Here is a 277556-nt window from a genome sequence, read left to right as displayed (position 1 = left end):
AGTGTATTGAATATGTAGGATCATGTGTCTGCAGTGAGGAAGGAAATTTAAACTATTTCAACAATTGCCTAGCATGTAGTTATGTATAAACTTACCTTTGTCCCGGTTTGTATTTTTTTTCTGTAAAAAATAAATGTCTGAACGAATACTAACATTAAATACATTGCTTTATCGCCTCTCAGATTTGAAATAGGTGTTTTAGTATGTATGTCGATCATGATTTTTCCAAGGAGGATAACGTTCATTCAACACATCCGCTATTTCTTATCGGTGATAGTCATTCGTGCGTACATAAGAGCTTAATTATCTAATTACACGTACAGAAAACAAGATTTTACGTGAAAGGAAACTGATGCATCCTTTGATGTATACAAGTCCATAGAGAGAGAGAGAGAGAGAGAGAGAGAGAGAGAGAGAGAGAGAGAGAGAGAGAGAGAGAGAGAGAGAGTCATGTGCTACAGAGCTGTTTGTGTTACCGTGTCCTGTAGAGTAACATCTCCCCCCCCCCCCATTGGTACATTATACATTTTAAGTGATCCATTCTGTCATGCTACACAGCATAGCATGTTATATTATCCGGACAAGTGGTCTCACGCAAAGGGAGTATACACGTGACGCCCTAGGTTTGTTTTCAGTCAGTTTGCAAATTATATAAAAAAAATATAAATTCATGTTCAGCTTGTGCCCCTTTCACATACGTTTTACCCATCTTTACCCTCTGTATATGGCGAATACTGCATACTGGTAAGTCCCGTAGAAAAACGCTACTTTTAGACATACGTCATAGAGTTATTACAGTTTCGTCAAGCGATGGCGCTGTTCACTTTCCCCTATTACTACTAGTATGTAGAGCTGTGACCTTGCGTGCCCTTTGGAGTGTTTCCTTCCTGTGACTATTACCTGTGTTGCAACTTAAGGTAAGTGAAGATAGATATCAACCTGGACACAGTTCTTTATTAATGTCTCAGTTACACCAACTATAATCACGAGTATATGTGAAATGTCGACGGTACCCTGAATGTCCAAGGTGTGTTGTAAGAGTCCTTACAGATAAGAAAAGCGATATACGATGCATTCTTTGTAATATCGTACGTAGGCCTACTAAACTTTATTTACACGGAAGTTAAAACGTCGTACAAAACTCAGTAAATACCTGTCTTATAAAGGCTATTAGGACCACCGAAATTCACATTGATCGCACTCGCACTTTTCGTGTAGGGCTTGTGAATATTTCTTCTGGATTTGAAAGAAATTAGATGTGCAAAATGTAACGAAGTGTGTTTGTTTACGTCTGTATTGTTCACAAAGGGTCGAAAGTAGATTGCATTCGATCGATGTTATGGCGTCCATTCGAGGCTAGTGGGTCTCGCAATATGTAAATTGAGTTCATAAACGCATGCCACTGAGATCTTCTTTCTTGAATATAATTCTGAGACAGGGAGATTGTCATGCCTTTTTCATTGCCAAAACAAAAGTGAAAGGGAACCATAACATGACGATCGAGGATGGCAACGATACAATTCGGTTATCACTGATCTATACATATACATATACATACAGTTCGAATTCATTGGTCATTCACTTGAACGTATTTACTCACCTGTGATTTTGAAAATGAACACGGTGACTAACAATTGTCTTCGTATTTAGAAAGTCTACTTATAAAATGTCTTTAAACTAACATAGTTTCAAAACTGATATGACAAGGAAACGATGATGCACAGCCAAAAATCAGAAATGTTTACTGTCAATTATATTAGTCATATGTTTATGTTTATGTTTTCATGGGATTTGGCGCGAAAAGGGAAAATCTGCTTTGAGGCAGTTCTTTCTTTTATACATAGTTTGCAGACCTCACCAAAAATTACATAGCTTTGGCAAAAAAAGCTTCTGTTGAGACACCACAATTACCCTACCCCGTTTTAAAAAATCATACCTAGGTTTTAAAAGCTATACATTTGCTATGGGTGTACGTAGGTTTTGTTCTTATTTCAACGGTCATGGAACACAACATGGTTAACTCAATATGTGCTTTATGTTTAGTTGTGCTCATAATTATTCGGTTAACTCAAGGTGGGTTGGTCTTCATCTTAACATCTACATGTACATGATAGTTATAACTATTAAGCTTAAAATCTTGAAGAAAAGAAAACAACATAAATCATTTTCAAATGTTTTTTTATGAGTATTGATATTTCAAGTTTTAATTTTGAAAGTGGCATTTAAAAAATCCATGACTTATGTAATTATGTGTATTCATTAAGCTTACCCTACAAGGAATAACCTTGTTCATTATCTATAGGTCTAAAGGTTGCAATAAGCCAAAGGTTAGAATAGTTTGATATGTATATCAATTTTGCAACTGCTGTATAAAAATGTGAATATAAATGTATACCAATACTGATTTCTTTAATTTCTAGGTGTCTGTAATACTCTGCCTACATTATATGGTACAGTAACAACTACATGTACCACATCACAAGTGGAAAATACCCAGTGTACATATACATGTGATTCAGGTTATCATACTATAGATGGGACAGATTCAGTTACCATCACATGTAACGTTGATGGATCTTGGAGTACTGAGAATGTTGTTGGTAGGTAATATACACAATGATAGAGCATGTAGGTACAGCATAATTGATTTATCATCATTACACCGATACATTTGTATCTTTTACATTACTTCAAGTTCAAACAAGTCAAAAAGGTCGAAAACAATCTAAATGCAAACTGTACTGTGGCCATAAAATGAGAGACGCCCTCAAGCGAAAACGGTGATAGGTGGAAGTACATTTGCTAGTACCCATAAATGCATTAACATGTATACATAGTACATAAAGGAGTAAATTATCATTTATGTATATGCAACATACCATGCAGTGTTTTTCTTGCTTTTGTTTTACAGGACAACTGTCAGTATCATTGGTTCAACAGAGTCCGCTTCTATTAATCAACACAACAGACTTACAACTAGACTGTACTGTTAATCTACCAAGTAATGATGCAACAGTAGAATGGAGTCTAGATGGCCAGGTTTTACCAGATACTGCAACACCAACAGATAGTGGTGTAACATTAACAAGAATTAATCCTGATCCCATCAGTGATAGTGGTGTTTACGTATGCAGTGCAACTACAGGTGATGCAACTGACACTCAAGTTATTATTAGCTCTGCAAGTATCAGTATTGATGTACAAGGTAAACCACTATGTTTGTCTTTACAACCCATTATAAACGTTCAAGACATATAATAAGCGATTTAATTACAATACAAAAACTATGAGACTGTGAATATCAAAGTATCAAAGTAGCAATGTTTTCTCATCAGAAATGTGTATGTACAAGGCGTGCATGACTTGACAATTGTAGTATCAAATTATGCAACATTGATATTTGTACATGCAGAATGTCATTCTCACCGTCTTTACCATCATCCTGTGCCTGTATATATATTTGGATGTTTCTTATCAAAGTATGATGCAACCATAATTGAAAATATTGTACAATTCAATGTTTACTGATGTATTAGAGGTATGTATGTGTCATACATGTACTAAAGTAAATATATTGTACAAAAAAGTGTCAGTTCTGTTCATGTACCTTAGCAATATCATTTCACAAATTAAACATAAATGCCAAGTAGTTAAAAAGGTGTGGAACCTGACTGATAAATATGTCACATTTAATATTTGAGCAGTTAATAGTTAAGGCAGACCTTTGAAATAATATAAACTACTTGAGTAAAGCAATTGATTTGTGTATATTTAAATTAAATGCATCTTCCAAGGTTGCCTTCTTTAGGTGTCAGTATCATAATTTATCAATATGTTTTTTTCCTGTGCTCAAAAATACCATAAATTATGAAGTGTTTCAGCATTATTTACTGAATTGTTATTTCCTGTCTTCCAATGTTTATTTGCATGTAGTACCAGCAACAATATCAGAAGAACCTATGGACCAAAATACACCATTAACCCAGACTGTTGTCTTTGATTGCGTTGGACATGGTAAATCCATTGCTGCACTAACCTGGTACAAGGATGAGACTCGAGTTTCCTTATGAGTGCTGTAATTTTCTGGTGACCTCCAATTTATACACTGTGACCTCCAATGTATTTATGTAATATGACTCTAAGTGTATTCATGTAATGTGACCCCAATGTATTCATGTAATTTGACCCCAATGTATTAATGTGGTATGACCCCCCAGTGTATTAATGTAATGTGACCCCCAGTTTATTCATGTAATGCAACCCCAGTGTATTCATGTGATATGACATTCAGTGAATTCATGTAATATGACCCCAGTGTATTCATGTAATGTGATCCCAAGTGTCTTCATGTGATATGCCCCAAATGTATCCATGTGATATGGCCTTCAGTGTAATATGCCCCAGTGCATTCATGTAATATGACCTCCAATGTATTCATGTGATATGACATTCAGTGTATTCATGTAATGTGATCCCAGTGTATTCATGTGATATGGCCTTCAGTGTAATATGCCCCAGTGTATTCATGTGATATGTCCCGCGCCCGCAGTGTATTCATTTTATATGACCCCAGTGTATTCATGTAATGTGGCCCCCAGTGTATTCATGTAATATGACCCCAAGTGTATTCATGTGATATGACCGAAGTGTATTCATGTAATGTGACCACCAGTGTATTCATGTAATATGACCCCAGTGTATTTATATAATGTGTCCCCCAGTGTATTCATGTGATGTAACTCCAATGTATTCATGTAATATGACCCCAGTGTATACATGTGATGTAACTCCAATGAATTCATGTAATATGACCCCAGTGTATTTATATAATGTGACCCCCCCCAGTGTATTCATGTGATGTAACTCCAATGTATTCATGTAATATGACCCCAGTGTATTTATATAATGCGACCCCCCCCCCAGTGTATTCATGTAATATGACCCCAGTGTATTTATATAATGTGACCCCCCCCCCCGTGTATTCATGTGATGTAACTCCAATGTATTCATGTAATATGACCCCAGTGTATTTATATAATGTGACCCCCCCCCCAGTGTATTCATGTAATATGACCCCAGTGTATTTATATAATGTGACCCCCCCCCCAGTGTATTCATGTAATATGCCCCCAGTGTATCCAGGTGATATGACCTTCAGTGTATTCATGCAATATGACCCCAATGTATACATGCGATATGTCCCTCAGTGTATAATCATTTATGAAATGTTACCCCAAGTGTATTCATGTAGTGTGACCCCAGTGTATTCGTGTAATATGACCCTCTGTGTATCCATGTTATATGACCCCCCAGTGTTCATGCAATGTCACCCCGGTGTTTTCATGCAATGTTCTCAACAAATACTTTATTAGCAAAGGATGGCAAAATGAGAGAGCAGTAAGTACACTGCATATACTACATTAATTTATTGCTACAATCTCTGACAAGAGAGAACCAATTCTATTTTCCATGTTGCAATGTTGATAACAACTTGTTTCAATCGATAAAAACGTCAAGTTCCTGTCTGCCTGTCTTTAATACAATTCTTAATTAAAATTCAGCTAGACGTAGCACTCCGTCCGCTCGGGGTCATGACCATGGTGATCGAGAGTATCTTAATTTTCGGACCTTCCCTTAATCTGTAGGAACTGGTCCTCCAAGAATGGTTGTCATAGAAGCAGTATCTGCCACTAAACTGAATGTCACATGGATGGAACCAACACGTGTCGTGGGTGTGCTAGAATCCTACAATGTCTATTACAAATCAAAAGATGAATCGGACTATTCTACGTCGATACGCAGTAAGTCCTATGCTCATTATTTTCTTTAGTTAATAGGAATATGGATCAGCATTCATTACCTAATGAAAGACAATTAGTTCACCATAGTATTGCAATAAATTGTCAAGGAACCTTTCTGTATTTTATTTTATTATCAACAAGTCTCCCGGACTATTGACGATACTTTGTTAAAACTCTGAAGTTTCTCAAGAAATAATGTATGCGGGAACTGATATCAACTTATAAAGACAATATAAAACTGTAAACCTACTGTCATTACAGATTGGAGTTTTGATAGAATAGGTATAAAGTTATTCTTTGCGATATTGTTTTTCTTTCCTCCAGCTTCTGGTCCAGTTACACATCTTGTGGTTGATGGTTTAGAAGCTGACACAGTATATGACATACAGGTGACTGCAAACACTAAGGATACAGATGGTACTACTGCAGAAAGTGAATTCTCAGATGTTGTTAGTCACCGTACATTGGAAGGGGGTAGGTCCATGTCCTTTGTTGAATATATTACGAATTGTTTGGGGTTTTTTTTGGCCAATTCTGAACATCGCAAAAGGAAGGTCAGTAGATTTGAACAATCAATATGATACATAAATAACTTGAATGAAATAACTTAGGCCCAACAAACAAAAACTGTGTTGTTCCGATTATACTCAATTGTAAAATAGGTGGGATAGGTAGAGTTTTTATTTTATTGTTTCATATATTTTTTTTTCATATGCGAGTGTCTGGTTCAGGTATTTACATTTTTCGTTGTTTTCCGTATGGATTCTGTTTTATTAGTTTCTTCTCATCAGATGTACAGCCATTACAGATTGGAAGAACAGTTTTATATTGTCTTTATAAGTTGATATCAGTTTCCGCATCCAATATTTCTTGAGAAACTTCAGAGTTTTCACAATTTTTTTTTCTTGAATATGTGACAATATTTTAGGGTAGGTGAGAAAAACTAGGTGGGGTCGGGTACCCGGAACCAGGCATTTTATTTCCTTTAGGCTTTACAAGATTGTTAATGTATATACACACTGCCTTCTCTAGCCATCGAAACCATATGTCGTGAATGTAAAGACGTCTTCCTTGTTAGCAACAAAAAATGTTGGAACGGAATAATCTTTCAGTAATTTATGAAATGAAAGATCAGCTTTGACTTAATGTTAATTTTGTTGTGTCGGTTTTGAGAGCACTGACATCATCAGTGATCGCAAAGTTACGTACGTCACAATGCTGCCCCTGTTTTCGCCAAAGTAAAGTACGTGGAAATGTCACAATATCACTTCGCTACCATATAAATCTATAAATATCAGTTGCCTTACCAAAGTCATTTTGACTCAGAATACATTGCTTAATTCTGTTTAATTGAAATCAAAAGGTTCATCGCCTGGAAATACTGTCGTCATAGTAACAGTGGTTGTTTTGGTTCTTCTCCTTATTTTGGTGATAGTGATTATCGTCGTGATTGTGATCGTCGTGAGGTGAGTGTTCTTCACATTTTAAAAAAATGAGGGTTTTGCAATTAAGTAAACTGTATTCAGTATTTATTGTAGTTATAGTTATTGTTTTCCCTCGGCATGTTATCTGACAACCGTAGACATCTTAATTTTCAAAACATTTGTTGCAGTTTAGTAATTTATAACAGACGTGATCCACAAATGTTATATAACTAATACTCTCTCTCTCTCTCTCTCTCTCTCTCTCTCTCTCTCTCTCTCTCTCTCTCTCTCTCTCTCTCTCTCTCTCTCTCTCTCTCTCTCTCTCTCTCTCTCTCTCTCTCTCTCTCTCTCTCTCTCTCTCTCTCTCTCTCTCTCTCTGAAATATAGGAGGAAAATGAAAACCACGGCGGAGAATGGTAATGTAACGATGCCCATACGCTTATTAAATAAGAAAACTCTATATCAAGCATATTTATGTGTTTTTCAAATATCAACTTCATGACCCTTGTAGCTTGATGTCATCCTCTCTTCATCATGTTTGTGTAATGCAACACGTAATTCATTAAATCAGTTCGAAAATTGACAATGTTTTATTCCAAACAAAGCATTTGCTTAACATATATGACCTCGCAAAATACTAAGTCTGACATTTGTTTCGTTAACAGTGCCTGGAGAAACAGATGATAATTATACAGAATTGACTGGTGTTAGAAACCAACACATCTACACTGGCCTTCAAAGGAATACTACCACTGGTGACGATTCCCAGGTTAATGAAAGCTATGCAAATGGGGATCAGTCTGGTTCCATGGATGAAGACAAACACGACTATGACGAAATTGAAAAATAAATAAATCTAACCCAGCTGACCCTTCGTCATATATAAATAATTAACATACAGTTTTCCATTGCAAATCAAGTGACGGTTTTCTACTTGATACTAATTTCTTGAAGTTTAGGTCTAAATGATATCGGCCCGATTGCTGAATAACATTAGCCTGATTGCTGTTAACATTTGATAGCATTGGCTGAAGTGCTGTTAACATTAAATAACATTAGCCTGATTGCTGTTAACATTTAATAACATTGGCCCAATCGCTGTTAACATTAAATAACATTAGCCTGATTGCTGTTAACATTTAATAACATTGGCCCAATTGCTGTTAACATTTAATAACATTAGCCCAATTGCTGTTAACATTTAATAATATTAGCCCAATTGCTGTTAACATTTAATAACATTAGCCTGATTGCTGTTAACATTTAAAAGCATTGGTCTAGTTGTTGTTAACATTAAATAACACGGGCCTGATTGCTAACAGTAAATAATATTGGCCTGATTGATGCTAACTTAAAAAAACATTGGTCTGATTGCTGTTAACATTTAATAACATAACCCCCAATTGCTGTTAACATTAAATGACACGGACCTGATTGCTAACATTTAATAACATAGACCCCAATTGCTGTTAACATTAAATACCATTAACCTGATTGCTGTTAACATTAAATAGCATTGTCCCAATTGCTGTGAACATTAAATGACACTGCAATGTATCAAATATTATGAACTAAAATACTTGATTTTTTTTTGTATATTTTAGAAAAAAATGTTATGAATATCAAACTCTATCATAGTCGTATATTTAGTGATCATTTATACCATGCTTTTATATGTCCACATACGTAAAGGGAATTTAAACTTTGTGACATCACCAAAATGCTGTTAATCATTAGTTTATGTTTAACGTTGTAATGACATACGTTAAATTTGGAAATCAATACTTAAGATCCAACCATATATACTACCATGTAGTACCAAATATAATCGCAGATAAAAGGAGGTAAGGGAGAACCATTTGATTTCTGAGGGGGTGTGGAGGAAGTGGGTGTGACAGTTATTTCTTTTCCCATCACCGTGACAGAAAATTTTATTTCCTATTGTCAGTCCTGCATCAAATTATTTTTTCCATATGCAGAAGCAATGGAAATTTATTTTCTCGTTTATCAATTTCGTAACATGACGTTCATAATTAAACCTACACTGGTTCACTACTAACTTGTTCTGTGTAAGTAACAATAAGTAGCAGTTTACAATCCATGCTCCTGCTATTTAAATTTTATATCCAACAGATAACGTTTGGTACAAAAATCCATGAGGAGCTGACTGATCTGGGGAGTAACATATATAGGGCTTGCTCAAAAATATTGAAAATATTAGCGCCAACTTAAGTGGCGCGCCTCCAGAGAAAATTAGAGAATCGGATTCTCAAATTTTGCTGTTTTCACTACATTGCAATATTTTTTTACTACTGTCTGTTGGAACAATTTTTTTCTCGAGCCATTACAGGATAAAAAAAAATATTTTCCACCTTCACCTGCAGACAAATTTTCTTTCCCCCCCCCCCAATCAAATAGTTCTCACCTTGAAGCTGCACGTGCTGTAACAAGAACTTTATTGGAAGTGTTTTGTTAGTTAGTGCTCCAGTTACAACTATTACAGATTTAAATCCCATTAGTAATAATGCACAATAGTTTATGCTTTCAAATCACCATTCTTGTAATTTTGTCAATATTTTTTATAAATTCTTTTTATAACAATTTCAGTTATTGAATTGTTTATCAAATCCCCCAGCAGAGTCTGGGTAAAAAAACAATGTCGCCGATTGTTACAATATGGCTGCACGGAGAGCTAACCCATAACATGACCTCTGTAGTAGAACCACATGGTGATTTAGCAACTCCAGCTCAGTTTATTTTGATTTATCTCCTGATGACAAAATTGGTTTTCAAAACGTTTATACATTGATTTCTGTTAAATATACATAGAGTTCATGAAAATAAAAATTCAGAATCATTTTTATCCAATCAGTGCCTGTCCCAGATTTTGTCAGCGACCATGTTGCTTGTACTTTCCCAGACTCTGCTGCGTGGGGGGGGGGGGGGGGGGGGTTATGCCCTCAACGGCAAGAGGCAGGGTAACAAAAACTAGGGTAGTGCTGCCTTCAATTGGGCCATATTGGATTTTGTTGTAAATTGTGCTATTCAAATACTGAAGATAAATGTCTTATTTATAAACAATGCAAATATGAATTACTATTTCTGTTCGGGAAAATATCTGTATAAAAAGAACAATTCTTTGGAAGATAAAGGAACACACTGGTCGCTGGTTGACATACCAACTACAACTACCAACTGTACTGACTTTGTATATATACGCTACACTAGCGTTTGGTGGAATTGTACATAATCGTAATTTACCGGAATATGTTTCAGAATTAAGTCAAGTCTATTTTATCAATAAACTAATTATTATTTACACCATGTATGTTATTGTTAAATATGCATTTTAAAAAAGTAGTGAATGTGTGATGTAAACTCTGTGATAGGGCAAAAGTAGCCGCCATTGATGCGTAGGAGTTCGGATATTTATATAACCTAGCTGTTAATTTTCTTTTCCGTTTTCTTTTTTTTACATTTCTTTGTGTTTGCCTATCATCATACATGTACCGGGCCTTTCTTCTGTTTTATTCATTATCCATTGTACATGTACATGACTGAAATACAGCAGTTCATCAAAGCCCACACAGTTTGATTTATATCGGTGTCAATTGGTATTTTGTTCGAGCCACCTACAATGTATACAGGCTTTTGATAGTTATGATTCTCAACTTCAGGTGACATAGCAGCATCCTATCAAACTGTGTCTTTTGTACACTATTGCAAACTAGGCACACGTGGTATTTGAAGCACGTCATAACACAACATAATCAATTCAGGAGTGCTAACCTACCCCTCTGATCCCCTCCCCCTCCCTTTCATTTCCCGACCCTAAAGAATGACAACTTTCAAAGATTAGTTGATAGAGTTTTGGGACCATTTGATTGTTTGCATAGTTTTATTCCACTCGGTCATAGGGTTGTGGGTCATCTATAAATTAAACACAAAGCTCCTCCACACCCCCCCCCCCCCTGTTTGCATCGCATATCCATATATATATATATATATATATATATATATATATATATATATATATATATATATATATATATATATATATATATATATATATATATATATTCGCTTTTGTCATATACTTTTTTTAAACCATAACCAGAACAATGAACCTCTAGAGGGCACCCTCGTTCAAAAGCTTGATTCCCATCAATTTTATTCCCAAATCTCCCATCATGATCTATGACTGGTACACATTTGATGACTTCTAAATCCGAGATGCATTTCACCGTAATGAAGGTGTTGCAATCTGGTTGTGACATGGGTGAACATATCTGTGCTCAGTGCCCGTCAAACGAGATGTTATTTTCTCTTGGTGTATTTTTTAAAATTCAAACGTCAATATATTCCACCATATTTTCATAACCACCGACATACGAAAATATTGCAAAAAAAAAACCAGTAACTTCTGATCAGGGACGTACAGATTTGTAAATTTTATTTTCTTGTCAATCTGCATAATATTTTTTGACCAATGGCCTTTGACTTCAAAACCTATCATATATAAGCTTTGACAATAGCTGTAATATATATATACGTCTTCCAGAAAACATGCACGAAAAACAGAAAACTGATGAAATTGTAATTATCAGTAACGATACATTTGTGTAGCTGAATACAGTTTCATAATAACTAGAATATGATAATGAGCTTCCTACGCGTCAAAATTGAAAGTTTTGTGTATCCGCTATGTGATAATAGCTGATATATAATTACTGGGTGAAATAAGGCAGCACAAAGCATCGAACTGTGTTCGTATGTGTCATAATGTAGTCCATTCAGCTAACTGCTTTTCAACTCTCTTCTTTTGAGTTTACGTATGCGCTTCTTTTCAAGTCTCTTCTTTTTAATGTGTGTGAAATGAAAGAGGGACATCATTGACAATGCGAGTCGTATTATGTTAATCTGTTTGCGCAGACACTCACACAACGGCGGGATATAGTAGTCCTGCTTTACGTGTATTCACTACTCAAGGACACCAGCAACAAGGTGCGGTCTTTATGCTTTCAATTTCTCTATATGTTAGGGAGCATTCGTTTTTTACGGGGAGGGGGGGGGGCGGTGGAATTCGGGGGGGGGGGGGTTGACTTTTACAAAGCAGTTTTTAGGGGGGGTCAAATTTTATATCCAATGGTTGGGGGGGTCAATTTTTACAACAGATTTGTATGGAATCATAGCAAAAAACAACAGAATTGACAAAAAAATGTACAAAACAGAATACAAACATGTCTTTATTCTGTCTGATCAGGTGATAACAAGTAAAAAAAAGAAAACACAGAATCACAAAAATAAAACTTTCAGGCTGTGGCAATATAATGACATACCTCACTTTTAAAACTCTTTAAAAACTCTTTAAAAACAACAGAACTCATTCAAATTAATTTTTGAGTCTGAGAGTGAACCATGAGAGGGATAAAGAGGAGGAGGAGAGCGATGAAGAGGATGAGATGGACGAAGACAGTGAATCAGAAGATGGACATGTAGTGATACATGAATTGGGTGAATCAGAGGAAAGTGACTCGGAAAGTGACTCTGAAAGTGATAGCAGTGACATTGAAAATGAACTCTTTCACACAACAAGATCAGGCAGACAGTGTACTGCTTGGAAGTCACGGAACTACATGGACTAGGTTTCATGGTCCATTATGTGATATATCGAACAAACACTCATATAAGTCAAGTGTTTCATAAATCTATTATAAATCAAGTGAAAAAATTTTATAGGGGGGGGTCACATTTTACAATTGATGGATTTAGGGGGGGGTCAAATTTTAGAAAAGTAATTTTTAGGGGGGGTTGCTTTTTACATTTAATTCATACCTCAAATTCCACCGACCGACCCCCCCCCCTCCCCGTAAAAAACGAATGCTCCCTTACAGCGCATAGCCATATTTAAAAGCTTAGTCGTTACGGATATGCAAATACTTTTGATTTCTTACATAGTTGACTGACCACGATTCAGGAAGTCGACATCTTGTTTATTTTTAACAGTTGTTCGAAATGAGATAATACGTCTCTCGTATCTTATTGTCTTACTGGGCTGCTCTCCTTATCTACTATCGAAATCAGTATGGTACTGGTAATAAGGGCTTCAATCACACTGTGTGTACTGTTGGCTAAACTAAGGTTAAGCGAAGGTGAGTATATATGTTTTGGTTTAGCAGTTAGCTCGTACGCCTCTTACCTCTGCCGCCTGGGTTCGAACCCACCACGTGTCGGCTGGGTTTGATTTAAAGTGTACATGCAACTAAGGTTGATAATTTTTTTTCGTAATTAAGTTTATTTTGCCATAAAAATAAAGGAAATCGGGTTTGTAATAGGACAATATAATTCTAAAACGAGAAATTGTGCGAAAAATGAGGCACTCTCGGCTCAGCTACAGTGCAACTTCAGGCATGGATGTATCACTAATACATCCATGCTTCAGGTAAGTACCTCTCATTTGCATATGGATAGGACAGCGTGGGGTAGGTCAACTTCACAACCGGTTTTCACCAGAACACGACGTTGAATATTCGTCAGATGCCTCAAGCGTAGAGCAATACACTCCAGCATTAACATCTGATGGTGTGATTTAGCCATATTCATTGGAACCGACCGCTAGCAGTAACGATAGTTCCTCTGGCAGTGAATGAGTGAGGAAGTTGGTGGTCCGCAACCACATAGACTGAATGACACTGCTTTATAAGGTTTTTTTTCGATGTGAATTTCACAGAAAAATATAGTCATGGCTAGTACCATTATGTGTAATAGTATACCTGTGTTTAAATATCCATCATGCAAGTTTAGTGTTTGTTTTCTGACTATGCCTTGCTGTCTTGTACCGCAACATGGACCATCCAGCGTATTGTTTACGTCCTAGTGAAGCCGTATTGTTTACATAAAGTGAAGGCTGTTGTCAGAGTCCTTTGTTGACATAAATGTTCAATGGGTGGAAAACAGCTCCTGCAGACAATCTAATCGAAACGAAAACTATCTAATATTTCTGTACCCATCGATCATACAGAGATCGGATGAGAATAGTTTCACGAGAAGACAACACAACACAATGAGTTCCCCATAATATTCTCTCAAGTTGTTTAGATGTAGCATGTCTCGTAATAGTACATTCTATGACTATTCAAAATCTTCGCGAAAGTAGACCCACAAATTCGTTAGAGCAGAACGTTTTGTTGGATAGCTATCCCTATGAGTACACGCACTTTATTTCATTTTTTACTGCGTTCATTACCATCCACACAGTGACATGAAGTGGTTTCATCTTCTTTCAAAGCACGGCCCGTGTTCACTGAAGCCGGTGTCGTACTGTGGTGTATGTACTGTGGCGTATTGTCTCCGACCATTTTGTTTTGTTTGAGTTTTTGATCGGTAGACATGTCTTACGTTGCAGGTAGACAAAACAATGGAAACAAAAATAGCAACATTATAATTAGCATTGCGTCTTTTTTACTTTGATAAGATTGCGACAATGCAGTATGTACGTGCGATGTATCGCAATGAAAACGACCGACTCTCAGCAACATGGAAATCAAAACATACAATCGGACTATGCATTGTTTTCAAAAAAATTGCTATCGTACTGAAAATATTTTATGAAGCTAACTTGCTTTCTTGATTCGTGAAACATCATTTCAAATTATTTTATGTTTTCCTTTTTTCGCTTGGATCATGGCTACACTGGTGGCGTGGAGAACCCCTGCCCCGGTAACATTTACCGGCTTTCACTATACATGTATGGCGTCACTGTCCAGTTTTTACGCGTGGTTTCAACTGCCTTCACCCGTTACCTACTCAGTTATATCACTCGGAAATGTGTGTAGGGTGATCGTTTCACTGCGGGTGCTGCCGACAAAACACTGGTACACAACAATATGTACAGTTACAGATAATACTCTATGGCAAGCGTAATTAGTAATTCATAAGTAAACATTACACAAAGGCTTCTAAAGAAGGCTTTTGTAACACGTGGGACCTCGACACCTTTCGTGAGCTGGCTGAGGCGCCGAAGTTAGTCGAAGCACAGGGGATTAAGGGGGCAAGTATTTTTGCGACTTTCTTTCCATTGCGCATAATATTTAGAGGTATATGAATGCAATTTCATTTATTTTTATAGCAAAATAAACATAATAATGAAAAAAATTATCAACCTTTGCATGTACACTTAAAAATTTAACCAGGTCTGTATGTAAGAAGGGTGTTTGACTCTGCCGAACAACGCACGTTTTCCCCGGGTACTCTGGTTTCCTCCTGCTTCTTCAACACTAGGACATTAGGGCGCTGCGATCTTGTGGCGACCATTCAACAAGCACTTTGAATTACAAACGTCTCATCCTTATTTCATACGCAAACTATAAGTGGGAACACTGTCTGAATATTTAATAGTTGTAGTGGATATGATGTCACCCTACTCCTGCTTGCAAACGGCTTAAATCGGCTCCATTGAGAAGTTCCTTTCCTGCTGTGGGTACTTTTTTTAAATATGAAAAGTTCTGATTTCAAGATTATTGGTCATCCGAGTAGGAACTTTTGGCGTCAAACAGGTGAGATATAAGTAGATAGTCTGATGGTTCTTTTTTGTTATTGGCTCCCCAACACAGCAGTGGCTTGCCAGGATCAGATCTTGTCGCATGACTTTGTATAAGGGACATTGTCAGAATCGAGTACTAGTCAGACTAACACCGTCTACATGCAGGACTCTATAATATCCCTGCGTACAAATTGCATATACATAGTTGTACACAATATCAAGCATGTAAACACTTGATGTTGTCAGTGAATGTCTTTATTACACTACAAAACTGATACGAATATCAAATGTAGTTATTTTACTTTAATTCGAATAAGAAATGATTGTCAAGTTTATTGGAAAGTGTTAGTGTTTTTGCTAGTGATTTTATTAAATACGTGTATGTCAAATATTAAAAGTACTATTTTTAACGGAATAATTAATAAGGCAAAAGAAAAAAATGTGTTTCCGATCGACCTTAGTTTTAAGCTACCGTATATATTTCATCAAACTATCACTGAAGGGGTACCGGTATTCTGATAGACATTTAGTTTGTCGAAGTAATATTTTTTCAAAAATAAAAACAATTTTTAAAAAAGGTAAAATAAAAAAGAGTCCCGGCCTATACCTACCCTATTCTCTGATGCCATATTATCGGAAACACACAATTAGTTTTATATCGTCTAAGTCTTTACAATGTTAAGGGTAAGGTGGACAGTTTTCAAAAGAGTTTTGGTTTTTTGAAAAAAATGTCTCCGTTTTTCATTTTCACTCATTTCCACCGGTGGTTTAACCACTCGGCCACCGATAACCCTGATACGTGACATGTATAGGAAGTAGACTGGTAGACTTTTGGTTTCGATGAGTCGATTGATTTACAGTAATAGATTTGCGAATAATAAGACTAAATAGAAATCTCGCGTGATTGCAAAATCTTGCACAATTGCGTAATATCTTTTAAATCATAATCACGATTTGGTCCTGTATGCAAATATCACGATAAAAATAATAAGTGAATGACTACCTATGTCTTTATTTCATACACTGAGGTTCATCCATTATACATAACACGGAACAATAGTTCAAAGTACTTTATTTGGAAGTCATATTAGGTGTATGCATGTAGGTATTGAATATAAACATGACCAAACGGCATACTTGTTGTAATGAGCATTGCCATTGGGGATTGTGATACTTTTGCACCAAAGTACACGGTTTACGCAAAACACGGAGAGGTTTCGTCTTAGAACTAAACACTTCAACTTTATTACAGTCCGCCATAGTTCGGACAAGCACATGTAACTTCTAATACTAGTATATCAATACGCCAGTGATAACGCTACTAATAACTCAGTACTGGTATACATATCATTGGGTTAACAATAAAGTTGTACAAAAAGCATCACAGGGATATAACCGACACGCAATATGCTCATCACGTTTTAAATCCCAAAACATTTATGACAACATCAATATTCAGGCTTTAATTTGTTTTTATAACCAATGCTATCGTACGTACTTATTAATTGAGGACGTGCAAATTTAATAAATGAGAAGTGATAATCGTAATGAGCATAATCATCTGTACTGTGGCTACGGACTAAGAAATATATATATATATATATATATATATATATATATATATATATATATATATATATATATATATATATATATATATATATATATTATTACAACTCAATTGTGTTTCAATGAAATTTGTTACTCGGTATATCACGATATCAGAGGTTACTCTTTTAATTTGAACATGATTTTGTTATTTACGAATTACACATTGATGCATTACTCATAGTACACGTATATCAATTCTACCTGGAACATAGAAACTTGCTTGGATCCTGGAAATCCAATAAATGGATATAGAGCAACCGAGGTGGGAATTATAAACCAAAATCAGTACATAGATGGCGCTATTATAACGTATGATTGTGACAACTCGTATAGTATGAATGGATCAGCAATGACACAATGTAACGGGAGTATTTGGAACAAGCCAGTGCCAACGTGTATACAAGGTATGTATGTATGTATGTATGTATGTATGTATGTATGTATTATAAAGAATGGATATAATGGGTGGATGGATGGATGGATGGATGGATGGATGTAGACAGAGACACCAATTTAAAATGGACACAAAATACCAAAATGCCTTCTTCCAATTGTATACATTAAATCATCCTAAAATTGTTCTGTGTGTGAGCATACTTACCTGGTAGGAGGTATGAGTAGTTGAGAATGGAGGATGCCTATGTTATGACATAAAAAGTGGTAAAAAGATAATCATTACTTGTTTTAGCCTATAAATCCATCAATTAATTAATAAGCATTGCTGTTATCTTAATAGTCGTGTTATGTTCTTTACAATAAAAGGTTGTGTGCACTCCGACTGGAACTGGAATCATGGTGGATGTTTCCGAAGCTTTAGTAGAACTAACAGTGGCAATACTTGGCTTGAAGCATTGGATATATGTCTGGACAATAATGCCTTTATCACAATTTATGATAGCAGAGAACAAGTTGCGGGGTCAAGTGGTGAGAATGAAGAACAAATTTATCAAATGAGATATCCATATAGTGTCCAAACGAAAACACACACACAGACTTTATTTGCGGACTTAATTTGATACAAAGATACGATGCAACACTCAAAAAATTTGAAAGGAAATAGGAAGAATTTAAAAATCCCAGATCCCACTTATTAAATCTGATGTAGTCGTTACTATGGCTACCAAAAGAGTCAGATTGCCTATTGGCATTATTGATGTTTTGCTTACAAATTGATGTATACATTTATTCATATACATATCATGCTGCAAAACCAGGAATACGTTTCGCAAATTGCAACTCACTCCTTCCAGGTATTCTTCTTCCTTCCTCCAGGTGATAGGGGTGATATTGGTTTAGTCTACATGAATAATGAATGGACATGGTTTGATGGAACGCCATTGGACGAAAATTTGCTTGGACGCTATGGTCTTCCGTCATCGTCGTCACAACGTTGTGCATGGGAGAGGTCTAGAGAAACCTGGGATGACTGGTGGTGTGACAGATCTTTGACATGGGATGCGAGTTGTCGCGAAAGACAGGGAACCGGACATGAACTGAACCGAGAAGTACTGAATAAAGTTTCAAGTTACATTTACGGTTCCAAGTTAGGAGGTTGGTTTTGACATTTATCCTTTAGTTTAAAAATTGTTTGATCAATCGAAAATTGTCTTTCTTTACTTTATGTCATTGCAAGTCCTGTAGTCTTGATAAAATCGAATTTGTATATGTGTTGAACTTGGTGTATGCAATACGTAGAGTTTCACTGCCATACATAAGATACAAAAAATGGGCTAGGTCTTTCTACTCTCTGTCTGTCTGTCTGTCCATCTGTCTGTCTGTCTGTCTGTCTGTCTGTTTGTATCTCTATCTCTCTCTCTATCTCTCTCTCTCTCTCTCTCTCTCTCTCTGTTTAGGGGGCGCAACTCGTAGTGCAGACCCCTGGTCACTCGCTCTGGTCATTTTTATCGTAAAACGTAAACAGTTACTGTTGATGTGAAGTATTTTGTATCAAATATTGTATATAACAATGTCGTCGAAGTGGTATGTCATTTTAGTGACTCTGTGTCTGATAACGGACTCTTTATTCACGTCTTCTGGTGCTGCGACTACACTAACTGAGAATCATCATGGCGGGCCGGTTGTCACTCTCAGCCGTGAGTACCTTTTGAGTTTTAGAAACTGCGATGTACCTGCACCCTCTATTGATATTGACTGGACCCAATACACCAAAGCCAATTCGAAGAAGGAAAGAAAAAAACGGGGATCAAGAGGAGGTATCAGGAAAAGAATTAAGAAACGTGGAAGTAGACTCCCTCTCCCAGCTATTACACTGTCAAACCTTCGCTCTCTAACCAACAAAATGGACGAACTTACAACACTATCCAGGTATGACGGAGACTATAGAAGAACAAGTCTTTTCTGTTTTACAGAAACCTGGTTGACAGAGGAAATAGTAGACGTTAATCTACAGGGCTATAATACAATACGTTTTGACAGAGATAAACTAAAAACAACAAAAAATATTGGTGGAGGTTTGTGTATGTTTGTGAATGAAGAATGGGCGACCAACTTTTGTGTACGAGAAATGGTCAGTACGAAACATTACGAGATCTTAACTGTTTCTTTTAGACCGCATTATTTACCACGTGAATTTGGGCAGGTAACTGTGATATTGGTATATGTACCCGGACCGGACAACACGCAAGCGGCGAAAAAGATCGCAGAAATCTATAACAAAGCATTATGCAGGTCAGTGGACCAACCGGTATTTATATGTGGCGACTTCAACAGGTGCGACATTACCAATCTTCTTCCTAATTTGCATCAGTACGTCACCTGTCCAACACGTCTTAACAGAACATTGGACATGTGCTATGGTAACATTCCTCGGGTATTTGTTGCCAAAAGTCGTCCTCCACTTGGCAGATCAGACCATAACGTGATTCATCTGCTTCCACAGTACAGACAGAAACTAAAATCAGCTAAACCTGTAATAAAACAAGTTAGACAGTGGACCAATGATAACATTGAGGCGTTGAGGGGATGCTTTGAAATCACCGATTGGCAAGTTTTCTTTGACAGTTGTACGGATGGGGAAGAGCTGACCGATACTCTGACTTCGTACATTCAGTTTTGTGAGAACAATATTATAACATCGAAAGAAGTGCGTGTCTATCCTAACAACAAACCTTGGGTAACAAAGGATCTCAAAATGTGCTTAAATGAGAAGAAATCTGCATTTTTACAACATGACACAAATAAAGTAAAACAGATGAACAGAGAGTTTCACAGTAACGCTAAACTGGCCAAAATCGGATTCAAAAACAAAGTCGAGGAGAAAATAAGTAATGGAAACGCCAGGGACGCTTGGCAAGGTTTGAACACTATGATGGGAAGAAAGGAAAAACAACAACGTACATTATCGGATGACCCAGTCAAGTTTGCCAACGATCTCAACCAGTTCTACGCACGTTTTGATGTTACAGACTTTAACAGAGAATGTGAACAGCTATGTGAGCGTCTTACGCCATCGTCAATTGAAGTTAATCAACATGATGTAACCAAGTGTTTTCTTCGACTTAACCCACACAAAGCTCCAGGACCTGATGGAGTCGGGGGTAGGGTACTGAAACTGTGTGCTACACAGCTTGCTCCAACATTCACGCAACTATTTAAATTTCTGTTTAGCCTTAACTACATACCTCGCTCATGGAGAACCTCTATCATTATTCCAGTCCCCAAAAAACCTAGAGCTAATGCTCTGAATGATTTTCGCCCCGTGGCACTGACATCAATCATTGCAAAGAGTTTGGAACGACTGGTATGTAACCAATTGATTGGATCTGTTGCCAGTCACTTAGATCCACTACAGTTTGCCTACAGGTCTGGTAGGGGGGGGGGGTGAGGATGCAACTTTGACACTGTTTAATTTGATAACAAGCCATTTAGACAATGCTGGTTCGTATGTACGAGTTCTTTTTATGGATTTTTCATCAGCTTTTAATACTATCCAACCACATTTGTTGTTACAGCGACTACTAGATATGAATACTAGTCATAACATTGTACTCTGGGTGAAGGAGTTTTTACATGACCGGCCACAGCGTGTCAATGTAGAGGGAGGTATTTTATCAGAGGAGATCATCCTAAATACAGGGGTACCCCAGGGTTGTGTTCTTTCGCCAGTTTTGTTTTCCATCTATACAAACGAAATGTCATGCAAAAATTCAATATTAAGTTTGGTTAAATATGCAGACGACATGGCTCTTGTGGGTTGTCTTAAAGATGAGTTCACCCTATCACAGTATTATGTTCAGATTGAGCGGCTTAGTGCTTGGTTCAAACAAAGTTTTCTCAAGCTCAATGTCGGAAAAACGAAAGAATTAGTGTGCGATAAAAGACAGGGGAGAGAAATGCCAGATGCAATCACCTTTGACAACGAAGTGGTTGAGATAGTGAGTTTCTTTAAATATCTTGGTACTGACATTGACAACAAGCTGTGTTTCAAGGAAAATACAGACTTGATTTACAAAAAATCACAACAGCGATTGTTTCTGCTCAGGAAGCTGAAAAGTTTCAATGTTAGTCAATGTATACTTGAAAGGGTTTATAGAAGCTTAATAGAAAGTGTGCTGAGCTTTAATATTGCCACATGGTATGGAAATCTGACCATGACAAGTAGAAATAAACTCAGCCGTGTTATTAATACAGCATCCAAACTCATAGGAACTCAGCAAATTCAATTGTCAGAATTATACCATAATTCCACCAAGAGGATAACACGTGGGATACTTAAAGACAAGACACATCCCCTTAATCAATACTTTGAAAAACTCCCCTCTGGTCGCAGATTTCGCGTACCAAAAGCACGCAGGAATTTTTATAAACGTTCTTTTATTCCATCAGCAATTTCAATTTTAAATTCCAGGGAACTTTAACTTAACGTTTATGTCGTCTTTATAGCTGTTATATCATCCAATTCCCATTTTAACTAGCTGTTGATCAGCATTGTCTCCGTAATTTTAGCCTGTCTTGTTGTTATTTATGTTCTTTGATTATTGTATGTCAATCTTTGACCTGAGTGACTGAAAGCGATTTTCCATATATACACTGTGGACAATAAAGATTATTATTATTATTATTATTATTATTATTATTATTATTATTATTATTATTATTATTATTATTATCTCTCTCTCTCTCGCTCAAGTGACCTTTATGATCTTCAAGGTCAAAGACCTATCTGCTATATAACTTTACAAATGTTGTACCCGGTACATAGAGAACACGAGTCACATATATACACGATATACAGAAGTGAGTTTTCAAGCCAGGTAAAGCGACATATGATCTTGACTTTCATCTCCAATGTCAAATAGCAATTCCGTCTGTAAGTTCAAATGTTTTGTATTGAGCCAATGTTAACATCTGCACCTAATTTATATAAGTAAGCTTTCATGTCAGACACTGACCTTTAGCCTTGACCTTCACACTGAATGTAAAATCGACATTTACTCAATAACTACAGAACTGTTGTAAAAAGATAAACCAGTCAAGTGTCTATAACCACATTTTGTCAGGGGCAAGCTTTCTATTGTGACACTGACTTTTGACCACCTTTACCTACAAGGTCAAGGTTTGAGCAAATAGACACAATTCAAGTGTATGCATTCAAACTTTGAGAACCTCGATTTTGATTTGGATTAGCTATCTTAAGAATCAAATAGCAATTTAGTAAATAAACAAGACAGTTTAAAATTTAGAATCGCTGTATTATATATGCTCACTTGATGTGTCTACACCCATATTTTAAAATAAAAGCTGTCTATTCAGACTGATCTTGTCTCATACGTCAATATATTGTACTAAGTATACTTTATGTATCTTTTCTCTTATAATGAAGATGGCTATCTTCAGCTCATGGTATGAGTTTACATTGCTATATATGATGTTGTGAACTAACTAATGATCGTTAGTAGATCGCTAACTAATGACCTCATTTAAGACACAAACTGCACAGATTAACGTTGAATCTTAGACTATGCCTTTACACATATATGAGTAAATTGTGTATATTTCCGTTATCTTTGCTTTGTTTTGCAGGTTGTCCTTGGTACTCTAATGACGAAACTAAGCTGAGAAATGATAAAGCTATGTGCTACTCGTTTATGTTCCAAGAATTCAGGCCATGGCATGATGCAAAAGAACTTTGTTCCAGCATCAACGGCACCTTGCCAACAATACGCGATCGAAAAGATAATATGGCTTTGGTTGGACTTGCAGCATTATATATGCCAAGGTAGGACTATGGGAAAGGCACACATACATCAATCCGTCCGTCTGTCTGTGTCTTTTTGCTTTAGTCCGTCCATCTGTGCACAACCCTATCCCTGCCACGCATGGTTCAATTTCAATTTAACCTGGTTCAAATGTCAGACCCTATAGGAGACATATGCATATTACTGTACTAAACAACCTTGATCAGTATGGCCGAACAGATGGCATATTTGTAAGAATCTTAACACTTTTGACCAGGAATCAATAACATAAATACCCGGATACCCCATTAAAGTGTCCACGCCCATATCGACTGTTCTAATTCTTCTTTGAGACATCCATCTTTGCCGTGATATCGACCTTCAAGGTCCAGCCAGAATTGGCATAGCGACTGGAAATTTTACACTCAGAGACACATCAAAGTAATTATATGTTATGTTTAAAAATTAAAAGTAAGTTTTCAAGCCGAACACAGACCTTTGTCCTTCACTTTCTTTTAAAGGTCAATTGGCAATTTTAAGATTTTGCATCTGGAGACACTATTCTATCATCTGCACCTATGTCAACACTGAAGTTTGGCAATGCCCCTTGATCTTGACCTTAACATTTAAGGTCATGCTGTACATATTAATACGATTCAAGTTTCTACACTAATCTGATCAAATGTCTTTTAGTACAAGACTAACCTTTAATCAATGACAACATTCATATTTAAGATCCATAAGCAATTCATTCCAGTACTTTTGAAGTTGAAGTTTTGCACACATGTATAGTATGTAAGCGTGTACACTCCGCTATGAGCGAAGTATTTTCTGTTGTCAATAAGTGGATACTGCTCAGATAGCAATTTGCTAAATATATTGGAAGTTTTATCTTGGTGACACATTAAAAGTGTCTGCTATACACTGTAAACCCATGTTATCTGAGGAAAGCTGTCTAGTCAGACTATGTGAGCTTGTCTCATAATGTGCATTAAGGTGACCTTATTTTTTTCCCTTTTTCTTATTAGTAGACCGACCCACATTTTCATTTCCGACATCAAAACTAGTTAATTTTTTTTTTCACCCGCCTTAATATTTTGCAACAATAGGCAAGTTTCTGGTGATGTCATCTACAGTATAAATGGCAATGGCGACGCTTGTTCACGAAGGAGTGAACACACAGCGCATTTCTTTCATGACGGAAGTTATTCAAGTAGGGGATGGGTTTTAGATGAGAAGCAATGCCAATTGTTTAGGGAAGCTGGGAAAGGACCTGTTACCAGGAATCCAATGAAAAGAAGATACACGGACAGACTACGTTCTCTCTCAACCCCAGTGGCTTTTGTGTAACAATATAATGTACATAAATCTGATATATTAATGTTGAAAAGGAAAACATAAATAAGACAACAGAATGCAAGTTCAAGCAACACCATATGAATCAGATGAACAATACAATGAAATACAAAATAAGACCATTAGACGGTTAGCAAACAATAAAACAGAGTTCTTAAATGTATATTCTAAGCAAAGATACAATGCTGCAGCAGATGATATATAACACAGTCGATGCAATACAATATTTTATGATAAGTTGGTATGTCATACGGTATCCATATAACAGTCTATTTATCTTAATAATTGTATCATTTCAGTGGTTTTGATGGTTTTTGGATCGATCTCAACGACATTGATGATGAAGGTATATACACCGATGGTGAATCTCAACAGACTGATTACTTCAAATGGAAATACAACCAACCTAGCGGAGGCCGAGATGAGAACTGTGTAGCTATGTATCTGTCAGATGCTGGCCGTTGGCATGATAGATCTTGTGGTGAAGGTCTGGGGGTTGTTTGTGTCTTATTACCAGGTTGGTAAAATGCACATTTATCACATTTGTTAAAGTGACAATATCGATGGGAAATGTATATATATATTTATTTGGATTTTTTATTTATAAAAATCTAATTTACTATGTTTTTGTATCAGAATAAAAATAACATGAAACAACATAGACCAATAATTTTTGTAGCTCTTGAATTTCTGACAGGTAAATCAATGTGTACAAATTTTAAAACATCTTAATCTGTCAATTGCAGTAAATGTAACGGTAGATGTTTTCCCAGAAACTACCTACGTTTCCTTTGGTGAAACTGCTACCTTTGAGTGTGGTGCAACGGGGAATCCAATACCGACGATACAGTGGTTTACCCCGAATGACACTGTGATAACGACCGATGATGCAACGTTTCGAATAACTGAATCAAGCTTGGAAGGAAATCATATACACACTCTTAATTCGGAATTAGTTATACTGAATAGTGATCGCTATGTTAATGGTACTTATTACTGCAGTATAACAAATGGATACACCAGCGACTACTTGATATATATCGACCTAGTTGTATACGGTAAGACAATATTACTTTCGAATTCAGTAATTGTGTGTGGGGGTGTGTTACTGTCAAATTCAATAATTCCTCGATCTATCCATCCATCCATTCTTCCATCCATCCATCCATTCTTCCATCCATCTATTCTTCCATCCATCCATCCATCCATCCATCCATTCATCCATTCATGTATCCATCCATTTATCCACCCACCCACCCATCCATCCATTCTTCCATCCATCCGTGTTTATTGTACATAGTTTGCAGGTAAAACATAACATTTCTTTGTAATGATGAATATCTTGTTTTTTCTTCTGAATCAATGCAGAGAGACCGGACCCTGTCATTATTCTTGCAACCAGCCCTACTGAAACGCAGCAAATATCATTAAGTTGGAGACTCACCTTTACTGGTAACCTTGAGGTCACACACTGCAACATCGAGTACCGGAATTCAGACTTTGCTACCTGGATGTTCTATGACCGTGTGAATGGACCAGGTTCCCACTACGTCCATACAATAAACCAACTAAACCCGGATACAATGTATCAGATGCGAATACGCTGTGCCAACGAGGAAGGATATAGCGATTATACGGAAAGTGATTGGGTCAAGACGAACACAGAGGGTGAGTCATTTCAATCTTCAAATATTTGAAACATGTTAACTATATGTGGCATCATCCCTAAACTCAAACTATTCAAGTTATCATTTTAGCATATATTCTTGTGTTTATCTGTTCGTGAGTTCATGCATGCGTTCGATAATTCGTTCATTGAATACAATGAAGTACGGATAATTGTAGAAATGGCCATACAATATCATAATATGAATATTGGAAATACTTTTTAAATATATACATGCAAAACTATAATTTTGAAAGCTCATAACAAGCGTCTTTCTTGAAGACTTATATTTGATAAATATTCATAGAAATGCATGCATAATTAAGTATAAATAAGTGTCCAAATATATTCGCCATATAATTGTTTAGTACATTGACTGGTTTAAACTATTTAACAATCAATTGTATATTTATTTCTTTTCTCTTCTCTTCATATGTCATGTTCTATAACTGTTTTATGTTATCAAGGGTTTACTTTTTTGTTCTGTTGGCGATCTATTTTTTTATCGAGTCTTACTGAGGATCGTACTGTTCAATCACATGTTTACTATAAATGACACAAACGTAACTCTGTTCTAGGTGAAGCCTTACCAGAGCCAAGTCCACCATATGGTGTCACTGCCGTGTCATGGTCATCTACACAGATTAAAGTGATGTGGACTCCAGCTGCCCAAAATGCCTTAATTCATTACTATATTGTGTACTATTCCATTTATGAAGGGGATGTATTACAATCTGAACAAAGTAAGTAACATGTAACAAACATTTCAAATGTGGTTGGTTGGTTGGTTGGTTGGTTGGTTGGTTGGCTGGCTGGCTTGCTGGCTGACAGGCTGACAGGCTTGCTGGCTGGTGGTTTGGTTTGTTTAACTTGGTTGGTAGTATTGCGTTCGCCCTCGAAGGCCGAGGTCACTAGCAGCTAGACTACTTGGTTGGTTGACTGGCCGTTTAGTTGGTTGGTTGGTTGGTTGGTTGGTTGGTTGGTTGGTTGGTTGGCTGGCTTGTTAGTTGGCTGGTTGGTTGGTTGGTTGGTTGTGTGGTAAGCTGGTTGAGTTTAATTTTTCAAGACATTCAGTAAATTACATGTAAAAAATGTATATACAAATCAATAAACGACATTTACCCGGTAAGACTAAACAGCTGGAAAATTGGAATACCAGGTTGATGGATGGATCACTTTTACCCTGCCTATTTTAATTTACTTGTCTATCTCTCCCAGCGTCAGGTCTTGAGGGAGACATCATATTAAATGGTTTACAGCCCAATACAAAGTATGAAATATTCGTGACAGCTGTTCATTCAGAGGAAAATATCCAAGAAAGTCAACCCTCTCATCTTGTTTACCAGACTACGGATAAAAACGATGGAAATGGAGGTGTGTTTATTTCACTTTTTTTTTCTCATTCTCGAAAATCTTCATCTTTTTATTTTGTTTGGAATGTAATGAGAAATTCCCTATGATTAAGTATCGGAAATAAACACATACTATATGTTTCAATAAAGCCTCAATGGAAAGAATAATTCTATAAGCTTATGTCGGATATTTTACATTTTCCATTTCAAGTAAAAACATTTGACTGTGTTCATTTCGTTCATATTTTATTGTTCTTTGCATTTAGGCGACGTAGATATTCCCTCTGCCCCGTCGGAATTAACGGCGATGATTACATCATACTCTGATACGTCAGTTTGTCAACTCTGTTGGCGTGCACCTGAAAACGGCAATGGGATTATACGTTATTACATAGTGAGTATCATTTTCCAAATCTTGAAGTGGATGTTTCATTGGTTATGTTTTATAAGTTTATACTACTCTTGGTTATACAACACTCTAGGTTAAAGGGTGCATTTAGGTCTCTCTATGAACGCTTTCACCCGATTAATCAGATATTCGATTTGACCAGTAATTCTGTACACAATCACATATAAACCAATATAGGAAATTCATTACCGAACATTCAATAATCATTGCAGGGGTCTCACACGAAACGGGGGGGGGGGTCGTATTTTACAAATCTGTTGAAGGAGACGGACATATTTTATGAATGAAATTACTGGAGGGTAACATTTTAATTTCATATATTGTATTAAACTTTGCATTATTTTGTGATTTAGCCCCCCCCCCCCCCCCCCGGTACTACACCCGAGTTTCTTTACATCCCACCATTACTATCATTGTACCGTAATATCAGAATATATCTGTAACATTGCTGTTGACAACCATCTTACATCTAACAACATACATACACAGGCACAGTCACACACACACACACACACACACACACACACACACACACTCCCTAATGTACCAGAACCTTCTATAGTTTGTTGTGATAAATCTGGCTAACCTTCATGCTATATTATTTTCATGACAGATCGAGTATTCAATATCCATACGTGACACTAACGTGATTGATGGTAATGGTACATGGCTCCATGTAGCTCAGACGGACGTCGATGTCAAGGAATGTTACAAGCAAGAAGAAAGTCTTTTGAAGCGTTACTCTGATTATCATTTCACAGTGACGGCTGTCAGTCATGCTGGAAGGAGTGTACCCTCTAGAAAGGTTATAGGATGTTCTACAAACCCATCAGGTACGTAGCATCTGCTGTCTTGTTATTTTCACCTCACATTAGTCTCGCTTACCCAGACTCTAATTGCTGGGGGCTCTACTACCAGACCGCCCTGACGAGTCTGTGTGGTCTCGCAGTACAGCCCTCAGTGGTAGTATCAGTAACTTTAATTGGTATAGTGGCATTACTATGCCAGATATAGTAAAGTCACTTTGATATGTTAGAGAATTTCGAATGCTCATGATCATTCTCTGTATAATAGAAACTGAAATCTGACTTTAAGTGAAGTATATTAAAGAATGTAGATAAGAAATGGGGATAAGACCATTCTTCTACCATTTTACCATTCTTCCGACGGAACATGCTTTTGTGGAAATGGTATTTTCTTCCATCCAATACACAATGACCCCCCCCCCCATTCAAAATTGTGAAAACAGACTAACCCCTCCCCCGTCAATTTTGAAAACAGGATACCCCACCCCACCCCCACCCCACCCCCATCCAGACGAAATCCTCAAATGTCCCCTTGGCTTGAGTTAGGCCGAATAGACAATGGGTAGTTTTTTTCTTGTTGTGTACCTCTATAATTTACGTTAGATGACTAGCATTGATTGAAAAGTATTGTCGTTTTGTTAATCTGTTGTCAGCACCACCACGCCCTTTACCGCCAGTGTCATTAATTCATGAAGATGTCGATTCGCCAAACACCATATGGATAAGAGTGTCTGAAGCTTCGTCTAGACACGGGCCTGTAAGGTAAGCATTCGTGTCGTACCTGAGAAGCCATTAATGCTTACAACGCTGCAACGGTCAGAATTTATGACAGGGGGTCCTGCAGACAAAACGGGAGGTGGGGAAGGGCCACGAAAAAAATATTGGGGAGCATGAAAATTCTGATGGCCTGAAAGGGTTTCCACGAAAAAAATTAATTTGCTCACGAGTTGAACCAAATTAAACCACATATGCATACCAGAAGCTGTCGCGTACCAAATACATATTTTAAGCAAAAGATTCTCCAGTATGTTAGTTTGAATTGCCGAGATACCGATATATGGCAGTCCTCATTGAATATTCAATATCAGAACACAAGGTACTAGGTCATGACATACACTTTCAGTCACAGTAATTGTCACGTGTTATTTCACATCGTGTCATGTGATAACTACAGTTTTCCTGATATACTGAAAAATTCAAACTTAATAGGTTTCTTGCAATGTTATATGTGTACGGCCATACACACAAGTTTACCTATAGATGGTTCAATACACCTAATTGTGTACTGTAATGAAAAGAAATCATTTTATCCATGAGGCAGTTCCAAACAAAATGGTCTAGTTGCAGCTAGTACACCTTTAAATATTTTTAAAAGACAATTTCATTACCAACGTCTATACACTTTTCTGTTTCCAAACTCACAAATACCGTAGGTTTATACTTGTCGACTTCAAAAGCTAATACTTGACATTCTTACGATATATGTGTACCTTCAAAACTACTCTACCAAACCCTTCCCCTCCCCCTGCAAGTATCATTTGTCTATACATGATAACTATACAATCATTGTACAATATGTTACAGGGGGTCTTATAAAGGCTTTTCTCTTTGAGAATAGGTGTTATGACGTCATAGTGGCCCAGGTCGAGGTGGACGTGAACACAAGAGTCGCTGACTTTCCATTAGATTCCAATCCTGATATTTTGTTTCCAGTGGAGGCAGTAACTAGCTATGATGAAGCATTCGGCAACGCTGGTACACCATACTCTGCCGTCAAGTTATTGGGGTGAGTTCAATATTATACCCATTCTCCATGTTAAACCAACAATGAGTTTAGGCACTTAAAGAACCAAACTTCAACATTTTTTTCTTTCTCTCAAAGAACCGACTACAGGGCTAAAGTGCTGCTGGGAGATGGTGAACGATCATCATGCAAGGCAGGAACCGATTCGAGAAGGTCAACAACGAAAAAGGTATACGAAACAGAGGCACACAATGGAGAACTTGACCCCAATGCTAATTACGTGGTTTTTGTCAGAGTGTATGTGGACAATCCTGAAAACGACAATGAGGTAAGCCATATTAAAAAAGATAATTCGATAATTTGTTTACGGTGAGTGATTTCTTCATGTGTTCAAATTGTGTACATCCCGCCGTTGTTTCAATCAATGAGGTAACAAATAAATACTAAATTGTATCTGTGATAATACAGGAAATCGCTGGCTTTTGACAATTGACTCTGGAGGTGAAAGTAAAGGTCAAAGGTCAAGATCTCAACATAGATTGTACATCTAATGATATAGTGATAGACACTTAAATTGAATCTCCATTTTAATGCTACAGACTGTGCAATAAGCAAAAAGTAGCATTGTTTTGATAAATGACCAGAAGGACAAGGTCAATGTCAAATGTCACTGTCTTTCAAGAAAACGTGCATGAGATTATATAGGGTTAGACACTTGAACGGACTTTATGTATTGGGTTATGAAGTTATATATTAGTTTATTACTCCAAATATGGCCACCATTCAAACATGAAATGAGCACTAATTACTAAACATAAACCACATGTATATTTGTCTCCTCCTATATTGCCTGTGGACATAGCTTAAGACATATTGACAACAAATAAATACTACAAACAGTCTGTGGCACGAAATTGCTGGACTTTGTTAATGGATCACGATGGTCAATGTCAAAGTCAGAGGTCAATATCTTAAATAAAGTGGGTACCTTGTAATGGGGTAGACACTTGAACAGAATCTATGTGTATTGCAATTTTTGAGTTATGCCATATTATTTTTTAAGTACAAACATCGAGGCCATTCGGTCAAATCTGCAAATGTAGCGAAAATGTAGCATCTGTTCCATGCGACATGTCACCTTTCTACTACGTTTGAAAGAAATCAGATATTGCATGTCTGAGTAATGACGTGTTTCGGATGGACGGACGGACGGATGGAGCCCATTGTAATAGTCCCCCTGGGGGTCCGGGGGACTAAAATACGTTTGAGTTAAAGGATGGTTGGTCTTCAACTACATTTATGGAAGATTGTTTTAGGTAACGAGTAAAGATAATGCATGCAGAGTCTTAAGGTTGTTATATATGTTTGCCAAATTACAACTGTTGATTTGGGTATACTGGTTTATATAGACAGCTGATGGATACACTTAGTCTACTTATAAGCGTCAATAAAACAAAGCTATATTAGTTAGTTCGGGTAACTGATTGTTAGCTATGTGTAAACTGTTACTCTTTCCGTAGGTTTTCTTTACATCCAGTCCTCTAATGGGACCAATTATCACAGGTAAGGAGATGAGACTTAAACCTACGTTTGAAATTAATATTTCCTGCAGATTTCCATCGCCTTTAATACATCTTTGGACTGTTATTTCTAAAACAATGTTATCGTGATTTGATTCACAGTGCTGTGTTTGCATGTCTCATCTTACCAGCTACTTGATGCGTATACATATACTATTAGATATAACCATAATAATGCTCCAGAGAACTTTTAGAAACCCATTGTGTGGCCTTTGAGTTGTTGACACGATCCAGTTTTCATTTGTATGTATGTATGTATGTATGTATGTATGTATGTATGTATGTATGTATGTATGTCTTCCCCACCAACGAATAACGCAACAACGCTTGTTTTGTGCTTTTCCATGCTATTATGTTTTTCAAACCCCTTTTTCTTCCAGGACTGCTCATGAGTTCTGTTGATTCGAAGTCTTCCAATATAGTTGTGATTATTGTTCCGGTTACGATTGTGGTAATTGTAATCATAGCGGCTGTTACAACAGTTACGATATTATTAATTTTCAAAAAGTACGTAGTTTTGAATTAATCTCCCTACCAAGAGCTAATTTACTAAAAGGATAGTACATATTTTTCATAAGTTCCCTTTTAAACTTACCCAAGTGATATTTACGAAATTTAAACATTGAGGTGTATATGTTTTCCAAGTAGGCTTTATCAATTCCTTCATCTGCACATCAATTGAAAGATATGTTGTTTTTAATGTGGAAAGGTACGTCAAGACAAACACGCAACCATGCCACGACCCAGTAAGGATACTGTGCAGGCAGTCAAATGGTCTCAAAACGCTATCAAGACAACTCTGGAAAGGGTCTTTTCTTTTTCGCGTAGAGTTGGTTTGAGTTCTAGAATTACTTTCTATTTTGTTATATAAACTCGTTATGTGTTATGCTACCTTGATGTGTTTTGATGTACAATGGGCATAATTGCTGTTTGATGAGAAATATGATATCAATGGACAAAATACCTAACGAGTTGCGTTATCGTCTACCAATTTTCAAACATTTTTAAACAACACAACAATATCCGTTATATTTCTATTTTAGGCGAAAAGAAAATCAAGACCAAAATAGAAAAACTAAGGGTAAGCAACACTAATTATGATGATTCCGAGTTTTGATTACAAAAGTAACCCTCTTTCTTATTCAATATTTCGCCATCTTTCTACTTAGGAATGTTTATAATTGCAGATTCACATATTATTCTAAAATCATTGGAAGAATCTCGAATGACAGTGTTTCCCATTTTCTGAGGTCTAATACCTTAAAGTATGGAACAAAAACGTTCATCAACTTGGTAGGTCAAATGGTTTACATAGGTTATTCACAAGCAGTTCAAAGTGTTTTAGCATTGAACTTCCGAATTAATTAAGATCGTCGACCACGACAGCTCCAAAGCTCAATGCTGAGAAAACGTTGTACTGCTAGCATGCTCGAACGTCATAACCTATGCAAATTATTTAAAGTATTGTTATTACAGTAGCCAGATACCTAGCTTACTGGTAACAATATGAATAATTGATATGACATATGAATTTATGATAAATGGCAGTGTGTTAACATCGACTTTTCAATGGTTTGAGTATTGAACTAAAAGATTAAAATGATGAACTAATGGATTGTCTCTCAAAATGAGTGATGGTCACAAAGTTTTACAAAGGTTGGGACACTTGTTATTTGGTTGTTTCACCACCATGCGTTATAAGGATGAAATCACTTTACAAGGAAAGGAAATCAATCTACAAGGCAATTAATCTAAGAAGTGAAAAAGTAAGAAAACTCTATACCAAGCATATTTCTAATTATCGTCTTGGGGTTCTTTGTGCCTTGATGTTATCGTCTCTTCACCTCGCTTTGTGTGATGCAACACAGAATGCATGGAAGTAGTTGTAGTAGTGGTAGTAGTAGTAGTAGTAGTAGTAGTAGTAGTAGTAGTAGTAGTAGTAGTAGTAGTAGTAGTAGTAGCTGTTGTTGTTTTGGCAATTTTTTATACAAAACAAAGCATTTTTGTAACATCTTAGGCCTCTCAAAATACTAATTCGTTGACATTTTTTTCATGAACAGATGCTGATGAAACAGATGATAACTATACAGAATTGGCTGATGTTACAAACCAACATATCTACACAGGCCTGCAAAATAAAGAAAGGGATAACACTGGCAACCCTTCTCAGGTTGATAAATGCTACGCAAACGTGGAACAGTCTGGTTGCATGGATGAGGACAAAACCTACTATGACTTCGTTGAAAAGTAGAATAAATTTAACCTTGCTGGCCCTACGTACATTGTGTACAATAATTCAATTTCGAATTTTCATTCCATAACAAATGCTGATTGTCTTCATTGGAGTTTAGATCGAAATAACATTGACCTGATTGCTGTTAACATTAAATAACATTAGCCCGATTGCTGTTAACATTAAATAACATTGACCTGATTGCTGGTAACATTAAATAACATTGTCCCAATTGCCATTAACATTAAATAACACTGGTCCAATTGCTGTGAACATTAAATAACATTAGCCTGATTGCTGTTAACATTAAATAACACTGGTCCAAATGCTGTTAAAATTACATGACAATAGCCTGATTGCTGTTAACATTAAATAACATTAGCCTGATTGCTGTTAATATTAAATGACATCGGCCTGATTGTTGTTAATATCAAATGATATTGATTCAATTGTTGTTAACAGTAAATAGCATTTATAGCCTCATTGCTGGTAACATTAATTAACATTAGCCTGATTGCTGGTAACATTGAATGGCATTGGCCCAATTGCTGTTAACATTATATAACAAATAGCCTGATTGTTGTTAACATTAGATAACATTAGTCTGATTACATTAAATAACATTTTGACCTGATTGCTATGAACATTAAATAACATTTCTGTTAACATTATATAACATTATCCTGATTGCTGTTAACAGTTAACAACATTGGTCTTATTCATCCTGTTTATCGGTGTTTCATTGTAATATGTTTTCACAATTTTTTATCTTGATTTAAATTAACCAGAACGAGATTATTAAACCAGACAACAAATCAATTGATCAAATATTGTGAAATAGAAAAATCTGACATTTTGTATACTTTGTACAAAGTTATTATCATCAATCACAAACTCTATTATATTCGCATATTAAGAAATCATGTATACCATGATTTTATATTTCGCTTAATTTAAAAAGAATTTAAAGTTTGCATCACCAGAAATTGTTTTTAATCACGTCTAAAAGAATAATTGTTTGGTTCCCGTTACATGAACCCATCCAGTTTTTCACTGCCAACCCTAATTTTTTTTATTATTATTACTTTTTCAGAGAAAAAATAAATCTCAAAATTGGGAAGTCTCACGAAAATAGTAGATGCAGAAACTGACTTAAAAAGACAACATAAAACTGTTCTTCCAATCTGTAATGGCTGTACATCTGATAGGAAGAAATAGATAACACAGAGACCATTTGAAAAACAATTGAAAACCTGAACTAGACACTCACACATGAAAAAAATATATTAAAAAAATAAAAAATCTACCTACCCACCCATTCTAAAATTGAACGTAATCGGAACCACACAATTTTTCTCATTAGGCGTCACTTATTTTATATTATGCTAAACGATGTATTGACAGACATTAAATTGAAAATATATCCTATTGTATATACTAAAATGTGTTTGTTTGTTTGTTTGTTTGTTTGTTTGTTTGTTTGTTTGTTTGTGATAGTTTTTTGGTTTGTTTTAATGAAATGAATAATGAAAACAATAAGCTTAACACATGAATACTGCAAATTATTCGGGTGCGCGGCCCATGAACATATTACCCAAAAGTAATACCTACATTCCAGCGCCCGCCGATGTTGAATTTTAGAACGTGTCGCATTGTGTCCATAGGTTATTGTAGCCCATTTCCTTTCAACTCTAATACTTATAAAACTGCGAGTCGCAAAGGTTAATAGTGTTTACGTGGATATTTACATAACAGTAGGATAGTATTGTCCTGCTTTACGTTTATTCACTACTCAAGGACATCAGCAACAAGGTACTGTCTACGTATTTCCAATTGCTATTTTACAGTCAGGGGTGATGAGTCATTACGGATAGGCAAATAACTTTGACTTCTGTTTAAATGTAATTGGCGGACCACGACTGTGGTTTGAACTTGACTCGAAATCTTGTTTATTTTAACAGATGTTCAAAAGGCTATTCTAATATTTGCATTGATTATTAAAAAGTCTTATTGTTGTCTTTATACTAGGCTACTCTCCACATCTACTTATGAAATCAGTATGTTACTTGTAATAAAGATTTCCTTCATACTGTTTGTACTGTTGGTTAAACTAAGGTTAAGCAAAGGTGAGTATATTATGGTATATTGATTACTTTTAATTGCAGCAGTCTAAATCCTTATTCTATACACAAACACTGTGGAAACTCTGTCTGAATACTTAATACGTGTAGCTTATATGTGGAGTCGTGATGGGCGAATGGTTAGCGTGACCGGCTTGGAATCTATAGATTGCAGGTTCGAACGCTGCCTGTTGTTTGTTTCTTAGTGGCTAAAGTCCTTTGGCAAGACTTGAATCACGACTGTGCCTCAGTCAACCAGCTGTATAATTGGTAGGATGTAGGTTGCAATGTGAAGGCTTTAAAACTATGCGCTGAAATGGCTGCAATGGATTGTATGCTCCATTGAAGACTAAAGGGCCGTTGTGCCGTTCTGATCCGAGCCAGGGGTAATAATTGTAAAACGCTTTGAGCACGGTGTGGGAAAGCACTATATAAGATATCACCCTAGTCAAGCTTGCGCACGGTTTAAATCAGGACTACATTCTGAAGACCCGTTGTTGTTGATGTTTTGTTTTGTCTGCTTGTTTCGTTTTGCTTTGGGGTGTTGTGTTTATTTATGAAAATTTCAGATTTCACGATTATTGGTCATCCGAGTGAAATTTTTGTCATCAAACAGATACAAGTAGATAGTCTGATGGTTCTTGTGATTGGCTCTCCAACACAGTAGTGGCTTGCTAGGATCAGGCGTGTTGCACATCTTTTCGTAGGACGGTGTAGAAGGGACTATATCAGAATCGAGCGCTACATACATGTAGTTGCACAGAATATCACGTCCACCCATGACTTTTTAGCAAAAGTCTTTATTACACAAAACATATTTTATAAGGAAACATTGCCAACTGTATCGGGCATCAAATGAGGTGTCAATGACTTTATTACAGATAATACCGTAAACACCTGAATGCCTCTGGTAAGGGCAATACCATAGATTGTTGGACCTACACACATTTTTGGAATGCAAATTTCTAAACTATAGCTATTATACATGATGCATCACTTAATCGAAAAATTAATTATATAAAACTAAATGAAATTTGAAGCTTGCACAGCTAACATATTGCCTAATTATTTATTTCAAAAAACCATTAGATTAACCACATAGATTATAAGTTACATCAAGTTTTAAATGACACATGCACTTCTTTACCATCAACTAACAATACATATACAAAATTATCTAAAGTTTAAGTTTCCATTCTTAAGAAATAGCATAATTACTGAAAAACAAAAATTATGCAAATTCGTCAGAAAATTAAAAACTATATGAAAAGGTTTTAGAGGAAATGTGCTCATGGTTGATACATGTGCCAAATAATATGGAATTTGAAACGTACATTGCAAAGATAAAGCTTTAATGAAATTTGAAGCTTGCATTCTTAAGATAAAGCCGAATTATCGAAAGCCATTATTTATGCAAATTGTTTATTAATACTGTAATCTACATCAACAAACTTTATAAGCACTTAGTTATGATTAACTTATGTACTAAATTATATTGAAATTGAAGCCAAATTTACCGAAATTCATTAAGTATGCAAATTGTTAATGAAAGCTTAAAGCTAAACAAACAAACCTTATAGGATATAAGCACTTTGTTAATGTCAACATATGAACCAAATTATATTGAATTAGAAGATATAGCCTAATTACTCAAAACCATTAATTATGCAAATAACTAATTCATGTTCATTGGTTGTTTACCAAATCTAATCAGCTCTTGCCATTAGCATATGGAAGATGTGTAGCAAATTTCATTATAATTGCACCAGCCGTTTTCAAGAAAATTATGACACAGACAGACAGACAGACAGACAGACAGACTGACTGACTGACTGACTGACTGACAGACACACACATACACATCGCCATTTCAATACCCCCCCCCCTTACGGGAGGTAAAAATGGTGGACTCTAATGAAAGTTACGGCAAGTTGAAAATATGCCGAACTCAACTTTTGAAGAAGCGGATACGTGCGATGTGTCGGCCGAAGTTCCAAAGCTACGTTTTAATAATGTACTAACTAATGGATATACAATATCATGTCTGCTAGCACAGAATTGTCCTTTTCAACAAGGAACAACAATCTTAATGGTTTGCCCTTACGGAGAGCATTCAGTTTACATCAGCATCAGGCATAGCTAGGCCTTAATGGAACTAAATCCATCATGCGATTTTCTACTTGAAAAATAATGTGAAATAATGAACTACTAATAAGTTTTGTCTTTTTTGTCAACACTTTATCACTTATAAATAAGCCCCAAAAGACTGCATATTTGGAAGACGAACAATATTATAGCATGTCTTGTTTCCAAACGCTTGTCTCTCTTGGAATACAAATGCCGACCAATTTGATGCTCCATTCCCAACAAAAATATCTGATGCTGAAATAAAGAAATATGGAAATATGGAAAACAGGAATCATATAATATATATATATATATACATGTATATATATATATATATATATATATATATATATATATATATATATATATATATAAAGACAAACAGACGGACAGACAGACAGACAGACAGACAGACAGACAGACAGACAGACAGACAGACAGACAGACAGACAGACAGACAAGTTGATGTTCCTGTCACATCGAAACGTTGCTAAAACACTTTTCTTGGTATTGAAAGTAAAGCTTAGTGAGTATGATTTCATGCATGACCTTTCATGACTTCGGCCATGAATGCTCCTTTACTGATACTGTTATCTATGGCACCCATCGACCTCCCTGTCAATTTATGTTAAAATTGATGACGTCAACTTCAAGCAAAGAACAGATCTTAATACAAAGCAAAATAAGAAGTACATATCACACGTTTGGCATAAGTCATTTAAGTTAAACGAGTAAAGGATGTGTGTAAGAGCAAAACAAATCCAACTACAGCCCTGTAGGTCAAAATAAATTACATAAAAAACAACTTTTCAAATGATTTAATTTTTAAAAAACATTTATCACAACCTGTTGGTAAAAAGAAATTACAAAAAACAAATTCATCGCCCATTTTCAAACCCCTATGGTTGGAAAGACAATTTTCGATTTGACCTTTGACCAAGATCAAACGTCAAGATCTCATTAGAAAGCTCACCATTGACAATGTTGGGGTACACTTTAATGGTGTCAGAAAGTATTAAACTTTTGGAGAGGGACAAAATGGGCATTTTTACATCAATTATGGCCGCCATTTTGCAATAAATGTCAAGATCACAAAATTAAGTGATGTGTATATTTAACTTATAGTACTTGACAATTGTGCCAGGTTTGGTTGAAATCAGTCTGTACATGTCAGAGATATACATGTACAGTTTAACATTATTATGCCTATTTGACCTTGATGATGAAAGTCAAGGTCAATGGTCAGGTCTTATTTGAATTCTAACTATTGATAATGTGATGTAGACACTTGAATGGAGTCTGAATCTATAAAACGTTTGTAAGTAATGGACAAAATATGCATTTTTGCAACAAATATGGCCACCATTTTGAACCACAGGTCATCATCGCAAAATTAAGTGTCGTGAATATGTACTCAATAGGACCTGACAGTTGTGCCAGGTTTGGTTGAAATCGACATTGTGTATCTGAGTTATGACTATAAGGAATAACAGACGTACATACATACAGATGGACAGACGGACATTGGACATTTCTATAGCCTCTCCCTGTTGGGGGCTGATAACTTTAAGTTGATATGAAATAACATTAATTTGACATGGAAAGCTGATGTCATATTCAATAAGGATCTTGCAATCCATACTGAGCATGCTCAGACGCAAAGGACTATGGGGTTATCTGTGGGTTATCTTAATACCTAATCTGGAGCTACCGATAAAAAAAATCCCACAATGGTGAGGGTAACTATGAGTTGATTATTTGTGGTTGCAAACAATGTATCAGTATTGTTTACAATACCAATTCATTAGAATTTATTATCACATTTCCCATGATACAACATTCAACATGGCAGGTTTACAAGTTCTCTATTGCAATGTCTTCATCTGTAATGAGAAGAAGCCACAAGAATTTACGGAACAGTACAAGAAGGAATGAAAAGCCAGGAAACCAAATTGGCTGCAGGCGCTAAACAATGCAAATCAACAAAAGTACGTAAATTTACCAACAGGTCACAGGAAGCTACAAAGTTAAAAAAAAAAAAATAACGCCCATAACGTTGTAGCACAACTGTAGTTTTTTGTTTATGTTTATCTGGTTGCCTATCCAGCCCTGCTATTACCTTTGCCATATGTCATCATTTGGCTGTTGCTATCGACATAGTTTTATTGCTAGGCATATTTGCATTCACTTTTTGGATGTTTACCCACTTGCCTATAAACCATCCATACGTTGTTATCGTCACAATATACACCATCATTTGGCTATTGCTATAGGTGTGGTCTTGTGTCTAGGGATATTTGCATACATTTCAAAATCTTTATTTACTTACCTACCCATCCCTGTTGTTATCTTTGTAATAGATGTTTGACAAAAAGACACATTTTAGACCTAATTTACATATAACTGATGTCATTACCAATTTTTAGTCTAAAGACCCCTAAGAACATTTCCACAAAACGTCAGCCCAATCTGTCTAGTAGTTTCGGAATTATAGATTTTTGACCAAAAAGAAACATTTTAGACCTAATTTCATTAACGTTCCCCCAAATTTCAATCTGCCCGGTAGTTTTTGAGTTTAAGATTTTTTGTGACCAAAAAATATCATTTTTGACCAAAATTGAGAGCATTTTGATTAGAACAATTTCCCAACTAGACATCCAAGGTAATATACCCACCAAACACCTTGGCAAGAAGTCCAGCGGTTTGACTATAAGTTGTTTGCACACATCCACACACACAGACAAACAGACAGACAGACAGGCAGGCAGACAGACAGACAGACAGACAGACAGGCAGACAGACAGACAGACAGACAGACAGACAGACAGACAGACAGACAGACAGCAGCTTTACGAGGCCATAGGCATTGCTGAACCTTAGTTCAGTTGTGCTGAAAACGTCCAAAGAGCACATAGCCGCCCAGGAAAACTCAGTGTATATACAGCTGTTTTCCGTAGACCGAGTCAAAACCATTGAATAAACTATCAAGATCAGTCAGCCCGATCCCTAGGTTTCATGTTGAGATAAACACCATAAAAATAGCACACCAACATCACTTACAATGTGTGGGCTCTGTATTTAGTTAATGATATAAATAGTAACAGCATGCATACTACTACACAAGGTATAATCATTTGAAGTTCAAACAAAATCCATGGTCACTAGCCAATGAAAGTTTGTAGAATCTGTTAAAATTTAGACACATACTCTTCCGATATTACCTAAAATGTAATCAATATACTGAAGCAGTTATCCTGCATATGTTTTTTTCAATGATTTTCGTTCTTTATTTTGTCAAATCAGCTGTAAACTGTCAGATTCTACAAATATTCACTGGCTGGTGACCATGGATGTTGTTTAAACTTCAAATGATTATACGTTGTGTAGTAGTGTACATGCTGTTATTGTGTATATCATAACTAAAGAGCCCGCACGGTGTAAGTGATGTTTGTGTGTTATCATTTTGGTGTCTATCTCAACCTGAAACCTTATTGTCAGGCTCACTGATCTTGATAGTTTATTTAATAGTTTTGACTCTGTCTACGGTCTACAGCTGTAAAACACGTAATTCTTAGGAAAGAAGTTCGGCAAACCTGCACCAGAGTGCAATGCCTCGTGTGCAGAAAAAAATGGTGCATCTTTTTAAAAAGAATAATGACTTTGTGGAAAGAAACTAAACAGCTGACCTTGAACTTGGATTTCAGAAACATAAACTAAATAATAACGAAACTTTGAAAGTACACGACAAACGTACTGGTGGCAATACTGGTCTGAACGAAGACATGCACCTGTTTAAGCTTTGCCTCCTATTGGCCAGTAGTTACGTCATACTTAGGACAATAATTTCCCGCCGGAAATTTAATTTATGTTGCATGCTTATTAGTAACATTCTGAGACTTACTTGTACATATTTCCTGTTCAATCAATGACTGGAAGTAATCATCACCACCATACTCATCTACATACGGGTCATGTAGGTTAATGACGTCAGCTATTGTGATGATGTTGGGTATATCGTCAGACATTAGGCGAACAATGTTCTAAAATAATAATATTGGAGGTTGCAAACATTTTCTCAAGCACACGTATTTATCACCATAGAAATGATATCATCACAAATGGCAACTGGTTGGTTTCAACAAAACTCAGCGAAGATGGTTTTCAAAAGTTCTGACTCGCTTTTGCCATGTGAACAGAGCATTATCATGTCAGCAAAGTTTGTACAACTGATGAGTCAGCACACACACACACACACACACACACACACACACACACACATATATATATATATATATAATATGTGAGCGTCTAGTTCAGGTAGTTATGTTTTCTGTTGTTTTCCATATGGTCTCTGTGTTATTGGTTTCTTCTCATCACATATACAGCCATTATCACAGATTGGAGGAACAGATTTGTATTGCCTTTTTAAATTGATGCCAATTTCCACATCCACTATTTCTCACAAGACTTCACAATTCTTGCGATATTATTATTTTTCTCGTAAAAAAAGGTTTAGGATCGGCACTGAATGGGTAGGGTAACCGAAACGAAACAATTTGTTTTCGGCCTAAACAAGTAAATGAAAACCATTTTGTGGTAATTTTTGGGAAGAAAGCGATACTTCTTTACAATTAATTTGTTAATTCTTACAAATGTACTTAAATAAATATTTACCTGGGGTTCCTCTGGTGCATGTGCAACAAATACACAGCCTATATCGTTTTGTTTTATAATTGTCTGTATCCTATCAGAAAGTTCCTTAATCAGTTGGATTTGAATTCCAAATAGGTTCTCACACCTTGGACTATTACTTACTCCAAGGGAACCTATGCGACACCTGAAATATAATATCAATAGTGTCAAAATGTGTTTGTTTGTAAAATTGGTAGCGATACAAATCAATACTATGGTAATTTCCAGTGTAGAGAATTGTGTGAATAACACATTGTCATGATCATGAAATAGCTAATTAATTTCACTATTCTACAGTAACTAATCTTGATACTTAAAACAATACACAACAGATGACACAGACAGACAGAAAACACACACACACACACACACACACACACACACACACAATTCTTTATTATTTTTATTTATTAAATTTGGTTGTTGTTTTTTCGACCTCTGGCAAATAAATAATGATAATATGGGGATACATCGTCCCGGCTCTTTGTATCCATATACCTTCCAGTTGTTTAATTATTCTACAGATGTGACTGACGAGGATCACATATTGTAACACATGGCACTCCATTCGTTGGTGCTTTCTGTTTATATTGTAGTAAATCCGAACGGTTGAGGAGAGAGGCACAATATGTCTATGATAAATATGAATTCATACATTTTCGCCAAATACCCGCATTGTATTAGCGACATCTGTGCAAGTCTTTTATCACACCATTGTGGTTTACTGCAAAGGCGTCTGATCAGAAGTACACCTGAATAAACTACTGATTTGAAAATATGGGAAGGATGAAAACTCGATGATGGCAACGTACAGGTTTTCTATATAAATCGGCTTCCAACTCATGACTGAAGAGGTGAACTATGACATCTAGAAAAAGAACTGAAGTTGAATGAACTTCTGCGGTAAATTTGATTTTCGGGTGGCGATTGTTGAGCTGGTCAAAGAAAATACGCAGATCTTTTTTGTTTGATGTGGACAAGATATATATACATGTGCCTGTGTGTGTGTGTGTGTGTGTGTGTGTGTGTGTGTGTGTGTGTGTGTGTTTATGTGTGTGTGCACATGTATCTGTAATGATAGTCGTTGAAGATTGTCTCTTTCCATCATCTAAAAAGTAAGGTGTGAAGGGATATTGGCAGAGAATGATCATATAGACATGTATAAAGTAAAGTAACGCCTAACATTTTGTTTTCATGTTTTGGAGAGATCGAATCCTACTTCCCCAAACACCCACCACACCCTTTCGCCCACCACCAATACCATCAACTAAGATAATAATTATTATAGAGGAAAGTATAATAATTATAGAAGGGTGGATGTGATAATTAGGATAAATAACTGACAATGGCCTGATATAGGAGATGGTGCAGTTATATATCAAGTACTATACATTTTTTAATAGAATACAGGAGTTCTTATGATGGTATGTATGCTCTTTTTTGCCGAGTATATGCTGCTTTGGAACTTGAATGTGTCAAGCAAAACGTTTTCGAGTATAACTAAAGGCCATACGAAATATTGACCATATACTTACTGTTCTCCCGTCCTGTTCCTCCAATGAAGTCCAAGAATAGATTTTCCATTACACAACTTAGGGATTATACTGGCGACTGCCTTTCGTAGAAAATGTGTTCTTACTAAATGTTTATTTAAAGCTTCGTGAACCTCTGCTTTTTCTTCGACCTGGACTCCTTGAAAGTCTACGGGACTAGTCATTACAATACATGGAGATGTATCTGCCTCCTTCATTCGCTGCTGACATTTAGACTCAGACCGAGGTAAGTGTTTTCCAGACGGGATACTTATTCCTGCCCTCGTCCATAACCATTCCTTCTGAATCAGATATGTGCCCATGTTATCATCAATAGTAATATTTCGAAGGTATGGGTTGGTGATGACGTCCTTGATAACTTTACCACAGTTCTCTACATATTCATCAATTGTTATGGTCGGCATAAATTCTTTAAAAATGTCTTCATCGAAGGTTTCATGAAAATGGACCCTTCTATAACTTTCTTTCATACGATGATGTTGGAAATCTGACAGAACTATCGTCCTTCTCATATGTATCGCCATTTGTACAGCGACTTTGAACTGTCGATACTGAAAGTTTGGGCCACCGTTAAAGTTGACAACCGCGAAAATGTAACGCCCTTTCATCGCTTGACGCACCTCCATTGCAAGGACACAGCCATTTAGCAGCCGTGTGTTAAACGGCTGTAATGAAGATGTTTCAATGTCTGTGTTAATTTCATATTTTTCACTTCCATGGGATGCAGACGTCGTGGTTTTCTCTCCTTTTTCTTGTTCCAGTATATTGGTGCTGATTTCAAATGTATTTATACCCTTCCCAGAATCATTGCAGGTGTTCTAAGAAAACATTAAAGACACTCTTCAGTATATTGTATTCGGTCTCCCTTAAAGGGGCAAAAAGATGCGGATGGTGTTAGCCCATTTGCTTTAGTTGGTGTCCAGTGAGTCATGAAAAGTGACGACAATGACTCTACATCGTGCGACTTCTCTCAAATTAAGAGTATTAAAACTGACATGATTTGGTTACCAATTATCTATGCTGATGTCACCACTATCCATATCTATCAATCTCCCTAATGTTTCTATATACCTAGTTAGTCAATTGTTTCTACCTAATTGACCTGTGAGGCATAAACAATAGATACAGACACTAACCCTCTTGGTGATGCCAGCATAGGTAATTGGGCAATATGCCCAGCATTCCCTACCCCCATGCACAGAATGACGTCAGCATAGGTAATTGGGCACTATACTCAGAATTCCCTACCCCTGTGTACAGAGTGCCATCAAATTAGGTAATTGGGCACTGTACCCTGATTTCCTTACCCCTGAGTACAGAGTGCTATCAACATAGGTAATTGGGCACTGTACCCTGATATCCTTACCCCTGTGTACAGAGTGACATCAACATAGGTAGTTGGGCACTATGCCCAGAATTCCCCACCCCTGTGTACAGAGTGACGTCAATATGGGTAATTGGGCACCATACCCTGAATTCCCTACCCCAGTATTGTAGAACAGTTGTTTCGACATAGCTATTTTGAATAATCTTATTTAGATTAGGTGAAAGTGACTTTTCGTGAGTGACATCAACTAAAATAGTTAGAACGAAATAAAGTCCGATTTTGTTCCCTTTAACTTACAGAAGCGTAAGCTTGTGAAGCAGTATGGAAGAGACAGATAAAGAGACAGAAAGACGGACAAAAACACACCACTACGATACGTAATTATTACCTACGTATGAACATAATGGACAGTGATCATCTACCTTTACTTAAGAAAATAGTCGATAATTGCATCATTAAGGCGATCATTTGAGGCAAAAGTCGTTTGAATCAGGTGCTATTTGAATTATATCAAATTTAAAATATGTATATTGTATGTTTCATACATTTTTTAATACTCTTGTTTTATTAATATTTTGGTATCTGAAGCTGAGTAGAACACAACTAGAAAGATCAAAAGTTTATTATCAGAGTCAGTAGTCTACTATTTAATTCTAAATTGGCGTAGTACACAAGCTGTTAGAAATGAAAACCTACATCCCTGTGAAAATTTAAATAGAAATACTGCACTTGAATGTATGTAAATACATCTTTAGATTTAACCTATTATTATAAAACATGCCATGTAAAACATGTACGTTGAGTACACCTCGAGTGTTAAGGGTTTATAGTATTTGTACTTTCCTACCTCCAGGAACTTATCAGATTGTCGTTGAGCCAACAAATGAATTCGTTGGATCCATCTAAGTGCATTCATCACGTGGAAGAAAGAAAGTGAAAATGCCCCGAAAATGATAACCACGACGAAACACTTGTGAATGAGTCTCATTGTTGATGAATACAAGTCAGTTAATGAATGTAAAATGCAACTGTCATCTGTTCATACATGTATCATATAGCTATAATTAGTTATTTTATTCACTGTGTTAGTTAAATATAGATACACAAAACATAAAGACAATGGTTCCGCTGACATAAGTTTGACATATTACAATAAAAGTCAATAAGTGCAGCGGGTCAACCAAAGGCAGATGGCACATAAAAACATTAATATTTCAGAACTGGAGTCAAAAACACTGAAAAGTTAAACAATTCGGATTTACAACAAGCTTAAGGTTTCTGGACATTTTCATAGTCCATGGATGGGCCGGGGGACAAGCCATAATAAGCATTTTCAGATTATCTTTGGTCGTAGATTTTAAGAATATCTGATGAGATTTTCAACATGTTAACAATATCCGATTTATAGAAAAAGTCCTTTACTGAAACAAAGCTGACATCCGGATTGGCTTGTCTTATATATACACATTATGAATCAGCAAGTCCGGATTAATCTCTGTTCTGTAGGATGCAAACTTTGTGTCAGTTTCTAACTGTACACGCGATGTAATGTCTACCATAATTTATGGTTACTAGACTATATCGCTTTCTTTACGGACTTTATCTAGTTACGGGAAAGCTTTAATTTTGCTGATTTACATAGCACCCACATGTGATAAAAAGGGTCACCGGGAATGGTCGCACGCTCCTGTACAAGTTTACTGGTGAATGTTTTTCTGCGTTGACCTAATACGCTGTTTCAATGTAGGTAGTCCAGTCTTTAGTAAGTATATATATACGGTGATGACGTAAAGGTGATCAGTGTATGTTATTGTACTTAAAATAAACACTGTACACTTAGGGCAATATGTTGTGCTGCAAGCTGTCGGTCAGTCGGTCGGTCGGGATGGAAAATGGTTATTTTTTAGTTATTTTCTTAGGCCTTATATACTCACCCGCCATTGTTTTGTTGGTAAAACAATTGGAGTGTGGCCATAACAGTGATAAGTTTCATACATTTTATATAGAGTTCTGCACTTCAAAAGTGTGAAGGCAATTTCACTAGAGGATGGTTCACTCGACTTTGTATCTCATTGTCAATCTAAGCATCTATTTACACAGTGAGTCATGTTGTATAGTGAAAACGAGGCATTCAGAAAATACAGCAAATGGGGACATAGGGGTATTGGGGGTTCAAGCAATAAAAGGAAGGGCCGGTGTCATTACCTGAGCAAATACTTCGGGGGGGGGGGGGAGACTAGATGTTTCCGTTAAGGATAATCCAAGATAAAAGCGCCATTGGTGTTGTAGCACAACTGTTGACAGTACACTTTAATTTTCTGTAATGATTATGTGGTCTGCATACATTTTATGAAGATTTCTTCCCATGCCTACCCATCCGTGGTGTTATATCTGCAATATACACATCATTTAATGTTGTTATGGACGTGGTCTTGTTGCTAGGCATATCTACATACAATTTTGCAATGTTTATTGATTCACCTTCCCGTCACCGGTGTTATTTGGCATTATTCGTCAATATTTACCTGTTGCTATGGGTGTGGTCTTGTTGGATAGGGCATTTACATATCTTTGAAATGTTTATTCAATTGCCTACCGATCCATGTTGTTATAATTGTAAGAAACGACAACTATCATTTGACTGTTGCTAAGGGCATTATCATGGTTGCTAGGACAATTACATGAAAGTATGACACACTCACAACTGTTAGAATCATAACCAAATTTCATCTCCAGTAGTTTTAGAGGCAAAGCTCAATACCTAAATCACTTGCATCATCTATAAGACAGAGACAGATGGACGGACAGGCATTTTACCTTGAACCAACCTATGGTTTAGTGTTAAAGTTAGGTAGAGAATGTTTCCAAGTAACCTCAAGGAGGTTCCAGGGCCATTCACATACACTTGTTACATTATGTTAAGTACCCCATAAAAATGTTTAATGGTTTAATGAGATCAATAAAACAATTACTTCTGTACACAGACATTTCACCAAAAATTATGGTTTTTCTGCATATCGCTAATGGGATTGTGTAATCAATATCAGTGATCTATACATCCCTAAAAACATCCTTGTGAAAATTCAGCCAAATCAGCTAAGTGCCTTTGGAATTACAGATTTTTGACCAAAATGGCAATTCTTTATCCCTGATTTGCATACCACTGATGGGATCACCATGTCATGAACAATCCCAATCTACACCCCTATAAGAACATTTCCAGCAAATTTCAGACCAATCTGCCCAATAGTATTTGAGCTTCAATTTTTTGACCAAATATCATTTTGATATGAACAATTTCCCAATTAGACACCATGGTAATTTTCTTATCAAATATCATGGCGGTTTTTGACTTTAAGTTTTTGACACACAGACAAGCATACACACAGTCAGTCAGACACTTTTCGATGCCTACAGCACTACTGAACCTCATCAGTTCAGTTGCGCTAATAAAATGGTGTTAAAATAAATTCATGAATATTTTTTTAAGGGGTCATTAGGGCTTATCTGGCTTGGATAAGCCCTAGTGACCACAGTCTCAATGTTCTAGTGTGTATATGCATGGGTATGATAGCTAGATAGCGCAGCATATTGTGTTCCTACAATTAATATGTGGAGGAACAAACATCTGAAGGCTTTGCCCTTACAGAAGGCATTCAGTTTATATATATCTGGTGGACTCTGACCCTGATTGGTAAAGGGTATTCCTGCCTGTCCAAATCTAGTTTACTCGTTAAACCTTAGTAGCTAATTGTAATTAATGATGAACGGAGCAACAAAGTCAAATTTATCAGTAATAAAATTTGACAGGGGTGGCACAACTAAAAGTACCGAACAGTCATTACACATGTCAATCAAATCAACAAGTGCTTTCAAAATTCTCTCTATGTGTTGATCTGCCAAAATACATTGATACTTAAACCTGCACTTAATGTAACTGGGGTATCATATTTTTGCTTAGACAAACAACAATATATTTACTGAAAATTGTTAAAATACCAATATCAATAATTGAGACACTGTATATGTCAATCTAAGGTTGTTTATTTATATGTAGTATAGCTACAGGCTGAAATCATGATTCTGTGGGGGCACTGATTTTTGGATGTGGGCGCAAACATCAATTTGATTGTATTGTATATATTGCGCAATACTGTGTGTACTGCGCTACACAAATATGTTAACCAAGACAGGTTTCAATACATCTCATGGTGGACAATATTATGGGGTAAGTCATTAAATCAAACAAAACACTTTCAGAAAATATTCCCAGTTGTTGAGATAAAATTTTAAAATACAAAATCATTGGAGCAAAAATGCATGTTCACATCGATCAGTATTTTCAGAGTTGTGATAACTTTGCTATGCAGTTCACTCTCTGAAATGTGACACTACTTTATTTCACGAAAAATCAACAATATCCAATCATGTCAAAGTATTGCAGTATACATACTGTCTACATTGTACATGCACATAGAGTAGTAACATACCCCAAAATATATGTTTCAAACATTGGTTTGACTAAAGAGGGATCAATAGATTGTCATACAGTGTTTTGAAACAAAGACAAAGAAATAATGAGAAAAATACATACAAGATGAAAAATTCTAGGACAAATTTAGAGCTTACAAATTTTATGAACTACAATATAAGAATTTCTTGGCATTTTGTGTACAAAGTACTTGGCACATGTATTCATTCATGACTTCAGGTTTATAAAAGCCTGAAAGTTTAGTATTTCTGTGAACATGAGTCACTGAGAAATGTTCATTCTGCTTCCTGCAATCTCATCACAATGCTATCAAGCTGATGGGTGAATGCCTGAAAGGAGAATTTTGCCTTCACTCTCTCACTTCCAGCTTTACCAAGTTTATCTCTCAACCCTGGCTCACTCACAAATTTCTGCATCTTACTAGCAAAAGCCTCAGGCTCTGGGTCACAAAGATACCCTGTTTGTTCATTGGCAACAGTTTCCAATGGCCCACCACTGTTGACAGCTATGACTGGTCTCTGCATGTACATCGCCTCTATTGGTACAATCCCAAAGTGTTCATTACTTGGAGTGTACAACAGACAGGTACAACTGTCAAGAAGGATTCTCTTTTCAGAATCACTAAAAGATCTGAGGAAAGTAATATTGTCAGTAAGTTTCAACTTCATGGCTAACTCTCTCAGTTCTAAGTAGTGTTCTTTGTTCTCTGTAACTCTGTCGTCGTAGCCCCCAGCCATTATAAGGTGTACTTTCTTGAAATCACTCTCAGATACATTCTCTTTCAGCTCTCCTGGAATAAGATGACACAGAATCAAAATTAACTGATGGTATGTGTACTTGTTCATAGCCATAACAGTCTTGGAATAAATATGTCATAGATGAAAGTGCAGGTATTTATCATTGCTCCCCCCCCCCCCAAAAAAAAAAAAAAAAAAAATCTATATGAATGTGGAATAAAGAAATAGAAAATCAGTATTGAGGTGCGTTTGTGTTCGAAATGATTTGATGTGTTTGAAATGATTTTATCTGAAATAATTTGATCCATTTATCCCAATACGGATAATCCAATGGTACCTGTCAACAATATAATTCGAAAATTAAAAACATGCAAATTGTAAAATTGTACTTTCCTTAGTTATCCCAATCAGGATAAACAAGGAAAGTACATTGTGTGCTATTATCCTGATTGGGAGACATTCCTGACTATTACGTCATGTGGTGTAAAGCATTGGTAAAGTAAATACATAGTTAAAATAACACAATATGACAACACACATTATGTAGCTACTTTAAAAGGTCAGTGACACTAAAAGGCTAGAGATTCAATCCTGAGACTAGGTTCTTCATTTAGAATTATCAATGGGGCCATAATAATGATGAAGGTTTATTGATTTGTTCTGGACCAGCTTTATCAATAACTCTGCTAGACAACTGCTTTTCTTCCTTAAATTTTAATCACATTGTGGACTGCGCCTTTCAAATAGATTTTTAGGATGGCAGCCAACATATGTCAGTCACAGCGTATTTCTTATTACTTGATTTTATTCAGCTGAATTTTTAAAAATATGTATAATTAACAAACAGTAACACAATTCTTGCAATTACTGTCAGGTTATTAGACTTAGGATTCACTCATACATGATTACTGTAATGGGTGCCCATAATAATAATAATAATAATAATCTTTTATTTATACCGGGTAGTTCTTTAAGTATATAAACACTTGTCTCCCAAGAAGTCCAGTGAGGGCCATCCATCATGGGTTAATGCAGGAGGAAACTGGAGTACCTGGGGAAAACCTGCATTGTTCGGTAGAGTCAAACTGAATGACACTCTTCTTACTTACAGTATGGTAAATTTAATCGAACCCTGAATGGGGTTTGAACCCTGACTGCAGTAATAAGAAGCAAGTGGTTTAACCACTCGGCCACCGACAACCCTACTGATAGCCGATACTTAAATCTTATGTTTCATCATCATAACAACATTTACAATGATGGTGTGGTCATTTGTTTGAAATTTAAAAAAAAACATAGTATACCCCGATAATGAAAAAAGTTAGTGTACATGTATTTGTACATGTTAGTGATAACTTCAATTCATAATTGTGCTTTACCTGTAACACTCTAAATGAATTAGGTATGGTCGCACAATGTCACACAAGCTCAGTAAGCGAACTTTGTTTGTTTAAGGGAGGGGTCTGGCACAAATGAGATTACTGAACTTCATTTTCGCACTAACCAAATTTTGACGGAATATTTTAACTCCTTCAATGATAACAGCTTTTGTAATTACTACTGAGATGTTGATAAGTTGATTAAAATTTTCTTCTAATGTGAGATATGGTGCTGTATTTCTGGTAGTATGTTTACAATCAGATTTTTACATTGCATCGATCATAGTGGTGTGGCCGCTATAGTTTTCATCATGGTTTACATCATATAAAATGTGTGATATCGCACTTGTGAACATTCTTTTAGGGGGAGGGGGTTTTTCACCTAAATGAACGATGTTCGTTTGTTGACTTGTGCAACACTGTGCAAAATTACATGTAGTCACCTTAATGTGGTATGCTTATGATTTAGCCATCAGCTTACAACTAGCTCACACTTACCTAGAGCCTCTATGGCCAATCCTAAGTTTTTCTTTCTTTCATATCGATTGATTGACAGAAACAGAACAGCAACATTCTTTGGTATAAGATCTCCTGCCTCATCTACAGGTCCATCAAATGCAGTGAAGTTCAATGAGGGATATAGAACATCTGGGACAATGTCCGACAAAGACTGAAATGTTGTCTTAAAAGTTTCAGCTGCAAATCAAAAAAGGCAAACGTTCAGTCACATGAATCAATATAACAATGAATACATGTACAACATCTGCATACAGATGCATGCAGTGAACAGTGAACCCAGTAGTGTTGTGGTGGTAAGGCCTAATAAAAAAAATTGTGTGCTCAATTTCAGAATAGGTATGGGTAGGTAGATTTTTTAATGTTATTTTTTTTTCATGTGTGAGTCTCTAGTTCAGGTTTTCCATTGTTTTCCATAGGGTCTCTGTGTTATTTATTTCTTCCTATCAGATGTACAGCCATTACTTTCCAGTGTTTCCCATACATATACAATCTATCTTCATATTGTTTGAGAACCCTGGTAAAATGCCAAGGGAACCTCGACAGATTTTACTTACTTACTTCCCTTAGCAAAACACACTGTCAACTTACCAGTAAAGTTACTGTTCACCAGGATACAATCAGCCATTCCTGTAGTCTTCTCTTCAAACCAATCAATTGGTGCTCTGTACATTTTCTTCAAGAAGGTCACTCTCTTTGTAAGAAGTTGGTCTGGAAAGTGACAATAAAAAAGGATCTAAAGGAAAAGAAAAGATAGCGTCAGACATCTAATATTTTTGTTTATTAAAGTTCATATTGATAACACTAGCCCCGTCTACACGGCACTAAAAATCCTACCTGAGGTAGGATTCAGGATAGTTTGAAGCGCGTGTAGACGCAAATGCGTCCTGAACCTGTCCTGAAACCGTCCTGACTTAGGACACCTTTAAGAGGTTTCCTGAAACCCTCCTGACTTCGTCCTATAGTACTGTCAGGACGGAATGCGCGACATCTACGCTGTAACCTTCCTACGTGTAGACACAAATCTATCCTACCTCAGGTAGGACTTGGGACTGCCTCAGGTAGGACGACCTATGTGTAGATGGGGCTACTGACTTTGCTCTGGATATGATAAAAAATAAAATGCATGCAGTATCAGTATTTAAAGCCAGGACAACTGAACTAAATAAAGATGGATGGTGAAAATGATGACTGAAAGAGAACAGGGATACAATAAAAAACAACAACATCTAAGTCGTTGTCACCATCCTCATCATCCTCACCACCACCACAATCACTGACACCCTCATCATCACCATCACTATCATCATAATGATGATTATCACCACCACCACCACCACCACCACCACCACCACCATCATCATCATCATCATCATCATCATCATCATCATCATCATCATCATCATCATCATCATAACTTTTCTTCATCTTTAGTGCAATATACCACCAACCTTGCTTTATCTCAAAGGAATGTTTGAAGTCAATCATCACTACACATTATTTTAAAACTAAAACGTAAAGTCTACACAGGCTAGTTTTGCCGTGGTAGAAATTTTCAAAACTGATAAAAGCTAACCCAACAAAGAAAACTGGTCTGCACGTTTAAGTTTAACGTTAGTCGATGATAAACTTTGATCACCGGCTCATTATTTTCTCAAACTGAATAATTGCAGGTCAACAACAACAACAACAACAACAACAACAACAACAACAACAACATGAATACAATGATAGACCAGCAACAACTCTACACTGACATTGTGAAGGCGGCCAACAATATGTTCTGAGATTATTCATATCGTCAGACATCTAACATAAAGTCTGTACAAATATACCATGTCCTGAATAAACAAGAATGATGCAAGCAGAAAATTAGGAAACCCGAGGCCAGTCGGGTCGTGTGACGTCACCTTTGCCGTCTTCCATTTCAATATCGGTACACACGCCGATATCTGGTCGCATATCACAACATCGTAGTCGAGTCCACTGAATAAAACCAGGTACATGGCAACATACATCATACGAATATAAGCACAGAGTGCGTAGCAGAAGCCAAAGAAACTCCTGGGCAGCCAGTCGCCGACTGCAGTAACAGATAGTGTCCCGTCCCTGGTTTCTTCGAAACAGTGGCTGGGATCATGATGAGCTGTTAACATTTCAACAGAATGGCTACGGGATTTTAGGGCCAAAGCAGCGTCAACGATCAATCGTTCGGCTCCTCCGATACCCAAGTCAGGGTGAACGAATACTACTTTCACCATCTTGTGTGTTAATGTGAGAGAACTACCCGGCAGTAGCCGGAATGCCACGTAGACTTCGTACGAATGTTCTGATCTTGTGTGATCGTGCACTTCCGGGTATTGTCATAGGGGGTAAAGGTCAATTATTTGCATACTTGTAATTTCTCCTGAACGCTGATAACACTACGAAAAATACTCGATTCGATGACAATGGACCCTATAAGTTGTAATTTTCAAGCTGAAGTTTGGGGGTCATAACAATAGAAAGGTTTGCAATTAAATAGTGCTCCAAGTCCGAGTGAGAGTCGCGGTGATAGCCGCCCTCAACGACAAAATGCAAAACATATCTTCTTTTGTTTTTAAAGTATGTGGCTACATTTTTTTAACGAATTCCAGATCGTCCAACAATTCAGGTGTGCCCTGAAAATTGTCTCCTTGGTATAATAAATTGAAAAAATAAGTTTTTATGTCTTTCTGCTTGCTAAGTATTTTATTTTTATACGTGAGGTTAAAAAAAGGGGCCCATTTCATTTCAAAACACAATGGAAATCGAAAAAAACCGTGACTTGTTCTACTCTACAACCGGCTTGTTATTTTAAAAATATTATATTACATATAAAAATACATATTTATTGTTATTTATTGATATTTATTGTTATATTTATATCTCAATGTATTTATTGTTATTGTTTAATCTTTTGTGTGTGTTTTCCATCTGTGTTTATGTGTGTGTGTGTGTGTGTGTGTGTGTGTGTAAATGCGTTTGAGTTGAGGTGGGAGTTAATACCATTTCGATTAGAGTTACTTGTTCTTTCTTTGATTGTTTGTTCTTTGTGCATGTGTTTGTTTACTTGTTTGTTTATCAAATATAGTCCTATGTGGGCTTATCAAATAAAATTTCTACAGTTCTTTAGCTGGTTCAGTATACAGAACTCTGGAATAGAGTCTAGCATATAGTAAATGGACCTGTCAGCAGATATTTATATTTTATTATGATGTGTATATGGAATTATGACACGATTTATAAGGTACACAAAATATCAATATACATTTAAGTGGGTTTTTTAAAATGGATATTTCTTTTACCGACTTGTAACAAAATTAAACTTTTAGATTGTTTATGTAACGATGTACTGAATAAAATCAGATGTTGAATAGTGCTACGTACGTTAAAACCTTAACATTCTTCGCATCATCGTATATAAAGTAAAAAGAACGGGGGGATTATGTCACTATGTCTACGTCTTCTCAACTGATGAAATTATTGGGTTTTACATCGCAATCAGACTGGTTCACCTTCACCACTATTGTCGTTGATGTGTATTCTATTAGTTACGTCACAGATGGTGGAAGTTGATTGTTATTGATTTGTTTCTGTATGTGTATGCTTTGACAGTGACAACACTCAATTACTCACGTGATTCACCTTATATGGTCACTTTAGCCGCCTCTTCTCGCCTCACACGCTCACGGAATCGTAATAGAGCAAACAGAGTCATCTCCTCTTCGACGTCGATCACCTTAGATGTAATTGGTTGAAGGCTGGTGACAGGAGATGACTCTGTTGCAGTTGGTGGCAATAACGGTTCCTTCATTGCCCCGCCTCTATGATGTTTCTTCTTTCCTTGGCGAGCGGATTGTACATCAGCCTCATAATGGATGGGTTTCACCCCAACCATGGCATTTGATAGACTGAATGTACAACCCTTACCTTCACCGGGTATGTCTTCTGCCAAGGAACGGACAATGTCTTCGAGTTTGCGACTATAGCAAGGAAGTAAAGAGAAAAGAGAAAGACACGTGATACTTTCATTCATTGCTTTATTAATAAATGATGTCATTAATTATCGATAAACATTCATTACATTTATTAATAACACAGGTACACTTGTATTATTAAGTAACATGGACAATATAATCGAAGTATTCCAAGTTGAAGTTCAACGGCGTCCAAGAAGTTAAGACTTTTGACATTATGGCATTGTGAAACTGGACACCTGGGGTATCTTATAGCAACAGTGAAGTCTAGGAAAACCAAAGTTACAGTCGCATGCGACGAATTGCATGGTGCGTTGCTAGTCGAGTTGCATCGTGTAACCGGGTTACGTAGGCATTAAACAACAGTGTTGAAAACCAACAGGTTTCTTCGTAGGCTTGGTCTATTTTCATTACTATGACTACTATGATATGTATTTCAAAATATTGTTAATAAATGATAGATTATAACACGTCGATAAATATGTTCAATGAGACTGTATTTCTTTCCTGAGATACCGAACTAAATAACTGATTACAACCCTTGCAACAAAACAGTGGTAACTTGAGTTGTTTCACGGTTATCTTGAAAAAAAATCGGGGGAAAAACAAGGTGAAAAGGGAACGGTTCAAAGTCAATGCAATACTTTGTAATTATCTTCTAAATCGAAAATCTAAAACCATAAGATTTTTTTTATTCATGTACAGGCATTGCTGTGTAAAGTTTCACAATAATATGTCCATATGTGACGAAATTGAAACGATGACAATTAATATTTCATTTGTTTGTAAAAACCCTGCGCCAATTGGAAACCTAGTGAAAAAACGCCATGGTTTTACCGGCGTATATGTACTAAATATTCATTGGTTCAAAATTTTCATTTTCTCCTCCTAACATGATATAATTTCAGACGATAAATGATACACTACTCTTCTAAATTCAATCGGGTATTTTTTTATTTTTTTATTTTTATTTTTTTTTTAATTTCATTTTTCTGAGCAAAGTTCTCTTGCATATGTTTGTTGTCCATACATAAGTCAGGTCAGATCAGGCCAGATGATGAAAAAATAAAGCGAGACCAGTTGCTATCTTATATTTAATGAAGGGATGGGTACTACCAATCCAGTTGCTCTTAAATTGATTTTATCATCTGAAAAGTTGACACCCTCAAAACAATGTCACCATTGTCATTGAACAAAATATGGGGAAACTTACAAAAGTCAGAGATTCTCTTGATGAGGACAATTTAAACCGGGATAGAAGAGGAAGGGGTGAGAAATAAAGATGAAGGTGTGGAGAATAAGGAAATACAGATAGGAAGATGGGAGACTTGTTGAAATAAAAGAAAAAGGGAAACAAGACTTAAGAAATACATGAGATATTTTTTTTAATTTCAGGTTTGGAATGGTCTTACTACAATGTAATACATTGATTGATTGATCGATGAATCACGGTGGTTGAGTGTTGTCACTTGTCAAAGCTATTTACACACAGGTTGATGTCTGCAGACTATGGTTGGTGGCGGTATATACTTTATCAATTGGTCTATAATATCTTGACTGGTCGCACCTTTCAGAACTTCACTGCTAACTTCTCTGGTCTCTGAATGGTGAAGACTCAGATGCACTGAATACTAGAAACGATCGATATGTGCCGAAGGTGTAATGTGACTGCGATAGGTCGAGAGCAGTTCCTATAATTGTGTCTACATCAGATGATCAAAAGTTGCTATAATCATCATGGTTTCTTGGTCTCTGCGATTGTCGTATGTGAGGATGGGGGGGGGGGGGTTCTTCACAATACGTATTTGGAGACTATTGCTGTTGGTTGATGTACAATTTATGTTTTGACAGTAACAACACTCAATTCGTATAGTGTTACTCACGCGATTCACTTAAGTATACGGCCACTTTAGCCGCCTCTTCACGTCGCATATGGTAGCAGAATCTTGATTTAGCAAACAGAGTCATCTCCTCTTCGACGTCAATCACCTTAGATGTTGGTTGAAGGCTGGTGGCAGGAGATGACTCTGTTTTACTTGGTGACAGTAACAGTTCCTTCATAGCCCCGCCTTTGTGGTGTTTTTTCTTCCCTTGGCGAGAGGATTTTACATCCGCCTCAGAATGGAAGGGTTTCACCCCAACCATAGCATTTGAGAGATTGAATGTACAACCTCTACCTTCACCAGGTATGTCTACTGCCAAGGAACGGGCAATGTCTTCGAGTTTGCGACTATGGGAAGGAAGCAAAGAGAAAAGAGAAAGACACATAATACTTTCATTCATTGCTTTATTAATAAATGATGTCATTAATTCTTTACTTTTATTAATATATATCACAGGTACACTCTTATTAAGTTACGGGGACAATAAGATCGAAGTATTTCAAGTTGAAGTTCAAAGGCGTCCAAGACATTATGGCATCTTGAAAATTCCGAGACACCTAGAAATCCATGAAATGATATGTTCATCCCAAGCAGTCGTCAGCATGCTGACTTTCGAAAATATTATTAAATATATATCAGTGATTTTTAAATATTGTGATTATGGGATATATCATGGATGACTGTCTGTGATACTAGAATTTAGTAACTTTGGTGTTAATTTAGACATATGTCTGTTAGAAATTGATAAACATTATCTAAATTTACTAATTTATCGTCACTTTCCACCATTACATTCACTCTTCCGTAGCAATTACTGAATAGACGCATTCATCATAAAAGTACGTTATCTAAACTCGCAAAGTTTGTAAGATGATCTCATTGCGATACCTATCTCCCCTTTAGAAGCACATAAAATAAACTACGGATACATGAATTGTCACAACATTTCTTCCGACGGAAAACCAAGAAAACTCAAAGATAGAGGTTATCCTACCTTTCTCTTTCTATGGCAAGTTTCCATCTTTTTTCTTCCTTCTCTCTTTCTTTCTCCTCTTTCTTCTGCTGTTTTTCTTTCTTTTTATCGAGTTCTTTTTTCTTTTTTTCAAAAAATTTATTTTCTTTCTTTACTCTCTTTCTCTGAAAATGAATGAATTTAGACATCACAATACAAATTCGAGTAAAAAAAAAATTTCAAGAGCGTCAGAAAGGAGATAATTAAATTGAAGCAAGGTTACCCAACACTCAATATAAAGAGCAAGACAGTTGAAAGTAGAATTACACTTACCCTAGCCTTATCACTTTCGATTTTCACACCGGAAAGTTTTCCTTGATTCGCACCCATGGCTGAACTTCTTCTACAACAAACTCACAGTTCCAGGGTTTGGCTACTACTGATTGACCATATGGGTTCGTTCCAGTTCAATCACACGTAATCTATTATTGTTGCTATGGTAACGAACAATCCATTTGGAATTGCGTACGTAATCGTACCCGGGGAACGTTTGTTAAAGAACTATTGCAGTGTTCTTAACATTGTATCCACGAGTGTTCTTATTGGTGTACATATTCTATACGTCATGGATTCAGTTCTGTGACGTCATATAAACGGATTCCCTAAATTCACGTTAGTTAAAACGAGAACTTCTAAATACGAGATCCGATATTAGGTGCTTGTTGTTTTAAATAATTTCGCTACCATTTGACCACGGTTTATTTATCTATAATACTGAAAACTTTCAAAATGAGACTTCCGTCGAGAGGTTTGGTTTTACTCAATTCGAATCATAAGTTTACTGTCGCATTTTTCTGTGTGAAAATATTTTTAAAAAATTCCTTTGCGTTCTTATCTTCGGGAGCTTGACAGAAATGACAGGTGGTGTGGTTGTTGGGGGTGTTTTTTGGGGGGAGGGTCATTATTTTCATGAACGGTCGATTTTGGTGTATTACAGATCTTCCAATACAGTACAGTACGAGAAACCCAACATTTATAATGAAAATAACTTTCACATACATTAAACTCTTCTATATATATATATAAATCTAATTTTGATAAAATATTTTTTTTTCTGTTGACATACATACTTTCATAAAGTTAAATATCCTTGAAATTTAGTCATAAAGAACAAAACCGCACCATGTCAAGCACCTGATAGCACAGTATTTGTTCCATCGGAAGATCTGAAGATTGGGGAAAATTGGTACGTAGGATTTTGTTCAGTGGCGCGCCCTCAATGTACACTAATAAATAGGAGTCCAGAGTTCACCAGTCTCAATACATTGTTGCAAGCTCACACAATAGACTGCATGCTGAATAGAAATAGCGATTTTTATGTAGGCATTGAACAACGGAGTTGAAGAGTAGGATTAGACTATCGACAGTCGCTCGCGCCTTTTTTTTCCTACGTTTTATCTAAACTTAAGTCGTTGCGGCGCTCCGATCCGGCGCAACACTACTATAATCGCATACTGATATCGAGGGCCAAAGGCTCGGGCATTCGGCCCTCGATATCAGTATGCGATTATAGTAGTGTTGCGCCGGATCGGAGCGCGGCGACGACTTAAGTTTAGATAAAACGTAGGAAAAAAAGGCGCGAGCGACTGTCGACAGTCTAGAGTAGGATATGTATTTCAGAATATTGTTAATAAATGATAGACTATAACATAACACGTTGATAAATATGTTCAATGAGACTGTATTTATTTCCTGAGATACCGAACTAAATAATTGATTACAAGCCTTGCAACAAAACAGTGGTAACTTGTTTCACGGTTATTTTGAAAAATCGGGGGGGGGGGGGGGGGCAAGGTAAAAAGGGAACGGTTCGAAGTCAATTCAATACTTTGTAATTAATCTTCTAAATGGAAAATCTAAAACCATAAGATTTTTCTTTGTTCATGTACGCATTACTCTCTAAAGTTTCACAATGATATGTCCATATTTGACGAAATTGAAACGATGACAGTTAATATTTCATTCGTTTGTAAACCCTGCGACAATTGGAAACCTGGTGAAAAAAACGCCATGGTTTTATCGGCGTCTATGTACTAAATATTCACCAGTCTGGTTCAAAATTTTCATTTTCTCCTCCTAACATGATATAATTTCAGACGATAAATGATGGACTACTCTTCTAAATTCAATCGTTTTATTTTTTGTAATTTCCTTTTTCTGAGCAAAGTTCTCTTGCATATGTTTGTTGCCCATACATAAGTCAGGTCAGGTCAGGTCAGGTCAGGTCAGATGATGAGAAAATAAAGCTAGACCAGTTTCTATCTTATATTGATGAAGTGGTGGGTACTACCAATCCAGTTGCTGTTAAACTGATTTTATCATCTGAAAATTTGACACCCCAAAACAATGTCACCATTGAACAAAATATGGGGAAACTTACAAAAGTCAGAGATTCTCTTGATGAGGACAATTTAAACCGGGATAGAAGAGGAAGGGGTGGAGAATAAGGAAATACAGATAGGAAGATGGGAGATTTGTTGGAATAAAAGAAAAAAGGAAACAAGACTTAAGAAATACAGGAGATATTTTTTTTTTAATTTCAGGTTTGGAATGGTCTTACTACAATTAATGTAATACATTGATTGATTGATCGATGAATCACGGTGGTTGAGTGTTGTCATTTGTCAAAGCTATTTACACACAGGTTGATGTCGGCAGACTACGGTTGGTGGCGGTATATACTTTATCAATTGGTCTATAATATCTTGACTGGTCGCACCTTTCAGAACTTCACTGTTAACTTCTCTGGTCTCTGAATGGTGAAGACTCAGATGCACTGAATACTAGAAACGATCGATATGTGCCGAAGGTGTAATGTGACTGCGATAGGTCTAGAGAAGTTCCTATAATTGTGTCTACATCAGATGATCAAAAGTTGCTATAATCATCATGGTTTCTTGGTGTCTGCAATTGTCGTATGTGAGGATGGGGGGGGGGTTCTTCACAATACGTATTTGGAGACTATTGATGTTGGTTGATGTACAATTTATGTTTTGACAGTAACAACACTCAATTCGTATAGTGTTACTCACGCGATTCACTTAAGTATACGGCCACTTTAGCCGCCTCTTCACGTCGCATATGCTCGTCGAATCTTGATTTAGCGAACAGAGTCATCTCCTCTTCGACGTCAATCACTTTAGATGTTGGTTGAAGGCTGGTGGCAGGAGATGACTCTGTTTTACTTGGTGACAATAACAGTTCCTTCATAGCCCCGCCTCTGTGGTGTTTTTTCTTCCCTTGGCGAGAGGATTTTACATCCGCCTCGGAATTAAAGGGTTTCACCCCAACCATAGCATTTGAGAGATTGAATGTACAACCTCTACCTTCACCAGGTATGTCTACTGCCAAGGAACGGGCAATGTCTTCGAGTTTGCGACTATGGGAAGGAAGTAAAGAGAAAAGAGAAAGACACATGATACTTTCATTCATTGCTTTATTAATAAATTATGTCATTAATTCTTTACTTTTATTAATATATATCACAGGTACACTCTTATTAAGTTACGGGGACAATAAGATCGAAGTATTCCAAGTTGAAGTTCAAAGGCGTCCAAGACATTATGGCATCTTGAATTATTCACACCTAGAAATCTATGAAATGATATGTTCATCCCAAGCAGTCGTCAGCATGCTGACTTTCGAAAATATTATTAAATATATATCAGTGATTTTTAAATATTGTGATTATGGGATATATCATGGATGACTGTCTGTGATACTAGAATTTAGTAACTTTGGTGTTAATTTAGACATATGTCTGTTAGAAATTGATAAACATTATCTAAATTTACTGATTTATCGTCACTTTCCACCATTACATTCACTCTTCCGTAGCAATTACTGAATAGACGCATTCATCATAAAAGTACGTTATCTAAACTCGCAAAGTTTGAAGATGATCTCATTGCGATACCTATCCTCCCTTTAGAAGCACATAAAATAAACTACGGATACATGAATTGTCACAACATTTCTTCCGACGGAAAACCAAGACAACGAAAAGATAGAGGTTATCCTACCTTTCTTTTTCTATGGCAAGTTTCCATCTTCGTTCCTCCTTCTCTCTTTCTTTCTCCTCTTTCTTCTGCTGTTTTTCTTTCTTTTTATCGAGTTCTTTTTTCTTTTTTTCAAAAAATTTATTTTCTTTCTTTACTCTCTTTCTCTGAAAATTATGAATTAATTCAGAAATCATGTTCGAGTAAAAAATGAAATCTCAAAAGTGCCATTTGAAGATAGTCATAAAGAAATTATTAAAGTGACTCAAAGTTATGCAACACTCAATATAAAGATCCCGATTTTGTTGAAAAGTAGAATTACACTTACCCTTGCCTTATCACTTTCAATTTTCACACCGGAAAGTTTTCCTTGATTCGCACCCATGACTGAACTTCTTCTGCAACAAACTAACAGTTCCAAGGTTTGGCTACTACTGACTGACCATATAGGTGCGTTCAAGTTCATTATGACATAATCTATTATTGTTGCTATGGTAACGAACAATCCATTTGGAATTATGCGTATAATCGTAGCCAAAGGACGTTTTTTAAAGAACTATATTGCAATGTTCTTAACAGTGTTCCTATAAGTGTTCTTATTGGTTCATATTCTATTCGCCGTGCATTCAGTTCTATGACGTCATACAGACTATCTCCTGAAATTCACACATTAGGTTACACGAGAGCTTCGAGATACTCAACCAAATTGTACCTAGCATACTTGTTTTCCAGGAATTTTATATATACAATGCATATGAATGTACTTTTATCGACTTCACCAAACATTAGAATCTATCAAGGGTTTTTCCACAACAGACAACGAATAAAAAACAGACGTATACCATACATGTATGTAGGCGAAGTCAGTCAAATCAACTCAAACAAAATGTGAGTTTCGAAGACTTTACCCCTAAAACGTGCATATTCAATATTACCATATCATCTCGACCATTGTAATCTTTCTGTTTTCTTTTATTTTTGTTAGTCTAAGCCTGGCTCGTACTTGCTCTGCCGTCAGGATGAATGTCGACATTTGTTGTTTTCTTCTAATGGTACATGGTACATGATGATGATGATGATGATGATGATGATGATGATGATGATGATGATGATGATGATGATGATGATGATTCTTGCGTTCCAACACTTGAGGAGGACTCTTGTGTCACAATACTTAGTCTATCTTCTGATCTTAATAAATAAATTATTTTTCCATTTCATTACCGAGAGAATACCATCATATCTGCTTCAACAACTTCAGCTCAATCTTCGGAAGTTCGCAAACAATATAATACAGACCTGTTAATTGTGTTATCAAAATTGGACTTCTGTAGACCTGTAGAGTAAGAGATAAGCTAAAATAATTCATGAATATTTGGGATAGATTAAACATCAAATATCAACACATTCTTAGCAACGAGTCAAATTATTGTACATATAGAAAAAATAGCATCAAAAATGGATAGGCTATTGAAAACATTTCTATTTTTAACAAGAACGAAAATTTTGTTTTGCCTAGACAACTTCAAGTGAGAGAACTTGTTGTGGAGGATCTAGCTCGCTAGAGAACCACTGTAGGACTAACAAGAAATATTTTGTCGTAGAGGGCGCGCATGTTAAAATTGGCGGTAATGTATTTATATTCACAGAAACGTATTTTAATCATTCCTACTCGTTCCTTGCTATACCTGAGTCGTTATTGCTCGTAATATCTCTTTACTGTTCGCTATTATTCATTACTTCTCGTTACCAGATTTACAAACACCCGGATATGAATGCGGCAGCTGTTCAGACGACGCATGACTGAGACAGTTTCTTTAGCCAAGATTCATTTATTGTACTTTGTACTTTATCTCAATTTCACACATATTCACAACAAATCATCATCCGTCAACTGTCACCTATGAGATCAAAATGACCAATAAAGTTTGAATTGAGGGTACGTATACTTAGTTAACACTGAATTATTTTGTAAATCCGAGGAGTTGGCAAAATTTGAGGGTGACAAGTCGGAATGTCAGTCATCGGAATCACAACACGATCGTGCAAACATCACTGTGATTGTCTTTAGGAAACGAACCTTTTCTTCTGTACTATTATATTTTGCAATTATGTCTATACTTTGAACCAATGGGGTTTTGACATCGAGTGCTCTGCACGCGCGAACTACGTTAATATTTGTTTTTCATCTTTGAGAACTTCGATACAAATCGCACATGACTTCTGAGATACTGACATGTAACAGTATAAGTTTAACTAAGTAAACTAAGATAGAAATATCTCACACATCTCGACCTAAACACATCTAAACTACCTTACATGTAAAACAAAAAGTAACAATTATGGTCGCAGTTTTATAAGTCGCAGGTCGCAGCTGCAAGTTGCAGTTCTACAAGTCGCAGGTTGCAGGTAGCTGTCCTCACCAGTCTTCCATAACTTACATTGAACTGTTATATTGATGTTGCCCCTAGCCTTACCAAGCTATATTGCACGTACACTGAATACTTCTATCTGGTAAACTTCAGAGTTGTCATGATGAGAAATGTGGGCCATAGCCGCGGGCGGCGCTGTTCAACATCCGGGCATTTCATCTTTTGAACCGGTCGTCTGTTTGTCGTCGAAGCAGACGCTTCGCTTGTCAGGCGACGACATCGCTAAATCGACATAATGTTGATCATAAACACTAGAAAACTAGTAATTAATTTGAAAATTGTGAATGAGAATTCTATACTTCTACATACATTCAGAGGTAGGACACGAACTTGAACAGTTTCAAACTTAGTGTACACGTGGAAGGATAAATTCGAAACGAATTAAAGGCTGAGCTGAGGTAAGTTGACAGTGACAATTTCTTTTATTATATTCTGTTCTGTCGTCTGCAAGTACACGTGCAACTAAGAAGTTCAGAAACAATATGAGTGCTAAACAGAAACATAAACTAAAATTCTTTTCAGAAAATAAAAAATTACAAGGATGCGAAGGTAAACAAATATGTTTGGTTTGTTGTAGTCCTGCTTTCAGACAGTGTAATTTGGGACTCGATTCTGACAATGGACGCTTTTACGGTTATTGCCGCCATCTTGGAGAGGGGGCAAATGGCGTCAGTGGCGCGCTAAAAATGACACATTGCAAACCCTTCGTCACTGCTGGCTACATGTTACTGTCATATACTGACGATCTGAATTTTTCGCCAACTTTGACAAGAAATTGAACTTGAAAAGTCAACCATCAAAAATTCAAAATTGAAAATTAATGTGGAGAAACCTCAAAAGATAGTAGCCAGAGTGTACAGCTGTAACACACTGCACGGATTAACATCACCATTGAAGCATGTAATATTGCTACTGTGAACAACATCAAATATTGTTTAATTTCTTATAAATGCAGCTGTAGTAATTAGTACCTAAACCAGTTCATTGGAAATGCCTGGTGGTGATAGATGTTCTGTCGAGGGCTGCGGTAATGACAGAAGATACCCAGAAAACCAAGTCAAGAGAAGCCATATTGGTGTACTACGGTTTCACAAGTTACTGTCCACTGATGATGTCAAGGTGCAATGGATTGACAGAATACGTCATGGTAGACATGATTTTATTCCTGGTCCAGGAATTAGAGTCTGTTCAAATCATTTTGTTGATGGTGTACCAACTAAACAGAATCCTGTACCAACCCTATTTAATGTCCTCAAAATCAGCTAAATTTCAATCATCCCCAAGAAAGCGTAGACCATTGAAGAAACGATTGTTCCAGGTGTCAAGTTCAGAAGATGAAGGAGTACTACAATCTGACCCGGGAACTCATACTTGTATGCCACAGACTATAGACATATGTACTGCTTCTGAACAACTCTCCAAAGATAGTGATGTTCATTTTATACAGGTCTTAAGAATACTTTAGCTTTTGAAAAACTTTTTACTTTTTTAGTTGTGAAAGCAAAACATATGCAGTACTGGAAAGGGGAGAAACAAACCTTAAATGAAACACCATCCAAGTACACTATGAATCAAGATGAACAATACCATAGGCCAGGACCATCCAGAAAATTAAGTCTACCCCAAGAGCTTCTCCTTGTTATGATGCGTTTACGTTTGGCATTGTTGGTTCCAGATCTTTCTTTTCGTTTCAAGATTTCAGAAGGTTTAGTTAGTTCTATTTTCATTACTTGGATTAAATTTATGAGTAGAGAGCTGAGTTGGTTAATTATCTGGCCAACAAAGAGAGTAGTAAGAGATCACCTACCTGATTGCTTCAGACGTTTCTATCCCAAAGTCCGTTCCATTATTGATTGCACAGAAATTTTTGTTGAAACTCCTTCTTGTCTAGATTTACAAGCTTTATTTTGGTCTGAATATAAACATCACTGCACTGTAAAATTCTTAGTAAGTATTACCCCAAATGGTTTAATTTCATATGTTTCAGAGTGTTACGGAGGAAGGGCTTCTGATAAATTCATAGTTAGAACTAGTAAATTTTATGATTTAATACAACCTTTCGATCAAATACTTGCTGATAGAGGATTTCAGATACAAGGCGATCTCATGATACACCAAGTGCGTCTGGCTGTACCACCAAGTACTACAGGACGTCTATCAATGACTGCCAGTGATGTGTCTGAAACATCAAGAATTGCAAATGTGCGAATCTATGTTGAACAGGCAATTGGAAGAATGAAAACATTCCATATATTGACATCTGAACTGCCTGTTAGTCTCCTTCCAATGATCAATGACATTGTAAAAACATGTTGTTCCCTTTGCAATCTATTGGAACCATTGTGCGAGTGAATTCTTTGAAGGAGTGTTCTGCAGTCTCTTCTCAGGTTCGGGTGAACCTAGCACCAAGAAGTGTGTGCTTCTGATATCAAACACACAAACCATACGGCCCTTTTCAGGGCCACCACATCCTCCAAAAAGAGATACCGTAAACCATACCACATACCATAACCTTACCAGCTGCATTCATTGCAGTGTTTTTGTCTCTTTTTTCACTACACACAGGTACTCTCTATTCAATTTACATCATCCCATTATAGTGGTAATAGTCTTGACTTTAAAGGGCCATACATGTATGGATGACAAATAGGTATTCATTTTGGACTAATAAAACAATGTTTTCATACTTGAAAAAACAGCATGAACCAACACATACAAAAATGTACTAAATCCTTGTTTATAACTCAATCAATAAAACATTAAAAAAATGTTGAAAATATTTGTTACTCTTATGTACAATAACAAACTTTTTTGCACACTTTTTTAGGTTTTTTAATTTATTTAGTTACACACACCGACTTGGTCAATGTTATTTCACATTGTGTTTTCAAGTAGGGAAAAACTGTGGAGTTGTTTCAAGAATTCAAAATTCAAAATAAATACCCATTTGTCATTCATATGACCACTTTAATACTAAATACCTTCACTGTCATTGATTGTATGTACTTATTATGATCCAGTCAATCATGGAGAGCAACTTTTGATTTTTTGTTTTGTTTGTTTGTTTGTTTGTTTGTTTGTAAAATATAGGTCTCACACTCAAAGCTGTGACACTGTGTATAAGGTTTGTTATTGGTTTCCCCACAATTGGTGTCGTCAGATTATTCCATGTATTGTCTAGGCTGTTCTCAAGAGTCTGGAATTTAATAGTTCAACTGCTTTGTTTTAGCCTTGCACTGCAGACTCGGTGAAAGACATCCTATCCACCCACTGTCTGCAAGCCTCTATGATATGTCCTCAACGGTTGACATGATAGGCAAGATAGCTTAACAGCGCATGAACAGGAGTGCACACTTGTGCTACTGCTCTTACATTGCAAGCTATCTCCCATGTCGTGACAACTGTTGAAGGCATATCATATAGGTTTTCAAACAGTGGGTAAAAGGAGGCAAGGACATATATTACACTAAAACTGCAGCAGGGGACAAAACATTAGTCGAGCAAAGCTTCAAGACTGTCAAGAAGGATAGTGTTGTCTTTGGACTAAACATGATCATCCTATAAAAAAAAATGAAAGCACACACATTATCACTGAAGTCCATATTCACATGATTTTACATGTCCATTTTATACAAAACACAGTTATTCTAAACATCAATTATTTCATTTTTACCTCCCGTAAGGGTACGGGAGGTATTAAAAGGGGAAGGTGTGTCTGTCTGTCTGTCTGTCTGTCCGTCTGTCTGTCTGTGTGTCTGTGTCATCATTTTCTAAAATTCGGCTGGCTCAATTGTAATGAAATTTGGAATATATAATCTTTAGGGTAATAGCTAGACCTGATTAGGTTTTGAGCCAGATCGGTTAATGTTTAATTAGAGAAATTTGCATATTAATGAAATCAAATAATTAAGCAATATCTTAAGACTCCATACTTCGATTTCAATAAAAATTAGTATATTCATCATACATAACAAAATACATTTGTTCATGTACTTTAAACTGTTAAGACAATATGAATTAATATAATATAATTACGCTATATTAATTTGAGTAAACTCGGAAGGCTGCCCTCAGCGGCCGGTCACTGTCAATGGTTTTATGATGTTGCGTCCAGTCTGACGAGTATAAAGTTGGCTTCATATTCAGATTCAACTAGCGTCATATCCAGCATCAGGTGCTTAATAAGACGCTCAATATGACGCTATCTGAATCTGAATCTGAATCTGACGCCAACTTTATACTCGCCGTTCTAGTCTGCCCAAATTAGCGGATTGAGCAGACCGAAACGTTTGGGGAGTATACAAATACTACATATTTTTTAGATCTTCCCTTTGGCTCTAGTGTCTACATTTCAATTGAGTTATACCTTTACGAAGTTCAATTCCGTGAGAGAATGCAATGAAGACTCGGCTGAATGTAGCAAACCATGAGTGTAATATGGCAAGATGGCGTCCATGACACGATCATGTTGACAGTATATACACGTATTGTAATTTGTAGTAGTTTGCTGTGATTTTGGGGCTGCTTCTTCTATTTTTGTGACATTGAATTCGGCGTGAACCAAATCCTACAATGTAAACGCAAATAGAAGCGATTCACATCTAAATTGCAAAGTTGAGTGGGTTTTCAGCTAAATTACGCCTCGCTTGGCATAAAATCGAACATACTCACTCTAACTTAAGTCTAAGTCTATAACCCTAGTCCTGCTTGCATACGAAGTGAGTCGTCCCTTCCTTCCCTTCGTTGAGGGTTGTGTCAGTAATAGAGACTTGCCAGCATAACTATAGCTATTTTTCAGCGTAATTTCATCTATGTTACTGGAATTGTATTGTTTGGTTCACTTTTTTTTAGTTTTATTTTAATAATTGGTGCTTCCCTTACGGGAGGCGCTCAGTTTACATCTGGTAAGGGTTATATACAGCTGGGACATCTCCAGTCCTCATTTTCTTCAATATTATTTACAGGTACATGTACACAACCCACAGTAAACAGTGTATACTGTTTTGGTTTGAATCCTCAAATTCCCCCTCTTCTAGTATCAGTTTACTACATGATGGACAAAAAAATATTTCCCGTACACCCAATAATGTACTTGCAAGGTATGTTCTATAAAAGTTACACAGATTTAGTTCAACCCTTTTCCAAAATACAACACCAACACCAATGAGAGGCTTTCCAACTGGAGTCCATACAGTAAAATAACATTTATTACAGCCTGTCATGGCAAGCTGTCCCTGAATTTGGGTATAGTATTTGTGTGTTCGTTTGAGTTGAATTTTGTCTCCTACTTTTTCTAAGAAATCTGTTTCACTCCAACCCTCATCAATACTTTTATTTCTCAAAGAATATGGACATTTACACTCTATCACAGCCTTTCCACAACACTGACAGACAGCAACACCATCTGGTGAGGCTGCCAGGTAGGTAATGTCCCTGTGGACAACCAACCCAACTTTTTTTATTTTAAAATGTGTATGGAAGCCTGAAAGTTCCTTTTCTAATGCTAAAGTAGCTAAATGTTCATGGTCTTTCCCCCATTTGATTGCTGGAACACAGTCTAGGTTTGGACATTCAACAATTCTGTTGATCAATCTTGTTACTACAGCTGGTTTTCCTGGATTTTTTGTCATATTTTCAACTTTGGTATGGACATCATGGAATACAGAAGCAGTCAGCCTACCAGCCCTTTGTTCAAACCATTGAGGATTGTCTGCTTGGTTAACTGTAGCCTTAGCAATAGTTTCAACAGCATTATAGTCGATTCTTGAGTTCAGTTGTTTAAGGAAGCCACTCACCAAAGTTGGTTCATCATTATTACTGTGACTCAGCGCATATTCCTCAGCCTGATATTTGACAGAAGGAGGTATACTACGAAGACTTGACAACTTTGGAAGGGCCTTGTACACCACTGCATTGGATTCTACTGTTCTCCACTCAGCCAGAAAGTCTGAAACTTGTTTGTCAGTAACATTCCTTTCATTTTGTCTTTTTGGGTCAAAATTTAATTTTGTCTCTGAGTTTATATTGATATTGTCGCCAGCTGATATTCTAGAGTGTTGTCTAATTGTCATGTTCCTAACTTTTTCTGGTTTTATTTCTTTAAATGTTCTATGGTTCCACTGACATGGTATATCTGTACAGGATGGGTCACTATATTTCATGGTAGTTGCATACTCCATTTTGTAGAGTACGGCCATGATATGATTACAACCCTGAGAGAGACCAGCTATGCAACTACACCAGGCTCCAAGTACTACACCATCATTTTTTATTACAATCCACACAGATCTGAGTTCATCCCTAACCTTCTGTGATGGTGTAACTTTTGATTTGATTATTATTTTATCACTAGCTAGGACTACATGATGAAATATTGTGTTCACAAATCCACTTGAAAAGTATGAATATGCTTTATATGTTTTATACTTTCCAATGAATGCTTCCTCATATTCTTTCTTTTCTAGTATGAAGGAAAATATTTTCCCTAGGTCTATCTTTGGCCATTCTCTGACATCATTTTTCCATTCTTCAGATGGTATTGTCAATGGGTCATTTACCTCAAGTTCCTTGATTCTATCTTCATATTCAGTTTTCAACTTCTGTTTGATTTGATGTTCTGACAATTTGATTGGAATTTTCTGTTCAGAAGCAACAAAGGCCCTGGCCACTAATTCTGACTTGGCACCTGATGTTTTGATGCCTCTGATTGTCAGAAAGTACTTTAATTCTCCACAAGACTTCTGAAGAAAACTCTCATATATGCCTGTTTGCTCAGTAGCCATTGTCAAAGCTACAAGCATGTATACTGGCCTACTCTACCTTGTACTCTAGTGAGTCCTATGGTCTACACTAACCTGTTGAAATAGATAGACACATAATTATTTATACTATGTATGAATTAGGAACATTATGCTCATATACAATGTCTGCATGCTGATGACATTATATGTAATCATTACTCGACTCTATGAAACTGATGTAGACCAGCACCCATATAGGAATGAAAAGTCAAATACCAAGATATAGATAATGTATGTATACAACATGCAATTTTTGATTCCAATAGTTTTGTTATCATCTGTCAGTTCGATCTCATTATTCAAAAAATCAACTAAAATGTGTTTCATCATAATATAGCACTACAGTTACAGTAAACAATACCCGCCCATGAAATTTGTGATTAACCGAAGTTTTACAGCTAACGTTACATTTATTGTGTAAACTATGTAAAAAACAATCTTAATCAAGTTAATGACACACACGAAGAATACTTTTATTTCAGATGATTTCGTTCAATTTAATCCTTGTAATATTTAATCACATACATCATGGAAACTTGTATATTCCTGAAAACTAGGTGCAATCCTGATTTCAAAGATGCGTATCCGCTAAAAATGATCGCAAGCATGCACAGCGATAGATATACGTACATAGTTTACCAACACACAACAAGCATCCACGTACCACAATCAGTCACTTTTTCACGAATGACAAAAACAATCAAAACATTTGTACATAAATTTTAGAAACTGTCATTTTAAAATACATGAAGAACAAGTAATCTGTCTTTCCAGCATGAAATACGGTGAAAAACTTACGAAATTGGGAGAGAAATGAGCGAGCTGTGACTCCGTGTACTTCCTGGTTTGTCCGAGTGTCGTCTGGATAATAACAAAAAAGCGCGCCACTGACGGCGAAACCGGTGCCATTTGCCCCCTCTCCAAGATGGCGGCAATAACCGTGAAAGCGTCCATTGTCCCTCCCTTCTCTATGTTGTCATCTCAGTAATCTACTGGTCTCGTACACCGACTGTCTGCAAGCAGGACTAGATTGTTAATATAGTTTTTAACTATCATTTGCTGTTAGCTGACCTTCATATTTTTTTGTATCCACAAACTTTATACTTGCCTCCTGAAAGCAAAGAAGACAACATCAGAGAAAGACATTTGAAATTATAGAAATATTGATGTTAACTCTTTCGGTGCCCAGTAAAAACCATAGAAATGCCAGGGGTTCTTGGGAAATATAATGTGTCTAGAACATGCCACAAAGCATAGTGTGATAACTTGGCAGATTGCATTTAGATTTCAGGAAACCTATATATCAAATGAAACTTCAAGGTTTGGACGCGGACTTCCAGAATATCCCAAAATTATGCTAATTACCTCATGAATATGCAAATAAGCTGTTATGACATCAGAGTGTTGTATTTATTCAAATATTGTTACAAATAATCCAGCATTGAAAGTATCATTTTTATTATTAGTGACCAAGTGTAATCTTAAATGATATAATCAAGTATATAACACTATTTTGTTGTATGAGAAAGGATGGTCAGTTTATTTGAGATCTGATTGTGATAATGAAAAAAACAATCACGTCAACAAATTAGGGTACTACTGGAACCAAGTTCACTGATGGTGTCCAACAGTTCATGATGGTAAGTATGTAAAAATTTACATGATGGCAATGAATACATATATTTTTGAAAGAATTGCTGACATTGGAACTATCGGTAATGCATCTCTCGCCAGAGCTCGCCGAGGTCCCGTCACTTCCTGAAATTGAAATGGAGCTTGACGATCTTCCTCGGGTGGGAAAACCCGAAACCATGGTGCACGAATTGGTTCATTTTCATCTTCAGATGTACTTTCACTGCTTGGGTCAGTTTCTGGTTCCAAGTCTGGCAATGAATACTCTAAATCACCATCCAAACTTAGCGACAGGTAACTCTCATCACTAGTTTATGTTCCATTCTGGTAGTTGATACTAATTGTATATAGTATACACTAATTGTATACTGGGAAACAAGTTTAACCCAGATAGAACAAAAACAAGATTGGGTCATCAGTTTACCTGTACAGTGCTTCACCTCTTGAATACTCTGACAGTCCTTCACATAGAACATTCAGCATCTTCAACTTTTTCCTGTTCCACTGTTCACAAGGACATCTTTCTTTACCAAAAGACCTCTTGCTCTTGGTGTGCTGTAGGCTAGCCTCTCAATCACTCTAGTACATGTTTGTGGTGTGGTTGGCATCTTTTCCTTCACTCTGTGTAAACAATGGCACTCAGCGTGACTGGATATGAATGTAGACCCAGTTTCCTTGTCATTCATCTTGTTTAACTGCCACAACTTCATGTACATGACTTTCTTCTCTCTTCTATTTTTTTTTCTCGTGCACAGTTCTTTTCTTGAGATGTCTTTTCGTTTTTAATCCTTCTTCATTCTTCTCTTTTTCTGTGATGTAACATGTTGCCTGTATTTTGGACTCTTGAAAGGCTTGGGCTTGGCGTTGTAATGGTGACTGCAGTTTCACCGTTATCCACAGCAACTGTTTGTTGATCGCGTTCACTCTCTTGAATCTGTGCTTTCTTTTATTGGCGATATTTCTGTTGTTTATTGTTGCATTAATTTTGACAAGATTTTTGCTACATTGGACGTGACAAAAATTCACCCAGAAAAGGGCTTCTACAAAACTGTTAAGGTAACTGCTGAATATATGATAAGTTTCTTCTATTAGCCTTTAAGCAAATATATTGAAAAACAGAAAACACGAAACCAGGTTTTGAAAATGGTCTAAATTGGGTACAAATACAAGTCACAATCCAAAAAAAGTTTGAATTAATGTTAAACATAAAAAAAACTATTAAATTTAGTGTACAAGAATTCAAATTTACAGTTGTTTTAAGATAGTGGAACTAACATTTTCAAATAGTTTCAATCATTTATACACCAGTTCTTCATATATTGTTAAAATTTTTGTGTTGCTATTCAACTTTGAAGATATCACAGATTTACAAAATGTATTCTGAAATTTAGAACATCACATTGAATTACATAATTACCTTAGAAATTTGTCATTAAATTTATCATTTAATTCCCGGATTTGAGAACTGCTCAGAATGATGGTCCCAGATACATGAAGCTCAAGATCATTTAGACCGGTCTTTACGAATTCATCATTGGTACTTGTACTGGCAACACTGTCTGGCTCAGATACAGCAGCAGCTTCTAATTCAGCTGGTAGTTTGACTGACATTTGTAGCCTCTGTTTCAGATTCTGGGACATTGTCATTAACAGCAACCTTAGATTCAATCCCAGTCGTACTTCTGAATTCCGAGTCAATGTGACTTGACGTCTGCCTAACAAAAGTAACATGACATACGATACGGATATCAGAAAAATGCACGCTTTGTAAATCTTTTCCCGGAATACCTTGTAATTGTCAACCTGCGATCACAAATACACTACTACTTTTAATTTTTGGTTTGAGATTAAAAGGGGGAACATGAACTAATACTAACAGTACCAGCACAGCTTACACAGGAAATGTTATCAAAGTAACATAAACATGGTGGCGATTGACGAAGTAAAAATACAGAGATGGAGTTTGACATGGAAAGAAACTTTCAAAACAAGTTACACAGCTACTAATCTTCTTGAAAAACTTCAGAATACTTTGATTATCAGTTATGGGCCCCACTTTCTCGGCATTGCTCATTCATGGCCTCTCCACAAAGGATGGGTGACGCCACTCACATTCCACACTTACCTAAGCTTAGCACACATATAAACATGATTGATGGCGCATTTGAAATTTGATTGACACATCATCTCGAATGACATCAGAATGCGATATTTACCGAGATATTTGACATTCCAAAATGGTGACCATGAGATCTCGGTAAAACCGCGAGAGAATTAAATCATTTTGCCCTGTTTGTTGAAAAAATATTCAATTCATTTTTTTCATCAAAACTTGCAAGGGGGAGCTAAGAATTTACAAGAGGGCGCTACGCCCCTGTAACCTTGTTCAGGGAGAACACTGCTAGTATACTACATGGAGTATGAAGAGTAGTTACATGTATTTTAAACAGGGCTTCTCTCAGGTTGTGGTATTTGGTATGTCAAGAAGTGTACTTGTACATGTGTTTTATGGCTCAATGTGTTTATTTGAAATACTTATGGGGCTGTCACCATTTGCATTCTTTTGGCTTGTTTTGAACAGCAGGGGTGAACAAATCATTTTGTGAACTGGTGGTCCCTGTACCAGTGCCTTAAAAAATCCAGTGAAACATTAAATCTTACCTATGATTATGTATATTCAGACGACTTTTAACATAGTTATTAATAGTTATGTACTGGTCCATTAGACCAGACAAGGTAAAATTTGTGTGGTCCGCCCCCCAAAAAAAACGATAGTCCCAGACCCAGGACCAGTGGATTTGTTCACCCCTGAACAGGTACTGTCATGTCGGTAAAACTTGACTCTTCGTATCCAAATGTGAATACTCTACTAACACTAAACACTTACATGTAGTAATAGGGAAAGCGGTGCTTCACTGCTGACCGTGTCGGCACACTCATTTAATACAAAAGTTGAAAACAAGATTATAGATACTGTACATGACATACAACGTTTGTAGATGTTATTGATCAGAATACGAAAGTGCTTTCTTTATATAAAATACCAGAACATCGTTCAAATAATGCATATAGTTGTCAAGGAAAAACTAGAGATACAAAAAACCTATATTTAGGAAAAGTTGTTCTGGAAACCTGTACCCGATACCATGTTAATATGCGTGAAGGTGATGGGCATCACCTTAACTATTAAATTGAAAACTGAATGAAGAGAGACTGAGAGAAACTGCTAGAATGCTGACAAAAGGCATGCTGCTACTACTTTTATTCAGCAACCACACACCTGTCACACCTGGCATTTCTACACCTAATTGGCTCATAAGCCATTCACACATGCTTGCAGATAAAACAACAATTTCCAGTTTTACCCGAAATCGCTGGAAATTAAATTTACATTTATATTGTTTTGTTCATCAGCGGTCATATGTTTATTTCTTGCATAATATATTTAAGCGTGTTGCAATTTCATCCAGGGTGAAATAATGGCCCTTACAGGACTTTTGGAACCATTTCCTTTGGCCTTTACTGATCAAGACATTCAGAAATTGTATCTGAGTCCACACTGCATCAATGATAGTATTTTGTGATTTACTTTCTTATAGTTCATGAATTTTACTTTCAACTTGGTCAAGGGTCCATGGTCCCCCAAAGCTGTGAGTTTGTGTATGACATTAAAGTTGAAAGCTTGATTTTCTTCAAGTGTATGTATTTGTATTTTGTGTTTTGTTTTTAGTTGCCTATTCTTGAATAGTTCTTTTATCTTGTTTGATTGTGTCATGGCATCATTCAATATTTGTTGCCATTCTTCCTCATTTTTACCTTCTAACCACTCAGCTGTCTTATTATTGCTCCTCATTACTATGGCTTTATAGCAAACAGTTGTTGCTGCAGGTTTCATTCTTACCAACAAGTCTAAACTTCAGTGTCCCTTTCAGATACAGTATTTGTCTTAATAACTCTTAATAACAGAGCAAGGAAATCCCAGCCCAAAAATCAGAAGAAATGAGGTTGCATTTAGGGATTAGTGACAAATTTGAAGAAGGCTGAAGGTTGAAGCTCTTAACCCTTTACTTCCGGTCTGTGGGAAAAGTCGTAGCAAACTGAGGGCGCCCTCATGGGCGATCTACGTGAAAAGTTGCAGTTGAACTTTAAACCCTATTTTAATATTCATTTCTTCCTATAGGGGTATGCCCAATTGACAATTGAATAGAGTATTTCTCGACCTTTCTAATGATATACGATTAGCGGGTCACTGAATATTATTAGTCGTCTGCAGTTTGTTTTGCTTCCGTATTCAGCGTATTTTCTAACTGAACTGTCAAAGATTTTAAAGATGGCGGCTTTGCGCGATATTCAGATTGGAAATCACATTGCAAATATTTTTTGTGAAAGCAGTACTAATGAGTCATTTGAAGGTTTTACCGTGTCCAACATCGAAGATGACATACCCCTAGCTTGACTAATAGATCGTCATGAGTCATTCGGCAGTGAAGTTGGTTCAGACTTTGAAATTTCTGACACCGACAGCGAGGACGATACCGGATTGGAACCTCCATTACCCGAGGCAACAAATGACATCGGCCGTGGTGCTGACAGGGACAACTATGTGTGGACTCATGAAATCAGGACCCGTGATGACATTGATTTTGACCAGGAGAACGTACATATTTCTCAAGAGTGTCGTAACATGAGCATTTTACAACTTTTTCAACTTTTCTTTACTGGCGCTGTAATGAACTTGATCGTGACTGAAACTAACCGTTATGCGACTCAACAGCGTTCAGCCGAAGCTAATGGCCCTAAATCGGACTGTCCAGAAACTGGAATAACTGTTGAGCACTTAGAAGTTTTTCTCAGACTGACTATTGCTATGGGTCTAGTTGATAAAAAGGGCTCATTTAACTCTATCCGTGCCCCAGGCCCGATCAATCGGCCGGACCATTCATATGCAAATTGCCATGGGCCGATCAATCGGCCCATTGTACATATCAAATTTTACGAGGAATATTTTCATTGGCTCATTTCGCTAAACATCACATTATCATATAAAAAATATCCAATCAGTGATCTAGTTACAAAATGTACTTAGTTTGTCATACTTCCCGTTAGATGAGACTTGCGCAGTAGAAGTTCACGCTAAGTTCAAATAGTCAAAGGTCAGAAATGTTTACAATTGTCAACCATGGCGTCAAGTAGCGATGACAGCAACCTGTCGCTAAGTTCTGATGGTGATTTAGACTATTCATCGCCGGACTTGGAGCCAGAAAGTGACCCAAGTAGTGAAAGTGCATCCGAAGACGACGATGAACCAATTCCTGCACCATGGATTTGGGTTTTCCCGCCGGAGGAATATCGTCAAGCCCCATTTCACTTCCAGGAAGTGGTGGGACCTAGGCGAGCTCCGGCGAGAGATGTTTTACCTATAGTTTACTTAATGTTATTTCTCGCCGTTGATCTTCTGAACAGTTTCGTTAGAGAAACAAACAGGTACGCTGATTAATTTTTTAATGCAAATCTTGCAAGGCTTGGGCCATCATCTCGAGTTTGGAGGTGGGTGCAACATGGGGGCACTACACTTATCGAGATGAAAGCCTTTATAGCTGTCATATTGAACATGGGGCTAATCAAGAAGAACAGGATAGCTGACTACTGGGAAATCAAGTATCTCTCCCAGTCAACACCATGGTTTCGCACAGTGTTTTCTAGAAACCGTTTTCAGATGTTGTTGAAGTTTTTTCACATTGTGGATAACAACTCTGTACCTCGACATGGTGATCCAGCATATGATCCACGAAATAAATTCCAAACTCTAATTGACCACTGTAACAGACTTTTTCGTCAACACTATATTCCTCGTCAGGAAGTTACGGTAGACGAATCCCTTGTTGGAAGTCGTAACAGAACTGACATAATACAGTATATGCCAGGTAAACGTCATTATCGGTTTGGCATAAAGCTATGGGTTGCTTGTGAGAGTTTGTCTGGATACATTTGTTCCATGTGTGCCTATGGTGGGGCTGCCAGAGACAGGGGTGGCGAGAATGGGCTTTCTTATGATGTCGTGATGCGTGTTCTGCGGATTGCCCAACTCCTTCAGAAGGCTTTCCATATTGTTGTTGACAACTTTTACACAAGTCTACACCTTGCCAGAGATCTTCTCACAAATCACACATATTTGACAGGAACACTCCGAATTAATCGCAGAGGTATTCCAGCAATGATAAAAAATGCTCGCCCTGATGCCAGAGTTACTGAGAAGGTATATAAATCCTGAGAGATGCTTATCTATTGATGAATCGATGATCAAGTTCAAAGGACATATATATCATTCAGACAATACATAAAGAACAAACCAACAAAATGGGGTATCGAGGTTTTCAGTTTAGCCGAGGCAAAGTCTGGATATGTACTAAATATGAAAGTCTACATTGGCAGAGAACCACATCAGCTTAGTGAGTTCCCAACAAATGACACTGTTTTATTACTATATAGGCCATACTTCAACAAAGGATACCATCTTTACAGTGACAATTACTATACAAGTCCAACTCTGTATCAGGAATTAGAAAGTCGTGGCATTTTAGCCTGTGGTACTGTCAGGATGAACAGGAAAGGGTTACCACAAGATATAAAAAAATCAGAGCCAACAGTAAAAAATCTGAGACGTGATGAGTCTGTTTATTGGCAGAGTTAGATGACTGCTATAGTGTGGAAAGACTCCAAACATGTGTCTTTGTTGGCAACAATACCTGTCAACAGTGAAAATGAGCAAACAGTGCAGAGATCTGTGAAGGAAAATGGCAGATGGACTCGTCGAGAGTTCAATCAACCTGAAGACATTGCCAACCATAATAAGTACTTGGGAGGTGTCGATCTCGCTGACCAACGCTTGCAGTCCTACAAGTGTCCTATGAAAGGCCATACATGGTATTTTCAAATCTTCTGGTACCTTTTAGAAGTAGCCATCCTGAATGCCTTCCTGTTGTACAAGAAAGCTCTTCCTGCAAGCAACAAAGCTATGTTGTCATTCAGAGAAGAGCTGTGTGACCAACTGATTGGTGGTCGGTCATTCAGTCGTCAGCCAGGTCGCTGTCCATCAGCACCTCCATCTGAAGACATCAGATTTGACAGAACAAAAGAACATGCTCCTGAAAGAAAAGAAAACACTTGCAAAACACCTGCAAAGGAAAGAAACCAAATTTGCCTGCAGAGCCTGTGGAGTAAGAATGTGCCCTGATCCTTGCTTCCATCGCTACCATTACATGAAGGACTTTCTGTGTGAAGACCCAGAACTACAAGGAAGAGATATTGCAAGGAAGAAAAGAAATATTAGGAACTGAAATTGAAATAACATTGAGAAATAACACTAAAAGACTGAGAAAACACTGCCAGAGATTGATGTACAGTGAGTTTTATTGAAATTGATACATTTATGCAAATGAGTGTTGCAGTTTGCAACATTGTGTTAAATTGTTGTTACAACAAAAGAGAATTTAATTGTGACAAAGTTGATGTATAAGTTTGTGTTGGAGTTACTCCAAATTTCAGTATTTTCTACATAATTGTCAAAGGTGTCATACTCAAGTTTTTAATTCAGGCCATAAGGGTATACAGGTATGCTCTATTATACAGGAAGTAAAGGGTTCCACAAGGATAGTATCCTTCTGCATAACAGACGAACAGACAAAGTCAGACACATTAGAAAAAATGATTTCTAGAAATATAGAAAGATGAGGACTCAGGAAGTGTTCTTAGGTGTCCATAATGACTTCATTAGAAAATGTGAGCAGTCTCTCATTGATCCTGAGAAGTTGAACGATAAAATTCAGATTTTTTTCAAGCAGGGTGATGTGTTGAGAGAACTTCCCATGATGCAAAGAGTATGCAAAAAGAAAACAGATAATGAACCTGTAAGAGTGATGGAAATGACATCAGAAAGAGTACAGGAAATGGGTGAAAGATAATCTTGATCTTCAAGTAAGTGCAGCTACCTTTATTAAATTAAGACCAAGTAATGTAAAACCAATACAAAAACATACACTTAAGCAGTGTTTGTGTGAACAATGCACCAACATAATGCTGAAAGTATGGACACTGAATGCAGCTCTTGCTCAACATAAATATTCAGATTTGAAAATTAAAGCCAAGTATGACCTGCTAAATATAACTCCTTGTGAAAGAGAAAATGGGCAGCACTCGTACAGATGCATAAGTAGGCAGCGTGAAAAATGTGGTGTACAGAAGTTGAGGGAGGGATTGGAAATGGTGTCACCACAGGATCGCATAATACAGACTTCTTGGTTGAAATGGGAGGGGGAAAGTCCTCTATCACAGTCAGTGGTGCACTGAAACAACAAACCAAAAATGTGATGGTCAAAGATTGTAGGGGAGTGTACAGTTTTAACTTCCAGGGGGGGGGGGGGGGGGGGGGGGGGGCTAAACAAAATTTCACTATTTGTTAGGGGGGGGGGCCACAAAAAAAACCTAAACCTGAATGTCAGGATGGACAAGTGCCAGATGTGTATATAAAATAAAATATAGGCAAAACCCAACACTGTCCTACAGAAGTAGCATTTAACATGGATTGATGATAAAACAGTGCACAAACCTATTAAATCACAATATTTGTATTCAGTGAAACAAAAATTGATCGGCGACTCTGCCACTTCTCAAGGTAACTTTCCCATGAAATTGTGTAGGACTTGTTTCATCACAATCAATGTCTGAGATATCAGCCGTGCTTGAAGTTTCAGAGTTATCAGAAAAACAATCATCACTGTCTATAACACCTATTATAGCATTTTCACTTTCAGAGTCACTACTATTTGTATCACTGATGTCTGTAGTTGTAGTTTGAAGTTCATTTGCAGTCACTTTTCTTGACCTAAAATCAGGTGTTCCAAGTATGTGCGTTGATATTATGTCTACTTTTTCTCCTTTTAATTTTCTATATTTTGGCAATTTATGCTTGTCTAGATATTTATCTAGCTCTTTTACGTTCAGTTTTTCTAGAGTTCCACTTATGAATAACTGCAACCAGTCATAGTCATTATAATTCTTGTTTTCTCTTTTCTTCTGTACCTCTAACCGATGTCTGGATCTAATGTTTTTCATCCTCTCCAAATTTCTCAAATGTTCAATGTAGTTTTTAACACTGTTCACACTGACAATATATTTCTCAGCAAAACGAGAAATAGCAGCTTCATCATTTAATTGTTTTGAAACATAGAGCTTTTTAAAGTTAGCACGTGGTTGGTAGTCATCAACAGTTCGATTTGTGTTTGGTGTTTCAAACACATCCATATAATGACCTGGGTTGTGCATATCTGGCATAGGATGTGGTATTCTGTTCATAGATGGCGATATCCAATCTGTAATGGAACAGTAACTGCACTTTGAGCCATTTTGTATACATGAATCCCTAATAAATTCCATATAGAGCTCACCAATATTGTAATGGGTTTCAATAAATTTGCTAATTTTCTCCATGTATGAACTGCCAGGAATTTGTTTCTTTTTAACTTCTGATTGCGACGAAAGATAACTGTTAACATTGACACGATTAAAAAAAACCATATCCTCTTCTTTATCTGTTACATATGCTTTGATGTATTGTGATAACACGGGTGCATCGTCACAGCGCTCTTGAACTTCTCGTGCTACTTCCAAGGCATTTTTTTCCATTCTTTCCTCTTCATGGGTTTCATATTCTTTAAGTGACAGGCTACTTATTTAAAATGTTTCTAAAATGTGTAATTTATGAAGTGTTTAAATTAATAATAAATGATTGTGTGACCAACCACTGCAAATTAATCCTAAAATTTCAATATGTTCACATGGAAAAAAGTTTCCTCATGGTGCAATTTTGCACTATTTTTTCCAAACCTGTGATAAATAAGTAATATATATATATATATATATTTACTTGTTCATTTATTTGCTAATTTATTTATGTCAGTGATGGGCTAAAAAGCCAAGAAAAAGTGTAGCCAGACCAGTAGTCTATTCTGTCACCCCTCAGTTGTAAGTAGACATCCTGTCAGCCAATTTAACTTATAATAGTCTTTATTTGTGATTTTATGAGTGTCCATGATTCAACAACTTTGTGCACTGGTTCAATTCTGAAGTAAGTATAAATATGGAATAAGTTAATACATGTAGCAACTGCTGGCAAAACTATGTGTTGCTGTATCTGTGTTTCATCTGTGCGTATTTTTGTTAGTGGTTTCAGGGGGGGGGGGGGGGCATGAAGTAAAAACAAGAAGTCTTAGATAATTTATACCAGTTTTTGTAGGGAGGCCACCAATAAAAATCCCTTGCTTCATTAGAAATCCTCCGGCCTCCCCCTGGAAATTAAAAATGTACACTCCCTAGGTACACTTGCAAATAACTTAGTTGATGAGCTTGTCGCTAAAGCCAACTTGAATGTACTGGCTAAACACTTGTTTGTCGCTACCTGGCAACAGAAGAAATTTGCTGAGCTCACAAAGTCCCCACTTCCTGAACAGACTCATAATGGTTCTAGATTTTGCACAGAACTATGCATGTATAAATCAGGATGAGATACAATCTGCACATTGCACAAATACACAGGTAACATACATCCTATAATGGCATTCTACAACTGCACAACTAACATACCAATACCATTCAGTAATCAATGCTGTTCATCAGCGATGACCTTACACATCACAGCCATTACAGTTCATCATAATTTTCACTATAACAGTGATTACTGATCATCTATCTTGATACACATAAAACTTGTTCTTTGGGGTAGTGTGTACAAATTACTTACAATGTAATAATATTCTGTATGGTTGCTATGGTAATTCATTGATTAGTTAGCTGTATCGTCAGATTTCCAGAGAAAATATTTCTGGATTTGCTATCCTTAACGATTTTGAGAAATATGATTAATTTCTTATCAATAGTACTATTCACAGTCTCATCCCCAATGACCTAGTACCATGCTTTGTTAAATTTCTGTAGCTAAATCGGATTTGATTACCCTGGCTATACATGTAGCAAGAGCTTCTTCTTCTATGCCACTTTGATGTTTGTTTTCCACCTGGAAGATAATATATGGCCATGGAGTTCATTCTTAGATATGTCATAAACGGTTCGAATCATAGCTGCATGTGAGTCCACTTGTTTAGCCGAGTTTTGACGTGCAGCATTTTCCATTAATAACTTTATGGGCTTGTACTTGACGTCAGCAGTTATCTTCAGTCCCATGCTGACGTTTCGGTGCCAAAGCTTGAAAATCACTACAACCACTAGTTAATCTATAATTTATCTTACCAGCAGGGGAGGACTCGATTAGTTGTGTAACAACTACTTCCACACCCTTTTCCCGAATAACACGTTTATGTATATACATAAGGATTTTTAGTTCTGTTCTGTATCACATTTTTTTTATACGTGGGAATAAAAATTATTATTATGGCAACATTCTTTACAAAGCATCTGGTCCATTTCTTTGCCGTCAACCATATCTTGTGTGTGTTTCAACCAGGGATACTCCATTTCCCACTTGTGACGATATTTTTAGTACTCATGAATCGTTTCTGGTTTTAATACTTTTATTTGATACCAAACTATAAATTATAATATGATACTATGTTTCTGCCGTTTTGTGACTTACATGAAAATAATCGCTTTCATCTAAAGATTTTGAAAATGTGTACGACACGTATATATTTACACTATAAAGCCTCATGTCGAGAATTCTCATTCAATACCTACGCATGTTGTCTCATGAATAATGGAATCAGAAGTGGTCAAAGGTATGTATGACTTCATGTGACACCCGCTTACATTCAAGGGTTGCCCAATTTGCTTGTTGATGTATTTTTATCATTTTTAAATAGAATACAAAATTCTGGTTTGGTTTCCATTCCATCCCTCTCAGTATACATGTAGTCCTATTAGTAGCAGACGATATGATGGTATACTATTGGGAGAATGGCGGGAATTTCTGTGTTTTGTTTTGATGTTTGGTTTTTTGACACCCTGTGTTTACCTTTTGATGTGGCAGTAAGGTTTTGAATTAAAAACATCGATGACTCATTTAAAATACGAACAGCTGATGGATAAAAAGTGCTTTTGAAATGAATGGTTTTGGTTTTGAAAGACCTGTAATTTCCTGTTCCATTTCAGCCTCTTTTTTCTCTAAATCATTTTGGTAAGATTCGGACAATACGGACATCTTTTGGAGGTACTCCAGCTGTACGTCTAGTTTGTCCACCTCTTCAAACAATTCATCTATCATTGTTCCAATTATTTGCAGCTTTGTATGTAAATTGTCGATCGTAAATTCTGTGGCTGGATTGTATGGGATAATTGGTTTACCTGACTGGCTATTCAACTGTGTGTCTGCCCATGACAACATATCTTCCAATGTTATGGACAGACCCCATGTGTGGTGTGGGTTATAACATCGCTCTATTGATGTACAGCATAAGTTGCAGAAAATGTTTGTACTTTTTCTGTTTGAAACGATACTTTTATATTTTTCACCCCCCCCCCCTCTAATTTTCTAACAAACGTAGCTCTGTTTAAGCCATTTTTTTCAAATCTTCTGTAGTTTTCAGGATAGGAAGGACATCAGACTCAGTAGTTCTTCACTCTCCGGAGCATTAATGACAGCATATGGAATTCTGCTGGTCAGACTGGGGATTTGGATCCTGTCAGACCAGAATTCCATCACACTTTATTTGTCTAATTGCCCCTGAGATAGCAAATATTTTATAGTTGTGAATGATGCCCTTCATATCCTGAAAAGTATCTCCACCCTCCCCAACAACTAACTCTATCTTATTAGAACATACAGATTGATTAGTGAGGGGAAGTTTTACGTTATTTTCAACATTAATTTGCTGTAGGTCATCCCAGATGACATTTGGTATATCATTGACATACCACCCCTTTTTGTTTTTACTTTCAGTTTCTTCCACTCTATAGTCAAATCGTTTCAAACTATCTCTTAATGCAGTGAGTTTGGGAATTCTGCTGACATTTTCTGATGTCCTGGTAGCTTTCTCCAAACCATCCATATCCTGATGGGACAGTCCACCCCCCAAATGGACGAACATGTGTTCTGCCTCATCAAGGTTCCAAATGTCACATGATTGGGTACCAGTGTCAGAATTGTTAGAACTTTGCCCTTGCTCACTGCTCGTAGAAGACAGTTTGAAAGATGTCGGAAGCAAGTGTTCTTGTTCTTTTAAAAACTCTGGGTTACAATGAGTTAACCATAGATTTGTCATTGCGAAGGCGTAGTTGCCACAAGCTCTTCTCATCATTACCAGACAGTTGTTGACCAAGGAGCTTGTGATTGGCAATAGTTTTTGACAAATACTGTCTGTTTTTGTTTCCAGATATGGGAGACCTCCTACCTGAGAACATGACTGATGTTGCTGCATCTACTGTATCCTGGTTTGCATCAGTGACATGACAATGATTTCAAAAAAGTTACTAATGACTTAATTGCAGCTTTTACCTGATTAGTACCCCTGTTGCAGATCTTGTGCACAGACTTGACTAATTCCCTAGCAACATCATGCCTTGCTGCCATCAACTTAAACTTATGAAAATATTTAGTAATGCCAGATAAGCTTAATTTTTGTGTGGAAGGGGTGACCTTTAAAATAAAAGATAAACTTTGGCCAGTTCTTCTTGTTTCAGCTGCTTTGTCTCTCTCTCTGCTATTATTTGCAGATAGTCTATTTTTTTCGCGCTTTGCTATTTTCCCCTGTGAAAAAATTAGATATTTGGAAGAATCAAAATTAAAAGTATCAAAAAGTATGAATTGATAGTTTACTTTTCAGTGAAGTTGTGTTTGTTTACATATAGTTAAATATTTTTGTATACATTGTGATTAGTCTTGTCAAAAAGACATGACATGTGTCAATAACAAGTAGCATGAATCCCACCTCTCTCCTCCTTCCCCTTGAGGGCTGCCTGCCTGATGGCAAGAGCTTCTTCTTTTTCCTTTCTTTCCCTTTCAACTTTTTGTTTTCTCTCCCTTCATCTTCATTTTTTCTTTCATTAGAGAGGCAAGGTCTGTTGTTCTCATACAATGGTGGTGATGGGTATAATTATAATAATATAGAAATAATAATTTTGATAAGACATTTTATTTATATCATCATCATCATCACCACCACCACCACCACCACCACCACCAACATCACATTATTAATAAAAATGACAAAAACAACTTCAAGTGAGGTACAATGACCATTAATTTCAATAAAACCTTTTCTCACACTGTTGCACTCTCCATCTCATCTTTCTGAAATTTTTGCAGGAGATTTTGCGTCCTCTCTCTAACAGTCCTTGGCATTGGCAACACCAAGGACTGTTCCTCCCCAAACCTCTCTTTTAACATGCGGTTAAATGCGCTTACCACCTCCACCCATCCACCAGCATTTTCAATGGGGCTCACCACCAGCACTTCCTGGAGGAGAATATGTAGTGCTGGGGTGAACCTCACAGGTCTTTTTTCGTCTTCAGACATACTGTAATCAATAATAGATTACATGGTTAGCCTAAAGGCTACATTAATGTGTTGGTTATATGACATAAATTTCACGTTGTTTACTCACGTATAAACAGCTGCTGTCGCCAAGTTCGAAACGCCCGCGAAACAAGTCTTGTCAGAACGCAGAGAAGTAGCACAAATTCTTCTACGTCACACGTGCGAGTATGCGTTGAACGTGCAGCCGAAACTCTCTAATAGTAATACTGACCCAATGTCACTTTTTGAGTAGTTCACCAATTAAGTTTGATGAATATATCATGCGTTAGTTGATCTTGGGTTAGTTGCAAGATTTTCCTCAATGGCCGGGTTTGTGTAAATGTTTTTTCTGGTTCTAAGGTTGACTGCCAAATCAAGTTATTAGACAACCTAAGTAGGTACTCATTTCTGAGAAGAAAAGTAAATATCACGTTTATAGATAAATTTAGCAGCCCAAAATTTACATCAGCACTATCACTGCTATCAAATGCACTGGTTTTGATACAGTTGAACTTATATGTTTGCCAAGCAGTTGTTTTGTTCAATTGCTACAAATAAACTTATCTGGTCCAGATAAGTTTATCTGTAGCAATTGAACATAACACCTGCTCTGCAAACAGTGTATCAAAAGCCAGTGCATTTGGTAGCACTGAATTTACACTGAACACTGTCAGCTAAGATTTCCCATAGGAATAAAAACAACTTCTTGGCAAAGTCTGTGTTCATGAATTCGACAGCCACATTAAACCCATCTGTATCAAACTGTTGGCTAGATATATTTTCCATGAGCTACTCTCTTCATAAATTTAACTTTGAAGAGATTTCCATCCACTTGAACTATCTACAGCAAAAGTAAAGTTAAGAAGGGTGAATGTACAAAAGGGGTCGTTTTGGTTGTTAATGCTCAAAACATGTGCATCATTGGAAATTAGTTTTAAAAATTAACAGGCAAATCAAATTAAGCTTAAATAAGTTATTTATCGTATACATCAATAAGTACTGTCCGCCAATGTTTATAGTAAATACAAACAAATTTGCATATTTCATGTATACAAATACTACATACATACAAATCTACAGATACCAGGACAATGTAGAACATAACATTATCAAAACATGTTATGAGATGTGATTTTCTTAAGTTTTTAAGAAATGCATCACAGCAGTTTTCCAAAATATCAAAAATTTAAAAATAAAATATGAAACCCTTCAGAGAATGACTACTTTGTTATTTATGTAATCTAAACTCATCAATGTGGTCATCGGCATTCAACAGTAGGGTCAATCAAAATGGGAACCTACAGGCCTAGGCATTCTGCTCAAAGTTCTTACATATATGATATATTCCAAAGTATTTGTCCATGCACAAGGGTATACAGCACATCTTCTGCATTCAACTATGGACGTTTTTGGATAGTGAACTCTTGTAGAATTGTGCTCATAGAGATATCGCTGTAGGTATTGGTCGTCACTTTTCAGCCTTCCTTTACAAACTAAACATTCTGTCATTGGAAAGTAGTTCTGTGCATCTGTTGGCTCTATCATGAATGCAAATTGTGTCTCAGTAAGGCCGCGGATGGCAAAGCCAACATATTCATGCCCCTGCAATGAACACCCAACCGCATTTGCCACTATAGTTAGCAACTCTACAAATTGCATCCTGATGACTTGTCTTCCTGTAGCAGATAGTAGATGGATGTTTCTTCCACAATATATATGTATTCTTTACCAAGCAACCAAGGACGCTGAAGAACCATTTGTTTTGACATCATAAATGAGGCTAGTATCGAGTCATCTTGTCTGCAAGATCTGTACTGCCCATATATTTATCATACTTAAGGGCTTCACAATTGGCAGACCATCTCGTGTGGTTTTACTGTCCAAGCCCCATTTAGCATTATGGCTATTAGATAATACTTTGAACTGTATCTCTGCACTAATTTTCTCCATGGAAGTACACTGCATGAGTAAACAGGCCTTGCGTTGCGTACAGTTCTGTGTAAGTTGCGTTGTGTATACATGCATCCTGAAACTTGTGAAAGCCAGAGGTAAGAGGTCGAGCTCGAGATACTACTAGTAAAAGCCAGCTAGCTCCATTCTACAGTTTTGTCCCCGGGTGTCTCTCTACTATTTTATATTTCTCTTTTCGTGTAAACGTAAGTCTGTACGTTATGTTCTACTTAATTACGCTTGGTGCTTGACACGTCTTCAACACCGGTCTAAGCTATGTCTGTGTCGAGACTTGACCTGTCAGTTTTACAACTTACGTATAATAAGATGGTATGCTATTTTCGTATTCTTATAAAGAGGGGATGTATTATTGCCATTGGTTGCAAGTAAATGCGTTAGTGACATCACTGCTGATGTGTATGACGCACAGCATCACATGTTGAGTGGTCTATGAAAGTTCTGTTTCTTTGTTTCGCATTTGTTGTCAGTTATATAAATCACATTTTCCTCGTGAAGAATAAAAAAAAATCAAAATCATGAATTAAAGTGTAACACAATTCCAGGAAATACAGTCATCGCCTTGTACAGTGAGTTTTATCTACAGACAGAGTCACTTCTTCACATTACTTCACTAGAATTACCCAGAAAACTTGTGGTAAAAACTTCTTCGTAACTGTTTAGAGTGTCTAGTTTTATCATTGTCACCTATGAGTTGTGAAACATTAATAATTAAGGGGAAGTATGACATACCTTGTACCTTTCTTTATATAGTATGCGTTTCCTTCTCCTAGAAGAACTCTTGCAATGTTTAGTGCTGTGGATTTACCAACACCACAGGATGGGAAACCGCAATTGGTATGAGACAACAGTTGAAAGTTGATAGTATTTGGTCTCGATGCAACATCATTACAGATGCTCCAAGGATAAAGATGGCTGGTTTATAGTTGTGCATGAACAAGTCCTTCATTTCCGTGATTAACCTATGAAGGGCTGCCTTTCCACTGTTTGGACTTATTTTAATGGCATACTCGACTACTGGTTCCAAAACAATATATATTCCTCCTTTGTTTCACCAACTGTGACCTTTGTGAAAATGTGAAGATGAACATTGTTGTTTTTTTCATAAGTTCACATGAATAAGTGCAAATGTTGCACCATAGCCTACATCATTCCAGGTACTAGTAAAAGGGCTTTTCTCGTCTGTGATACATAAATTTAAAAAAAAATTGAGGTCACGAAGAATGTTTGAAGTTTAACTGTTGTGTATAGTACATGATTGGTCATATTCAACTCATTGCTCATTGTAGGACCAGACAGAACACATGTCAATAATTTGTTAATTAAGCCTAGAAGGAAGTGAGCCGAGTAGTAGAAGATGTTGAGGCTTTGCACATGTATACTCTGTGTGCCCTCTAGCTGAACAGTTCTCCATTAATTTGAGAAAATAAACATTCAGTATACAGAAAACAATTGCAACAGGCAAAATAAACGTTATTGTGTTGGGGTAACAGAAAAGTTAAAAACTTGTTTCAACTGTGGTCCCACATAGAACAGACAAACTCAACTTTACCAAAGATACAGATTAAACTCACATGAGACAAAACAACAATCAGTAAAAAAGAAAGTCATCCTTTACACATCGATCCATTAAATCATAAAAGTATCCTTTCAACCTTTTCTTTAAAAGAGTACTAGACGTACATTACTTGGCACTTTGTTCCATTCCACACTAGCTGTATAAACAAATTAAAGTATTCTGATAAAACCGAGCCCCATCTGGAATAAAAATAGAATAGGGACCGGATCTAGTTATATATACATGGCTTTTAAAAACAAATGGATCGGATATATACTTCGGTGTCAATCCTGTTTTAACTCTATGTACATGGTTGAGCTTAATATATGAAACCCTGCGGCCGATGAGGAACCATCCCAATTCTTTTAAATGAGTTGGTTCAATATGAGCCCGCGGTGGCATATCCCCAGATTTCCATTCATCTAACTTGATATGGAATGCCTTCATCACACTGTCTCTGTAGGAGACAGCATCAGACATAGACTGCAGCATTGTCTTCAATGACTTGGCTGAAATGCCACCGACATAAGCAAGGTCATTAAATAATCTTTTGAATTTGTCAACACCAAATGTTATTCAAATCAAACCTGGTTGTAAAATAACAAAGGTCAAACTTAAGAAATTGTGTTATGATGTCCCAGCTATGTTCCAAAAAAGGAGTAGTAGGCATACGAGAGTCTACCGACGTGCTAAAACTTGAAATAGTTGATGGAGTTTAAAACTATGAAGGAAACTTATGACAAAAAATGATAAATTGGAGAAGCGATGGTCAGTATTGTAATCGGAGATGAAAAATATAAACAGAAATGGGAATTCTGTCACTATACATTTTATAGCTATCTGTCTGTCTCTAAACATGATATTATTGGGTTTTACATCGCAATCAGACTTGTTCACCTTCGCTACGCTTGTCGTTGATGTTGTATTCTATTAGTTATGTCACCAGATGATGGAAGTTGATTGTGATTGATTTATTTCTGAATGTTTATGCTTTGACAGTGACAACACTCAATTACTCACGTGATTCACCTTATATGGTCACTTTAGTCGCCTCTTCTCGTCGCATATGATCACAGAATCTTAATTGAGCGAACAGAATCATCTCCTCTTCGACGTCGCTCTCCGTAGAAGTTGGTGGATGGCTGGTGGCCGGAGATGACTCTGTTTCAGTTGGTGGCAATAAAGGTTCTTTCATTGCCCCTCCTCTATGATGTTTTTTCTTCCCTTGGTGAGCGGATTGTACTTCAACCTCAGATTGGAAGGGTTTCACCTCAACCATGGCATCTGGTTGATGTTATAAGTTATTCCATGATAGATTGTTAATGTAGCAATCTCCTGATGATGAATACTCCTACGTTGGAAGCGTGACATTCTTCGTGTTGATGGTATTAGAAGGTAAACAGAGCGGGGGATTATGTCACTATATGTACGTCTTCTCAACTGATGAAATTATTGGGTTTTACATCGCAATCAGACTTGTTCACCTTCGCTACGCTTGTCGTTGATGTTGTATTCTATTAGTTACGTCACAGATGATGGAAGTTGATTGCCATTGATTTGTTTCTGAATGTTTATGCTTTGACAGTGACAACACTCTCTTACTCACGTGATTCACCTTATATGGTCACTTTAGCCGCCTCTTCTCGTCTCATATGCTCACGGAATCTTAATTGAGCGAACAGAGTCATCTCCTCTTCGACGTCGATCACCTTAGATGTAATTGGTTGAAGGCTGGTGGCAATAACGGTTCCTTCATTGCCCCGCCTCTATGGTGTTTCTTCTTCCTTTGGCGAGCGGATTGTACTTCAACCTCATGCTTTGACCGTGACAAGTGAAAATTAAGGAAGTTAAATTTTGGAGATGTTTGCAATGTCTTAAAAACATCGGTTCTGCAGATATGGGTCGGCAAAAATGAGAATTTTAGCATACTCGGCGGCCATTTTGTTTAGAAATGAGCATTGACTTCTTCTTCTTTTTTTTTTGTAATTTTAAGCCTTAATGTAGAATATATTGAATTTTTTTTCTAGAAAATATTGTATTGGATTTTGGCGCTATACAAATTCTTTTGATTGATTACAGCATTGTTAATTATTTATACTTTATGTAAAATATTTTGTAGTATTGTTTGTATTGATCTTTCTGAAATTGTTCATGTTCGTCCACTTCCACTAGGTTCAATATAGAACTCAGTGAAGAAAATAAAGGGTTTATTTACAGGGGCAATGTCTGGGGGAGTGAGCCATTTGAATTGTTTTCGTGCAAATTGCAAAAACTTCATTACTGTTATGTCTTTCTCTTTATCCGAGTAAATTATCACCTCATGGTACCCCAACCCTCATCATAAGCTACACAGCAACCCAGTCACCAATACCAGTACATGTCACAAGTTGAATTGCCCTTCATCACTAGAACTATTTGTTTGTTCTTTTTCTTTGCCCATCTCTATGTTGCTCTACACTGTCATGTATTGTTTTTGTTGACTGTATCGCAGGTGTTGTGCTGTTGATGATGTCACATGTCCTTGTCTCAAGTTTTTCTGATTTATTTTGTGAAGTTCTTCTGAAAGGGTGTCTTTTATATTCTGTAATTTTTCCACTCTCAGGACCATCTAAAGAAACTCTTCCTTTCTCCTGTTCTACATGTAGTATATGTGTTGACTTTATGTTCAATATATCAAGTAGATTCTTCTTTTAGTTAATTCATCATTTGTTAGATTTCGTCCATTCTGTGTAAACTGAAATATCTCTTTTGATCCCTTAATAGAGCAAACAGCGTCACTTCTTCCACGTCGCTTTCTGTAGATGTTGTTGGATGGCTGGTGACAAAAAATGACTGTGTTGTAGTTGGCGGCAATAGAGGTTCTCGCATTGTTCCGCCTCTGTGATATCTCTTGTTGCCTTGACGAGGGAACTGCACTAAAACAGAATGGAAGGGTTTTTACCCAACCATTGCATTTAAAAGGTCAAAGGTACAGCCCTCACCCTCTCTGGACACGTCTATGTTCTTCCTTACTGCCAAGGAAAGGGCAACGTTATCAAGTTTGCGACTGCATGAAGGCATTAAATATAGAGAAAAGAGAATGTTGCATGAACAGGCAGACGCCCATGACGCCAATATTTTTTTTATACCCCCATGGATTTACCATATGAGTGAATAAATATCATTGATTAATAAAAATAAATATGATTACTTTTATCAATAAAACAGGTAGACTGCCATCATGGTCCGAGATAGTATGATAAGTATATTATTAAGTTGAAGTTGAAAAGCATCAAAGAAGCTTTATTTTATAACACCTAACATTGGGATATCATGAAATGGACAACTTAAGTATCTGAAACAACTGTGAAGTCTAGAAGAACTGAACGGTATCTTTAAAAGTTTGACAATGTTCGCATTGATAGTATAACTATAGTAAACAGAACGGGAGAATTCTGTGACTATATATATACGTATGCCGTCTAAACTGATGGTGTTCTTGGATTTACATCGCAATCAGACTGGTTCACGTCACAGATGGTGCAAGTTGATTGTCATTGATTTGTTTCTGTATGTTTATGCTTTGACAGTGGCAACACTCTCTTACTCTGTACCCGATTCACCTTCAAAGCTCTTCTCTCCACATATGCTCCTGGAATCGTAATAAAGCAAACACATTCATCTCCTCTTCGACGTCGCTCTCCGTAGATGTCAGTGGTTGGTTCGTGGCCGGAGATGACTGTTGTTCCGCAACTGCACCGAAACACAATGGAGGTTTCACCCCAACCATCGCGTTGGAAAGATCAAAGATGCAGTCCCTACTCTCACTGGGCACGTCTATGTTCAACTTGTTTCTCAGTGCCAAGGAACGCGCAACATCTTCATGTCTGAGGAAGACCCGATTCACCTTCAAAGCTCTTCTCTCCGCATGTGCTCGTGGAATCTTACAGATTCATCTCCTCTTTAATTCACATCACTCTCCGTAGATGTTGGTGGATGGCTGGTGATAGGAGATGACTCTGTTATAGTAAGCGGCAATAGAGGCTCTTGCATTGCCTCGCCTCTTGGAGGTTTCTTGTTAGCTTTGCGGAGAGAGGATTGAACTTCAGAAAACTAATGGAAGGGTTTTACCCCAACCATCGCTTTGGAAAGATTGAAGTTACAATCCTTACCCTCACTTGGTACGTTTACTGCCAAGGAACGTGCGATGTCTTCGAGTTTGCGACTACAGGAAGAAATAAAGAGAAAATGAGACGATACTTTGATGCATCGCTTTACTAATGAATTGATGTCATTATTAATAAACATTCATTATTTTCATCAATAAAACAGGTACACGTACACGCTGATAGAAGACGTGACAGTATGCTTAGTCTTTGTATTTCTACCCTTATCCAATCAGAATGACTGTGACGACTTGAAATTTTCTAAGCTGACTGACTGATTCACTCCGAGTCCCAACACACACGATTAAAAGTGCGCCCACAACGACGAATCGTTCTGTTTAACCCCCCCCCCCCCCGAAAACTGTTGTAAACAATCTGAATCTAAATAGTAACAATACCGTTACTTTATGTCTTTGAAAAATAATTCTCCTTAGCCCCCATATACATGTAGTAGTGATGGTTTGACATTGAACGAATATCAAAACTATATTCCGACAATTTGACCCCGTTACTCCGGCCCTCTATTGACATACTTCGACCAGTTAAGCACTCATACGCGGTTACTTTCAAAACACTGCCTTTGCCACAATTCTCAGTTACTAACGCTTTGTAGCAGTGGGTATTCTCTCCTTTACTTTTATATTATCTTTGATTTGATGTCTATATCAGATTTGTGTTTGATTATGTACATACGTTGATTAACATATCTTGGGTAAGTTCATGTGTTCATCATCAACCATTGTCATTGGATGTTCATTCTTCTGCCTCTCTTAACTCGACTTCTAGTTCAAAACCATCCATAGGTTGTGGTTGAGATGATTTAGAGATGTCGATTGTAGGCGATTGTAATGTAGGCCATGTTTCTTCAGTCATCTTCAGTGGCGATTATCTTGGTCGATTCAATATCGTTATCTGGCCAGGGACAGAAAAATAAAGAAATACTTTTTTCTTTAAATAACCATATTATAGTAATTTTAAGAAATTAAGTCATGACGCTATAGACAGGTTCCTATCACACCTGATAATGTTAGTCCATAGACATGGTTTAGTCATACAATTCACAGACACATAACGAAGGGAAATTGTTCACTTTGTACTTTTTTAATCTAAATGCAATCTTGCGTATAATGCTGCAAAATGAGTATTATAATTTCGATTCAAAGAAATAGTTATTCATGTCTGCCTACCTTCCTTCTTCGTGCATTATCACCGACTCCGTCATCCCGCGTTGTCCTTGTAAAAAATTTTCCAAATGGTGGAGACTATAGGTTGTGAGGTCCTACTAGAGGTACCATAGAACGTAACGGGTCAGTACATATGATGATCAGAAGTCGTTACACCAATCGGTACAACGTGACCATGTTTAAACTGAATCCATTCTCACAGTCCGGAAAACAGTTGCTCGGATGTTTGGTTCACCTGCTCATGTTTCGATAGCTATCAGTGTTTCACGTCGTGAATGTAAAAAGTTCCTTGTCACGTATCGCCCATATAATAGCTTTTTAAAATATGAACAAGATCCGAGAGTAAACTATGCACACAAATTATATCACAAACAAATAAAGTTGCAAGTTCTAGACAAAACAGTAGTATTGATGGGATGAATGGACCTGCGTTATCCCCACGATGACTTCACTGCCATTATCTAAGTCACTATTTTTTTCCGAAGATGATCACCATGGTAACCATGATAGTGTAAACTAAAGCAAGGAATAAACGCATTAATGAAAAACGTAGCACATAATATGAGACAGGACAGGTATACAATGTGCTGATGTCCGTGGATCCGGAATGCGTTGTTCATAGAACAAGGGGAAGTCATGCCACTTCATCATCTGCATTTGTGCATATTCAATAGAAATGTGGGGAAAACGACGCGTTGGAATAGAGTTTTGAGATCAAATTGTTGCGATAGCATGGTTATGTGACTAACAAAAAATAGCCAGTGTCGCCTAATAAATGTTCCAGTTCTGTTGACGATTAAAAGCTCGCAATCGTATCATTGTGCCTGGATTTAATAAGGAAATGATTCAGTCCCTATATTCTATTTTTTGCCGTTTGATTGACCGGAGGATGAGGAGTAATTGTAGAATTTCGAACCCGGAGAAAAAATGGTGGACAAACTTGAGTAAAATTGTCTACGTAAGTGATAACAGCCAGTGAGACAGATTGAAAATACAGTGATACGTGGAATGAAAGTAGTTCGGATAGGCGATCTGAGAAACTAGGAGAAATCACCTCCATCATCCAATGTATTAAAAATTAAATGACTTCTTACATATGTTGCATAAATAGTTGCGTATAAACAGAACTTTTGTTGTTGTTTTCCTGTAGATTTGGTATCAACATTCATGAAAAAGGGATACTGTCAGTGTATATTATACCATACACGAGCAAAAATGGAATATATACGCTAAGACTTGTCATTCTACGTCACGACGACGCTTGTCTACGTTACTGCCACTGGTTCTGTTTTCTTCGAAACGTTCGAAAAAGCCATTAAAAAGTCATTACTTTCCCTTTACTGGCGATGATATAGTTATGTTATTCTCCAATATTTTTCTTCATTCAACCGGAAAAGACTCTTTTAGTGATTCGTAGTGAAAAGGGCCCCCTAGGTCATTCGTATTTTCCTTGGCTGAACGAAGAAAAATATTGGGGAATAACAACTAAATTGCCAAACATGTATATAAATATTTTCTGTACCTTCTCCACGGATATGTCTCTCTTCTTTAAAATAAACACGATTTGTGTGTGTGTGTGTGTGTGTGTGTGTGCGTGCGTGTGTGTGTGTCTGTCTGTCTGTCTGTCTGTCTGCTTCTGTGTCTGCCAGTGTCTTTGTATACATTTAACATCATTATATACTACACAACCCTGAGTCAAGTCCTAAAATCAAATCAATAATGCCCTTATATCCCATAAATATATAATCGGAGTTGGACGCTTGCTGTTAACCTTACCTTGAATTCGAACATTTATTCAATCATAGAAGTTGGAGGGTCTATGATTCAATACACACACAGTGAGTATTACTGTTTCTACAATAAGCTATGTTTTCTTTACTTCGTTTCAGAAAATAGTGAAAATTAAATTTATATAACAATTTCCAATGTGAAATTGAACAAATAAAAGTCATTGTTATTTATAAAAAAAAAATTCTGCATCATATCGGAGTATAAATCAGTCAACATTGTCCATTGAGAAAAAACTACTAGTATAAACTTACACGTGGACGAGGACACATTCAGTATTGTAACTACTTTTCAGCTGAATTGTATGGTTCAAGTGCTGTCAACGACTCCTAAGCTCTTTGCAACAAAATGTCCTGAAGCAATTTTTCTCAAGTACGTATTATTTTTACTACCAGAAGACATTTCGAGTGGGATTTTGCGCCGGCAGCTCGGGATTGAAGAGTAGAGGTTGGCAGTCTAATACAAAGTGGCCATGGGGGGAGGGGGGGGGTTACGTTAGTAGGCAACTTGACAACTTTGACCTCCAAGGTTAATGGGTGGAGGGAAGGGAAATTATGTTCATGGTATGTACTATAGGAGATATGCGAACTCTATTGATGGATGGGACGGCATCTTCGGACTTGAGTTAGAATATCCGTATATTAAATTAATGTTCCTTGCCTTGGACGAAAGTACACGTTCAGGAAAAGCTGACACCTCCCCCCCCCCCCCCCTCACTTACATATTACACATTCGGCAAGAGAAAAGATGTAATCCGATCTAAAATATATGCAATTATTCGAAAAGTATACTGATAGTGATAATTTTGCGTGCATGCTGTACCAAATAACTAAATTGTATTTGTGAGTAATCCAGCAGCTGTACTGCCAAACTCAGTTGGTGTTAGTTTTAATGAAGATTGAATACGTAAGCTAGTGTGAACAACTAGAATGACCCTGACCATCGGACAATCAGTGTTTTTCGCAGTCGTATCTCAACAACTCTTGAGTATCGAAGTAAAGTACAATCAGTAGGTGACTGTGATTCTCTCTCTCTCTCTCTCTCTCTCTCTCTCTCTCTCTCTCTCTCTCTCTCTCTCTCTCTCTCTCTCTCTCTCTCTCCCATTCAATAGGAAATTTTATTTACGCATGTTTTACAATATATGTTTTTAGAGATCTAGACTTGTACCAATACGTCATTATATATTAAATAATGTAATAAATACAACAGATTGTTATAGGGTGGACAAGTTCACTAGGGTAAAGTGGGACAGACTCGGGTAATCTCCCGACCTCGATTCAGGCTCAACACACGAGTGGTCACGTAATGCTGACATGCACTTGTTTTTTTAAACGTCATAAATTTGCAACTTGAGTGAATGTCATAGCACATGGCCTTGCAAATTCTCCTCCTAAAAAATCTGGTCGTGAAATAACGGTCGTCTCCGTGCTTGTGTACGTACGTCACTCTGGGCCACTGGTATGACCTAATGCTAATATAATTTAATTTCTTTGGTATGCAAAAAAAACATAAACGTCAGCTGTCCCTGTCCACGAGTTCAAACGGTGAAATAGACATCGGGAATGTTCATTTCAGGGACGGTGTAAATCTTGTCTCTTAACACAAGCCTCGTTGTCAATGTCTTACACAGTGCTATATTGGTAACAAGCCATAATACATTGTTTACTTCGACCGCTGAATGTCTCTAACTCCATCATAGGGAGATTTACTGTCCATTCATACAGAACAAACATATTCATATGCAGATTGGGTTGAGTCATTTGGTGGCCCTGCAAACGCAGCGTCACCCGGTCAGTAAATAACATGGAATATGCAACGAATGTCTGACGGCGTTACCGAGGTCTCTAAATTCACCGCTTTCTTGTTAAATTACACGGATATTCATGGGAAATAGAACTAACTCTACAAGAAATTTCGCAACAGCGGATCAGTAGTACTACACTCGAGCTCTGGAAGTATAAACGCGGAGACGAATAAATCGGTCGCAGAGAGTTCTTTTACGAGGGGAGAGATTATTTCGAAATCCGGAGGGGCGTTCTAAGCGATCGTCTACCCGCTGTCGTCTAGCCTACCTCTAGTAGTGATATCGGATTGATATCACGATGCCGAAGGATAAAGTTAAAGCTGCCGCCCAATGTAAGTACTAACCTATGTTAGATTCTATTCTAAAACTCCAGACATTTTTAATAGAAAAATATAATCTTTCTTTGGGCGGAACGTGTTAAGTTAATCGATTGTCGGCTTTCCAATCATTTAGTCCGATATATATTTTATGGGCATACGTGTCAAAGTTGTTAACCTTCTAACATTCGGGTGCTTGTTAGGATACTTTTAGAGAATATTATGGCGGTGTAGAAGTTAATAAAACGTACCCCGTTTCAATATTTATACACCTCCAAACTTAACATCCGGCCGTCTGTTTGGGGAATTTACTTCAAATTGATTCGCATCATCGGTGAAGCGTACAAAATTAACTTTGAACATATACTCAGAGTAAATTGGACTCTATTATTCACCACTTGTAACTCTGAAAAGGGATACAGCTTCGGAATAATTGCAACACCATTTGTTATACAAATTACCCACAAGTATTGAAATGAATGTTTTGAATGGGATATTGCAGCATTGTTTGATAACTTTTATGACCATTCATTGCTATTAGACAATTGCAATACACCCGGTTGTTCAAGTCGGTGCGATCTTGACAACGCTTCGTTGGTATTTTTATAACTTAAGCTATTTCTTTTCTCAGTCATGTATGACTATACTGTCTTTGTGTATACAAAGCGCTGTTGTCGATCGATTGTCATGGTGGCTGGTCGCGAGATACAGAGTGCGATTGTCCGTGTCATATATACCCATGATCATATGTGGAATGAACCACTACTGAACACGTACTCACTGCATATTACTAGTATTTTACGGACAGAAATGTCTATTTCTCACAAACTGTGGTTTAAGTTCTGGACACATTTTACATAATAATAAGCTATGTAATAGTTACTCCAAGACAACCGACTTAGTATTACAATGCGTGTAACCTTATCGTGTTGTCATTTTGTCGCCATTATTGGCCATTCTTCGATAACGTCTGTTCGACAACGGACGAATGAAAACGGACAATGGCAATAAACTCGTCGTGATTTGTTAAGTTCTCTCACCATAATGGCGCGTGCTGCTTGGACGATTTATAAAAAAAATCAGTGTGAGGGAACCTTTCTAATGAAGTGCTTGCTCATAAAGATTTATAAGTGCATTATAGCAATGCCATGTAACTATTTCAACGGAATGTCACCACCGTGCTTAGAGCCCGGATACCCAAAATATGTGAGATACCCCGTACATTGCGTTTGAAGAGAGAAAACCAATATTAGATTTAGAGAAAACCGCGCCAGCTCTTTTGTGTGTTAAGTCGAGGTGAATTGCCCTAACGACTGATAAAACACTTGAGTTTTAGCGTTATTAGTTTGTTTAGCTCTCCAGTTGTCAGGTTTGGTGACATGTCTCATTCAACACTAATTCATCGAGACCTTTACTCTCTGTTATTTTATTATGTTGGTTTGAGCAAATATCTTGTAGGTGAAGTCACCAGTTTTGCGATAAGTTGAACAATTTCAGAATACTGTATGCCTATGTATGTCTTTCTGTGTGTGTGATTGATTTCGCTCACCTGGTCGTAAAACTACTTTTTAAAGTATATCTCGGAGGTCAATGACCTTTAACCATGAATAACAAATCAAATAACGTGTCCTCGAGTTTTGCATCTTATTCATTTACAACGACAAAAACAAAATCCACAATAATTATTAATGTTTTACATGTTTAAATTGACACACTTCATTTACATAAGTAGAGAGCTCATTAATTAATTATGTGTCAATTGTCATTTCATTAAATCAAGGTGAAACGTTTTGTGGTGCAATATCTGTTCATTGTGAAAGTAATATGAAGGCTAAAGGCACGATTTTGTCAAGGAAATGTGGTCAACTTTGTTTTCCCCGGTTACCAGTAGTCTTCAAAGGTATGGGCTTTGTGTTCACCCGATCCGACAGTTCGCAATTACTACTCACTCAGGACGCTATCAAGTTCACACAAAAGAACACAACTGTGCCGTGGTTTTTTTTTAAAAATGTTATTCATATAAAGGGTGAAAAAAAACTCTCATCATCATCATCACCATCATCATCATCATCATCATCATCGTCATCATCATCATCATCATCATCACCACCACCACCACCACCACCACCACAACAACAACAACAACAACAACAACAACAACAACAACATCAACGACCTCAAGCCAATAATAATGTAACATATACATACGTTATATCGATATAACTTGTCTAACTATGACAAACTAAAGAAACCAGTCCTATATGTCCTATATAACCCACAGTTCTATATTTTCAATCTAAAGTACCTAATACAAAGCTAGCACACTGATTTAACAAACAGGTCTCAGACACTTTATATAAATGTTGGCGCTGGCCTCTACGAAATATATGGTATATATATGGCATCTCGTGACTCGCTCAGACGTTGCAATATCCTATGTGTGTATGTATGTATGTATGTATGTATGTATGTATGTGTGTGTGTGTGTGTGTGTGTGTGTGTATGTATGTATGTATGTATGTATGTATGTATGTATGTATGTATGTATGTATGCATGCATGCATGCCTGTGTATAGAACTGTGTGCGCGCGTGTGTGCATGTGAGTCTACGCCTGTCTGTCTGTCTGACCGTCAGTCTCATGACGAAAGTATTTGTTCTTGAGATCGCTAACCAAGTAACCAGCATCCTTTGTCGGATTTGTCTTTCGATGTAATCTCACGTTGATTGAAAGAGCTAGATCTCATGCTAGTTTCAGATTGCTGGATGCAAACACATTTGAAATTATGGTTTTGCTCAGACCTCTTAGACCACTACAATCAACCAGTCAACCCTAATAGTTAACAACTTAAACTATTGTGTGTGTGTGGGGGGGGGGGGGTACGTAAATATAGAAAAGAACAGATGGGCGGATGGATGATTGGTTGGATGGATGGAGGATTCAGAATATGTGAACGGACGAACGGATGTGTGTGTGTGTGTGTGTGTGTGTGTTTCTCTCTCTGTGTGTGTTTAGCATGCCATATATATATATATATATATTAAGTCAGGGAAACTTGTTAAGCTATATATAGAGTATGGCATACTAGTTTGTAAAAATGTCACACACACTTGCCAAAGCATTTTATTACAATTATTATATACAATACAAATTATGCAAACAAATTCCATGATTCAGCGTTTACTAATGATAGGGTTGGTAGTCAAGATACCAACATGGAGGTGTAAATAGTAACGATACTGTATAGGAACTAGACTATAGGGCTGGTGGTCAGCTTGTCATTGTTGTCAGTCAAACATACATGACGTAAAACGGATAGTGGGGCCTTATGTTATCGTTTTACATTTTAAAAACTCGTTTTTTTTGTGTAAACTTACACTTGCAAGCTTAAGGCACAATACTATTAAGAGTCGAACTATTTAAAGTCAGACACTGTCTACCGTTTATAAGGATTAGACACTGTAATAAAGATATCATGGACAGATGTTTACCCTCTATGCTTGATGCAACTTACACTATCGCGCATCAGTCGTGAATTTCCATGTAACTACCGTGGCCACGCGTGGAGTAACGCGATACCGAACCATGCCTGCGCACAGTCACGAGTCACACGTCACGGTTTCTCTTGCGGTCGTAGGCAGGGGTACCGTGGTATCCATGCGGATAGAGATTTAACTTCTCCCTTACCTCACCTCACCTCATTCGCACGTAGATATTCCATGTTATCGCGGTCGGAGGTCCCGTCATTAAAATTGAGAGACGGTTTACCACAGTTTTATGAGAAGTTATCGGGTGGATAACTTTTCAGTATGAAATGTAATTGACAACATAAAGGAAATTGTATATTTTTATTGTTGGCAGTTTTTCTCGAAGCCTACGTACACAGAAAGTATGCAACCGTGACGTTACTTTATAGGAAGTTTGTAGTTCTCCGAAGTCACTGAGCAATATGAAAAGGTAGTGGGAGGGGCAGTCCTATAACTCTGGTTTGAAAAAGAGACATGGAACAATATCTGCATAACTTTATAACAATATGTCAATATGCGTGTTATGCAATTACATGTATGTGTGGATCTGAATAAAATACCTTACCGGTTTTATAATTGAAACGACCTATATAGAAACCAAGGCTACAAAATGCTTATTACCAATACGTTATTTTGTCACTGTTAACAACATATTAGATTACCAAACCTGACGTGGGTTCAAATGAAATTGCGTGTATTGGTGACACATGACGAAGTAGTAAAAGAAGTCAGATCAGAGATGGCTTTGATGATCATACTTTGTCAAACCAGCACACATGACCAGCACATCAATAGAGCGCCCTCATTGGCTGTAATGAGCACGCATACAGTCTTCGATCGCGATATCGAAACAATATATTTTGATACCATGCCTGCAGCCTCGGGCTTGTTATCCAACTTCCATTCCACAGGTCTCCTATTTGATATACAGTACGATGTATTCATTGTATATTTAGTTTAACGTATGTTGTTCGGTTACAAGAGGTATTGGGACAAGTGTCACTACGGTCAACTCACAGAGTTCAAGGGGCTTTCAAACCTCGACTCCGGTCCGTCCAACTTTATAAGTTCGTACGTTTCGATCCGGGGTTTCGATCTCGTGTTACATCTTCGTCATTTTTAATCTTCTTTCTTCGAAAATATCCAAAGACAGTTATATATGTAACATGGAGTTTAAAATTAAGGAATGTTTAGACGCTATCATTGATAGCTCGAAAAAAGTTACCTCAGAAATGCGACAAGTTCCTTTTATTTATGATAGGACTTGGAAGGGTGGGAGACAAAATGGTACCCCGGTGTACCCCAAGAATGGTACGCACGTATAGAAAGACAATACATGTATATGGTCGGGGTGATGAACAATGTCATTGTCAAGTAAACACAACAAGGTACTTTCTAAGATGGTTAGATGAATTAATCTAAGCGAAATCCATTTGGGTATGTGACTAACACCAGATATGTGAAAGATTTCGAAACTGAACGAGCGGTGTAGCTTTTTCACCATCATATTTAACCATGAAATAGCTGAGTCCAAACATAGACAGTGGAGGGGGGAAGTCCAAACAATTCCCTTTAACAAACAGTAATTAAAAATTGTGCCAACAACACAAGATCACTGGGTATGAGTATGACCTTTGCAATTGTATATGTGTTGACTTGGATTTGATAGCCAAACGGTCAAGGCCATACTGTATGTATATTTTGTACATAAATAATATTATACTAGGGTGAAGTTACCACACAGTATTATCATCTCCCTGGGCACGTGTCTAGCTAGTTTGAGGCGTCTTTTTTTCTTATTTTCATATTTTCTAATTGTTATTATTTTTTGCAAACCGCGGAATTACCAATAATCCAAAACTATACCAAACTTCGAATATCCATGGTTAGGGCTTACAAAAATAATTGTTTGGTTCCAGTTTTTCACTGCCGACCCTAAAGCTTTTTTACGTACTCGAGAAAAAATAATAAAATCGCAAAAAAAATGTGGAAGTCTCACGAGAAATAGTGGATGCGGAAACTGACATCAACTTAAAAAGACAATATAAAACCACATAATTATGTTCTCCCAATCTGTAATGGCTGTACATCTGATAGGAAGAAATAAATAACACAGAGACCATTTGGAAAACGATGGAAAACCTGAACTAGACACTCACACATGAAAAAAATATATTATGATGAAATAAAATAAAAAATCTACCTACCCCACCTATTCTCAAATTGAGCGTAATCGGAACCACACAATTGTTTTTTATTAGGTCTAATAGGTATAACTTAACATCACTGGCAATATCAAAAATCCATGGCAACAACGCTGACCGTTACGGCGTTATACACTATGACCTGGTTATGATCGCATACAGACCCCAAAACCTAGACTTGCACAAGTTTCCTGCCTTTTTTTCACAAGTCTCTGGGTTTTTTCATTCATTATTGGATAAAATAATTTTGTTTGAAAAACACTAAGGTCTTGTGAGTGAAATGTTAACCTTAGTAAGTGATTGCGAAATAGGCTCCGAGTCGGTGAACGTGGAGCCGCTGAGAGACTTGCCAGGCTAATAGTAACTAGAGGGGTGGGGTGGGGAGGGGGCGTTTCCAAAACTAAAAATGAATAACAAACTCACACTATTTGAAGATTATGAGGCTAACATAATCTGCCAAGGGAATAGTACGTGTACGTGTCCAACTTTAACCATAGGCGTGTAGCACTGTAGGGTCAATGCTTTAAACCCAGACACAAATCAATCAATGTTCATTATTTTTTTAAGTCATCCATCAATATATTCTTCTTGCCAAACCTTATCATTTGTTCTACCAGCAGTCTCGGGTTTTATAAACTTGCCAAAGTCTTTTCCAGAAATCGATTGATATTTTGCTCGAATTGTACTGGTAAATAGAGCGCACATTCAACTAACTTCGAAGGTCGCGTCGTTATTAGTATTACACTGTCGACAGTCGACCTTTTGCTAGACTGTCGACAGTCGTTCGTGCCTTTTTTGCTACGTTTCATAAAAACAAAGTCGTCTCCTCGTAGCACTGAATAATAATGCGTACTGATAGGAAACTGTGAGTGCTGTAGGCACGAACTGCCTCCGGCACTCGCTGTGATGTTGCTAAATAATCAGTACGCGGTTATAGTATTGCTCCGCCGATCGCAGCGAGGCGACGACTTTAGTTTTAGATAAAACGTAGCAAAAAAAGGCACGAACGACTGTCGATAGTCTACGTCGTTTTGTCCGATAGCGAGTAAGCTTTACATGTTCCGGCGAAACTAAGTATTCTTAAGTTACACATTTCAGAGAGAAGTGTTGACGATGAATCTTTGTAAAAAGGGAGGAAATGGTTAGTAAGTTCAGAACATGAACGTAAGACCTAAAAAAAACTGTTCCGGTTACCCGACCCCCACCTTGTTTTTCACTGCCAACCCTAAACTTTTTTTTATGTTTTCGAGAAAAAAATAACAAAATCGCAAAAATTGTGAAGTTTCACGAGATATAGTGGATGCGGAAAACTGACATCAACTTGAAAATCATACACGCTAAATGTGTTCTTCCAATCTGCAATGGCTGTACATCTGATAGGAAAAAATAAACAACACATACCATGGCAATTAACAATGGAAAACCTGACCTAGACACTCACACAGAAAGACAAATACAATACCATAAAAAAAAATATTTAAAAAATCTACCTACCCCACCTATTCTAAGTTGAGTGTAACCGGAACCACACAATTTTTTTTATTAGGCCTAACCTAAAAGTTTTTATAAAGTATGTTAAAGTACTGACACCGGATCGTCTGTACCTGTAACTTGTAGGCTTATTTGGAAAAAATATTTAACCAAAATTACCACATCGTGTGTAGTCGATCGCACTGACCGCACCCCCCCCCCCTCCCTTCCCATTTCTTATACGCCAATGGTGTGGGTTATACTTCCATGGGTCATGATAATGAACCCATGTGCATTTTTTTTGCTATATCACCAGCTGGTGGGAGGGAATATTTTGAACTCAAGTTTATCTGATATGTCAAATCTGAGATATCTGGCCAATATTGGTTATTACATGGAAGTCACTCACAATGCATCCATGGTTATACTTCCATGGTTTGATTGGGAAGGAAGATTGTAAATACCATGGAAGTACCATGTAAATACATACACACGATCGAATGGATTTCACGTGTAGAATGGAGCTGGTTTGAGATCAAGTTCAACATACGGACACGCAGTTGATGTTTCCACGGACTTTGTTTACTTTGTCGCCGCGCTGTTGTTGGCGGTTTTCTGATCAGTGAGATTTCCGTATTAATGTGAGAAAGGGCCTTCACACGGTAACGATGACCCCCCGATGATTTAAATATCCCGTTTGAGTGTTTCTATTGCATGGATGAAAAGTTACCATGTTTACTCAATCATTAGAAACAAACATTGGTAATTGGATAAGAACGATCAATAAAACAAGCAAAGAACAAAAGCTGAATGGTGTCAATTGAGTACACTATCGCAAAAACAGTTGACACTCAACACGCACTGAAGTAACCTTGTGATTTATTGCTCGTCACGTCCTTACTTAAAAGTTATCGAAAGTTTTTAGTTAGACAGCTGGTCGCTATGGTTGAGGCCCATTTAGCCATGCTATTTTTAGTTAAGTTAAAGGCGAGAAAAGATGTTGCTATTTTTAGCTACAAGCCGCCAACTTCCTTATATGGCACATAATGAATAGCAATGGAGTGCCACGGCATCCCATAATACTATTGTGATCGATATGGTTTCTGGCAACCATTTCCGACTCCTCCGCCAAGAAAATATAGTACTACCAAAACGACGCAAACTTACCCCTTTGGTAGATTTTTAGCATTTTAAAAGAAACATTGTATATAAAATTTTGTCCAGGAACTAATTTTACTGTCTTTGATATCTAAACTGATATCTCAGCGCGCAGTTTTGTCAAGCGGAAGAATACAACAATAGTGTTGGTGAAGTAAAAGCCCGTTGTTTGCAGTGGAAGACCTTGGCAAAAATATTGGACGTAACGATAAAAATTTTGTGTGATATTCCTCTAATTTTAACATCATCATCATTAGAGGGTGGTGTGGTTGTCTTCCAGAAATATAGACCATGGGAAATGCTGCCACAGCAAAGAAAGGGGATCCACAAGAAAATGGTGCGTATGTCTGATGAGTTCGAATATCATGTTCGATTTTTACATGCAGTCTGCATCTCTCTGATCGGTCTGTGTACATTTATGTAGCGTTACCAGAGATCCCCCATGCGTTATATACAGTATTGAATAACCCCCGTTTCATACATAAGGGATATTTTCCTTCGTTTCAGTCATGACACATATTAACTGATCTTGTTTGGAACGCGCGAGGAGGTCAGTCAACACTGCATGTACGTGTCGCGTGAGTGGATTTGTATCAGGGTCTGTGTGTGAGACAAACACCGGTGACTATCACTACACGCAGTGTCGATAATAATGGGTCATTCACGGCCTCTTCATCCGTGTCTGTTGTCGTATACGACAGTATTTCTTAGGCAGCCTTGAGTCTCCATATTCCCATCGAAATCAGCCTGGCTGTGTGTTTCATTTAGGGTGCTTCAAGTGAATAGATTTTCAGCGGCGTAAGAGTTGAATTTGACTACATAATCCAGTTGTAAGAGATACTTCACGTAGCTAACAGTATAACACCGGTGACTGGTCGTAATAAAACAAAACGATACGCCCAATGTTGTTGTTTTACGGCAGATCAGTCACAGAAGCAATTTTTGAAAGAGTTTTACATCTAAAGGCGAGATCACAATATCAGCTGGATTTTGCAAATTTTATGATTTAGTATCTTTTATCAGATCAGAGTTTTTTGGTTTACAAAAATATAACATAATTTGGGGTCATTTGTGTTTATGACATTTCTGATCGTATGATATCAAAATAAATAATTTGTATCACATATGTGTTGATAAACTATTTGATAGAGTGTTAATTGATGTAAACTGAAAACAAGATAAATTGACGTTGTATTGTTTCTGTTATCAAAGGTGTATATAAATCTCCATCACATCTTGCAGAGGAATATGGGAAACAAGATGGCTGCCATAATAAATGTGACAAAAACGCCTACATGGAAATTTATAATTCCCTCATACAATGACCTTAGATATTTTCGTTTGGCTTCACAGCTCTGCTGTCATTATACTATCCAGAAAGTTTGTTACGATAATTAGCAGAGATGTGAAAGTAACTAAAGGCAGAGCCTGTACAAGGCTAGTAAAGAAACCTTTTCATTCTGCAAGTGTACAAAGCTTGCATTATGCATATATGGGTGATCACAAGGGCTGGAACTAGATTATTAGCTGGTGATTTACTAACTAGTTACATCTCTAAATTGCATGTATACATTTACTAAATCACTATTTCATAGTGTAATGGCAAATAGCACAGGAGCAGGATTGCATGTTGTGTAATAAATATTTGACCAGATTCAGTGTAAAAAGAGTGTAGATAATGTGTACAATATCCAGTTGTAATCTGCATCACTACAGGATTTTTAGAACTGAAAGAAAATTTCTGCAATATTTTCAAATGCAGGGAGACATCAAAGGCTCCAGGTTTTCACACAGTTAATTGAACAACAAAATTTACCAATCAGTGGTCCATTATTGTCATGAATTTTTCTTCAAAATTTAAAGTGCAGTGCACTTTGAGACTCTGAATATGCATGTGTAGATGTACCAAATGGGGAAGATGAGTTGGAATTTGGAAAAACTGTGCTTCATAATGTTGGGTCAAAGGTTATTTCAGAGATTAGACCATACACACCTGTTAGTTATAGCAGGTGCATCTGAACATTATATATTAATGGAATGTGCAAATTGCTAGGCTATATTTGGAAATTCGGATGCCTATAATATAATTCCAACCTATAAATATTTATAATTGTTTTTCTGTAGTGTAGATATATGTATTTGAATTTATGTAGTGCAATGCTGTGACAGATACAGTGTGTGTAATGTAGTGTATACTGATTAGATTAGTCCCAGCACCCAATGTTAGATTGCAGGTGGCTTCTATCAATCACCTAGTCTGTGCTTTATGAAAGTAATGTCTCATTTTTAGAAATGAATAAGTCCAGTACTCTAGTATGTTAACAAGGAAATATTCTGAATGCTGCAGCTATTTTTGGCACCTGGAACTATTTAAATGCTTTTACAAGCTGTTCAGACTACTCAGTAGGAAGGATATTAATGGAAAAATACATAATCAGTAATAAATTGTTATGCAAATAACTACACATTGATAATATAATAGTAACATAGTGAGCAAAAATGTCAATTACATGTAACTTACCAACAGCTGCGAAAAAACATTATGCTTTTTTTTTTTCAAACGTGTGTAATGACAATAAATGACATCATGTATTGAATCGTGGAAAAACTGTTCACATTTTCATTCAGGGTAGCTGAAAATACTAGGTTTTAGCCTGCATGTGTTTCAATGATATGTAATCCCATGGACATAGTAACATCTAAATAAAGAAATTAATTAAATCTACTTGCCATTTTTGAAGTTGTACATGGATGTATATGTCTCAATTTCAGTTGTAATATCTGTGATATTAGGATTGCATTCAAAACATACAAAAAACAAACAAACAAACAAACAAAAACACAATTGTGTAGGAATTCCATTTTGTGTGCCAAATTTTGCATGTCATAAGAGGAAGTCTCGTATGTTCATATCTCTGAACAGCAGGATTTGAAACTTAAGGCTTGTAAATGAAATACATGCGTCACATTTTTTGCGAAAAAAAAATTGGAGATATGATATATGATCAAGAAAATCGTTGCATTTTCTGTAATTCAAGGCAAAGCTGAATGAGTAGTAACAAGGTACTCTGCAGTGTTCCCTCTAAGCCAGTGTGACATGCCACTGACGCATATGATTTCTAATGATGCACCAAAATTTGGTGTTTCCCTATCTCTTATTACATGTATGTGGCAGACTCACAAGAAATGCCAGTTTTTCTCATGTTGACTCACAACAACAAAATTTGGCTATCATTAGAGGGCACACAGGTACTCTGCAACTGTACACATTCATATTGTCATATCTCTTGTTCACACTAAAATTTGAATATGCAAGCTTTTGAAAAAACTTTAATTTATTTTCTTTAAATCCCTTTTCATTGCCTTTCTCCTTGCATACATTTGGACATGGGTACAATCAAAATACTGTACTACTGTTTGTAGGTAACATGCTCAACTTTGGATGGTTGATATCGGGTAAACTCTTCCTCGTTTCTATGCATGCTATTACAGTTTTTTCTGTCATTTTTTTTTTTACATACTGTCAACTCCTCACATAAAATTGTATGCGTTGAATGTCATTACCTGAAATCACTTAAAGGAAATACAACTGGAAAACCTGGGCTTTCCCTTCTAATGTCAGCAGCAGATGTCTGAGTGTTAATGTTCAAGAATCTATTTTCTTATTTCATCTTTTTTTCACCTACCACACTCATTCACTCTTTTTACTCATTTTTCAATTATTTGATGCAGTCGGTTATGATAGTATACAACAAGTTGCCTTGAAACAGAAAGAAAAGAAAATTTTCTGAGAGGTTCTTACGTACGTCTGTATTTGAGTCCAGAAAATTCATCGAATGTTGATGGAATAATAAATAATGTAAATCATGTTTACAGGTTGATATGAAAAAATAATTTGGCAAAAATTGACTGTGTAAATGTAATGTAATATTCTCTCAGATATTTGCTGCTCTGGGTAGAACCTGTGTTATTTTTCTATACATGTACATATATATTTATATATATATACCTGTAAAATTTGTACACATAATATCTTTCCTCTAACATCTTCATTCTTGCTGTGTGTCTACTCTGACTTGCAACCCGTTACATTAATACCGGCTATATTTAGACTGAATTCTTTCATTCTATTCCCAAGCTGAATCAATTTAGAGAAATTACTCAAAATCAGTCTACAGTTAACATTTTATTAGATCTAGAAAGCGTGTGCGTAATTTAATTTCCTATTTAAAAATTACACAGACCTATAGCTACTGAAAATGTCAAACATTATGATATATTTGTGAATTTTTGTGGCATTATATAGTATTTCCAAAATCTAATGCATAATTCTTGCCATTGTAGTCAGTCGGAAAGAGGAACCGTTTTCCTGTAAGTAAATAAAGATCTAACATATTTATAGGTTGTATTAGTTTCTATTTTTGAATCGGGCAATGAATGTAATTATGATATTTTACCCATTGTGTTATTATGTACTACATGAAGGGGTATTACAAACACTCAAATTGCAGTATAAGTTACACACATCATGCCTTTTCCCGATTTCAAGGGAATTTGTCTGAGAGACAGAACTTTCAATTGCATGACTTTTCGAGTCAGAATTTCTGTCGTGGGCATAGTGCATGGGTTTGTATGCATTTCTCTTCAGATTTTCAGCACTACAAACACCAGTTACCATGGCAACCACATATTTTATTTTTGTGTGTGAAAATTTCTCATGCCACTGGCTAATACTGTCAATGTGATACAATAGATATGGGTGTCGTTTTGTGTGTCATCTCTGGGTGTTTCACCTGTTGGAATATGCAAAGTAGACAGCATGATCCGAATAATTTTAAATTGTCTACAAAACTGCAGACATACATGTAGGTTGTGAAGAGGATAAAAGCAGTGTGGTCACTTCAATTAAGATGCGCACGCAAGAACGTCATCCCATGGATAGGCTTCACGTTAATATGAAGATGAAATGTGATGTGGCTAATTGGCTACAGGGAACTGTTGCCATGGTAACAGGCTCTAACTGTTGCACCATTCTTTGTATTAATGTACATGTAATATGAAAGCAGTGTTGGCCTTACGTTCGGTAATTCGGTATTAAAGGGCAGTCAACGACGACAACAGTAGCGGCTAAACCACCTGTCTTCAGTGACGTTTACTGGCAAATCAGAGAACAAGATTATAATATTAACAGAAATACATCATATGTGTACTTCTCTGTTTATTTATGTATAAGAAATGTTGAGGCCGCGATATTGAATTACTAATTACATCGCTAGTTTGAATTATGTATGTATGTTTGAATTGAGTTGTCTTTGAATAATGCAGACTGATGAATAATGTTGATGACTATCTCAACATGGTAGAGGTTGGTTTTTTGTGCCAAATGTATTTATAGAATAAAAAATCCCTGGGAAGTATTGCTATATAGAAATATGATCCAGACTGCTTGTAATTACTTTTCCACCTGTTATTAATATCCATTTTCATTTTACAGCTGAAATCCACCGACAATCTGCCAAAAATTTTTGAAGAATCTTGTGTATGGAGAAGTGTCATATACTTGATGTTGGCATTTTTTAACAGCCTGGATACATGTACATCATTGTTGATTCATTATCAATTCTTCTGTTGAATATAACATTAATATAATGCATTCTTCTCTTCTTCTTTTTTCTTCTTCTCAACAGTCAAAGCTTTTCTTGATAAGGCAAGAGAAGACTTCCTAAGAAAATGGGAAAGTCCATCACAGGTATTACAGACTTTTACTTATATTTTTAGTATCATTATCTTCACTTCGGCTGAGTTTATCATAATCAGAAAGCTAGTGATATGAGAATGAAACAAAATTTGATAGGATGAGAATTTAGGTGCGAACAACAATCGTTCCACAGAGCTTTTGAAAATGTTGGTTAAGAACAAAAGATGTAATGGCTTCACTGATATAACTAATGCAAGAACCCCATGGCCTTTTTTTTTAATTTCAAAAAATCTTTGTGATGTACATGTATGCTAAATAATACCAAATGAGACTGCATGAATGAAAATGAGAATTTTTATCCTTTGTAATTTATTGATTACATGTTTATTTAAGTAAGACACACTGGGTTCAGAAAACATGGGTAGAGCGGCAGCCAGGAACGTGTACTTTTAGTAGTTGGCTGTCAGTGTATGATTAATATGATCAAAGTGACACAGCCATCCATTTAGCCTCAGTGTATAGATACTGCCTCTGAAATAGATTGATAGATTTCAAATGGTGTCGTGACATTTGATATCCTAAGATGTCAACTACCCATTGATCTATGCTGATATCAAAAGAAAATACACTGATGGTAATGGGCAATCCAGACATAGTAGAATAGTACGCCCAGGCTTACTAGCAACGTTATGGTATGCTTTTCTTAGCAGCGTTACCATGGAGTTGAATTTTCTTAGTCCACTGCTAAGATACCACCTATTATCAGATATTTATGTTAATTATGTCAATGAGACTTTGAAGTTTGAGAAATACATGTACCTAATCTTGACATTTAGCACAATGAAGGTGATATTTTGTGTTGAATGTATTTATTTTCTAGTAGTATACATTTTTGTGAAAGTGGGAAAGAAGTTGCCATATATACAATATGTAAATATATATATTAAATTATATTAACATGTTCAGAATTTGAAGGAAAGGAACCAACCATCATAGTATTGAGTGGGATATCATCACCCAAGCGGCTGCTTACAGGAATGAGACGAAACGTTGCAATCTCTGTTTAACTGAAACTATGTACATGTACATGTATATAATCAATGCTGACAAAAGCATACTACTAAACAAAAAATCCGAATTAGTCTCCAAATGTCGCCACAAAAATAAATTTTTCCTCGCAACTATAGCAGTAAATCTCTGTAAGAAATAGTTTAGTCCGACCATCTTGTTACGCAATGTACACACAAACATTACATGTATGTGTACAATACAGTACATATCAACCTTAACAATCTCAATTTTATCAGTCGCCTGATGATCGCTGAGGAAGCGTGACACTCCGAGTAACGACTTATGACATCCTTATTCTTTGGATTTAGTATTATATTGTATTATATTATATTATATTATATTATATTATCATAGTTATACTAGTATATATTTTCTATGCATACATGTATGGTAATCAGGAGAAGTGTTACATACATGTATATAATTATATAAAGGCATATTTTAATTTAGTCTGTCCTCGTTAGCCATTCATGTGACAACTCCCCATAGACAAGTGACATTCAACAGCATACTAATATGATTATACACAAAAGAGTGACTGTTCAAAGTCCTGCTTGTTGCCTTTCTAATTTACTAATTTGCGTATATATTCAGCACAGCGTAATTCCTGTTTTTGTCTCTTTGCCAAGATCCTTGATTAATGTTGTGAAGTGTGAAGGGCTTGAAACTAGACATTTATCCGTAGACTAGACTAGGGGTTGTTGTTCCTGTTCGTTTTTTAGAACGATAGTTATCGTGGCCTTTTTCGACTTTAAAAGTGTGATGTAAGTGCTCCTAATTCTCGGCACCTTCAATAGCTTTTTACCTCATGCTAGAAGGTCTAAATATTACAAGAAGATTGACTTATTCTCACGTGTGTCTATAATTTTGCATGTGAAGTGCGTGAAGCGGAAGTTACATGTATGGTGTCAAAAATATCTAATTTCGACACTGTTTGTGATCTTAGTAGTGAATCATCAAAGAGGTGTAAAATGAGTACTTAATATTTGATCGATTGCTAATATTTGAGCACTAGGTATGTAATTCTTTTGTAAATTGGTGCGCAATCATTTTGCTCGCGCACTCGAAATTGGCTGGTGACATTGCTTTTTGCAGGATGGTGTTGAGGGCCATAGTCAGTATCGCATTCCATACACAATGTGCAAGCAGGACTAATATGGAAGTGGATGGTCTCAACAAAACTCAACTCAAAAAGTTTTAAAACCCCTACCTAGATATTTTATATGAAGAAAGATGCACTTCCGCAAGGCAGTAATCCTTCCCCACTCAAACAGGACATAAAAAGGGTCTCTCAACAACAGAAAGACATAGTGATGTGTACTGTCTAATGTTTTTTATAGGTATCTAGTTACTGAAAAAAATTGAAGCAATGGGGGACCACTGAACTTACAAGTGTGTTGGAACCCAACAACCCACAACACTATTGACAATCAGGTCCAAACCTCAGTGGTTGCGTGGTAACACTTATTAGCAACAAAAGAATGCACAAAGTAGACACATCATGTGTGATTGTGTTGGAAGACATGCTATTACTACTAGTCAGATTACCCTCAACCTATTGTACCCACTGCTGGTGCACTGCTCTACTATATATATTTTTTCTTATGTCAAGTAAGAAAAGAAAATATATGTAAATATCATATTAAGCAGAAGCTTTTTTTCGGCTAAGTTTGCAATACTTCACTGACCCAGGTTGTTGTCTTAATGTGTGTATACTTCTGTAAGGTCTCATTTTATGGTAGTTAAAAAATTTATGATGTTTTAAAGGGCTAGCTGTCCTGATGTCAGGGTCATCTGTGCAATTAGCTGCATTCCCTTTCCTGTAATGTTAGATGGAAAAGACCACAGCTTACATTGTACATGTATGTTTTGTGCAATTAAAAATCCTCTCATACTCGCCTTAAAAAAAAGTCAGCAGTATGTAAATTTATGAGAAAACTGGTTATTCAAAAAAAATGAATTGGAGATCGTTTGTCGTCACTTTTGATGCTTACTAGCCAGACAAAGTTTACAGTTACAGTGCACTTGAAGAAAATAACCTGTAATGGTAAAACCCAGAGGTTAAGTTGCTCTCTCAGCTGTGTTTATAGTGTTACATACAATGTACATATCTTAGTGTCCGCCATAACCCTGGTTTTTTTATCATTACTAGGTTTATCTGTATAGCATCTCACACTATGCATATACACTAACTTGTCCCAACTCCTTTACCTTCATTTACCTTCATTTAAATATGCATTCTGGTCTGTACACGTATCCTAATTTCTATGCACTTGTCTTCCTGTTGGACAAAATGAAGGTTTCTTCATAAAAGAACAGATTTTTTTTTTCAAATCCCAAATTCACTTGCCGACCTAATCGTATGCATTTCACATTTGGAAGTGTGTTTCATGGGTAGATTCTGTAGCTAAGTCGATAGATATGGCATATATGATTTAATAAAAATATTACTAGTAAAGTGATTATGAGTCATCCATACTAACTAATGATTGTATGCATTTTGTAACACCTATGAATTGGAGTCAAGAACTTGAAACGCCTAGAGGTTGAATGCATGGGATGTATAAAATGTATATACACTTGTACAACCTTGGGAAGTAATAGAGAACCGTGTCATACGGTTAGCCTAGATGCTCTGCAAACCGCTGGGTTTTTATGAGTGTCTTTCTGGGGAGCTGTAAAATTAATTTTTTTTTTGTCTTCTGTTCACAGAACACAGCATGCCTGGAGGACTTTGAAAGGAAGAAGACATTAGGTACAGGTTCATTTGGTAGGGTTATGTTAGTTCAACATAAAGCAACACAGCAATACTATGCTATGAAGATACTCGATAAACAAAAGGTCAGTGCGTTTTATTCACCTGGGTTTCAATTATCACACAGTTTGATCAACAACAAAGAATGTTTCAAGGCTACTATTTGTTTTGCATGCAAGTGAAGGTAGGCTAATGAACTGACCTGTACCTGTACCTTTGTTCAGATAAAGAGTCCACACATATTGTAATCACCCGACTAACCTAATTTTGATAAATTTTTCGCTATGATTGATGTGGATGTTATATGCGTAATGCAAAGAATGTTTGAACGGTTGGATGGATTGTCATAGAAAGAGAAGAAAAAAAATGATTGCGTGCCAAGTAAAACTGAAAAAAAAAATGCACCAAGTTATTGACTCTGTGGAATGTTCTGTGTAAACATACTTCACAACAAAGCTTACAATGTGTGATTAACTTCTTAATATGACTATTGTCAAAGTAGGGTGCAGAAAACAAAAATAAAAAAAACACCAGTGTTTTGGCAGGTAAAACACACAGTCTAGGTCAGCAACCTCATATGTAAATTTTAATTAAACATTTATATGTGTAGTAAGAGATGACATAATATACATAGGTGTGACAAATTGTATTTTAAACGCAGGTGATACATGTGTCAAGGACAACTTGCACACCCACAGCAAATCAGCTAAAATCATTTTGACATTCGCTTAAATAAATATCTTTTATGTGAATGGGGTTCTACAATATGACATTGACATTTCAGGCAAATTTATATGAGTATTTGTATCTCATTTGAAATGCATACATACATGATGGGTACAGTGAAAAATTAAATATTATTCCCCAATATTTTACTTCGTTCAGCCAAGGAAAATGAACTGATCTAAAGGGCCTTGTCACTACAGATTGGTAGACGAGTAGTGACAAAACTCTCAGGTCATGAGTATTTTCCAGATAATTATACCTGTGCAGGCATAAAAAGTTGAGAAAAATAATGGTGTTTATTTAATCTTATTTACTCGTATTTCGAATACTGCAAAAACCATCGATGTAGATACGCTTAGTCATGGCATAGTCATGTTGAAAAAAAAACAGGGTATAAATTCCATATTTTTTGTTCCACTTGGCTTGTGCATGCTCTACAAACATTTGTATTATATTGTATTAGTAAGTACTAGTTTTTGTTCTGGCTCATTCACACCAAAAATAATTCAGTAATAATTCAAGACATGTAAGTAAAGCTAGTGAGTCAGAATTTAAAGTTTATAGAATAAAACAAACACACACAGATTTGCTAATTCCTTTGTTGTCTTTTTCTTTTTTTTTTAAATTGTAGGTGGTAAAGTTAAAACAGGTTGAACACACGTTGAATGAGAAACGAATTCTTCAGGCCATAGATTTTCCCTTCCTTGTCAAATTAGAATATCATTTTAAGGTAAGTCATAAACTGTGTTTTATTTGGGGTTGTGTGTATGTTTGTTCTAACCAATAAATTATCAGAATACTAGGAATTCAGAAACTGTTTCCGGTTTTGGTCGTTGTTCATACTGTTAGCTTTCCTTCAGTAGTTGATATAGTGACCTCCTCGTTTGTACATATTGTGATGTTTGAACGTTATTTTGTATGAAAAAGTTTTCACAGGCCAGCCATTAAATTAAACAGTGACGAGGCAATAGGAATAGCGGCTGTACTATTGTGAGATATGCTTTCATGGATGAGTCATTGGGATGTCTCACTTGTGCTTGTCTATGTAAACCTTTTGTAGAAGATGTCCCAAATATGTGGGCACTGTCTCGCCCAGTATCATAAACAGGGCAGTAAATGTATAAAAGAATTGAGGCAATTGAAAGTTAGTGTGGTCTAGGGGTCAAGGAATGGTAACCATAATAAACACAAGGCTATACATACCAATGCTTGGCTATTCAGCGCGGTGTGTCAGATTTCGTGTGAGTGCCGTTGCCGTGTCAAGAAGCATGGGACATTCTGATCATTTGTCAAACTTTGTTTTGTTGGTCCGACTGACTGTTTAGCAAACAGCAAGCTATCTCTGCTCAACAAACTGAGGAAAGTAATTGAACCAGAACTAACAGCCGCAGGGTGTTGATATGCTGCACTAGTTAGCTCTAAGATTAAAAATAGACTTGGGACAAAAATGCGAAAATGATTCACTAACAATAGAGCTACAGATCGTAAGTGTTCCTATTTTCAACTCCCATATAATATGCATGAGTTCTTTCCTAAAAGTCTAACTTTAGAGAGATACAAAAATCAATTGCTTTGTGCTGTCTGTCCAACCATGAAATTCACCATTACAAAAGAGAGAGAGAAAGCAAATGAAAAGATAGGCATGGCATTATCATTGCAGTTAGTAGTATTGACTGTTTCCAAGAGATTTTCACACACGTCTAATAATGCATGATGTTGGACTAAAATATTTCCCAGGGACTGATTTTCAATATTGTTTATTGAAATAGATCAAAGCCTATGGAGTTTTGGTATGTGAAACATATGAAACAGGTGCTTTGTACTTTTGTGGCACCCTCCCTACCCAAAAAAAACCAAAACATCTGAAACAAATGCCTTGTACTTTAGTGCCATCCCATGTGAAGACTCGGCCTTTCAAGATAAGCACTCTTATATTCCCAGAGTGCAATTACAGTTCACTGTACTTTGAAATGTAAGATCGATAAATGTTTCAAAATAGGCTTGTTTTTGTATTTGGAAATGTCCAGGGAAACACAGTGTGACATTTTTCTTGATTCCCAAATACGATGTAAGCGTATTACCGTTTTTTTTTGTTTTTTTTTGCTGACAAAGTACGTACAGATTCCAAAGCCTTATGTTATCAAAGGATCTTTACGTATGAAACTGTAGCACTCACACTTCTAGCCTGTAATCCAGGGTGTCCTAATGTACAATGTAGTTTGAGAAATGAAATGCCCTCCAGGTACACAAACCGGATTATAACGTGGGCTGTTATATTTCAAAGTTAGGCTTGATTTCATGTCAGTTTTGAAATGATATGCAATGGTTTGAAGGTACTCAGGAAAAGTACATGTACTCAGGAAAAGAAACAACTCTGCATAAGCAACCTTATCATAGTATTAATGCAACATCCGATAGTCATAATCCATATTTGTTGATTTGATCACACAAGACGTTATGCTATTTAAGTTGACGAAGGATTCCTATATATCAAAGGTGTAAGTAGTCGGATTTACAAAAGTAGATGAAATTTGAACGATATTCTGTTATACATGTACAATGTATCTTCACTCATTTCACTTGCCTAGCTATGCAGCATAAGGGTGAACAACACTGTCAAGTCAAATAGACAAATCTCTCTGGACTATTCCCAAGGTTGATTTGCTAGGATCTTACTAAACACACACCCAAAACAAGGCAGAGTTCAATTTAAAAGGAAATGGCAACAGGTCCAGACTTGTTTCACCACCATTGTGGTACAGGGGTACTAGGACTAGTACTTGCTTCAAGTTAAACTGTCTTAGTACGTTTTGTAGATGCAGTTCACACCTACATTTTGACCTAAATTTGTTGTGAACCTGGATGGTTTTTTTTTTTTTTGCTTTGTATTTATATCATTTGTTGACTCTAGCTGTGAGTTAAAGTAAAACTAGGTGATGTACTTTGTACTTTTTATGCCAGTATTCAGTAACAAAAAAAGAGTGCCAGAAACATGAGGACTTAGCAAAACAAACAGTGGGTGACCATCAGAAGTGTGTTGTTGAAGTTATTTCCCTTCATTCAAAGAGATGTCACTGCCAGCCAGGAAACAATGCTTGCATGTAGAGAGAGCACTAGGAAAACAATTTGGAAAAGAGATTGCCAAAGGGAACAGAAAACATTCAAGGCAAACTATAGCCAGGTAGAGTCATGACCATGAACAAAAAAAGAAAAAAGTTCACTATTTTGTGTCAGATCATTGAAGTTAAAAAGGTGAAGTAATGAGGTTATTCTTGTGACCTACCCAGAGGAAAGGATAGGCCTAAGTACCATTCATAACCTATATACTATTTAACGGAAGGCCTGTTGAGTCCCACACAGGGGTACTTACAATCAAAGCCTGAACTTTTGTAGTAGGTGTATCTATACTTCTTAATACCAGCATTCAGTCTTTGTCTATTGAAGAAAAAAAATACTTCAAAATATAGCTGTGATCTGTGTTTAGGTTCAGAATAGAATGCCAACAGAATGTATGAAGTGAGAGATTTTGATTTCTTTGAGGGCATTTCTGTTTACAAAACTTGAATGACTATATTTGTCATCACGATGAACATGTAGCTTTAGAGGAAAAACTGAAATTACAATCAAAATAGCGCTGGATTGGTGTTCTAGTTAGATAAATTTTGAAGGAAAAAACAACGAAAGTAGACACGACAAATCGGAATTGACTTGTTACAGAGCTTTATATTTCAAATTAACATAATTGTGGCTGGTTGAGCACACACAAATGTAACTCGCTATGTAGCTAATGATTTTGTACGACTCCTCATTCTACTGATCACCTAAGCAAAGTTATCTACTGATCCTAATTTCATTTTTCTTCTCGTAACATGTATAGCTAAAAACCTGTAAGTTTACTATGGAAAACAGCCTACCATCATCAAAATAGTGACAACAAATTGTTGTCATGACAACACAAGTCGACAATCTTGCAATGAAATTTGAGGTGAATGACACATTAATATTGAACAGTTGTTACCTGCACAACAGATTTGTCAAATAATTTGAAAAAGAAATAGCCTTTCAGCATGTTGTATATCGAGCCTGGACAAATATAGAATTCTATTGTCGCGTTAACCATCACATATTGTATTATCGCTGTAAGAGCTTGAACTGAATAATCGCATTGCCATTGATTGACAGGTATTGTTATGTAAATCATCAGTTTATTATTAGCTTGAGTGAAAGTGAATTGGTAGATAGACTTCACTACTGCATATTTTGTCAGCTATGTAAAGTCTGAACTAGAGACGTTGCAATATATTTTGCTGTACAGTGATGCACTTGTCTGGATGCCAGTGTGGTATCACATCTTGTCTGACACGGTTCAATGAAAGATAGCACCAGACTAGTGATGTACCGTGGCTTTACAAGTATTTTCTAGACCATGTCATCGCCTACAAGATTTTCAGGACAGATTTGCCTGCAGTTAATTGTTAAAAATGACATTAGTATTTGAACGAGAAAAGATTTGCAATATGTCTGAAGTTGACAAAAAACAGGGACAATTATGTCATTACAAATAGTTGCTTGGGTGGGGTGGGGTGGGGTGGGAGGGGAGGGGGTGAAATACTGTAAATGTATTTTGGGAGGAAACTGTTTGAAACGTAGACAGTAAGATACGTCATGACGTTCCACCCTCACCGGAAACGAGATTCAGTGGGAAAATGTCTTTGTTTCAGGTCAATGTAATTTTGGCATGTAGGTATGATAATGTGGTGTTGAATTTTATTTCGCATTTAGAGGCCATCAACATGTAATACATGTACAAAAAATAAAGCAAGACTACAAAAGTATAATGATTGCATGCATTAACGAATAATATGCTTCTTTAAACAAATTGATGGAAAAATAATGAAGGTGTGCTTTCCAGGGAAAAAAATGGATTTAAGGCCAGTAAGGAATTGTGTTGACAATCATGAGAGTAGATTACCTGTGTGTATAGAGAGTTCAAAATCTGTCTTTTCATGGCCGTGTCAAATAAATCTGTTGTGTCAGGTTAGAAAAAAAAGATGAATCACTTTGACACTGGTGACAAGTTTTGGTTGTAATCACTAAGGGGTTTTGATAAAACACAAGTGGATCCACTCAAGACTCTCACTAGGCTTAACTGTACATGTGTCAACACCAAACATAGTAGCCATTCCATTGGGTGGAATCTCAAGTCAGACTCAGAGAGAAGCCCTATGACCCGAGGTCAAAGGTCAACCATAGCTATACTGTTTCTGGCTGGCATGACTTTTATCATTACTAATGGTTATGATATTGTCCATTAGGCAGTTAGGTAGACAAAAGTGACCAGCTGTGTAAGCTCATTACCCTGGCTGTTAAAATTGTTTGAAAGCTTTCCATATTGTTGTCTGAATACTTTGTCTGGGAGTGACATTATGTCGTACTGAGGGAAAAGGTTTGATATGCACAAGTTTAAAGTTAAGTTCAAATGATAGGTTGTCATTTTCTTCGTCTTGTGCTATCCTTCATTCATCAAATCTTTCAGATCTCTCCGTCACGTCAGCATCCAGATTATCATTTTTCTATATTAATAAGGAACATTTAACGTAAATCTCAAATTAATTGGTCGATGCATATAAGAACCTTTTTATAAATGTGCAGATTGATTGATGGTAATCAAAATATACCACTGTGCCTGATGTGCAACAACAGCCTAGATAATTGAGTGCCACAAAATGGACTTCTTGTCACCTTGACATAGTTGAACCACAGAAACACTAATTTCATTTTATTGGACACTTATAAAATGGTTATTATGGGTTCGGAAAATGCAATTTCATATTCCCTCAATGTTGCCGATTGTCTGTATATGTTAGTGTGATGTAATACATTAATAGAGAATGTTATACAGAAGGGTTATATATTTGTGTAAGAACATGTTCATGTACGTACATAGCTGCGTAGATGTAAAAATACACTCTTCTAGTTCAGAGACTTGGTTATCTTTCTTGACTTTCTGCCTTAGCAAACAACATTGGTGCCAGATAGCTAAGTCTCTAGGCTACACACCTACATGTACGTGTAAAATGTTTTGGGGTTTTCTTTGGTATGACAAACTGGTTCTTTCTGAACAAGGTGATAGGAGTGTCAAGCCCTCTTGTGATTGAGCACCTTCTTGATACAGTGAAAATGACCACTTCAGTGTAGTGTTGAAACGGTGGCCATCAGAACCAAGATATGCCCTTTCAGGTACTGAGGACCATGGTTACTGCTCTCTCAGCCATCCCCTCATGTGACAATAATTTGGGGCAGAACAATATAGTCATGTAACTTTATGTGGCCTGTATACTTTTTGCTTTGACAGGACAACTCCAACTTATACATGGTGCTGGAGTTTATCACAGGAGGTGAAATGTTTTCTCATCTAAGAAGAATTGGTCGATTTAGGTAAGTTGCAGTTACAGTCCGGTCACTTGTTTGTCACTTGTTTGTCACAAGACATTGTTTTTATTGTATAAACATAAATCACAGGTCTTGGTGACTGGGTGGTTTATAGTGTATTTCACTGTTGTGTCTTGGTTGCCAAGCAGTCAGGTCGGATACATCGGTTGCTAAGTAACCAGGTCAACTACATTGAACTGCAGTCATAGTAATCTACAACTATTGTCTTTTTTAATAAGTTGATATATTGAATGGAAAACTGAAAATCATCCCAGTTATGTCAGGAATCCGTGCTAATACTGGTAATAATAATATTTACTATTAGGCAGTATCTACTTAATATTAAATGACCAGTTCAAGTAGATTGCATGGATTCCAGGATATAACAGAGAAGTTGATGTTAAAATAGATTGATTTGAATTGTACCTGCATATATAAGTATACATAATAAGTGTTGCAATGTGACTTGTATGTATAGCCCAAATATCTGACAACATCGAGTTGATACAAGAATGAATGTGTCATAGATTCTTGAGTTTGTACTTTTTCAAATAAAAATTTCTACTCAGAGACAACAAAAGGAAACAAATCCCATTTTTTTGCTGACATCTCGTCAGCTGTCTTCAATGACAGCTGATCGATAATAATCCATCAGTAACTGCCAATGTAGCATAATGCTGGAGTGACAGATGTCAGTGAATTTTTTTTGGGGGGGGGGGGGGGGATTAACTTCCAGATTTTTTTTTTACTCTGAGTTGAAATTTTCATTTGATGAAAAGCAGTTCATGAATATATAAACCATTGTGATGTTTTGAAACAAGCTGAAATAAAACTTAAACAAGAGTCACTGTTTTCATTTTGTCATAATTATGAAATATTATTATCAAGGGAACAACAGTGATTGCATTTAGTAATGCTATATACAAGACATTCAGCCTATAGGCATTGGTTTTGGATTTGACACAAGCTTCTACAATTTACATGTACATCTGTTTTGATAGTAATAGTATATTTTGTCCCCATGCTCATTAAGCATTCATACAAAAAAGCTATGAAGAAGCTGATTGGGCAGCCCATGCATTACACTATTTTGATTGGATCAAGGAAGAGAGCGATTGCCAAATCCAAGCCGATGTCTGTAGACAAATGTACTAATTCACATTTTTAATTTGCGCTCACTGAGGACACTATGTATATTGTATACAATATAAATAACTAAGCAATGGTTATGAGGTACCACAAGTTAGACATCACAGTAATTAACACCAAACTTTACACAGTTGAAGCTTTTGCCAAAATATATGTACTCGTAATATATTCATGATATGATACCAGAGATTGAAGTAAGAATTATGCAATGGAAACTATTAATGTTATGCCAATGACATATTGCTATCTTAACCCAGCATCAAAGCTGCAAGCATGGATGTACAATATTGCAATATAGTGAAATATATGTACAAAGTACAGCATTTTCTAACTTTTTGACATTTTTGAAGAAATAGATGATGCAAAATCATGCTTGTGAGTTTATGAGTCTGTTTTACAGTTTTTAGTCCGTCTTGCGAAGTACATGTACTTCCAACCAGGAGAATGGTTTATTGTACAAAATCTATACATAACAAAGTCACTCCAACTAAGTAAGCACAGTGTATGTCACCACCAACAACACGACAATAAATGCAAGCCTTAGTAACCGGCAGTAAATAACACGCTTTTCCCTCCCTCACCCATACCCTTTGCATTGAGTCATGCACATGTTAATTTGCTTTGTAATGTCGCTATGCACTTCAATGTTTGGCAACGCTTACAGAATTTAAGTTGCATGATCAGCTTGCCACAATTGTTAAATGTAGTATAATATTGTGATCCAATATCTTCAGCATTGTGTGTCAATACTTCTTTAATATATGAGTGAATCAAACTTTGTATTAATTTTTCATTCTATCCAAAGATATGTTTAATATGTTAATATAAGCCCATGGTAATGAAATATTCTGTAATGTTAAACTGGCTAGTATTTTTTTGTGTGAATTGCATGTTTCTCTATTTTCCATTACTTTTTTTTCATTCTTGCCTTCTCTCTTTCTTAGCTCCCTTTTCACATCTTTCTGTCTATATTTTCATTTTTTTTTTTTGCTGTAGTCCTGGTGACTACCTAGTTGTTGTGAGTTGACAGTCAGTGTTGCTTGCTTACCTTGCAGTGAACCCCATGCTCGATTCTATGCAGCCCAGATTGTGCTGGCACATGAATATTTGCATTACCTGGATCTCATATACAGGGACTTAAAACCTGAGAATATTCTCATAGACAGTCATGGTTATGTCACTGTAAGTATCATGTCGTAGCATTTAAGACAATACTCTCGACAACGATCATCATGATATAACTTCTTTCCTCACTTCCAGCGAGCCCCACGCTCGATTTTATGCGGCTCAAATAGTATTGGCATTTGAGTATCTCCATGCGTTGGATGTTATATACAGAGACTTAAAACCTGAGAATTTACTGATTGACATTCAGGGTTATATTTCTGTAAGTACAAATGGATTATGAAAAAAAATAAAAAAATAATCATGTCATGCATGTAGGTTGTCACAGCTAGCAAGCTGTCAGTTGATGCTTTGTCTGGTACATGTACATGTACCTGTACCTGTACACGCAATGTTGCATGGCTGAAGAACCTGTTGTAACTAGTGAAACTGTATGTTTTGTGTCGTACAACAGTAGCGTGGGTAGTGTTGATAAGCTAATACAGACAGGAGATACAACTAATATTGTAACATGTTGACATGCATGTTGATAATTATGCTCACGGTCAGTAGATTAGTGTCGCTCATAAGGCATCACATGTATTTTGGCCTTCAAAATGTCCAGCCTTACTGGCCATGAAGTCTATGGTAAGAACCATGCAGTGTTGTTATATTCTTGTAAGTTGTAGACTCCCAGTTCACATTTTTATTGATTTCCAATGTTTACACTCTCAATTACAGTGTGGTCATCATGTCATTACCACCAAAGTGTTGTAATTTACTACATGCAACATTAGATTGTGTCTGTCTTAGCTTGTCAAAACTATTCTTGCCACTCTAAGTACATGTGTGCTAGCTGTAACTGTGTATGTGACTTCCAGGGTAACTGCTGTTCTGTTCTGATATTGTATATCCTCTCACAGAAGTTAAATGATATCATCAAAACATTGTATGGTATTTTCAGACATACCAGTAAGTTGTCCCACCCCCTCCCTCAAGCATCGTTTTGTGTAGCAATGACGGTGCAATATAAATGACTTTCATCAAGTGAGCAGCAGTGTTCAAAGTCTTAATTACCCATAATGCATGTGTGTTATGACATGTGAAATTCATGATGGCAGTCCAAACATATATTGAAATACAACAACACTGAAATTGCAATGTTTGGGGCTCAGAATTAAAAATATCATGTTTACCACAGGCTTCTTCTTCAAAGCATATTTGGTTTATCTGCAGTATGTTTTTTGAGAATTCAAAGTGACCCCCCCTGATAGAAATGAGTATGAATACATTACACAATTTACTGCATGTACATGTAAACTGCCATGGACATTTATCAGCTGTCATGCTTAAATAAATTATTACACAACAGAATTCCGGGGAAATATGTGGTCAAAGTGGAGCACTGACAATGCTTTTACAGATCATTTTGAATATCCTACATAGTCTGTTCAGAAATAGCTCGCTTATTATCACATGTGGCAGGTGCTCCTTATATTGAATGTTGTGTGTTAGACTGATATTATTCTCTTGGAAAAGTCAGCATCTGCTAGGTAAAAGATTCAAAGTAAATGATGGATATGAACGCTAGTCAGATTTCTAGCTCGAGGTTTTAAGGAATTTACATGTGATCTGCCTATCCCCATCTGTGAATACACAAATTGACAGGTTCAGCATCACTTGGTGACTGCGTTTGATGCCACTTTGGTGGTGATTTCCAGGGGGAGGACAGGTAATGCCGCTACTGTCTGTCAAGTCCCCAGGCAACATAGAATTATGATCTGTTATCAATCATATTGAAATGAGTTTGGTTTCCTGGAAGTCCCAACATAAAGCCATGATTTGTTTGATGTCATCAACCTGTGGATGTGAACATATCTGATATCAGGCCCCCTAGCATGAGTGCACTTTATCTCTGTCATCTTATATGTGTGACGCATGTTGTACAGACTGTATTTGTGTGATGTCATTGTGTAATTAATAGGAAAGTGCTATTCTGGGTGTATGCTACTTTCGTATATGCGTGATGTCTATATATAAATATGTGTGTGTATATATATGTGTGCGTCTCTTCAATTATATAGATGTGCCCGATACATATATATATATAATGCTCCATCATAATAATTTATTCATTAATGTCATCATGTTTAGATTTGATTGGTTCATTTTTTTATTTTTTTTTGGGGGGGGGGGGATAGAATAGAATTACATGTACAGGCGTTGGAGTCAGAAGGTTTTCTCCTATGGAAACATGTATCAGCATGTCTTGTCCCAATACGTGATATTTTTGCTAATCTAAAGAAACTTTGTCTAAAGTCTTATTCTTTTGCTCAGATCTGTTTATTTTGATCAAAAAATAAATGTCTCAGAAAGTTGCCATTTGTGATCCCCTGTTAAAAGGAAAGTGAAATACAGTATATTTGTTTCGACAATAAAAAGAATACTTCTTAGGCCACTGGGCAATTTGGTGAGCAATTTGTTGAATGTGAGGATGCTAGTAACTGTGACCCAAGTGTGTACATGGGGTAATTCATTTTGGCAAGGCAAGAACCAGCTTGTGACGCATTGCAGAAAAATATGACGTGTGAGATGCCTTGCGATGCACCTGGCAACATCGCAAGGCCCTGCAATTATGTGCGTAGACAGAGCAATTAGTTGTATGCAACATATTGCTTCGTGCATTGTTCACCAAATTGCCTAATTTAATTTGACCATTATGAAGTCATTGTCGATATATATAAAATTTGTAATTTTACCACATTTTCCCCCTCACTCTATTAGATGTAGTAAATCTAACTAGAAATGCTGATAATATTTGTATTCAGTTATCATTAACTTCAGTTCCTTCCCTCATCATTAGTACATGTATATCCTGTTTTCACACAAAATGCATGACACTAACATCTCTCTGTTTTTGCGTTGCCATGTTTCTCCTCCAGGTAACAGACTTTGGGTTTGCAAAACGTGTTAAAGGAAGAACATGGACGCTATGCGGCACACCTGAGTATTTAGCACCTGAAATTATTCTTAGTAAGGTAAGTGTTCAAAGCAGGAGAAACTAAACTATGTGATATTGTGTTTAATAATCTGTCATTTTTGGATTAACGTAAGGATATTAAATCCTTGTGAAGGTACCTTCTTGATGTAATGGAAACCACACAACCATACTCCAAACCAACTTCAATTACTGGGGTGGGGGTCTTATGCTACAATAAATATCAAAACAACTGTCAGACTCAAAACACTCTCTCTCTTCTGGGTGTTGCTAACTATAAGAAGCTTTCAGTTGCCCCATAGTCTAAACCCTCTTGCACTATATTGTAAAATTCAAGCGAGAACACTAGTTGTGATGAAAGTTCATTTAAGAACTCATAGATTTGAATTTTTTACAGTGTGAGAATCAGATGTACATGAAACATTAGATGTTGTGTCACATATATGTATGGTGATTGCTGATGTAGTTGATAGGATTGTTATTACTGATTGTTTGACTCAATAGACTTGGTTATGTTATTATAAAGTATAATTGATTCTTATGTCTGTAACAGATGGTCTAAGGACAAGTTCTTCCTGTGGGCTATGTCTGAGTCTGTAAGTCTTATGTGAGAACAGCAAATAAATACATGACTGTACACCCTAGAAATTTTCTGCAAAAGTATATTGACCCCAATTTTTTTGTTCTGCCCACTGCTGCGTATGGTAATCAATTAATGGGGGGGGGGGGGGGGGGGGGGGGGGGCAATTTATATTACCAGTGCTCAGAATCAGTTGTTATCCAATGTTATTATGTTATAACAGTAAAGTCAGTCTGCCTCCCTCTATGCTTCCACAGATGTCATAGGTTTTAGGGTCAAAATTAGAAATGTGACGACAAATTGTAGTGACAGGTGTGTTCAATAAAAGTTCAAAGTTGAGGAAATCAATATAGTTTAAGTGGAGTTGGAGTGAAAATATAACCAAGGGAGTGATAACGACAGCTTGCATAAAATAAGGAAGAGGTGGGTCTGTGTAATAAAATACTGGCTATGTTTATATGCGTGAGTCTCAGAATAAAAAAAATAGTAGTAATAATGATATGCGTACTAAAATAGCCATGGAGTATCCAGCAGCTCTGTTTCCATAATCAACATAACTCAAATAGTTCAGAGGTCATTGTTGATATTGAGTGTATGTATACTTAATTGAAACAAGTTACAAAGTAGGTCGGGTCGTATCCACAAATAGATATCAAGTTAATGGCTATTCATAGCATGAAGGGAAACCAAATCTAAAAAAAAAAAAGGTAGGAAAAATAGAAAAGCAGAACCATATTTTGCTAATACTTTTCTAGGCCTTAAAATAGAACGAATTGCTACTATTTAATTATTCAAACATGAGACTTGTTTATTTGCATATACTCAGGGGAGCACACAAGTGTGCAGTTATTTTTTCCTATGCGTGACACATAGTTATGATAGAGTGTGCCGCAAGGTGATAGCCAATAAAGACAAGAATTTGTAGAGTGTCGGGGAGCAATATATCACAGTGGATGGAATAACACAAACTCTGAACAGATGGCACGGGCTAGATAATAGAAAGCAGCTAAAAATAGAAGCAATTTTGTTTGGCATAATAATAATAATACTAGTAGTAGCCTGGAACTATTTTTAGGGAGATGCAATGAGCATATTAATACCTGTATTGATTGCACAGTGGCTTCCCGTGATTGAAGGCAGTGTGATAAGTTGATAGCCTACTAAGGCATCCACTGATAACAATGCCAGACTCATTCAGCTCAAGCGATCCAATCAAAAATCAGATAAATTTTACATGAACCCCATTACAAAAGAGATAACTCGAGGTTTATTACATCTGAGGAAAGAACCCACCCCCTCCATGAAAATAATTATTGTTTGCGTTTCCCAGTTTGTAAAATATTCAGACATAATCCTATGTATTGAATCAGGAGTTATTTTTAGCCTGCCTGAGACTTCTGAAATAAATTGGCTTTTCTAGATGACATATTGTGGTTTATTCTGAAATAGAACAAAGAGGGTCTATTAATATCCCTACCAACAGTACCACTGTGTTGGTTGTTGCTAATTACATTAGTCTGGCTACCACTCAGTAATCATACCTGTGTATATTTGATAGGCAAATATTAAATTGTCAGAATAAATTGATTGATATATCAACATGCTACATAGTTGTGCCATGTCTAATATGCAATGGATTTTCCATGTTAGTAATCATGTCTATGTCTCTGGAGATTTATTAGCTTGGGAGATTTTTATAGTTTTTCCCAGGGAGATAATGTGTCGTATATTATAAAAATTAAAGTGACTTGTATCGTTACACTCTGTATGTTATGTTGTAAAGTTCTGTCAAGCGAAAATTTGAATTTGGTTATATTTTGCGTTCTCTCACAATTTTTGTCATCAGAAATTGATTTTGAACTGACTTAATTCTAAATTTCTTCTAGAAAAAAATGTTTATGACAGAATTTCTTTTTTATTTTGGTGAATTTTGAAACGTCGGTGGAAAGAAAAATTAACCCTGTTGTATTTGCATATCGATGCATTATTTTGAGTAATTTACAAATGTCAGTAAATAGAAACAAACAAATGACCAAACTTGGCTATCAGTGTGGTTATTTGATGAATGTACAAAATTTAACAGAAATGAAACAAAACATGACTGAACGGACCATTATGACAGTTTAGATAAACATGTGTTAATTTAATTATGTTTGAATCTATTTGTATTCTGTTCTGTATTTGTATAATAATTCACCATTCTGTTATGTAAATCCTGTGCAACTCTTTGAAGTTTGTACAATTGTTTGATGAATGATATGGTGACCGATTGTTTGATGAATGGTATGGTGACCGTGATATGCTAGCAAAACTGCCAGTGTGGTGTTCTGTATGAAGTAACCCTAGAAATAAATGACATCACTGTGTATTTGCTGATACAGTACGGAGATGCTGCAAATAACATGTTGTTTACACTCATGTTTATTGACTCTCAACTTGCACAGTAATTTGATGTTATTCCCCAATATTTCTCTTCGTTCAGCCAAGGAAAATACAAGTGACCTTTGTCACTATGAGTCACTTGACGAGTCGTGACAACCCTTAGGTCACGAGTATTTTCCAGCTGAAGGAAGAAAATATTGGAGAATAACATAATTATACCAGCACCAGTAATATCAAAGAAAAAGAATCTGGGAAAGTACACATGTAATGGCAATTTTGAACATTTTGACTCATATTTCGAACACAGCAGAACCAGTGACGTAGACACGTGTTGACATGACATAGACAAACATTGTTGTAGAACGATATATTCCATATTTTTTTGTTCAACTTGGCATGTGCATGGTATATTACCAATTATGCAGTTGTTGTTTAGATGTGTTCAAATGATGATTTGAAAATGTTTTTAAGGACAACATTTTGAAAATAATAAATTTTGTATTTACGTATCTTTAACGTTTGTCGAATTCCTTTGCAGGGTTACAACAAAGCAGTGGACTGGTGGGCACTTGGAGTTCTAGTCTATGAAATGGCAGCAGGCTATCCACCGTTTTTCGCAGACCAACCAATCCAAATCTATGAAAAGATAGTCTCAGGAAAGGTAAGTCATGTTGGAAATAGTATACCAGTTGTTAGAGAGGGTGTTTCCTTTATTTATATGCACTGTCAGGTCTATAGTGTTGTGAGGACTTCAGGTCTGTAGTGTTGTGAGGACTTCAGGTCTGTAGTGTTGTGAGTACTTCAGGTCTATAGTGTTGTGAGGACTTCAGGTCTGTAGTGTTGTGAGGACTTCAGGTCTATAGTGTTGTGAGGACTTCAGGTCTGTAGTGTTGTGAGGACTTCAGGTCTATAGTGTTGTGAGTACTTCAGGTCTATAGTGTTGTGAGTACTTCAGGTCTATAGTGTTGTGGGGACTTCAGGTCTGTAGTGTTGTGAGGACTTCAGGTCTATAGTGTTGTGGGGACTTCAGGTCTATAGTGTTGTGAGTACTTCAGGTCTATAGTGTTGTGGGGACTTCAGGTCTGTAGTGTTGTGAGGACTTCAGGTCTATAGTGTTGTGAGTACTTCAGGTCTATAGTGTTGTGGGGACTTCAGGTCTATAGTGTTGTGAGGACTTCAGGTCTATAGTGTTGTGAGTACTTCAGGTCTATAGTGTTGTGAGTACTTCAGGTCTATAGTGTTGTGGGGACTTCAGGTCTGTAGTGTTGTGAGGACTTCAGGTCTATAGTGTTGTGAGTACTTCAGGTCTATAGTGTTGTGAGTACTTCAGGTCTATAGTGTTGTGGGGACTTCAGGTCTGTAGTGTTGTGAGGACTTCAGGTGTATAGTGTTGTGGGGACTTCAGGTCTGTAGTGTTGTGAGGACTTCAGGTCTATAGTGTTGTGGGGACTTCAGGTCTATAGTGTTGTGGGGACTTCAGGTCTATAGTGTTGTGAGGACTTCAGGTCTATAGTGTTGTGAGTACTTCAGGTCTATAGTGTTGTGAGGACTTCAGGTCTATAGTGTTGTGGGGACTTCAGGTCTATACTGTTGGTGAGGACTTCAGGTCTATACTGTTGGTGAGGACTTCATATTACAAAGTCGGTAACTTCAGCTACACTGCATGCAAGTATTATGGAAAGCTATCATGCAACACTTTGCATAGTTGTAACATAACTATGGTGAGATAATAAGTCTGAAAAAGCAGAACTGAGAAGCCTTGTATTATGATAAATCATCAAAGTCAATATTTGGGGGAAAATCCTGGTGTTTGCATGGTATACATGTATGGTGAGATACCGTCAATATATTACCAATTCATATAGTTTACACAATTATATATGTTGATATATTTAACTTCACTTTGCACCATCAAATACCAGTAGTTAACCATGAAGATAGACTGAATGTTTGCATAGATGAAACTTCATCATTCTCCTCAACTATATACATTAAACCAGATTAAAATTTTGACTCATGCTTTTCACAGAAACTGGTCAAAGCTACAAAAAAAAATTAAGTTACAGAGTATGCAATAAATATTTATCTGTTGTACAGTAAATTATACATTGTCATGTCATCTTTTCTATAAGAGTAAAATATTTAACAATGTAAAAAAAAAACTAAATTAAATTAAAGTTTAAAAAATTAAATTAAACTATAAAATAAATTTAAGAAAAAAAATACAAAGCCCAACATGAAAATATGGAATTTAAGAGAAATTACCAAAAATATGGAATTTTAGTGGGTAGATTTGCTAACCAGATTTTGTGATTGCAATGTAAATGAATAATGTGTGAGCATACATATAAACTAGACTGCAGACAGATATGTGTACAGTGTCAGAATAACCTCCCCTGTTGATGGATTACCATGCATATGTAGCCTATAACCCTACCATGTCATAAATGTATTATAATAATACCCTCCAGAAGATTCAAAACTATATAAATACAATACCTGTTAATTATATCTACCTTGGTATGTCTGTTTATGTGTGACGGTGAAATTTATCACTGATGAATTTGGTTGGAGAAGAGTCTTTATCTTGGCAAGAAAGTGTTGACGAAAAAAGTAATTTGCCATTAGTTACATACTTTTTAAAAATGAAAGTGGTGCAGCCCATTTGAAAATGATGAAGGGCTACAATTCACAAGAGTTAAAAAAAAAGTCGGAAACTGTAAACTAACATGTAGTCTGTTTTTTGTGTGTTTGTACAGGTTCGCTTTCCATCCCACTTCAGTTCAGATTTGAAAGACTTGCTTCGAAATCTTTTACAAGTAGACTTGACAAAGCGGTATGGTAATTTGAAGAATGGCGTTAACGACATTAAAAATCACAAATGGTTCGCAACGACAGACTGGATTGCCATATATGAGAAGAAGGTGAGTTTTATCCCATGTGTACTATTTTGATAGCAAAGATGGCCGAGTTGTAGAATGGGGATATCTAACAGTGATAAACTGTTATGTCTGTGTATTACATCGTAACTGTGTACTATAATATTAACTAATATGAGAATTTGCAATGAATGAGATACAATGAATGTCATGCCATGTACGCCAAGAAACTGATCAATGTTTAAAGAAATGAATGGTTGTGGTGTCATGTTTATTTATTTTATGTGTGTGTGTCTGTATGTTGGAATGTTGGACCCTAGAATGTAATGGATAGATGATGTGTGGGGGTGGGGGGGGGGTTTGGTTGGGTGCACTATGCATACGTGTGTGTGTTTTGAGATAAGGGATGGTGGATGTATGGGTAGAATTACTCCAAGGTAGTGGTCAATATATAGAGAAATGAACATACGGTTCAAAAATTAGACCATAAAACTGTATATAGGGTGGCTCAGTGGGTGTGTTTGTGTTTGTGGAAATGGTGGACAGGTGGGATATTATGTGTGTGTGTGTGTGTGTGTGTGTGTGTGTGTGTGTGTGTGTGTGTGTGTGTGTGTGGAAATGGTGGACGGAGTGGGATATCATGTGTGTGTGTGTGTGTGTGTGTGTTTGTAAATGGTGGACGGGGTGGGATATTGTGTGTGTATGTATGTGTGTGTGTATAGGTGGACGGGGTGGGATATCGTTTGTGTGTGTGTGTGTGTGTGTGTGTGTGTGTGTGTGTGTGTGTGTGTAACCTCAACATGCCTTTCCTTTCATGTTAGCATACCCACATATTGGTGTCATTGAATCTGTAATCTGCAAATTGTATTGATAATTAGCTTGTAGTGTCATTGAACTTTTTGATAACAAATGAATATTGCAGTATATTACCATCAGAACTACTATAAACGTCTCTCATATTTGTATATTTGTAGTAAACACTCATATATTGTTCTCTGTCTCTCTCCCTACAGGTGGAAGCACCATTCATACCAAAGTGCAAAGGACCAGGAGACACAAGTAATTTCGACGACTACGAAGAAGAAACGCTGAGGATTTCAAGCACGGAGAAATGTGCAAAAGAGTTTGCGGATTTTTAATGTCCACAGTTGCTAGAACAAGTGTAATACATAACAACATTACAATGTACATTACCTCTGAGAACGTTGGGTACAGGAATATGCCACTATTTCTGATGAAGTGCTATGTGTCATTGTTTTATTCTACGTCATGTTAGATACCAGTATAGCATGTTTATTTCATAGAAATAATTTAAAAAAAGAGACGAATCCATTTGTAGTTGTGTAAGAAACGTCGTTCGTTGATAACCTAACGACACACCCTGCCATCAACTAAACTACCTAGGACAAAATAACACCTTTTAGTGTGTAAGATAATGTGCAATATTACAATTGCAAATGAAGCTGAACAGACCTGCTGTCTGTTGCGGCTTTTTTGTAGGAAATATTATACAGTGTAGTAGTTATTGAATACATAAATAATTGTTGTTGTTGTTGTTGTTGTTGTTGTTGTTGTTGTCAGAGGTTTGGATTGCTAGTATGAAACACTGACACATAGTACTCCAGTCCTGAGGTAATTTACTTAAAAGAGAACAAAACAAGATAAGATGTGATTTGGAATCCGTTAAAGATTACTTAATCATCTTGTCTGTTGGTGTAGCTGTTTAGCAAATCAGATGGCAACACTGTTGCAAGAGAGCATCTTTCTCTGCATACTGACAAACGAGCTTCCAGGTGTTCGGTTGCGAAATGGATGCAGGAAATGTCCGCATTGTCACTGTTTAGCTTCTTTTTTTATTGTTTGAAGTCAAACAGATGAAATGGACAGACTTGCGCCGAAGTGTTTTGATTGGCTGGTTGATTTATTGATTGATTGATTGATTGATTGGTTTAAGACCAGGTGTTCTGATTACTACATTGAAATTTTGACGGAAGCCATGCAGCTCTCCAAGTGTTGATGACTATAGCTACATCAAGTCGTGTACATTTCGCCCACCTTGTTCATTTTGGTCAACCTACTTCTGTAAATAACACCAGAGTAAAAAAAAAAAAAAACCAACTTGATGTTCATTGCCAATTTAGAAAGAGAAAAACGAGAAGAAGAAAAAAAAACAAATTTTCAATTGTACATTTCGGATAGTTTCATGTTGTTAGCTTGAATGTAGACTTTGTATGATGTTTTGATGGTTAATATTTATAAAAAAGAAAAGATTGTGGTAGTATTTTCCAATCCGACCAAGTTCAATCATTTGAAAGCTGCCATCCAGCCGACAAGCAGCAGATGGTTTGTTATTTCATATGCAAATTCACATTGGCTCAGAAGTCACTTCTGCAATCTTTTGACTGGTTAACTCGTTTTCTTGTCATTTCAACATTTCAGAGTGGTGTCACTGCGCGCACCAAATCTCCTGATGTAATCTACTATGAAGCTTGATACGAAACCAGATATTGATACCTCAGTAAGTGTCCGAGAGGTAGTTTTCAAAATGCTGATGTTGCAGGAGTAACTAGGTGTGCGTAGTGGCAGCATTCATGGAATACTAGGGTTAAAGGTCAATTAAACACAACTTGTAGTTTGGACATAGTAGACATTGGCTCCAATGTGATCAACTGAGCCATCAATCTCTTTACAGCCACAGGTTTTACTTGGACAATCAACTTTTTTTTCTTCAGGTGACCAGCACACATCCACACTCACACTCACACACATACTTGTTATATATGTCTGCATCTGCCATGTCAGGTCATAGGTCAAGGGTCACGCTGTACAGTTACTCATTCTATTTACAAGCAAAACAAATGTTGTTCATTGATATTCAAATAAAATAAAACAAACTCACCATCCACTTAGACTTAATAACTTGTAAGAAAAAAAACAACAACAACTTTTATAGTTAAAAATAATATCCCTGTCTGCTAGGTTATAATGGTATCTTCCTGTCCAGTGACTTGACTGTACATGCTTGTCAGGGCTGTACTACTGCACATAGAGGGGGGTGTTTGAACCCACTCATATAATATAGTACAGCGTAGCATCCTTTCAAGAGAACTTGTTAAACTTTGAGGCTCTATCACTGAAATGGAGCAGAATTGATCCTGTGCACTCATGATGTCATTCAACTTTTTTTGTATGCCTCCTTGAGAAGTGTTTTACCAGTTTTTTCCTAATTGTTCACAACCTGTTTAACTGTAGTTGACATACTCTTCAAAATAAAAAGGAAAAAAAAAAAGACTTGTATTTGCAAATTACCTCAACTGTCTGGGGTTTTATTCTCTCTGTTCCTATTAATGACATGTTATTTTGTTTTTTTCTCTCTCTCTCGGAAATTTTCCGTGGCAGACATTTTAGTCTGTTCTTGCTTGTGCTGTCCTTGTAAATAAGTAGACACAATGTTGGGTTCAAGTCCATCATTTTTATGTTGTTTCATTATATTTTTTTTTTTCAAAGTCCAATTTGTTGTCGTATGTCATGTGAAAAAAAAATGATTGTTACTGAATTTTTAATTCAGCACTTCTTGCAGAATATTTGTATCTGAAATCAAATGACATCTTATGTAGGAAAAAATAAGGAATTAAAAAAGTTTTGTTCAAAATTACTGTTACTGTGTTGTTTTTACGTGGAGTTCTTTTAAAAGTAGGTGACTGAGTACTATGCACTGAATAACTCCCCAGACTTAATGATTTGTTTTCCTCTTGCATCCAAGGGCCCAAGAAATAATCCACTCAAATTTGAAGAGCAAAAATTAGATATTTATTTCCATTGTTTACTTTGTGGATTCATGTACATTAATTTCAATTACATACCAATTTTATGTGTAACTTCCTGAAGTACTGATGAAAATATTGAAGAAATGGGTTTTAAAAGATTGATTGAATGTGTTGGGATAGTGAAAAAACTTGCAGGGTCCTCACAGGCTTGTTTACCCAGACTCGGGCTTGTATCAACCAATTCCTCATTAGGAGCTGTAGAAGTCGGCAAGCCTGCAGTGGATTCTGGGTAACAGACTAGAACTCTCACTGTTGCCTCGCATGATGTATAGAGATGTTAATTGTAGCGTCTTTGTTTCCCAGCATGCCTCGCCCTAATGTACAGCCAGGGACGTATAAACTGTTTATACGTCCCTGGTACAGCATACCTCTTCTAAGCTAGCTAGATTGGCAGGTTTTACAACTCTAGAGAAGTCACACTATGTATGATTGTTGAAAATGACTTGGATTCTCTATGCATGACGAAATAGAACTAAGATAAAGTCAACTTTGCCTTTATTCCCCTTCAATGTTGCCTGTATTATGAAGATGCAGAAATGGAATGAGTGTTGAAGACTGTGAGCTTTGAATTCGTTGGATCCCTCAATCGGCAGATTCAAGTGCGGCCCTAACTAGTACACAATATTGGCGTCATTACACATTTACAATTATATTATACCAAATGCATTCACAAATTTATGCATCATCATCAGTCACTGTCATTATGACACATTTCGTGACTGTGACTGGCTGGCTGTGACTGTGACTGACGGGCTGGCTGTGACTGATTGTGACTGACTGACTATGACTGTGACTCACTGACTCACTGACTCACTGACTGACTCACTGACTGTGACACTGACTGACTGACTGTGACTGACTGACTGACTCACTGACTAACTAACTAACTATGACTCTGACTCTGACTGACTGACTGACTGACTGACTGTGACTGTGACTGATGACGCTCTGTTTCATGGATATTTGTAAGTGTGAATAGTTTGTACTAAACTAGGACCATAACTTAAATCTTGGCCTTAAACACTTTGAACAGTGAAAGTATGATCTTATAAAGTCTACGATGAAATTCAGTATATATGTTGGAGAAACTGTACTAGTTCGTCTTGTGTTCAAATCAGAGCTACACGAACTTTGTTGTGAAGCAATTAATGGAAAACTTGTTACAAATTGCAGAATACTTGAGGATGTAAATCGTAAATTGACAAAATTCCACTTCCAGTCGTCTACATCCACACCAATAAAAACTTGGTAAAATAATGACCAGTGCCACTTTGGCATCTATATAAACAGCAATAATTTCCTCAAGTCACAAATGATGTGTATCATATCACTGGCACACTCCAAATATCTCACAAAACAAAACTATCATATTACTATTACTACATGTACATAGTCGCAAACATAAGCCGTGCGCTATTAATACTATTTTAGTTTGTCTCAGCTGTCCGGGTCCTAGAATTATGGTGTTCACTCGAAAGTTTTGTCATTTTTACTCTATATAAACATAGTTATGTAAAGTCAATGGCCTTAAAGAGTTGGCACGAAGTGAGTGTTTTACTTTTAGTTTTTTTTTTGTAGTAGCCTGTGGCCATCACAGTTACTTGTGGGCTAAGATTATCCTCAAGTACTGTCTTACTCCATAGACCCTCCACCAAGGTGGAAGGTCTATGCTTACTCTTATTAATTTAATCGCGCGCGTTTACTTATTATGTATTTACGAATTAGAGTGCATCCGCGGAGTGCATTGACCAGACTAGTGACGGTACTTGCTGAATATTTGTAAATACCGAAAGGACGATCGCACAATGTCCGACACATGAGCTCAACAAACAAACGGACAAGGTTCGTTTAGCTCAAAACACCCCCCCCCCCCCCAACGAACGTTCACAAGTACTACATCAAACGTTCATATATGATGTAAACTATGATGAAAAGTGTAGCAGTCACACCACTATGATCGGTGTAATGTAAAATCATGATTGTAAGCACATTAAAAGACTACCAGAAACCCACCACCAAGTTCAGCAATCGCACATAGACGCCAGACCTCCCTCCCCCCTAAACGAACTAAGTTCGCTTTATATGATAATTGAGCTTGTGTGTGACATTATGCGATCGTCCGTAACAAGGTGAATATTTTGCACTAGTCTCGCGACCACCCTGAAAAGAATATCAGCTCACAAGTCACTGTGGGGCTAGCGCTCAAGCTGACATGTGTCTGTATTCTCACAGTAGAGTTATGATGTATAGATTTCATTATACCAATAAACGGAAGAAGTGTGATGACCTTTCAGTCGGCTGGCAAATAATATTATTCATGTAAGTAGTTCGTCTGCCGTTGTTAACAGGTTTTGTATTTTTAGGTGGTTATCTTATTGAATAAACATCAAATCTTCATATTACTTCACTATCTACGAAGACAGGCTAAATATAAAGTTCTGTTCACTTTGTATATCGTCCACTATTTAACTTACTGTCATAGAAATGGAATCTCCCATTTTCAGATTGTCAGAATAAAGAATATGCGTTTCTCAATTTGTTATTATTTTTATATTGTTCACATGATTTAGAAGTAAATATAGAATATTTGCAACAATTCTGTCAGAACAGAAATCTCTAATTTCAGGATCTATGAACGATGTCATTTAATTACACTTAGCAGAATAGCGCCCCCAACCAAGCAATGTCGGAAGTATCAAGTTTTACTACCCCGATTCCGTATAAACTTGCAATTTTTTTTCCATAACTGTGACAGTCTTTTTTTTTTCTATTGTCAGTCCTGCATCAAATTATTTTTTCCATATCAGAAGAAATGCATTTTTTTCACATCGCAGCATTTTTTTTTTCTCAAGCCACTATGGGATCAAATTATTTTTTTTCCTCCTTCACCTGCCGACAATTTTTCCCCAAAAATCCTCCATCCCACCCCCATAAATCAAATGTTCCCCCTAATAAAATCACAGACGAAATGAGATATAGTCCATTCCGGGTTGGGGTACCGGTATCGTAATCAATATAGTTCATAAAAGTCCAAGTACATGACACTCGGGTTCTGAAACTAGTTTTTATGAGAATGGCTGCCAATATGGGCATGGGCCAGGTCATGTTACGTTTTGCCAATTTAATATCCATGGCCTGAAATATAAGAACGGAAACACTTTAAAAAAAACTTTTGTAAATAAAATAAACAGGTCAAGGTTGAGATAATATCAAGTCAGAGTCACTGTTTATATCTTGACATATTGTCTGTTGTTTGGTTGAGGGCGCTGTTTTGCCTGGCTTGGTCTCGCTGCATGAGCTCTAATTCTTAATTAAAACATAATGTATTTTTAATTTTATACACACATTACACATTATATCTTAGTCTGGGAAAGTAGTGCACAATTTTTTTATGTGACTTCCACTTTCAGTTTACGGATGCATAAAATCATGCCAATAATTAGACCATAGATTGAATGTAAAATTATATTATTTGAAATGAACAGGCGTCTGTTGCTCTAGACTTTCAAACATATGCTACTCAGGAGATTGAATTGCCTGGGATTACTTACACTAAGTGTCCCATTCTTGGCAGTGCATTTTTATATACCATGATGGATTCCTCCTAACCAAACACAGAAATCACATGAAATGGGCAGAGATAGCCATAAAGTGAGAGCCCCAGTGACAAGAGTGTAGGTAACCTAGACTGATTATAACCCAAGTGTCATTTTTATAAGTCTCAGCTATCTATCAATATGAACTACTCTACATGACAGGTGACAAACAAACAATAGTTACAATCAGATACTTGGCAGCCGGGTAATACTTTTGTCTGTAAGATATGTCATGTTGTTCAGCCCTATCAGACTTATAAACCAAGTGAGTGGTAGTTAATAGCATGGCATGAATGTCGCATTGTATCTTTATCTGTAGCCAAAAAAGAGAAAGAATTGCTTCTACTCATCATTTAAATACCCTCATGTCGATTTTTGTGTGTGTTTGTCCAGTCCATGCAGTCTTCAGATCCGTGGGGAACCACAAAAGTAACCCTCCCTACTTCAGTGAAGACAACTGCAGAGCCATTCATGAACAAGCACATGACATCTGCCCCCCCCCCCTCCCCCAACATACACACTTGCTCTAAAGTATTAAATAAAAAGAACAGTAACTGCCATAAATAGTAGACTGAGTGACAGGTTTGTTGAGAAAAAAATAAAAATAAAAATAAATAAAAATCGCATCGTCACACCATTTTAGACAAACTGTCATGACCAGAAACAATTCTCTTCTTTTTTTTTTTTTACAAACTAGTAGTATTTTTAATGGTTCAATGTCAAACAAGTAATAGCCACACACACACACACACACACACACATACACACACACACACACACACATACACACACATACGCATACACACACACACATACACACACACACACACACACATACACACACACACATACACACAAACACATACAGACACACATACACACACACACACACACAAATCAAAGTTTCTGTATAATATTAATATTTATTATATTTCAATAATACACAATGACATTGAAACGAGATGTCAAAATATAATAATTTTTGTATATACAGATTTATTCTGAAAAAAAACTAATACATTGTCCACTAACATATAAGGTGGTACTTAAAAAATTCATTTTTTTTTGCATTTTTCATCAAGAATTTGTTTTGTTGTTTCTTTTTGTCTTTTTTTTGTGTGAACATTTTTTTTTGTTATTAGTTTTTACATATTCCAATCCCAATGGACTTGCTAGGCAGAAACCAGCATAACAAAACAAAACACATACAAACTGAGTTTCAGTTCAAATCAAAAATTATTTCATCAGTGCAAACTTTACAACTTTCTGAAGTAAATATACAAAAAAAGTCGTCTCAGGAAATAGTTAAGTAAAAGTGACAAATGTCACATTTTGGATGGACTGTATATGAAAATTGTTCAGACACCACTACTTAGACTTTGTGATGTTAATTAGTGGTTGTAATTATCTATAAGCAGTACAAAGTTAGGATGAAATTGTACTTAATTAATTACACTAAATTTTACAGGAAATGAACACCAGTTGTATATTTCATCAACTGATTGGTTTTCATATGAAATGTACATACGTCAGACTCAATCTGACATTAATTAAGTATTTACATACAACCTTCTCAGTGAATAAAATCTTGCACTTTGAATATCTCGTACCTTTGATGTTAATTTGGGGTAACTTTCAAGACAGTTCTGTAGATATTTTGTTATTCACATGTGTTGAGTTAGTTCAGATATCTGTTACACTTCAGGCAATGGTTCATCAGGTACTTCTAATACTCCTAGTTCTTCTAAGTATTTCTTGGCCATCTCTTCATAATCATCATAGGCCATTTTCAGTTTCATGTTGACCTCTGCTTCATCTGGCTCTGGTGGTTTACCCTGTATTGGGGGAGTCAGAAATATCACAGTCAATATATTAGAAATTCATTTGCTATTAACATTTTCGCTAAAGACTTATTTTCACTTATTTCGTTGGACAGCAAATATAAGCAGTAGCTAAAATAATATGCCTCCTTGCAGCCGGCTTAGAAAATTGTCTGGGAACTGGTTGGACATTGTGAACAAAATTTTCTAGTAGAAATATCCAGGTTTACATTAATTGAATGAGAGAATGCAAGTAATACCTTGGGCGGTCGCCCTTGATTGCAACTGTCAGGTGCAAAGTGACCTTTGGTCACTTGTCATAACGGAAGAAAGCCTGAGGTCTAGCAACTAGATTACATATTACCAATCCATGTGCAGTAATGCAAATAATGTAGTATAACATTGTAATGTAGTATAAAAGAATTTTCATGCATGCTATTCTTTAAACAAAAGAACATGATAGTGAATGCATAGATGGCGCTATATACTAGAAAAACAAGGACAATGTTATTCCTTATTGGAGTTCGGCTCAGTGCGTCACCGGACTTTGCATAAGTGTACTATTTTTTAAACAAAAGAATAGTCAATGCATGTGATAGAGGGCGCTATATACTGGAAAACACTGGACTTCGTATAATGATTTCAACTTACAGCTTGTTTGATTGCTTCATCTGCATCCCTCTTTCTCTTCTCTGTCGTTCTAATTTCTTTCCTTTCTTGCACAAAGTCGATACGTTTGACTTCTCGGTCAAAGTAATTAGACACACTGGTGACCTGAGATAAAGAAACAAGTACAGTACTATATGAACAGAGGAATCCATACACTGGTCAGAATAGTGAAAACATCAAACGTATCATGATCATAGTGGAAGCTGATCATAGTGAAAACCAAGTGTTTTCCACTGGAACACACTGGAATCAAGACATCCACAATACAACTGTAAGTGAACACATACTTGATAAACCAAATACAGCATTACAGGTTGATATTGAATCTTTACAAAAAAAGCTGGCTGGAAAAACCACATTAGGTCAATAAGATAATGGTCAAAACACACCCTGTAAATAATGATATTACCTCATTTGATGATGCATGTCTCAGATTCCATGGTACTTCTAGTATATGAAGTGTACCGATACTGTCAGCTATGGCCAGTAAATGTTGTTTACCTGAAATACACAGATATTATAACATTACTTGAGAAAGTTTTCTTTTACATGATCCAAAGTTAACTTACGACAGAAACATACCGCGTCATCAACAGTAGCTATTTTAATAATGACAAACTAGTTCTTTCTGGTTTGATAAAGTCCAACTTACTCGATACAGCCCATGATTTGATAAAGTCCAACTTACTTGATACAGCCCATGGGAATATAGATGTAATAGAGGCAGCAGTCACATTCTGTGTAAGTGATGGTTCATGTGTTCTATCCAGTATATCCCACACATCAACATTACCATCTGTCTTAGCAATGTAAAACACTCCTGGACGGGATGGACTCCAGTGACCAGCTGTTAATTTCTTCTGAGAAGCTGCTGATATTAGTAATGGTCCACTCTGTCAAATAGACACAATATCAATTTATTGTTGTTACTTTTAAGATCAAATTTTCATGTATCATGATAAAGTAAAATATAACTACATTTCTAAAATATTATGCAAAGTAAGTGACCTGATATGACAAATATACCATATTTGATCATTAGGTAACTGCCCACAAATAAACACTAACATGTCATTGGACAGAATTGTGTGATTGATTAACAGACATAATGTTAATGGCGATGTGGGTGGTTTCGGTTGAATTTGAAATTTCATCTCATGACCCCATTCCCCTAAGCATAGAAGATGGAAAGTACTGAAGTCCATACACTTAGATTCCAATGCTAAAAGCTTAGATGTTATTCCCCAATATTTTTCTTCATTCAGCCAAGGAAAATATGAGTGACCTATAAAGAATCCTTTGTCACTACAAGTTGCTAGATGAGTAGTGACAACCCTTAGGTCACGAGTATTTTCCAGCTGAATGAAGAAAAATATTGGGGAATAACATAATTATACCAGCGCCAGTGACATCAAAGGAAAATTTGGGGAAAGTAATAGCAATTTTAAATGTTTTGATTAATATTTCCAACACAGCAGAACCAGTGACGTAGACACGTGTTGTCATGACATAGATACATGTTGTCATGACGTAGAACAACCAGAGTATATATTCCATATTTTTTGTTCAATTTGGCTCATACAAGGTACAATATCTAAATATCCACTGACTGTAATACAAACTGATAGACTATCTGATATTTCTGGATACATACCTCAATGCCTTCCTTCCAAATACTGAAATTCCATCCTCCAACACACAGAATAATGTCTTTAAAGAACGGAGATCTTTGCAGTGTGTTGATTGCACTGTCATGTAACAGTTTACTCCATTCTGGTCTTTGAGCTATCAAGGCAAAAAATCAACAAATTTGTAAGTTACAAGTCACAATAAAAAAGGACAATAACACATTGACGCCAAAACATACTAGTTGACATCATGAAAAAATCTGTTCTCTTTGAGACACATGTTAACAGCCCATTTAGTATACCCTGATGAAATTGACGAGACATCAGTGAAACTTTGGGATTTGCTTCCAAGGAATGTTTTGCCTGTGAGCTGAAATGTTCAATTCATACTGTGAACCTAGAGTCCATGAAACATTCATTTTCATGTGAAAATCTAAAGTGAAACCTTTAAGTTAAACTGTTTGCTGTGTTTTGTCCTTGTGATATTAGTTTTTAAGTTGTTCAACAAAATAAAGCACTATTTGCATGCATGCACATAGTCAACTTTGACTGCAATTTTAGTGTAAAGCAGTAATCATTATAGTTAGAATAGATTGGCCATGGTAAGAATACAAGAAGAGTATACAGTATCCAGTAATTAAGTGTGAACATGTAAAAAAAAAAAAAAAACCATGACAGTGTGTGTAGTTTATCACACATACATTACACCAATGTCATACTTACGTGCTAGTCTGCCAGAGTCGGGATCTTTGTCATACTTCCAATCACAGTACACCATCTCACCATCCTGTATAACATGTACACAACAAATCTTGTATAAGTGGATTGCATAGTAGACATTTTCTGAACATTGGTTTTATATGTACAGTAAATGACATCATTGGATCGTTTATACACATATCAATACCAGGTTTGAGATTTGTTGATTACAAAATGATGGTTAAATAAGCTTCAGTACGTACAATACTTTGAGTACCTTTTAAAATGCAGATAAAAATTATACCCCAATATATAAATTCAGCTTGTGCCCCTTAATACTAGTATAAGTCAAATTTAGATGATAACCTTACCTCAGTTCCTACATAGAACATTGTAGATACATTGTCTAGTTGTCTCTTATCTTTAGCTGAACCTGTTCTAAGAGATGTTGTCAATTGGGAACTGCTTAGTGCATCGGTTTTGTCATTCTTACCCTTCTCCACTGTAAAACAAAGGAAAAACATTATATTATATTATATCATACATGTAATAAATGACAGGCTTACAGGTTGGGGTTTGAATCTTTAGGTTTGCATATTAGTGTTATCATATCAGTGAAGCCATACAGGTTACATAGGACTATTTGTTGTTGTTAAGAACTAACTTTTTCTGCAGTCTGCCACACAACTGTTTTTCAGTCCAGAGCCTAATTTACTGCTAATCCAAACTGGGTTCATAAGAATGTTATATTAAAGCATTGATATTCTATAATTATCAGACAACACAGATATTGTTTGATGACAAAATACTAAGAGGTGAAATTCTAAAACTAATCAGTATATTACATAGTTGTCAAGTTCATTTCAAATATTTCCTAACCTTGTTGTGGCATTTCACAGTTAGAAGCTGTTTACAATTTAGTGACTGTACAAGTGTATAAATGTTGAAATATTTTTTCAGTGTGACTAAAAGTAACAAAAATGGTATTTGACTGGTTTTGCACCATGACTGGGTTTCAACAATAAACATTATTTTTTCTGCCTTGGAACTTATTTTTAGGCCAAAAAAAAGAAAAAAAGAATTGTTTCTGGTCAGCGTGCATCACTTAAATACCCTCACATTGGTCTTTTTTTCATGTTTGTCCAGCCCATATAGTCTACATATCTGGTGGAAAACACAAAAATAACCCTCCCTACTTCCGTGAAGACAACTGCACAGCCAATCTTTGTGTCATCGCCTCACTTTAGACAAACTATCCTGACAAGAAACAATTCACAGTTATAAACACTGCACATATACACACATGCACACACACACACAACACAACACAACACAACACACACACACACACACACACACAAATAGAAATTCTGACTTACCAATACTTCTATCTCCTTGTCTTTCTTTGATAGAAATCCTTGTAGGTCCATATTCACCACTTCCACCATCAAGACGAGCTAAGGGAAGCTGTAAAAAAAATAACATAATATTCTTCAAATATATACTACATTGCCAAGAAACAACCATGACGTGAGGGAAAATTAGTTCATTTTAAGAAACTGTCAGTTTTACCCTCTCTAGGTCATGACAAAAACAGGTGAGCTTTTCAAATAGAAAGTTCTTTTTCACGTTCTGAACCCACAGTGGTCATACAAACTGCAATCAGTTACAGAAAGACTACGATAAACTAGATTAAAGATTTGATATGAGGGCAGACTTCACATATCAAATGCAATACGCAATAAGTTTATTTAAACATTTATAGTAAATTTCTGATTTCAACTTACCCTTAGTAGCGGTTTCCATGACAAATCTAAATGTTTAAATGTTGTAGGTATTTGGAATGGATTATTAGGTACTCCACTAATGATAGGAGTATGTCCTTTAGGTGGTTTGGTATCCCATAGCAACACAGACCTAAAACACATAACATGACCATCAAGTATTATTTACAATTCTACGCAAATATGAAATATAGACTTCTAATTCTGTGTTGGTAAAAAAAAAATGCAAGCATACTCATTTATTAGAAAAGAACTAACTGTCATAGATTTTTCATGTACTAGGCAAATTACCTTCAAATAATCAGTAGTAGAGAACAGTATTTTTTTTTCACAATTTCTGGTCAAATATTAAAAGTTCAGTATTTCTTATCATGTTACAACACTGATTATCACATAAATATGTGCAAATCTTCACCTGTGTGACGTCAAACAGGGCATTATATATAACTATCACATAAAAATAATATGATGAAACATTTGTAAATATTTTAGAAAACTCTCAGACAAATTTTGAAAGTTTCACTTTTTGTTATTGTTACATCATTTATGTTAGTCTGGATGCCAGCATGGTTTCTAACTAAACCACATCTGGTCAAAGTCCCTCAATCAGCACAAAACGTTGTTCATCCAATCAGTGAACCCCAACTGATACAGTGATGTAAACAGTGTATAGGTAACATCTTAAAGCTGACAATTATACCATATTTGGACATTACATAAATCCCCCAATAAACACTAACTTTATGATGGACTGTGTTAATGGTTAGAATTTTGTGATTGATTAACAAAGACATGATGTTAATGACTGTGTAGGTGGTTGTGGATGAATTTTAAATTGCATCTCAGGACTTCTAGAGTAATGACTTTGACTATACTGTGAGTGGAGGGAGGTATAAATGGTAACAATACTGTATAGGATTTAGACTACATTTACGTTTGAATTCTAGAATGGATATCTTTGACAATTACTTCTTCCTACACGGGGTTGTCAAATTGGCAGGTGTGCTGAGTAACTGATAAAAGTTCAATAATTACAAACTTACCCATCGGTAGCGGAGGTCAGAATTTGTGTACAAGTCTTAGTTTTGTTCTCGTATACAACACCCACACGGTTTATCTGCAAGAATTGAAATAACGACAGGAAAAATTTATAGATTTGAGTACACAATAATGAAATCATGAATTGTTTTATAAATCTGTACTGAAACTGGGAATTTGCATAAAATCCATTGACTTGTGGAATGTGTATATTGATCAGTGATAACAATAGTTTCTTTCACACACACAAATACGAAACAGTGAATAGGTTTTTAAAGACAGCTCTGAAACGAATTTGTTTTAAAAATTCATTTATCTTCTTTTTTTATTTAAACAGTATTCATAAATACCGGTATGTATACATCATCAGCAACAGAACTGTAGCTTTTGTGACTTTGAAAACATAAGACTGATAAAAGCTGGGCTGTAGCTAATTACAAAATATGAAAAGCAGGCAGTAATATCTAGAAATGAGACTCATAAATCTGCCCAATGGTGGAAATATACTGGCTGAAAGAAAGAAATTAAAAAAAAAATTCCTGGAAAGGTAGCCAGCAAAACATTGCAGAGTAGCCGGTTGATTTTTCCGCCTGCCGGCTGCTATCTACTGTACTTCCATGTATAAATGATTGACTTTACCTCAATATGGTCTGGTAACCACTGTAAATCTGTTATAGCTGTTTTATGACAGTGTTCAATACCAGCTACTGCACAGTAACGGATTATAGGAGTTTCTTGGGAATTCTCATCCTCAAATCCAGGCTGAAAATATAAACAATGTGATTAGTATGCGAGAACGAATGTTCATGGATTCTGGAGTCATAGTTACTAAAGAAAATATCTACTCACAGAATCAAAATATTTCTTAGAAGCAAGTCAAACATTTTCACCGACATCTCATCATCGTCATAAGGGATGTACTATGGGCTATAATTGTATTCACTACAGTAAGCCCAGTTTCAACCGCGATGCCTACATCAAGATCACAGCTGTTTCTCTCATGCTCATTTCATGGAAGAGACATGTGACAACATCCAATTGTAAATACATCCCTGGTGATGCTGACGAGATGTTGGTGAAAATTTGGGATTTGAGAAATTTTTTGACATTGTGAATACAAATTTTCGATTAATATATAAATTATTAGTATGATGTTACAAAAATTTGAATAAGATCTTGTCACCTAGCATTTGGTTAGATGTAACACAACTAATGACGCAATAAAAATTATAGATCCTGTCTCCGGATCCTGATGGTTAGATGTATTCACAACTGAAGAACAATTGTTAGTGTTTGGTAAACATCACTATTATACAAATACTGTATTAGTATTCAATGATTTGAAACAAACACATGAACTAGATGCTCTCAACAAAACTCAACTCAAAACACTGTGTGACTAGCTATTAGTACCCTGAGCATTACCAAGATGACAAAATGATTTACATAAAATAAGAAAGGTATCTACTTTGAATTTGGATTGTGCAAAAAAAAACATTGATTGTCATACCAGATCTGACTTACTAGAATTCTGAAATGAGACTATCTTTGCAAAATAATGCAAGTGTTGTTTAATATATTTTGACATGTTTGAACTTTATCAATCAAATTCTACCTACAAACCAGCCAATCAAAACAATGAAGTATAATACACAGCATCAGAATACAATGCTGAATATGTTCTATTAACGTTGCTAACACTACAATAAGAAAACAACTAACCACTCTTCTAATTTCAATTCATAAATCAATGTTAGATGTTGAAAAAAAACAAAACAACAACTCTGGTTAAATTCTAAATGACGACAAATCAACAAACTGTCTCCTGTCTAACATAAACATATCTAATTCAACAAATACCTATTTATATAGGTTGATATACTAAGTAGTAACAAATGTCACAGCTGAATATAAATGAATAGTAAGTACACAATTCTCATGGGTAAGGGGGAGGGGGAGGGGGGGGGGAGTGTTTCTTTAAAACTTCAACTTGGTTCAACTATAGAAAAGATATCCAAAGTCACTGTTCTTTTTTTTAACATATTGTAAATATTTTGCTTTCCTTGTACTATTGCAGACAACACTCAATTCTACCAAATACATAACCATTATAAATATATATATATATATATATATATATATATATAACTATATACTTTATATACATATATAGTTATAGCTATATATATGAATATATATGTATACAGTTATATAATTACATAGTAACGGCTTTTCCTGGCATTCAGCTGTGACACTCTGAAACTTGAATTTTTCTATAAAACCTAGTAAACAGTATTCTAGAACACTTCAAAACCAAACCAAACGCAAACATGATGATGTGAGTTGGGACACAGTATATGTTACCTGTACATTTTTGTCTTGGGTGGGCTTCCATGAAAAGAGCAAGCAATGGCAAGTGATTATTAATGAATGGCAAAGCATGAAATCATTGCATGATATGTAGAAATAAGCGATTCGTTCTTAGTGATTACTTGATTGAAGGTGAAAGACAGCCATGATGCGTGAAGAGCCATAGAAATGAAGTGAAGATGTAATAGGGTAAAGATGTTCATGTGCAAGAAGGACACCAAAATGTACATTTTACATCATGAGATGCACATATATATAATAACACGTTATGTCATGATGGTAATAATCAAACAAAAAACAAATAAAACTAGCCAAAAAAAAAAAAAAAAAAATCTTTGGGCAGTTTAAACTTTCTGCAAAAATATATGTTTGAAGTTCATACAATGCATACAGTTACATAAGCTGATCTTTCTTTGTTGTACTGAAGTGAAGTGTTTTTCTAGCATGACACCTAATCTTGAATGTACAAAATTAAAGTATAGATGATGGGATACTTAAAATCATACTCATTATCAAATTAACAGACATCTTATTTTTTTTATAATACCCTCAATAATAGTATCAATTTGTCATCACCTATTCTTTGTATGCAATGCATGAGATATTATTACTTCAAATCTTTCAATCCTTTCCCCTTTAAAAAAAAATCATCCCTGATGCTACATGTCTTTCATACTGTGTGGACACAGACTTGTTGAGACTGCCACTTATAAAATATGGATTGTTCAAATATAAATTCAAACTCTGTCTTCACTTTTTAGTAATCTAAAACATAGTGTAAACTTTAAAACAAAAGCATCACGCCCTTGCTTGAGTGAGGGCGCTATATACAAACAACTACATACCAGACTCATCATTGTGTTCTTCTTGGTCTGTTTACCTCTGGGAGTATTTTTCAACCTGTCAGCCCACCTGGTAATATCCCAGAGTACAACCTGTCCATTTATACAGCCTCCGGCTACTATGTTTGGATCCACTGGGTTAAATTTAAAACACATTATGTCATCTGGTGCTTCCAATAGTAACTGTATTGTGAAAAGAAGAAACACAGATTTATCACCAGGAGGTGAAGTGAGAGAGGTGTTTCTAGTCTAGTCCTATACCTGTCGACATTTTCTATGAACACTTTCCTCGCCACGTATAGTCAAAAAGACAGATATTAGTAATGTAGCTAAACCTCCTGCTGGGGAAAAGCTGAGCACTGCATGTCGGTTGTAATCTATCACACACACACAGACAGTACCTGTGACAGGGAATTGTAATTGGTTACTTCAGTACGACAGTTGCTCATTAATCTTCAATTAAACACACACATCAAAAATGCAAATTAGATGCTAATGTCCTACCTGTGGATGTATTGGGTCTGTAAAACTCCAGACTAAAATAAGCGATGGCGTCATCAGTACTTTGGAGGCGTTGTCTACTCTTTCATCAAATGCCAATCTCTCAGCGCAAGCTACAGCAATAACACCCTTGATAGCAGGATGCCAATCTACTGTGGTGATAGTTTTATCTTTACTAAATTGTAAGTCAGTAAATGACTGGTACTCCTGCCAAAGTGAGATGACAAAACAAGGTTAGATCTATCTGAAATTTTCTTAATGATAATAAAGCAAAAATCACATTGAAATCTTATTTTCATACAGTGAAATTTAGTTTTTACGTGGAGATAGTCGCAAGACAACTTCGACTTCTCTGAAGTATAATGTTCACTATCCTAGTATTAAACTATGATCCTTGATAGCTTTTCCTCAAAATTCTACAAATTCTTTCATCAAATTGGTATTGCGATATAACAACATGAAAAGACATAGTTACACAGCAACATTTCTACTCACAAGAATCATCCCTAGCGATGCTAACGAGACACCAGCAAAAAAATGGGGCCTTGCTTGCAAAGAAATTTTATGACTAGATGCGAGTCGTTTGTAAAGTTCTATGAATCCGAAGTCCATGACCATTCATTCTTGCAGCATGAAAATAATTTAGAAGAGTATTGACGAATCACATACCTTGAGATGGTTATCAGATTTACAACCAAATGTACTGTCTTCTTCAGCCAAGGCTTTCCAGTCATCAAAGAATACATCCATTATTTCATTCTGTTGAAGGGCTAGTTCAAATCTACATGAGAAATGACAAATTTAATGTGCATGGCTTGTTTGGTGAGAAAGTGGTTTTATTCTGTTGAAGGGCTAGTTAAAATCTATATCAAATTTAAGAGAAACAACAAATTTAACGTGCATGGCTTGTTTAGGGAGAAAGTTGTTATATTCCATAGAAGAGAAGTTTGAATTTGTGTTGGATTCAATAGATACAACAAATTTAATCTGCATGGCTTGTTTGGGGAGAAAGTGGTTTTATTCTGTTGAAGAGCTAGCTCAAATCTACACAGAATTCAAGAGAAATGACAAATTTAATGTGCATGGCTTGTTTGGTGAGAAAGTTGTTTTATTCTGTTGAAGAGCTAGTTAAAATCTATATCAAATTTAAGAGAAACAACAAATTTAACGTGCATGGCTTGTTTAGGGAGAAAGTTGTTATATTCCATAGAAGAGAAGTTTGAATTTGTGTTGGATTCAATAGATACAACAAATTTAATCTGCATGGCTTGTTCACATAGTTGTTTGGAAATAAGCGACTTTATAAACTGTTCACATTTCTTAGAGAACAATTCTGTGTGTCATTAACAGATATTTGTGGAAGACATGCATTTTATAATATAAAGGAAATTTTTAATTCTTCAATTAAATATAGAAAGCCTCTACAAAAAATGCTGTGAAAAACGTTAAAAGTGAATGTTTAATTTTCAGTTTAAAATACATGTACATTTTTTGAAGATGGTAAATTAAATGATTCATTCCAAGATGCAAAACTGTAATTATATGAGGTTGATATATGATTGCAAATAAATAGTATACCTTGGTGCAACAGCAGTTATAAATACTTCCAGTGATTTGGAAGTAGACAACTCTTCCTTCTCTTGTTCAGTAAACTCACGTGGTACATACTGTGTGCTGGCATTTCTGGGATGTTTCCTGTTTAAAATGGAGAAAAAAATATGAAATCAAATAACATTTTGAAATCATGGCCTTCTAGTACTGTTATGTATTGCTTTTGATGTAATTTTAGCTTGAAACCTGGTTCCATGGTGTCTGGTCCGACAGCCTACTTATCTACATTTGGTACTACCATTTCAGAAAACTTCCAATTTTCAATGAATTTAAATGAAAATTACAATCTATCGTACAGGCAACATTTTACATAGGTTGCCTCAGTTGTTGTTCTAGGGGATAGCTAGAAGCAGTTTTACTGTCTGTATACACTGTGTGGGAGTATAATTGATAACAGTGTCTTGTTTATGTTGGACAGAAAGCTATTTTCAACAGGCTGTACTGACAACAAGTATTAATTGTATCTACCCAAACTAGTGAAGTGGGTGTCTTAACAATATTCAATGAATAAAGCAGATATACTGTTCTTGTGTGTTGAATTTCACTCTCGCCCTGAATGTCGTCAAAAATCTATTGCAGTATCAGAGTTATGAACAGATAGATGTCACATTCTTACCATTCAGTCTGGGATCCACTTTCAACCAATTCTGGTATGGCTTGAGTTCCACAATCTTTCTCTAATTTCTTGATGCTGAAACTCTTGTCTTCGTAATGTACACATTCAATGTAACCATCCTTAGCATCACCAGAATTACGGTCACCAAAATTGATAGGTGCACCAAACTCACGACGAACACGACTGATGCTAAATGTTGCCTGTATTAAAAGGCAAATGAAAATACATATCAATCAATGATGGATTGTTCTGATACAGAGCAAACTATGATGATACAGGATATAACTAAATGTACCATGCATTACATATGGCATAGTATGTGTATCGGAGGGACTGTGCTTCTTGCTTTAACAGAAGTCTGATCCAAGAGCTCTGGTCTGGCACCAATCTATGTTACCACACCATGTCACTAGAGGGCGCTGTTTATTAAAATGGCCTGAGCAAATCAGGAACTTTTGAATGACACTGATCACGCAGAGTACCATTAAATCTACCAAGGTAAGATTGATCAATCTGTATTCACCAGAGGAATGAATGAAGATTGCTTCAAAATTTATGTATCAATTTGCTATAGTTAAATTTGATTTCGAGATATTATCTGAAAACTAGCACATAGCCGTATTTCACTGATACTCAACATACTTACTCACTGGACGGCTGTATTTTAAGTATGACAAATGTCATGGTACATTCCTTTGTGCTATGTGTAGTATGTGGAAAATATATAATGTATGCAGATTTGTCATGATGATGAAACTGCTGTCCAAATAAGTGTGTACCTACATTCTTGAAAAGTAATACTAGTTGTTGATGTGTGAAACTAGTCAATGATTTCGAGTCGTTTTTGTACTCATTTACTGCGACACAATCAGAGGCATAAACATTACAACACTATGTATGATTTTCAGTTCTTTATCCTTACCCGTTCCCTGTTTTCAACAACTTTTTCCTCCTCCACTTCAAATTCACTGCCTAGAGAGATCCATTCCTTAGGTTCAGGTGGAATATATCTATAGATGACCTCTTCTTCAGGTTCCGCTTCCCCCTCACCTTCTTCTTCTGGAGGCTGTAACAAATAACAGACATTTGGTGTCATGTATATCTATGTCATGTATAACTATTTCTGGATAATTAAATATTTGCATATATACAAATGTATTGAAGTAAACCATGGCAGCATGAACGTATCAAAATACAACCCTATAACCCCACAATGGATGATGGGGCACAAAAAAGTTACTTTCCCTTGCCTAATAACGAGAATTGAAATCACACTTGTATTTTTCACTGTAAATCAATGTACACAGTTGTACATATGTAATCACTACATATAATAATCCCAGTATGTGGAATGAGTGCAATGTCATTTAGGACAAATAAGGGGAAACGTGAGTCTGAGATGACGTTGCATGAATAGTGGATATTATTACAGGAATATTTCCAGGATCTCTGGTGTACAATTGTCCAGTGTTACCTTCCCAGGACCCTGCCAAATTTTATTACTAAGACTGTTTTTGCACATTTTTTGCACAATAACTTCACTGATAGTATAGAAATACATTATAAATGTAAGTACCAAATTCTCATTTGCAACTGGCTGGCATGATGTTTGCTACATCTCACACTATGTTTTTGTTACAAACCATGCAAACAAACTACAGGCACTGATAGTGCACTACTGTGACACATACATGAAATGTTACATTTTATCTCACTAAAAACACAAATAAACTGTTTCGTGTTTGGGTCTTCCTTGTTTCTTCTTCCAGTGATGTTGATTTGTGTTCACAGTGAGATAAATTGTATGCTTACATGTTATCTTTGTCTGTCTTTTGTTTATGTAATTTACAAAAAAAAAAACTTGTGACAGATGTAAAAAACATTGTAAGAGACATAAAAAAATCCATTGTGCCTCCTGAATGAAACTCTATAGTAACTCTAGCTTGGTAAGACTACATGTAAATTTAAGTACAATAAAAATCTACTTACATGTAAAATTCTCTCTTTAGCTTCTTCAGTATTAGCCATATAGAAATTCTGACCATACCTGAAATCAGCGTCATAAATCAGAAGAAGTTCCTCTCCTGGGTAGTCCTGAAATATTCATACCAAAACAAAGACATACAGAGAGTACAAGATATTTAATAAAGAGATAAATCAAAAATTGAATAGGAATACTGATAACAACCTAAATTATAACATTTTAATCTGGCTTGTTCCTGGAGTGTAAAAAATACAGTGGTTGACAATGCTCCACAGGTTCTGCTAACCAGGAAATCTGTAAGGTACCCTCACACATCGATGGGGCACCCTCACACATCAGTCAACCCCTCCTGAAGAGGTCGGGTGAGGGCGGAACAGCATGACGCATCTGACAGTCTACTAACAAGGGTGCCAAAATTTCAATTGTGGATTTAAAATGATGAAAACCTTGTTTTCTTGTAAGTCACCATACTGTAAGAGATACATGTAGGGGAACACCTACTCCTGACAGTACACTAGATCAACATTTAACTACCAGTGTACTGTACCAGTACTTCAGTCTTCTTATTTCTTATATACACATTCATCAGGTCAGTAAAACATAGTAATAATACGTTCTTGTACCATGACCAGTATGCCCTCTAAGCCAATTTGACACACCACTGACACACAATTTCTAGTGATGCACCAAAATCTGATGTTCCCCTATCTCTTACTATATACAAGTGGTGACTTACAAGAAATGCCAGTTTTTATCACTTTGACCCTGAACAACGCAATTTGGCTATCATTAGAGGGCAGACTGACCATGACCAAGGGTTCTCATTAGTATGAGTAACATTTCATCTGTTCTGGTTGACAGACTTTGTCAAACTGTCTGTTTGCTGGTTTTACCACTAGGTGACGTATAGCGTTCTTATTTCTCGACTAGATCTCCTACATTTTGTTTTCATAGTATCTGAGCCTTATCTATGAATATGAAAACAAATTATATATGCTTCAGTATAATCTGCATTCCTTTATAACATTAAAAAAAAATGATTGACTTCAATAAATTTCTTACCAAGATCATTTGTTTGAGAGGATGGAAATCTGAAATTGCTGCCCTCATCTTCATATCTTGTATGACATCTTCTTTAGGGACCAGTTTGTTGGGTTCCTCTGTAGTCACATCTTCATCAACTCTGATGTTGAAAATTTCTTGAGTTTTACTTGACAAGAATATTGCTGTTATATCCTCTGGAGGTGGTCCTGTAATTTATATTAATAATAAACAACTGAATGAGTATTTGAATTCTAGCTATCTTTTATTCACCTTCTAATTTATCATATATCATGGGTGATGTGGTTGAATAATATTGTCAAGAGAATGTAATGTTTCATAAGTTGGTAAAATCTACCCGAGTTCTCGAAGCTTAAGGTGTGTCATTGGGGTTCTTACATCCAAAACCTTAACAAAGACGCTGACATGCATTCAACATACAACTTCAACTTTCCCTAATCACTGTAAACCCTTGAACATGGTATCTGCATGTTAAATGCATTTGGCAATACATATACACAGTGAACAATCCTGTCTGCATGCTAACACATGCTACAAACTTCAATCACTCACAAATATTTTGAGCTTGTGCAAATATTTACAGTCTACAGTCTAGTAAATATTTATGAATACCATATATAACAAAACAAAAATTTCATTGTTGTCTCGGTAATTTATTTTTCAATGTCAATGTCAAAGTATTGCAATTTTGTATAAACTTACCTTCATTCTCACCATCATGAGCAGATGTCTCCCTTTGTTCACTATCTTTCTTTTGTTTACCTGTAATCAATCACAGCAGAATTTCAGTACTCTGTAAATATCTTATTGGTTTTCGAAATAAATCATGCAAATAAAAAATAAATAAATAAAAATAAAATACATAAATAAATAACTGTACGATAATGGAAAAACTACAGACATGAACATATTTATCACTGTATCAATGCAAATTCATGTTTATTTCCAAATTGTATGATATCACTTTATATTAAAACTACTCTCACCTTTAGGACTACCTTTCCTAGCCTTGGGACTACCAGGTTTAGAACTCCTTCTCTGTCCTGGTGGACTTTTAGGGGTTTTCCTTCCACTTCCAGCCCTGCTTCCTTTTCCCGGTGAAGGACTTCTTGCCTTGCTGGAAGCTCCACTCTTGGGTCGACTTGGCGGACTTTTGGGACTGCTCCTCCCTTTATCTGGTGTTCCACTACCTTCCTTATCAGGTTCTTGGGGTTGTTCTGGTTGTTTTTCCTCGTCAGCCATCTTTATACTCGTTGTATTACTGGTCTGTAAATACACAACAATTTAAGGTACATCGCAATAATTCTGCCGGAATAACATACGTTAGCATTTTTGAGGGTACACTTTACTATTTCAGATTGCATTACATCTTATAACTGCAACGAGAACCGTTTTCCGAGCTGTAATAACATGTCATGCAATGCGATCAAGGGATCGATTTTCCTAGGGTTGTCACATCGATTAAATATATTTCACAGATTGAAACTACCAAATAGCAAATGTGTGAATGAAACAGAGGTCCAGTCAACCCTGAAACGACACGTCAAATATAACAAGGGAACATAAATAATGGTGAAACGATCGGATCACTGACGTACGAATGTCTATCTTGCATGTCCATAATGTTGTGATGAAGGTATGTATCGCCTATCGGTCTCTACGTACTCCTTGGCGAGATTCGATAATTCAAATATTTTCATGCAGTAAAACAATATCAGGGTGAAAACAGAAGGTCGTTAAACACAAAATAATTCTTACCTACTCAAATTATTTCGCCAGATCCTATAATATTTCGTCAAAATTTAAAAACAGTTTACAAAGTATCCGCCATATTGGATCCCGTTGCCATAGAGAGGCGCGCAGAAGTATCCCTAGCTTTGTGTAAAAGTGCAAACGTTGAGGGATACCGCTAGAGGGCGTACATCGACAAGCTGAAGAATAGGTGATATTCATTATGATATTTGCGTATTTGTTTTTTTATTTATCAAGACTTGGCTGTAGGTATCGAGTGAATTGTAACAATAAAACATTTGTGAAGTAAAAGGAGTATTGAAATGGTACGACTCTCATACTAAAACAAACTATACTGCATTCAGCTTGTCCAGTATAGTGCATAGAGAGTAAGAGTACAAGTGGATGACCAACTGCAACGTCATGAATCAAATTAGTCTCTTGCGAAATATAGGCTTCTGGTACAATTGAGTGTGCAGGTGTGTAAATGAGGAGAAAGCAAAAAAGAAAACACACACACACACCATTTTACCTAATTTGAAAAATTCTCCATAATTTTGTATAACATATTTGTATATTGCCAACTCTTTCTACCTGGGTTTATAATCCAAAAATTATCAACACCCTGATGTCGCTGTTGTGCTAAACAAACCAAACATTATAATACTGAAATAAAATGAAATAAAAAAAAAACAAAGAAAAAAATAGCACAAATTGTGTTGTAGCACAACTGTAATCATTTTGATTTGAACAATATTTGTGATATTCAAAAACAAAGTTTACCACATAACATGGACAATTCAATTTCATATTTGTTACCCATGCAATATGTACCATTATTTGACTGTTGCTATGGGCATGGTTTTGTTGTTGTTTAATGTTCATTCACTTGCCTGTCCTACAAAGTCGTTATCTTTGCAAATTGTAAACACATAATTTATACACATCGCACCTGTTTTATTCGATCTTCATGGGCTACCCTTTGAGCAGAGAATCAAGTTCAAAATTGTCCTTTGCACATTCAAATTGTTGAATGCCCAGACTCCATGCAGACGCTGATTGAAATTGACACTCTGAAGCACACACTTCGTTCTTCTGATAAACTGATTTTAAAGAGGCAAGATACAACTGGCACTACAAAAAAATTATGGTTTCTGTGCATTTTCAAATACGGCTCAATTCCAATATTGAATCAGCTTCCTTTAACATTTGCTTAGATAGTACAATTGAATCTCTTACCATAACCTTAAAACTCATCTTTTTCAGCAATGTTACCGAGTGTGATTTTCGTGCAACAAAACAGTGTAATTTTATCATTTTATGGACATAATTTCACATTACTGTTGTCATTTTAGCATTGTTTACTTTGTTTTAAAAAAAAAAGGAATTCAGTGTTATTTGTTGTCATTTTATCTATTTTTTTTTCCTTTTGAGTATTGTAAAGAGAAATGAGATACAGTGTAATGTGCTTCTTTAAAGAAATGAAATTATTATTACTGTACAGGCATTTGAATGTTGCTGTGGGTGTGGTCTTGTTGCTAGGAATATTTGCATACCCCATGAAACATTTATTTCATGACATCAATAAAACTAGAACTTGCACTCTGCCTAGAGACTGCATGCTGTGTCTCTAAACAAAATTGCATTTTTTTTACCCAAAACACAGACCTCTGCTGCAATCATTTTACAACTAGACACCAAAGGGAAAATCCCACCCAAATACCAAAACAATTGACCTGGTGGTTTTTGAGTTTGTCGTGTACACACACCCACACAGATGGACAAACATCACACCACGACAATAACACTACTGAACCCCCTATTGAATCAGTTGTGCTAATCAAGTGACACCAATCAAAATCAGAGTATATGAAAATGTGCTTGTTTATTTTCAGTCATCATGGTATGCTACTTACAAGTATACTGAAGCCTAACAAAACGAAAACTATCATGATTCAACTAAATCAAACAAGGGAGAATATACCCATGACCCATAGCCCTGTTATGCTGTGGGTGATGCATAAAAGTTGAAAATTGGGCAATGAAAACAATCTTGTTGATTCGTAATAATATATACTATTTACTAAATTGTTGATCAGGACTGTCTTGCATTATTTTACATATCTCAAATCTTGACTCAAATTATCTGAGGTCAACAAGGAGCTCACACCATGCACACTACCTTAATGGCATTGTCTTCATAAAAAGAGAGGTTTTAATATCAAGCTGGGATTGGATGTACGGTTCATATCAAAACTGTCAGTGTTATGGTTGCAATATTTTTCATTTCAGCATAGAAAAAAATGTGAATGTTAACTCTTCTGGCGACTTTATACAACAATATAATATTTACAAGAGATGCATCAAAACATGTTTTGATAGTTTACCATACAGTACAATGTACATGCCTTGTTAGAGAAGCAATGAAATATGTTTGTTTTTTACTGTCACTACCAGGTAAGTCTTTCCTTTGGTGTCAAAGATATTGTAATGCTGTGTGGTTAACATGTCAAAGATATCTAATACACTTGATAGGTGCTGGTTGCTGCAATCATTTGAATCAACAACGATCATTAACACAAACTGTTCTGAGCCATTTTCTTCTACAGCTGTTAGACAACTGTATCTCTCACCCAAATTTTACTCCTAACAGAAAATGTAGTGAGTGTTTTTTGCTAAGGGCTAAGAACCCTGGTAAGAGGAAGGGGCAATCTGGTAAAATTGAGTTTCCCCATACATTAGCACCCCCCCCCCCCCCCCCCCCAAGAATTGTTTCTGTGCATCACTTAAATACCCTCACGTCTGTCTCTTTTTTTTCCGGTCCATGCAGTCTGCAGATCAGTGGGGAAACACAATAATAACCCTCCCTACTTCAGTGAAGACAACTGCAGAGCCAATCATGAACAAGCAAATGACATTTACCCCACCTACACACTTGCTCTAAAGTACTAAATAAAAACAACAGTAACTGCCATAAATAGTCGACTGAGTGACAGGTTTGTTGAGAATAAAAACCCCACAAACATTCACACTGCCGCACCATTTTAGACAAACTGTCCTGACCAGAAACAATTCTTTTTCATGGGGTAGGGCTTATACAATAATTTTGGTGGCAAACTGTGGTAAAATGACAGGGAACTCAGGTAGATTTTACCTAAATACCATCCTTCACAAAAACACTTGTTGAAAGTTCCATCCCATAAGTTTACTGACTTAGATATGGACACATAGATGTACAATGTTTTAATTTATATAATGTACAATCAACTTGTTAACCAGATAATAACTTAAGGAGATAATGGTAATACATACACATGTAACTGAGTGCATGTACGAAGAAAGAGTGAAAGCAACTGATCAAAATCAAAAAGTATCTAAATTGATAGATTCTATAATCTTCACGATAACTTATCTTTTAATCTTATAATGATGAAAGTAATTTAACCAGTCATATAAGTTATTTAAGTTGTTATCAAAACACATCAAGTGTTGTACATAAAATTCTCCATACAAAAAGTTTACAAGTGCATCAAAACAATGGCCATCAGTTCACCATTGTTCTGTATGCTGCATGGTAATATGATACATGTACATACAAAGTCATCTACACAGTCTAGTCTAGGACATCATTTTGAGTTCACTGTCCATGGTACTACTACTACTGTCCATGTTGATGTCTGTGATTATCTTTTCTGCACACGGTGTACCTTGTGACATTGTTGATGGTATTTGTGATGGGTCAAGGGGTGGCATAGAGGCCATGTATGGTGGTGGAGACGGAGGTTTGTTTTCATCCGTGGTATTTTCATTTGGATTGTCGTCCCAGTCAATTTTAAATCTTGTGACTCGTGGACTCGTTGCAAGAATATTCCTGGTCATCTGAAAAGAACAGAGGAAAATAATTAGCAACCTTGTTTTGTTTTTAAAGAATGTTCGCATAATCAGGGAATGACAGCGTTCTCCCCAGAATTGATTGCAAAGGTTGGTGAATAATTTGCATAATTATTTACATATCAATAAAATGGTAATTTACATAATGATATGTATGTTGATCAGCCTATAATATGCATTTCTTCAACACACTGAAACAATTTACATACTCGGATATGTTTATATTTAACACATAGTTTACAAACATGGACACTGAGATCAGCCATTTCTCTTTATGTGAAAGTATTATTGTAAAATTGTCATTTAAATATCACAAAAGCTCAAGGATGATGCAACACTTTTGAAGCATAGAAAGTACTTGACAAAAATATGTATGGCAGCCTGTGTAGCAAGGACAATGTTGGCATCATGCTTTCTAATCTCAATGGTAACGAGAACACTGGAATGGGTTTCACTTTCTGTTGACTAAAGTCTGCTATGTCAATTTGCCATTGCTGATACTATTACTATTAGTATTAAATTCCTGGGCAGTGAACTGGGCAGTGTGCCTCTAAGTCAATTTGATGTGATACTGACACACTTTGCAATTTGTTGGAAGTAGTATACTAAAATTCAGTTTCTCTATCCCTTCATTGTTTGGTGAATCATGCAAAAAATAGATTGACAACAAAATATTTTGTCTTTCACTAGCATGACACTGACATTGAGAAATAGTCACTAAGAAAAGTCTGTGTACAAATTGTACAAGTGGAAATAGTAAGTTGTATGTGCTATGACAGAAGTGAAGTGAAAATAGATTTTTGATGCAGCATGAGAAAGTGCTGCATCATGGCAGCTTGGGGTTAACAATGATGAGACAGAATATACTTCAACTAAATTGAGATTTACAAATGACCCATACAATGTAGCATGAGAAGATATATTTGAGAATGGGATCTTTCATCATTCCATTACTTGAATAATACTGTTTTATTAAAAGCAAATTTTGAAGGCCGGAGTCACACAAATTTTGGTTTGTGATAACGACAATGAAGATAAACAGTAGGGAAAACACAGTGCATATTTTTCACTCAGTTAGGTAGCTCTATCACCTTGTTACACAGTAAATGAAAGATTACTCATAATGCCAATGACAATATATGTAGTACATATATTATAACTTACCTTATCAAACTGTGTTACCTGAGATGGATTCTCTCGGAGTTCTGCATCTATGTATTCATTGTTCACATAATAACCAATCCTGACAAATTCATTGTTTCTATAGGAACAAGTCAACAATACAACTGTAACACCCAATGAGTCCTGTATAGGTATTTTATTTGTGTTGGGAGGATCAGCCTACATAGGAAACAAAAGTTGAACAACAGAGAAGTTAGTATATACATGTACATGTACACAAAGAATTTATACAATCTGCTTCTTTCATTACACGTGTACATGTAGGTTACTATAATATGACTAAAATAACTATGAGAAGCTAAATTTTGTTTTCTGCAAAGTTACTTATAATAATACCATGCATGAGCCAAGTTGAACAAAAAATATTGAATATATACTCTGGTCGTTCTACATCATGACAACATACATCTTTGTCACAACAATGCGTCTCTAAATCACTGGTTCTGCTGTGTTCAAAATATGAGCCAACATGTTCAAAACTACCATTACTTTCCCCAATTTTTCTTTGATATTACTGGCAATGGTATAATTCGGACTACTTGATACAAGTTAATAATATATGAATGGAGACAAACATTTTGACCATTTACACATCAGCTGAAATAAAAAGAAATTATATTGCCATCGAAATATTTTCAAATGGAAATTCATCTGTGTTCATCTTCCAGACACCTATGACCCCTTTATTAGACTCACCTGTCCATAAGGACATGTGTACTGAATAATGGGTCAATCTGTTGACAAAGACTGAATTGTGCAGTCAAAAATTTCAGGTCAAATTTTCAAATTTGTCTTTTTAACAAATAAAAAGTTAAAAATTCAATACTATCAATGAAATACGGCTGAATTCATCAACAGAATCGATGAAATCTATTGAATACTTTAATAGCATTGTAACTCACTAAAACTTTTTAATAATATTAACGTTATTTCAAATAATAATAGTGAAGTTACACCTTTATACTGGAATCTAGTTTTTGAAGTGACTACATGTACGTAGCTTTCATCCAAATCTCTCAAAAGTCATCAGCGTAATGATGTTATGCAGTTTGGTCATGTGACCTCCTAATGGAATCAGCTGACAGTAGACTATTGTAAATGGGTGGGAGATGGTATCCAATGTCACGTCACGTTTGTGAGACGACTGGTGTTCTCTTACTTCGAAAAACTAGATTTCAATAAAGGTACATCAATTTCTATTGTACTACGTTATTTCAAATTTTAAATTTTTTTGTCTACTAATTGCCCAACAAAAAACATGTTAAGACTCTTAGTCAATCAATTGGTTACATACATACCTGGAATACAAACATATGTCTACCAACTGCTACAGGTCCAACTAAGACTGTATCTAAAACTTGATCATGATCTTCACTCTCTGCAGAACCAACATAAATAATCTTCCACTCCAAATCTAGGAATGGACAAAACACATCAGTTATAATCAATGTATCTTGAAAAAGTAAAATTATGTTACAAAAATGTTGCTGTGAAGACTTCAAAATCTTTTTCTTAATTTATACTCGGACTCTCTTATTTTATTTTTATTGTCATCTACAATTGTAATTGTTTTAGTGGAAAATCGTTATTGTCAAATAGTTGTAAATCGATATTCACTGAATTATAAAAGTACATATATAAAATTACATATAATTGAAAATTAATTTTTAAAAATCATTTCATATAAAGGCCAAATGTAATATAATACAAAATGTATATCATACTCTAGCTAGCTGATATCATATTTGGTTAAACAGTATACCTAAGGTGTGTGATAATATGAAGATCTGATCAGATTTTTTGGATTTAGCTACAGCATCCATATGTTTGATCGGTGACTCGCGCACACTTGAAAAATGAACAGATCTGCCATAGATAACAATAATTAGCCCAAAAGAAAAGCGAAGAACTTTTAGATAGACAACACATCTCATCACAATGTAAAAGTGTATTGTTTATAGGAAACTTAAGTGCTTTTCTACACAGAGTTGGTTAAATTGCTGTTTGAGAATGGAGAAAAGAAAGAAAGAGGTAATATTATTTACCTTCTTGGAGTTCCTCGATACATTCAAACGTGATTTCGAACTGGAATGGATTGAAGAAAGGAGATGGGTTGTCCAAAACTACTACGTTGTTTATCTGCACTTTTGCCATTTTCGTGGCAAATTTCAACGTAAGTCTCGAGATTTCACTACTTCAGCGATCAATCCTTTAGTACGATGTAAATACTTGCTGACTAGTGAAAGTTTTGTTCTAAATAATCACAAACTTTAGCTAATGAGAATTTCGATGACGCCAGCAATATCTTGCAAATATCAAAATGGGGGAAATGGCGGGGAAATACCACATCCAATGAAAGCTTCGATATCATTGGTGGTGATATATTGACTTTAGTACGTCTAACGCAATTGGCCACTTTATTTTTACCTCGTACCAAACTATCTTTATATAACTAAAAAAATTATCATTAGGACCTGTATTATTAGGAAAATATTGATCGTTGTATTGTAATATTATGTTTTTATTGATATTACAATTGTTTTGACAATGAAAATAGAATGAATTTAGAGCCGTTCCAAAGTATTTTCCATCTAGTATTTATGTAGAGGGCGAGGTGCATTTCCGCTTCCGCATCATCGAAACCCCGTCTGCAGAAATAGACAGAGAGAAAGAAATGGCAAGTTATAAGTTGAGCAGTACTCTGATAGGCCACGAACTAGATGTAAGAGCCGTTGAAGCAACATACTTTCCAGAAGGAGGGATCGTTTCTGGTTCACGAGATAAAACGGCCAGAATATGGACACTTAACAGGTAAAGTTAATGCTAGATACATTGAAGTTGTCCAGTCACGGTGATGTAGCTGATGACACACGGCCATCATCAAATGTTGATTCAATGTGTAAACGTTTCGATTTGAATCTCAGTAAACCTATACAATCATTTAACATAGATATAAAACTTGTGATGTTAGTAGTATTTTCTTGTGTGTGTTTTTTTCTCTGAAATGACAATAAACGCTCAGACTACGTTGAATTTAATTTGATCTATTTTGAACCTCAGTCAATTGGAAATGTGCTTTTGATTTGATTTTTGAATACTTTAGGAATCCAAAATCTGAAGAAACACACAAAACAAACTGAATATTTATTAATTATTAAGTAAATTTGATACTTTGGGTAAACACGTTGCTTTTATTTTAATGTAGACAATAACTTTATGAATATAGATGATGATAATAAGACTCCAGTTCTGTTGTTTCAAATGTGTAACAAACCACTACGTGTAACTCGGTAATTGGTGATTTAGGTTGAGAATCAGCTGGTATATCAAAGAGAAAAAATTGGTAGTTTTGAGTAAAAATGTAAAGCATTTATGACATTTTGTACACTGGAGAGCAAATGTACAGATTTTGTCACGAATTACTGCAATATTAAAATGGTATTCCAGTTGGGTGTTTTATCTCTTTCATGAATAATAAGAATCCTGTCAATGATGATAACAATGGCTGGTAATACTGATAATGACATTGGCTGTTATTGATGATGATGATGGTAGTGATGGGGATGATGATAACAACGACAATGACGACAGTGATGATGAGGATGATGACATTGGTAGTAATGATGGCAGAGATATTGTGACGACAATTTCACTAATTACCAAGATGATGATGATGGATTAGAATAATCATTCAATGATGATGTTTAATTTGCGATGAAAAAAAATGTGTACCAGTATGAAGGAGAAAATTGAGTATTCAAGATTATGAATTATCAATTTCATGAAAAGAGTTGGACGATGACAGACAATTGCATCATCGCAAACCAAGGCCTGTTTTACGGCAACGTTCTTAACGAGCCTTCAATTTTAGAAATAACACTCTGGCTTGCGAGAATGAGACAATTGTAACAGTGAATGAATGAGTGATATACTGAATTTTCCATGGTTTACAGTAAAGTGGGAAATTATTGTCTTAGTTTGACCGTTTGACATAATGATTGACCAATAGGACATAAGCCTCACACAGGTGTTCTGCACAACCTAGTGGTTGATAAGCAAAAGTATGTGAGTACTTTGAACAATCTAGCATTCCTGTCAATAAATGTAGCACCTTACACACTCACAGACAACCTGACAGGATTACACGTCTGTCAGTCAGTGTGATGTAAAGTTGTGCCTTAACAAAAAAAAAAAGATGCATTTCCTCATTTATGCACACGTAGTACATACATTTACTAAGCATTCAATCAGCATCTTCTTTTAGTCCAACATACATTTTCATTTGTTTTCAGTGATGGCAAGAGTTACGTGCAAGCTGCTGTTCTGAGTGGTCACAGTAATTTCATATCATGCACGTGTGTGATGCCACCCACTGATGATTATCCACAGGGACTTATAATAACTGGTAGTAATGATAAAACTATCAATGCTTACACACCAAACTCACCAACACCAGTGTATACACTCAAGGGGCACGCCAATACAGGTAAGTGGAACTGATCTACAGTTACTAGCTAGTCAAATGATAAAATTACTAGTCAAATGATAAAATTATCAATGCTTACGTACCAAACTCACCAACACCTGTGTATTCACTCAAAGGACATGCCAATATAGGTAAGTGGAACTGATCTTTGCCTTGTCTAAGTTTGATACTACCTGTTTTTAAAGACCTCAAGGTTATGGCCAAGATGTAGTATGCTGTGTATCTTAGTCATAATTGTAAGATGTTGAGAGTTGTATGCTACACTTGATCCTAGTTAACAACAAAGGGTACATTTATAATATAGACAATCATGTTTTATAAGCATTCAGATACTCCTCGCCACATCATTCACTATTACTGTTCACGTTAGTATAGCTTTGATATTGACCAATAGTTTTACATGTGTATCTTCTACCTGCTCACAACATATATTTATTAGTTCTGGTAGTTTTGGGTCAGAAAACATCTTTTTGTATCATATCCATTTCTAATTTCACATGTTCCATTCTGAGACAATAACAAGAATAAAGAGTTCTTACAACTGCCGACATCAGACCATGCACGAATGGAACCTGTTACAAACAGGGAAAGTAAACAATTGAATTGGATTAATAACACTTGGTACAACATGTATTGGAAGTACAGAGACTTCTATTACATTTCATCATTTGATAAGAATAGTTGTATGGCATTAAGTTTGTGTTTACAAACAAATTGGAAGTTCCGATTCATTTGTTTACTTTCCTTGTTTGTAACAGGTTCAGTTTGTCCACGATCTGATGTTGGCAGTTGTACTTCCCTGCTATTGTTTATGGTTCCATTGCTTCTCTTATTGATGAGTGACAGTGTCTCTGCCTAGTACAGAAAGAACAGTAGCTCAATCACATTACAATTATCAAAGAAGTTACAAAATTAAAACCCATCATATATTTCTGACTGCATCACTTATGTACATTTTAAATATATTTATAATTATATATACAAAATTTGTAATACTATGATAATGAGGCTATATGATATGAAATGTTGTGAGTAATTTTTTTCAGTTACAAAGCTCTAGCCGCACCTTATCTTTAATTAGCATTTGCCGAAATTTTGATGCATAAACTTTTAAAAAGTGGAAAGTTTTAATAAATATTTCGCTTTCTTTTTTTTTCCTTTCAGTGTGTACATTAGCAGCTGGTAAATTTGGTACTCTGTTAAGTGGGTCTTGGGATTGCACAGCTAAAGTGTGGTTGAAAGAGAAAAATGTGATGACACTAACGGGACATTCATTAGCTGTATGGGCCGTAGCTATACTACCTGCTCAGGGTCTAATGCTTACTGGCTCTGCTGATAAAACCATCAAGATGTGGAGAACTGGAAAGTGTGAACGAACTTTTACTGGTAAGTCATTGTCTGGTCTGTCACTAATTTGTAAGGTATGCCGTGATGGGACACCCTGACGCATCATATATACAAATGCTAGAATAGCTTAAAAATTGCCAATACTAAGGGGGGGGGGGGGGGGGGGGGGGTCAATCAAATAGTTCAATGCACCTTTGAGAATCAAATGAACAGAAAAATGGGTAAATGGACAAAATATGCAAAGAGTACAAGTAAAGATGAAATAAAATAAAGACTTGAAGAGATTAAGATAACCCATACCCATACTTGTAAGCTCTTAACAGTTAGTAAAACTGTACCTTGATCTGGATGTACAGTTCATTGCCATCCCACACTAACATTTCTTTGATCTCATTGTATTGCAGGTCACACTGATTGTGTTAGGAGTCTAGCCATTCTATCTGATGTAGAGTTCCTGTCAGCCAGTAACGATGCTAGTATACGAAAGTGGCTTACCACAGGAGAGTGTATACAAGAATACTATGCACATACTAATTATATCTATGACCTTGCTGTCTTGCCCAATGGTAGCGACTTTGCTTCAACTGGTGAAGATAGAACATTAAGGGTATGGAGAGGTGGTGAATGTCAACAAACTATACGATTACCAGCTCAGTCTGTGTGGACAGTGGTAGCTCTGCCTAATGGAGATATTGTTGTAGGAGCTAGGTAAGTTGATAAAAGTCATCAGGTAGGATCTAGTTCAAGTTTAGATGAATATGTGTTTTGTTTTTGTTGCCACATCTAAAGCATTTGACTGTGAAATATATCATGCCATTTAATGACCGTAATGGCCAATACACGATGACGCCCCTACCTAGCTTATTATTGTACTACTATCGATACTACAACACATGTCAAGATGGGATAGGGGATGTCAGTTTTTGCTGCATCACAAGACATTGTTGTAATTTGCTGTAGTGCAATTATAGCCACCATCTTTTTGTACTTTGTAACACTTTTTTAAAATCTTTTTCTTGACTGTGTAACCAGTGACAACATGATACGAATATTTACAACTGCACCAGAGAGAACAGCAAGCCCTGAGGAGATAGAGATGTTTGATAAACAAGTTGCATCATCAGCTTTGAATCCACAGTCTGATGACTTAGGTCAAATCAAGATTGATGAACTGCCTGGACCAGATAGTTTAAATAAACCTGGTAAGTTTGTTCTCTTCCAAAGGTACTAAGATTTTAACCAGTACACACAACATACTTTTGATAAGCTCAGTGCTTTTAACTGCAAACTAACAGTGTTGTGCATTCTATAATATGATAGATTCATAGATTCATAGATTCATTCTGACTGTCAGCTCTGTGCTAACTTAGTCATGAGGTTCCTGTGTACTACAGTCTCTATATAGTGAAGTGTCCTATCTGGCCTCTACTGTCAGCTCTGTGCTAACTTAGTCATGAAGTTCCTGTGTACTACAGTCTCTATATAGTGAAGTGTCCTGTCTGGCCTCTACTGTCAGTTCTATGCTAACTTAGTCATGAAGTTCCTGTGTACTACAGTCTTTATATAGTGAAGTTTCAATAGCATTTTTCCTAAATAATCATAATACAATGATAGATGGCGCTGTTTATGATCACTTCACAAGTTCTCCTCTCCATTTATTGTATTTCTTAGCTAACTACATTTTGTCCACCTTAGTTTTAGAAGAGGAAGCATAGTCTTTCTCTTTATTGCTGATTTCTTTTTTACTGACTGATTCAGCTGCCTACCCACACTGTGCAGTGTTGTTGTTATTTATTTAGTAGTGGAGTGGGCAAGGAGGGTCCTGTGTTGAGAAGATTTGTTGACTTTATGTCGTGTAATCGTGTGAACCTCACTCATCAGCAGTTGAGATCAGCAATAAAGGGACTACTCTAATTTAGCACTGCAATGGGTGGGTGGGGGGCACTCTCTGTTCCTCTCTGCTGTGATTAAGGACGTACTTGACACAACTTGGTACAACTTATTATTTGCTGCTGCGCACATAATACATTCATGTTTCAGGTAGCCAATCACTACTCAGTGTAGAGACATAATTTACATAATACCTAAATATGGTCACTGTATATATATTTGGATCCGTTCTGTGGTCTAATGTGGCCTTGACTTCTATCGTAATTTGTAAAATGATGATTCATTAACAATACCATGCACAACATTGTCACCAAAAAAATGTGCAAGTTATTTGTTTCTCAAGTGGTATATGAGAAAACCTTGTGGTTTAGTTTGTGGACCTCAATAGTACAACTTACAGGCTTTCCAAAAGTCTATGCCTTCAGTTCTGCCATTCAACCTCAGTCAGCAAAACCCAAAAAGTGCAAGTTATTTAGTGATCAATTTTATCTAGCTTGTAGTACTGTGTCGGACGTATAGGTGTTTACTGTTTTGCATTCTACTTTATAGGTAAACGTGATGGTGAGACAACAATGGTAAGATTTGGTGAAAACCAAGTAGAAGCCTACTCCTGGAGTGCTGCTGATAATAAATGGAACAAAATAGGAGATGTAGTCGGGTCAGCTGGTGCCTCAAAAAGTGCCAAGGGAAAAGAGTTTTTTGAAGGGCAGGTAAGGATCAGGATTTTGAATCTTTATTCTCTGTTTATAGTCTCTAAGCAGTTGTATAGGTGCATGTGTATCTGTAAATTCGTGGTGGTTATTACATTTCTCTACTGTATGTTTGTTGAAGAGATGTGGTTATTACATTACTCCACTATGTTTGTTGAAGAGATGTGGTTATTACATTTCTCCACTGTATGTTTGTTGAAGAGATGTGGTTATTACATTTCTCCACTGTATGTTTGTTGAAGACATGTGATTATTACATTTCTCCACTGTATGTTTGTTGAAGAGATGTGATTATTACATTTCTCCACTGTATGTTTGTTGCACAGATGTGATTATTACATTTCGCCACTGTATGTTTGTTGAAGAGATGCGATTATTACATTTCTCCACTGTATGGTTGTTGAAGAGATGTGATTATTACATTTCTCCACTGTATGTTTGTTGAAGAGATGTGATTATTACATTTCTCCACTATATGTTTGTTGAAGAGATGTAATTATTACATTTCTCCACTGTATGTTTGTTGAAGAGATGTGATTATTACATTTCTCCACTGTATGTTTGTTGAAGAGATGTGATTATTACATTTCTCCACTGTATGTTTGTTGAAGAGATGTGATTATTACATTTCTCCACTGTATGTTTGTTGAAGAGATGTGATTATTACATTTCTCCACTGTATGTTTGTTGAAGAGATGTGATAATTGAAAGAAGGGAAAACTAACAAAAATGAAAAGATTTGTTGACGGACAACCCAAGATATAAGATTCAAGCATAGTACTTACATGTGTATGTAATGATCAAATATATCATTTTTGATTGACAGGAATATGATTATGTATTCAGTGTTGACATCGAAGATGGTAAACCGGCATTGAAGTTACCGTACAATATAAATGAAGATCCGTGGTTTGCTGCTCAGAGATTCCTACAAAAGAATGAACTGAGTCCTCTGTTCCTGGATCAAGTGGCAAACTTTATCATTGAGAATGCCAAAGGGACTACATTTGGTAATGAACCGACAACAGGTGTTAGTGATCCATTTACAGGTAAGTTAATCTAACACCCCCCCCCCCCCCTCCCACACACTCCTCCAAAATATGGTCGAGTGGGTGACCTGTGTGTGTGTGTGTGTGTGTGTGTGTGTGTGTGTGTGTGTGTGTGTGTGTGTGTGATAACACCTTTTTTACTGGTGGAGTTTTCCTCTAAAATAAAGTCCCTTGCAAATACTTTTTATTCATTGATAATATGCAAACCTTCCTATCCTAACTCAGTGAAATGAGGTCCAGGAAAGACAATCAATTCATTTTTTCAGTGAAAATTAAATCATTTGAAAATATAATATTTGACAGTATATATATTACTATAATTGTTTTTTCCTGCAGTATACCACGCTGTAGATACACTGGTAAACATTAATGCCAGAGTAATTTTATATCCTGTTTTATGATAACCAGTTTATTAGAATATTAAAAAATGTTATTTTCATTTTCCTAGGTGGATCTCGTTACATTCCTGGTAGTGGTTCGGGTACATCTGCACCCCAGGGTGCTTCAGATCCATTTACAGGTAAACTTGATATGACTTGATGTACAAAGCATAGGACCATACTGAAGTGTGCAATAATTTTGTTGACGTTCTAATTTCTAGTTGATATTGTTTTAATATTCAAATTTATATGTTTTAATATTCAAATTCATTTTGCTAACTTTTGATACTCAAATTCTTGTTTTAATATTCAGATTCATATTGTTTTTAAGATTCAAATTCATATTATTAGACACTCAAGTTTGTGTTATGTCGATAAACTCACGTATTTCCAATACTGCCTTATTCAATCTTTATCTATCCAGGCGGTGCTAGGTATAGGCCAAGTGGTGGAGATGGTAGCGGAACAACTACAGCGCCCTCTATGTCAGTTAGTCATAGTGATCCTCTTACAGGTGAGAACATTATGGTATTACCCCATACAAACTAATGAACACACCACAGATTAGTCTGCAAGATACAGTCATTCGTGTCACGATATCACAGCCAGCACCAGCCTGATAGAGCTGAACAACATAACGTATCTCACAGTCTCGCCGCAGATTGACAATTGGAAAATTTTTTATTCAGAATACGAAGCACAAGTATCAACCTGTTCTCATTAGACAAGCGTCCATATTAGTCTATTAGTAATAGGTAGACTAGATTAAATAGTTGTCTGTGTCTCAGGTTTTCAACTGACTTCATCTCAGTAAACAGGTTCATAAGGTTGGAACTTATTATATAAGTCTAAATAGAGAAGTGTTACACAACCAAGTTACTTTCGTTCTGGTCTGTAAGTCTTTTTTTGCTAAGGTCGGGGAATCCCAGTAACAGAAAGGGAGAAAGGAGTAAAAATGAGTGTTGCCCCATAGAGTCTATGGTAATTTTGTTTAGGAACCCAGGTAAAATGACATGAGAATCCCGGTAGATTTGACCTACTTACCACCTTTAGCTAAAACACTGTATGTTTTGACCTGAAAGCGATGGAAATTTATCTTTTCATTGTATGAGAACAGTCAGTTTGAAGGCTTTGTTTTGTTCTATAGGTGGCAGTCGATATGTACCAGGGTACAGTCAGCAACCAAGCCAACCCCAAGTAGCACAACCACCACCACCATCGTCATCGTCTACAAGTAACCCATTCTTCCCTAAAACATCGTTTCTAACTTTTGATACGTCTAATGTTCAACAAATTTTAGGTGAGTACAAACTGTTTGTGGATTTCTGTATATATTGAGTTGTTAGCATGTCGTAGAGATCAAGGAATTTCACTTCACTTTACTATCTTCAGGAGTGCAGTTAATTTATTGCTTGGTAATAAACTCTACCTGAACAAGCTATATATATATATATATATATATATATATATGTGTGTGTGTGTATGTGTGTGCGTGCGCGCGTGTGTGTGTGTGTGTGTGTGTGTGTGTATGTATGTATGTATATATTATAATATTGAAGTCAACATGTCAATCAGTGTAGAGAATATCGGGGGGGGGGGGGGACCACCTGTCAAGTAATTGGCAACAGATATCTGACAATGAGAAAATGTGAAAAGTAGGCTGTAATATCTAGGAATGAGACTCATAAATGTACCCAATGACAGAAACCAGAAACATACTGGTTAAAAAAAAGGATTTTTGTACAAATTCCAGAAATAGTAGCCGGCAAAACATTGCAGAATAGTATTTGTCAGCTAACGGCTACATCCCTGCAAATCTGTGTGTATGGCTATCACTCACAGAGTACAGTCTTACAAATTGAAATTTGATATAATTCAGAAAGAGGCGTCTAACCTATTCCAAGTCCGATTTACAACTCCAACCCCATAGTTTTTGTGACAGATGTATGTATGGTTGTCATTTTGAAATAGTCTTACCCAAACATGGTGGAAAACAGAGAATGTGAAAGTGTTTATTTCATTTGAGTGGAAACTTATGATTCAAGAATCATTATAAACTCTTTTTCTTTGTTTTTTGTGTGTTTTCAGGCAAACTGAAAGAATTAAACAGCGGACTAAGTGAACCTTATCAAACTGATGAAAGAGAACTAGAGGAAGTAGTAAAGTTAACAGACACAAATCAAACAGTTACAGCACAGCAAATAGAAATACTATGGAAACTATTACAATGGCCTGCAGGTAAGACAAAAATTGAACATTCTATGGAAGAAAACTTGCTGCTATCTTTGCTACTGTAGAGTGCCATAATTCAGCTATCGCACGGAATTAATACATGGCTATACTTTGCTTCAATTGTCGCTACTACCCTAATTGACAAGTCTTGCCTCTTGAGGGCGCCATACCATTGTAGTTACTGTGTTTGGGAGGAATTTTCATGTTTCAAACTTCATGTTTAGTCACTGTTAGCCTGACAGCTGACAACTTCTGACACTAAATGCATCATGCCTTGATTTTGCATTCTAAAAGGTCTGTTTCATTGTATTTTGAAAGGTACTTGAATAAATATCACTCCGGTTATGGTGTCAGAATGTAGGTATAAATGTGAATACTTCCTCCCCTCAAGAAAACAAGTGTAAGTTCAGATTACAATCTGTCTTGAACTGAGGGGGAAAATTTTGACTTTGCTAAAAATAACACGTTATGTATTATTATTCATACATCTGATCCTCAGTTCCATATTCATCTTTTCCTTTAGATGTGGTGTTCCCAGTTTTAGATGTTCTCAGGCTCGCTATCCGTCACAAAGACGTCAATCAACATTTTTGTAATGACAGAGACAACCAACAATTCCTAGAGCACGTAATAACACTAATGTCCCGTGAAGCCACACCAGTCAATCAAATGCTTGTCTTGAGGACTTTGTGTAATGCTTTCAGTCAGCCAACTGGTTGTCAGTGTTTACTGAAAAATACCGACAAAATCTTGGGTTCAGCCATGCCGTGTCTGTCCAGCAGTAACCGTAACATAAAGATTGCCTTATCAACGTTAGCTTTGAATTACGCCGTGGCTTTACACAAGAGTGATGATGTAGAAGTCAAATCGGAGTGTTTATCAGTTATAGCCATTGCCATGGATACGGATGACACTGAAGCCAAGTTTAGATACCTGGTCGGTCTAGGCACTTTAGTTAGTAATGATGAGAATGCCAGGGCGTTAGTGTTATCTCTAGACCTATTACCAGTGATTTGTAAATCAAAGTCTATCAAAGATCCTGCTAAGGTAGGCGACTGTGCAAAGTATTTGGAGGCCCTCCTTTTGTGATAATGATATGCATGATTTATTTTACAACTGTACACCTGTCCACATTGCACAACACATTGAAATTTGTATTCAGTTCACTACATCTTATGACTGTGGCACTTTTATGCACAACAAGTAAGAAAGACAGACAGACAGACAGACAGACAGAGAGAGAGAGACAAAAAGTTAAACTACCATTGTGTCATGAAGTATGTTTTATAAGTGGGTGATAGCAGTGCATTGTGATATAGATATAATCACCCAGTAATCCAGGTAGTGTTAGTAGAGAGGTTTAGATGCACGCATTTACGTGTGATCTGTATGCATAGCGTCATTCGATGCACATAATTCGAAGCAACCCAGGCGTTCTGTATCAGACGATGCCACATCAAAATGGTGGTCTACACGCGACTATAAATACTTGTTAAGTTTTTCTCATTTTTCTTCAATTAAATGTATTTTTTATATCAAAGTTTGGAAACATAACTGTAAACTAATAGTTTGGTTTTTCGTTTGGGGTATTTGTAAGACCGACATGTTTAGAAAACAAAGTCATGAATGTGGCCTTCTGGACAGATGTCAACATGTGTGTGCACATTCCACTGTCTTTATTAACGTTTGTGTTCTGAATGCATAAGTAAACACAATATTATATGTGTCATTATGTGAACGCCTGTATGGTAACTTCCCATTTGCGTACACATTCTAACATGTATCCAAACCTCTCTAATAACACGAGACCTCCTCAAAAGTATATACTTCAAGTGTCCACAAATAAAAACACATTGCATAGGTCTCCAATATGAGAGTGTTAACATCAACTTCCAATAATAGTTTGTTGTCATGGTAATACAACCAAAACTACCGTTTTCTTGCTCTGAAATAATATTTTATATTGGTTCCAAACTCAAAGCATAAATAATTTACCTAATATATTTCGGCTAAATCACTCTGCATTCTTTAGGTGTCATTGTAAGATAGACAAGGGGAGGGAAATACTGATAGCATACAGCACCCTCCTGCAGTTATGTGGCAAATCGATGTCTTTGACCTGTATACCATAACAGTTGATGGGGCTCGAAGTTAACAGTAGTCTTACATCCAGAGACTACCAATTCTTGTCATGGAGCTACCATAATTTGCAGCTGGTAGCCTGCTCAGGCTACCACTGATTATGCGAGGATGGAAGATTTATGGACACAAAAGCATTTTAATAACACATTTCCAATAGAAGAACTCTGTTTTCAGTTCAGGAATATAGGACTATTGGTCACCAACCTTGGCCTACCACTTTCTGAAATTGGTATCCCACTAGGACTACCAAAGAAACAAGTTAATTTTGAGCCCTGGCTGAAGAAGGCTAGGGTGATTTAACTGAAATATACTAGGTGAATTATTTACTCCCAAGTTTGGAGTTATAGGTTTTTTAGATTGTTTCTGTCTTAACTCATAAAAAGTGATCTCACCAGAGAAATATACATGATCTATTGTCTGAGAGTTAAATTTTCCCGTGTACTCACTGACAGTGTACACTGTACTATCAGTAGTGAAAACCAGACACAGATAATCACCTGTGTTTGCTAAACTTAAACAATGTATATAATAACTTGATATGGATATCCACAACTTGATATATACTTTATTCTCTATTTAGTGTTTGTTTTTTTTACAAGAAAACCCCTGGCACCAGTCATTCTACTACAGCACTCTGGTTCATTGTTATCAGAACATCTGTTAGTTTGAAATAACCATTTACTAATAATTCAATGTTATCTTCACACCTGAAAAAAAAATAGACTGAAGTGTGTTTATCATAACCATGACCAGTTCATATTGAGCTCTTTGTACATGTTGTTATAAATATGTCAGCAGTTGCTATTTTTTGTCACAAATTTAACTTCCTTGGAAGCACAATAAAACAGTCACGTTTCTCTTCTCAATATGTCTATTTGTCACTTTCACTGCACCATTATTGAACTATTTATAGAATTGTTATTTCTAGAGATTAAAAAGCCTTTTCCTTTTTTTTTTGTAAATCAAATAGTGTGAACTTCATCCTCATAAAATTGTCTGAAAAAAATTAGACCATTTAAAAACAAAAGGATATCTTTTATCTGATTATCAACAATAGAGGGCAGCCTTGATAGTTGCAGTTCCATGCAAATATGAATTCATATGTACATATAGCCTATAGGCAGTGTCATGCAATTTATTTGAACATTTTCAGATCAAAGTTCAAAACTGGTAATGATTTTCAGAATGAAATTGTCATACTGAAATTTACAGAGTAACCTCAAATGTAATGTTAAACTGAGAAAATATTATATGTGCATATATTGTGAATTAATTTACCAAAATGTTACATTATCTGCACTTCTTGGTCATCAGAGTGATTCTAAAAGTGTTGTCTGTGTGACAGAAACCAATCAGCACTTGTATAACACCAAATTGTAAAATTAAATGTACAACATTGTTGATCAATGAACATCTCAAATCCTGTCTTGTGTGGTTCTTTAAACCTGTAACTTTTCTGATGCCGTACTGTTTGCAATCCTGACTGCTGCACTCGTCTGAAAGTCCACATGAAAGTGTAAAAGGACTTGTTGATTTCTTTCCTTCTATGACTTGATGATGAATACATTCACATGATGGTCCAAACAAGCCATGGCTTTTCCACAAGGATACTCCCAGAAGTATGTCAGTAACTCGGGGTTGGTACCAGCAGTCAGTTCTGGGAGGGGGTGTGTGACCAGTGCTGGAAACCCCAGGCCCCATTAGTAGACCCACTTTGACCAGAAATCAATACCCCATTTTTAGACCATTACAGGTTTGTTAAAAGATGAAAGTTTAAACTTACAAAAACCAACAGCAAGACTGGATTCCTTGGATGTATAACTGGTAGGTTTGTCTGTAAATCTGGAACATTCCTAACAAATGTGGATAATGTTGTTACAAGGAAATGTCTGATGGAAAATTCCAATCAGGCCTATTTGAGTTGGGTTTTACAATTAACGAGTTTCTGCAAGTTGTCCCCAATAATAGTTGACCACTTCACATTTTATGATCTCCGACAGGGGTACATGATTTTGGAGTGCAAAAATAACAGTGTCTTTGTTAATAAAGGGCAGTAGGCAGGTAAAATGTATTTGAGTTCCACTGTCATTTCACCAGGGTTCCCTACCAGTGTCTTTGTTAAGGGCAGTAGGCAGGTAAAATCTACCTGAGCTCCACTGTCATTTCAAAAGGGTTCCCTACCAGTGTCTTTGTTAAGGGCAGTAGGCAGGTAAAATCTACCTGAGTTCCACTGTCATTTCACCAGGGTTCCCTACCAGTGTCTTTGTTAAGGGCAGTAGGCAGGTAAAATCTACCTGAGTTCCACTGTCATTTCAAAAGGGTTCCCTACCAGTGTCTTTGTTAAGGGCAGTAGGCAGGCAAAATCTACCTGAGTTCCACTGTCATTTCAAAAGGGTTCCCTACCAGTGCACTGTACAACATTTTACCCACAACTCTCTCTGATTTGTAGTGTTGGACATCATCTCCTTGAAGTCAGACAAATCTCACCAGTGTATAGGGTTTTGTAAAAACATTTTTTCCATTTGGCAAGCGTAGAATTGCCACTGATGAGTTTCTGAATACCCATTTTCATCGGTTCTGGTATCAGTGATTTGTTGTAGAAGGAGTAGCAATTTTAGGAATTTGTCAGCAGATTTTCTTGAAAGACATGAAGAATATTTGCGACGAAGCTAAGGAAAATATATGCACCTGTTATGACTTTGCCAAAGATATAGATTTATTTGAATAGGTATGACAAAAGAAATTTACATACTAAAACTCATCATACACACTGACTACCCAAGTTATTGACACTTTGACAGTGAAAAGTGTTTTATTCACAGCACATGCTTAATTTAGTTGTTAGTTCATTTTTATACAAAATTTTAGAACTTTATTTTTGATTCCTAAGCGTTCTTTTGCTACATATTAATTAAATTTAATTACTATGTTTAAAATGTTGAAAAGTATGGATTATTGAAAAAGTTATAAAATAAGGAACCTCCAAGCATACCAATCAGAGAGAGTTGTGGGTAAGATATTGTACAGTGCAGTGTCTTTGTTAAGGGCAGTAGGCAGGTAAAATCTACATGAGTTCCACTGTTATTTCACCAGGGTTCCCTACCAGTTTCTTTGTTAAGGGCAGTAGGCAGGTAAAATCTACCTGAGTTCAAAATGACAAAGTTTTATTCTTTTCCCCTTTCTGTTACCAGCACAGCGTTCCCCAATCTTTCACAAAAACACTGGACAAACATACACCAGACACACAACATTTTTGTGGAAAACTAACATGTTTTATTTTTCAACTGGAAGGCACCATCTGGATTACACAATTAAAATGCCACATCTCAAGTGGCAAAAATATCGGCAGTATTAATTTTTTTTTTTTCAGTCAGGAATATTTTGTGTACAGACTACGTTTATTAAAATAGATAACAATAACATTGTTCTCTGCAATAAAATCCAACAAAGACAAAAAAAAAATCCACAAAATATCATATTTAGTAAAAAATATACACCTTAAAAATATGAATAATAAAATGCCACAATAATACAGTGGAAGACGCCACCTTACTTGACACCTGTAGGACTATCGTTACTACTTTGGAACAGTGTGGGTTTATCTGTGTAACCTTGTACAACCTGTTTCACTCCCAATTGAATAATTCCTTAAATAGCCCTGTTAAAGGGACACAGTCTGAAACTATCATTTTCGGTGGTTACTTTTATTTTATATTGAAACATTGTATCATTCCAATTACACAAGCATACACTCATGTCTAGCAACAGATAGGACTCCCACATGGAATTCATACTAAATGTTGACATAATATTTGGGATGACCAAAATATTTTTAAAAAAACATCATTCTTGGTTATCAACCCAAATTTTCAGTACTTTGCCACCACTATCATTCTGTGTTGATGCTGATTTACTCTCTAAGTATGTTTTAGTGTACATTATGACTAATGTATGTGTAATTTTGTACACAGACTTGCCAAAAATTGGATCTCTGTTACAGATTGTTCCCCTTTAATGTAACTACATCTCTTACTGTCCATGGCATGCAGAACTTGCATCTTGAAATCAACGTAGCTGAAAATATTTCAATCAACAAATCTGACCTTTGAACCTACAGTGCATTACTCTGCCTGGAGAACTCAAAAAAATATTTTTTTTTTATCACCAATGTCACACATTCAATAAACCCAGGATTACGAAATACTAGCCATACCAGTACATTTTTAAATGTAAATGGGGCCTTTATCACTTCCTATACCAGGTCACAACCTTGTACCTCATTGACAACCTATTAGTACCAGTAGCTTATCTTCAGCCCTTGAAACAAATTCCAATATGATACTAAATAGCATCCAATTTTCAAACTAAGACATCTGTATCAGTGTCAAACACATGTTATATAAAATGTTACAAGTATATATTGATGCACATTATTACATTATGGACTTCTCGTCAATATTTTGCAAAACTTTCAGACATAAACTGCAGGTGGTACTAACATGTCTACTTGATGTTTTTAACCTAAAAGTGGCACCTGGATGTCACCAAGGCCAGATATTTAAGCAATGTGAAACTACAGCTTGAGAGTGTATCTTGCACTGGGAAGGTCATGGTCACACTAGAAGTACAGTAACAAACAAAAACCGCCTAGACTTTTGCCATGGATTGTGGCATAGTGTCCCATTTCATATCATACACACACTATGATTTACACCATATTCACCATCTACAGTTACATTTAACCTGCTCTTAATCTCACCACATACATAAATGTATCATGCTCATGCAAAAATCACAGGCTGAAAGGTTATAGGGTTAAAGGTTAACACTCAGGTCAATGGGGGTTAATGTAACAATGTACGGAGGTTGCGTGACCTAGCTTGGTTGTTTTGAAAACCACATATGGTGATATAGGAATATAGTGGCTGGAGGTTGGAAAAGCTGAACACAAGAAATGTGATACGATGTGACACAGTTTACAGCACCAATTGATACACTGTGGCACAATTTCTTACACTATATGTACTCGGTGAGAGGTTTACATCATGTTATGATACAAATACAGCAGTAGTGCATTTTACATGTACATTATCAAATACATTTACAATGAAATAGACCACTCTATTTTCAAGTCAAATAACTAGTGTTTTCTTGTTAAAAATATGTGCACATGTACAAGTTTAAAGAAGACAGTGGAATTGAAATGTAACAAGTGATGGAGAGATAACACTTAGTGAGGTGAAGTGGTCAATAGATGGATGAAATAGTGAATGTATCATATGGGGGGGGGGGGGGGGGGGCATTTACATGATTGGGTACTGTGAACCCTCCTAATGTGTACCTAAAGTAGATGTCAGACCAATTTAATGTACTTGTACAGGGAAATGTGTTCTGAATTCATCCTGTTTTTGGACACGTATTGGTAGTCCTCTAAACCTGAATTTGTCTAGTTATTTAAACATATATAACTTTAGAATGTATGTCCACATACTACTAGTATAAATACAAACTGGTCCTAGTTTATCTTTCACTGGGGCAAATCATGGAATGAGGAATGAAAATGGCAGTCATAATAAATCATATTGTAAGTTAACTACTAACTACTACTTTCAAAATGGAATGGCATAGTGATTGGAACAAATAGAGGAATAGTGACTGTCATTGGACAGTGGAATATATAGTGGTGGTGATTGGACAATGGAATAGTGGTTGTGATTGGACAATGGAAGAGTGATGGTGATTGGACAATGGAACAGTGGTGGTGATTGGACGATGGACTAGACTGTGGACAATAAACAAGAGGTAGTGATTGGACAATGGAACTGTGGTGGTGATTGGACAATGGAACAGTGGTTGTGATTGGATAATGGAACTGTGGTGGTGATTGGACAATGGAACAGTGGTTGTGATTGGACAATGGACAAGACTGTTTGGACAATAAACGAGTGGTCGTGATTGGACAATGGAATGACAAAGGGTTGGTAGAGGTAGAAGGAGTACAATATTTAAATGGTTTGTTAACAAATACACAACTTCTATAAAATACTGGCATCTCAAATACTGTTGATTGTGGCAGTGAAAAAGTTAAACCTATTGAGAATACTTTGTTAGTGGAATGAGGTGTACATATATCAACATGTGATCTCTACACATTCCAAGTTCTCTATCTCTCTCTCTTGCTAACCTTCATGCAACTAAATTCAAGAATCAGAAACACCTCATGTGATTGGTTATATCTCCAAATAATTTGCATGCACATGTTATAAAGAAATACCTTTTGTGATTGGCTATACTCATGTGATAATTTGCATGAAAATAATTAGCATAATGAATACACAGAAAGTCCCTTCTGATTGGCTAGGTGTCAAAAGTCATGATTTGTATCAACAAATAAGTATATTTGATATACAGTCAAAAAATGTGCACAAATGGATTGTACAAATCTTAACTACAAGAATTACAATCACTAATATCTCTCCAACTATTTCTAAAAGTGAACAAGATTTCAATACAATCAATACAACGACAACTTCTGTCAGTGAATTTCTTCTGACATTGTTTAAAACAACATTATGTACACAACAACTTGTCAACATCTGTGAGCTTCCACAACATTGTCTACAAAAATATCATCATGATGAAAATATTATTTCAGCTAATCTATCTCTAAAAACAATCAAAGAGAGAATAAAAATTATCCATTCTTGTGTTGGTTAATAATTATATACAATGACAAACAAGGTGAAGGCAGTGCTTGCTGCTTCAAGGTGATAGTCACGGTCAGAAGTTCTATTTTAATCCAACTAGGGAGCTTCACATTAGACCACTTAGTTCAGTGTTCTTTCATTGTTAGAACTAAACAAAGACAAATTGAAAATACATGAGAAAATAGTCAGTGAGGGTCCTATTTTAATCAAACTAGGGAGCTTCACATTTGACCACTTAGTTCAGTGGTCTTTCATTGTTACAACTAAACGAAGACAAATTGAAAATACATGAGAAAATAGTCAGTGAGGGTTCTATTCAATCAAACTAGGGAGCTTCACATTTGACCACTTGGTTTAGTGGTCTTTCATGATAAGAACAAAATGAAGACAAAATTGAAAATAGATGAAAAAACAATCACAGTGAGAAGTCCTACTTCAATCAAACTAGGGAGCTTCACATTAGGCCACTTAGTTTAGTGGGCTTTCATGATAGGAAAAAAGTGAAGAAGAAAAAATTGACAAAACAGTAACAGAGAAGTTGCGACAGCTTTGTACACTACAAGTAAACTCTCTCCTAAAGATAAGAACTATTCACACCAATGTCATGGCAGTTTGTTCAGAATTGGTTATAAGTTTTCACAAAAATCTATTCACATGTTTCAGTACAGCAAGCCATCTCTTATGGATGGGATTGCTAAAAAGTTACTAAGACAATTAGAAGATAAACCCTCAAGGGAAAAGTACAGAATACAATTATAAACATTTATCATAAAAAAAAAAATTATCTCTCGTCAATAACGACTTGATCCTTCTCCGTATAATTGACAATACTTTGTGGTAAAGAAATAAAGGAATGCACAACTCAAAACAGGAAATGTACGTTGTGATAGATTTTTCATTTGAAATTGTGTACCTTCTATTTTGATGCTGTTATATAGTAAATCTGAAACCATTTATTCGTTCATTTCATAATAACAAAAATCATTGCCCTGTTCTGTGATTGGTCATTGTACTTGTGTGCTACAGCATATGATTGGTTACCACATTGTAATGCTATGTCATGTGATCTGGTCATTACACAGATGTCTTACATCATATCATTGGTTATCACACTACAATGCTGTCATATGATTGGTTATCACATTGTAATGCTATATGTCATGTGATTGGTTATCACACTGCAATGCTGTCATATGATTGGTTATCACATTAAAATGCTGTCATACGTTTGGTTATTACATTGCAATGCTGTCATATGACTGGTTATCACATTACAATGATACGTCAAGTGATTTTGTCATTGCACTAAATATGCTGTGTCATAACCTATTTATCACACTGCAATGCTGTCATATATGAGAATTTATCACATAGATAAACTGTTATAGATTTGAAACAATATGCATATCATTCTATATATATCATACGGAAGTGATTACATGATATATGGTTACCAGACTGGCTACCATACACTGCAATGCTGTGCTACATTCAATGTTAGCACTATGCTGAGAAAAACAAGTTTGATATTTCCATGCACATGGCAGTGCTGTCGTGTCATGTGACAAGACTCCAGCTGTGTCATAGATCATGTGATCTGCCGTACACTACAATACAACTCTGTATTTAGATAAAAATGTCTTTTTGGACATTGTTCAGTAACCCTTAAATGCAGCATAAATTTTCAACTTGAGAATTTCAAGCTGGCAGATATATACCTATACAAGTGTATCAAAATGCCCAGATTATGTGGAAATTTACTTTGACTGCCGTCCCAACTTCCATCTTCAAAATAAAAATGCATCTAACTAAAAAACAAAAGAATAAAAACTCAAAAAATCCAGAGCATATTTCAAAATCAATGGTTAGCGATAAAAATCACATGATTGGCTTACTTCAACAAACTAAAAATCATAGTTTTTAACTTCACAGTTTTACTTGGACAAGAAACTAACAACACCATTGTGAACTAAAAGCAAAGTAAATGCAATTTGCAAGTTTTTACACAACATATTTTCATCGCAAAATAACTGCGCCATCGGGCCAATCTGTAGGTCCTCACACCAACTTTCGTCTTTTGTATGAGTCGGCATAGTGACCACCGATTCCCTGCGAATGTTGTCCTACGTAACCGTTTTCAGGACTTGGTTCTGGTGAAGGCAAGAGATGCACTGCACTACGTTTCTGGCCACTTACAGGTGTGGTTGCAACCTATAAAATATAACAATGCATACATTCAATATATAACTCTTCTATGCCATTACAAATTCATTTTTATTACATTGTTACTGAAATGATACAATACCGAATATCAGTGGGTGGTGGGGGGTTCATTCGAGATGATCAAGTTTCACTGAAAATTTCCAATTTTAGGAGAATTTGTGTTTATATCAGAATTTTTAAGTCACATTTTAAGATTCTCATGTTTAGCAAGAGCACTGTCTTTAGTGTGCATTGTAGGTTTTTTATACTGTATAACATTTCCCTCAATTCTTAATAAGACAGAACACCATGATGTGTGAGTGCAAGTGTTGTGTAAATCAGGGTATTTGAATAAGTGCTCATGGTGTTCTTTTCACTTATAGCAAACTCTGTAAACACAAAACAAGGGCAAATACCCTCATTACCCACACTGATAGCCACTAGTCATTTGGGTTTCTATTATCATTGTATCTAAGTATATTTACCTAAAACAGCAAACACACATAAAAATCATACTGTGCATGCAATCATATGCTAATCTTGTATATAGGAATGACTATGCTCTTTTGCATATCATTTAACTACAGGTGTACTAAAATGGTTTTGCACTGCAACGCAAATACCACTAGTGTGTCTGTACAGCGGTGCACATAATCACTGGTACACGATCTTGTAGGTTCTTTTAACACGGCAATATGAAGCTATTACAAGGTTACCACTGATTTGAAAACATGCATATACTTTATCACTCAATAACAATACAGTCAACGGATATGATAATTATTTCCTTTGCTTTTCTAACCAATTAGAATGAACCTTATAAAAGTGTTTGACATTATCTGTTCCTTACCGGTGGTGTATATGGTACACTATAGCCACCTAATAAATTATCAGCACCATAGCCAGCAGCAACCCATGGATCTTGGAAGTAATTACCAGCAGTGAAGCTTGACGGCATTGCAGTAGCAGCAGCGGCAGCAACAGTACTGCCTTGATAAGGATCAGTAGTAAACATACCACTACTTGGTATCCCGGGTGCCACATGAGTCTGTTTCTGTAAAATAATCCCAAAAAGTTTAGTTTTTTCTCAAACACCGAGTCATATACATATTGCTTATTTCTAACTATATTCTCCACTTTTTTTTTTATTATTGAGAATATATACTCTACATAAAACAGGTATTCAAGGAATACGATCATGAAAAATATACAAGAATCCATACATATTTGTTGCAAAAAATTAAAATTCTCAAAATATCCTTTTCTTTTCATTTTGATGTTTTACAATTCAATGTTTTATCTAGTATTCTTTTTCTTTCTTTTTTCCTTGAGATTTGACATCAGTCATGAAGTCCATACAGGTAACTAACACCTATAAACATGGACCCCATGGTGGCCTTGTGTTAAAGGAGTAGGTAAATGGAGTAGCACGGAAAAACCTGTGTTGTTGTTAGTAGTATCAAACTAAGCATCAACCTTCTTTCATACAGACCTAGTTAATTTTTGATCAAACCCAGCTGGCACTAGACACGTTTGAACCCAGAGTTGAGTGGTAAGCGGCGTATAAAGTAACCACTTGGAGCTTGCAACAATCAATCAGCCGAAAGAAGTACAACCCATAAACAACAAAGTAAAGCATTTTCTGTATGTATCACAAGTGTAAAAGCATACATGTACTGTTTCAGTTGCTAATTGACCATATTAGAAAGGACACATGCTAGCCTTGTAAATAAATGAATTGAAACAGTATATGTTTACACTTCACATGAATGCTATAAACGAGTATAGCATATAGAGAAAGTGCTTTACTTCAGTGTTACCCGTTGTAAATTAGTAATGCTCAATAACAATAAATTTAAAGACACCAACCTGCATGAATTTATTGATGTAGTCATAGGCCTGTTGTGCAGCCTGTGATGCAGCAAGCTGTGAGTTTACTGGTTGTGTAGCATCAATTGTTTGCGCTGCAGCAGCTGCATTACCATAGCCATTCTGTGTCTGTTGTACTAGGTATTGATTCAACTGGTCTCTATATGCCTGCTGATACGGATCAATCTGACAAAGAAAAAAGCGGGAAAAAATTAGACAAAATATAAACCATGTTTTGATTCATTCAACTGTAAGAACCATTCATGTAAATCACTACCACTCATATTTAAAGGTGTATATAATTTTAAATTTTTTTTTTTTTAAATTTAATTTTTTTTTAAATTTTTAAATTTTAAATTATTTTTTTTCATATAAGACAGAAAGCAGCATTTATGGCTGAAGGCAAATGCTGTCTGAAGGAAAGTTAAAAAATTTCATGATACGTAAATTTGCAGTACGTGTTAATGAACTAGATACACCATCATCTTTGCCATATTACAAATAAAACTAACAAAATTATGAGACACAAATTAATTTTGATGAGCATACTGTAAACCTAGATATTTTCGCTACTTGAAAATTTTTGTGATTTTAGTTTTCAGCTAGTTCTCAAGTCTACTTTTGACTAATTACCAGACTGGTACATTGTGTTCATGTACAAGAAGACAGGTTTAGTCACTACTTATTTGTGTGTGTCTGTTTTTTTGGCAAGATAAGCGAAAATAAGTCTTTAGTGAAAATATCCACGTTTTTTACAGTATTTTTACCCACTGATATATATCATACTACATATCAACCATCAAAATATTGAAAATTGGCATTTATATAACTGATATTTTTTTTTACCTTCTAATATTGTTATACAACATATTAAGGAAACAGATTTGATGTGGGTGTAGACATATGATATTTCAAACCACTGGAACAGAGAAAGTTGTGAAATCTAACACCTTCTGAGAGTAATTTAACACTATAAAAGTGTGATACTTGACACACTAGCTGTTAATTTTGACACTGTTGCATTATTTCTATTCTGTTAGATTCACGACTATACTTATTTTATAAGCATAACAAAGTGGGCGGTATTGATGTATAAGGCATGAAGTTGAACCTAACACATATATCAATCATTTTAAAAGAAAAACAGCTTCTGGTTCTTACAGTTATACAATATTTAGGCCTAACAAAAAAAAATTGTGCGGTTCCAGTGTTAGAATAGATAGGTAGATTTTTTTTTTTTAATTTTTTTTTTTTTTACATATTTTTTTTTTTTACATATGTGAGTCAGAGTGTCTAGTTTAGGTAATTATGTTTTCCATATGGTCTCTGTGTTATTTATTTCTTCCCATCAGATGTACAGCCATTACAGATTGGAAGAACAGTTTTATATTGTCTTTTTTTTAGTTGATATCAGTTTTCGCATCCACTATTTCTTGCGAGACTTCACACAATTTTATTATTTTTTTCTTGAATATGTAAAAAAAAAAAAGTTTAAGGTTGGCAGTGAAAAATTAGGTGGGGTTGAGTAACCGGAACCAAACAATTTTTGTAGGCCTTAACTGTTGAAAATTTTAAAACATGCACATTGTTGAATGTAAAATTGATAAAATTGCTGAAATATAAAATGATACATTTTATCTCACTGTGAAAACATATCAACATTGCTGTATCAGATGAAAAAGGAAGATTCAAACATGGAACTTTATTTGTGTTCACAGTGAGATAAAATGTAACATTTCAAGTGCATGTATGCTATCAATGTCTGTATATGTTGTGTGTGTAATTGTTCACAACACATAATGTTGTGTGTGAGACATAAAAAAACCATCATGCTGTCTTTCTGAGTTGGTAGTAATCATCACCTAAAATATAATCAATACAAATTATAGAGGGTGTTGAAGGCAAAGAAAATGTGTCGATGTGGTTTCTTTTTGTCATACCATGTTCAGAAATAATGAACGAATAGAGTTACTGTGGTTGTGTTTTTTTGTGTTCTGAGAATTTCATGATTTAGAAACCCCTGTATCACCTCAGTACATACACAGTTAAGTATCCAATAGTCTAGTAACTATACACGTGAGCTCATTTTCTATGATCTCTCTCCATGTATAGTCAAATGGACAAATTCTACTGAAAATCTAGCTAAATCTCCTGCTGAGGAAGGGACTGGTTGTAACTGGTTTCTTCATTCAGTTTACTACAAACTCAACTTCCAGTCTTACAGTAAGTCACATGAGAATGCAATGACAACATCATGTTTGTATCAACGTTCCAATAGCATCAAACTGCTGTTGGTGACAAGAATGGAATGCTACCATGTGCTACAGAAATCCATTTGACTATACAGTGGAGAGAGAGAGAGACTAGAAAACAAACAAACATGTATATTTTCTAGACTAAGTATCCAATAGCAATATACCGGTAGCTACAATTATACAGACCACCAAGTGTTTGAGGAAATAATTAAAAAACTAACTTGACTTGTTTGTTCCGGTAGTGTTTGTTGTTGTTGTTGTTGATATTGTTCATACCATTGTTGTAGCTGGCTTTGATACTAAAATACAATATGGACATTTCAAAACTTACTCTTGACTAATTTTCTGACATACATAATGTACAATGTACGGTTTCTGTAGAGGTATACACTGATACGTACTCTGTGCTGGAAACCCCCTTTCTTTACAGTCCACTTGGATACAATCAAATAACAGACTGAAATTTTGTGAGGATTGCTTCACAGGTCGCTACATATATCATACTTAAAAGTTAAATATGCGTGAAATTTTATCAAAATTTTTTATAATTTGCTACTAAACACTTACAAGTTACATCCATCAGGTATACAAAAAGTTGTGTGGAAAGTATAGCCTACACAACAGTATAAATAATAGTTGAACATGTCTCCCCCCCCCCCCCCCCTCATTTGTGGAAATGTGTGTAACATGTATAATATGATACATGTAGTTATATTCTGTACAAACAGGATGTTACAATGTAAAACTCATCTTTAGTGGAGACAATTGTTTTGAATAACAACTCTGACATTGTGTTTGTAGTCTGGGATAAACATCAACTGTTTCTATTCTGTTATTGAAAATGTTGCGTCTGGTAACCTTGATTTATTATCACGTTTGTGAAACACTTACTGTTATACTCATGATGCAAATTACTACAGACTCATACAGAGGCACACAGACTCTTACCGAGTGACATTTTCAAGCTGAGAGAGAGAGAGTAATAGACTGTTGGTTCAACTATGATAATGTTGCACACACTATTTTCCACACAACTTTGTTATTGATTATGTATATCATTTGCTCTGTTGACCATTTCAATTACAAATTTATGTATTTTTTTCAGTTCTTCAAAAAAATATCGGTACTACATGAAATTTAGCTTGTTACATGTCATTTTGATTTCTGCTCTTTACTACTACTACAAACAGAAACAAAACCATATGAGGTATTGTCATAAACTGTATCATCCTAAACTTAATAAAAAGTTTCATAAAAGACAAGAGTATCAAGTCATGTGGGGACTTCAACTATCGGCTCCTACCATGACTAACATTTCGCTTAATATGGGTTGTGTACATTCACACCTACAATTAGACTATGATTTCATGCAGTGACCTTAAACCCAAATCTACAGATCTACATCTATTCTATGTTCATCATGACGTTAAACCAAACACCACAGATACACCTATGTCTGTCCATCATAAAATCTAACTCATTGTGAGTGCCTATTCCTATCTACTAGGCAGATCACTTTTTAATATTCACAATGTCCATTTAATTATGCGGTTCCATCGCCGAGTTAGTTCTAATCATGCGGTGATGCTACTGACACCGTCTCTTTCCACAAACATAAAAAAAATTTCCTAATAAGAATTTGTGGTCTTTTTGGCCGTAAATAGCTTCATTAAAGTGAAGAAAAAAACATAAAGGAAATGTTAGACATGATGGGAGATGCTAGTTCAAATCCCAACACAACCAGAAGTCATTTTACAATGTAGTTGTTCAAATATGCTATTACCTGATCAGCAGCTACTGTCTGTTGGTGTTGGGCTTTAGATACAGGTGTTCCTATAGGTGGTGGAGGTGAATGCTGTCTTAGTTGTGACTGTGACTGCTGTGGTTGTTGGGTTGTACTTTGACCAGTAAGACCCTAAAAAAAAAAAATGACATACAGATATCAACAAACAGTGTTAGAATTTCTCTTTTCATTCAGAAGAGGTAAATACGAGTCACGCAAAACCATGAGTGACATAAGGGGCCTAGTTAATACAAGTCGAACGCGAGTAGTGACAAATCCCTGTGTCACAGGGAGGAATTTGACTTACTCTTTGAGCACTGTGACTAAACCATGTGTTGCCAAGAGGTATAATGAATAGGGTATAAATATAATATTTTTTGTTTTAACATGTACAACTTAGCTTGCACATGCATGGTACAAATAATTTTATTGTCAGCTCTCAATTACATGTAAACATGTAACAACAAAAACTCATTTTCAAATCGAGATAAATCAAAAGTCAATATTTAACACTGATGTTACCCCCCCCCCCCTCCCCCAGCTTTCTTTCATACATCTTTTGACCAACACTCTTGTGCAATATCTATGAAGGGTACACTATAATGAACACTTACTTTATACTACATATAAGTATTGATTGATTGATTGATTGATTGATTGACTGACTGACTGATTAATTGATTTGTTACATTGTACCAATATCTTTGGACTGACCTGTAAGTTTGATGTCAGTGAGGCTGGCATATGTCCTAACAATCCACTTTTAGGTTTGCTGACAGAGAGACTACTGTCTGAGCCGGTGGGTGATGTAGCTGCACTGTTTGTCTGTGACTGCATGTTACCAGTCAGTGCTGCAATGTATGCTGCCTGTGTTTGTACTAATGCTGCAGTTGGATCGCCAAGGAGCGACGGTTTAGTTGAATTCGGGTTCTGTTTCTGTTGCAGCTGTGAAATCAGGTTCTGCTGTGCCTGTGCTATAGCTTGCAGGTGTGTCAAATTTGTACCTGCCCCTGGCAAGGATGGAATGTTGTTGTTGTTCAATGTGGGATTGTTCATTTGAGTTGCCCCAAGTCCATTACCTAGCAGTAATTTCTCTGCTATGTTTACTGGATTTGCTCCACCATTGTTTGGTGCTACACCCAATAAGGGAAGCTTGGGTTGTGGTGCTGCACTTTGGACTTGCTGTATGTGTTGCTGCAGTTGCTGCTGCTGTTGTTGTTGTTGTTGTTGCTGCTGCTGCATCTGTTGCTGTTGTATTGCCATTAATACAGCCATAGCGTTGTTTGGGTTGCCGTTGACTGACTGTGTGTGTGGAAGGTGTAGAGACTGCTTGGAGGATGTCTACAAACACAAAAAATATACAACATACTGTTTTAAAACATAATCATTATATCAAGATGTAAATGAGGGCTTGTAATGGGAGACTCTGACTGTTTCTCCACCAATAATATAAGAAATCATATCCAACAAAATGGAATTTGTTTCCACTTCAATTATCAGTAGCTGTAATTACAGTATTTTACCTCCTGCTAGAAGGACAAACTAGAATAACTTATTCCAAAGCGTGCCAATAGTAATGTTTGTGTAGAAAGCAGTAGAGCAGAAGTCATGATTTCAATCATGAAATACCGGTATTTATAGGATGACTAGGTGGTACTATTCCATCAAGAAATACTGGTATTTATAGGATGACTAGGTTGTACTATGCCATCAAGAAATACTGGTATTTATAGGATGACTAGGTGGTACTATTCCATCAAGAAATACTGGTATTTATAGGATGACTAGGTTGTACTATGCCATCAAGAAATACTGGTATTTATAGGATGACTAGGTGGTACTATGCCATCATGAAATACTGGTATTTATAGGATGACTAGGTGGTACTATTCCATCAAGAAATACTGGTATTTATAGGATGACTAGGTGGTACTATTCCATCAAGAAATACTGGTATTTATAGGATGACTAGGTGGTACTATTCCATTTCAGGGTATGAGAAGTGACCCATCACACACAAGAGACAGTAAACCCTATCCTTCCGTCCTAACTCCCCATAACACAGACTGGCACTGGTAAGTTGATGGACAACAGAAAATAGAACTTATAAATGAAATTTGGGTTTTCAGAAAGAAGACACTGCAAAATATCAAATAAAATACAGTTATAACCTAATCTAACCCTTATAGCAATAACAAGCTATCTTAAGTAAACAACTACTAAATCACTATGGTTACGTGCTTCTACCTGTTGCCTAGCTGAGTTCTGACACGGTGATAAGTCTCCCTGTCTTGACATATGCATTCCCATATTGGGAGATGGTAACAATGGTCTCCGTCTCCTGAGCTGGCTAGTCTTGGATTTCACAGCTGCTGGAGCTTTCATTGTCTCCTTTCTAACTGAATTCTGTGCTGTCTCTGTACTGTATAAAGTCTCCTGTCTAACCGTGTCTTTCAACTGGCTGGGTTTCCTGTCAATACCTATAACACCCTGCGAGTGACTGATTGGAAACTGCTGAGTGAAATCTGGCGTAAAAGACGGACTGCTGACTGACTTGGTTGGAAGGCAGGACCTCATCTGAGATGGATTACTTGGGGGAAAATCCCTGGCTTCTATGGTTTCGCTACTGTAAAACCTTTTCACCGGCATTTCAACTGGTAATGCTTTGTGTGGTGAGAACTGTCTCTTTCTAGGATACCCTATCTGTTGTTTCTGATTTTGACTCTTGCGTTGGCATGGAAACCATCTACTAGCTAAATAAGATGTAGGGCAGTCTTTACTCTGGCTAAAACTTTCTGTGGATGATATTCTCATGTTCACTTTCTGATCTACATGCAACTCTGACCTGTCTGGTGGTGGTGGTGGTTGTGGTGGTGTAAACCATCTATCATCTGTTGACCTTGTGACCTCTGACCTACTTGATGTGTCCTGACCTTGTTGCTATTAAATAGTAAATGCAGATATACAGATAATGGCTAAGATCTATTATAAACTCGATTGCTATGGTAACAACATAAATCATCTTAAGGTAGAATGGGTCCCCAGGAACAAATTTCACAGAAATTCAAAGTTCTTAAAATCTCACCAAGCTTTGCCATTCATTATATGGAAGCTTCTTTCTTCCATTCAACGAATTTCAAGTATACACTTGTACGTGTTGACCAGGGTAACCTCTGGGTCATTTTCTATTTTTGATGTCCCACTAGTCTAGAGGCTATCTGTGGCTTTGAATCTCTTACTCATGTCTAGCTCTATGAGGTGCTGAGATGAAATTTCAAATTCAAAAGAAGCCATCCATAGTCATTAGCATAATGTCAGTCACAGAATTCTGCCCAATTACAACTTAGTGTTTATTGGTTGCAGTTACATAATGTCCAAATATGGTACATTTGTCAGATCAGGAATCTTACTTATTATACACTGTTTATGTTATTCTAACAGTTGCGAGGGTTCACTCATTTCATTAACAACTTTTGGTTCATGATTTCTCATTGAGCTAGACTGGGTGAAGAGAGACCTTGAGATTCAGAGCCACGGATAGGATCTAGACTACTGTGCAACAACAGAAGCCTGTGACTCACCAAACTATACAGTGCTTTTTCCTAAAGTGAGTCAAAGCTATTAAATGTACTATCAAGATCAGTGAGCCTGATCACAAGGTTTCATGTTGAGATAGACACCATAAAGATAACACACAAACATCACTTACACTGTGTGGGCACTTATTTAGTTAATGATATAAACAGTAACAGCATGCCATGCATATTACTTTAACAGATTCTACAACAACTTTCATTGGCTGCTGACCATGGATTTTGTTTGAACTTCAACAGATTATACTTTGTGCAGTAGTTACTGTTTACATCATTAACTAAATACAGAGCCCACACAGTGTAAGTGATGTTTGTGTGTTACCTTTACGGTGTCTATATCTCAACATGAAACCTTGTGACCACACTCACTGATCTAGATAGTCACAATTTTGACCCACAACAAAAACAATGTTGGCTTTTTTACCAGAAGGCACATTGCTGATGACCTACCTTCTCCTTTGGTTGTTGTTGTTGTTGGAACTGGTTCTGCATGTGGGATGCAACCAGTGCGGTTACCATGGAAGCAGCTGCTGGGTTACCTCCTTGGTGACCCATGGGAAGGAATGGCAGTGATGGAGGAGCACCTAGCAAACCTGTAACCATGACAACAGTATCACAGAGGTTGGATGCAATCAAGTGAAGTCATAGTAAGACATTGATCTTGTAAATCAAAGGTGGATATATATATTAAATAATTACATATTTAGTTATGTATGCCACGTATATTTTACCCTGTTTGTAGCAAATGTGGTCTCTGATTAGAAATTAGAATAACTCATACTGGCTAATCATACATGTAGGTATTGATTTACAAACATGTGCATGTGCGTGTGTGTGTGTGTGTGTGTGTGAGCATACACCCTCCGTGGAGGGTCTATGGTGTGAGTGAGTGCGCAGTGTGTATGCATATAGTAAGCATGAGTGTATAGTTGTAGATGCTAATGACACAGCATGATTTGTACACGTTATTAAGTCACATACTTCCGAATAACTGTCTGATTACATTACAGCGAAATATACACACAAAAAACGTGATACAGGAAAGTAAACGTAAATGAACAAACGGTTCTACTTTACACAGGAAAACAATTTAACTGAACAAATGGTTCCAACTTATTCAGGAAAGTAATGTAAATGAACGAATGGTACTGACTGATACGGGAAAGTAAGTAACGTACATGTAAATGAACGTAAAGTTCTGAATCATACCATGTAGGAAAAAGTTAAGGAATGAACGCCAAGTTCCAACTTATACAGGAATGTAAAATTCGGTTCTGTCTTATACAAGAAAGTGACATAAATGAATGAACCGTTCTGAGTTTAATTTACACAAAAACCTAATAGTAGTAGCAGACTGAGTGTAGGTTCACTATTGACATTGACAAGACTATAGATATTGGCAAGACTATAGATATTGACAAGACTATAGATACATGTATTGGCTAGACTATAGATATTGGCAAGACTATAGATACATGTATTGGTTAGACTATAGATATTGGCAAGACTATAGATACATGTATTGGCTAGACTATAGATATTGGGAAGACTATAGATACATGTATTGGCTAGACTATAGATATTGGCAAGACTATAGATACATGTATTGGCTAGACTATAGACATTGGGAAGACTATAGATACATGTATTGGCTAGACTATAGATATTGGCAAGACTATAGATACATGTATTGGCTAGACTATAGATATTGGCAAGACTATAGATACATGTATTGGCTAGACTATAGATATTGGCAAGACTATAGATACATGTATTGGCTAGACTATAGATATTGGCAAGACTATAGATACATGTATTGGCTAGACTATAGATATTGGCAAGACTATAGTTACATGTATTGGCTAGACTATAGATATATTGGCAAGACTATAGATATTGGCTAGACTATAGATATTGGCAAGCATACATCATAACATGTAGTAGTTGTTTAGCAATACTGGATACACAAAAACACCACATTTTTTTTTAGCAATTTGCAGGTGACAAAAGCTGGTCTCAGTAGCAAGATGCGATTTTATGTATGTTTTATATGAGAGAGAGAGATATATATCACAAGAGAATAATCTTCGGATTGAAAATAAATTAAAACTCGTTAATCAAAGTAAAACGCTTGAAAGAAAACAAGAATAAATTAGAGTGAATGAGAGAGTAGTGTTTGTGACTGCAGACATGTACACACTTACTTTGTTTTGCATTGTTTGTACTTGTAGCATTACCCTGAGCTAGTGCACTAGGTGTGGGATCAGGAAGCAGGTACTTCCTATGTGAACCGTTGATCTGAAATGGTAGAGAAGCAAGACAACACTGAAAATATAAAACTATAACTCACAGCATTTACAAAGAGCAACCATGAAAGTGGGATCACAGTACATTAGAATGGATATGCAGGTATTCATGAATTGTGTGTGTGCGCGTCTATGTGTGTGTGTGTGTGTGTGTGTGTGTGTGTGTGTGTGTGTGTGTGCATCTGTCTGTCTCTGTCTGTGTCTGTCTGTATGTATGTATATATGTGTGTGTGTGTATGTATGTATGTATGTATGTATGTATGTATGTATGTATGTATGTATGTATGTATGTATGTATGTATGGATGTATGTATGTATGTATGGATGGATGGATGGATGGATGGATGGATGGATGTATGTATGTATGTATGTATGTATGTATGTATGTATGTATGTATGTATGTATGTATGTATGTATGTATGTATGGATGGATGGATGGATGGATGGATGTATGTATGTATGTATGTATGTATGTATGTATGTATGTATGTATGTATGTATGTATGTATGTATGTATGAGTGTGTACAAGTCATGTGTCTCAATGTGTATGCCTACATGTATGTGTCAATGTGTGTGCATATGTTTGCATGTGTGTATGTGCTACAAAATGTATGTGAAAGGATGATGATTTTAAATAACAAATCAGCGAGTCTTGTTAGGAACACATTATTGCAAAAGTGTGAAGTATATGTTTGAATATTATATGTACATGTACTCCAGTCAACGTAACATTACATAGTGTATATTTTAGTAGAATACTGTGACAGTGTCTATATTTTTGTTTTTCGGATAGTCTCTTTATACACATATTTTCTTCCTTTTACTCTGAAATAAAATTTATAAAATACTCAAAGCTGATTTTCACCACCACCGCCACCACCACCACCATTACCACCACCCACCACCACCACCACTAACAGCAGCACATCATCAATTCAACTGTACATTTTTTATAACTATTTCTACAACATTCTAAAAGTATATTTTGATGTTTTAGCAACTTGCTTTGTCTGGATTTGATTATTATATTTTTTAAAAAGTCATCTACAGCGTTTGATAACATTGTATGTTTACAGAGTTTGAAATCAGTGCTCTGAACTGTTGGTTGAGAATGTTTAAAACACACGAAATAATGCCTGGTTGAATGCTTCCTGCAATTAAAATCACAGACTCAATTCATATATTCATTCTTTTGTAGTTGCAAAGACCAGCCTATTCATACAAACTCCTTTTCAGAAAGAAAATGTCCAAACATGTTTTACGCTTGTGAGAATTTTCTTGCTACATATTCTTTTGTATTTAAGAAAATTATCATTCCATATCTTTTGATAATAAAAAACAAAAAAACAAAATACCAAATAGTTGTTAAACTAACAACATTCCACACATAAAATAGAAACAAAGGCAGAAGGCATGTGGCGAGAGCATAGATTTCTAAAATACACAGCACACTTTGTCTCTATTAACTTGATGACTCTTTAGAAAGGAACTCAACAATGCCTTTGTTGTTGTCTATTTTTTGTATCTATGCTAATCTGGGCAAGAGTCAACTTGTGCTGTACAACAGCTCTTTGTTTTATAGGGCTGCAGACAAAACAATAGAAACTGTTGGGGATTTTTTTTATGATAACAATGGGAGTAAATGAGGCCTTGCAAGTATTGGTATGTTAAAAGCAGGAAGAGGAAATCAAAACATGTAATGAAATGTATGTAGCTACATATAACAGGCTATCAATCAATCAATGCGGTGTGATTGAACTAGTATAAGGTGTTTAGGACTACCAAAAAAAATTGTTTTTCCATTTTTCTTTTAGCAGTATGTTACAACAGACCAGTGTTTTGCAAAGAGTAGTAAGTAGGTAAAATCTACTAGGGTTTCCATGTCATTTTATCTGACTCCCCCCTCCCCCCCCCCCCCCCCCCCCCCAAAAAAAAAAAAAAAAAAATTAAAAAATTAAAAAATTATCGTGGACTCTTTGGGAAAAGACTGCCATGTTTACCTCTTTCTCCCTTTCTGTGACTGGGGTTTCCCAACCTTAGCACAAACACTGCAGACATAAACAATGAGTTCTAAACTGCACAATATTTTTAAAAAATTTTCTTAGAGGCAAAAAAGGTGGGTGAAATTTACCAACGAATTGTACAGATTTTTCCTTTTTTCCGTCAATATTGAGTTTGAATTCATGATACATTATAGTTGGGAAATGCTGGGAAATTTACAGGCTTTCCTCACCTACAGTTAACTGTGGGTGGCTTGAATCCATTGTGAGACATTCAGTTAGAATTAGAAAGGATAACATATCTACATTCTACTCCTGTACCAATATCACTATTGATATCACAGGAAATGCAGTTTCTCTCCTAGAATTTAAAACAGGATGTCTGGGTAGGTGTGTGTGTGTGTGGTGGTGGGTGGGGTGGGGTGGGGTGGGGTGGGGGTAATAGACCAGAACCACCCACTACTGTTGAGTGGGGAGGGGGAAGATGGCAAGAAAGGAAAACCTGGGATCTGGTGACTGTTCTGATACAAATTGGACACAAAATGAAGTGATTTGTACCATGTATTGAATTTCAACTAGAATGTGCGCAGAAATTACCAGAAGGCTTGATTATTCAAACCAACCCCTTAGATCATGCACCTTGGTAAGACTCGTCATTTTTGGATGATGTGGTCTCCTTTAATCTATGGTTCAACCATTCTTAGGATAGGGGTGTTTGGTGTTGGCATACATGATAGACTGGGGACAGTAATCTGACTTACTCTTGCCATCATTGCACTGAATATTTGATGTCCAGTTTGACCTGGTGTACAGAAGGAAATCATCACTTTTCCATCACATAGTTCTTTGCCATGTAAACAGCTATGAGTTTCCTCCGCGTCTTCTGCTTTGTCAAACTCCATCACACCAAATGTCTTCTCATCTTTGTTGATGCCAATGGCAACCTGTTGAGGGTAGACAATGTATTTGAGGTTTATACTTACACAGAATCATACAATTTGTTTTAAGACCAGAATCAGTTTTAGACAATGTACATTTTGTACATCATCACGTAAATTAATAACAATAAATTCTTATCAGTGCATTATACAAATGCCTCAATTCGCTTTACAAAAATAAAAAAGAATAAACATCCATGAAAGGGTTAAACAATATAAATGTCTACAATAAAAACAAAGCAAGACCTTAAAAACTATTCAAGTCTATCACAATAACTAGTAAAATGTACGGCATAAAAAACTTTACCATTACTTCCTAAATGTATTATTCATCCCCACGAACAGTAATTATATCATTTTATTTTAAAACTGTCTGAAATTCACACTGATCCCCCCCCCCCCTCCCCATGAAATAGAAAGATAAGCAAAGTTTGTAATTTGTCCAAATCATACTAAGTCTATAGAAAAGATAACTGAAAGTTGGCAAATTGATAGAACAAATTGGGGGAAAAATAATAGTTCTGAACTTACTTTAAATTAAGTGTTTTGGCTAAGTCTTCTTCAGCTGTTATTATACGATCAATGATGTAGAATTGTCATATGACAGTATTAACAGCTGAGGAAGACTCAGTGAGTTAGCTGAAATCTACTAGTACAGGTAAATTATGTACACTAGATGTATTTGGAACTAATACAGAAAAGAAATACCACCTTTGGTCTCCTTCATGTTTTATCAGTTTGAAGGACACAAAATAAATCATTAAAATTCAAATCATGATTAATGCACAAATAGTGCAATGAACCCAAATATGATGTTGTTTGTACTTTTACTTTGTTGAATAGTTTAATAATCAACTGCTACAATGTACCAGTACGCCTTGCTTCATTGATGCAGCATATACTGTGGTTGCTGAGCAACAGATCCAGGCTACAAAATCGCCCAGCCTATAACACAGTTTTAAAAGCATAGATTGAAAGGGGGGGGGGGGGGGGGGGGGGAGTAGATTTGACAACTTCTGTATATTTTTAATAAAGATACACCAATACTTGGGGATTTTAAGGAACTCAGTGATGACAATCAAACTTAGGAATCAACTCCAGTAAGTTATAGATCATATAACTCTCAGAGATACTTAGGTGTTTCCATGGTTACAGGAGAGGTTGCTAACCTAGCTAGACTAACTAACACAGCTAAAATTTCAAATACTGCCTGTGTATGAAAACAAACTTGCCTTCCAAGCTTCAAGGAACATAGACAATCCTACCATAAGCTAACTACCTGTTCAATGTGAAGGTCTAACTTTACGAGTCATACTAACACAACTGAGAAGACTACCATAAATGTTAATCTACAACACAGATCTAATCTCTTTTCAATCAAAAGGTCTACTGAACATGCTTTTTTTTTCTTGGCATGAAAGTTAAAAGACAAAAGTAGATTAACCTACCTTACAAAATCTGGGTATAGCACTACCACTAACAGACTCCCTGAAATCTTTATCAGTGGTATCCTTTGGTAGAAATTCTACCAATAAACATTTGGAATGTAGACTAGCGAATGTCGTCAGACTCGGTACAGCCCAGTCTGTGTGTACAAGTCTGTTACCGATCTTCTTACAAGCCATTTCACACCTGGCTTTCAAAGCCGATTCTGTAACAAAAGGAGAAATACGATTTGATTTTCATTTGCTTTTTGCTATATCTCTATTTTTAACTTCATACAAACCCATAAAGACACTGGCAGGATTTTCATACATGTACACTTGAAAGCATGATCACAGAATTATTTAATCGTGCAGGCTGCAACTTATTGACAATCAGAAAAGGTACATCGTCTTAAACAAATAATAATAATAATTATTATTTAAAGACCCCTACACAAACACGTCTCAGCGGTCTGAACATTACAAAATGAGAAATCAAAAATCTAGCATAAGAACACAATGAATAATTTAAAAGCGTCTCTAAAAACAAAAATTGGATTTAAAAATTAGCAATCAATTTAAAAAACAAGCCACTTTACATGTAGAGCTATAACATACACGAACATGACATGTGGATGATGCTATCTTTAAACTGGAAGCCAACATAACAAACCGGACAGTACTGGTAAAAATGTAAGGACTATTACTGTCTTTCCTCTAACTGCAAATGTACGTCACTTTTCTCACCGTAGGCATATCTGAAAGCATATACACAATATTCTTACCTGTATTTTCATACTCTACAAATCCATAGCCTTTACTGTGTCCTGTCTTTTCACTGTAGATGAGAAAACATCTATGCACTTGTCCAAAACACTTGACTGTTTCGTCAAATTCACTATGTGTGTAATTCAATGGCAGGTTCATAATACAAATAACTTCTAATGGTGGTATTCTGACAAGGATCTTGTTCTCCCTGTATGATGTGTTATTAAGTTTGTCAATCACTTTACTGACTTCTTGTCCGCTCTCTAGAGTGACTTGAGCTGTCATAAGAGAAAAAGATCCATTTTAGTATACAAGTAGAGAGCTACTGTTGTTTTTATACATACAACATATACATGTATACATGTAAACATCATTTATATACTGGCAAATATAAAATAAAATTAATTTTCACTGTCTGATTGAAGCCAGGTACAAGTGTACTGACTACTGTAGTTTGTATGGAGTCAGTGGTGATGACTGAAGCTTTACAAGTGTACTGTATGGAGTGGTGATGACTGAAGCTCTACAAGTGTACTGTATGGAGTGGTGTTGACTGAAGCCCTATAAGTGTACTGTATGGTGTGGTGATGACTGAAGCCCTACAAGTGTACTGTATGGAGTGGTGATGACTGAAGCCGGGCTATAAGTGTACTGTATGGAGTGGTGATGACTGAAGCCCTACAAGTGTACTGTATGGAGTGGTGATGACTGAAGCCGGGCTATAAGTGTACTGTATGGTGTGGTGATGACTGAAGCCCTACAAGTACAAGTGTACTGTATGGAGTGGTGATGACTGAAGTCCTACAAGTGTACTGTATGGAATGGTGATGACTGAAGCCCTACAAGTACAAGTGTACTGTATGCCGTGAGTGGTGATGATTAAAGCCCTACAAGTGTACTGTATCATCTGTGAGTGGGGGTGACTGAAGGCCTACGGGTATACTCTATGGAGTGGTAATGACTGAAAGTCTACAAGTGTACTGTATGAAGTGGTGATGACTGAAGTCCTACAAGTGCATAATAGTTGGACATCATATATTCGACCAGGGTGACTATACATGTATATGTACAAAATTCCAATATGGCTGCTAATGAAGTCCTCAATATTAAAGTATAGTAGGTGTCACGTATCATGAGATTTCGAGATGTATCATGTACATATAGGTGTATGCAAATTTTTTAATGTTTTTTTAACTATACTCGTCTCTGGACATTTACTTTCGTTTGAAATAACTTTACTCAGCTTCTCTGAGAAAACTAATCATTATTAATATTATTATGCACATCACATCACATGAATAAATTATGCAAATGAGCCACCTGCAATCAAAACAATCTGGGGAGAACACTGCATATATTGCACGGACTTTGCGGTTGTACCTTTTTGCAATTTTGTTATTACTTTTTTTGTCCATTGAAAAACAATACATGTATACTGGAAATAGTGACATTACATGTACTTTAACTAGCTGAAGTGCAATGTATTACTTTACTAAATCATTGATGGGATAATGTACAGGTACTGTGGACCCTGGATTGATGCCCATATGTAAACAGCAATAACTAGTCTCACCGGTGGTTTTGCTTTTAGGTTGGGGCACCTCAAGGGCAACTGGCACACTTTCCTATACATGTATAATGTGTGTGCCATACATTTGGTATGGAACCCTAGTAAAATGATAGGGACCCAGTTAAACGTAGAGTGCTTATCACACTGTCCTCCTTAGGGATGAACACAACTAATTTCATACATGTGTGGTATGTGTGTGTGTGTGTGTATGTGTGTGTGTGTGTGTGTGTGTGTGTGTGTGTGTGTGTGTGTGTTTGTGTGTGTGTGTGTGTGTGTGTGTGTGTGTGTGTGTGTGTGTGTGTGTGTGTGTGTATGTGATGTTACAAAGGATTAATCAAACAGTCTAATACAAAACGAATTACTCAACGATAAGACGACATCGTTATGCAAAATACCGTTCCAGTTATGATCAATATCGCACAACTTACAAGTTAATCCTCTTTCTACCAGGGGGCATAATATATGTTTCTACGTATAAAATAATTTACAAGTTGTGAAAAACAGGATTAAACTGTTTAATCTGTGGTTAAAATTAATGTGTATTTCCCAATGGGTAGATCGGAATAATACCGATATACACAAAGCAGTGATTTTACTTATCTTGAGGAAATATCTAGGAAGATACAGCATTTAATATCTCAACTGGCAGCAAAGCGTAATACTTTCATTGTACATGCACATGTTATTTCAATCTGCAGAGAGACTCAAAGGCTTGCTAGGACACACCTGAGTCTATTGAAAACTGCTGGCAGCCATGTCACATACATCATGTGACAAAATATTCAACTGTATGCTAAAAACTGTGTGCTGAGCAAAGTGCATGTAGACAGTAGTATACATACATACATGTACATGTACAATCTATATTATATCATGCACGAGCCAGGTTCAACAAAACACATATGGAATATATACTCCAGTCGTTCTACATTAGTAAATGTACATCACGGCAATGCGTATTGTTGTCACGATAACGACTGTCTACATTTTTGTACGTCATTGGTTCTGCTGTGTTCGAATTATGAGTCAAAACACTCAACAGCCATTACTTTCCTTGATTTTTTAAAAATACATTTTGTATTTGGCTGACAATGGTTACCATTGGTATAATTATATTATTCCCCAATATTTGTCTTCATTCAGCTGGAAAATACTTGTGAACTATGGGTTGTCCCTACTCGTCTAGTGACTCGTAATGGCAAGGGCCCCTTTAGAACCGCCACTCGTAATTTCCTTGGCTGAACGAAGAAATATTAGAGAATAATATCTACATGTACATTTTTTGTGAATACCTAAGTACAGAGATTTCACTGTGTGCCACAACTGCTTATTATATTTAGTATTCATATGAAATTTTATTTTACATCTTTTATATTTTTTATATCTGATTTATAACAAATGTCGAATAAAATTGTCAACAAATGGATTCACTTCAAATTATGTTTTACTATTCCATAAACATGGGCAAAATACATATAGAAAGATTTATTTTTTTTTCGCTATTACACTACGCAAGTTCAACACATCCACATTACATGTGTATGATGTACACTACATGTACCAGACCAGAAAGAGTACAATGTACATGCAGAGAGTTTCAAATGGGCGACAGGGTGCTTTTTACATCTGATTCTCACACTGTGTCAGTTTTTATATTGATGAATTATACAAACAAAATACAGGCATTGATGGCATGCATGCCCATGAAATATTATATGTTATCTCACTGTTTAGCAGTTTATGTTTCAATCTTCCTTGTTTCATCTGACAGATATTGATTTGTGTTCACAGTGAGATAAAATCATTTCAAATGTATCATCTCACTAGGTTCCCTCTAAGCCAATTTGACGCACCCATTGATGCAGACAGTTTCTAGTGATGCACCAAAATTTGGTGTTTTCCTATCTCTAACTATGTGGTGACTCACATGAAATGCCACTTTTTCTCATTTTGACTCGCATCAACAAAATTTGACTATCATGAGAGGGCATACTGTATCTTCTACATGTACAATGTACAAAATGTATGCTTGCCTGCTATCCGTATCTCAGTCTGTATTTTGTTTTTTTGTCATTCGTAAACAAGAAACCTGTGTGAGCTGAGACGTAAAAAATATTGAAACTCTATATAGTCATTCTGGTGTGGAAGTGTATGTAGTATTGATGATGGTTGCCGTACAAAGTTTTTATTTAATCAATCTGTAACTATGTCACCTGCACAGATGAGTCTTCATCATAGATCAATAGATGACATTGAGCTTGGAATTGATATGTTTCTCAATTGAAAAGGAATGCGAGGCACCAATTTTATCTGATTGCGATTTTTTTTTTTCAAATGTGAATTACATGATAAGGCTTATTGCCAAGGCTTCGTTATCACTAAGCCAACCCTACCTTGTATGCACATGTACAGGTACATCATTCATGATCTAAAAATACTTACAAATGTAAGTGGAATATCGCCAAATGTACCACTCAAGCAAAAAAAAAAATGCTCAACGGAATAAAATCCCTACATGTAGTACTGTATCACATCTAGTAAGCTAATACCAGGAGCTTTGAGATATCGGTGTCAGTTTGAATTACTGTAAGCCTTTAGTACGAGCAAAGGTACAAATGTACAGCTGCGACTTGTACAGCGAGATCATAATCGGCACCACTGCCAATCAGTATTTTAGATAAGTACAGGCAACTTGCAAAATGACAAAATGGACTGCATGCAGTATTTGTTGTAATCATAGAGTCATTACGTATTCCATACACATGTACACTGTACAAGGGTTTTGATTTCATTAATTCTATAGAATGAAATATCTTGAGAACTTCATTTTCTCTGAATAAGTGTATCGGTAAATACTTGACCCTTCATAAAACCACTCGTGTTTTGATCAAATTTACTATTTTAATATTTTTAGTAGTAGTAGGCGTCTTTACAATTCCAACACTATAAATCTATCCATAAATTCAAGTTTTCATGAAATCTTCAAGAATTATATTAAGTAGTGACAGAGTGATATTACAATGTATGTATTACTGAGGTATTCATTTTATACTGAATTAGCAAGTTTTTTAAAATGAATAATAGTTTGTAAAATTGATGAAATTTCTGTTCATGTTTGACATCATGTATGTAATAATTTTAATATATCAATATGATATCCTGGGGAGAACACTGGACGTAATGTTGTATATATGTACATGTACATGTAAGTTACAATGACTCACTGTTTGAAGGGAACTTTTCATTTGCTGCCTGGCCGATTTCACCCACTTACTGTAAAACTAGGTATTTTCGCCACTACAAAATTCTGCAAGTTTACATTCATCAGCGCATCTCAAAATTTGACTTAATTTTGACTAATTACCAGACTGATACATGCATGTACATTGTGTTCATGTGCACGAAAGCATTTCAGTCACTGCTTATTTTTGTGATTTTGTCGTTCAATGTCTCTGTTATGTGGTACATGTGCTTGTCAGTGTGCCCTCTAATGATATTGATAGCCAAATTTTGTTGTCATCAGTCAAAATGATAAAAACTGGCATTTCTTGTGAGTCACAACATAGTACGAGATAGGGGAACACCAAATGTTGGTGCGTCACTAGAAATTGTGTGCATCTGTGGTGCGTCAAATTGGCTTAGAGGGCACACTGGTGCTTGTTCCACCCCCCAACCCCCCTCCCCTCACTTCCCTTCACTTCTAGTACAATGATTGATCTATAAATTAATCACAAATCATAACACACCACGATATTACTGATCTACCAGACATACTTCAGAATTGAAATATGACACCAATACTTGAATTTGAAAACAGACTGTGCCACTACTGGACCTCATCCTACCACTAGTCACCACATACAATACTTATCTACTGCTGTATCACTACTACTTCATAACATGTCATATGTGATACATAGTATTGAATTGTGAGTTTAGTTTAATCCCCTTATCTTATTACCATATCATTTCAATTTGTTTGCTCATTGTGTTACAGATCCAGGATGTTGACTGTTTGCTGTACAAGATATATTTTGTATATATGGATACTGGGGTATACTCATTACACCAACCTACATGTACATAGTAAGAAACGTTACTGTAGTTGGACTCTCTTCACCTGTCTAATATCATATTAATGCAATGTATACAGTATGATTGAAATTGAACTTCTAGGTTTGGTATTTGGTATTTACTTTTGGTACAAAGAGTATAAATAGAATAAAAAAAATAATTTGAGAGACTGCGAGTACATGTACATGTAATGGACAGTATACACTTCTAGAAAGTGAAAAGTTGAAATCCATTTATGACAAGATGTGACATGTCCAATTTTTGAGAAAGAACTCATTTCACACTCTACATGTAGATGTAGATGTTGCAAAGTTCATGAAGTCACCAAAATGTTAAAATTTTGAATGCGAATGTGAATGTGAATACAATACCTTACTAGTACAAAATGTATATTGTTGTCAAATAACGAGAGTAGCAACACCCCTTCCCCCTCCTCCCCCAGGTGTACTACATCCCTACTTTTTATAATTCACTTTAAAACTCTCTTCAGGTCAGGTTCTTGTAAAAGATAATGGCTGTGATACGATTAGGGTTTTAACCACATCCTTCTTTTTATTTTTACTGGATTGAGAAATACTAGTAATCATAATTAATTATATTAAAACGAATTGCAGTGAAAATATTCTGACAAAATGTTGTCTTTTCTTATTATTGTTATCACCTCTTTCAATATTGTAACACAATTGACGGCATCATTTGAGTTAACTTTTGAGGAATATCAAATATACATTTGTATTTTAATTGGGAAAGCTGAAATATCACAAAATTTACCTCTGATATTATGAAATATACATCATTACATGTACATTTCGTTTACAAACTCTGGGCAGCATCAAAATAGATAACTTTTCTTTTCAGAGAAAATCAAATTACATGACAAAATATAATATACAAAATGTATTTCGATGGTAATATTTTCATAACTTACAAATTCAATTTCAAATAGTGCCAACTCAGACGTCGCGTTATCGCATTATCAGTTCCCCAAATTTCAAACACAGACCAAGAACGGTACAATCTGGGGGTGTCACTGAACTTCTCAGGGTATTATAATTATTCACCATAAAAATTGGCTATGCACATGTACACATTTTTTTGGTACAAGTAGATCGCTGAATCAGTTCAACAACAGATTACACATCTATAATATTTGTATTTTTCAGCTGTTGGAAATTCCTTGGCAAACAAGTAAATGGAAAAGCACACACTTATGCAGCAGTCTGCAATGCATATTATATTTATAATGATTGATAGTGATAAAGATGAACATTCAAACAAATACAAAATTTCGTGATCAGATTTTTGGATAATTCCCCTTCAGGTGTGCTGATGTACTTACTATACTACATGTGGCATAGCGTGACTTTTTTTTTTTCAATGCTAAAAATCCATGTTTTGAAATTAATACGTATCCACTCATCTTTTATTGCATTCTAGGTACAAGTGCACTGGAGCTAAACACATGTACGTCATAGACACAAGCTATGTTACAATTAACGGATAAAAAACCCAGTACTTCATATCGCTGTTAGCTTCCAAATCACTGCTACGCTCTATTACACCAGTTCCTGGCTATGTGAAGTGAGCATAATGAAAACTTGATATGATCTAACTAGAGATAGTCACAGATTGTTTGCATTAGATCTATATCTGCATGTACATGTACTACATTTGTATTTTCCTCCCCCCAAGTCACTGACGTGATGTTATACAATTATATACCATCTAAGCAGTAGAATAGAGATCAAGCTATTTTAATATCGGAATTGATATTTCCAACTACTACCTCTTAAAATCCATGACAACAGGAAGACAAATTTCACAGCATCTGATTTGTTATAGTAATACAGTATTGGTGCAAATGTACATGTAGTGTAAATAACATTAAAATTAAATTAAAAAAAATGCTTTCAGAAACATCCAATAAATCGATTTAATATAAATAATATTTTATAAAAAATAATTTATGTACGATGTATATAAAATATTTAACATAAAACCTTGTACATGTACATTTGTACATGTATATAATAATTATTAATGTTGATGCATGCCTTCTATGACAAACTTTGTTAGAACAGTTGATTACCGACTTGTATAGATTTCTTTCCATTTTTGGTACATTGTATGTACATGTACATGTATCAAAAATTATGTCATTGAATCATTTCTGAATACAGTAACATGTACATGTATGTTATATCTTAATACCCAGTTTGAGTTTCAGAAAATTGCAAGTGATACAAAATGTAGTTACCTTTGCTTTGAACAGTAAGTAGAATACCACGAATGACTCTTAAAGTTAAATACGCAGTATAAAAACATATACATGTAAACTCAGCTTGTGTTCCTGTCAATTTGTCGATATTTCATCTTTCTGGAAATACATGTACAAATGTAAACAACACTACAGATATATTATTATTAGTACACAAGCTAGATTTTATCTATTTACATGTACATGTAGGTCCATACTTAAAAATTAATTTTCCAAATCAATAAATTATTATTTTGTAATTGATTCATGGGGTAGTGTCCACAAAGGTTTCTCACCGTGAGTCCTTGCCAATTACAGAGATATATTTTTTTTGCTACAATGAGAAATCAACTACACAGCATGTACATTGTACAGTATACACCTATATAATACACTGTACATGTACGATGTATATAAAAATATGTTTGTACAAAATAACATGGGGGATATGGTGATTATGTAAATTTATATGAGTTCATAACTTTATAGGGAAACCTAATGAGGGATTTTATGTCTTGTTTTGTTGCAGATCTCGCGAGATATGCAAATATGCCTAGCAACAACTGTTGTCAAACATGTGATCATGGTCAAGCTATCGCCGTGGCCACTTGAGATGATGTTGAAAACAGTAGCGTTGTTTAGTGTTTGACACTTTCAGCTTGACCACCTTCAAGGGGTTGTTATGGATGCAATGGTTCATGTGGGATCTCGTGATACAAAATGTACATGTATCTGCTGCGAGACGAAAAATGGCTTATTAAAACTGACTGAGGGAGCGGGGGATTTCTGTACTAACTTACAGTACTGCACTTTTAAACACTGGATCAATACATGTGGAATGAACGAAGTGCCAGCAATCTCTCTAGTGTAAAAATTAACACGAATTGAAGGCAATATTATATTTGATCCATTGATGTGCCAAAAATAATTCAAAATGAACAATTCAGTAAAAAAAAATGTTACATCAATATGTTGCCGCCATAACCAAATACACACCTACTACATCTCTATAACCCATTATGTTTCCATCAATTTCCTTGTAACTTTTCAAGACATTATCACTTACACACATGACAAGCTTGATATAAACCGTTGTCATAACAACAGAATCTCAGTTCGACCCTTGACAGATACGGTCGGCTAATTCACACTCCAAACTGATGAATGAATAAATGAAGAGAATAAATGCATTCCTTTCAGTTATTGGACTTTTTGTCAAAACTCTATAAAAACTATTAAACCATGACAAACAAACCAACAATACTTTATTATATATACATTTTTTTTTAACAGAAATGTACGCAACATACAGTTTTAAGTACATCTCTCTCTGCTCAAGGTACCATGGTATAGGAAATGCTTTGTCATTACATAAAAAGCTTTTAGAAGAGGAAAAACACCATTTCCTCTGTACACGGTAATATGGAAGTCCATGTTTTGTATTCATGTGTGTTAGCCGACATACATATAAACATCAGACTGAACAACCCCCCATATGTGTACATGCAGTATTGTCATTTCATAATTTGATTTTGCAAATAGCAAATACATACATGGCAAACATCTGCTGCATATTATTCAGCTACGTAGGCTGTACTGGTTACTGCACCATATGTAGCAAAGGGCAGTAGGTCCTGTAGTGAAAACACTCTCAACAGTGGTTGTAGATGATTTGATTGGGGTATGCTGTTACACTACAAATACAACACCGACTGAAGGCAACTGACTAAATGAAAGTGACACTTGTATAAATCCGATCTTACATTTTGTGAAAAAAAAAAATTTTCTGTCGCTATCAATAACACACAGTGCATGTTACGTTCACTGATCAAGGAAGCGGGTTATATAAAACAGGATACATACATACATATATGTACTACAATGGATGGAAATTCTACCCATTTCACTGCAATGTAACAAAAACATAGGACTACAGTATACTATAGACAGAGTTTGTTGTTTTTTCACTCACTGTTCATTTTGAACAATGTACATGTACATGTAAATGTACACATGTATATCTACATGTACAAAGTTTGGATTTAATAAAAAATATGTCATGATCTTTTTTTCAACATACATTTGCATGAAAAAATTTCTGGACAATATACATGTACATACAATGTATGTACATATATGTGTATCACTGAATTTACTACACACTAGAGAAATAAACTACACTTGGTGTGATGAAACATATAAATGCTCAGCTGGAACACTTTTTCCCCATTTGAACCACAAACATTTTATATTTTTTAATAAAAAGTTGAAACTGGTACTGGCAACTACATGTATATATTATACAACACAATTCTGACATACATACATGTATGCATGTAATGTACAAATGTACATTGTATATGTGATTTCTGTAGTCATGAATACAATTTCTTTTTAGCTTAAAGCCTTTTTGAAAGTGGATAAATCACTAATCAACATGAATGTGCATGTTTGTGTATGTATGTATCACTATGTACATGTACATTATGTTGTGTGCGTGCGTGCGTGCATGCATGTATGTATGTACATGTATGTATGTACATGTATGTATGTACGTACGTATGTATGTATGTATATACATGTATGTATGTATGTATGTATGTATGTATGTGTGTATGTTATGTATGTATGTATGTATGTATGTATGTATGTACATGTATGTACATGTATGTGTGAGTTTATGTACATAAATCAGAGGTGGAAAATGACTCCAGAGGAGCTGAGTGTGAAAGTGCATTTAATTTTCAATTTACAATTCTAATTGCATTCTTGAAATAAAAAGAATCAGGTAAAAAGAGAACAATTTTTTGACAAGTTGACATAAATATAACATGTACATGTACATTTTGTACAACAGTGTATACATATTTTTTTTGTAAACACAGTGATTTATGATTCATGTGTAATTAGTAATTAATAATTGGTAATCAATTAAATTTCCAGTGTGATGCAGTAATACAGTATTTACATGCATTAACTTTTTTTCATCAAATAAAATAATCCAGCCAGATTTATTTTCCTGACATGTGTTTGAACAGAAGTACAAATGGACACATAAATTTACATGTACCCTATATCTTGAGTTTGATTATAATAATTGCATATGCATGGTGTTGCCAGTTGGTCTCCTGATCTGTGTTCTGAACAATGCAGTGTTATAGACAGGTCAATCCTATGTTGAATGGAATTCCTATGACAATGATACACACTGTGAATTTTCAATGACCTTAGTACTCACGACCTCTTCTTTTTTTTTTTGCAAAATATCACACTGTGAAAACTTTGTTTTTGCAGTGTTGCAGTGAATAGTTAAAATCTATTAAACAGAGGTCTCAGACTTCTTACTAAAGTTCACTTCCAGTATTACATAAGAAGTGTTAGTCCCTGTCTGTATAGGACAGACTTTATCAGATGTGAGGAATAGATATGAACAATTAAAATAAAATATGAGACCTGCTAAAAATGTAATATTCTACAGTACATGTACATGTATAACAGTATATTGTATCTACAAAATGAACATTGTATATATAATACAAATGTACACGTACATGTATGTATAGATAAATATATACACATGTACACACTGTCACACGCATGTGTGTGCACACCTCTACATACAACTACATGTGTACATCATGTGTAGTAATATACATACATATGTACATGTACACATTGTGACAGTGACACACACAGTGACAGACACACACACACACACACACACACACACCTAGCAATTTTACAGAAAACCCACTCCCTATCCTCCTCCAGTTGCAAAACTAATCCACATTTCAGTTTACATTCGACTTCTTTGCCCAAGCAAGTACATGTAATTTGTAAATTCACTGAAAGACAAACTAACAACCCTCTACATGTACATTTGTATACAATATGTAGTATTTATAACTTTTCATTCAGACCAGACGTGTTTAATCCAGTCAAGTCAAGTCAGATTTCAGTGTGGCATTTCATTATAGTCACTCAGTGTGTGATGACTGTATTCTCTAGTTTCTATGTATCATAGGTGTATAATGACTTTATACCCTGCAACCAAATAAAGCACATAGCTTAGTGTTTTTGTAACTAGGACATCATCATTCATCTAGATAGAGATGTTTAAAGAGACAGTGAGTGGCATGGCAGCAATTGTTAACTTTTACTGATCCCAGTGGTACTAGTAGTCTAATGTTTTTTTGCTAAAAGGGCGGTTAGTAAAATCTACCAGGGTTACCAAGTCACTTTTAAACTAGCACTCAAGAACAAAATTTTGAGCAAGATTCTAAGGAATACTACATGTATGCCATTTGCCATTGGCTTGTATTCTTTGTTACCCGGGTTCTCCACTAAAGTCATACATTTTGAACCTTAGACCATGGACTAGCGACTCTACGTGACACCTACATTGTACATGTATGATGCTGTTTTTGGAGTGCCAATACATGTACATTTGTAGCTGTGGTGTTTGTCAGTCTGATGATACGTATTACAACCCTGGCAGCTGTTGCATACATGTACGCCTGGTACGAGATAATAGCATTTTATAGTGTATAATGCATTGATTGGTAAGTCCTTGAAGCAATGGGGTTTTGTTGTCTTCTACAATCCCTGGTACATGTATTATATTGTGGCCATTGTGTTTGCTTGATAGAAGCTCTGATGGTCCGGGTTTTCGTCTTGTAAAAGCCCTGCAGGCATTAAGTTTTTTTCCTTGGTACATTAACCCTAAGTCGCTGTGTACCATTTGTCCAACACAAGCCTTAGGGGCATTGACTTTTGTCTTGTACATGACATAGGGTCATTTCACTTTTCTCTGGTACATGCCTTACATTTCATTATCTAGTGTTGATCAAAGTATTCTACATTTAGTGATTTGCATTGTGTTTTCAAGTTTCTACATGTTTTATTTTTGTATACCCATTTGGGTTTTGACAAAACTGAATATAAAATTGTTGTTTTTCTTGTAGTAATTCTGAACTCAGAGCATTAATAACTTACCTACAGTATATATTCTGTATTTATGGTAATACAAGTACAACAAAAAAATGTAGTCTAGATCTTATACCTGTCCATGTTCTCTATGATCACTATCCTTCTCCACTAGGAACTAGACTAGTTTGATACATGTAGTATATTTTGGCTGAATCACTCAAGTCTTCCTCAGCTGTTATAAAGTGAGTTCACAGGACTCGAAATTACCTTTTTTTCCTTGGTAGTCCCAGTGGGCTACCAATTTCAGAAATTGGTAGGCCAGTGATGTTGACCAATAGTCTCATATTCCTGAACTGAAAACAGAATTCTTTGATTGGAAATACATGTACTAAAATAATGCAAACCTTCTATCCCAACCATGCATAATCAGTGGTAGCCTGAATGGGGCTACCAGCTGTAAATTGTGGTAGCCCCATGACAAGAATTGGTAGTCTTTGGGCACGGGACTACTGTTAATTTCGAGCCCTGGTTCAGAACAGTGTCACTGTACTCTCTATTATGATAGCCAAATTTTATTGTTGTGGGTCAGTATGATAAAAATTGTCATTTTCTTGTGAGTCACCACATAGTAAGAGATAGGGGAACACCAAATTCTGGTGCGTCACTAGAAATTGTGTGCATCTTCATGTCTTTGGCACATAAAATTGGCTTATATAGGGCACAGGACTGCTACAAGATATGCACGGAGAGAATGTTTTGCATTTAGATTTCGTTTGATAAAGACACAAAACCACAGAAAGAAATTGAAAACAATTCACATATACATGTAAGTCTTCAAAGTTCAATTTAAATTCAATTTGATTTAATGTCCATCAATTTTAATTCTAACAATTGTCATCATTATTTACATTATATATTACTTCTAACAGATTAAAATTTCTAAGTTTAGACCTTAATCTAAACATAGACCCTACTGAGACTACACATGAAATAGGGTGTAGGGTCTATGATCTAAGCGTTGACTTTCTAAAATGTAGTTTTCAATCATAAGTTCATTGTACCTGTAACTCCATGGTGGTATTTGTTAAATTCATCACCTTAACTTCATTTTATTAAGTCTTTGAAAACACTTCACTTTGTTAGAAATTATGCTACAATGAAAAAAAAAGTGTACTTTTTACCAGACAAGTATTTAAAATGTATGGGTTATTACTATCTGAAACAGGAGACCACTGTTATTTGAGAGCGAATGTGTTATAGATATCACATTAAATTTAATGTGTCTATGATAACATATCTGAAATAGTCATAGCGGGTGACAGCTATGGCTGTCAGAGATCATCTTTCCTACAATATGCATATCATATGTACTACAGACTAACTACATTTGTATCCTGCTACATGTACACAGCAATAATAACAAGTATGTGTTTTCATTCATCGAAAGAAAAGTGATATACTACAGTTCATAACTATAAAACCGCTTTTGATGGCTTATGATGAATGTCATCCAAAAACATTAAACTACTGGGCTGCAGGCTGTCAAAGCAATGCTAGAATTTGCATAGTTCTACATGTACTTCATCATGGGTAGTCTCGAAAATGAATAAACAATTTGTTTCACCGAAAGGTTCAGCCCTTCTCATTTAGTCAACTCTCAATATCTCATATATCATACATGATGTATTACTTACATTTTGTATTATCAAAGCTACCATGGGCAGTATATAAAGTAGGATGCCAGGTTGAGTTTAGAAATTATAGTAAAAAATATATTTGCCCGTCACAACAAAAAAATTATAATCTAAAAACATATAAAAGGCAGAGAAAAGGTCACTGTACATAAATACATTGTAACATGTTGTTTCTATCCATAGTGAATGACTCTACTACATGTATAATGCAGGACCAAAAAAAAATATCCCCAGCTGTCAACCTGTTCTCAAACATAATAAAGTAAAAAGAAAAAGGAACAAATAAAACCTTAATATAATTACATTAACCCTTTAATGACTTGGTTTCTGTAACACCAAGTAATTACACTCTAAATATAGGGTGCCACAGGCTTTAAGCGTTAAACATAGTACATTGTACGCATACATGTACATGTACACGTATACGACAAAAACCTGGATGTACTTTGTTATATGTTTGTGAGCACATGTACATGTATGTGTCTCTGTGTGTGTATCATGATTATAAATATTATGTGGTTGTTGAACAGCTGACAATTCAATTAAATATTAAATGTTACTCCTCCGTATCTACATGTATAAATGGGCGGGGGGTACATTTGGGAACAGAATGGATTTCAGCTTACAACTACATGTACAATGTACATGTATATCCTAAAAAGTGAAATAATTACTACATGTACATCTATGTATGTACGTACGTACGTACGTATGTATGTATGTATGTATGTATGTATGTACAAATGTATGTACATTGTATGTATGAGTTCTCATCTAGTTCCACTCATGAACGTGTGTTGTGAGTGTGTGTTGGGGGAGGGGGGTGGGTTTGCAAGGTGTAAGGTCTATCTACATGTATGTACAAATGTATAGAAATATTATGTTATGTGGTTATGATGACTTGAATGAGGGACATTGTATATTGTGTTGAAAAAAAAAGCCCGATACCTATAACATTGACACTTGATACACCACCAGTCTCTCGTTGAAGTGTCCAATTCAGAAAACCTATTGGATATACTGGCAAACACACACACACATCGTTCTTTATGTTGACAGAATAACACTCTGTGTAGACTTCTAGTACATTCACTTATGTCCTAGTCTAGCTCTTATACAGATATCGTTACGATTTACACATACATGTTAAGTAACTCATACACACTACTACATTGTACATGTCTATCTGACATCATATGATCATTAGAGTTCAACAACCCTAATTATTGCCGATTTTATTATACCAAATTGTCCATTTAGGTAATGTCATCATAAAAATGAAAAAGCATTGACTTTTAGTATAAACTACATACCTATTAAGTACCTTTAATTGCTCAATAGTAATGAAGTTGAAAACCGTTTACAGTTAGTTATCGTAACATATGATTTATGATGGTGCACTATATGAGGCAGAGTCACTTTCACAAAATGTTCAAGTTGCAGCTACATGTACATGTACAATTGTAGCGCAGATTGACAAAAAATACAAATATTAAACTCTGAGCATATCTCGGCAATCAAAGTAGATTCTTATATGTAACTTGTATATACAGTTTTTCTACATTTAATAATCTTACCAATATAAATGTTTTAAAAAAGTGATAGATTCATAATCTGTCACAAATTATAAAATATGGAATTATGATACATAGGAAATATCTCAATTCAAAATTTGATGGTCTTTACTTGAAGATTCCAGACTTTTTTGGGTCAGTGATTTTATTTTTATACACCTCATTCTTCTCATACTACACATGTACATGTATATACATGTAGTACAATGTAGTTGAAGATGCATTTTTAACTAAATCTCAAACCAAGAAATATAAATACACACTAAAATTTCATTAGCAGTAAACCTGTAGTGATGGTAAATACATGTACATGTATGCAAGTAGAGGCTAGGAAACCATAACTACAGTGCTTACACATTGATACCCCCCCCCCCCACACCCTCCCCCAAAAAAGTCACGGAATTAATTTTCTACATTTGTATATCATGTATTTCAGAAAAGTACAGTACCAATTTTCAAGAAATTATTTAACATATTTTAGCAATTGGAAGAACCATATTGGTAGAAGTAGAAAAATTATAGAATATCATGCACCCGTGACATGGTATAATCCGAAAGTCAAATATCACCACACTACAATATCTCACGACGTTTATCACTGAGCACAGAACAAGTACATAGACTAGTAAATCCGTTGCAATAAGCATTTGGCATAGTTTCAAGTGTTCATGATAAGAAACTTCACTGAGATTATAATTTGCAATGAGGGAATGACAGAAGCATTAAAACTGTGTTGTTGAACAACTTCTTCTTTTTTTCCGGCTGAAAACACGACCAGAAAGGATGACTAATTCAAATTGTATTTTTAGAAACATGTAACGTGTAATCATTAAATGATAATCCATTTCACAGACTGCTCAGAAATTATTTTTTTAAATATTCGTATACTTCTCTTTATCACAGCACCAACTGAGTTCAAACTGTTGCTACAACTCATCACGGGAGGGGGGGACATTAAATTATATAAAGATATTTAAATTACAGAATTCTGACCATACCAGAAAAAAAGAAAGAAAATGACCAGTCTTATTATCATGTAATTGACATTGCTCTACAGCAAGATTTCATAACAACTGATACTACTACAATCTCAGACAAGAAGGCCTATTGAAAATCTGATATCCAGTCCAGATAATCAACTAAAGCGTTGCCATGACTACATGTAAGCATGCAATCAAAGCCTAATATCAGTACATTCTTAGAGTCAGTCTTCTAATATCCTACTATGTATGCATATATGTTGTAAGTGAATTCAAATTTAAAGAACACGACAGTGAAATGGGTTTTTTTCTTTCACACTATTCTAAAACTGTCATGTACAGATTAAGAATGCACATTCACAGAGTGTACTGTTGAAAAAAGAACAATCAATTTCATTTGTTTACGATATAATTCTGATTAATTTTCAATATAAAAGTGTTCATTTTTATTACATGTACGCTACATAGATGTTGAAGTGGTTCATTCAACGTTTGACAACCAACAATTCCGCAGTTATTACCTACATGAAATCCTATCACATGCATGGCTGAACAATACATGGTGACTTCTACTAAGAATGCCAATCTAATTCTGAGTTGATTTTTTTCCCCTAATAACACTCTTGTAGTTTTTAAATCAACTGCTATGTGGAGAAATTGTTGACAAAAATGTCACATACCTGAATCATGCATTACATTCTTAATCTTAACAAACATGCAAAACTGTACATTGAATAGCTGTAATTCAATATATTTTGATGAATATTTAATGAGTTGAGTTCATAATCACACTTGTTTACTTTATAAAGAAATTCCACTTTTTATGTGATCAAACATGTATGAGTTATTTTTTAATTTTTTAAAACAACCGTCAGAGATTTCACTATTGTCCTCATTCCAATCATCAATGCTTTGTGAAAATAACAAACTGCAACCCCACCCAATTTCTTCATTCTTGGAAAATTACACAGACGTTTAAATTTGTAAATAAAAAAGTGCATATGTGTAGTGCTACATTGATTATGAATACTTTGTACTGGGTTGTTAAATCGTAGTGTACCAGCAAATTGTATAGCTTTAGTCAACACTCTACCAGCATTTGTGTCTGATTCCTATGTAGTAAGTTCAAAAGTCAGAAATGGCAAATGGAATGAAAAGTAGTAAGTGTGTGGGAAGGAATGTGTATGTATATATATTTACATGTGTATGCATTTCAACAATCATTACCTTTTCTTTTGCTGCCTTCTATATGTATCTGTTTGACTTCATGGCCACTTAGCAGTTCTTCCAAATTCTAATAATTGACAAGAAAGAAGTAGGGAAACAAAAGTGGGTCATTAGTTTTACCAGGCCAAGCACAGCAGGGTGTGGAAACAATAGACCAAAAAGGGAATTCATTTGTGTGTCATATTGAGGGACGACCACAACAGTGCATAGGTATTTTGGCGACATCGATCATGGAACAATGGATTGAATTCATTTTTTTTATCCAAATAATTTAATTAATATGTTTTCAACACTGCGTTCATTTATCTCCAATGCAGTACTGAAGATTACAAAGAAACACAATTAAGTTAATCCTAATTTACTACAGGACCGTGTTCCGATTTGAATTTCCAAACATGGATAATTGATCGATAAATGAAAAGAGCGCAATGCGTGTCCACCTTGCGATTTCCCATGCAAATACGACACACACACGTCGATATTTCTACATGCTTGCAATTGCCGGGCTCACAACAAAAACTCAACGTTAGCAGCCGTGTGTTTCCCATGACCAGAGACTACAAGAATTTGTTTTTGTACAATAAACTTGTTGTACTATTGTTTTTAAGAGTATGCAGATGTGGTCACATAAATTAGCAATGAATTCCTAAACGTTGTTAGCACGGCATTGTTTCGTCTACACAATTTCGATTCACTCCCCAGCATTGCAACACTTGGTGACCAAATCAACAAAGGACAATCGCGATGCTTGAGTCAGAGAGTGCAAAATTACAAGGATTTGTTCGATATATACGGGTAAAACGCTTCTACATAAGTTAAGACGTTTCACGTTAACTGCAACCCGTAAATATAAAGTAACATATACTTCATTACCTCTTTTGTAACATTTGCTGGCAGGTTTTCAATAACAACTCGTCGTCGGTTACTGAACTCTTCCTTGGACCTTGACAGCAAAGCTTTTTTCTCGTCTTCTGATAAACTTACAAGCTGTTCTGTTTCGACGTGGATTATCTCTGCTCTTTCCTCCGTAATTTCGTCACTTTTGGATCCACTTTCTGTCATGATTGCACTTTTGTGTGATAACTTTACAAGATCTGTCGGATACACTGGCGCAACAGGCGCCGCCATTTTGAACTGAATAGTCCCGTGATGCAACGCGTTCTACTTTATAACCTTTGACCGAGATTTTCTCCAATCACAGAACACCTGTTGATTTAATTTAGGGCTGTTTTTAAGCCATTTCTATTGTTTTTGTTCTTTTGTATACTGTAACGCCATGATAAACATTCATGGCATAATGCAGCCAGACAGTATATATTATGTGTTTTAGAACAAAAGGCATTCTTTTAAGTCAACTTCCGTCTGAACATGTCCAAAGCCTTGGTTGTTACCGTAACTTGAAAAGAGACAAAACTTAAATAAATTAAAAAAAAAACTCGGAGTGAACGTCAGAACATGTCATCACAGGAAATCCATGGTGCATCAAAAGTTACATCTTTAAGTGTTTACTGTCAATCGGATGTCATAAACGTCCATTGACTATTTTGTCAGAACCTTTCTGACGACTTTTAAAACAAATTAAAATGCAAACAATCAAACGAAAATGAAAATGAACCTGGTTTTAACTGAATACTGATTACGAAGCACACAGCATTAGAACGAGGGAAAATGCAATCGTGAAATTTTCACGTGGTCCATCTGAGGATTTTTCACATACATACAAAAACTATATGCATGTTGGATTTGAGATCATGCTGGAAAGAACATGTACGGGTTAATTTCATGGCGTTTACCTTTTATCTATTTTTTAAAAAAATTTTAAAAAAAATAAAAACTGACAGCGCCATATCGAAAGTTGCCAACTCATCGACCTGCAGGTATATGCACTATTTGACTTAATATAAAAAACAACAATAAATAGGCCAATCTTCTTTAGTTGTATGTGAAAAGTAAGGTATGAATGAAACAATCGCAACATTTACTTGTGAAGGCACATATTGAGGTGTATATCCATTCGGGGCGATATAAATCGGATTGGTGCTGGGGAGTTTAACTCAGGCTCTAATAGTACTAGGAGGTTGACGTGTCTTAACCAAAATATCACGGACTACAAAATGTATGTCTTCTTGTAGAGTCAGTCCACACACTGATATCTATTCAATTCTTGTCAGTCGAACTACTAACAATGCATTAAGAGGACAAAATGACCACAATTGACACTTGCAAATTTTTTACTTCGATTTTTCACAGTAGAAATGCATTGAACCGATAACATTAAATAAATAAAGTACACATTTCTTCCAACGACAATTCCACCAAATTTCTGAAGGCAGGTACAGAATTACAGCATTAGAAAATCCAATTACGGTGAAACAGAAAGACGCTTATTTCGAAAGAAGACGGTTTAGCACTTTTCTATTAGGCTAAGCAAAGTATTATATTGCAAACTATAACTTAAAGATCTACGTTGAATTAAAGTGTTTATTACCCATATCATATCATGGACATCATTTTGTTGGGGACCATCATGATAACCGAATCGCTTGTATTCGTCTATTTCATTTTTTTTTATTTACTTGCACGCCACTTTCGAGACTACACACACTTGAAAGCAGATTCAGAGACAGAGACAGAGACAGAGACAGAGAAAACAATAAAATTAGTTGGGCAATCGGAACCACACCTTTCCTTTTGTGTTACTATCATTCTAGAGTCTATATCTATTTGCAATGGTACAACACATTGGCTCACAGACACAGACACAGACACAGGCACAGACACAGACACAGACACAGACACTGACACAGACACAGACACAGACGCAGGTTCGATATTTAAGTCTCGGGGGCTATCATTCCACATATAAAGAACATTCAATAACATGTCATCTTCACGTTTATTCCATTCTCGATCTCGAAGGGTTTAAATTGAATCCACACTGGCCCGATTTGTTACGGTAATAAGCATACGAGCTATCCGCTCGGCCACTACACACCAGGATGACACTGAGATATCATTATGCTCCGTTTTGTAGTGCGAAAACCCTTGAACATAACAATGTATAGGCAAATATCATTAGGTCCCAAATATTATCAACGAACAAATTTAAAGTTATGACAATGACGTCATCCAGAATTCACTGTATCACTGACAGACACTTTTGAACTTATGCGTTGTCCGACACTGTCGTATACGCCAAACCAGCCCAATTCTTTTGTTTTTTTAAAAGATGACGACGATTTATATCAACACGATGGTAAAACAAAAATTGTCTAAGCGAACCAAACCACACATATGGAGACCGGTACCTAAAAAATGAACCGTCGGTGTTACTAGGCTTTTAACAAACCGATGACTAAGTTTATGTCCACCATAGAGTATGAAGGAATCACTAGACGCTCATAAGTATGACAGTACTGCAAGATCAGACCATATTGGCAGGAAGGTGACAATTTCTGATACTTGAGATTGTATCTTCAATTTCAAGCCATCACATGTAATGGTCGTTGATTCAATTATCGTTATTATAATCATAAATATGATATACCATTACGTAATACTTTAGAACTGAAAATTGTTTCAGACAGCACAATCAATTTGAAATCAATATGTAGTACTATGTAGTGCTATGAATACAAAACTAGTATGTAGTAGTATGTGTAGTAGTATGTAGTGCTATGAATACAAAGCCAGTATATGTAGTAGTATGCAGTGCTATGAATACAAAGCCAGTATGTAGTAGTATGTAGTGCTATGAATACAAAGCAATACATAGAGAGGGGAAAATAGTTATTCAAATGTATAGAAACTTTACTGCCATTTAGCATCATGCATTTAGTATAACGAAAATTCTTCCATTTCCTAAATTTGACATATTTTTTTTTGGAATTATTTGTATATTTGTATATAGGGTACAATACAGATCCATTAAAATTAAAATCGTTTTGTAGAATGAGAATTAAAATTGCTCAACCCCCCCCCCCCACCTTGTAAAAGTATTTAGTCTTTTATCCTACATTGAACTATTGATCCCACCCTAAGCTCAAGAACACTTTAAAATATTTGATTTTGTTCATCACCAGCGAAAACGAAAGTTGAGTCGTATTAGTTGGTGGCGGCAGTAGACATAATTGAAGCCAGTGACGATGCGAAAGCTTGATTTTGATAGGATGTTTCTTTCGCTGCTTAGCTGTTTGAGAAAGTTGTTTACCGTTATCTTAAATGAGAAAATTAAAGACTGGGATAGTGATGTAAATTTCTGATCCTTGAGATTGTATCTTCAATTTCAAGCCATCACATGTAATGGTCGTTGATTGGTGTAAATTTCTTGAAGGACAATCAGTCTGGTTTTAGAAAGTATCATTCTACTGTGGATAATATATTAATTTTGAAAACACTTATTGAGAAAATGAGAGTTGAGAAAAAGAAATTGTATGTTTGTTTTATTGACTTTCAAAAAGCCTTCGACTACGTTGATCGTGCAGGACTTTTTGTGAAACTGATAAAGTCAGGAATTAAAGGGAAATTTATGAAGGTGTTGATAAGCATGTATAACTCCGTTAAGTACACCGTTAAGTAAACCAGGTGGTCTGTCAACAAGTTTTAAGTCAGATGTGGGTGTACAACAGGGTGGCATACTTAGTTCTATTTTGTTTGCGTTTTTCTTAAACGATGTCGAAGACTGTTTGAATAGGCCACCTTTCCAAGGTATTACTTTAGGTGATTATAATTTATCATGCCTGCTTTATGCAGATGATAGCATAATTGTTTCCACATCACGACAGGGTCTTGAATTATTGCTTTCAAGATTTGAAAACTATTGTAATAGTTGGCGTTTACTTGTAAATGTAGTCAAAACCCAGGTTGTTGTTTTTAACAGAGATTGTTCTCAAATGAAAACGACCAGACAGACTTTGTCTTCAATGGTCAAGGTATAAAGACAGTAACGAGATATACATATTTAGGTATATTTTTTTTTACAGAGAACGGGTCTTTTAAAGCTGCTTTTAAACAGCTGGCCGATAAAGCGTCAAAAACTATTTTCTCGGTCCGAGCGGCACTGGGAAATGAATTATCACCTAAACTGTACATGAAGATTTTGACACCAAAATACTTCCAATATTAAATTACGCAGCTGCTGTACTTGGTAATTTACATGTCAATTTGCTCGAAAATATCCAAATCAAATGGGCAAAGTTTATTCTTGGAGTTCCACAACACACAACAAATGCAGCTATTCTAGCAGAACTTGGAAGATACCCATTAGAGCTTGGTCGACAATTAGATATCATACGTTTTTGGCACAGAACATCGAAGTTACCATTTGATAGACTTTCTCATAAAGCACTAAACGACGTAATAGCCCTCGGCGAAAGTGGTAAATCAAAATGGGCAAGGTCTATCAAGGGGGTGATTTTCAATGCCTGTGACCAGGGAACATTGTGGAGTAATCCTTTGAGCATTTGCATTGGAAAATGTAGAAGTGAAAGGGTACAATCTCTGAAAGGTGAATATTTTTGTGAATGGAAAACACAAGTTTTTGATGATAACCGTAGAAATCCAACGCAACGAAATAAACTTAGGACGTATAGAACATTTAAACCCAACATTTATTTTGAACCATATCTTGTTATTTTGAAAAGTTTTCAACTCCGACATTTTTACACAAAGTTTAGATGCTCCTGTCATAAGTTAATGATCGAAATGGGTAGATATATGCATATACCAGTAGAAGACAGATTATGCTATGTGTGTGACTCAAATGAAGTGGAGTCTGAAATTCATTTTTTGATAAGTTGCTCTAGGTACAGTCAACAAAGGCAGAGTTTCTTTCAAACGATATCCACTATTTACTCTGATTTTATGGATAAGGATGACGAGACTAAGTTCATCGTAATTATGTCAAGTATAGATAAAACTATTGTAGTGATGACTGCAAAATTCATTATAGATTGTTTCAGGATCAGGGACAGTATTTGATCTCCTGTTTGTTTGCATTGTAGTCTTTTATATAAATTATATTTATTTCTCAGCTGTTTTGTGCTTTTGGCTCACGTGACCTCCTTTATTCGTTCTTATGTATTGATGTAACCCTCCTCCGGGGATAAACGGAGGTATGTTCCATTATTGGAATAAAGAAAGACTATACGACTATACTTGTTAGTAAACTTATGGGTAAATGGCAATAATTATATTAGAAAAAGGGATTTGACCACAACATGACTTCAGTGTTAGAGTGACTAGTTCGCTTCTATTGCAGATACAGTAGTCTGAGCTACATGTAAAAGATTTGCTTATCACCATATTATTTATGCATATCATAAAGTTTTGATGTGTGTATTATCTTACCAAAATAAATTTATACTTTATGTGAAACCCAACTGAAGTTTTGACCAAAAATGTTTATCAGCTTGGTAGATCAACTTCGTTGCATAGGTTACTACTAGTTAATGCACAAGCTGAATAAAGGATTTTTACATCGAGTCACAGATCTCGCGAGATATGCAAATATGCTTAGCACAGGTGCTAAGCACACGTGTCTGCGTCAAGCTTTCACCGTGACCATGTCTGTTTACATGAAGGCCAACACGTTCGTCTGAAAAGGTTGCTACGTTTTGTGACCATATGCAACAATAAATCGTCATGGAAAACATTGACAGTACCAGAACTTAACTAAAGAGCATGTTACGAAAATTTGTTATAAGAAAAATATGCTCGTTTCCTTCACCAAGTCAGTATGTGATATTCAGCTCACTGGAACGGCTAGTGCCACCAAACGCGATATTTCTCGTCGCTGAACATTTTCCATCATATAAAAAATCACACAGAAGTCTTCAAACGATTCCGATATACCTTAAAACACCAAATGGAAATATTTTATTTCATTTCTCGTGCAGCAAAGTTATAGCGACAGATGCATTCAGGGGGTCCTACTAATTACTGTCCGAGACCGCTCGAGGGGATAAATAGGCTGCCTGACTTGAACACGGTTTATAGGTTGATATCTAAATGCTAGTAGCCCTAATCATAACCAGTATATATTGATCCTAAACACAATAATTGGAGATCTCAATCACTGTTTTTTATGTAGCGAAACTTGACCAAGCCACGTCGAATTAAAGCTCAATGCAAAAAACTGCTTGTTTATTATAACCAATGAAAATGAACTAGGCTTTGTTGTCCAATATTTTACAAAATTGTCATGTATATGTATTTTACGGTAGATTTTGCATTATATTTAGCAACCTTTTGTTAATTGGTCAAGTTAGGAATGTGTCCACAGCTGTAGTTATTCATACACTGCGCCATAGCAACGTTGTGCTTAGATGTACCCCCTATAACCGGACTCGATCATCGATCCCTTGGGGACTCACATTCTCTGGCAAGAAATTAAATTACGAAGTGTTGCTCTTATTTTCGATACAGACTGTGGTCAAAGATAATCCAACAGTCGCAAACTAGGATGAGAATTTTGAAGACTCTGTCGGTAGTCGTTGCACCCAGGTCTTACTGCAAGTCATATTTGAAAGACTCGTAGCGAACACTAGGGATACTGTATCGTTTTGAGTTAAGATCCAAGTAGACGGACAAACCTCGTGTTCTAGTTTGTTCAGGAAGCAATATCAGTCTTTTAGGCAACGTTACATGCCAACTGTAAAAGTTTGTCGTATGAAACGGTTGTAGCATATCCATATAGGGGAATCTAAATATTAGCTATAGCCATATGATAAGTTAGTGAGTAAAAGAGAACTAGCTGTGGGGAATTTCTATTGTGGATGAACTCTACTCGCTTGCAGTCTGATCATCATGAATTTTACAGTTCAAACACTAAAGAAATTGAGGAGATATAGATAGATGGTTAATCCATTTTATTGAAAACAGCAATGTAGGACATCATGACACTATAGAGAAAATTATTATAGAATACCTACAATCACAGACCAGTGTAGAGAAAGTCTGAGCTACAACTACTGAAACTAGTATATAAAGTTATAATACGATCTTAAAGTTGTTTATGACAACATGACATATACCCTCGACAATGACGCTCACCTTTTGAAAGAATCATCCACATTGCTAATATCAAACAGTGAGAGAAACTTTATATTTGTAATTATTGTTATTCTGTTTTGGAGATAATGTTCTAGAGGACAAATCTCCTGGAAGGCAGAACGGTGACTTGAACCGAGAAATTGAAGATTCTTTCTTTACTGGCAAACATTTTGGATTACCCAAGGTTGTACTTTCATGCGTTTACATCATATTCGTTAACGATAAAGACAAAATAGTTATAGGAAAATGCTAACAGTGACACTGTACTATGTTGAAGTTCATCTAAACATATCACTGCTTTCCACATTTTCAACTAGGTGACACATATGTATGTGAGATCATAGGGAATACAGCATCGTCAAAGTAACACTGAAGAGCGATATACATGTAAACATAATAAGAGCTTGTAGGTAAATATACACAAAGATGAAGAATTAGAACTTCAAGATTTCGTTTTCATTCCCTTTCACTTAAAACAGAAAAAATGGTTCGCAAACTTCACACTATATATTGTATATGAAGTGTATTGTGATCCTAACTGGTAAATAAGATATATAGATGAACGTAGATAGTAAATGCAACTGGGTATACACAAAGTTACGAATTTCCGTCCCTATAAATTAAACTGAGTTTAAAATCGTACACTCTCGGTCTCTTCAGTACCAAATGTTTAAGAAATGGAATATTATGTGACAATATGACAAAATTAGCTAGTGAAATCTCCAACCCTCTGATTATGATCAACAACCCGGAATCGCATTTCTTTCTCGACTACAGCATGTACAGGTCATGCTAAAATAGCCTGCGTAGCTTGCGAGCGCATCTCTTTTATGCTTCTAGATTATTAGAACAGAAAATTGGCGTAACAGAAGGAAAACACAACTGATAATGTTCGGAAAATATAAGCCTCAATGTATGCTTTCAACCTGTCAAAGATCTTTCCGATAGTCCTAAAAATTTCAAACAGTATCCAGTATCCCGTTGTCCAGGTAAAATATACGAGTGGCCTCTCTCTCAAATTGTATCGATTCCCGACGTTTTATTAGGGACAGTTTGATGTCCATTAAATTGGTGTATCGTGAGAATGGACATCGTCATTTGCAGTTGTCGACCCCATTTCCCGATGAGAACATTTTGGTGCCTTTTTCGAGCACATCGATGTATTTGAAATGGAGAAGAGGAGAAGAAACACCCCTTGCATTGACGAAATTATTGTGAAGATATATGAGAATACGGAATTCTCAACAAAAGTCTCTATAATGCCCAGAGACCAAACCAAGCCAAACTGACAGAATGTTCCAAAAACCACCCGCATATGTCTTTTCCTCCAAGGAGTATTTGGCCCACATACTTGTTGATTTGATTTCTTTCTTTGATATACTTTGTAATTAGACAGAATGCATGACACTATGTTAAATAACATGATAGCAGCAACGGGGCAATTAAATAACATCAACAAAGCTGTGGGATTACCAATCCAACAGGCACTAGGTCCTCCGTAATCAATGGATATGTGCGTACACTCACAGAAATCAAGAACGGCAGCAGTACCAACAACTACAGCAGGTCCCAACCATCCAATTAAACAGTAGGCAACAAGCCTCCGACGGTATGCAGATTGTGGGTACACGGTTAATGGCCCCTTAATAACGAACGTGAAGAGGATATCAAATGATATAATGCCCATCCAGAAAAAAGATACAAGCCAACTGTAATGAGAAAATATAGCGATAATTTTGCAAAACCGGGGAGAGTCGGTCACGCCTAAAGTTGTCACCATTAATAAAACATGTCCAGTGAAAAGGGCTACACAGAGATTGATAACCATTTTGGCGGGGAAATTATTGCTTTGGGGAGTAGAACACTGTAGCACGATTGTACAAACAATTGCGATGGAAGATCCACAAAAACAAACTACTGTAAGCCATTTCAGAGCATCCCACACTTCTGGAGTTAATGAAACGAAAACATCTCTAGAACAAACGAACACCTTAGAAGACTTCGGTGATAAAAGGAAATTTCTTGATTTAAAAGTTTGTCCTTTGACCTGCCAAGTTATCAGATTTTCGATTTTAGTGTATTCATTCCTTTTCAGCATTATCGTCTGTGTAACCTCACAGAAGAGGATAACAGATGGATGAATTGTAGGACAAAATGTGAATTCACAAACGTTCTCATCAATAGAATCAATACTGTCACATTGAATCCCAGGACGTAGTAACGTCGAAGATATAGTTACACCTCCTCTTTTGCATATGAGTGATTCCCACATTGGTATGTATCCCATGACTTTAATCTCTGATACATTTGTGAATAACTGTGTAACTGATCTAACCCCATACCTTGGAACAACAAGTATATTTCGGGTCATCTCATCGGCGCACAACTTTGCATCCACAGTACTAGTGTTAACAACCGTTGTTGATAGAAACAACAGTGTAAAGTCAAGATACTCACTTTCAGCAATGCTTGATAAAACATCTGAATACGACAATAGGTGATGGTCACCAGTGGTGCGCATGGTAATGTCAGCAATCAATGTGGAGTAGTTATTACAGCTTGTATCTTTTACTATCTTCGAACCCTCAGAAATATTAATACCAATGATATCAGACTTACTGTTATTATTTACTATAGAAAATATTATGTTCTGGAAAAAGTTGGTATTATTAGCGAGACTGCTATGTCTCATTAACCACTCTTTGTGAAAGTTCCGAGACGCAACAAACTCGACTATTATATTCACCCTCTGCGAGGTAGTACCTACACCTGCAGGTGTACTTTCACCCTCTGTGCTAATAACATTTGTAAGACAAAGCTGTCTTAGTTTAAAGGAGCATGTGGTGTTATAGGTAAACTTTTCTATCGGGAATTCATACCAAATGCCCAGTTGATTGACAGGTTCCCTTTCCACAGAAACAGACTGTCGGCCTGTAGGATTGTAATCGAAAAGTACATTAAAAGAAAGAGCATAGGATTTTTTACTAGAGTAAAACTGAAAACCACACTCGAAAACCCCCGACATTTCGTTACACTTAGCACAGAACTTATTCTTGTAATATGAATATACCCTGCTACCGTAGCTCAAACTATATCTTGAACCACGGACTGATGCAAGTGCAGAGATTTTACAATCTCTCTCAAAATGTTGTGAATTCAAAGACTTATTCGTTTCTGGTCCTTCGCAATCGTCAATGAGATCAACACATAGTCTAACCTGTTTGTTAGATCCCAACAATGGGTGATACTGGAATGTACACCCCCCGTAATTTTCATTAGCGTCCTGAAGGATATCTAAAATTCTGGTATTGTTGATACTGGTATCAGCAGATGCTTTCACATCTCTGTATAAATGGCCTCTGCATGATGCAGCAAAAGTCCAGAACTCTAACTGGGAATTTGGTACGCCATTACAGATAGCACAATAAATGTTCTTGTATGTTATACCGTGACGCCATGTCACAGGTAATGTATCAATTGTTTTCACTGAAAAAAGGAAAAAAGAAAAAAATAGGATTACAATTGATTGTAGAAAAGCTTGACCACTATACTGGAGTCATGTGCGTTTTGCAGCTGAAATAAAGAACGAAAATGGTTATATAGATATTGCTAGATTACTAGTATTAGTTTTAAAGTTAGGCTAAATGTTTACTTCACTTGTGGAAGTGTACAGTAAATTACTAGAAGATCAGTTGGACACTGATAAGTAGTCTATACATTTGCCGGAATAAATACACACTTTTATACAAGAAGTCGTCTACTTTTCCTTGACTTGCTAAGTCTTGCTTTCTTTTGAGACATATATTCTCATCAATTTTGTGTTTGAATGAGTCCATGTAATATTTTTTGCAAATTAAAACGATGTGCAAAGTTGATGTTCAAAGTAGAACTGCTCACTATCATAGCAGACAAGGTAACTACTAAGTGTGTGCACCCTGGTGTTTACTGCTGACATTGTTAAATTTTAGTGTAACTTAAATAATGTCGACGTCTGTCACTGTCGTAGCAAATGTACAGAGAAAGTTGGAAACCAATTCTAGTAAACTAGCAATGATATGTAAACATTGTCGTTCTTTACATGTAATTATATTGTCAAATATACAGCTGTACTGAACGAGGAAATATTAGAAGTTGATCAAATGTCGACGATGATAACCGTGACCATATTACTTGTAATAAGTCCTGTTGTTTGAAAACATCAAGTATTTGAGTTCCCTGAATGAACATCGCTACTTATAAGGATACCACTGGTCTGTCATTCATGATGTTTATAAAAATGTAAAGAAGAAAAAACAAATTAACAATAAAGTCTATTTGCTGCAACCAATTTAGTCTGACGAGTTACACAAGGGGTTCCATACACTTGGATGTCATGTTTATAGATTATTACTAGTCCTTAACTCAAGTTACAAGACTATGGTGACAAAGGTCTCATATTCAATTACTTCTAATGTTCACCACCGTAGAAATCCATTACAACAGTAGCACTACAGAAGAGGTTTTCGGGATCACAAGCCGCTAATTTATTTTGTGGTTTAATTTGCTCATACGGAAAACAGGTGAATGATAAAATATAAAATTTACATTAAATTAAAGAAGAAATGGCTGTATTAGTATTCTATTTCTTTTACTTTTTTACTTTGCTCAGAAATTTAATGAGCAAAGCCAAACTAGAGCGGGTGTAAAGCCGAAATGTAGATTTGGTAGGTCGTTAAATAAATAAATAATGAAGATAAAAACGTGAAAACAGAAATAGTGCAAAAGCATCTAGTTGTGGATATCTTTTAACGTTTAATTTCACCCAACAAATGCAGAAGCTATATATCATGCATTTTATTGTTTATCATTATAGTATAAAGAATTTTAAGATTAATATGAACTTCTTCACAAAATTCGCACTGAATTTTCCAAGCGTAATTATTTTAAACGGAGAGAGAGAGAGAGAGAGAGAGAGAGAGAGAGAGAGAGAGAGAGAGAGAGAGAGAGAGAGAGAGAGAGAGAGAGAGAGAGAGAGAGAGAGAGAGAGAGAGAGAGAGAGAGAGAGAGAGAGAGAGAGAGAGAGAGAGAGAGACCATATTGTTACTTCTTGCATTTCTAATATTGTTTTGAGTACAAAGATGATTAAACATTTTACCTGATTGGGTATCATTGACTTCACACGCCGTACGTATTGTCTCATCAGTCCAAGACTCCAGGCATCCATGGGTAATCCAAACACCAATTGTTCCTGTAGCTAATTTCTGACATGTCGTGCGAGGGCCAGGTTTGCTATCACTGTCAGTGTCTTCAAAGGAGATATGGCCAAACATAGCCGAAGAGGATTGTACAAAGTTTATATCGCCAGAGTTTAAAGAACAAGCGCTGTAGTAGTCATGGCAACAATCTCCGAACAGTATACATAAGGTATCGCAGTTACATACGAAGTCTTTCACTTCTATTGTAAGGAGATGAAATTCGTTGCATCTCGTGCCACTCTTGGTAAAACAGCTATCGAAGCGTTGCCTCTCTGGAAACTTTTCGCAACGTACGTCTATGCTATCGGTCGCGAGTCTTTCATCCGCCTCTGTAGACGTCGGTATCGCTGTGGTGATAGTGCCTTCTTGAGGAAGAGACGTATTTGAATCTCCACTCGGAGAGGGTAAACGGTTAACCTTACCTTGGCAACGCCAAGATATATAACACAAGTAAAGAACTGTGAGACATCTTAACAGCTTCATCATTTGTTAAGTCTGGAAGAGATAAAAACGGAGTGATTGTTGAATAAAAGGACGTGCTTTGGCCCACACGTATTTCTAAAACAAGTAAAATATGAGATAACATACTTAATTTGTTTCATATGTTCTTATGGAAAGAGCTAAAACAAGATGAACATAACTCCCGTGTTAAAGATTAGAAGTTTCTGCCGGCTTGTTATTGTATATAGAACACAGCATGTACTAATAAGAACGAATATGACGAAAGAATATGCCTAAATATCTTATAACCCCCTAAAACCTTTGAAAGGGTCACTTTTACCTGGCCGAGGTGGAATTAACTGTGATCTTTCACACTAATACGGCTAGTATTTCTATTAATTAATAGCATGAAGCAGTGGGTAATGACCCGCTAAAACTTTTCGGTTGTCAACTTGTGCGTAAACCATGCAAGCTCCTTATTTTTGTATATTTGTATTGTTCAAAATTCAAATTCATATGTGGTTGAGGCTTATAACTGTATTGATAAAGTATACTTGAATGTCGCGCTGACACAGAATGTTGAAAAATATATTACTTGTCAAATGTGTATAAACGGTTTTATGTTGCTGTTATTTTACAAAAAAAAATAATTGTTCAAATTCTTTTGGATGATATTGGCTTAGTACATAATATATAACACATACCTCTTTAGTGAATTCGAATACAATGGCTGTTGATCGGGAGGAAGATGATCTTAGTTGGTTAGAATCTTAGATAGGTAAGAAGTCTTCTAGTATAGATTGATGCACGGACCCTGTACAGCGGTGTTGTGGTAACATCGAACAAGGGAAGGTGTTTTTTATAAGACGTGCGTGGGTAGGGTTTAGTGTTGTTTGTGGTGGTGGTGGGGATTATGAATATTCTTTATCATAAATTTGCATTAGAGTATTAAGATTAGTTCTATCTTGTGAATAAATGTTAATGATTAACGATCCTCTAAATGTACAAAGTCAGTGCTAGTGAACTATGCATACGTAAAGACAAAATATGCTTATTTTGTTAGATTAACATACTAATGAATACCACTCAACGAAACAACACACATGACAAACATACAAACAAAACAAGCAAACAAACTAACACAATAAAAGAAACAGCCAACCAACCAACCAACAAACCAACCAACCAACAAACAAACAAGCAAGCAAGCAAGTAAGAAGAAAGAAAAACGCGCTCGCGCGCACACACTCACACACATACATACACCTGCGAAAACATGACATAAGGGTGCATTCAGTAATTACAAGGTGGAGGGCCGGGGGAAATTAGGCTAGAACTGTTGTGTAAAATGTGACTTTCCCCCGACTCCGTTATTAAGTGTGGCCCTCCCTTAACTTTCTTTTTTTAAAACGTAACCCTCCCTCTATTTAAAACATGAGTTAAATGCTGTCAGATATGTTAAAGGACACAAGTCCCTGAATCAGTTGTAAGGACTTCATCCCAACGCTGCCACCAGTGTTGACAGTTTTAAAGGCATTGGATAATTTCCTACTACTACCACCATGTGGATGTGTGTGTGAAAGCACTACATTAACAAATACCTGTGTTTGGATCTCGTTGGCTGAGTTGAAGGCCACAATTCAACTCCCAATGATTAGATTGGCATACTCCTGACTTCATCAACATCTACACAACATTATCCCTAGTATCTTACCCAACTGCTCCTGTTTTACAATGTGAGACCCACTCCTCTCCCCTTAAAAAAACTGACAATTAATGTATTACATTGTTGTCAGCAGCAATATGATATAGGTTGATATCATGGTATCTAACCCTAACCGTAAACCTAACCCGATTGGCAGCAATGGTATTTGGAACTGGTGGCAGTGATGGGATGACAAAAAACATAACAAGGCAATGTTAGGCAATACAATGAGTCAAAGTAAAATGTGACCCCCCTTATCCCTCATTCTCTAAAACATGACCCTCCCCCAAAAGCCGATTTGTGACCCACCCATTCCCCCGGCACCCCTCCTTGTAAATACAGAAAGCTCCCTGAACACGTATGTGTCCTGCGTTCAAGTCAATAACCCTTATCAGACAATTCAAGTCGTTATGACAGAACCATCGCTTAGGCTCAGGAATTTGATAGTAATGAACACGGAATACTCATTGATTTGACACTGTTGGTGATAATTACGAAACCGTTGGAGAAGAAATAAAAACATTTTTATGAAGCTAAATTAAATTGAATGAAACGAAAGCAATGGTATCAATATCAATAAGGCAGCATTCAGTAATTACAAGGGGGGGGGTCCAGGAGAAACTAAGTCCTGTTTGTGGAATAAAATGTTACCCTCCCCTTATAGTCCATTGCGCTAAAAATTGACCTTCCCTCAATTTCTATTCTCTAGAATATGGCCCTCCCCTGCTCAAATAATTTATTCCAATGACAAAAAAACAACAACATTTTAACACCGACTCTCTGTGGTGTAGTTGTTAGAGCTCACGATTAGTAACCAGGAGCTCCTGGGTTCGAATCCCACTAGAGACAGGTAAATTTTCTGTGGTAAGATCCCATCACTTTGATAGTTTAAAAAAAGAAAAAAAGAAAAAGGCATTTGTTGTTTCCCATTTTTACCACCACTACAGTTTACGTTTGTGCAATGCCTGTGTTTGGATCTAATTTGCTAAACTGACTGTCCGACCCATTATTTTTAAGATATGGCAATGAAAAACATAGATATAGTACGGTTACCCCTTAGTATTATTTTATCTTTGGAGCCAGGATCATTCTTTTGGACAAATTAATAACTCTACCAGACATTTGTTTTTCACAACTACCCACTCTAAACGTATTGAGTCTAGACATGTGCAAAATAATACCACTCTAATCAGCAAACATAATCCAATTTACTTTTAGTTGCTAAGATACCAATCAACTACTAGTAGTATTTTGAAAACGTCTTTACAACTGATTGCCAAACTAATTTCATTAGTCACAAAGCTTTTGTTTGTAAATATGTAACGTGTCAATTTCGTTACACCATAAAAACCAAGGGTATACGATGTGCTCTATCTCATATAATCGTAAAACAAAATCAGATTCCCGTTCTTTTGTGGCTTCCTTGTTAATTTGTCAGATGGGAAATCTAAAATATAAAGATGATTACCACACAATATACACGGGATAACTATTTTGTCACATCATTCGGACAGACAAACAGGCAGCCAAACAAACAAACAAACAAACAAACAAACAGACAGACAGACAGACAGACACACAGACAGACAGACAGACAGACAGATAGACAGACAGACAGACAGACAGACAGAAAGAAAGACAGACAGACAAACAAACAGACAAATAAACATCACGATCGTACCCCCCTCCTTTGGCAGGCGGATTGCAGTCTTCTTCCCGCCATTTTTGGACACATTTTTAGTGGTAAAAAGTGAAAAATAAGAAGCACATTCGATACTTTTATTCACTGTGTATGAACCTAGGATAATTCATACAAGCACTTCCGCTCCTGTATTGATTCCATTTTCAAACAAAATCTTCTTGCTTCCAGTCACAGTATATTCTCTTTATTGACAGTTAAAGTAGGTGTAAACATACGCCAACACTGTATAATAAGTGTTCGATCAAAATTACTAGACATCTCTCCTACTGTTTACAATCTTCAAATACGAACTACTAATGTAATGAACTGTATTACCTTGCTTGACAGTTGTCTACATTATGCATGTCCATAAAATGTTCAAAACAGATCCATTGAAATTAAAATCGTTTTGTAGGATGAGAAGTAAAATTACTCAAACCCCTCTTCCCACCCCCAAAGTAAAATAATTTAGTCTTTTAATCTATATTGAACTATTGATCTCGCCCCTAAGGTAAACAACACTTTAATCAAAACATTGTTTAGTTCGTCGCCAGAGCAAACGAAAGTTGGGTCGTATTAGTAATGAAACGTTGGTGGCGGAAGTGGACATAAGAAGCCACAAATAGTGTTGATACGAAAGCTTATACTTGATTTTAGTCGGATGTTTCTTGTTAGTATGGATAAATAGCAATAATTATGTAAGAAAAAGGGATTTGACCACAACATAACTTCAGTGTTAGAGTGATTGGTTCGCTACTATTGCAGATATAGTAATCTGAGCTACATGTACAAGATTTGCTTTTAAAATTATCACCATATTATGCATATTAATAACCTTTGATGTGTATATTATTTTAACAAATTTATATTTTCGGATTTCTGTTAAAGAACAGGATGAAGACCAACAGGGGGTTTGACCAAAAATGTTTATCAGCTTGGTACATCAAATTATTTACATAGGTTACAACGTACATGCTGAATTGTCGACCAAGACATGTTGATAGTTCAATGAAAAAAATTTGAACTGCTTGTACATTATAACCTATGGAAATCAACAAGGCTTTGCTGTTCAATATTTCACAAAATTGTCACATATATGATTGTATTTTGTTGTAGATTTTGCATCAAGTTTAGCAACCTGAAGTTTCTGTCAATTGGCCAAGTTAGTTATGCGTCCACGAGTTGTAGTAATTTATACACTGCGCCATAGCAACATTGGGCTTAGATTCACCCCCTCTAACCGGACTCACATTCTCTGACCACTAAATGTAACGACGTCCTGCTCTTATTTTCGATACAGACTGTGGTTGGAGATAGAGGTTCTGTAACAGTCTCAAACCAGGATGAGAATATTGAAGACTCTGTCGGTAGCCACTGCACCCAAACGGGTCTTCTTACAAATCATATTTGAAAGACTAGTGTGAACACTGGGGATAGTGTGATTCAAAATTCCCCATACATATCACAACCTTGAAAGATGTTCCTTATAAGTCTCTAGTCTTTACTAGTAAATCCAAGCTTTCTATTCAAAATTTAAAATAATATACACATCAAAGGTTATTAATATGCATAATATGGTGATAATTTTAAAAGCAAATCTTGTACATGTAGCTCAGATTACTATATCTGCAATAGTAGCGAACCAATCACTCTAACACTGAAGTTATGTTGTGGTCAAATCCCTTTTTCTTACATAATTATTGCTATTTATCCATACTAACAAGAAACATCCGACTAAAATCAAATATAAGCTTTCGTATCAACACTATTTGTGGCTTCTTATTTCTACTTCCGCCACCAACGTTTCATTACTAATACGACCCAACTTTCGTTTGCTCTGGCGACGAACTAAACAATGTTTTGATTAAAGTGTTGTTTACCTTAGGGGCGAGATCAATAGTTCAATATAGATTAAAAGACTAAATTATTTTACTTTGGGGGTGGGAAGAGGGGTTTGAGTAATTTTACTTCTCATCCTACAAAACGATTTTAATTTCAATGGATCTGTTTTGAACATTTTATGGACATGCATAATGTAGACAACTGTCAAGCAAGGTAATACAGTTCATTACATTAGTAGTTCGTATTTGAAGATTGTAAACAGTAGGAGAGATGTCTAGTAATTTTGATCGAACACTTATTATACAGTGTTGGCGTATGTTTACACCTACTTTAACTGTCAATAAAGAGAATATACTGTGACTGGAAGCAAGAAGATTTTGTTTGAAAATGGAATCAATACAGGAGCGGAAGTGCTTGTATGAATTATCCTAGGTTCATACACAGTGAATAAAAGTATCGAATGTGCTTCTTATTTTTCACTTTTTACCACTAAAAATGTGTCCAAAAATGGCGGGAAGAAGACTGCAATCCGCCTGCCAAAGGAGGGGGGTACGATCGTGATGTTTATTTGTCTGTTTGTTTGTCTGTCTGTCTTTCTTTCTGTATGTCTGTCTGTCTGTCTGTCTATCTGTCTGTCTGTCTGTCTGTGTGTCTGTGTGTCTGTCTGTCTGTTTGTTTGTTTGTTTGTTTGTTTGTTTGTTTGTTTGGCTGCCTGTTTGTCTGTCCGAATGATGTGACAAAATAGTTATCCCGTGTATATTGTGTGGTAATCATCTTTATATTTTAGATTTCCCATCTGACAAATTAACAAGGAAGCCACAAAAGAACGGGAATCTGATTTTGTTTTACGATTATATGAGATAGAGCACATCGTATACCCTTGGTTTTTATGGTGTAACGAAATTGACACGTTACATATTTACAAACAAAAGCTTTGTGACTAATGAAATTAGTTTGGCAATCAGTTGTAAAGACGTTTTCAAAATACTACTAGTAGTTGATTGGTATCTTAGCAACTAAAAGTAAATTGGATTATGTTTGCTGATTAGAGTGGTATTATTTTGCACATGTCTAGACTCAATACGTTTAGAGTGGGTAGTTGTGAAAAACAAATGTCTGGTAGAGTTATTAATTTGTCCAAAAGAATGATCCTGGCTCCAAAGATAAAATAATACTAAGGGGTAACCGTACTATATCTATGTTTTTCATTGCCATATCTTAAAAATAATGGGTCGGACAGTCAGTTTAGCAAATTAGATCCAAACACAGGCATTGCACAAACGTAAACTGTAGTGGTGGTAAAAATGGGAAACAACAAATGCCTTTTTCTTTTTTTCTTTTTTTAAACTATCAAAGTGATGGGATCTTACCACAGAAAATTTACCTGTCTCTAGTGGGATTCGAACCCAGGAGCTCCTGGTTACTAATCGTGAGCTCTAACAACTACACCACAGAGAGTCGGTGTTAAAATGCTGTTGTTTTTTTGTCATTGGAATAAATTATTTGAGCAGGGGAGGGCCATATTCTAGAGAATAGAAATTGAGGGAAGGTCAATTTTTAGCGCAATGGACTATAAGGGGAGGGTAACATTTTATTCCACAAACAGGACTTAGTTTCTCCTGGACCCCCCCCCCTTGTAATTACTGAATGCTGCCTTATTGATATTGATACCATTGCTTTCGTTTCATTCAATTTAATTTAGCTTCATAAAAATGTTTTTATTTCTTCTCCAACGGTTTCGTAATTATCACCAACAGTGTCAAATCAATGAGTATTCCGTGTTCATTACTATCAAATTCCTGAGCCTAAGCGATGGTTCTGTCATAACGACTTGAATTGTCTGATAAGGGTTATTGACTTGAACGCAGGACACATACGTGTTCAGGGAGCTTTCTGTATTTACAAGGAGGGGTGCCGGGGGAATGGGTGGGTCACAAATCGGCTTTTGGGGGAGGGTCATGTTTTAGAGAATGAGGGATAAGGGGGGTCACATTTTACTTTGACTCATTGTATTGCCTAACATTGCCTTGTTATGTTTTTTGTCATCCCATCACTGCCACCAGTTCCAAATACCATTGCTGCCAATCGGGTTAGGTTTACGGTTAGGGTTAGATACCATGATATCAACCTATATCATATTGCTGCTGACAACAATGTAATACATTAATTGTCAGTTTTTTTAAGGGGAGAGGAGTGGGTCTCACATTGTAAAACAGGAGCAGTTGGGTAAGATACTAGGGATAATGTTGTGTAGATGTTGATGAAGTCAGGAGTATGCCAATCTAATCATTGGGAGTTGAATTGTGGCCTTCAACTCAGCCAACGAGATCCAAACACAGGTATTTGTTAATGTAGTGCTTTCACACACACATCCACATGGTGGTAGTAGTAGGAAATTATCCAATGCCTTTAAAACTGTCAACACTGGTGGCAGCGTTGGGATGAAGTCCTTACAACTGATTCAGGGACTTGTGTCCTTTAACATATCTGACAGCATTTAACTCATGTTTTAAATAGAGGGAGGGTTACGTTTTAAAAAAAGAAAGTTAAGGGAGGGCCACACTTAATAACGGAGTCGGGGGAAAGTAACATTTTACACAACAGTTCTAGCCTAATTTCCCCCGGCCCTCCACCTTGTAATTACTGAATGCACCCTTATGTCATGTTTTCGCAGGTGTATGTATGTGTGTGAGTGTGTGCGCGCGAGCGCGTTTTTCTTTCTTCTTACTTGCTTGCTTGCTTGCTTGTTTGTTTGTTGGTTGGTTGGTTTGTTGGTTGGTTGGTTGGCTGTTTCTTTTATTGTGTTAGTTTGTTTGCTTGTTTTGTTTGTATGTTTGTCATGTGTGTTGTTTCGTTGAGTGGTATTCATTAGTATGTTAATCTAACAAAATAAGCATATTTTGTCTTTACATATGCATAGTTCACTAGCACTGACTTTGTACATTTAGAGGATCGTTAATCATTAACATTTATTCACAAGATAGAACTAATCTTAATACTCTAATGCAAATTTATGATAAAGAATATTCATAATCCCCACCACCACCACCACCACAAACAACACTAAACCCTACCCACGCACGTCTTATAAAAAACACCTTCCCTTGTTCGATGTTACCACAACACCGCTGTACAGGGTCCGTGCATCAATCTATACTAGAAGACTTCTTACCTATCTAAGATTCTAACCAACTAAGATCATCTTCCTCCCGATCAACAGCCATTGTATTCGAATTCACTAAAGAGGTATGTGTTATATATTATGTACTAAGCCAATATCATCCAAAAGAATTTGAACAATTATTTTTTTTTGTAAAATAACAGCAACATAAAACCGTTTATACACATTTGACAAGTAATATATTTTTCAACATTCTGTGTCAGCGCGACATTCAAGTATACTTTATCAATACAGTTATAAGCCTCAACCACATATGAATTTGAATTTTGAACAATACAAATATACAAAAATAAGGAGCTTGCATGGTTTACGCACAAGTTGACAACCGAAAAGTTTTAGCGGGTCATTACCCACTGCTTCATGCTATTAATTAATAGAAATACTAGCCGTATTAGTGTGAAAGATCACAGTTAATTCCACCTCGGCCAGGTAAAAGTGACCCTTTCAAAGGTTTTAGGGGGTTATAAGATATTTAGGCATATTCTTTCGTCATATTCGTTCTTATTAGTACATGCTGTGTTCTATATACAATAACAAGCCGGCAGAAACTTCTAATCTTTAACACGGGAGTTATGTTCATCTTGTTTTAGCTCTTTCCATAAGAACATATGAAACAAATTAAGTATGTTATCTCATATTTTACTTGTTTTAGAAATACGTGTGGGCCAAAGCACGTCCTTTTATTCAACAATCACTCCGTTTTTATCTCTTCCAGACTTAACAAATGATGAAGCTGTTAAGATGTCTCACAGTTCTTTACTTGTGTTATATATCTTGGCGTTGCCAAGGTAAGGTTAACCGTTTACCCTCTCCGAGTGGAGATTCAAATACGTCTCTTCCTCAAGAAGGCACTATCACCACAGCGATACCGACGTCTACAGAGGCGGATGAAAGACTCGCGACCGATAGCATAGACGTACGTTGCGAAAAGTTTCCAGAGAGGCAACGCTTCGATAGCTGTTTTACCAAGAGTGGCACGAGATGCAACGAATTTCATCTCCTTACAATAGAAGTGAAAGACTTCGTATGTAACTGCGATACCTTATGTATACTGTTCGGAGATTGTTGCCATGACTACTACAGCGCTTGTTCTTTAAACTCTGGCGATATAAACTTTGTACAATCCTCTTCGGCTATGTTTGGCCATATCTCCTTTGAAGACACTGACAGTGATAGCAAACCTGGCCCTCGCACGACATGTCAGAAATTAGCTACAGGAACAATTGGTGTTTGGATTACCCATGGATGCCTGGAGTCTTGGACTGATGAGACAATACGTACGGCGTGTGAAGTCAATGATACCCAATCAGGTAAAATGTTTAATCATCTTTGTACTCAAAACAATATTAGAAATGCAAGAAGTAACAATATGGTCTCTCTCTCTCTCTCTCTCTCTCTCTCTCTCTCTCTCTCTCTCTCTCTCTCTCTCTCTCTCTCTCTCTCTCTCTCTCTCTCTCTCTCTCTCTCTCTCTCTCTCTCTCTCTCTCTCTCTCTCTCTCTCTCTCTCCGTTTAAAATAATTACGCTTGGAAAATTCAGTGCGAATTTTGTGAAGAAGTTCATATTAATCTTAAAATTCTTTATACTATAATGATAAACAATAAAATGCATGATATATAGCTTCTGCATTTGTTGGGTGAAATTAAACGTTAAAAGATATCCACAACTAGATGCTTTTGCACTATTTCTGTTTTCACGTTTTTATCTTCATTATTTATTTATTTAACGACCTACCAAATCTACATTTCGGCTTTACACCCGCTCTAGTTTGGCTTTGCTCATTAAATTTCTGAGCAAAGTAAAAAAGTAAAAGAAATAGAATACTAATACAGCCATTTCTTCTTTAATTTAATGTAAATTTTATATTTTATCATTCACCTGTTTTCCGTATGAGCAAATTAAACCACAAAATAAATTAGCGGCTTGTGATCCCGAAAACCTCTTCTGTAGTGCTACTGTTGTAATGGATTTCTACGGTGGTGAACATTAGAAGTAATTGAATATGAGACCTTTGTCACCATAGTCTTGTAACTTGAGTTAAGGACTAGTAATAATCTATAAACATGACATCCAAGTGTATGGAACCCCTTGTGTAACTCGTCAGACTAAATTGGTTGCAGCAAATAGACTTTATTGTTAATTTGTTTTTTCTTCTTTACATTTTTATAAACATCATGAATGACAGACCAGTGGTATCCTTATAAGTAGCGATGTTCATTCAGGGAACTCAAATACTTGATGTTTTCAAACAACAGGACTTATTACAAGTAATATGGTCACGGTTATCATCGTCGACATTTGATCAACTTCTAATATTTCCTCGTTCAGTACAGCTGTATATTTGACAATATAATTACATGTAAAGAACGACAATGTTTACATATCATTGCTAGTTTACTAGAATTGGTTTCCAACTTTCTCTGTACATTTGCTACGACAGTGACAGACGTCGACATTATTTAAGTTACACTAAAATTTAACAATGTCAGCAGTAAACACCAGGGTGCACACACTTAGTAGTTACCTTGTCTGCTATGATAGTGAGCAGTTCTACTTTGAACATCAACTTTGCACATCGTTTTAATTTGCAAAAAATATTACATGGACTCATTCAAACACAAAATTGATGAGAATATATGTCTCAAAAGAAAGCAAGACTTAGCAAGTCAAGGAAAAGTAGACGACTTCTTGTATAAAAGTGTGTATTTATTCCGGCAAATGTATAGACTACTTATCAGTGTCCAACTGATCTTCTAGTAATTTACTGTACACTTCCACAAGTGAAGTAAACATTTAGCCTAACTTTAAAACTAATACTAGTAATCTAGCAATATCTATATAACCATTTTCGTTCTTTATTTCAGCTGCAAAACGCACATGACTCCAGTATAGTGGTCAAGCTTTTCTACAATCAATTGTAATCCTATTTTTTTCTTTTTTCCTTTTTTCAGTGAAAACAATTGATACATTACCTGTGACATGGCGTCACGGTATAACATACAAGAACATTTATTGTGCTATCTGTAATGGCGTACCAAATTCCCAGTTAGAGTTCTGGACTTTTGCTGCATCATGCAGTGGCCATTTATACAGAGATGTGAAAGCATCTGCTGATACCAGTATCAACAATACCAGAATTTTAGATATCCTTCAGGACGCTAATGAAAATTACGGGGGGTGTACATTCCAGTATCACCCATTGTTGGGATCTAACAAACAGGTTAGACTATGTGTTGATCTCATTGACGATTGCGAAGGACCAGAAACGAATAAGTCTTTGAATTCACAACATTTTGAGAGAGATTGTAAAATCTCTGCACTTGCATCAGTCCGTGGTTCAAGATATAGTTTGAGCTACGGTAGCAGGGTATATTCATATTACAAGAATAAGTTCTGTGCTAAGTGTAACGAAATGTCGGGGGTTTTCGAGTGTGGTTTTCAGTTTTACTCTAGTAGAAATTTCAATGCTCTTTCTGTAAATGTACTTTTCGATTACAATCCTACAGGCCGACAGTCTGTTTCTGTGGAAAGGGAACCTGTCAATCAACTGGGCATTTGGTATGAATTCCCGATAGAAAAGTTTACCTATAACACCACATGCTCCTTTAAACTAAGACAGCTTTGTCTTACAAATGTTATTAGCACAGAGGGTGAAAGTACACCTGCAGGTGTAGGTACTACCTCGCAGAGGGTGAATATAATAGTCGAGTTTGTTGCGTCTCGGAACTTTCACAAAGAGTGGTTAATGAGACATAGCAGTCTCGCTAATAATACCAACTTTTTCCAGAACATAATATTTTCTATAGTAAATAATAACAGTAAGTCTGATATCATTGGTATTAATATTTCTGAGGGTTCGAAGATAGTAAAAGATACAAGCTGTAATAACTACTCCACATTGATTGCTGACATTACCATGCGCACCACTGGTGACCATCACCTATCGTCGTATTCAGATGTTTTATCAAGCATTGCTGAAAGTGAGTATCTTGACTTTACACTGTTGTTTCTATCAACAACGGTTGTTAACACTAGTACTGTGGATGCAAAGTTGTGCGCCGATGAGATGACCCGAAATATACTTGTTGTTCCAAGGTATGGGGTTAGATCAGTTACACAGTTATTCACAAATGTATCAGAGATTAAAGTCATGGGATACATACCAATGTGGGAATCACTCATATGCAAAAGAGGAGGTGTAACTATATCTTCGACGTTACTACGTCCTGGGATTCAATGTGACAGTATTGATTCTATTGATGAGAACGTTTGTGAATTCACATTTTGTCCTACAATTCATCCATCTGTTATCCTCTTCTGTGAGGTTACACAGACGATAATGCTGAAAAGGAATGAATACACTAAAATCGAAAATCTGATAACTTGGCAGGTCAAAGGACAAACTTTTAAATCAAGACATTTCCTTTTGTCACCGAAGTCTTCTAAGGTGTTCGTTTGTTCTAGAGATGTTTTCGTTTCATCAGCTCCAGAAGTGTGGGATGCTCTGAAATGGGTTACATTAGTTTGTTTCTGTGCATCTTCAACCGGAATTGCTTGTACAATCGTGCTACAGTGTTCTACTCCCCAAAGCAATACTTTCCCCGCCAAAATGGTTATCAATCTCTGTGTAGCCCTTTTCACTGGACATGTTTTATTAATGGTGACAACTTTAGGCGTGACCGACTCTCCCCGGTTTTGCAAAATTATCGCTATATTTTCTCATTACAGTTGGCTTGTATCTTTTTTCTGGATGGGCATTATATCATTTGATATCCTCTTCACGTTCGTTATTAAGGGGCCATTAACCGTGTACCCACAATCTGCATACCGTAGGAGGCTTGTTGCCTACTGTTTAGTTGGATGGTTGGGACCTGCTGTAGTTGTTGGTACTGCTGCAGTTCTTGATTTCTGTGAGTGTACGCACATATCCATTGATTACGGAGGACCTCGTGCCTGTTGGATTGGTAATCCCACAGCTTTGTTGATGTTATTTAATTGCCCCGTTGCTGCTATCATGTTATTTAACATAGTGTCATGCATTCTGTCTAATTACAAAGTATATCAAAGAAAGAAATCAAATCAACAAGTATGTGGGCCAAACACTCCTTGGAGGAAAACACATATGCGCATGGTTTTTGGAACATTCTGTCAGTTTGGCTTGGTTTGGTCTCTGGGCATTATAGAGACTTTTGTTGAGAATTCCGTATTCTCATATATCTTCACAATAATTTCGTCAATGCAAGGGGTGTTTCTTCTCCTCTTCTTCATTTCAAATACGTTGATGTGCTCGAAAAAGGCACCAAAATGTTCTCATCGGGAAATGAGGTCGACAACTGCAAATGACGGTGTTCATTCTCACGATACACCAATTTAACGGACATCGAACTGTCCGTAATAAAACGTCGGGAATCGATACAATTTGAGAGAGAGGCCACTCGTATATTTTACCTGGACAATGGGATACTGGATACTGTTTGAAATTTTTAGGACTATCGGAAAGATCTTTGACAGGTTTAAAGCATACATTGAGGCGAACAGTTTCCGAACATTTTCAGTTGTGTTTTCCTTCTGTTACGCCCATTTTCTGTTCTAATAATCTAGAAGCATAAAAGAGATGCTCTCGCGAGCTGCGCAAGCTATTTTAGCATGAACTTTACATGTTGTAGTCGAGAAAGAAATGCGATTCCGCGGTTGTTGATCATAATCAGAGGGTTGGAGATTTCACTAGCTAATTTTGTCATATTGTCACATTATATTTCATTTCTTAAACATTTGGTACTGAAGAGACCGAGAGTGTACGATTTTAAACTCAGTTTAATTTAGGGACGGAAATTCGTAACTTTGTGTATACCCAGTTGCATTTACTATCTATGTTCATATATATATCTTATTTACCAGTTAGGATCACAATACACTTCATATACAATATATAGTGTGAAGTTTGAGAACCATTTTTTCTGTTTTAAGTAACAGGGAATGAAAACGAAATCTTGAAGTTCGAATTCTTCATCTTTGTGTATATTTACCTACAAGCTCTTATTATGTTTACATGTATATCGCTCTTCAGTGTTACTTTGACGATGCTGTATTCCCTATGATCTCACATACATATGTGTCACCTAGTTGAAAATGTGGAAAACAGTCATATGTTCAGGTGAACTTCAACATAGTACGGTGTCACTGTTAATATCTTGCTAAAGTATTTTCCTATAACTATTTCGTCTTTATCGTTAACGAATATGATGTAAACGCATGAAAGTACAACCTTGGGTAATCCAAAATGTTTGCCAGTAAAGAAAGAATCTTCAATTTCTCGGTTCAAGTCACCGTTCTGCCTTCCAGGAGATTTGTCCTCTAGAGCATTATCTCCAAAACAGAATAACAATAATTACAAATATAAAGTTTCTCTCACTGTTTGATATTAGCAATGTGGATAATATTCTTTCAAAAAGTGAGCATCATTGTCGAGGGTATAAGCTTATGTCATGTTGTCATAAACAACTTTAAAATTGTATTATAACTTTATATACGTAGGTTTCAGTAGTTGTAGCTCAGACTTTCTCTACAGTTGCTATGATTGTTGGTAATCTATAATAATTTTCTCTATAGTGTCATGGTGTCCTGCATTGCTGTTTTCAATAAAAATGGATTAACCATCTATGTATGTCTCCTCAATTTCTTTAGTGTTTGAACTGTAAAATTCATGATGATACCTCAGACTGCAAGCGAGTAGAGTTCATCCACAATAGAAATTCCCCACAGCTAGTTCTCTTTTACTCACTAACTTATCATATGGCTATAGCTAATATTTAGATTCCCCTATATGGATATGCTACAACCGTTTCATACGACAAACTTTTACAGTTGGCATGTAACGTTGCCTAAAAGACTGATATTGCTTCCTGAACAAACTAGAACACGAGGTTTGTCCGTCTACTTGGATCTTAACTCAAAACGATACAGTATCCCTAGTGTTCGCTACGAGTCTTTCAAATATGACTTGCAGTAAGACCTGGGTGCAACGACTACCGACAGAGTCTTCAAAATTCTCATCCTAGTTTGCGACTGTTGGATTATCTTTGACCACAGTCTGTATCGAAAATAAGAGCAACACTTCGTAATTTAATTTCTTGCCAGAGAATGTGAGTCCCCAAGGGATCGATGATCGAGTCCGGTTATAGGGGGTACATCTAAGCACAACGTTGCTATGGCGCAGTGCATGAATTACTACAGCTGTGGACGCATTCCTAACTTGACCAATTAACAGAAGGTTGCTAAATATAATGCAATATCTACCGTAGAATACATATACATGACAATTTTGTAAAATATTGGACAACAAAGCCTAGTTGATTTTCATTGGTTATAATGAACAAGCAGTTTTTTGCATTGAGCTTTAATTCGACGTGGCTTGGTCAAGTTTCGCTACATAAAAACAGTGATTGAGATCTCGAATTATTGTGTCTAGGATCAATATATACTGGTTATGATTAGGGCTACTAGCATTTAGATATCAACCTATAAACCGTGTTTCAAGTCAGGCAGCTTATTTATCCCCTCGGGCGGTCTCGGACAGTAATTAGTAGGACCCCCTGAATGCATTGCATCTGTCGCTACGCATATGGTGCGCTGCACGAGAAATGAAATAAAATATTTCCATTTGGTGTTTTAAGGTATATCGGAATCGTTTGAAGACTTCTGTGTGATTTTTTATATGATGGAAAATGTTCAGCGACGAGAAATATCGCGTTTGGTGGCACTAGCCGTTCCAGTGAGCTGAAGATCACATACTGACTTGGTGAAGGAAACGAGCATATTTTTCTTATAACAAATTTTCGTAACATGCTCTTTAGTTCTGGTACTTTCAATGTTTTCCATGACGATTTATTGTTGCATATGGTCACAAAACGTAGCAACCTTTTCAGACGAACGTGTTGGCCTTCATGTAAACAGACATGGTCACGGTGAAAGCTTGACACAGACACGTGTGCTAAGCACCTGTGCTAAGCATATCTGATATTTGCATATCTCGCGAGATCTGCCACTCGATGTAAAATTCCTTTATTCAGCTTGTGCATTAACTAGTAGTAACCTATGCAACGAAGTTGATCTACCAAGCTGATAAACATTTTTGGTCAAAACTTCAGTTGGGTTTCACATAAAGTATAAATTTATTTTGGTAAGATAATACACACATCAAAACTTTATGATATGCATAAATAATATGGTGATAAGCAAATCTTTTACATCTAGCTCAGACTACTGTATCTGCAATAGAAGCGAACTAGTCACTCTAACACTGAAGTCATGTTGTGGTCAAATCCCTTTTTCTAATATATAAGCTTACTAACAAGATAGAAACATCCTATCAAAATCAAGCTTTCGCATCGTCACTGGCTTCTTATGTCTACTGCCGCCACCAACTAATACGACTCAACTTTCGTTTTCGCTGGTGATGAACAAAATCAAATATTTTAAAGTGTTCTTGAGCTTAGGGGTGGGATCAATAGTTCAATGTAGGATAAAAGACTAAATACTTTTACAAGGTGGGGGGGGGGTGAGCAATTTTAATTCTCATTCTACAAAACGATTTCAATTTTAATGGATCTGTATTGTACCCTATATACAAATATACAAATAATTCCAAAAAAATGTCAAATTTAGGAAATGGAAGAATTTTCGTTATACTAAATGCATGATGCTAAATGGCAGTAAATTTTCTATAAATTTGAATAACTATTTTCCCCTCTCTATTGCTTTGTATTCATAGCACTACATACTACTACATACTGGCTTTGTATTCATAGCACTGCATACTACTACACATACTACTACATACTGGCTTTGTATTCATAGCACTACATACTACTACACATACTACTACATACTAGTTTTGTATTCATAGCACTACATACTACTACATACTGATTTCAAATTGATTGTGCTGTCTGAAACAATTTTCAGTTCTAAAGTATTACGTAATGGTATATCATATTTATGATTATAATAACGATAATTGAATCAGCGACCATTACATGTGATGGCTTGAAATTGAAGATACAATCTCAAGTATCAGAAATTGTCACCTTCCTGCCAATATGGTCTGATCTTGCAGTACTGTCATACTTATGAGCGTCTAGTGATTCCTTCATACTCTATGGTGGACATAAACTTAGTCATCGGTTTGTTAAAAGCCTAATAACACCGACGGTTCATTTTTTAGGTACCAGTCTCCATATGTGTGGTTTGGTTCGCTTAGACAATTTTTGTTTTACCATCGTGTTGATATAAATCGTCGTCATCTTTTAAAAAAACAAAAGAATTGGGCTGGTTTGGCGTATACGACAGTGTCGGACAACGCATAAGTTCAAAAGTGTCTGTCAGTGATACAGTGAATTCTGGATGACGTCATTGTCATAACTTTAAATTTGTTCGTTGATAATATTTGGGACCTGATGATATTTGCCTATACATTGTTATGTTCAAGGGTTTTCGCACTACAAAACGGAACATAATAATATCTCAGTGTCATCCTGGTATGTAGTGGCCGAGTGGATAGCTCGTATGCTTATTACCATATCAGTCTGGTTTCAAACCCACCCAGAGCTGGCAATTCGGGCCAGTGCGGATTCAAACCCTTCGAGAATAGAATAAACGTGAAGATGACATGTTATTGAATGTTCTTTATATGTGGAATGATAGCCCCCGAGACTTAAATATCGAACCTGCGTCTGTGTCTGTGTCTGTGTCTGTGTCTGTGTCTGTGTCTGTGAGCCAATGTGTTGTACCATTGCAAATAGATATAGACTCTAGAATGATAGTAACACAAAAGGAAAGGTGTGGTTCCGATTGCCCAACTAATTTTAATGTTTTCTCTGTCTCTGTCTCTGTCGCTGTCTCTGAATCTGCTTTAAAGTGTGTGTAGTCTAGAAAGTGGCGTGCAAGTAAATAAAAAAATGAAATAGACGAATACAAGCGATTCGTTTATCATGATGGTCCCCAACAAAATGATGTCCATGATATGATATGGATAATAAAACACTTTACTTCAACGTAGATCTTGTCTATTTTTGGAAGACGTGTACTTTAAGTTATAGTTTGCAATATAATACTTTGCTTAGCCTAATAGAAAAGTGCTAAACCGTCTTCTTTCGAAATAAGCGTCTTTCTGTTTCACCGTAATTGGATTTTCTAATGCTGTAATTCTGTACCTGCCTTCAGAAATTTGGTGGAATTGTCGTTGGAAGAAATGTGTAGTTTATTTGTTTAATGTTATCGGTTCAATGCATTTCTACTGTGAAAAATCGAAGTAAAAAATTTGCAAGTGTCAAGTGTGGTCATTTTGTCCTCTTAATGCATTGTTAGTAGTTTGACTGACAAGAATTGAATAGATATCAGTGTGTGGACTGACTCTACAAGTAGACATACATTTTGTAGTCCGTGATATTTTGGTTAAGACACGTCAACCTCCTAGTACTATTAGAGCCTGAGTTTTGAGTCAATACAATATCATTAGAGGAATTTTTTATATCAACATGTAACAGTGGTTGAGCTCCTAGCTTTATCAAGGTCCGATCCGGCAATAGAATTCGACGATCAACTTGCACCCGATATACTCTCCAAAATCACTAGTATTTTCACTAGTGTTGCTATTGTATGACACACGACACCTACATCTACATAAAAAGCCAAATCAATTTATCGAACATGGTAAAGTCGTCATTGAAAGAAGATTCATCACTCTCAGATAAATTCTGACAAAGTCAAAATTACTACTGTCTGCCACTGCTTACTATACTAACTGTCATGAAACGGTACTCTCTATGACGTCACAATCCCCAAAAGGGAGAACAATATGAGGCAGTATAACTGTAAATTCATGTCTGCTCAGGTCGGCCAGTTTTAACAATACACCAGTTTTAACTCTTTTTTTCTCACTTATCATACAATTTTGAATAGAAAGCTTGGATTTACTAGTAAAGACTAGAGACTTATAAGGAACATCTTTCAAGGTTGTGATATGTATGGGGAATTTTGAATCACACTATCCCCAGTGTTCACACTAGTCTTTCAAATATGATTTGTAAGAAGACCCGTTTGGGTGCAGTGGCTACCGACAGAGTCTTCAATATTCTCATCCTGGTTTGAGACTGTTACAGAACCTCTATCTCCAACCACAGTCTGTATCGAAAATAAGAGCAGGACGTCGTTACATTTAGTGGTCAGAGAATGTGAGTCCGGTTAGAGGGGGTGAATCTAAGCCCAATGTTGCTATGGCGCAGTGTATAAATTACTACAACTCGTGGACGCATAACTAACTTGGCCAATTGACAGAAACTTCAGGTTGCTAAACTTGATGCAAAATCTACAACAAAATACAATCATATATGTGACAATTTTGTGAAATATTGAACAGCAAAGCCTTGTTGATTTCCATAGGTTATAATGTACAAGCAGTTCAAATTTTTTTCATTGAACTATCAACATGTCTTGGTCGACAATTCAGCATGTACGTTGTAACCTATGTAAATAATTTGATGTACCAAGCTGATAAACATTTTTGGTCAAACCCCCTGTTGGTCTTCATCCTGTTCTTTAACAGAAATCCGAAAATATAAATTTGTTAGGGCAGAAACACCACCTCCCACAGTAAGCACTTTTTAAAATAGGGACATGTAGGAGCCAATTAATGGCATAAAATTTCAAACAATACACATTATCGAAAGCCGTAGAGTACTTGAAAATAGTCTTCAATACCCCAATTCTACTCGAGTCAATACATTATTATATAACTGTATGGCTATATTACCTACACTTTACATGTAACTTACCTATTCAGAAATATACAGAGAGTGACAGAGAAATATTTTAATTTACTCAGTAAACGACTTCTCCTGCGGTTTAATTTGGTTCATATCATTAGCAAAATATTTCTGGCCCCCTTTCAGACCATCAGAATTTTCATGCCACCCCCCCCTCTCCCGTTGAACCCTCAATTTTTTTCATGCTCTCCCCCCCTGTAAGTTTTGACCCCAGCCTAAATGTCGTAAGTCTAGAGTGTGGCGCCCGAGACAACCCGGGCCCAAAATTATAGATGTAAACTCACTGTCACAAGCCAAGCATGCGACAATACAACGCCACAACGAAAACTGTGAAACATTTACAGGTCATTCTCATTTCATATATAGACAATAAAATTAGGTTGGCTTTAATTTTGTCTCGCCCAGGTAGTCAAAGGCCTACTCCACAAAACCATTGGACTTTAGTAGCAATCAACTTCTTGGACAGGAAAAACAATCGGCAATCAAAACATTATGCTTGGTTCGAATTATTACTTTTTGAGTCAATACAATATCATTAGAGGAATTTTTTATATCAACATGTAACAGTGGTTGAGCTCCTAGCTTTATCAAGGTCCGATCCGGCAATAGAATTCGACGATCAACTTGCACCCGATATACTCTCCAAAATCACTAGTATTTTCACTAGTGTTGCTATTGTATGACACACGACACCTACATCTACATAAAAAGCCAAATCAATTTATCGAACATGGTAAAGTCGTCATTGAAAGAAGATTCATCACTCTCAGATAAATTCTGACAAAGTCAAAATTACTACTGTCTGCCACTGCTTACTATACTAACTGTCATGAAACGGTACTCTCTATGACGTCACAATCCCCAAAAGGGAGAACAATATGAGGCAGTATAACTGTAAATTCATGTCTGCTCAGGTCGGCCAGTTTTAACAATACACCAGTTTTAACTCTTTTTTTCTCACTTAACATTGGGCTTAGATTCACCCCCTCTAACCGGACTCACATTCTCTGACCACTAAATGTAACGACGTCCTGCTCTTATTTTCGATACAGACTGTGGTTGGAGATAGAGGTTCTGTAACAGTCTCAAACCAGGATGAGAATATTGAAGACTCTGTCGGTAGCCACTGCACCCAAACGGGTCTTCTTACAAATCATATTTGAAAGACTAGTGTGAACACTGGGGATAGTGTGATTCAAAATTCCCCATACATATCACAACCTTGAAAGATGTTCCTTATAAGTCTCTAGTCTTTACTAGTAAATCCAAGCTTTCTATTCAAAATTGTATGATAAGTGAGAAAAAAAGAGTTAAAACTGGTGTATTGTTAAAACTGGCCGACCTGAGCAGACATGAATTTACAGTTATACTGCCTCATATTGTTCTCCCTTTTGGGGATTGTGACGTCATAGAGAGTACCGTTTCATGACAGTTAGTATAGTAAGCAGTGGCAGACAGTAGTAATTTTGACTTTGTCAGAATTTATCTGAGAGTGATGAATCTTCTTTCAATGACGACTTTACCATGTTCGATAAATTGATTTGGCTTTTTATGTAGATGTAGGTGTCGTGTGTCATACAATAGCAACACTAGTGAAAATACTAGTGATTTTGGAGAGTATATCGGGTGCAAGTTGATCGTCGAATTCTATTGCCGGATCGGACCTTGATAAAGCTAGGAGCTCAACCACTGTTACATGTTGATATAAAAAATTCCTCTAATGATATTGTATTGACTCAAAAAGTAATAATTCGAACCAAGCATAATGTTTTGATTGCCGATTGTTTTTCCTGTCCAAGAAGTTGATTGCTACTAAAGTCCAATGGTTTTGTGGAGTAGGCCTTTGACTACCTGGGCGAGACAAAATTAAAGCCAACCTAATTTTATTGTCTATATATGAAATGAGAATGACCTGTAAATGTTTCACAGTTTTCGTTGTGGCGTTGTATTGTCGCATGCTTGGCTTGTGACAGTGAGTTTACATCTATAATTTTGGGCCCGGGTTGTCTCGGGCGCCACACTCTAGACTTACGACATTTAGGCTGGGGTCAAAACTTACAGGGGGGGAGAGCATGAAAAAAATTGAGGGTTCAACGGGAGAGGGGGGGTGGCATGAAAATTCTGATGGTCTGAAAGGGGGCCAGAAATATTTTGCTAATGATATGAACCAAATTAAACCGCAGGAGAAGTCGTTTACTGAGTAAATTAAAATATTTCTCTGTCACTCTCTGTATATTTCTGAATAGGTAAGTTACATGTAAAGTGTAGGTAATATAGCCATACAGTTATATAATAATGTATTGACTCGAGTAGAATTGGGGTATTGAAGACTATTTTCAAGTACTCTACGGCTTTCGATAATGTGTATTGTTTGAAATTTTATGCCATTAATTGGCTCCTACATGTCCCTATTTTAAAAAGTGCTTACTGTGGGAGGTGGTGTTTCTGCCCTGAATCAAGATGGAAAGACAAAACACTGCTAGCTAAGTATGTCCAAGTACAGCCCAATGTGAGACCTTTTCGCTTGCAGTTTGCGGTATCATCATTAATTTTACAGTTCAAACACTAAAGACATTGAGGAGACATACATAGATGGTTAATCCATTTTATTGAAAACAGCAATGCAGGACATCATGCCAACACGGAGAAAATTATCATAGATTATTTTACCTACAATCACAGACAACTGTAGAGAAATTCTGAGCTACAACTACTGAAACCTAGTATATAAAGTTATAATACGATTTTAAAGTTGTTTATGACAACATGACATATACCCTCGACAATGACGCTCACCTTTTGAAAGAATATTATCCACACTGCTAATATCAAACAGTGAGAGATACTTTATATTTGTAATTATTGTTATTCTGTTTTGGAGATACCGTGATAATTCTCTAGAGGACAAATCTCCTGGAAGGCAGAACGGTGACTTGAACCAAGAAATTGAAGATTCCAAGCCGGCCACTCTAACCCTTCCTCTGCAATCACCATGGTTGCTGCAATAGTTTAACGATTCGAAGTAATACATTCCGACAGGTGAACGTATTCTAATCTTGTGAGTTTTCGAATTTCAAATATTGTGTCCTGTAATGATGAACTGAAGATAGAGATATATGCGCTGAAAACCTCCTTAATGGCAAACATTGTGGATTACCCTAGGTTTTACTTTCCTCCTTTTAACATCATATTCGATAACGATAAAGACAAAATATTTATAGCAAAATACTTTAGCAGGACATGAACAATGATACCATACTATGTTGAAGTTTACCCAAGCATATCACTGCTTTTCACATATTCAACTAGGTGACACACATGTATGTGAGATCATAGGGAATACAACATCGTTAAGACTGAAGAGCGGTATACATGTAAATATAATAAGAGCTTGTAGGCAGATATACGCAAATGTGAAAAATTCGAACTTCAAGATTTCGGTTTCATTCCCTTTCACTTAAAACAGAAATAAATGGTTCTCAATCTTCACAGTACATACTGTATATGAAATGTACTGTGATTTTAACTGGTAAATAAAATATACATAAACGTAGACAGTAAATGCAACTGGGTATACACAAAGTTACGAATTTCCGTCCTTACTGAGCTTAAAATGTACACGCTAGGTCTCTTCAGTACCAAATATTGAAAAAATGCAATATAATGTGAGGGTTGGTTGTGACAATGTGACAAAATTATCTAGCGAAATCTCAAACCCTATGATCATGCTCACCAACCCGGAATCGCATTTCTGTCCGACTACAGCATGTACAGATTATACGAAAATCACTTGCGAGGGCGTATCTTTTATGCTTCTAGATTAATTTATCAGAATATATGTTTACAAAATTGAGGCAACGGAAGGAAAACACATGTATTGTGATAACTGAAAATGTTTGTGAAATATACGCCTCAATGTATGCTTTCACACTGTCAAATATCTTTGCGATAGTACAATAAAAATCAAACAGTTTCCAGTAAGCAATATCGCTTTGTCCAGGTAAAATATACGTGTGGCCACTCTCTCTCAAATTGTATCAATTCCCGAAGTTTTGTTAGGGACCAGTCGATGTCGGATAAATTGGTGTATTGCGAGAAGGGACACCATCATTTGCACATTTTGGTGCCTTTTTCGAGCACATCAATGTATTTGAAATGAAGAAGAGGAAAATAAACACCCCTTGCATTGACGAAATTATTGTGAAGATATATGAGAATACGGAATTCTCAACAAAAGTCTCTATAATGCCCAGAGACCAAACCAACCCAAACTGACAGAATGTTCCAAAAACCATGCGCATATGTCTTTTCCTCCAAGGAGTGTTTGGCCCACATACTTGTTGATTTGATTTCTTTCTTTGATATACTTTGTAATTAGACAGAATGCATGACACTATGTTAAATAACATGATAGCAGCAACGGGGCAATTAAATAACATCAACAAAGCTGTGGGGTTACCAATCCAACAGGCACTAGGTCCTCCGTAATCAATGGATATGTGCGTACACTCACAGAAATCAAGAACGGCAGCAGTACCAACAACTACAGCAGGTCCCAACCATCCAACTAAACAGTAGGCAACAAGCCTCCGTCGGTATGTAGATTGTGGGTACACTGTTAATGGTCCCTTAATAACGAACGTGAAGAGGATATCAAATGATAGAATGCCCATCCAGAAAAAAGATACAAGCCAACTGTAATGTGAAAATATAGCGATAATTTTGCAAAACCGGGGAAAGTCAGTCGCGCCTAAAGTTGTCACCAATAACACCTGTCCAGTGAAAAGGGCTACACAGAGATTGATAACCATTTTGGCGGGGAAATTATTCCTGCGGGAAGGAGAACACTGTAGCACGATTGTACAAACAATTGCGATGGAAGATCCACAAAAACAAACTACTGTAAGCCATTTCAGAGCATCCCACACTTCTGGAGCTGATGAAACGAAAACATCTCTAGAACAAACGAACACCTTAGAAGACTTCGGTGACAAAAGGAAATGTCTTGATTTAAAAGTTTGTCCTTTGACCTGCCAAGTTATCAGATTTTCGATTTTAGTGTATTCATTCCTTTTCAGCATTATCGTCTGTGTAACCTCACAGAAGAGGATAACAGATGGATGAATTGTAGGACAAAATGTGAATTCACAAACGTTCTCATCAATAGAATCAATACTGTCACATTGAATCCCAGGACGTAGTAACGTCGAAGATATAGTTACACCTCCTCTTTTGCATATGAGTGATTCCCACATTGGTATGTATCCCATGACTTTAATCTCTGATACATTTGTGAATAACTGTGTAACTGATCTAACCCCATACCTTGGAACAACAAGTATATTTCGGGTCATCTCATCGGCGCACAACTTTGCATCCACAGTACTAGTGTTAACAACCGTTGTTGATAGAAACAACAGTGTAAAGTCAAGATACTCACTTTCAGCAATGCTTGATAAAACATCTGAATACGACGATAGGTGATGGTCACCAGTGGTGCGCATGGTAATGTCAGCAATCAATGTGGAGTAGTTATTACAGCTTGTATCTTTTACTATCTTCGAACCCTCAGAAATATTAATACCAATGATATCAGACTTACTGTTATTATTTACTATAGAAAATATTATGTTCTGGAAAAAGTTGGTATTATTAGCGAGACTGCTATGTCTCATTAACCACTCTTTGTGAAAGTTCCGAGACGCAACAAACTCGACTATTATATTCACCCTCTGCGAGGTAGTACCTACACCTACAGGTGTACTTTCACCCTCTGTGCTAATAACATTTGTAAGACAAAGCTGTCTTAGTTTAAAGGAGCATGTGGTGTTATAGGTAAACTTTTCTATCGGGAATTCATACCAAATGCCCAGTTGATTGACAGGTTCCCTTTCCACAGAAACAGACTGTCGGCCTGTAGGATTGTAATCGAAAAGTACATTTACAGAAAGAGCATTGAATTTTCTACCTGCGTAAAACTGAAAACCACACTCGAAAACCCCCGACATTTCATTACACTTAGCACAGAACTTATTCTTGTAATATGTATATACCCAGTTGCCATAGCTGAAAATACGTCTTGAACCACGGACTGGTGCAAGTGCAGAAATTGCACAATCTCTTTCAAAATGTTGTGATTTCAAAGACGTATTCGTTCCCCGTCCTTCGCAGTCGTCAATGAGATCAACACATAGTCTAACCTGTTTGTTAGATCCCAACAATGGGTGATACTGGAATGTACATCCGTACTTTTCATAAGCTTCCTGAAGAATATCTAAAGTTCTGGTGTTATTGATACTGGTATCAGCGGATGCTTTCACATCTCTGTATAAACGGGCTCTGCATGATGCACCAAAAGTCCAGAACTCTAGCTGTGACGTTGGTACGCCATTACAGATAGCACAATAAATGTTCTTGTATGTTATACCGTGACGCCATGTCACAGGTAATGTATCAATTGTTTTCACTGAAAAAAGGAAAAAGAAAAAATAGGATTATAATTGATTGTAGAAAAGCTTGAGTACTATACTGGAGTCGTGCGTTTTACAGCTGAAATAAAGAACGAAAATAATTACATAGGTATTGCTAGATTACTAGTATTAGTTTTAAAGTTAGTCTAAAAGTTTACTTCACTTGTGGAAGTGTAAAGTAAATTACTAGAAGATTTTACGATCACATTTGGATACTGACAAGTAGTATATTAGCCTGAATAAATAGACAACTTTATGCAAGGAGTTTTCTGCTTTTCCTTGAGTAAGTTTTGCTTTCTTTCAGATATACGCTCATCAATTTTTTGATTGAATGTCATCGAGTCCATGAAAAGGCTTGCAAATTATAACTAAGGCGTAATAAAAAATGTGTGGTTCCTATTATGCTCTATTTTAGAATAGGTGGAGTAGGTAGATTTTTTATATTATTTTTATTTATTTTTTTCATTTGTGAGTGTCTAGTTCAGGCTTTCTATTGTTTTCCAAATGGTTTCTGATTTATTGATTTCTTCTCATCAGATATACAGCCATTACAGATTGGAAGAACAGTTTTATATTGTCTTTTTAAGTTGATGTCAGTTTCCGAATCCAATTTCTCGTGAGACGTCACAATGTTTGCGATTTTTATATTATTTTCTAGAATAAGTAAAAAAAGTTTAGGTTCGGTAGTGAAAAACTATGTTACCGGAACCAAAGAATTGTTTTTTAGGCCTAATGAGCAAATGCACATGTTCAACGTGAAATTACCTAATATCGTAGCTATCACATAATAAAAAAAATCCATGGGACTTGTATTTCCAGACAAGGTAACTACTGTGTGTGCACCTTGGTGTTTACCGCTAACATTTTCTCTAAATTATAGTGTAACAGTTTACTTCAACAATGTCTGTTAATGTTGTAGCAAATGTACAGAGAAAGCTGAAAACCAATGCTACTAACCTACAGATACATATGTTAGATTTTATTTAGTATTTCCAGACAAGGTAACTACTGTGTGTGCACCTTGGTGTTTACCGCTAACATTTTCTCTAAATTATAGTGTAACAGTTTACTTCAACAATGTCTGTTAATGTTGTAGCAAATGTACAGAGAAAGCTGAAAACCAATGCTACTAACCTACAGATACATATGTTAGATTTTATTTAGTATTTCCAGACAAGGTAACTACTGTGTGTGCACCTTGGTGTTTACCGCTAACATTTTCTCTAAATTATAGTGTAACAGTTTACTTCAACAATGTCTGTTAATGTTGTAGCAAATGTACAGAGAAAGCTGAAAACCAATGCTACTAACCTACAGATACATATGTTAGATTTTATTTAGTATTTCCAGACAAGGCAACTACTAAGTGTGTGCACCCTGGTGTTTACTGCAGACATTATCTCTAAATTTTAGTGTAACTTCAATAACAAAAATGTCTGTCATTAGCACTGTTGTAGCAAATGTACAGAGAAAGCTGAAAACCAATGCTACTAACCTACAAATGTATATGTTAGATTTTAATTAGTATTTCCAGACAAGTGTGTGCACCCTGGTGTTTACACATTTTAGTGTAACTTCAACAATGTCTGTCAATATTGTAGCAAATGTACAGAGAAAGTTGGAAACCAATTCTATTAATACAACAATATATATATGTAAACATGGTCGTTCTTTATTTTGTCATGTCAGTTGTAATGAGCGAGGCAACATTATAAGTTGACCAAATGTCCATGCTGATTACTGTGGCCGTATCACTGATAATAATTTCTTTTTTTGCTTTGGAAACAAAGTATATGAGCTCCCTTACTTAACATCCCAATTGATAAGGATACCACTGGTGTTATTCATGACGATTTGAAAACGGCAAGAAAACAGCTTAAGAATATTGTCTATGTGCTACAACCAATTTAATCTGACGAGTTACACAAGAGGTTCCATATATACATAATGGTTGTCATGTTTATAAGATTGTGATGGCAAGACTCTCATATTCAATTATTTCTAATGTTGGCCACAGTAAAGTGTTCGAACTGTTTCAAAATCCATTGTAACAGTAGCATTACAGAAGAGGTTTTCGAAATGCACAAGCTATATCATGTACTTGATTGTGTATCATTCTAGTATAACGAATTTTATATTGAGATTAACATTAACTTTTTCACAAAATTCGCACTTTCTCAACAAATTACATATGCGAAATTAGAACGAATCATTAATTTAAATGAAGAGCGAGAGCGAGAGAGAGAGAGAGAGAGAGAGAGAGAGAGAGAGAGAGAGAGAAAGAGAGAGAGAGAGAGACCATATAGTTACTTGCATTTCTGATGTGGTTTTGAGTACAAAGAAGATGAATACACATTGTACCTGATTGGGTATCATTGACTTCACAGGCCGCACATATTGTCTCATCAGTCCAAGACTCCGGACATCCATGGGTAAGCCAAGCACCAATTTTTCCTGTAGCTAACTTCTGACATGTCGTGCGAGGGCCAAGTTTTCTATCAGTGTCTTCAAAAGAGATATGGCCAAATCTAGCTGAAGAGGATTGTACAAAGTTTATATCGTTGGAGTTTAAAGAACAAGCGCTGTAGAAGTCATGGCAACAATCTCCGAACAGTATACATAATGTATCACAGTTACATACGAAGTCTTTCACTTCTATTGTAAGGAGATGAAATTCGTTGCATCTCGTGCCACTCTTGGTAAAACAGCTATCGAAGCGTTGCCTCTCTGGAAACTGTTCACAACGTACGTCTATGCTATCGGTCGCGAGTCTTTCATCCGCCTCTGTCGGTATCGCTGTGGTGATAGTGCCTTCTTGAGGAAGGGACGTATTTGAATGTCCACTCGGAGAGGGTAAACGGTTAATCTTACCTTGGCAACGCCAAGATATATAACACAAGTAAAGAACTGTGAGATATCTTAACAGCTTCATCATTTGTTAAGTCTGGAAGAGACCAAAACGGAGTGATTTTTGAAAAAAATGAAGTATTTTGGTCTTTACGTATTTCTAAAAGAAGTACAACAGGAGATAACATGCTTAAATGTGTTTCATATGTTCTTATGTAATGGGCGTTACCCCCATTTGACATACCGAACTTTGTAAACAATTTATGGGTTAACGACGGTCAACATGGCACCAAATTGATGGACCAAAACAAGATGAACACAAGTCCTGTGTTAAAGATTAGAAGTTTTCTGCCATCTTGTTATTGTATAGAACACTGTGTGTATTATACGAACGAACATGACAAAAATATGCCTCAATATCTTATAACCTCTTAAAACCTTAGAAAGGTGCGTGAATTTTACCTGGCCGAAGGTGGAATTAAATTGTGATCTTCAGCACTAATGCTAGTATTTCTAGTAATTGAGCAGTGGATAAAGACCAGCTAAAAAATTTCGGTGGTCAACTTGTCAACTTTGGTGGTCAAACCATGCAAGCTCCTTGTTTTCGTATATTTGTGTATTGTTCAAAATTCAAACGCATATGTGGTTGAGGCTTATAACTGTATTGATAAAGTATACTTGAATGTCGTGCTGACACATATTAAATATTTACTTGTAAAGTAAGTGTAAATGGTTTTATGTTACTGTTATTTTACAATCAAACAATATTGTCAATTATTTTTTTCAAGTTTTGACATTCCAACTAAAGCCAACTTTCTTCCGAGTTATAACAAAAAGAACGATACCGACAATAAATGACAAAAATAATTCCAATTGTTTTGAATGATATAGGCTATATCATTTATACAACACATACCTCTTTAGTGAATACGATGGCTGCTAATCGGCAGGAAGATGATCTTAGTGGGTGATATTGTTGAGAATTCTTCGAGACTAGTATAGACTATTGCACGGACCCTTTAGAACGGTGTTGTGGTAAAATCTAACATACGATGGTGGTTTTTATAAGACGTGTGACAAACTGCGTGGGTAGTGTTTGATGTGTGTGTAGGGGGAGGGAGATTATGAATACGATTTATCATAAATTTGCATAAGAGTAAAGAGTTTAGTTCTATCTCGTGAATACATCTTAATGATGAACGAACCTCTCAAACGTACAAAGCCAGTGAACTATGCATATGTAAAGCCAACATATGCTTATTTTGATCGATTAACATAATAATGGATACCACTCAACGAAACAACACACATGAAAAACAAAAAAATGATCAAGCAAACAAACTAACAAAGAAGCAAGTAAGGAAACAAACAGCCAACGCAAGATAAAACGGGCCCACACACACACACGCGCGCGCGCGCACACACACACACACACACACACACACACACACACTCACACACACACACACACACACACAAATACAACAAACACGTCTGTTTCCTGCGTTCCTGGTCAACGTTCCTGTTTAGATATACTCTATGTCAGACAATTCGAGTAGTTATGACAGAACCATCGCTTAGGCTCAGGAATTTGATAGTAATGAACATGGAATACTCATTGATCAAACACTGTTGATGATAATTATGCAAACGTTGCAGAAGAAATAAAAACATTTTTTATGAAGCTAAAGTAAATTTAATAAAACGAAACCAATGGTATCAATATCAATAAGGGAGCATTCAGTAATCACCGGGGTGGGGGTCCGGGGAAAACTAAGTCCGGTCTGTGGCATAAAATGTTACCCTCCCCCATATACATTGTGCTAAAACGTGACCCTCCCTCAATTTCTATGCTCAAAAATATGGCCCTCCCCTGCTCAAATATTTTAGTGAAAAATATTTTTAATACAGCCTCCCTGTGGTGTAGCTGTTAGGGATTAGTAGCCAGGAAGTCCTAGGTTAGAATCCCACTAGAGACGGGTAAATGTTAACATTGATATTTTTTTAAAGGCATTTGTTGTTTCCCATTATTACCACCACCACAGTGACTTTGTGTTTTTGCAATGCCTGTGTTTGGATCTAATTGGCTAAGTAACAGTTAGTTCCAAATCCAGAACACCCAACGACTAGATGAGCGCACAACTCAGGACCGAGGCCAACATCGCAACTCCACCTCCTCCTTTACTACTGTCAGACCCGCTCCTCTCCACACACCACAATAATACAATTTGTTCCAAATTGCTACATTTCACTGATATGATATGATATTACTCTACAATGGTGGCAGTGGTGGGACGTGGTAGCAATAGGATTTGGAACCTGTGGCAGAGGTGGGAACCTCACCAAATCATAAATAATGCCAATTAATCGATTTGTAAAAATTGACCCCTTAATTCCTCTGGCCCTCCCCCTTGTAATTACCGACAGCTAGCTCCCTTAACAAGGTACATTTGTTCACATTTTACCGTCGTTAACTCGTGTAAAATTCACAAACATCAACTTATATCTATACTTCTAAAATTTACAGTTAGTGGTTCACAAGTGCTGAAAGGTTATGTTTCCGAACTCACCATCATTATTTATCTGAAAGTGCAGAACATTTGATATTTATTTACATGTATTTCAAACTTATGTCCAATATTTATAAATAATCAAATTTTATTCCATTTGGGGATTCACCTATATAATACCAGTCTTTCATCTTCATATGTCCGATTTAATCAAGGCAAATCTTGTGTTGAACTATTGAAAACCGTCTCTTACGGGTGGTATTCAGTTCACATCAGGTATGCATTTATAATGAGCAATTTCTACCTAATATTTCAGTACAACCGGGCAATGTAGCAACAATTGAAGTAATAATTTCCAGAAATAGATTTCGCAAGGCATTGTTATTGTATGTTGGGAGAATGTTTCAAATCGTTTGCGAATTTGTTTTCGAAGTTAAGATGGTGTCCATAGTCAATGATATTGTCGTGTTCGAATCTATTTTGAAGTATGTTAAACTAAAATACTTAAACTGACTGTCCGACCCATTATTTTTAAGATATGACGATGAAAAACATAGATATAGTACGGTTACCCTTAGTATTATTTTATCTTTGGAGCCAGGATCATTCTTTTGGACAAATTAATAGCTCTACCAGACATTTGTTTTTCCCACCTATCCACTCTAAACGTGTCCTTTATTACGTAATGAGTCTAGACATGTGCAAAATAATACCACACTAATCAGCAAACACAATACCATTTACTTTAGTTGCTAAGATACCAATCAACTCGTAATTTGGAGACGTCTTCACAACTGATTAATGCCGAAGTAATTTCATAAGCCACAAAGCATTTGTTTGTAACTATATAACATGTCAATTTCATAACACCATACCAAACCAACAATGATACGATGTGCGCTCTTACAGTTGTAAAACTAAATCAGATTCTAGTTCTTCCTTGTCAATTTCCAAATGGGAAATCTAAAATCTGAAAATATAAATGAATTTGAATATACATATAAATAAAATAAAATAAAGTGTAAAGATGTTTACCACATAATACACAGAATAGCTATTTTGTCACATCATTCGGACAGACAGAAAGAAAGACAGACAGACATCATTACTGTGTCCCTCCTCTTGGAAGGCGGATTGTAGTTTGACTTTCTTTCGCCCACTACTAGTTCCCGCCATTTTGATTTTGTACATATTTCAGTTGTAAAAAGGGAAAAAGAAGAAGGCTTGCACACTCTTGAATTTTATTCACTGTTCATGAACTTAGGATAATTCATACAAGTCCCTTATGTCCCTGTATTGATTCCATTTTCAAACAAAATCTTCTTGCTTCCAGTCACAGTATGTTCTCTTTATTGACAGTAAAAGTAGGTATAAAAGAAAATCGTCCCTGCAAACACAAAATAATATAATAAGTGGCATTTAGTAAAACTTCGTTAATCAGGTTTTAGGTGTATGTGCAGAAGTTAAGTATACTTCGCATGTACCACATAGTATGTACTTACTGAATAAAGAATGGATGTATGGATTTGTGATCTGGTTCGTACACAGAATATGAATTTGGAGACCTGAAACCTCCTTATGTTCATACATTTAAAAAGATGTCATAGTAAAATAATCTTATAAGTAAATATGCGTACCGACGTTGTTATGCATTTAACCCCAGCCTATACCCCGAAGGTACGTCTGTTGTCAGTGGTATAGTTCCTCACCTGTGCAGGTAAGGGAAGAAAGGTATGGTTTACATTCACAAAGTAATATCATGTGTCATTATTTAAGTATCTTGTTTGGTTATGCAATGATTCCTTTCTTCCATATTTTTATTTTGAAAGTCTTGTTTACATCTAGCACATTTATTCTGTTCGGGTATACTTACAATAATGAAGCCTCTTTCGACAGCACTGACCCCGCTGATAGTTGTGGCAATTCAACAGTTGCAGTCGAGTCAGTGACATCGACAGGGGTGTCATGATCTCTATCTACAGTAAGTACCTCTGAAATATCAACTGTAATGTAAGCATGTTAGTCAAATAATCTTTATCAATCAACTCGTGTACTGGTAATATTGTTCATTAGATTCTTGCAAATGGGATGGTGAGGGTACGTCGAATATCAATAATCCATGGCGTGTGTGTGTGTGTGTGTGTGTGTGTGTGTGTGTGTGTGTTTGTTTGTTTGTTTGTTTGTTTGTTTGACTGACTTCTGTTCTTGTTGTTGCTGCTGCTGCTGCTGTTGTTGGTGTTTGTGGTAGTTGTGGTGGTGGTGGTGGTGGTGATGATGATGATGATGATAATGAAAATGGTAAGTTTGTCGAGGGTGAACTCTAATAACATATGCATGTGGTCTGCTCTCATCATATTCACGTATTGTATGCCTTTGTATGGGAGTACCCCCCGCCCCGAGGTACGAGGTGATGTGAATATGCTGCATAATGTGGCAGAATGTGTTATTGGTCGATTTCGAGGACCTGATACTATTGTTTGATTTGTATTAATACCATTTATCTAATGCCAGCCCAAGAAATGTGAAGAGATATGTGGAATTCCAAATTGCTGTGTTACTCACAATTCCATTCACTTTTCGCTCTCTCTTACATCATGTGCTCTTTTGTTTTTCTGGGTGACTGTAATGTCACCTGTTTGTCAAAAGAGGGCGTTTGTCCACGTGCGGTAAAAGGTAGGTATTACTAATAGGAAAGACGAAGTAAATTATGAACTTGTCGCGGGTGTAGTCATCGATTGCTCAATATGATCGGTTCGCTTAATAGATGACCACTTCTCTCTTACAGCTGTCAAGTTCACTGATATATTCATGGTGTTGATAAACCATAATATAATGTATTCGGTACTTGCCTAATAAAGCTGAGGTCAATATGGTAGCATACTCATTATTACAAATTACAAATTATACTGGTACGTAGCTTATGTAGTTGCTTGAAGTTATACGATATATGATTATATAATTGGTTGGTCATGTTTTTGTTTGAATCATGTATTTTGTATTCGGCAATAAATATATTGTATTTAATTATTAACACCCGTGTGCTTGGTTATCCAGTATGTGAATGTATGCAATGGGTATGAAAAGCATATTCCTGAATATTCATACCATGTATTCTCAAAGTATTCTCCTCAGTTTACATTATTAATATGCACATATTCTCGCAATATTCTCCTATTTATGATCAGAATATCAACATATTCTAAAATTTAAAATTTTAAAGTTTAAAGTTTATTTATTTTCTAAAGCGCCTTTTCTATTTATTAATATCCAAAAGCGCTGTACATACAACATATTTAAAAGCATGGGAACACAATATAATAAAGCTAAAAACAACAAATTTGTTACAATAATTGCAAAAAAGGCTAAAATGAATACTTAGTAAAAGACACGTGGTAATACATCAATACAGTTTATAATGTTGTTTAAACAGATGTGTTTTAAGTTCACCTTTAAAAAGTTCAACGTCAGTGATCAGCTTTAGTTCTCCAGGAATTGAGTTCCATAGCTTTGGTCCACAAATGGTAAGCGCTCTGTCATTTAGTGTATTATATGATCGAGGTACAACAAGACTTTGACTACAATCGTTACGTAAATTGTAACGAGAATTGTTGGTACGTGTGAACGAATCCTGGATATACAATGGTGTTTTACCATTCAAAACCTTTAAAACTAGTAAAATTACTTTAAAATCAACTCT

General features: G+C 36.1%; 10 protein-coding genes across 17 annotated transcripts; 5 read left to right on the top strand and 5 right to left on the bottom strand.

The window, feature by feature from the left end:
• Positions 1 to 2012: 2012 nt before the first annotated feature.
• LOC144436831 (uncharacterized) lies at positions 2013 to 4849 on the top strand. Its single transcript, XM_078125690.1, has 4 exons — positions 2013 to 2073; positions 2421 to 2600; positions 2912 to 3205; positions 3934 to 4849. The coding sequence occupies exons 1-4, from the start codon at positions 2013 to 2015 to the stop codon at positions 4068 to 4070; spliced, it is 672 nt and encodes a 223-aa protein (XP_077981816.1). The 3' UTR covers positions 4071 to 4849.
• On the top strand, positions 3962 to 10507 carry LOC144436212 (uncharacterized). 4 transcript variants are annotated; one of them, XM_078124938.1, is made up of 6 exons: positions 3962 to 4086; positions 5646 to 5801; positions 6126 to 6275; positions 7165 to 7267; positions 7613 to 7641; positions 7891 to 10507. In XM_078124938.1, the coding sequence occupies exons 2-6, from the start codon at positions 5663 to 5665 to the stop codon at positions 8073 to 8075; spliced, it is 606 nt and encodes a 201-aa protein (XP_077981064.1). In that variant the 5' UTR covers positions 3962 to 4086; positions 5646 to 5662; the 3' UTR covers positions 8076 to 10507. The 4 variants fall into 4 exon arrangements, with proteins under 4 accessions (XP_077981064.1, XP_077981067.1, XP_077981065.1 ...); XM_078124941.1 differs by having other exon boundaries at positions 4005 to 4039; XM_078124939.1 differs by having other exon boundaries at positions 4013 to 4119.
• Positions 10508 to 13218: 2711 nt separating this feature from the next.
• Positions 13219 to 34953, top strand: LOC144436830 (uncharacterized). Its single transcript, XM_078125688.1, has 19 exons — positions 13219 to 13377; positions 17591 to 17782; positions 18141 to 18302; positions 18651 to 18929; positions 23421 to 23616; positions 25231 to 25448; positions 25678 to 25989; positions 26300 to 26599; positions 27176 to 27340; positions 27816 to 27971; positions 28216 to 28343; positions 28972 to 29191; positions 29818 to 29926; positions 30783 to 30950; positions 31047 to 31236; positions 32429 to 32471; positions 32869 to 32995; positions 33532 to 33569; positions 34549 to 34953. Exons 1-19 carry the CDS (start codon positions 13311 to 13313, stop codon positions 34737 to 34739), a joined length of 3261 nt encoding a protein of 1086 aa, XP_077981814.1. The 5' UTR covers positions 13219 to 13310; the 3' UTR covers positions 34740 to 34953.
• A 10238-nt stretch (positions 34954 to 45191) lies between these two features.
• On the bottom strand, positions 45192 to 47531 carry LOC144436829 (uncharacterized). The gene is made up of 2 exons (XM_078125687.1): positions 47388 to 47531; positions 45192 to 46031 (listed from the first exon to the last, which is right to left on the bottom strand). The coding sequence occupies exons 1-2, from the start codon at positions 47526 to 47528 to the stop codon at positions 45192 to 45194; spliced, it is 981 nt and encodes a 326-aa protein (XP_077981813.1). The 5' UTR covers positions 47529 to 47531.
• Positions 47532 to 50585: 3054 nt separating this feature from the next.
• LOC144436404 (alpha-1,3/1,6-mannosyltransferase ALG2-like) lies at positions 50586 to 56008 on the bottom strand. The gene is made up of 4 exons (XM_078125204.1): positions 55575 to 56008; positions 54256 to 54400; positions 53647 to 53844; positions 50586 to 51822 (listed from the first exon to the last, which is right to left on the bottom strand). Exons 1-4 carry the CDS (start codon positions 55923 to 55925, stop codon positions 51308 to 51310), a joined length of 1209 nt encoding a protein of 402 aa, XP_077981330.1. The 5' UTR covers positions 55926 to 56008; the 3' UTR covers positions 50586 to 51307.
• A 27215-nt stretch (positions 56009 to 83223) lies between these two features.
• On the top strand, positions 83224 to 140383 carry LOC144436654 (cAMP-dependent protein kinase catalytic subunit 1). Of its 4 annotated transcripts, none has more exons than XM_078125496.1 (10): positions 83224 to 83393; positions 116750 to 116811; positions 120544 to 120672; positions 121944 to 122042; positions 127668 to 127750; positions 130154 to 130280; positions 132940 to 133035; positions 136496 to 136618; positions 138717 to 138881; positions 139850 to 140383. In XM_078125496.1, exons 3-10 carry the CDS (start codon positions 120610 to 120612, stop codon positions 139973 to 139975), a joined length of 882 nt encoding a protein of 293 aa, XP_077981622.1. In that variant the 5' UTR covers positions 83224 to 83393; positions 116750 to 116811; positions 120544 to 120609; the 3' UTR covers positions 139976 to 140383. The 4 variants fall into 4 exon arrangements, with proteins under 4 accessions (XP_077981622.1, XP_077981621.1, XP_077981619.1 ...); XM_078125495.1 differs by lacking the exon at positions 83224 to 83393 and adding an exon at positions 102458 to 102719; XM_078125493.1 differs by lacking the exon at positions 83224 to 83393 and adding an exon at positions 111232 to 111399.
• A 6979-nt stretch (positions 140384 to 147362) lies between these two features.
• On the bottom strand, positions 147363 to 164728 carry LOC144436323 (dynein axonemal intermediate chain 3-like). Of its 2 annotated transcripts, none has more exons than XM_078125079.1 (22): positions 164642 to 164728; positions 163870 to 164149; positions 163586 to 163645; positions 162884 to 163071; positions 161827 to 161931; positions 160760 to 160903; positions 159838 to 160037; positions 159189 to 159305; positions 158280 to 158391; positions 157614 to 157817; positions 157113 to 157292; positions 154537 to 154659; positions 153903 to 153976; positions 152863 to 152992; positions 152455 to 152542; positions 151447 to 151577; positions 151100 to 151163; positions 150403 to 150533; positions 149437 to 149641; positions 149158 to 149249; positions 148731 to 148853; positions 147363 to 148094 (listed from the first exon to the last, which is right to left on the bottom strand). In XM_078125079.1, the coding sequence occupies exons 2-22, from the start codon at positions 164123 to 164125 to the stop codon at positions 147954 to 147956; spliced, it is 2868 nt and encodes a 955-aa protein (XP_077981205.1). In that variant the 5' UTR covers positions 164126 to 164149; positions 164642 to 164728; the 3' UTR covers positions 147363 to 147953. The 2 variants fall into 2 exon arrangements, with proteins under 2 accessions (XP_077981205.1, XP_077981206.1); XM_078125080.1 differs by having other exon boundaries at positions 164646 to 164678.
• Positions 164729 to 167396: 2668 nt separating this feature from the next.
• LOC144436629 (histone chaperone ASF1A-like) lies at positions 167397 to 171970 on the bottom strand. Its single transcript, XM_078125457.1, has 4 exons — positions 171733 to 171970; positions 170986 to 171101; positions 169670 to 169846; positions 167397 to 168493 (listed from the first exon to the last, which is right to left on the bottom strand). Exons 1-4 carry the CDS (start codon positions 171839 to 171841, stop codon positions 168233 to 168235), a joined length of 663 nt encoding a protein of 220 aa, XP_077981583.1. The 5' UTR covers positions 171842 to 171970; the 3' UTR covers positions 167397 to 168232.
• A 353-nt stretch (positions 171971 to 172323) lies between these two features.
• On the top strand, positions 172324 to 185287 carry LOC144436205 (phospholipase A-2-activating protein-like). The gene is made up of 12 exons (XM_078124929.1): positions 172324 to 172498; positions 173980 to 174173; positions 175338 to 175559; positions 175925 to 176228; positions 176553 to 176722; positions 177960 to 178120; positions 178947 to 179169; positions 179618 to 179689; positions 179974 to 180063; positions 180697 to 180849; positions 181638 to 181787; positions 182305 to 185287. The coding sequence occupies exons 1-12, from the start codon at positions 172362 to 172364 to the stop codon at positions 182868 to 182870; spliced, it is 2442 nt and encodes an 813-aa protein (XP_077981055.1). The 5' UTR covers positions 172324 to 172361; the 3' UTR covers positions 182871 to 185287.
• Positions 185288 to 192688: 7401 nt separating this feature from the next.
• Positions 192689 to 229203, bottom strand: LOC144436827 (ribonucleoprotein PTB-binding 1-like). The gene is made up of 11 exons (XM_078125686.1): positions 228949 to 229203; positions 228076 to 228142; positions 209788 to 210048; positions 209027 to 209229; positions 207402 to 207584; positions 204537 to 204630; positions 202767 to 202925; positions 199454 to 200037; positions 194702 to 194887; positions 193683 to 193886; positions 192689 to 192841 (listed from the first exon to the last, which is right to left on the bottom strand). The coding sequence occupies exons 1-11, from the start codon at positions 229201 to 229203 to the stop codon at positions 192689 to 192691; spliced, it is 2349 nt and encodes a 782-aa protein (XP_077981812.1).
• Positions 229204 to 277556: the final 48353 nt, after the last annotated feature.

The sequence above is a fragment of the Glandiceps talaboti genome, chromosome 6 (genome assembly GCF_964340395.1).
Source record: "Glandiceps talaboti chromosome 6, keGlaTala1.1, whole genome shotgun sequence".
Classification (NCBI taxonomy): Eukaryota; Metazoa; Hemichordata; class Enteropneusta; family Spengelidae; genus Glandiceps; species Glandiceps talaboti.
Note: the sequence above shows the minus strand (reverse complement) of the source record. Positions and strands in the feature narration are given on the sequence as shown.

Coding starts and splice junctions, on each gene's coding strand:
- LOC144436831 (XM_078125690.1), top strand. CDS start 2,013: ATGGTTAACTCAATATGTGCTTTATGTTTAGTTGTGCTCATAATTATT. Junction 2,074..2,420: donor AATTATTCGGTTAACTCAAG/GTGGGTTGGTCT, acceptor TTTAATTTCTAG/GTGTCTGTAATACTCTGCCT. Junction 3,206..3,933: donor TATCAGTATTGATGTACAAG/GTAAACCACTAT, acceptor ATTTGCATGTAG/TACCAGCAACAATATCAGAA.
- LOC144436212 (XM_078124938.1), top strand. CDS start 5,663: ATGGTTGTCATAGAAGCAGTATCTGCCACTAAACTGAATGTCACATGG. Junction 5,802..6,125: donor CTATTCTACGTCGATACGCA/GTAAGTCCTATG, acceptor TCTTTCCTCCAG/CTTCTGGTCCAGTTACACAT. Junction 7,642..7,890: donor GAAAACCACGGCGGAGAATG/GTAATGTAACGA, acceptor TTTCGTTAACAG/TGCCTGGAGAAACAGATGAT.
- LOC144436830 (XM_078125688.1), top strand. CDS start 13,311: ATGGTACTGGTAATAAGGGCTTCAATCACACTGTGTGTACTGTTGGCT. Junction 27,341..27,815: donor TGTATTACAATCTGAACAAA/GTAAGTAACATG, acceptor TATCTCTCCCAG/CGTCAGGTCTTGAGGGAGAC. Junction 33,570..34,548: donor CCAAAATAGAAAAACTAAGG/GTAAGCAACACT, acceptor TTTCATGAACAG/ATGCTGATGAAACAGATGAT.
- LOC144436829 (XM_078125687.1), bottom strand. CDS start 47,528: ATGAGACTCATTCACAAGTGTTTCGTCGTGGTTATCATTTTCGGGGCA. Junction 46,032..47,387: donor AATCTGATAAGTTCCTGGAG/GTAGGAAAGTAC, acceptor ATGTTTTCTTAG/AACACCTGCAATGATTCTGG.
- LOC144436404 (XM_078125204.1), bottom strand. CDS start 55,925: ATGGTGAAAGTAGTATTCGTTCACCCTGACTTGGGTATCGGAGGAGCC. Junction 53,845..54,255: donor GGTGAACAGTAACTTTACTG/GTAAGTTGACAG, acceptor TTTGATTTGCAG/CTGAAACTTTTAAGACAACA. Junction 51,823..53,646: donor ATTGGCCATAGAGGCTCTAG/GTAAGTGTGAGC, acceptor ATCTTATTCCAG/GAGAGCTGAAAGAGAATGTA.
- LOC144436654 (XM_078125493.1), top strand. CDS start 111,354: ATGGGAAATGCTGCCACAGCAAAGAAAGGGGATCCACAAGAAAATG. Junction 116,812..120,543: donor AATGGGAAAGTCCATCACAG/GTATTACAGACT, acceptor TTCTGTTCACAG/AACACAGCATGCCTGGAGGA. Junction 136,619..138,716: donor AAAAGATAGTCTCAGGAAAG/GTAAGTCATGTT, acceptor GTGTTTGTACAG/GTTCGCTTTCCATCCCACTT.
- LOC144436323 (XM_078125079.1), bottom strand. CDS start 164,125: ATGGCTGACGAGGAAAAACAACCAGAACAACCCCAAGAACCTGATAAG. Junction 152,993..153,902: donor CTGACCTCCGCTACCGATGG/GTAAGTTTGTAA, acceptor TATGTGTTTTAG/GTCTGTGTTGCTATGGGATA. Junction 149,642..150,402: donor TTTGGAAGGAAGGCATTGAG/GTATGTATCCAG, acceptor TCTATTTGACAG/AGTGGACCATTACTAATATC.
- LOC144436629 (XM_078125457.1), bottom strand. CDS start 171,841: ATGGCAAAAGTGCAGATAAACAACGTAGTAGTTTTGGACAACCCATCT. Junction 171,102..171,732: donor TATCGAGGAACTCCAAGAAG/GTAAATAATATT, acceptor GTCCATTCCTAG/ATTTGGAGTGGAAGATTATT. Junction 168,494..169,669: donor AGGTAACACAGTTTGATAAG/GTAAGTTATAAT, acceptor TGTTCTTTTCAG/ATGACCAGGAATATTCTTGC.
- LOC144436205 (XM_078124929.1), top strand. CDS start 172,362: ATGGCAAGTTATAAGTTGAGCAGTACTCTGATAGGCCACGAACTAGAT. Junction 176,723..177,959: donor AGATAGTTTAAATAAACCTG/GTAAGTTTGTTC, acceptor TCTACTTTATAG/GTAAACGTGATGGTGAGACA. Junction 179,170..179,617: donor TGTTAGTGATCCATTTACAG/GTAAGTTAATCT, acceptor TCATTTTCCTAG/GTGGATCTCGTTACATTCCT.
- LOC144436827 (XM_078125686.1), bottom strand. CDS start 229,203: ATGGCGGCGCCTGTTGCGCCAGTGTATCCGACAGATCTTGTAAAGTTA. Junction 207,585..209,026: donor CTATACCCAGATTTTGTAAG/GTAGGTTAATCT, acceptor TACCCTCAACAG/GTTGCCATTGGCATCAACAA. Junction 194,888..199,453: donor CACTGACATCAAACTTACAG/GTCAGTCCAAAG, acceptor TTTCTTTGTCAG/ATTGATCCGTATCAGCAGGC.